Raw genomic sequence first — 288,358 nt, 5'->3', positions numbered from 1 at the left:
GGAAAAACCTACAACAACCCATGTTTATGCTGTTAAGCTTTTTACAAACTGACTAAAGTTGAGTTTTCAGTACTGTGAAGTGCTGTTTTCAATGTTTTCATATAATCTTTCAGTCAATTTTAAAATTTTGAATGTTATAAATGTGTGCAATTGTTTTTAAAATCTTATGTTTATAAATGTAAACATTTGTACCGTTTTTAATTCCATTGTTTAAAATATGTTTTGTACCTTGAGTCCCTTTATTGCAGCATTTCTCAGCTTGGGGGTTGGGACCCCTGGGAGGTCATTGGGGGGGGGGGTCAGAGAAGACCATCAGAAAACACAGTATTTACTGTTTGGCATGGGGGCTCTATGTGGGAAGTTTGGCTCAATTCTATTGTTGGTGGGGTTCAGAATGCTCTTTGATTGTAGGTGAACTATAAATCCCAGCAACTACAATTCCCAAATGTCAAGGTCTATTTCCCCAAATTCCACCAGTGTTCACATTTGGGCATATTGACTATTCATGCCAAGTTTTGTCCTAATCCATCATTGTTTGAGTCCACAGTGCTCTCTGGATGTAGGTGAACTGCCACTCCAAAACTCAAGATCAATGCCCACCAAACCCTTCTAGTATTTTCTGTTCGTATGGGAGTTCTGTGTGCCAAGTTTGGTTCAATTCCATCGTTGGTGGGGTTCTGAATTCTCTTTGACTGTAGGTTAACTATAAATCCCAGAAATCGCAACTCTCAAATGACAAAATCAACCCCCCCCCCACCAACCCCACCAATATTCAAATTTGGCCGTATCAGCTATTTGTGCCAAATTTGGTCCAGTGAATGAAAATACATCTTGCATATCTGATATTTACATTACGATCCATAACAGTAGATAATTACAGTTATGAAGTAGCAACAAAAACAATTTTATGGTTGGGAGTCACCACAACATGTGGAATGGTATTAAGGAGTTGTGGCATTAGGAAGGTTGAGAAACACTGCTTTATTGGGAGAAAGTGGAATATAAATGAATCATCATCATCATCATCATCATCATCATCATCATGGGCTTTGCTATAATCTATAAAACACAGGATGATTTTCTTCTGAACTTCTTTAGTGGTTTACATTTTCTAGTGTACATTTGCAATATGATCCCTAATGCCTCTTCTTTTCCTAAATCCAAGTTTGGACATTTGGCATTTCTTGCTCTGAATATGGTAAAACTTCTCTCTTTAAAATTTTTGAACATCACTATATGACCCCAACCTATACACAGTAGCTAAAACTGTAAAATTGAAGAGGCATTGAGGACTCGAAGAGTTTACAGAAGTACAGCAAAACATTTGGAAGGAGAAAGAGACCCTAAAGAAACGAGCCCCAAACAAGACCAATAGGAACTGAGCAAATTCAGTGGCAACAAAGTCCAAGTAAGTTGAAAGGAACTGAATGGTGGTGGTAGAAAAGAAATAAATATTTGAGTGCTTAGAAAAATTACTTCACATACCATTATAAGAACTTTACAGTTAAGGAAATGATGGAGCATGTTGCCACATAACTTACTGAAATTAATTTCATAAACTACATTCAGTTTTGATACAGAGTTTGACAAAGTCAGTCTGGATTTCTAACCATAATCACTCCACTACAATTTGCTGTAGGAAAAAGAAATGGATTTTCAAGTGTGCAAACCCTCAGAGATAACAGCAGCAAAAGAAAAAAAAAAGGTTTCATCTCAACGAAGTCTGGGAAATGAAGGAACGATAAAAGACAGGCAGAGTGTGTAATCAAATCAAACAGAAATGAAATGGGCCTTCATCTTCAGTCAAAGAAAAGCAAAAGTTTTAATACTTTCCATATATACAGCTTTCTACCAATCGTCACACAAGAGCCGACAGCATCTGCTTATCAAGGGAGAAAGTAAATGTGTTATGTATGCAAACACAGACTATCATTCTGAGTTTCAACCTGTGCTATGTTTATTTTTTAAATCCTCAAGAATGCCACAACATTTCCTTTAGATGGATTGTATGGAATCTCTCTCTCTTTTTCTCTTATAATCTCGTATCTATTGGATGATAAATTTATCTGGTATTGCCTAGATCAGTGGTTCTCAACCTGTGGGTCCCCAGATGTTTTGGCCTTCAACTCCCAGAAATCCTAACAGTTGGGTAAACTGGCTGGGATTTCTGGAAGTTGTAACACAGGTTGAGAATCACTGGCCTAGATTATGTCATGTATCATGTCCTGCAGTTGATGGTGGTTGGTGGTGGCAGACCTAGTAGTTGGTGATGGAAGGGTTAATGTAAGTCTTAGTTCTAAAGGGCTGAATAATTTGTAAGTAACAGTTTACAGGTAAAAGGAATTAATGGTGGAACATGCAAGGGATAAGTTGCAGCTGAGTGTTACTGGATTTAAGGAACTAACCTTGAGGCTGATCTTTGGGAGAAAAGTATTTGTTTTATTTTGGTAGATCCTGCTGGTTTTCTCCCAGGTTTCTGGATTTTTGGTGTCCTGACCTGTCTCCTGAACTCTTTGAACTCTGGAACCTTGAATGTTTGGACTGGCTTTTGACTACGGAATAGACTTTTGATCCCTGGACTTTGCTCATTGACCTTTCAGCATTTGACCCCTGAACTGGACCCTTTGACTACGGTGTAGCTATCAATTTTTGTTTTATATTCTGTGGCTGAGTGCTATCTTTATGTTTTATATTTTGGAAAGTAAGTGCAGCTTTAATTAAACTGTTTGATACAAACTGGGTGTTTGATTCACCTCTGCCTGAATATCGGCAGAGCCCTGGCATCGTGACAGATTAATGATGGTTTTGCTTATGATTGGAAGTAGACTAGTGCTACATACAACACTTATGGAGGGGCAGCATGGGAAAGTGGTTTGAATGCTGGGCTATAACTCTGAAGATCAGGGTTTGAATGCCTTCAGCATGTCACACTCTCTTCATCTCAGAGGAAAGTAATGGCAAACCTCCTTTAAAAATCATGACAAGAAAAACCTGTCTAGGTTTGTCTTAGGGTTGCCATGAGTCGCCTGAGGGCTGAGAAAAGTGGCATATAAATAAAGTAAATAAATAAATAAGTTGAAAACTATTTTGAAGAAATGTAAATGAGACCCTGAAAGATCATTTTATAACATACAAAATGTGCAGTTTTTTTTTTAAAAAAAAGAAACTTACTAAAAAGAGGTGGTTTTCTGACTGGACTTGGTCTTTCCACCCCAAGGCTACAGTTGATTGGGCGGCTACTATCATGTATTTTATAATTCCGCCCCTCTCCCAAGCTTTGATGTTTTCATTCTTGTTTAATTTCTGGGTGAATTTTTTTTATTCAAAACCAATTTTTGCCCTATTAATTCTTCCATTTCCTTCTTTACCTTATTATCAAAATCTTGTACTCTGTCACATTCCCACATATGGATATAGGAGCCAATTTTTCCACATCTGTGCCAACATAGTTTTGTGGTGGTTTTAGTTATGTGAGCTATTTTAATTGGGGTTCTGTACCATTTAGTCAGTATTTTCCTTTGTATTCCTGTGTGAGATTCCAGCACCACAATTTAAGGTAGAAGTTGACATGCCGGAATGTGTCCAGAGGAGAGTGACTAAAATGATCAAGGATCTGGAGAACAAGCCCTATGAGGAGTGGCTTAAAAAGCTGGGCATGTTTAACCTTCAGAAGAGAGGCTAAGAGGAGACATGATAGCCATGTATAAATATGTGCTTGCCTGCCTGTCTACAGATAATGCCAGCTCTTCGACTTAGAAATGGAGATGAGCACCACCCCCCAGAGTCGGACATGACTGGACATAATGTCAGGGGAAACCTTTACCTTTTTCTTTTATTATTTAGTCCTTTTATTATACATTTATAAACTCTGATACACTCATTTTATTGTGGATGGATTTAGGATTCTGGTATAAAGATGCTGAAAAGTAAGGCCTTCGACAAGGTCCCACATGACCTTCTGACAAACAAACTAGTCCAATGTAGGCAAAACTATGGTGAGGTGGATCTGTAATTGGTTAAATGGATGAACCCAGAGGGTGCTCACTAATGCTTCCTCTTCATCCTGGAAAGAAGTGACAAGTGGAGTGCCGCAGGGTTCCGTCCTGGGCCCGGTCCTGTTCAACATCTTTATTAATGACTTAGGTGAAGGGCTAGAAGGCATGATCATCAAGTTTGCAGAAGACCCCAAATTGGAAGGGGTAGCCAATACTCCAAAGGACAGGAGCAGGATTCAAAACGATCTTGACAGATTAGAGAGATGATTGGCCAAAACTAACAAAATGAAGTTCAACAGTGACAAATGCAAGATACTCCACTTAGGCAGAAAAAACGAGATGCAAAGATACCGAATGGGGGACAATGCCTGGCTCGAGAGCAGTACGTATGAAAAAGATCTTGAAGTCCTCATGGACAGCAAGATAAACATGAGCCAACCATGTGATGTGGTGGCAAAAAAGCCAATGGGATTTTGGCCTGCATCAATAGGAGCATAGTGTCTAGATCTAGGGAAGTCATGCTACCCCTCTTTTCCACTTTGGTTAGACCACACCTGGAATATTGTGTCCAATTCTGGGCACCAAAATTCAAGAGATATATTGACAAGCTGGAATGTGTCCAGAGGAGGGTGACTAAAATAATCAGTCTGGAGTACAAGCCCTATGAGGAGTGGCTTAAGGAGCTGGGGATGTTTAACCTGAATAAGAGAAGGCTGAGAGGAGATATGATAGCCATGTATAAATATGTGAGAGGAAGCCACAGGGAGGAGGGAGCAAGCTTTTCTGCTTCCCTGGAGACTAGGACACGAAACAATGGTTTCAAACTACAAGAAAGGAGATTCCATCTGAATATGAGGAAGAACTTCCTGACTGTGAGAGCTGTTCAGCAGTGGAACTCTCTGCCCCTGAGCATGGTGGAGGCTCCTTTTTTGGAAGCTTTTAAACAGAGGCTCAATGTTTAAACAGAGGCTGAACATCTGTCAAGGGTGATTTGATTTCTTGGCAGGGGGTTGGACTGGATGGCCCATGAGGTCTCTTCCCGCTCTTAGATTCTATGAAAATAAATTAGGAAATAAATCTTGGGCAGTTAATGTCAATGCTTTGAACTTGCTCAGAAACGGAATTCATTCTGTGGGGAGCTAACTCTCTTCTTTATGCAAGCCATTGCATCCCGCTCCATCCCCAGATTAAAACAGAAGAGTTATAGCAGAAAGACAACTGTGTGATTCATTTTGGAAGCACATATGGGAGGCTGAAAAAGTGGACTTGAAGGGTCATTTTATTAATTTAACTCTAAAACGCTAAACAGCTGGGAAAACAAACTCGATGTCCATAGGGAAGGACAACATTATGAAAAACTGCATAAGGAGTTTACAAAGAAATTACTCATCGAAACTACTGCAGCTGGCAAGCAGGGAGAAACTGAAATTATTAGAGTGGCATGGAATTGAAAAGTTGGCAACCATTATTAAGCAAAAGATCCTCCTGAGAAAGGAAGTGAATCAAAGTGCGGCTTTGTTTTTATATTCATGTGTTATTTCAACCCCTTCTGTGTATCTGGTAAGTTGCAGTGTTTGCGAACAAGACAAATGCCCCTGTTCCCACTGAGCTTACAATCAGGAACGAAAAAGTCAACAGAGAGAAAAGAAAGGGAGAGTTCGGTATTCAAAGCAGGACTGAATTACAGCCTACAAAGTAATATGCAAAAATATGTGTTCTTTCCTACCGCATCTTCAGAAGCATGGCAGGATTGCAACATCTATATGCACTAAAACCATATTGTACACAGCAAAAGGAGATTGTTTCTCTATTGGGTTGCTGGAAGTTTTTTGGGCCATGTTCCAGAAGCATTCTCTCCTGACATTTCACCTGCATCAATGTCAGGCATTCTCAGAGGTTGGGAGGTCTGTTGGAAACTAGGAAAATGGGGTTTATATATCTGTAGAAGGTCCAGGTTCGGAGAAAGAACTCTTGTCTGTTGGAGGTAGGTGTGAATGTTTCAATTGACCACCTTGATTAGCATTTAATGGCCTAATTTTCAAGGTGTGACTTCTCACTGCCTGGGGGAATCCTTTGTTGAGAGGTGATTAACTGTCCCTGATTGTTTCTTATCTGGAGGTCCCCAAACAGTAAGAAGCCACACCGTGAAAACTTTAAATGCTAATGAAGGTGGCCAATTGAAACATTCACACCTACCTCCAACAGACAAGAGTTATTTCTCCCACCCTGGACCTTCCACAGTTATATAAACTTAATTTTACTAGTTTCCAACAGGTTTCACAACCTCTGAGGATGCCTGCCATTGATGCAGCCAAAATGTCAGAAGAGAATGCTTCTGGAACCTAACCATAAGGCCTGGAAAACTCTCAAGAACCCAACAACCATATTTTGCCAGTATGTGTGAAAAGGATCTTGGAGTCTTCATGGACAACAAGTTAAACACAAGCCAACAATGTCATGGGGCAGCAAAAAAGCCAATGGGACTTTGGGCTGCATGAATAGGAGCCTAGTGTCTAGATCCAGGGAAGCCATGCTCCCTCTCTATTCTGCCTTAGTTGGACCTGGAATAATGTGTCCAATTCTGGGCACCACAATTGAAGGGAGATGTTGACAAGCTGGAATATGTCCGGAGGAGGGCAACTAAAATGATCAAGGGTTTGGAGAACAAGCCCTATGAGGAGCAGCTTAAAGAGCTGGGCATGTTTAGTCTGCAGAAGAGAAGGTTGAGGGGAGGCATGATAGCCATGTATAAATATATGAGGGAAAGTCATAGGGAGGAGGGAGCAAGCTTGTTTTCAGCTGCCCTGGAGACTAGGATGCAATGGAACAATGGCTTCAAACTATAAGAAAGGAGATTCCACCTGAACATGAGAACTTCCTAACTGTGACAGCTGTTCAGCAGTGGAACTCTCTGCCCCAGGCTGTGGTGGAGGCTCCTTCTTTGGAGGCTTTTAAACAGAGGCTGGATGGCATCTGTGTGTGTGTGTGTGTGTGTGTGTGTGTGTGCTTTGAATGTGATTTTCCTGTTTCTTGGCAGGGGGTTGGACTGGATGTCCCATTAGGTCTTTTCCAACTCTATGATTATATGAATAACAGCCTACAAAACAATATGTTTTCTTTCCTACTGCATCTTCAGAAGCATGGCAGGATTGCAACATCTATATGCACCAAAACCATATTGTACATAGCAATATGGGATTGCCTCTCTATGGTTACCCCTGTCCTTTTTCATTGTTTGAGACATACAAAGACAGAGGGAAGATATATAACACAACATGGCGTTATAGCAGGCATGGGCAAACTTTGGTCCTCCCTCCAGGTCTTTTGGATTTGAAGTCTGTGCTGGTACGTCTGTACCAGGAGCTCCAACTTTATTTTCTTTCTATTAAGTGTTTGCATACATTCCAAAGTTTCAGGGATTCTGCAAAAAGGTGGCTTCCTTTGGTTTGCAGTCATAGGGCAAGCCACCTGTCTATCATTATTAAGTTTGGATCCGCACCTTCTCCCAGGGAGATGGGAAGGGAAGAGGGGGTCATTTTTGGTTAGTCTTAGTGAGGAAAGCTAAGTTATAGGACGTGGACAAGCTTCACCTGCAGAAAAGCTTCATTTCTAAAGACATTCCGGGGGGAAATTCCCAAAGCTCTGGCTGGGAGCTTGCAGCCTCTCAGCCTTACAGCATCTGAGGGAAACAGCCCTAAAGTCTTAAAGAAATTCCAGAGGGAAAACAGCTTTACAGACCCAAAGAACTCCAGCTGGAGAATCTACAAGCTTTGTCTGGTAGGTTTACTTGGTACCAAGACACAGTTTGGAATCGGTAGTAGATCCCACACCAACAAGCTTAGATAACAGACAGCCTGGGAGAGGTTAAAAAAGGGTTTTCCTCTCAAAGTATAAGAACAATTAACGAAGACAGTTGCCTGTCCCTTCTGGACAAGATTAAGGAAGCCACCAGTTGATTTAAAGCCTTGAAGCATTTGTTTGACTCATTGAAGATTTGAGAAATATCTCTTTAATTTGTTCAATAATAAAGGACTTTGTTTAACCTTTCAAGCCATCTAAAGACCTCTGAGGAAGCCTGCCATAGATGCAGGCGAAATGTCAGGAGAAATGCCTCTAGAACATGGCCATATAGCCCGAAAAAACCCACAAGAACATCTAAAGACCATTTCTTCAGGAAAATCCTTGAGGGCCTCTTTCGTGGCGCCCTGGCTTCCCGCTGGGCACAAGGTGCATGTCTGATTTCAAAAGACAATTATTACAGGCCCAGTGCGTGACAGAACAAAGTCCGAAACACCAAGAGGGCCAATGTTAGCCTATGCCTATGTTATAGCATTGCAGTGCTCTAGTATTATAGCAGTGTCTTTCCCCAAAACTTTAATCTGAGGAGGGAAGGATGTCTAGGGCATGCAGCACTACATGGGCCTAACCTTTGTGCATAACCCCAAGTATCAGAGCTTCTCCTGAGCCTCAGAGAATAGAGCTAACCTCCAGATTTAAGTGCCACTGCCATGCATCCCGTCACCCAATGCAATGCTTGCCAGATTGCCGCCCCTCTGACCACCTAAATCAGAGTAAAAGTCCAATTCATTTTTCACACTGTATATCATAGCATAACCTAAGCAGGAAAGGAGAACATTAATGTCTTTTTCCAATCAGTAAATAGAATCGGTTTTGAAACCATCTCCCACGAGACAACTGAAGGGTAAGGATGTCATGCGGTAAGCTGCAAACAGGCGCGATTATTGTGCTGCACTTTAACTTTACTCACTTCATGCTATAAATTGATGAATGTGAGCAAATGTGGCAACAGGTACTTAAGCTTATTTTGAGGATGGGGACTAAGAGGTTGTGGAAACAACCTTGTAGAAAAGATTGGCTTTAGGTGGGATGTGACAGAGATGAGGTGGTGTGATATATATTAGGAAGCACACATGCAAAACTATTCAGAGTCAGTACTATATGTAATTTAATGTATGTGCTTGCCTGCCTGGCCATGGTCATGGTCCAAGGTCATGTGGCCAGCATGACTACATAGAGTGTCGTTACCTTCCTGCAGGAGTGATACCTATTGATCTATTCACATTTGCATGTTTTCAAACTGCTAGGTTGGCAGAAGCTGGGGGTAACCGTGGGAGCTCACCCTGCTCCCCAGATTCGAACCGCCAACCTTTCGGTTCAGCAGCTCAGTGGTTTGACCCGCTGCACCACCGGGGAGACAGGCAGAAATCATCTTCTGAGCTCATGATTCGTGTTTTTCTTTTCCGTGTCAAGAGCAACTTGAGAAACTGCAAGTTGCTTCTGGTGTGAAAGAATTGGCCATCTACAGGGACATTGGTCAGGGGATGCCTAGATGTTTTACCATCCTGTGGGAGGCTTCTCTCATGTCCCTGCATGAGAAGCTGGAGCTGACAGATGGGAGCTCACCCTGCTCCCCGGATTCAAACCACTGACCTTTCGGTCAACGGTCTTGCTGGCACAAAGGTTTAACTCATTGTGTCACCTTTGAATAGAGCTGAAATGGGAGAAAGTGGGAGGAAACACATGGGATGGGATCTGTCAAATTTGCCCATGTTGAATCGCTTCAGTGACATGGGGCCTTTCCACATAGATCTCAGAATATATTGCAGAAAATCCCACAATATCTGCTTTGCACTGGGTTATCTGAGCCCACATTCAGATAATGTGGGATTTTCTTCCTTGATATTCTGGGATGTAGTGCTGTGTGGAAGAGCCCATGGAGTAATGAGCATACCTATGGGCAGTCTACTACTAAGGATTGGCATATCTCTCCCAATATCCTGCTTCATGGGCCTGGTATGGTAATTTCTTAAAAATTAATTTAATCATTAGAAATGCTGAAATGTCAGGATATCACCACTATGTTTTCCCTGTCATTTGTCCTTTTGAAATTGTGCTACTGCTTGCTTTTTAAGTTTTGGAGTTCCGGAATTGAGAGTAAATGAGATTGGGCAGAAAGGAGAGGAGGCCAGAGAAGTGGGGGTCTACCTTAAGAATGATGCTTCCTGTCTCCTCAAGAGTAATAATAATAATAATAATAATAATAATAATAATCTTTATTTATATCCTGCCACCATCTCCACGATTGGGACTCGGGGCGGCTTATATGAGGCCAAGCCCAGCAACACAATACAATAAGTAAAATCAAAACACTAACAATAACATGATATTGTCAAAGGCTTTCTTGGCCGGAATCACTGGGTTGTTGTAGGTTTTTTCGGGCTATATGACCATGTCCTCCTGACGTTTCGCCTGCATCTATATGGCAAGCATCCTCAGAGGTAGTGAAATCTGTTGGAACTAGAAAAAAGGGGTTTATATATCTGTGGAATGACCAGGGTGGGACAAAGGACATATTATTCGAGAACACAGAAATGTTGGACCACTCCAACAACCACCATGTCAGACTACACAGAGAAGCCATTGAAATCCACAAGCATGTGGACAATTTCAACAGAAAGGAGGAAACCATGAAAATGAACAAAATCTGGCTACCAGTATTAAAAAAAACTCTAAAATTAGAACAGCACAACAACAGAAAGGAAACGAACAAGGACAACTAATCACCTCTCAACAAAAGATTGCTCCAGGCACTGCCAGGCAATCAAATGCTAATCAAGGTAGTCAGTTGAAACATTCATACCTAGCTCCAACAGACAAGAGTCCTTTGTCCCACCCTGGTCATTCCACAGATATATAAACCCCTTTTTTCTAGTTCCAACAGATCTCACTACCTCTGAGGATGCTTGCCATAGATGCAGGTGAAACATCAGGAGAAAATGCCTCTAGAACATGGCCATATAGCCTGAAAAAACCTACAACAACCCAATAACATGATAAATTACATAAGATGAAATCATTCATAACACAGTAACAGTGAGCGGGCTGCATGTACAGAATAAAATACTAAAGCTAAAAACATGAGATGGAGCAGATTTATTTGTGAGGGAGAAACTCTTCCGGAGTGGGGTCAAGAAGGGTCTTCATACAGGAGAGGAGGGGGTGTACTCTAAGGACAAACATGGAGGGTAACAACAATATCAGGATGTATGGTTAATCACAAAAAGGAAGAGCCAGGTTTTGAGATTCTTCTTAAAACTTTCTAAAGTGGGGGCTCACCTAATCTCACCGGGCAATGTATTCCAAAGTTGGGGGGCCTCTGAGGAGAAAGCTCTCTCCCTTATTCCCACAAGGTGGGCCTCCAATCCCTGAGTAGTAGAATTGGAGGCAAAAGTCAAGTATCCCCAAAGTTTTTCCCCCAAGATTTTTGTTTTTAAAATGGAGTGGGTGGGAACGGCACTTGCTCATGTGATGAATCAGAAGACAGAATGTGACGGCGCGAGTGGTGCCACCTGTGTGTAGAACTTTAAAGTTCAGAGGTTTAAACTGTATAACATGCCCCAACTTGTCTGTTTTCTCTGTAAATGTATAGTTGGATTGATTGGTTATTTATAGCTATCAATCAATGTTTTTTGCACCAGTTGAATTGCTCCCTCAGCTCAATTGTTTGGCTCCACCTCTTCCTAGAAGAGGAGGGCAGTGTTTCCTTCTTCATTCTACCATCGGACATCTCAGCAGATGGACGTGAGAAAGACTTGGCTCTAAAGCCCCTGTTTTAAGTTACCTCTCATCACCAATTCTAAGGTTTTACCCTTGGGACTCATACTTCATGACCAGATTTCCCTGGACAACGTTGAGGAGACCCAAGTGCCTTCAAACCCGTCCTTTGGCATCAAAAGGAAGACTCTGTGCCTTCAACATAGGCCATTGGACTGGGGGTTATGTTTGTTCCGAACATCACAGCCATTGAGAAAAGAGGGAACAGGAAAAGCTTCTCAGCTGCAAAATCTCCTTGGACTCAAGACAACCAGAGACTGCAATGTATATTTCCTTTACCCTCTTTGAAACTTCCAGCTTATTGCCTTAAAGGGATAACTCTTTGTGAATAATAGAAACCTATTTTGAGTTATCTACAGTGTTTTGGTCCTTGGGAGTTCCAGTTTCCTAAAGGAGGGCAAGAAGCAATCCCCGGGGGGGAAAGATGTCACGTCTATGTCTCTTTCACTAAGAGTTATAGCCTCCAGGCGCGACGGCACACAGAAGACAGATTTCAAGAGAAAAGGCAAACAAGAATTACGTGTGATGGGATCTGAAAAACAATGATTTCCTTTCTAATGCAAGGGGATGCAACACTATGGTAATATGATGTTCCCCGCCCCACCATGGGATGACATCCCTAGATAGCTTTAATAACATTATTGAATTACTCGGGGGTTTTCTGTCTTCCCCAGCTGCCCATTCTTGATGGCGGTTTTTAATTAATACTTTACAAATCAAGAAACGGAGCAGTACAAGTTAAGGGGACGTTGTGTCAAAGGAAAGCAAGTGAGGCCATGGCATTATTTCAGCCCAAAGCTGTGTCATGCCAACCAACCTGCAGTCTATACATTTTGCAGACCACTTTGTGCATTGATAACAAAAGGACAATGAACAGCCCGTTCTATAGATGCATGGCATAACATATGTTTGCTCTATTTCTCAAGACACAGAACCAAGATAACTACATAAGCGTGTAATTAAGCAGATGGGGAGAAAGAGAGCAAATTATTAGGAGGTCATGATTAAGAGGTCGTTGCCTGCCATTATACGCAAGGCAATTAGGCTGGCTGGCTGTCAGCTGAACGTAAAATGGGATGAAATTAAAATTAATGGATCCAAAGGTGCAGACATTGGCAGACAAAACTGCATGACCTTCCAGGATTCCTTTAGCGCAAATGGACAGGGGATGGATAAATGGTGGGATGCTTGAATATAGCAGACATTGGGAAAGCTACCATTTTAGACTTGTGTGCCTCAAAGTCATTTCCGACTTGTGGTGACCCTAAGGTGACTTTATCAATAGGGTTTCTTGGCAAAATTTATGACACCTCCATGCTGCTCAAAGAAGAAAAGGGACAAATATTCATGCTAGCCAATTATCTGAACTTGCCTCTGGCTCATCAAATGTCACTTCTAAAGATACTGCAAAAAAGATACTGGACTCTACTACTCTTTTCCACCAAATTCCAAGGAAGCCCCCCGGATCCTGGACCTGTGCCTGGCCACAGTGATGGACTTGATGAGGCCTAACAAGCTGGAGCTGAACCCTGACAAGACAGAGGTCCTCCTGGACAATCGTGCGGCAATTTGGGGTATAGGGTGGCATCCTGTGACCACTCCCCCTTAGGACACGGTTCCGCAGTCTGGGGGTCCTTCTGGACTCAGCACTGATTCTCCAGGCGTTGGTGGTGGCTTGGAGGGGCTTTGCACAGTTAAAGCTTGTGTGCCAGCTGTGACCGTACTTTGAGAAGTCTGACTAGTCCATGGTGGTCCATGCCTTAGTTACCTCCATATTGGATTGATGTAATACACTCTATGTGGGGCTGCCTTTGAAGACAGGTCAGAAACTGCAGTTGTTACAAAGGTCGGTGGCCAGGCTGCTAACTGGAGTGAATTATAAGGAGTGGTCAACCCCCCTGTTAAAACAGTTCCACTAGCTGCTGATAAGTTTCTGGTCCCAATTCAAGGTGCAGGTTATTATCTACAAAGCTCTAAATTGTTCAGGTCCTGCTTATCTTCGCAATTGCATCTTCCCCTATGAACCTGCACAAGCTCTAAGATCTTCCGGGGAAGCCCATCTCTTGCTCCCATCCCCATCACAAGCATGGCTAGTGGGGACGAGGGAGAGGGCCTTCTCAGTGGTAGCCACCCGGCTCTGAAACGCACTCCCCACGGAGATTAGATTGGTGCCAACCCTGTACACTTTCCATAAAGAACTAAAAATGTGGATGTTCCATTTTGCTTTTCAGTAATCATTTCACTAGACACTTTTGGCCCCTCCAACCACAACTCAATATCTGCTTCTTGCACTTTACCATTGTCCCTGCCCTATAGTTGTTTGCCTCTTATTGACTTCGCCCTTCTAGCCCAACTTATCATCTGGCTCCTGCAGTTTCCCACCAGCCCTGTCCTTGCAACTCCATTGCAAAAGCCCCTGACTTGCCCCCTAGCTCAGTATATGGCCACTGTGTTAGGTTGTTTGTTGATAGTTTTGTTTTATGATGTTTATGATGTTTGTATGTGTACATTTTTATTGTGTAATATTTTAACCTCTGTTTGACTGGACTTGTCCCCATGTAAGCCTTCCCGAGTCCCTTTGGGGAGATAGTGGCGGGATACAAAAATAAAGTTGTTTTTGCTTTTGTTGTTGTTGCTATTATTATTATTATTATTATTATTATTAAGAAAACCAATGTCTGTTTCCTATAGATGTTTGTTCAACCTTCACTCCACCGATTTTTCTTTAATCTTGATAAAAGATACACTGGCAAATAATATTAATATCAGCATCCTCTGACAGAAGGCGTGGAGGAGGGTGTGATATATTATTTCCCAGTTTTCACTTTCTTGGCATCTGTTTTCTGTCTTAGGAACCAGTTGGTCTGGACGCTTTATATAGACATTGTATGAACATGATGTCTTCCTCCCCAAACCCATGGTAAACAGCAGAGACTGGGGAAAACTACTTTGTGTACCACATTTCCCAGATATCCCAGCCAACACAAACAATTGATATATTGGGAGTTATAGTTGTATTGAATTTTGTATTCCTACATGACAGAATGGGGTTATTGTGGATGGTACGGTGTCTCTTCTAACTCTATGTTTCTATGAATTATATTTTAAATGTGTTGAAATCAGGGTGTTTCAGATAATTTTATTGAATCTTTTTTGAAGGCTTTCACGGTTGGAATCACTGGGTTGTTGTAGCTTTTTGGGGGCTATATTGTCATGTTCTAGAGGCATTCTCTCCTGACATTTCACCTGCATGATTCCCAAATGCCGGAAGAGTGATATATTCACTCTGGTTATTCATCTAAACGTTAAAGGAGATAAACTAAATTCTCATTGGGTTGTAGTTTTTTTCGGGCTATATGGCCATGTTCTAGAGGAATTCTCTCCTGACGTTTCACCTGCATCTATGGCAAGCATCCTCAGAGGTTGTGTGTTCTAGAGGCATTCTCTCCTGACATTTCACCTGCATCTATGGCAAGCATCCTCAGAGGTTGTGAGGTAACCTCACAACTTCTGGGGATGCTTGTCATAGATGCAGGTGAAACGTCAGGAGAGAATGCCTCTAGAACATGGCCATATAGCCCAAAAAAACAAACTACACCCAATGAGAATTTAGTTTATCTCCTTTAACATTTAGATGAATAACCAGAGTGAATATACCACTCTTCTGGCATTTGGGAATCATGCCCAGGCACTCAACATGTGCAATATGATACCAGTGTTCTCTTTTCGTCTTCCTTTCACTGATACCCATACTTGTTTTTGGACCATGCGCAAGTGATCAACCATAACTGGGATCAAGCCCTCTGCAATGTTATCCTAATGAAAACATTATGTATGGTGACATGCTCAGAAACTAAAGAGAAGAGAGCAGCTTCGGCTGAGAAATGGAAAGTGAGGTTAAATAATAAAGTACTGCTGCAGTTCAAAAGACATAATCGCATGCGTCGCTTTCATCAGAGAGCCTGCGCTTCTTGAAAAATTGCCCAAATTAGCGAGAGACAGAATGTATCAGCCTCGCTTGGTGCCATAGAAGGGGAGGACCGACAATGTTCTTGACGTTCAGAGGTCGGCGCTGTCAAACCCAATAAGCTGTTCATAATGCACAATATGTCCCAGCCCTCTGCAGATGAGAACTGAACTATCACCTGAGCGCATAATTGCTTTGAAGGAGCAAAAGGACCAAAGGAAGCATATTCATTTCTACAGCATTCATTGGTTTTATTTGGTAACCTGTTTGTGCACATAAAAAAGGTCTGAGTCATCAGTCATGGCAAGGTTTATAGCTATTGGCTCATGTGAAGTCAGCTGGCAGAGTTGGTTGGAGGAATCATTGGGATGACATGGGTATCATAGATATTGTTAGCCATGAGGAATGCAATAACTGCACAATAAATATATAGGTAGAGCAGTTCAAATATTCAGCAGACTTTTATCCCATTTGTGAACATAGAATGATAGAATCATGGAGTTGGGCATCCCTGACAGGTGGCTATCAAGTCTCTGCTTAAAAGCCTCCAAAAAAGAAGCCTCCACCACACTTTAGGGCAGAGAGTTCCACTGCTGAACAACTCTCACAGAAGTTCTTCCTCATGTTCAGGTGGAATCTCATTTCTTATTGTTTGAAGCCATTGCTCCACATCCTAATTCCCAGGGCAGTAGTAAACAAGCTTGCTCCCTCCTCCCTGTGACTTCCCTTCATATATTTATACACAGCCATCATATCTCCTCTCAGCTTTCTCTTCTGCAGGCTACACATTCCCAGCTCTTTAAGCCGCTCCTCATAGGGCTTATTCTACAGACCCTTGATCATTTTAGTCAACTTCCTCTAGACACATTCTAGCATAGAGTTAACATCTCCCTTCAATTGCAGTGCCCAGAATTAGACACAGTGTTCCAGGTGTGGGCTGACCAAAGCAAAATAGAGGAGTAGCATGACTTCCCTGGATCTAGACACTATACTCCTATTTATGCTGGCCAAAATCCCATTGTCTTTTAAACGTGTCACATTGCATTGTTGGCTCATATTTAACTTGTCCATGAGGACTCCAAGATCTTTTTGATACATATTGCTGTTGAACCAGGTGTCCCCCAGTCTGTATCTTTGCATTTCATTTTTTCTGCCTAAGTGGAGTATCTTGCATTTGTCCCCGTTGAACTTCATTTTGTTAGTTTTGGCCCATCTTTCTAATCTGTAAAGATCGTTTTGAATTCTGCTCCTGTCTTCTGGAGTATTGCCTATCCCTCCCAATTTGGTGTTGTCTGCAAACTTGATGATCATGCCTTCTAAGCCTTCATCTAAGTCATTAATAAAGATGTTGAACAGGACCGAGCCCAGGACGGAACCCTGCTTATGACAGGAAGCATTGGTGAGCACCCTCTGGGTTCGTTCACTTAAACAATTTAAACCTTGAGAGATTTATCCAGCAGCCCCTCTAAATGCAAGCAAATGCAAGCATGGTTAAAGCATAACAACACCCATAATCCAGTACACATATACAAGTAAGTGATGAAGAATTAAGATGACAGAACTCAAGCGTGGCAGGACTCATTCTCCTGATTGGGGAGGGCCATTATGTGTGTGCCCATTTGTCCATCAGAATTTACCACAAAACCATTGCTCAGCCCTAGTAGTTATGAAGACTTCATTACATTAAAAAGCCTCTAATTTCTGCATTTTGTGCACAAATGGGGGAAAGGCCACACATGTCTTAAAGAGCATCCAAATGCTTTCTGTAACTGTCTGATCCTCTACCTCCTTCAAGCATTATTATTTGCACAGACAAATAATAGTCATCAAGAAATAGTCCATGGTTTTGGAGTTAAAAGCTTAAATGGACGTAGAGCAATTCTGGAAAATATGAAGTACCAGTACAAAAGCAGTAATCAGTATAAATGTTTTCATCTATCACATCCTTGTTGCTGTCTCTAGAGTCCATGCCTCCAAGTCTGTGACCATTAAAAAGAAGGCAATGGGGCATCTACAGTGTAGAAATAACACCGTTTGACACTACTTTAACTGGTATGGCTCCAGGCTATGGAACCCTGGGATTTGTAGTTTTACAAGGTCTTTATCCTTATCTGCCAAACAGTGCTGGAGTGTCCAACAAACTACAGGTCCCATGATTTCATAGCATTGAGCCATGGCAGTTAAAGTGGGAGGGGATAGCCAATACTCCAGAGGACAGCAGCAGAATTCAAAACGATCTTGACAGATTAGAGAGATGGGCCAAAACTAACAAAATGATGTTCAACAGTGACAAATGCAAGATACTCCACTTTGGCAGGAAAAATGAAATGCAGAGATACAAAATGGGGGACAATGCCTGGCTGGAGAGCAGTACGTGTGAAAAAGATCTTGGAGTCCTCGTGGACAACAAGTTAAACATGAGCCAACAATGTGATGTGGCGGCAAAAAAAGCCAATGGGATTTTGGCCTGCATCAATAGGAGCATAGTGTCTAGATCTAAGGAAGTCATGCTACCTCTCTATTCTGCTTTGGTTAGACCACACCTGGAATATTGTGTCCAATTCTGGGCACCACAATTCAAGAGAGATATTGACAAGTGGAATGTGTCCAGAGGAGGGCGACTAAAATGTTCAACGGTCTGGAGAACAAGCCCTATGAGGAGCGGCTTAAGGAGCTGGGCATGTTTAGCCTGAAGAAGAGAAGGCTGAGAGGAGATATGATAGCCATGTATAAATATGTGAGAAGAAGCCTCAGGGAGGAGGGAGCAACTTGTTTTCTGCTTCCTTGGAGACTAGGAAAACAATGGAACAATGGCTTCAAATGACAAGAAAGGAGATTCCACTTGAACATTAGGAAGAACTTCCTGACTGTGAGAGCCGTTCAGCAGTGGAACTCTCTGCCCCAGAGTGTGGTGGAGACTCCTTCTTTGGAAGCTTTTAAACAGAGGCTGGATGACCATCTGTTGGGGGTGCTTTAAATGCAATTTTCCTGCTTCTTGGCAGAATGGGGTTGGACTGGATAGCCCATGAGGTCTCTTCCTACTCTATGATTCTATGATTCTATGATTCTATGACTATCCAATGTTTGGTCCTCCAGGTTTTGGACTTCAGTTCCCAGAAGCTCTAGCTAGCTTGTCCAATGATCAGGAATCCTGGGAGCTCAAGTCCAAAATACCTAGATGATCAAAGTCTGTTTTAAACCAACATTATCATTCTTTAGGCAAATGCTAGTAACTCAGATTTGAGGCAATCTGGATAGCAGGATCAGGTTTTCTTTGTCTTGATCCTCTACCAAGCTGGATCTTGGGTCCACCATCATTTCCTTGAAATCCTCAATGCAGCCGGGAAAGGAGAGGAATCATGCTCATGTTGCTGCCACTCCTAGTTGGCCACAGAGCTTCATGTGAGCTCCTGGCCATTGCAGGCACCTCTGCCATTGTAGGGGCAAAGGAACCAAAATATTTCCCAAAAAGGCAGAAGCCCCCTTTCTAATGGGGAGGGCAAGGATAGACACCATGAAAGTTGAATCTTTTAAACTGCAAAAAGCTATTTATTGTGTGGCCATAGCAATAACGACAAACAAGCATACGGGATGCAATCAAAGGGTTTGTCGCAACCCCCAATGGGGCTGCAGAGCATTTATAGTAAATGGAATATACATTTTCATTGGTTCCCAAAGTCAAATCATTTCATTGGTCTAAGTTAGCTATACAGTTGTTCATTAGTTGTTTATGATTTTGATTGACATTATAGCACACGTGAGATCCTAACAATGGCACAACTATAACATAACTATAGTCCATTGTTCTCTGACCATGACTGTGTCTTATCTGTTAGTCTGTTGCAAACATGGCTTCAGAGCAACTGGGAAACTTGGGGGTTCTAACTAGCCAACAGCCAGGCATGTAGCCAGTGGGGGGGGGGGGGGGGGAGCTTGGGGGGCTTCAACCCCCCCCCCCGAAATTCTCATGGTGGTCCGTGAGAAGGCCTTACTAGTGCATTATTTAAACTGTTATGTTTATTCCTATCATGATCTGATCACCATGCTCAATATATCCCATATGCACCCATATGCATGGGGGTATTGGGGTAATGATACAAAAGGTTTGCTAGGGTAGACCCTCTTTTACTCAGACTCATCCCCCCCCCCCCCCCGAAACAAATTCAGCTCCCCCCAAAACAAAATCCTGGCTAGCTGGTTTTGTCCAGATTTACTGTTATCCTTGAATAGTAACTTCTTCTTTGGAGCACTGATTTCTCAAACAATCAGCATTTTCTGTAAACATAGGCCTACTGCAGAAATAGGCCAATATGGCAGTAAATCATGACATATGGGCATTGGGAAGATCTCTGAAAATTCCCCTTTTAAAACCATGTCCTCTCCACCATGATCATATTTATACTGGACTAAACTGCCAGGTGTAGATAAGCTTGCCATTAAACTAATTTGGTACCAGCTCATGAACACAATCATTAAAACTATTGTATAAAACTACCATCAGACATGAGGAGACAGCAAAGCCTAGAGAAGACAATGATTCTGGGGAAAGTGGAAGGTAAAAGGAAGAGGGGCCGACCAAGGGCAAGATGGATGGATGGCATCCTTGAAGTGACTGGACTGACCTTGAAGGAGCTGGGGTGGTGACGGCAGACAGGGAGCTCTGGCGTGGGCTGATCCATGAGGTCACAGAGTCGGAGACGACTGAACAACAACAACCATCAGACTATGTGTTTAGTATCTATGAAACATAAATGAATTTTGTGTGTAGACATAGGGCTCCAAGATAGCTCATGATGTATACATATGCATATATAGAAGCATAGGTAAATTTACCAAAATTCTGTAGGAAGCAGCCAAAATCCATAGGAAGCAGCCATGGCAGTTAAAGTGTTGCTAAATTGCTAGATACACTCCATGCTATCATCTTTACAGGAGCAGAATCCTTAGCATATTTCAACAAAACATAAACAATTCTTGTTGCACTTTAAGGATGGACGTGTTTATTTTGCATAAACCTTCACAGACAAGAGTCTACTTCATTGGATTCATGAAGTCCTGCCAGAAGGATTAGTCCTTCTCTGCGTAGTCACTTTGACTTCTTCCTGCAGAAGAAAAAAATGAGACAGAGGTGTCTAACATAAATAAACACAGACTTGGCTATATCGTTTCCCAACATCCATTTTTCACAAAGTGGTTCAGAAGGAGTCTTGAATAAGGTTCTGAGTAATTTTAACATAATCAAGAATTTCAACAATGAATATATATGCATTAAGCTAACTTTTAACTGTCTTTCAATAAGATTTTAAAAGATACATATTTTGTTCTGAAGTGAGGCATGCAGAGAGAAAGATAACGTGTGGAAACAACTAGGAAAGTATCTATGTTTGAGTTCAAAGGAGTGATGTGCAATCAATATATATCAAATCATATTTTTGAAAAGTAAAAAAAGAAGAATGCAATGATGGTAACTTTACAATCAACAACCTCAGAACAAATCAGTTTGGACAGGGGAGAAGTCATGCTATTTCTGCACATTGGGAATTAAATATTATTTTCGAGGCAGTTGCTAGAAGAGATGCCAATTTGGAAGGTAAAATTGTGAAACGAATAGAGAATGTGAAAGACAACTGCAGAAAATGCACAGGTTTTGTTAAGGTGAGCTGAAGTAATGATATTGTCCCAAGCTGTTTCACTCAGAAAACATTAAAAATGCCCTGGATCGAGAGTTTCCTTGAAAGCAGATTGTAATTATATTTAATGTGCAGATGTTCTCTTTTTCATTCGGAAAATGCGATGAGCAAATGCCTTTTTAAAAAAACAAAATGAACTTTGCCATTTTGATAGGAACAAGAGACATTAGAGCAGGAAAAGAATGCATTGTTGTTTAGTTCTCCAGGTGCTTTGGACTTCAGTTCCCATAATTCCTGACCGTTGGACAAGTTAGACAAGTTTCAGGGAGCTCGAGTTCAAAACCTCTGGAATTCCAGTTTGGGAATTACTGCAAGAAGGAATTAAAGAAGAGGAGGGAGAGGCGATAAGCATTAGGCTTGTGCGCGAATCCGTTTTAGCCATTTTGCTTCAGCCAATCCAGCTTCTTCAGCTTGTTTGGTTGGCCATAATGACAAGGGCCCAGCCATCATGGTTTCCTGTCCATAACGGGATCATATGGCAGTCAATCATGGGTCCTCCTCTCCTTTCAGGATGCACAATGACACTTCCACGTGCTCCTCCTTGCACGGGGTTTCCCTGTGAGCCCTGCCTGTTGGGCCATTTGGAGTAGAAGAACACTGTGATGTGTTTTACGCAAGTTGCGTCTGCGTCCTTAACCTTGTTGCTGAAACCCAGGCTCCTTTAAAGGGAAGAAAGGAAAAGGTCCCAGGAATGGAAAGGGGAGCCCTGAAAGTTCTCCATTGCCACCCATGGGCCGGATCTAGCCATATTTTTTGGCTGTGGAACAAAGAGGGCTATCTCGCTACCTGCCCATTTTTGGGAAGAACGTGAAAACAGATATGGGGGTCTACTGGAATCTGGCCAGTAGAAATAGATTGAGCTTCAGCCGAAATGTACAAGCCTAATAAGCATAGTAAAAACTTGGGCTATGTCCCAGTATGTTTACCATCACTTTGTTATTAAACATGTTACGACTTTTATGCCCACCAGATCCCAGGGTCTGTGGTTTTTGTGATATCTGTCTTTTCAGGAGAAATACACCAATGGGTCAGGGGGCGGGGCTCAATAAGCAAAATCTGTGTGCAAATTTCTATGTTGCTATAATTTCAAGGGATTAAAATAGAATTATAGAGAAGTCCAATGTATTGTCGAAGGCTTTCATGGCTGGAATCACTGGGTTGTTGTAGGTTTTTTGGGCTATATGGCCATGTTTTAGAAGCATTCTCTCCTGACGTTTTTCCTGCATCTATGGCAAGCATCCTCAGAGGTTGTGAGACCTCAAAACCTCTGAGGATGCTTGCCATAGATGCAGGCAAAATGTCAGGAGAGAATGCTTCTAGAACATGGCCATTTATCCCGAAAAACCTACAACAACCCAGAATTTTAGAGTTGGAAGTGACCCCAAGGGCCATCCAGTCCAACTTCATTCTACAATGTGAAAATACATAAAGTATTCCTGACAGATGGCCATCCGGTTTCTATTTAAAAAAGTGGAGAAGGAGTGGAGAAGGCAATGGAGAAGGAGACTCCACTGCCTTCTTAATGGATTAGTTGCTGCAAGTTGTAAAGACTTTCCAGTGTGGCCTATAGATTTATTTCATTAGTTTCCTCTAGGTTCTCAGGGCTCGCCCTAGTTTCCCAGGGCTCACACTTTTCTCTGGATGTATCTTCTGGCTAGAAGCATGTAGACCAAGTGCCTCACTTCTCCCTATGTAAGTGAGAAGAGAAGGCATAATCACCTCATTTCACTTTGACATGAGAACAGCTTTTTCAGCTATGATCTCTCTTTGTGGTTAGCTCCTTTCATGCTGCCTGCCACTCCTTTCCTGCCACTGACCAGCCCTTGAATAGACCACACCAGCTCTAGATTGTTAAATATGGTTTTCTGTGGGTGGGCAGATGGAGACTACTGGATGGCATATGTTATGTATCAGAAACTAGAGCTGATGTGGTCTATCTAATGTAGTTTTCTGAATCAGCACCCCAAATAACCAAAACGAATCTAAAGTTTATCAAAAACTGATTCGTAACCCTTTTGGTACTAATGTTGGAGAGTGGTCCCAGGTCAAAGTGGTCCCTGGTCAAAACAAGGTTGGAAACCACTGTCATAGAGGATGGAGCAACAGCACCCCCCTGTGGCTGAAATCGAGCATAACCTCCAGGACACTAAAGTTGGAACAATGCCGAGACACATACCTCTATCTGTCTGTTTGTCCTGTATGTCTAATGAGATTGAATGTTTGCCATGTATGTGTTCTGGGATCTATCCTGACTCTCCTTTGGGATGAGAAGGGCGGAATATAAATGCTGTAAATAAATAAATAATAGAATAATGGGGTGCATCTACACTGTTGGACAAATGCAGTTGGGCATCACTTTAACTGTCATGGCTCAATGCTATGGAATCCTGGGAGTTGTAGTTTTACAAGGTCTTTCATCTCCTCAGCCAAAGAGTGCTAGGATCCCCAGGATTAATATGGAATCCCAGGATTCCATATCAACGAGGGTAGTTAAAGTGGTGTTAAACAGCATTAACTCTACACTGTAGATGCACCCTAAGTCCCAGGTTTTGACCCAGAACTCTCTTGGGACAATCCTGACCTGGCAACTCTTTTTCTGTGGTTACAACGAAGCCTGGCGGGATGGGAATATAGAAAGAAAGAGAAGAATAAACATTGTGAGATGCACATTAATGTATTCTGGGAAGTGTTGCATTATTAGGCACACACACGCCTGTTCTGATAAAGAATGAAATTCTTTGTGAGCCATTCTCAAGTGTTCCTCATTTTTATGTGTCAAGTTGTATTGGAATAGGTATCAGTACCACTCACAAAGCCTGGGAAAACCTTTGAATAATAAAGAGATTTTCAGCACAGATGGAACGCTCCTGTTTGAATATTAAGTCCTTTGTAGCTTCAGAAAATGGGTGCCTTTCATGTCTTGCAGGATTTGTATTTTAATACTGGAGTGTAGGGAAAGAAGACCAGAAAACTTTGGTTTGCAGATTCTATTTAGTGGACTTTAAGGGGAATGGAGCAGAAAAGATGACGCAGACAGAGTTTACCTTATCTGGAAATTTGATATCCGGACTTTTATTGATTCCTTATCAAAAGTATTGCATAAATAAGTATAAAACTGATAGAATTGAGGGAGCACAAGTGGCTAAATAATTTTTGACCAAAAATGGGCAACAGCGACTGCATTGTCTGCAACTTTAAACAGTTCTTCCCCTGTGCATGAGGCATAATGGGCAAACATACAGATGCTGAGTTGTTTGTTCTGCTCCACAGTTACACAAGCTGGAGGATTCTTTTAGGTAGTGCAATTTTGCCAGGTTGTCTTTTGATCTGCCCACTTCACTTCTGAGTCTGCTGAGAGACTTCCAAGTTGCCAATTCTTGGTTTGCCCCAGGAGGAGCCATCCAATATATCGGACAATTCGGCACAACTCGATGCCGAAACAAATTACATACATTGATAAAGCAAAAACATCAAGTGCGATTAAACATAAATGACAGTGCATAATAAACAATTTAAAAAGAAACTATGTCCTCTCGTTCAAATCTTCATCCGTTACATTGTCTTGGCCATTCCTGGGTCAATTTCCAACTCTAGTTTGTCTGTTTACTCCGGGGTTCCGAATGCTTGCTCAAAGAGCCAAGTTTTTACTCTTTTTCGGAAAGTCAGGAGGGAGGGGGCTGATCTAATATCCCTAGGGAGGGAGTTCCACAGCTGGGGGCCCACAACAGAGAAGGCCCTGTCTCTTGTCCCCGCCAGACGTGCCTGCGAAGAAGGCGGGATCGAGAGCAGGGCCTCTCCAGACGATATATAAAAGCATAAGTAAATTTCTTGTTTAAATTCAAGTCCTATCTCCAAGATATTCTATTATCTATATGCAAGTATTCCAAAATGTATTTTGGAATACATTCATGTGTATGCAAGTATTCCAAAATCCAAATAAATAAATAAATAAATACAAACGACTTCTGTTCCGAAGCACTTTTGAGGTTTGTAATTTAATGAGCTTCAAAGACCTCAGGTTTTCTTGGGATGTTGCCATGGCAGTTAAAGTGAAATCATAGTACTTTAACAGCACAGTGTGATAATGCTCCGTCCATTTAAACAATATTGAGCTACAAGGACCAGAGGCCTGATTTAATTTAAGGCATATTTCTACATTCTTAGGGTGCATTTACGCTGTTGAATTAATACAGATTGATACCAGATTAACTGCCATAGCTCAAAGATATGGTATTCTGGGAGTTTTAGCTTTATACAAGGTCTTTAGCCTTCTCTGCCAAAGAGTGTCCCACCAAAGTACAACTCCTATGATTCCTGAGCATTGGCAGTTAAAATGATGTCGAACTATATTAATTATTTAGTGTAGATGTATCCTAAGATGAGTCCTAAAAACAGTGAATCAGATATGATGGATGATCTCTCTGCCTCTCTCTTGGAGTAATTTGGACAATAAAACAAAGTTAGTGTCCCACAGTCCATCAAACCTAGGACTTGATTGTTCACTTCCTCCAGGCTTTGGCTCAGAAATGTAATTTCTTCTCCCAATCTCCTGAATGCCTCCAGCATCAAAGACTGGAGAAAGATTTACTAATATAATAAGAACATTTTTTTTCTTTTGCTTCTTATGTCTTTAGAGACATAAGGTGAATTGGTGAGTGTGTAGGTAGAGATGTTTCCAAGCTCTGGGGATTGTAATGAAAACAACTTACTTTCCTAAGCGCTTACTTGAATTTACATTTAAACCTGACCACACTCTTCCCTAGAGATTTGTCTAAACACAGGGAAACTTAGTTGAAGCGATTCTACCTCTCATGATGATGGTTTGGGAGTTGTGAAAACTTGAAATCTTTGGGAAAATTATTATTTTCTTCTGCAAAAAAGATTATATTCCCAGTTTTCTCTAAGGAGCCAGAGTGCTATATTGGTCAGAGCAGTGAATTATGACTGTGGAGACCAGGGTTTGAATCCCTACATGGTCATGAAACCCACTAGGCAACCTTGGACAAGTCACACTCTCTCAGCCTCAAAGGGAGACACTGACAAACTGCTTCTGAACAAATCATTCTTTTAAAAAGCCTGTGATAAGCTTGCCTTGGAGGAACTATAGGTCAGAAATAACCTGAAAGCACACAAAAACCAAACAACCACACAGTGATGATAGGACTTATAAGTAGAGGTGTGTGAAAAGGCTGAAATCTGATTAGTAATTTGTTTTGGAGATTTAGATGGTTCCCGCTTTGATTGGTAATGATTCGGAGAGGTCTTGTTCTGATTCATATTCTGAGTCTCCAAAGTTTTGTCATTGCTTCATTCAAATTTGTACCATTAGTGGCAAGGGGAAAATTGCAAGGCCTGTTTCTCCATCAGTTTTATGGCTATCAGGATTAAGCTCAACATACATGTAGGCAACATTTATGACTTTAAGCCTGCCAAGTTTCAGAACAGTTTGGTCATCTACTGATTTTTAGGAAAGTTTAGTAAATTCAGAGGTGAGCCTTGGCTCTGGGAGAAACCACTGATGGAGGGGGAGGAGACAGTGCCAAGGCCCTCCACTCACCTCACTGTGCCAACTGTGCTAGCTTCTGAAACAACAAATCTTTACAAATCTCTCTGAAAGCTTCAGGGGCTGCTGTTCCAATTCAAAAATAGTTTGGAGGGTCCCTTTCCAATGAGCAATTCAAAGGTTTTATTAACAAATCATACGAAACTCCAAATCACGAAACTGATGTCCGAAGCTTTGCACATATCAACTTGCAATCTATTTAAAAGGTGAAGTATTATATTTAGACTTCTAGGAGCAGTAAGTCAGCTTCTCTTTGCCCAAGTGAAGATTGAGCTGGGTATTTTGGGGGTGTCAAAACAGCTCTGAGAAGCCATATTTGGCTCCATGTCTGTACTTGGTCCACTCTGTAATTGACAACCAACTGGCCACAGTACAAATGGACAGGTCTTGGCGCTGATCTAGAATGGCTCCTCTTCTCTGGAATCATTTGTTATCTTCCCCTATGGATTTTTTTTTCATGTCAGGAGCGACTTGAGAAACTGCAAGGCACTTGTGGTCTGATCTGCAAGGATGTTCCCCAGGAGATGCCCAGATGTTTTGATGTTTTACCATCCTTATGGGAAGCATCTCTCATGTCGCTGTATGGGGAGCTGGAGCTGACAGAGGGAGCTCATATGCATTCTCCCCGGATTTGAACCTCCAACCTGTCAGTCTTCAGTCCTGTTGGAACAAGGGCTTAACCCATTGCACCACTGGGGGCTCCCCATAAAGAATAATTTTAAATTTCTGTTGAATGCAGAACAGCCACATTCAGCTCAAGCTTACGGAAAATGAGCTAATTGTGTGTTACCATCATGCATGTGTGTGTATTGTGCATGGATGCATATTGTTCAAAGTTTTGACATTTTAGCTGGTTTATGTGTTATCGTTCAGATTGTATTTATATAATACACAATTTGGTAATATTTGTAAAATGATGCATGCTCACATTCTGCATGGTTGCACATTGCACATGACTTAATACTAATATCTGTGCATGGTTTTGCATTTCACCTTGGTCCGTGTGATGTCACTATTCAGTAATGTGGAAGTGTCACACAACCATGCCCATAGCTCTCCCTTATTTCCTTGATGTATCCCAGCCCTCATATTTTTATATTTTTAATGATCTTGGAACAGAATGGTGAGCTGAGATACATTTTCGGTTCCAATTTACTCCTGAAAAAATAGATCTGTTTGTAGGTCAAGAAGGCTTGGTGTGAAAAGATGGGGAAAAATACCTTTCTTGTGAAGAAGACCTCTGTAACTTTTAAGCAGTTTGAAGTTCTCCTCCTGCCCTCTTGAAAAATCCTGTGTCTTTGCCTGTGATCTTTCCTTACACATGGGGAAATGTTTACCACGGCCAAGAACATTGCTCGAGCAAGATGTTAAGAGCTGCTGCATGTTTTGCCAAGGTTGTTTATGCCAAGCACACAATTGACAAGTGGTTTCCAAAAGTGGCTGTAATAGATACGTGTAAAGTGCCTTTCTCTGTTGGAGCTCACCCATGGCCAGAGCAGTCAGTCCGGGATGGAATACGTACAGCTGAATGTTGCAGGGAAATGATTCTGGAAAGAGAAGAAAGGTTGATTGACACATGACACCAGCTGCCACATGGAGGAATCTGGCAGGAGACGTTTTTCAGAGAGTAGATCCTTCAAAGACTTGCCACCAGGATATGGAAACTGGGCAGTTTTTCTTTTGTTGTGTTTATTAGAACTCAACCAGAATTCATGTCCTACTCAAATTTCTTACTAGGCTGCAATACTGTTTTTTTTCTCCACTTTTTTTGGTTACATTTTCCCTTTTCCCTTTTTTTTCACAGTTGTCTTACTGCATACATTTTATTGAATGTTTTTGCAATTGACCAACTCATGGGTGAGCATGAGTTGGTCTGTATTTGTTGGTCATCTGTATTTTCTGAGGCCACTGAGTTTTGCAGCATTCCTCTTGGGCCACAGAGATGACCCATAATGTGTAAATGTAAATTGGGTTTTATCTTTTGTTTTAAGTTACTTTGCAGTTTTTTACGACATTGAATGTTTGCCTCACTATATGTTGTAAATGGCCCCGAGTTCCCACTGGGGAGATAGGGCAGGATATAAAGAAAGTCTCATTCATTTTGGGGACAAGTCCCTCACCCAGAGCATCATACAGGGAGCATACCACCCCCCTGTTATGTCAGCTCCACTGGCTGCCGATCCAGTTCCGAGCACAATTCAAAGTGCTGGTTTTGACCTACAAAACCCTTTATGGCTCCGGCCCAGCGTACCTGTCCGAACGTATCTCCTTCTATGTCCCACCTCAGAGTTTAAGATCTGCTGGGGAGGCCCTGCTCTCGGCCCCACCTTTATCACAAGCGAGACTGGTGGGGACGAGGGACAGGGCCTTCTCGGTGGTGGCCCCTCGCCTGTGGAATGCACTCCTGGGGGAGATTAGGTCATCAACATCCCTCCTTCTTTTCAGCCTCTGCTTTTCAGCCTCTGCTTAAAAGCCTCCAAAGAAGGAGCCTCCAGCACACTCCAGGGCAGAAAGTTCCACTGCTGAACAGCTCTCACTTTTAGGAAGTTTTTCCTAATGTTCAGATGGAAACTCCTTTCCTGTAGTTTGAAGCCATTGTTCCGAGTCTGGGGGCCCTTCCACACAGCCCTTTATCCCAGAATATCAAGGCAGAAAATCCCACATTATATGAGTGTGGACTCAGATAACCCAGTTCAAAGCAGATATTGTGGGATTTTCTGCCTTGATGTTCTGGGATATAGGGCTGTGTGGAAGCGCCCCTAGTCTCCAGGGCAGCAGAAAACAAGCTTGCTCCCTTTTCCCTATGACTTCCTCTCACACATTGATACATGGCCACCATGTCTCCTCTCAGCCTTCTCTTCAGGCTAAACGTGCCCAGCACTTCAAGCTGCTCCTCATAGGGCTTATACTCCAGACCCTTAATCATTTTAGTCGCCCTCCTCTGGACACATTTCAGCTTGTCAATATCTCCCTTCAATTGCGGTGCCCAGAACTGAACACAGTGTGATTCCAGGTGTGGCCTGACCAAGCTAGAATAGAGCGGGTAGCATGACTTCTCTGGATCAAGACACTATACTCTTATTTATGCAGCCCCAAATCCCATTGCCTTTTTAAGCTTCTGCATGACATTGTTGGCTCCTGTTTAACTGGTTGTCCATGAGTACTCCAAGATCTTTTTCACACATACTGTTGTTGAGCCAGGCATTGTCCCTCATTCTATATCTTTGCATTTTTTTCTACCTAAGAACAATAATATAAACCAGAAAACATAACCGCATAAACTCAAGGAATGAGCGAAAACAAACTAAGATGCAAAAACTAACCAACAATAACCACAACATATTCCACAGACACAATAGTGCTATACTCTGTATCTGTAAAGCAAAGCAAAGAATTCGGAATCAAGATTCATTGCCATCCATACTATAGCAGATTGCAATATTTACATGTTACACACACACACACACACAGAGCGAGAGAGAGAGATGCATATACATACATATAACAAAAGATAAGATGCATTGTTTTCTAGTGACACTCTGATACAGCACACAGGTTTGTGCTCATAATTCTGGTAAGCATGCAGAGAACATTTGGCATAATTGAATTTAATTCTGTGCTGCGCATCCCTTTGGGAGATTTGCTCTCTTACCATGCTTTGTTTTCCATTTTGCAAACTGGCTGAGGCGTGCATTAGGAATCATATCCCCCAGATACATATCCTGCTGAGTGATGGTCTTTCTGTCCGGAAGCCTCTTTGTAAATGTGTTGCAATGCCTGATTTGCAATTCAAGCATTGAGTGAAAACCTATAAGGATAAATGAAATGAATGAGTTATGGAGCTATCTTTTGCAAGACATCCTTCGCTCCGACAATACATCTCACAATAAGATGCAAATTGTGAGTAATAGTTTTTGCAAGCTGAAAATGGACAGCAAAAGTTCTGAATCTGTTCAGGATTTTAGCTCACACTAAGGCCCCTTCTACACTGCTATATAAAATCCACATTATCTGCTTTGAAGTGGATTATATGGCAGTGTAGACTCATATAATACAGTTTAAAGTAGATAGTGAGTATTATCTGCATTGATAATCTAAAATATATGTCAGTGTAGATGGAGCCAAAATCCCCAGTCTATTCTCAGGATAGAGTTCAGCACCTTGGATAGCTCATTGAAAGTTCAGGCAAAAATCAAGAACATTATCAGTGCCCTACTGACATTAGAACATCTGCTATAGAACTTCCGTATGCTGATGACAACATTGTCTGTGCGCATTCAGAAGGAGATCTACAAGCCAATCTAAACACCTTTGCAGAAGCATACGAGAAGCTCGGCCTGTCATTGAACATCGAGAAAACCAAGGTGCTGTTCCAGCAGTCACCAGCCAACCCCTCTCCAATGCCAGAGATACAGCTTAATGGTGTAACATTAGAAAATGTTGATCATTTCTGTTACCTTGGCAGCCACCTCTCCACCAAAGTCAACATCGACACCAAAATACAACACCGCCTGAGCTCTGCGAGTGCAGCATTTTTCTGATTGAAGCAGAGAGTGTTTGAGGACCGGGACATCCATAGGGATACCAAAATGCTTGTCTATAAAGTTATTGTCCTCCCAACCCTGCTATATGCCTGCAAAATATGGACTGTGTACAGGCATCACATGCAACTCCTGGAACAATTCCATCAGCGTTGCCTCTGGAAAATCCTGCAAATCTCTTGGGAAGACAGGTGGACAAAAGTCAGCGTGCTGGAAGAAGCAAAGACTACCAGCATTGAAGCGATGGTCCTCCGCCATCAACTCCGCTGGATGGGCCACGTTGTCCGGATGCCCGACCACCGTCTCCCAAAGCAGTTGCTCTACTCTGAACTCAAGAACGGAAAACGGAATGTTGATGGACAGGAAAAGAGATTTAAAGATGGGCTCAAAGCCAACCTTAAAAACTCTGGCATAGACACTGAGAACTGGGAAGCCCTGGCCCTTGAGCACTCCAGCTGGAGGTCAGCTGTGACCAGCAGTGCTGCAGAATTTGAAGAGGCACAAATGGAGGGTGAAAGAGAGAAACGTGCCAAGAGGAAGGTGCATCAAGCCAACCCCGACCGAGACCGCCTCCCACCTGGAAACCAATGCCTTCACTGTGGGAGAAGATGCAGGTCAAGAATAGGGCTCCACAGCCACCTACGAACCCACCCCCAGGACACCGAACTTGGAGGACCATCATCCTCGGACTATGAGGGATCACCTAAGTAAAGACATTAGAACAACTGGGTGAAATGGGAATAATACAGTTCTAGAGTTGGAAGAGACCCCAAAGGTGATCCAGTCCAATCCTCTTTTACCATGCTATCCAAGCACTCCTGACCTAAAGTCATCAGCTTCTGCTTAAAAACCTCCAGAGAAGGAGACTCCACCAGGCAGCATATTCCAATGTCTAACAACACTTATTATTTCAGAATGTTTAAGTTGAGTCTCTTTTCTTGTAGTTTGAATCCATTGCTTAATCTTTCAGTTTTCCCCTCCTCGATATGGCATTCTTTCAAATACTTAAACATAGCTATCATGTCCCTTCTTATTTTTTTTCTTTTCCAGACGAAATATGCCCACCTCTCTAAGCTTCTCCTCACAATGCTTGAATTACAGACTTTTTGTCATGTTGGTTGTCCTTCTCTTGACACATTCCAGCTTGTCCATATCCTTCTTGAGTTTTGGTGCCCAGAACAGGACACAATATTCCAGGTGAGGTCTGAAATGCTGGAATCATTTGGGAAATGTGTTTTGTTGTACTACAACACATCTAGGAGCATAGTGTCTAGATTTAGGGAAGTCATGCTACCCCTCTATTCTGCTTTGGTTAGACCACATCTGGAATATTGTGTCCAATTCTGGGCACCACAATTCAAGAGAGATATTGACAAGCTGGAATGTGTCCAGAGGAGGGTGACTAAAATGATCAAGGGTCTGGAGAACAAGCCCTATGAGGAGCGGCTTAGGGAACTGGGCATGTTTAGCCTGAAGAAGAGAAGGCTGAGAGGAGATATGATAGCCATGTATAAATATATGAGAGGAAGCCACAGGGAGGAGGGAGCAAGCTTGTTTTCTGCTTCCTTGGAGACTAGGACGCGAAACAATGGCTTCAAACTACAAGAGAGGAGATTCCATCTGAACATTAGGAAGAACTTCCTGACTGTGAGAGCCGTTCAGCAGTGGAACTCTCTGCCCCGGAGTGTGGTGGAGGCTCCTTCTTTGGAAGCTTTTAAGCAGAGGCTGGATGGCCATTTGTCAGGGGTGATTTGAATGCAATTTTCCTGCTTCTTGGCAGGGGGTTGGACTGGATGGCCCATGAGGTCTCTTCCAACTCTTTGACTCTATGATTCTATGAACACTCAGAAATCCCCAGCCAGCATGACCAGGGACCCAAACCTATTTTTTCATGCTCTAATCCTTCATGCTAGTTAGCCAAATAGCTCTTTGGTTTTTGTCTACTAAAATATAAGAATTTAGTATGCAATGATACAGAAATGCAAAGATACAGAATGGGGAACTCCTGGCTCAACAGCAGTACATGTGAAAAAGACCTTGGAGTTCTCATGGACAACAAGTTGAACATGAGCCATCAATGTGATGCTAAAGCTAAAAAAGTCAATGGGCTTTTGGTCTGCATAAATAGGAGTAAAGTCTCTCGATCCAGGGAAGTCATGCTACCCCTCTATTCTGCCTTGGTCAGATCATACCTGGAATACTGTGTCCAATTCTGGGCACCGTAATTGAAGAGAAATATTGACAAGCTGGAATGTGTCCGGTGGAGGGTGACTAAAATGATCAAGGGTTTGGAAAACAAGACCTATGAAGAGTGGCTTAAAGATCTGGGCTTGTTTAACCTACAGAAGAGAAGGCTGAGAGGAGACATGAGGGCCATGTATAAATATTTGAGGGGAAGTAATAGGGAGCAGGCTTGTTTTCTGCTGCCCTGGAGACTAGGATGTGGAACAATGGCTTCACACTACAGGAAAGGAAATTCCACCTGAGCATTAGGAAGAACTTCCTAACTGTGAGAGCTGTTCAGCAGTGGAAGTCTCTACCCAAGAGTGTGGTGGCGGCTTGTTCTTTGGAGGTTTTTAAACAGAGGCTGGATGGCCATTATTTATTTATTTATTTATTTATTTATTTATGCGCTTGTATACCGCTAATATCTCAGCCTAAGTCGGCGACTCATTGCAGTTTACAACAACTAAAAAGTTAAAAACAATTAAAAACAGTATTCAATTTAAAACATGAAACACATATACAATACAAATTATTGGGCCACCAATAATAATCCCATGCATCTCGTAACTAAAATCACAATCCAAAATTCGTCGTCCATGATTACCAGCCTTTAGTCATCAAAATTCGTTGCAACGGATTAACCGAATGCTTGTTTAAACATCCATGTCTTCAGTCTCTTCCGAAACACCATCAGCGAGGAGGCTGATCGTACCTCTATAGGGAGGGTGTTCCAAAGCCGAGGGGCCACCACAGAGAAGGCCCTGTCTCTCGTTCCCGCCAGCCGCACTTGTGAAGCCGGCGGGATAGAGAGCAGGGACTCTCCAGAAGATCTTAGGGTCCTGGTGGGCTGATAGGCTGAGATACGTTCGGATAGATAAGTTGGGCCAGAACCGTTTAGGGCTTTAAAGGCCAATGCCAGCACTTTGAATTGAGCCCGGTGGCATATCGGCAGCCAGTGGAGCTGGTGCAGCAGAGGAGTTGTGTGCTCCCTGCGCCCCGCTCCTGTTAGTATCATGGCTGCCGCCCGTTGGACTAATTGGAGCTTCCGGGCTGTCTTCAAAGGCAACCCCACGTAGAGAGCGTTGCAGTAGTCAAGGCGGGATGTAACCAGAGCGTGGACTACCGTGGCTAAGTCAGACTTCCCAAGGTACGGTCGCAGTTGGCGCACAAGTTTTAACTGTGCGAATGCTCCCCTGGTCACCGCCGAAACCTGGGGTTCCAGGCTCAGCGATGAGTCCAGGATCACACCCAAACTGCGAACCTGCGTCTTCAGGGGGAGTGCGACCCCGTCTAACACAGGCTGTAACCCTATACCCTGTTCGGCCTTGCGACTAACCAGGAGTACCTCTGTCTTGTCTGGATTCAATTTCAATTTGTTCGCCCCCATCCAGACCGTCACAGCGGCCAAGCACCGGTTCAGGACCTCGACAGCCTCCTTAGTAGCAGGTGGAAAGGAGTGACAGAGTTGAACATCATCTGCGTACAGATGACATCGCAATCCAAAACTCCGGATGATCTCACCCAGCGGCTTCATATAGATGTTAAACAACATGGGAGACAGTATTGAACCCTGAGGAACCCCACAAGACAAAGGTTGTGGGGTTGAACAGGAGTCTCCCAGTAACACCTTCTGAGACCGACCCTCGAGGAATGAGCGAAGCCACTGCAGAACAGTACCTCCAAGACCCATCCCCGCGAGGCGTCCCAGAAGGATACCGTGGTCGACGGTATCGAAGGCCGCTGAGAGGTTGAGCAGCACCAACAGGGACACACTCCCCCTGTCGAGCTCCCGACGCAGATCATCCACTAAGGCGACCAAAGCTGTCTCAGTACCATGCCCCGGCCTAAAGCCAGACTGTGCCGGATCCAGATAATCCGTGTCTACCAAGAATGCCTGGAGTTGTGAGGCCACCACACGTTCCATGACTTTGCCCAAAAAGGGGAGATTGGAAACAGGCCGATAGTTGACGAATTGAGTGGGGTCCAGTGATGGTTTCTTCAACAGCGGTTTTATCACAGCTTGCTTTAAGCTGGCTGGAATTTTGCCCTCCCGAAGGGAGGCATTAACCACCACCTTCACCCACTCGGCCAATCCCCCTCTGGCCTCCTTTAGAAGCCAGGATGGGCAGGGGGGCCATCAGTTGGGGGTGCTTTGAATGTGATTGTCCTGCTTCTTGGCAGGGAGTTAGACTGGGTGGCCCATGAGGTCTCTTCCAACTTTATCATTCTATGATTCTGTGATTCTTATCATACAGCAGTAAGTTAAATTGTATCATTTGCTGCCACAAGATGAAATCATGCTTGCCAGAATGTTTAGCTTTAGAAGGGAATTAAATAAATCCACAAAATTTTTGGGTTTTCTGAGAATAGGAGTAATTTCCAAGGCACCTGAGACCTTTTAGCACAGGATGGAAGCTGGATCTGTTAAGAGGCACACTTTGCTACTAGAGTTTGGCAGAGAAATTAGCTGAATCTCAACACCTCCCACTGAGACTAACCTTAGAAGAATGCCAGGTGAGCAGGCAGCATGAAAGTTATACACATGTTGAGCAAGAACGTAAGAGCCAGACTGGGGCAGGCCATATGGCCAACCAATTGCCTATGGGAAGTCTCTCAGCAGGGAAGGTCCTTTGTGATATTTGAGAGTGGGGAAGGAGGGAGGGAATACATGGATAAGGTGGTGATCCCCTTTCCTTCTCCAGGGTTGTGTGGGCACATGTATTGATGTCAGCAAAGACAACTAGTGATGGCCAGAAGCTCTCTGGTGCCTCATGGCCATCTGTCACAGTGATGGGAGAGTTCATAGATCTGATCCATTCCCTTTTCCTGGTGCCACTGAGTGCAGGGAAAAAGACATGGTGACATTAGCCTGTGTGGACAGTAGACTGATTAAAGTAAGAGCAGGTCCAGCTGTCCATATTCATTCCAAAGTACAGGGATGTTTTGCTAAAACTTTGGAGCATTTTCTGACTTCTTATAATATGAACTCAAACCCGTATTATGGACCTGAAGTCCCTAGATGTTATTTGGACATCCAAGAATGTTTTATGTCCTGCCTCAGAGTTTAAGATCTTCTGGGGAGGCCCTGCTCTTGGCCCCGCCTCTATCACAAGCGAGATTGGCGGGGACGAGGAGCAGGGCCTTCTCGGTGGCGGCCCCTCACCTGTGGAATTCTCTCCCCGGGGAAATTAGATTAGATCAGCGACATCCCTCCTTTCCTTTACAAGGAAATTTAAAAAATTGGATTTGGGATCATTTGGGCAATCTGGCAGATGAATAAAGGACTACGACGACCGATAAGTATAGATAATGTAGAACGAAATATGGACTCTGAGTTTGCTGAGCTTGAGATTGGTTTATTGACTGTGATATATATTGATTGTTTTAACTGTCTTAATTGTTTTAATTGCTGTTTTACATGTTTATTTGTATTATTGTGTAGGCATTGAATTGTGCCTTTTTGTAGGCTGCCCTGAGTCGTTCCCTCCCCCCCCCCCCCCGGGGGTTGAGAAGGGCGGGAAAGAAGTACACGAAATAAAATAAATAAATAAATTTTCTGGTCCAATGCAAGGTTATTGGCTAATGTAGAAAAGCCCTGTGATTTTATGATTGTATGTTTATATTCCACCTTTCTTCCACAGATCCAGGACTATATATGCAAGATTCTCCTAGGAAGTCATCCTTCCAAATATGTCAAAAACTTGAATGCCCATTTTCAGCAAGGTTGCTAAATCCCATAATTTTATGCTTGGGCCTTGAGACCTGATGTCTTTTATATTACTGGGAGGGTTTATCTGTTACATCTTGAATAGACTACTTCAACGCGCTCAACGTGGGGTTTCCTTTGAAGACTGTTCGGAAGCTTCAAGTAGTCCAGTGGGTGGCAGTCATGTTGCGCACTGGAGAGTTATGGAAATGCTAGCTGTACTCACCACATGTTGCTGTAGCCAAACTTCCCTCACTCTCTCCTCCTTTCTTTCTCTCCTCCTTTCTTTTTCTCCTTGCTTCCTTGCAATAAATAAATAAATAAACAAATTATGGCATCAAAACATAATTTTACAGGGATTAATAATTTATCAGCTTTTAAAAGTTTGCATGAGATTCCTGCAGTTTTGCATGTTGAAACCAAGGTGCATGATCAATTGAGAAATGGATGCAAAAACTCCAGGATCATCAATGGCTAGCTGGAGCCCAGGTTGGTGGTGCATCCAGTTAACTTTATATATTGTGAAGCTGTCAAGACGAAGATGTTTTAAATATCAGTCCCTTTGCTTTTCCTCAAGGCTGCTACTGTTCATCATCCATTCCAGCTCCATTTCCTTGCAACGGAGTGAACGAAGGGTCAAGCGATGCATCGAGAATTCCTGCTTCTGAGACTGCAGTCTCCTTTGAGTCTGAAAAAAAGGAACAGGAGGGGTGAGGGAGCATATTTTCTAATCAGAATATTAAATTAAATTCCACTTTGCCATTTATTGGCAATCTGGTTGTCTGCCCTTTTATATATTTCCAGGGATTTTCTCAAAAAAAAAAGTAACATAAAAACCCTTCAGGAAACAGCAGAAACAAATGATACTTCCACAAAATCCATAACTGGGGCTTTCCCTACTATATATGTAACCAGTTGCTAGGATACAAATAATAGAAACAAATCAAGATGAATAACCCACCTGAAGTCAGATTCCAAAACTATAATACCAGAAGTTAAACATAATATGGTCTAAGGTATTCAGCTTTATCAAACATTTACATATATACGTATAATGTTATTTCTTTATGTTTCATATACACATAGCCTAAGGTATTTTGGCATAATTTTGTGTATGAAGGCATAATTTGGCATAATTCTGAGTATTTGTGCATAATTTTGTATATGAAACAAAATCATCAGAAAGCAAACATGTCTCAGCCACCCATGGAGTTTGGGGAAAATAGACCTTGATATTTGGGAGTTGTAGTTACTGAGATTTATAGTTCACCTACAGTCAAAGAGCATTCTGAACCCCACCAACAACAGAATTGGGGCAAACTTCCCACACAGAACCCCCATGACCAACAAAAAACACTGTGTTTTCTGTATATTGTCGAAGGCTTTCATGGCTGGAATCACTAGGTTCTTGTGGGTTTGTCTGAACAAATATCTGGCTACCAGTATTAAAAAAACTCTAAAATTACAACAGCAAAACAGCAGAGAGGAAACAACCAGGCACATCTTAACACATCTCAACAAAAGATTCCCCCAGGCTCAGCCAGGCCTTTCAATGCTAATGAAGGTGGTCAGCTGAAACATTCACACCTAGCTCCAGCAGAGAAGAGCTCTTTGCCCCACCCCAGACATTCCACAGAGATATAAACCTATTTTCCTAATTCCAACAGACCTCACTACCTCTGAGGATGCTTGCCAGAGATGCAGGCAAAACGTCAGGAGAAAATGCCTCTAGAACATGGCCATATAGCCTGAAAAAAACCCACAAGAACCTACTGTGTTTTCTGATGGTCTTTGGTGACCCCTCTGACACCCCTTGTGACCCCCCAGGGATCCTGATCCCCAGGTTGAGAAATATTGGGCTAGGCTGGGGGAATCCCTCCCCAATAGCTTTTATTTATTTATTTATTTATTTATTTATTTACCGTGTCATGAGGAAACCAAACAGTTGTATTGCATTTTTAACAAACAAACATAGAAAACACAAAGTTTTGCTCCTGATGTCTGTTGACGTATCTCTCTCTCTCTCTCTCTCTCCTCCCATCCTAATTGATGACATAGAATGGCATTTTATTGGGATGCATGTCCTTTTGTTTTAAGATCTCATGGTCACTCGTCCTTTCCCACCTTTTCAGTCAGACCTCTCTCTACTCTGTGTGGTTTCTAAAAGATTTCTAATAGATGGTGAGTGCCCATTCCCAGTCTTTCTTGGGCAGCTTGGTGTTTTCTTCCCACACTGCACATTCGGAAAATCAATAAAATGATGCCTAAATATGCACCTAAAGCAGCCAGTTTCTGGACACATCTCTGACCAGGTGATGTTGATACACACACACAGAAATTTATTTATTTATTTATTTCAAAGTTTTCTATACCGAGCTTCTCACTTCTTAGAGGGACTCAGCCCGGTTTACAACCATAAAAACATACAATCAGTCAAATATCATAGTTCATAATTACAATAACACATTTAAAATAACAACTATAATTAAAACTACGGTGGTCAGTCGTCATATTAAAAACAAGTATACCTCATCTTCCATCCACAATCCTAGGGTGCTGTCTCATTCATCGAAAGCCTGTCTCCACAACCATGTCTTCACCCGTTTCCTGAATGTCAGGATAGACGGGGCGGTTCTGACCTCCAGTGGGAGAGAGTTCCAGAGTCGCGGGGCCACCACCGAGAAGGCCCTGTCCCTCGTCCCCACCAGGCGCGCCTGTGAGGCCGGTGGGACCGAGAGCAGGGCCTCTCCAGACGATCTTAGTAATCTTGATGGAACATAGGGGAGAATACATTCGGAGAGGTAAACAGGGCCGGAGTCGTTTAGAAACACATACACATACACACACACACACATACATCACCATCTTTTAGAAACCATTAAGCACTAACCCCTTGTGATGAGCCACATTGAACAATCTTCTGGAATGCATCTACACTGCAGAATTAATGCAGTTTGTCACCACTTTAAAAGTTACCCACCTTCCACCCTGCCTGTATATTTTGTGTGTATGTGGGATCATGCAAAATATGACCTACTAACACCTCCTATTTATGCATAGGTTATGGAAAGGGTCTTCATAGCTCAGAAACAACTTTTTTTTGTCGTGTCCTGGTGTGAGAGAATTGGCCATTTGCAAGGACATTGCCCAGGGGACGCCCAGATGATTTTGATGTTTAATCTTCCTTGTGGGAGGCTTCTCTCATGTCGCTGCATGAGGAGCTGGAGCTGATAGAGGGAGCTCATCCGCCTCTCCCCAGATTCAAACCTGCGACCTGTCGGTCTTCAATCCTGCCGGCACATAACAACAGCAGACTGGTGCTTATAGCCCAAACATTGCGGAATAATGAAAATCATAACTTTTATCTGAAGCAGGCCTTTCCTATGTTTGTTCAGAGCCAAAAAGATATAATTAAATATAGGATTGATCGTCACATACTGGACACACTCCAATATCCCCTGATTTTTCCTTTAAAAATAACCACAGAACTATATTTTTTCCTATGATCGGATGAGCTGCCAGCCTAGACAAGTAAGAACGGAAATCAATTTCATGTTATTGGTGCGATGAGAAAGGAAAATAGAAAGTTGTCCTCAGTGCTGTACTCTTTTTTTTTAAAAAAAAATATAGTTCATTATGAGTTTCTTTTGCTCTATTCTGGACAGTTAATACTGAACAGCTCTAATTGGAAAAGCAGGAAAATGGATTCACTTAATAAATCTTTTCATTCTGGAATCCAGTATTGTTTAGAAAAAAACCTGTGGCTCCCTATCATAGATTAGCTGCAAATATTTTCCCCCCTTTCTTCTGCTTTGCAGCTGTAAATCTTTAACTGAGATTTGGAAAGTTAATTTACTGCAGCAATGAAATCTTCAAGAGAGTAAAGGGTTTATCTTTATGCAAGCAGAATATATATATATTCTCTCAGAAATCAAATCATTTGGGTTTATTGGCTTAAAAATCAAGTGTGCACATTTGATGAAAGGCTGAGATTTAAAAAAAGTCTTTGGCAAGATCTGGAAATTATCTTCTGCATGTGGCAGAGCTGCTATGCACCTGAAACAGATGTTATTTATGCACACTGAGAAAACTCTTTGTAGGTATTCACTGAGAAACTGTGATAAAGGCTATCCCCCTCTATCTTTACCTCCTACATTTCCAGACTTTTGCCAGCTTAATAGGGTTGGCAAGTATCCTTTCTTGTAAGGGATGCTGTTACTTGAAGGCTGAAAAACCTTTCTGCTTATTTCAATCCTACCAACTGAATTCAAAGAGCAAAAGTTATTTGCATTCACTTCACTCAGCAAGGAAGAAAGGAAGGAAGAGGATGAGAAAGAATCTTGACTCCCAGTAGACTCAGGCAAAATTGCATTGCTATAACACTACGTAACAAAATTTGAAAAAAAAAATTGTTCTGTTCCTGGTTTGAAAGTGTTATTTTCTGTTTAATTGTGTGGTAAGTAAAGGTAAATGTTTTCCCTGACATTAAGTCTGGTTGTGTCTGACTCTGGGGGGTGGTGCTCATCTCAATTTCTAAGCCAGAGCCGGCGTTGTCTGTAGATGCCTCCAAGGTTATGTGGCCGGCATGACTGCATGGAGTTCTGTTACCTTCCTGCCAGAGTGGTACCTATTGGTCTACTCACATTTGCATGTTTTCGAACTGCTAAGTTGGCAGGAGCTGGGCTAAAGGTGGGAGCTTACCCTGCTCTCCAGATTTGAACTACTGAACTTTCGGTCAGCCTGCTTCTTTGTGTGTCTAGCTATAGCAGTGGTTCCCAACTTTGTTTGACCAGGGACCTCTTGACCAAGGACCACTTGACCAAGGGCCACTTTGACCAGGGACCACTCTCCAACATTAGTACCAAAAGGGTTACAAATCAGTTTTACGTCAACTTTAGATTCAGTTTGGTTATTTGGCATGCCGATTCAGAAAATTGCATTGGATAGATCCACATTAGCTCTAGTTTGCCATCCAGTAGTCATCCAGTAGTCGCCATCTGCTTGCCCACAGAAAACCATATTTAATAATCTAGAGCTGATGTGGTAGTAGTAATCTTTCTTGGGTAGTCAGCCTCTCCCCTCCCAACATCCCCATTTTGTGGGACCAGTTGCTCTCATTGTTGTGTGGTTTCGAGAAAATGGTGTAGTTATAGTGAGGCCTTGGACCATTTTTTTTTCATTTTTGTGGACCACTAGTGGTCCGTGGACCACTGGTTGGGATCCACTGGGCTATAGAAACACAGTGAGACACTGCCTGGGCATCCCATAAATAATATCTGAGTGAAGGTCCTCTGAACTGCTCAGATTGTTCCATGTTTGTAAGCCAAAACTAGTGGTTTTTCATGGTTTTGAAATCTTTCAGAAATTTTTCAGAGAAAGATGTAAAGGAAACCAAAGCCAAGAAAGAAACACAACAGAAAGAACAACCCAAAGGCTCTTTTATCTGGAGATCAATGAATGACAAAATAGTACCATACAGTACAAAAGTTAATATCATGAAAAGATCCAATATAGAGCAGTGCTATTACAGTTTAAAGAGCATTTTAAGTTGTGGAAAGGGGAGATCCCTTCCCTAATTTACTTTTAACACGTAATCTGTTAACAAGTAGATCGGAGCAGTATTAATAGGTACTTTTTAAAAAGCAATAGACATTTTTAAAAAAATAGCAGCATATGAAATTACATATTTTTCCATTAAACTGTGCACTTTTGTTATGGTGCCACATTGATGTCATTCACAGAGCTGACACATTAAAGAGATAAATCAACTTGCAACATGAAGATGCTGTAACAAACACTGTTTCCACACTTGCAATTTAAACTTAGAATTACAATTCTTTCTCATTTTTTTTTACAAGGAATCCTGATGATAGTAAATAATAATTTGTTGCCTTCTGATGTGTTCAGTGTACTTCTCCCATTTTTAGTTCAAATATGTTGGAGAGCTCTTTTTAAAAGAACTAAATTGAACTGTAAATTATTCCATGTCAACTGACAAGGTACTATTGAGATTCGTCAGGGCAACTGTGTCTTTAATTAGAAGCTTTGACCTTTTGGCTTCTACCACTTCTGCTGCTTCCTCTTCAGTGTAGTATCAGCATTGGAATGGAGATTTCATCAGAAGAACTGTTTTTCATCCCCAACACAACAATAGGAGGAAATGTCCAAATTTGACCTGTTTTCTGAAACCGTGACACACCATTTCTGATCATAGCTAAAGTAGCATTATTGCCTGTTGAGCAGGGACTGGCAGAGCTGAAAGTGGTCCATTGAACTTCACTATGTCTCCATGCCTGATTTAAGAATACCCAAGGGGTAATTAATAGGTCAGTAATTTCGCTACTGTACTCAACAACAAACAAGAGGGGAGAAGTTGCAAAGAGGAAATTACTAAATAACATGAAACTGATTTTTCTGAGTGTAGTTTGAGATTTACCATGTTGGTAGTAATGGTTGGGCAACATAATGCAATATGGAACTATTTGTAAAACTTTGCTTCTGGCTTTTTTTTTTCATATCAGGAGCAACTTGAGAAACTGCAAGTCATATCTGGTGTGAGAGAAATGGACTTCTGCAAGGACGTTGCCCAAGGGATGCCCTGATGTTTTGTGGGAGGCTTCTCTCATGTCCCCGCATGAGAAGCTGGAGCTGACAGAGGGAGCTCATCCACGTTCTCCCCAGATTTGAACCTCTGACCTGTCAGTCTTCAGTCCTGCCGGCACAAGGGTTTAACCCATTGAGCCACCGGGGACTCCCATCCACCTTCTGGAGTCTTCTCTCAGATCCATTATACTTCTGTATTTCTCCATCTCTCCGCTTGCACAGCGTTGACCCCTTCCACACTGACCAAGGAATGCTATTTGAAGCTCATTTTCCCCTGCAGCAACCAGCAGGCAACTGGGGCTGGATATATACTGCCATATTATGCAGTTTGGCACTGTATTATATGATCAACACCAAGCTTCCCCCCCCCCCCCCCGCTGGCGCAATGGGTTAAACCCTTGTGCTGGCAGGACTGAAGACCAACAGGTTAGAGGTTCAAATCTGGGGGAGTGCAGATGAGTTCCCTCTGTCAGCTCCCGCTCCCCATGCGGGGACATGAGAGAAACCTCCCTCAAGGATGGTAAAACATCAAAACATCTGGGCATCCCCTGCAAAGATCTGCAAGACATGCATCACCTTGTCCAACTTCTGAACCAACATCCATCAACGATCATAAAGAGTCCTACTACAGAAGTAACCAAAAATATAAGCCTTTCATTCTTTTCAATTGAATTAGAGTTTATTGTGCTGTAACTCCAAAACCTTTAAAAAACAAAGGCTCAAACATATAGTATAAGCATAGAATCATAGAATCAAAGAGTTGGAAGAGACCTCATGGGCCATCCAGTCCAACCCCCTGCCAAGAAGCAGGAATATTGCATTCAAATCACCCCTGACAAATGGCCATCCAGCCTCTGCTTAAAAGCTTCCAAAGAAGGAGCCTCCACCACACTCCGGGGCAGAGAGTTCCACTGCTGAACGGCTCTCACAGTCAGGAAGTTCTTCCTAATGTTCAGATGGAATCTCCTCTCTTGTAGTTTGAAGCCATTGTTCCGCGTCCTAGTCTCCAAGGAAGCAGAAAACAAGCTTGCTCCCTCCTCCCTGTGGCTTCCTCTCACATATTTATACATGGCTATCATATCTCCTCTCAGCCTTCTCTTCTTCAGGCTAAACATGCCCAGTTCCCTAAGCCGCTCCTCGTAGGGCTTGTTCTCCAGACCCTTGATCATTTTAGTCGCCCTCCTCTGGACACATTCCAGCTTGTCAATATCTCTCTTGAATTGTGGTGCCCAGAATTGGACACAGTATTCCAGATGTGGTCTAACCAAAGCAGAATAGAGGGGTAGCATTACTTCCTTAGATCTAGACACTATGCTCCTATTGATGCAGGCCAAAATCCCATTGGCTTTTTTTGCTGCCACATCACATTGTTGGCTCATGTTTAACTTGTTGTCCACGAGGACTCCAAGATCTTTTTCACACGTACTGCTCTCGAGCCAGGCGTCCCCCATTCTGTATCTTTGCATTTTATTTTTTCTGCCAAAGTGGAGTATCTTGCATTTGTCACTGTTGAACTTCATTTTGTTAGTTTTGGCCCATCTCTCTAATCTGTCAAGATCGTTTTGAATTCTGCTCCTGTCCTCTGGACTATTGGCTAGCCCTCCCAATTTGGTGTCGTCTGCAAACTTGATGATCATGCCTTCTAGCCCTTCATCTAAGTCATTAATAAAGATGTTGAACAGGACCGGGCCCAGGACGGAACCCTGCGGCACTCCGCTCGTCACTTCTTTCCAAGATGAGGAGGAAGCATTAGTGAGCACTCTCTGTGTTCGTCCACTTAACCAATTACAGATCCACCTCACCGTAGTTTTGCCTAGCCCACATTGGACTAGTTTCCTTGCCAGAAGGTCATGGGGGACCTTGTCGAAGGCCTTACTGAAATCCAGGTACGCTACATCCACGGCATTCCCCGCATCTACCCAGCTTGTAGCTCTATCGAAGAAAGAGATCAGATTAGTCTGGCATGACTTGTTTTTGATAAATCCATGTTGACTATTAGCGATGACTGCATTTGTTTCTAAGTGTTTGCAGACCGCTTCCTTAACAATCTTTTCCAGAATCTTGCCCGGTATCGACGTGAGGCTGACCGGACGGTAGTTGTTTGGGTCGTCCTTTTTTCCCTTCTTGAAGATTGGGACCACATTGGCCCTCCTCCAATCTGCTGGAACTTCTCCCGTTCTCCAAGAACTCTCAAAGATGGTTGCCAATGGTTCCGAAATGACTTCCGCTAGTTCCTTCAGTACTCTTGGGTGTAGTTGATCTGGCCCTGGGGACTTGAACTCATTAAGAGCGGTCAGGTATTCCTGGACGACTTCTTTCCCAATTTGGGGTTGGATGTCCTCCAATCCTTCATCCACTCCATCTTGCTGAGGTTGAAGACTCTCTTTTTGTGAGAAGACCGAGGCAAAGAAGGCATTAAGTAGTTCTGCCTTTTCCCTGTCCCCTGTCAGCATTGCCCCATCTTCTCCTCGAAGAGGTCCTATCGCCTCCTTGTTTTTCCTTTTTCTACTGACATAAGAATAGAAGCCCTTTTTATTGTTTTTAATGTCCCTGGCAAGTCTGAGCTCGTTTTTTGCTTTAGCTTTGCGGACCTTTTCCCTACAGGTGTTGGCTATTTGTTTGAATTCTTCTTTGGTGATTTCTCCCTTTTTCCACTTCTTGTGCATGTCTCTTTTGTGTCTTAGCACAGTTAGAAGTTCTTTGGACATCCATTCTGGCTTCTTTGCACTTGTCCTATTTTTTCTCTTTGTTGGCATGGTTTGCAATTGCGCCTTGAGTATTTCACTCTTGAGAAATTCCCATCCATCCGTAGCTCCCTTGTCTTTTAGTATCTGTGTGCTATTGATGCTATTCCATGTCTGGGATTTCTGTACCAATGATGCTATTCCATGTCTGGGATTTCTGTACCAGGAGAATCTCTTTAGGATTAGTCTGAACTTTAAAGGATATATCAAAAGTGCTGATTCCTATCCTCCATAAGAAGATAACTTCTTTATAGATTGGACTGACATCCAGAGTGAATTCACCATCTCACTGAGTTGAATGCCATGACTTGTCACTGAAGGACATCTCTGCAGTGTGTAGAAAAACAGTCACCGTCCCACACCCATTTGAAATTGATAAGTGGGGATGATTTCAAGAGACAAGAATCTGCTTTTACTTAATGATACAGCAGTAAAGATCCCATTAAGAATGTGTCAAATCCTTCATTCTAGAAACTCATAGCCTGCTTGTGTCCTTTCCCTCTTCAAAATACTTTCCTCCCCATGGGATTCTTGGATTTCTGTTCATGGGGTAAGCCTCTTTACAGTGATTTTTAAGAAGAATCACTGAAAGGCCTGGGAGTCAAGGGAGTAGAGTGGTTTCATATATTGTCGAAGGCTTTCATGGCCGGAATCACTGGGTTGCTGTAGGTTTTTTCGGGCTATATGGCCATGGTCTAGAGGCATTCTCTCCTGACGTTTTGCCTGCATCTATGGCAAGCATCCTCAGAGGTAGTGAGATGCTTGCCATAGATGCAGGTGAAACGTCAGGAGAGAATGCCTCTAGACCATGGCCATATAGCCTGAAAAAACCTACAGCAACCATAGTGGTTTGAGTTTTGAACTACAACTCTGGAGACCAGGGTTTGAATCCTCCTTCCATCATGGAAATTTACATTACTTCACTTCATGTGAATACATGAAACTCCAGAGAAGCTAAAATTATTGAAACAAGGGGCATATAGCTCAAGAATACAATTGAGTCATGTTACAGGAGTTAGAAAATGCATAAAGGTGATTTACGGTGGATAAAGGAAATACCAGTCCCGCAGATACAAAGCACAAATACCCGTCCTGCAGATACAAGGGTTATACTGTATGCACACTTTGATTTATGCACAAAATTATTTTAAAAAATTGTGCACAAAATATGTACAAGGTGTGTATGAAGCACGACCCACATTACCTGACTTCAGCAGAGGACAATCAGATGGGGAGAAGCATGAGTGCGCATGTTTTGTGTGCCTTCCCATTATGCATTGCAATGGCAACATGGGAGCCCTTCCAAGTTGCCCAGCTGGTGTCATGTGATGAGAGCCGGCTGGCTTGATGGGTGACTGAGGCTAAATGGGGCATGCCACTGAATTTAGCCCCATTTGGCAAAGTGGTTAAATCCTATTGCCAAGATACTTAATTGTGTAAGTATATGCAAATACAGGTATGCCATTTTTTTTAAAGAAATCAAAACAAACGAACATCTTGAAATCCCAAACACTTCTGTCCAAAACATTTTGGATAAGGGATACCAAACCTACAAATACTGTATGCATGAAAGTAAATTTTCAAACTCAGCTATGCTTTATGTTCTCAAACTAAATTGGATAAAAAAGAGCATCCCCAATGGCTACTTCAATGCCTCGGAACGGCAGAGATCTGACAGAATTGGTACCAAATTAACTCTTGGAAGCAGTGCCAGAGTAAAAATACGTATTATAAGCAACTCAAAGCAGCTACTAAAAATAACATCTCTATATAGCTTCCTATGTTTAATTTGTAGTATAATTTTAAATAGGAAGAGTCCTTTTGCTGGTCTCTTGTATAAGAGGTCTTCTATAGAAGTGGCTGAAACCTTTTTCATCCAATGCACAACCAATGCATTCAGTTGAAGATTGTGGAAGCGGAGTTCTGCATGCAGTGTTATTGCCCATGCAGTGCTAATTTTTAGGCAGCTGAGCAATGTGTTTTGAGCATGGATGCACACAACATTAGGTTGTGCACCTGGTATCTTGGTTCAGTTGTTCTGTGTTGCCACTCAATGCATTGGTTGCAAATTGCAGTTAATGTTTAGCTCAGCTATGTAACTCTGTTGTAAGATCTTCGAGGTCATTGCACTGTGTGTCAGCCAATGCTATGATTAAATGTGGGCTCAGATTTTCATCGATGTGTAGCAAAGGGAAAGACTGAGGAGGAAGAGTATTGGATTTTTTTAAAAAAATTAATGAATTTACAAGAAAGCAGTAAAAAAACCACATTTCTCTCACAATCATTATTAAGAACTTTTGACCACATTCACCACCATCAAAATTCTGCTGTTGGAGAGAAGGTAACATGGTGGTGTTGTTCCCTTCAAATCACAGTTGTTCTGTCTCATTGAAATATTCATTTAGTTCCCATATTTCTATTATTTTGGTAATGTATCTTCAGGCATCCAAAGAAAAGAACACAAATTTACCAAGGAAATTAGAATGCAAAAATATAAGAGTATTAGGTCTCAACCATTTTCCATTTCTTACTCATTGCATTGTCAGAAATTTAGGCTGAGGAAAAATTTAATTGGGAGTATAATTCAGATTCTGGGTGAAATGTCTTCAATTTGCCCCTCCTTTAACCAAATCTCAAATTTTGCCTTTTCTTTCTTCTTTCCCTTTGCATTCTTATAAAATCCCAACTGAGGCAAAACTTAGACTAATAAATAGGTAAAATACCAAGTAGTAGAGCACAATGTTGCGTGCTCTATGCCAGTTTGCCATTTCTGTGCAATAAAGTCCTTACTATTGGCTTCTCTGATTAGCAACATATTCCTGGAGTTTCTTGCAAAAAGATTTTATTTTCACTGGAAACAGGTATTTTGTTTCTTTTATAACTTTTGGTGTTTTTTTTCATGTCAGGAGCGACCTGAGAAACTGCAAGTCACTTCTAGTGTGAGAGAATTGGCCATCTGCAAGGACATTGTCCAGGGTATGCCCGGATGTTTTGATGTTTTACCATCTTTGTGGGAAGCTTCTCTCATGTCCCCACATAGGGAGCTGGAACTGACAAGGGAAACTCATCCTTTTGGTGTACCAAATAGCTTTTTTTATGTTGATCACATAAATCACTTCAAAATTAAGGTTTTTGAGTAATGGCTAATTTTGTTTTTACAATTATTGTGAAATTTTGAAACATTTTCTTTCTCAACAGTCATTTGCATGATTTTTTAGATTGCTATATCTTTGACAGTCATAACCAACATTATGTAACATGTAACAGGGTCTCAGTTTTTAAAAAATACCACAAAAACATTTCCAATCATATAGAAACTTGCTTGGGGATTCCAGAGGCATGACATTAGAGGATGAGGAGGCAAGCAATGATGGTGATCAGATGTAGATGGAAGCTGATGCTGATCCTGAATCTTTTGTCATCTGGTACACAAATCTCAAAATTTCTCTACTGTGATGAAGAATTGACAAAATATTTTATAGCCAAGCTGATAGTGTGACCTTTTGCTGTGACATCAATGGATTGTTTTGTGTTCTCAGATGTAACCACAACCAAGAGAATGGTGATTGTTTATTGACTCATCAATAATAGAATCATAGAGCTGGAATGATTCTATGATTGATGAGTCAATAAATCATAGAGCTGGAAAGGAACCCCCGGTGGTGCAGTGGGTTAAACCCCTGTGCCGGCAGGACTGAAGACCAACAGGTCGCAGGTTCGAATCCGGGGAGAGGCAGATGAGCTCCCTCTATCAACTCCAGCTCCTCATACAGTGACATGAGAGAAGCCTCCCACAAGGATGATAAAAACATCAAATCATCCAGGCGTCCCCTGGGCAACGTCCTTGCAGACGGCCAATTCTGTCACACCAGAAGCGACTTGCAGCTTCTCAAGTCGCTCCTGACATGACAAAAAAAAAAATAGAGCTGGAAAAGACCATATGGGCCATCTAGTCCAACCCCCTGCCACGCAGGAAAAGCACAATCAAAGCACTCCTGATAGATTCTTAAGTTTAAAGGCTGTTTGCTGCACAATTCATCTGATCTCATCGTATCTGATTCTTTCATATGAACAGCATGTCTGACAGGTATACCCTTCTATACCTGTATGAAAGAATCAGATGAGAACATGCAACTTCTGGTGAACCACCTTCAATACTCGAAGCACAACTGGAATTTGTGTGGTGATCTTAAGGTAGTTGCAATTCTACTGAGTCTGCGGCTTGGTTCCATGAAGTATTGCTGTTTCATTTGCAAAATGGATAGTCAAGCAAGAGATTTGCATTATATCGGAAAAGACTGGCCTCCTGAAATAAATTGGTTCCAGGAAAGAAGAATATCACACATGACGCATTGGTTGATCCAAAGAAGATATTTCTTCCACCTTTACACATCAAACTCAGGCTAATGAAAAATTTTATTAGGACAATGAACAAGCATAGTGAAGCCTTTATTTATTTGTGGCAGATGTTTCCCCACATAAATGATGCAAAGATAAAAGAAGGTGCTTTCATTGGCTCACAAATCTGAGATGTGCCACTTTGATGGTCTTCGACAGGGTGCAGAATATGTTGTGTAGAAAGCCTTCAGCAATGTTGTTTGTAACTTTCTAGGCAGCTATAAAGCACCAGATTATGTCCAACAGGTTGAAAGTCTGCTTTGGGCATACAAATCAATGAAGTGCAACATATCACTGAAGATACATTTTTTTCATTCCCACTGGACTTCTTTCCAGACAACCTGGGTGATGTGAGTGATGAACATGGTGAATGGTGGAATCCATCTATGTTGGGAGACTATTGTTGGACTCTCATCCATAAAGCATCAGACAGTGATTGCAAATGAAAATCTACACAAAACCTTTTTAGTTTTGTTTCCTGGTGACATAGTTAATCATAGAATCATAGAATCATAGAATCAAAGAGTTGGAAGAGACCTCATAGGCCATCGAGTCCAACCCCCTGCCAAGAAGCAGGAATATTGCATTTAAATCACCCCTGACAGATGGCCATCCAGCCCCTGTTTAAACGCTTCCAAAGAAGAAGCCTCCACCACACTCCAGGGCAGAGAGTTCCACTGCTGAACGGCTCTCACAGTCAGGAAGTTCTTCCTCATGTTCAGATGGAATCTCCTTTCTTGTAGTTTGAAGCCATTGTTCCGCGTCCTAGTCTCCAGGGAAGCAGAAAACAAGCTTGCTCCCTCCTCCCTGTGGCTTCCTCTCACATATTTATACATGGCTATCATATCCCCTCTCAGCCTTCTCTTCTTCAGGCTAAACATGCTCCTTAAGCCGCTCCTCATAGGGCTTGTTCTCCAGACCCTTGATCATTTTAGTCGCCCTCCTCTGGACACATTCCAGCTTGTCAATATCTCTCTTGAATTGTGGTGCCCAGAATTGGACACAATATTCCAGGTGTGGTCTAACCAAAGCAGAATAGAGGGGTAGCATTACTTCCCTAGATCTAGACACTATGCTCCTCTTGATGCAGGCCATCAATGTCATAGTGTATACTGCTATAGACATACAGCAATGCTTAGACCACTGGTTCTCAATCTGTAGTTCCCCAGATGTTTTGGCCTACAAGTCCCAGAAATCCCAGCCAGTCTACCAGCTGTTAGGATTTTGGGGAGTTGAAGGTCAAACATCTGGGGACCCACAGGTTGAGAACCATTGGCTTAGACTGTGGGTTTTTTTTAACTTTGAATATGTTTTAATGGATTTTAACTGTTAATTTTAACACTGTTTATATTTAATTCTGTTGTAATGTTTGCATATTTGCATATTTAAATTGTATGCTATTGTCTTTATGTTAAGGGGTACAAATAATAATAGTAATGAATGTAATATTTCTAAATGTTTAATATGTATTATTAAAATTTAAATTTAAATGTTCACTGGAATTGTATGTTGCTTTAAGGCTTTGAATAATTCCCTGTATGTAAGCCACCTTGAGCCCCCTTCAGGGCTGAGAAAGGCGGGGAATAAATAGGGTAAATAATAAATAAATAAATAACCATAATCATGCTCCCACAAAGAGAAAAAACAATGTAAGTTAACAATATTAAAATATGTATTGTTGAAGGCTTTCATGGCCGGAATCAATGGGTTGCTGTAGGATTTTCCGGGCTATATGGCCATGTTCTAGAGGCATTTTCTCCTGACATTTCGCCTGCATCTATGGCAAGCATCCTCATATTAAAATACATTTTCAAAGAGGGTCCAGTTAACCCTTAGAGTCCCCTGGGCAGTTGATGGCAAAAACTCTACCTTTCTGATCTTTTTTGCAAACAGAATAAATAAATAATTGCCCTTTTCTAGAAAACTGTACATGATACAGACATAACAAATACATAGTTGTGTTGAGCGTGCTAAAATCTACTTGTTTCACCCAAAATTGTGGAGGAAACAAAACATTCCCAAAAATGTGTTGACCAGTGTTACCCATTCAGTTTTGCTGCCTGATCCTCATAACAAAAGATGCATGAAGATGGACCAAAGAGCTTAAAAGTATGACCTAAATACCATTGATTACTTACAACCTAAGTAATTGAATGAATGATTGAATGGCAAGTCAACAATGTGCATTCAAAGGATACAATGGGTCCACTCTAAGTGGAAGACAGCCATAAAATTTCATTGTTAGCCCCATGTTTCTCTAACTGTGGTCTAAGGACATTTCATTAGGTGACTAAAAGGTTCACTAACCTCTGTAGTTCTTCCACTTTTGCAGAAATGTGTACACCTCCTTATGCGAAGGATTCCATTGTATTACCTGTCATAGTAATGGCTTGTCTTAGTTGCCTTGCCAGTCTGGCATCTGAGTGCAGCTCCACCACCATAACTATAACCGAATGGTAAATAGAGTTCTGGAAAACTTCCTGATGAAGACAGGGATAGCAACTATCATGCTGGGCACTCTTGTCTTCATTTTCTGATGGTCTGCAGTCCAGTGTAAATATATTGGTTGAACTTTCTGCTCTACTAGGCTTACACACATAGACAGAAGGGAAAGTATAGCCTTTGTAGCCAAGGTGATATGCAGTCCCAAGGTCCCAGAATTAGCAATTTATTATCACCCTCTAGGCCAAAAACATTACACTATTTGGCTTCGGGGCATCTCAAGACATTCCAGAGGAATTTGGTTTTCCGAGGTGACCCAAGGGGCCAATGTGGACCTCTAACTCCCAAACTTTGCCCATCTGTGGCATAAGATCTTGACCTCCGGTTGCTTAATGTTCTTTGCTATCCAGAGCGTTTAGTAGCAATGTGGACAAAAAACCCTACAGTTAAGGCAAAATAAAAATATAGAACTGAAAAGGTGTCTTACTTTTGTGTTTTGTATTCTGGTAACTAGCCTGTAACAGTTGAAACATTAGATTGCACCTTGCACAACGCATCATTGGGGAATTTTTCAAGTTGTGGTTCAAAAAAAAAAAAATAGAAGGAAAAAAAAAAGAATTCCAAACTCTGAACAGAATCCAAAAGTAATCTGTTAGAAAATGAATGATTGCAAAAGGGCAGCATGTGAAACATCCTTTAGCAAGCTTACCCTCCTCCTCCGCTCTACAGCAATGCAGCAAACCCAAGAAAATATTGGAATGTGGCTCAAAATCGTTGTGCATGAAAGCATTTGCTGTCTCATGAAGTTTGCACGAAGGGCTGCTTAAGAAAAATCTGCTACACTATATAAAGAGAGATTTAGATACAAGCCGGTAAGGGCATTTCACTCTAGTAATGCATTTGCTGAATCTTTTGGAGAGTGAAAAAAACTATAATTTGACATGCCCAAGGAAAGCATCTGTTTACGATCCTGTTTACACCGTGTGTCCCCATTAGGCCTCCCAGCTGTCCTTCTGTTGTATTTGCTTCTTGAAGATCGGAGTCACTCAACCGAAACCTTGCTCCTTCCACAAAAGACAAGATTAGTGGAGCATTACATGCACGGATGCTTGCTGGACTTTGGGAGAGAAAGCCCAATCTGGAGGAAATTTAGCAGAAGCACGATGCACTTTTGAGCCTGATTTTTTTTATGCTGCTGTATGACAACAATTTCTGGGAACACAGGAAGCTTGAAAATGTATTTTCTAGAAGTCCTATGGTGGATATTTCTGATAGATACAATCCATCTTCTCTTTTATCTGAACTGTTAATTCTCATTGGGTAACTTTGAGCAAGTCCCAGAAAACCACAAAAGGGTCTCTATATGCTGGAAATGCTCTGAATGTTCACAACGACAACAGCAATTATCTCAGTGAGAAGCATAAGATAATTAAGATAATTTTCTGAGAAACTCCAGGATGATCTGGACATCACAGTTTAAGGTAAAGTTTTCCCCTGACATTAAGTCCAGTCATGTCCAACTCTGGGGGTTGGTGCTCATCTCCATTTCTAAGCTGAAGAGCTGGCGTTGTCCGTAGACACCTCCAAGGTCATGTGACCAGCATGACTGCATTCCCACTGGAGCAGTATCTATTGAGCTATTCACATTTGCATGTTTTTGAACTGCTAGGTTGGCAGAAGCTGGGGCTAACAGTGGGAGCTCACACCATTCCCTGGATTTGAACCTGCAACCTTTTGATCAGCAAGTTCAGCTGCTCAGTGGCTTAACCCACTGAACACAGTTTGAACTGGTCTAAACTAATGTTTCTCACCTGTTACCAGATATTGTTTTGTATGTATTCAATAAATCTGGCTGATGATAAGCATACCAGTGTCAAATTCAGTATAGCGACAACCCCACACCCAGAAATAAGCCTCACTCTAATTAGGTTGTTGTAGGTTTTTTCGGGCTATATGACCATGGTCTAGAGGCATTCTCTCCTGATATTTCGCCTGCATCTATGGCAAGCATCCTCAGAGGTAGTGAGGTCTTGCCATAGATGCAGGTGAAACGTCAGGAGAGAATGCCTCTAGACCATGGCCATATAGCCCGAAAAAACCTACAACAACCCAGTGATCCCGGCCATGAAAGCCTTCGACAATACATCTCACTCTAATTTATGGGATTGGTTTCTCTGTTAGACACAGATGGGATTGCCCTCTATATTGCATTCCTTCTTGCTTGTGTAAAGATAATTGCTTACAGTGGATGCTTTCTAAACTGCAATGCTCTTTGTTCACATTGCGATCTTTTAAAACAGCATGCAGCTCATGAAGTGTATGTGACCCACAAAAAACTGTGCTGATTAAATGTGACAGCAAATCACACCACTGATTTTCAGCAGCAATCTACTAAATGCCATTAAAGGAAAGAGCAAAGGCTTGCTTTGGAATGGGTTTTTGGACTGCCATAAAAATGGTAATAAGGAGGAAGACCCCACTGAAAGAAACATATTTTTTTTTGCGCTTGGCTTAATAAATTTTGATGAGTTGCATCCAAAAGTCAGTGACATGGCAGACATTGGGACAGAAGTAGTTCCTGGGACAGAATCAGTCCTCAGAAGTACTAGATACACTCTGTTGTAAAATTGAGTGTCTCAGTTTTACAGCCCAGTTTAAAGTGCTGGTCTTGGTCTATAAAGCCCTAAATGATTCTGGTCCAACTTATCTGTCTGAATGCATCTCTTCCTATGAGCCTACTGGAACTTTTAGATTGTCTGGGAAGGCCTTGCTCTCGGCCCCACCTTTTTCACAAGTGCGATTGGTGGGGATGAGAGACAGGGCCTTCTCAGTGGTGGCTTCTCGGCTGTGGAACTCCCTCCCCAGTGACACCAGGCAGGCTCCACCGCTTCTGGCTTTCAGAAAAATGCTAAAGACTTGGCTTTGCACACAAGCATTCAAAGAATAAGTTACTACGGGTTTTGACACAGTCTGAATTAAGGATTTGAGCAATGTTATCAGATGAATGGAACTATGCACCTTATATGTTTTTAATTTGTATACTGTTTTATGTGTTTATTTGATTAACTGTTAATCTTTTAATTATGGGATATGTTTTTACTGTTTATTGTTGCTTTTTACCAGCACTGAAATCTTGCGAGATCTTTAAGCCGCCTTGAGTCTCCACTGGTAAGAAAGGTGGGGGTAAAAATGAAGTGAAGAATAAATAAAATAAAACTGTCATACACAGAAAATTGTGTCACTGTTTTGCTTTTGAACACAATTATTTTTTTCAGCAAAAACAATTCTGTATAATCTGAAATAGACTACTGAACTGGCACTCAAGGCCTGGATCAACTGTGTCCAAGATATTTTCTGGTCAGCACATGGAAATCTGCTCCCAATGCATTCTTAATGGCAGTAAAGGGAAGGGTTTTGCTTCCTGCTCTTATTTTTCCTTGCAGCTCATTAAAAGTAGGAAGAATCATAGAATCATAGAATTGGAAGACGCCTCATGGGCCATCCAGTCCAACCGCCTAACAAGAAGCAGGAAAATTGCATTCAAAGCACCCCTGACAGATGGCCATCCAGCCTATGTTTAAAAGCCTCCAAAGAAGGAGCCTCTGCCGCACTCAGGGGCAGAGAGTTCCACTGCTGAACAGTTCTCACAGTCAGGAAGTTCTTCCCAATGTCCAGGTGGAATCTGCTTTCCTATAGTTTGAAGCCTTTCTTCTACATCCCAGTCTCCAGGACAGAAAAAAACAAACTTGCTCCCTCTCCAAATGACTTCCCTTCACATATTTGTACATGGTCCACATCATTTCTCCCCTCAGCCTGTTCCTCTCCAGGCTAAACATGCCCAGCTCTTTAAGGCACTCCTCATAGGGCTTGTTCTCCAGACCCTTGGTCGCCCTCCTCTGGACACATTCCAGCTTGTCAACAGCTCCCTTCAATTACGGTGTGATTCCAGGTGTGGTCTGACTAAGGCAGAATAGAGGAGTACCATGACTTTCCTGTATCTAGTCACTAGACTTTTATTTATGCAGGCCAACATCCCATTGTTTTTTTTTTTAATTTTGCTACTGCATGACATTGTTGGCTCATGTTTAACTTGTTGTCCACAAGGACTCCAAGATCTGTTTCACAAGAGAGGAGAGAAACTGGGATATTTTAAATGTATTTGGAAATTAAGGAATTTAGTCATTCCTTACGAAGCACATACAAAACCAAACTAAAAGAAAGGACAGTTTTTTGGACCAAGAAACCTAAAATATCATTCTCCAAAGGCTAAATGGAAAATGGCACCAGTAGCTTACCAAAGCAATAAATTGGAGTCTAAATGTCTCTTCTTAAACAGAACTTGAACTCAGACTTAATTCCAAAAACACAACAATAACCTCATTCCCTGAGTATTGCATGCCCTTCTTTATTGAACAGTTTACATTCCTCTTTCTTTAAAGTCTTAATGAATAACTTTCCCTTCCCCCCTAAAAAAGCAACATCCCATTTCACTAAAAAGAAAAGACCCCCTCCCCACCACAATACATACCCAGCCCCCATATCATTTTATCTCTTCAAGACCACTAGAAGCAATGGTCTTAGTCCTTATTTTTCAGTGTTTCCACGGCACTTCTAAAGTGAGAAATGGATGGACCGCAGCACAAGAAGCGCTCAAGCTTGGCCAACATTGACAGCTTTCTGGATGACATCACAGGCGACGTCTATGCTGGATCAAAATTACAAATATCGAGACATTACGCACAATAGGCAGAAGCCAATGCGACAACATAACCCCAAGGTTAACCTTGTAGAACAGACACCTACTCGTCCCAATGTATGACAACCAGCTAAACACATTCATGCTATGGTGAATTTGGAGGCCATGTTTAAAAGCAGGACAGCCCTCTTCCCAAGTTCCAACTTCTGTCATGAATTGAGACACTTCTTGTTTCCTTCCTGGGTCATGCCCAGGCCTCAATATGTGGTTTCTCTGGTGACTTGGCTGGAGAAGGTATGGTTGCTGGAGATACTGTTGGACTTCCGGTTGAACTTGGTTCGCTTCTTCTTCTTTCTCCATGGCAGGCACATGAACAAGAGCGTCGAGAGGAAGGTTTGGCGGAAGTTGGCAGACACCAAGTTGTAGAGGACCGGGTTGATGGCTGAACTCACATAGAAGAGGATGTTTGTCAGCATGTAGAAGTAGTGATAGAAGTCATAAAGGAAGCTGGTGGAAAAGAAGCAGGAGAAATTATGAAGTGGACAAGGAAACACAAGTAAGAACAGCCTTATGTCCTCATGATGCACTTTCATCTGTCCCTAATGAAGGCTTAACCCCTTTGTTCCACCTTCTCGGGCTCTTTCCCTCTTCCCCCATAAAGGCACTTTTTCTATTCCTATCTCATCCACAGTTTTATTATTCTATCTGTGCATTTGGACCACCCTATTTCTTTGACTAATTGTGTTATTTTGCATTGTTCATTTTATTTTGTGATTTTATGTATTTTGTTCTGATGTAATTTTTTCTGTTGTTTTGTATTTTATTTTACTATATTGTATTTTTGGGCTTGGCCTCATGTGAGCCGCCCCGAGTCCCCTTCAGGGAGATGGTGGCAGGGTATAAATAAAGCTTATTATTTTAATGACACAAAAACATACTATGTCACAGCAAATGAGATCTCTATGCTGGATTTCATATCACAAAATCACAAGTCAAACACTTCCCAAGCATTTAGGACTGTGTGATGTATTTTCGAATGATGCGCACAGATCCAAGTAAGGTGGCCTTTTGCAGTTGACAGATCGTGATTTTATCAAAGTTTATTGTTTCCAAATGCCAGCTGAGATCTTTTGGCACGGCACCCAGTGTGCCGATGACCACTGGGACCACCTTACTAGTTTATGCCAGAGCCTTTGCAGTTCGATTTTGATTATTATTATTATTATTAATATTATTATTATTATTGACACAAAAGCACAGTATGTCACAGCAAACGAGATCTATATGCTGGATTTTGTATCACAAAATCACAAGTCGAACACTTCCCAAGCGTCTAGGACTGTGTAATGTATTTTTGAATGATGCCTGCAGATCCAAGTAAGGTGGCCTTTTGCAGTTGACAGATCATGATTTTGTCAGTGTTTATTGTTTCCAAATGCCGGCTGAGATCTTTTGGCACGGCACCCAGTGTGCCAATCACCACTGAGACCACCTGTACTGGTTTATGCCAAAGCCTTTGCAGTTCGATTTTGAGGTCTTGATACCGGCTGAGTAAAAAAAATTGAACTGCAAAGGCTCTGGCATCATCATCATCATCATCATCATCATCATCATCTATTCTTTCTTCTTTGAGGGTGAAAGGTAAAGGAAAAGACAGTGATCTATGTCCAGTTAGTAAACTCTGTAAAAGGGAACATTTCACCATTCAGTTGTGTCCCGTCCCCCCCCCACCCCATCTCTTGGAATGATGTAGAGAAAATTGCATTCTTGCTGACAGTCGCTCAAAACATCCTGAAGTTAATGTTTAGAAGGATGCTACTCACTCTGTCCACTGATCTTCTGGCACATAGCAGTACATGAGTCTCCGTACATGATAGGGAAGCCAGCAGACCACAAAGGCAATCACGACAGCTCCTGTAACGAATAAGAATAGAGGTTATGCTTTGTATTGCAAGGTGTGTTGATGGTTTGCATCCTGTGCCAGGCTATACATCATCGCTATACTATAACATCTGGCTGATTTCATCAGACACTGTCACTGATATTCCACAATTCCTGGCAAAAGCTGGTAGTGGAAGCACTGGCTTGATTTCAGCTTTTTACCTCAATGACAAGTGTCAGCTGGGTCTAGTGGTTACATAGTCTTGAGTGTGGGAGCTGGAAGATTGGGGTTCCAGTTTCAAACAACCATGGCATTTTCTCTCACACACCCTGAACTACTTTATCAGTTTGCATTGAAAATAAAGCAGAGGGAGCAAAACAGTATATATTCATTAGAACTAATTGGAGAAGGCAGGGCTTCCAATAGTGCATCTACACCAGTGGTTCTCAACCTTCCTAATATCGCGACCGCTTAATACAGTTCCTCATGTTGTGGTGTCCCCCAACCATAAAATTATTTTTGTTGCTACTTCATAATTGTAATTTTGCTACTATTATGAATCATAATGTAAATATCTATTATGCAGGATGTATTTTCATTCACTGGACCAAATTTGGCACAAATACCCAATACGCCCAAATTTGAATACTGGTGGGGTTGGGGGGAGATTGATTTTGTCATTTGGGAGAGTAGTTGCTGGGATTTATAGTTAACCTTATAGTTAACAAAGAGCATCCTGAACTTCAGCAATGATGGAATTGAACCAAACTTGACACACAGAACTACCATGACCAACAGAAAATACTGGAAGGGTTTGGTGGACATAGACCTTGTGTTTTGGAGATGTAGTTCACCTACATCCAGAGAGCACTGTGGACTCAAACAAGGATAGATCAGGGCCAAACTTGGCACAAATACTCAATATGCCCAAATGTGAACACTGGTGGGGTTTGGGGAAAATAGACCTTGACATTTGGAAATTGTAGTTGCTGGGATTTATAGTTCACCTACAAACAAAGAGCATTCTGAACTCCACCAACGACAGAACTGGGCCAAACTTCCCATACAGAACCCCCATGACCAACAGAAAATACTATACTTTCTGATGGTATTTGGTGACCTCTCTGACACCTCCTCGCGACCACCCGAGGGGTCCCAACCCCCACGTTGAGAAACACTGATCTACACTGTAAAATTAATGCAAAGTTCAAGCCATTCCACAGATATATAAACCCATTTTCCTAATTCCAACAGACCTCACTACCTCTGAGCATGCTTGCCATAGATGCAGGCGAAACATCAGGAGAAATGCCTCTAGAACATGGCTCTATAGCCCGAAAAAACCCACAAGAACCTAGTGATTCCAGCCATGAAAGCCTTCGACAAAAATTAATGCAGTTTGATACTAGTTTAACTGCCACAGCTCAGTGCTATGAAATCCTTGGATTTACAGTTTGGTGAGGCACCAGCACTTTTTGGCAGAGAAAGATAAATACTTTGTAAAAGTACAGCTCTCATGATTCTATACCACTGAGCCATGGCAGTTAAAGTAGTTTCATTCCAGTCATAATTCTTTCAAAATCTGGATTTTCCTCCTCCGGCATCCCTGCCATTTCTGCCTCTGATAGCACTTAATGCTTAAGGGTCACCTGTTAAGTGGAAGTTCGGTCTATAACAGACAAAAACATCCTCCTTGAGGATGCAGGAGATTGTTTCATTCTTTGGGGAACCTGAATTGCTTGACCTGGGTGAAGACGGACTGTCTCCAATGGGCAGACTAATCAGTTTCAGACCATGATCTTTAAATCTGCCAAGGATTTGAGAGCAGCATTCTCATTTTGAGGTGGCAAGCTGATTGAATGACCTGAATAATAAGTTGAACTGGTCCAAGGCAAGAAAAGGCACAAGACGGCTATTTTGCCCTAAATCCAAGGTGTATTATTTCAGGGATAACTGAAGAGTGTGGCTAGGTTAGTAGTAGAAATCTGTCAGCAAACAACCAAGTACAAATCATCAGTCTGTACTGTACTCTGGATGGGACTAGTACTTGTACTGAGGCTAGATATAGCTCCATTAGTTCAATGGCTAAGATAATTATTATTAGTAGTAGTGGTAATAGTAGTAGTAGTAGTAGTAATAATAATAATAATAAACACGTCAAACTCCTCTGGGACTTCCGAATTCAGACAGACAGAGTTCTGGAGCACAATACTCCTGACCTCATGATTGTGTTAAAAAACAAAGTGTGGATGGTCGATGCTGCAATCTCAGGTGACAGCAGGGTTGAAGAGAAACAACTGGAAAAGCTGACACAATATGAGGATTTAAAGATCGAACTGCAAAGACTTTGGCACAAGCCAGTGAAGGTGGTCCCAGTGGTGATCGGCACACTGGGTGCATCGCCTAAAGACCCTGGCCTGCACTTAAACACAACCGATGCTGATAAAATTGCCATCTGTCAGCTGCAAAAGGCCACCCTACTGGGATCTGCATGCATTATTCACTGATACATCACACAGTCCTAGACACTTGGGAAGTGTCTGACTTGTGATTCAATATAACAACCATAAAATAGTGAGTCTGCGGTAAGTGAACAACGAGAGAATACTGTACTACTTTAAAGCAGTTTGCTCTTGCTTTGAGGTTCCTAACTGAAAGAAAGGGAGCCAGATCCAGAGATATGGGATACTATACCTAATGATTATCCATTACACTATCCCCTGCCAGGAAGGTGATTCATTGGAAAGCAGAACACACTTTACGACGGCTGCTATAATTTTAGGATCAGGAGTCATACATGTAATATATCACCTAATGCAAATCTCCGCACTGTAGATGACACCTTTTGATGTCCATGCATTTTCACTGGAAAGAAGTGGAATGAGTTGGAAGAGTTTTCTGTGCTTATTTGCAGTCCCTGGTATAGCTAATGGACTTCTTTGCAATCAGGAAGGTTGCATGTATATTTCCATGCATCAGAGTAGTTGTCGTGCCTTGGCAGATGAATCACCAATTAGTAAGCATAGATATGGTAATTTTGTAATATTCCATGCAACCCCCCTGCTGTTAGAGTTTTTATAAGTGGTGGGAGACATATAATTAATTAGATCTGAGATAAATTAGCAAACACAAAGAGGAGGAGGCAGAGCTAGAGATATTTGGTCTACTGGGATGCCGTACTCAGAATGGCTCTATACAAGACACACCAGAAGTGTAGCTTCCATTATAAATGTCAGTGAATATTAGTAGTTTAGCATTTTAAATGATGAACCTTTTGTCTCTGTGGACTGGATTATTAATGTCTAATCTAATTAGCTGTTGTATTTCCCCACATTAGATATCCACAAACAAAGATATTACACACCCTTGCAAAGGAAACACAGCAAGTAAACAAAAATGAAACACAACAAGTAAACTCACAGAGACCCAGTTCAACAAAACCTCAAATTCTGAAATAGGTGATTTAGTAAAACGGAAAAAAAATAGCACAATGACACATTTTTATAATATTATGGCTGGAATCCTGTTGGAATCCTGTGTGCGCAAGTTCCCCTTCATTGGACATGTTTGTCCAATGGAGAATGTCTTCGTTTGGTTAGGATCTGCATGATTCATGTGAAGATCTACATGTACGATCCATTACACATTAGATTAAATATTTTAGTGTAGATGCAGTTGTGCAACACTGACATTCAATACAAGGGTTGCATAGCATGATCAACATGTAGACATTTCTGCACGAAATCTGATCTCAGCCTAGGCATGAATATTGCAACCAAACACAATATAAATACATGCCCTCAAAATCGTATTTCTCACACTCATATCATTCAGATAATTGTTGAATAAATATAAAGTGAGAACCCCAGCAAAGGATCACCGCCTTGTCGGGGCGCTGGAGCTTGAGCACCTCAATGATGTCATGAGCGAAACCGTGAAGGGCCACCCAAGACGGGACGGTTGTGGCAGAGAGGTCAGACCAAGCGTGATCCCTGGGGAAGGCAATGGCAAACCACTCCAGTATCCTTGCCAAGAAAACTAAATGGACCAGTACAACCAGAGATATGTCGGTATGCCATTGGAAGATGGGACTCCCAGGTCGGAAGATGGCCAAAATGCTACTGGGGAGGAGCAGAGGATAAGTTCAACTAGCCCCAGATGTGATGACGCAGCTAGCTCAAAGCCGAAAGGAAGGCTAGCGGCCGACGGTACTGGAGGCGAACGACGAATCCGATGCTCTAAAGATCAACACACCATAGGAACCTGGAATGTAAGATCTATGAGCCAGGGCAAATTGGATGTTGTTATTGGTGAGATGTCAAGACTAAAGATAGACATTCTGGGGGTCAGCGAACTGAAATGGACTGGAATGGGCCACTTCACATCAGATGACCACCAGATCTACTACTGCGGACAAGAGGAACATCGAAGAAATGGAGTAGCCTTCATAATTAATAAGAAATTCGCTAAAGCGGTGCTTGGATACAACCCAAAAAATGACAGAATGATCTCAATTCGAGTGCAAGGAAAGCCTTTCAACATCACAGTGATCCAAATATACGCCCCAACCACAGCTGCTGAAGAAGCAGAAGTAGATCAGTTCTATGAGGATCTGCAGGACCTACTGGATAATACACCAAAAAGAGACATTATTTTCATTACAGGAGACTGGAATGCCAAGGTGGGAAGTCAAATGACAACTGGGATCACAGGCAAGCATGGTCTGGGAGAACAAAATGAAGCGGGACGCAGGCTGATAGAATTCTGCCAGGAAAACTCGCTGTGTATAACGAATACTCTCTTCCAACAACCTAAAAGACGGCTTTACACATGGACCTCACCAGACGGTCAACACCGAAATCAGATTGACTACATCCTTTGCAGCCAAAGGTGGCGGACATCCATCCAGTCGGTGAAAACAAGACCTGGGGCTGACTGTAGCTCAGATCACGAACTTCTTATTGCCCAATTTAGAATAAAACTAAAGAGATCAGGGAAAATACACAGACCAGTTAGATATGATCTCACTAACATTCCTAGCAAATATACAGTGGAAGTGAAGAACAGATTTGAAGGACTAGATTTAGTAAACAGAGTCCCAGAAGAACTATGGACAGAAGTCCGCGACATTGTTCAGGAGGCGGCAACAAAGTACGTCCCAAAGAAAAAGAAAACCAAGAAGGCAAAATGGTTGTCTGCTGAGACACTGGAAGTAGCCCAAGAAAGGAGGAAAGCAAAAGGAAACAGTGAAAAGGGGAGATATGCCCAGTTAAATGCGCAATTCCAGAGGTTAGCCAGAAGAGATAAGGAACTATTTTTAAATAAGCAATGCATGGAAGTGGAAGAAGACAACAGAATAGGAAGGACAAGAGACCTCTTCCAGAAAATTAGAAACATTGGAGGTAAATTTCAGGCAAAAATTGGTATGATAAGAAACAAAGATGGCAGGGACCTAACAGAAGCTGAAGAGATCAAGAGAAGGTGGCAAGACTATACAGAAGATCTGTATAGGAAGGATAACAATATCGAGGATAGCTTTGACGGTGTGGTGAATGAATTAGAACCAGACATCCTGAGGAGTGAGGTTGAATGGGCCTTAAGAAGCATTTCTAACAACAAGGCAGCAGGAGATGATGGGATCCCAGCTGAACTGTTTAAAATCTTAAAAGATGATGCTGTCAAGGTGATGCATGCCATTTGCCAGCAAATATGGAAAACACAAGAATGGCCATCAGACTGGAAAAAATCAACTTATATCCCCATACCAAAAAAGGGAAATGCGAAAGACTGCTCAAACTTCCGTACAGTTGCCCTTATTTCTCATGCCAGTAAGGTAATGCTCAAGATCCTGCAAGGAAGACTCCAGCAATACATGGAGCGAGAGTTGCCAGATGTTCAAGCTGGGTTTAGAAAAGGCAGAGGAACGAGAGACCAGATTGCCAATATCCGCTGGATAATGGAGAAAGGCAGGGAGTTTCAGAAAAACATCTACTTCTGCTTCATTGACTATTCTAAAGCCTTTGACTGTGTGGATCATAATAAATTGTGGCAAGTTCTTGGTGGGATGGGCATCCCAAGCCACCTTGTCTCTCTCCTGAGGAATCTGTACAAGGACCAAGTAGCAACAGTAAGAACTGACCACGGAACAACAGACTGGTTCAAGATTGGGAAAGGCGTACGGCAAGGCTGCATACTCTCACCCAACCTTTTTAACTTGTATGCAGAACACATCATGCGATGTGCGGGGCTGGATGAATGCAAAGCTGGGGTGAAAATTGCTGGAAGAAACATTAACAACCTCAGATATGCAGATGACACCACTCTGATGGCCGAAAGCGAGGAGGAGCTGAGGAGCCTTCTAATCAAGGTGAAAGAAGAAAGCGCAAAAGCCGGGTTGCAGCTAAACGTCAAAAAAACCAAGATTATGGCAACAAGAATGATTGACAACTGGAAAATAGAGGGAGAAACCGTGGAGGCCGTGACAGACTTTGTATTTCTAGGTGCAAAGATTACTGCAGATGCAGACTGTAGCCAGGAAATCAGAAGACGCTTACTTCTTGGGAGGAGAGCAATGTCCAGTCTCGATAAAATAGTGAAGAGTAGAGACATCAGACTTGCAACAAAGATCCGCCTAGTCAAAGCCATGGTATTCCCTGTAGTCACCTACGGATGTGAGAGCTGGACCTTAGGGAAGGCTGAGCGAAGGAAGATCGATGCTTTTGAGCTATGGTGTTGGAGGAAAGTGCTGAGAGTGCCTTGGACTGCGAGAAGATCCAACCAGTCCATCCTCCAGGAAATAAAGCCCGACTGCTCACTGGAGGGAAAGATACTAGAGACAAAGCTGAAGTACTTTGGCCACATCATGAGGAGACAGGAAAGCCTAGAGAAGACAATTATGCTGGGGAAAGTGGAAGGCAAAAGGAAGAGGGGCCGACCAAGGGCAAGATGGATGGATGGCATCCTTGAAGTGACTGGACTGACCTTGAGGGAGCTGGGGGTGGTAACGGCCGACAGGGAGCTCTGGCGTAGGCTGGTCCATGAGGTCACGAAGAGTCGGAGACGACTGAACGAATGAACAACAACAACAACAACCCCAAGTGTAAAATTGCCCTGAGCATCGTGGACTGTGGTGCAGCTGGCTGGGAGTCAGCTGCATTAAAATTAATACTGACTGAAAGGTCATGAGTTTGAAGCAAGCCTGGGTTGGAGTGAGCTTCTGACCAATTTCTGTAGCTTGTTGTCGACCTTTGCAGCCCGAAAGACAGTTGCGTCTGTCAAGTAGGAAATTTAGGTACCACTTATGTGGGGAGGCTAATTTAACTAATTTACCAGGCCATAAAAATCTCCAGCAAGCATGCCGGAGATTTCGGTGTCACAAATGGACGGTGAAGTGACAGCTCCCCTGGTGGGCAGAATACCCTCAGGAAAAAACCAGATTGTTAAATAGCCTCTGAGTGTCTGTCTATATATATTGTGTGCAGGGGCAGCTCAACCCATTACGCAAAGTAAGCATTTGCAATATAGTTGATTTTGCCCAGGGGCACTCTTGGGGGAAAATAGATCTTGACATATGCGAGTTGTAGTTACTGGGATGTATAGTTCACCTACAATCAAGGGGGGGGGGGGATACTGTTTGCTTACTGTTGAAAATTACCTAGGGCCACCTCTGATTGTGTGTCTATGGCATTGAATGTTTGCCATGTATATGTACATTGTAATCTGTCCTGAGTCCCCTGAGGGGTGAGAAGGGCGGAATATAAATACTGTAAATAATAAATACATAAATGAGCCAATTGTTGGACTTCAACTCCAACAATTCCTAACAGCTGGTAGCTGACATCCTTCCAGACACACCCCAAATTCAATCAACTTTTCCTTATTCAAAGTTATTGTATCTCCACCCAGTCGGACTGACATACTTCCAAAGCCACCCAAATTGGGGAATTTGAAAGATAGCCAAGTATAAGCAAGAGAATGTATTCACAAGTAGAAGGTGAGAAACAAACCAGTCCAGTGCCACCACTCTCCCTCTCACAGGGTCTAGCAGGGAAAAACTATATTATTATCTTTGTAAAACCATATTATTTAAGTTTGCTGGCACATACTAAAAGTAAAGTAGTACAAATACTAAATTCAAACATAACAAAGTAGGAGACTCTGTAGCATAAGATCTTAAAACATGACAGAAGAGAAAATATCAATGGATGGTGAACACATTGAGTCTGATTGCAGACTGACAAAGAAACCATGTATGGGGCTGCGGAGGTGCAATGGGTGCTGCTTGTGCTGCTGAACTGCTCAAGATCGGCATTTCAAATCCGCACATCAGGATGAGCTCCTGGCGTTAGCCCTAGCTCCAGCCAACCTAGCAGTTTGAAAACATGCAAATGTGAATAGATCAATAGGTACTGCCTTGGCAGGAAGGCAAACAGACACTGCAAGCAATCATGCCGGCCACATGACTAGGAGGTGTCTATGGACAACGCAGGCTCCTCAGCTTGGAAATGAAGATAAACACCTCCCCCAGAGCCGGAGTTGAGCACCTCCTCCAAAAGCCGGAGATGAAAGGGGAAGCCTTTGCCTTTGGCTGTGATTTCTGTCTCATTGTATCAAGGCACTGAATTTCTGGCTGTGATTGTGTTTGTGTGTGTGTGTATATATGCTGTAATCCACTCTGAGTCCCCTTGGGAAGATAGGGCGGAATATAATTTTTTTTTGTCGTGTCAGGAGTGACTTGAGAAACTGCAAGTTGCTTCTGGTGTGAGAGAATTGGCCGTCTACAAGGACGTTGACCAGGGGATGCCCAGATGATTTGATGTTTTTATCATCCTTGTGGGTGGCTTTTCTCATGTCCCCGCATGAGGAGCTGGAGCTGATAGAGGGAGCTCATCCGCCTCTCCCTGGATTCGAACCTGCGACCTGTCGGTCTTCAGTCCTGCCGGCACAGGGCTCCGGAATATAAATAAATTGTATTATTGCCCAAAGAGAAAGAAATGTGGCTAAGAGTAACAAACAGGAAATTATGTAAATGCATGCTGTACCTTTAACAAATACCTAGAGGGACATACAAACTACAGCTATGACTATAGGCCTGTTCAATTTCTTACTTCTGTCATACCATCCCATGTTTTCCCACTTATTAAGAATTTGTCTGGTATAAGGGCAGATTATAGATTTCTACTTAATTGCTGATCATTTTGCTATTGTATTTTTATCTTTGTTTTGAACAGTAATTTCAAATTTATGCAACATATTACCATCTTGCTCTCTCTACCCTCCGGCTGCAAATTCTATTTGAAAACCTGCTGCTATAGAAAAGTTGTCCAAATGTGTGAATACGCAGTTTGCGATCCCAGGCGTAACCGTAATGGAAGTTTCTTGCATTCCTGGATTTTCTTTCCATTTTCTGAGTAACTACCCCAGGGCTGAGTAGTTATATAAAAGCATTCGGCTACCTGGTAGATAAATTCACCTCTCTTTTGCCAGCAGGGTTGGGGCAATAAAATTATTTAGAATATATTGCTCTCCCAATAGGTTCTATATAGCATTATGTGTGCACATTGATTTTCTGAGAGAATGAAAGCTGTAATTTGCTCCTATAATAGCCTGCTGTACATAACAGGGCTTAGATTGATTGAGTCTCATTTCTGTGTAATGGTGGAAAAGAGAATTTTGTAATTCTCGGGAGATATTGTTGTTCTCCTAAGGCTTCCAAATGTGTCACTGTTTGAAATTATACAGAGAGTTATGGCAAAAGTAATGGGATGAGGGAGCAACTCAATCCAGTATGGCTATAGAAATAAGGAAATTAAAGTTTAAGTTGTTTTTATTTCAGATGTGCAAGCTAGTTCAAGGATGTTAGCTCAACTAAAGTGAAACATGATGCCCAGATGGAAAGTGGTGGCCCCATTGGGTGGTTCATCACCTATGAGACCCACATATGTTAGATATCCATTATAGCAATACCCCAGTTATCTTTCTTGAATTTCCTTGGGCAGCTAAAGCTCTGTCTACACAGCTATATAATCCAGTTTCTGAATCCAGATTTTTTCTTTTTGTATCAGGAACAATTTGAGAAACTGCAAGTTGTTTCTGGTGTGAGAGAATTGGCAGTTTGCAAGGATGTTGCCCAGGGGACACATGGATGTTTGATATTTTACCATCCTTGTGAGAGGCTACTCTCATGTCCCCGCATGGGGAGCTGGAGATGACAGATGGAGCTCATCCGCGCTCTCCCTGGATTCAGATTATTTGCTTTGAACTGGATTACACGGCAGTGTAAATTCAAAAACTGGATAATATGACAGTATGGGTCATTTCTCATGAGGTTCAGTCCTTAGAAAAGCATAGTTGACTGCTCTGGGGGCTTGAAATGTCTCTCAGGTTCTAAAACTCTCTTTAAAGAAGGGTTTTTAGTCTGTTTTTAAATGTTGACTATCAAGCAAAAAGTGGGTCCTAGAAATAGTATCACACGAACGCTCACTGGCACAACCTGGAGATCACAGTGAAGACATTTGCCCTTGTGCTTTGCTACTCTGCTGCTGAGTACGCATGCCCAGTATGGAATACATCTCACTATGTTAAATCAGTGGATGTGGCACTTAATGAGACATGCTGCATTATCACAGGATATCTATGCCCAACACTGGTGGAAAAATTATACTGTTTGGCTGGTATTCCATCACCTCACATCCGCCGGGAAGTAGCAGTCAGCAATGAAAGGACCAAGGCATTGACATCTCTAGCCCATCCTCTATTTAGATATCAGCCAGCATGCCAGTGACTTAAATCAAGAAATAGCTTCCTAAGATCTACAGAGATACTCGCAGGAACACCTCAGCAAGCAAGAGTCCAAAAATGGCAGGTAAAAAACCGGAAACTCAATCAGTGGCTGACACCAGATGACAAACTCCCCCCTGGGCACACAGAAGAGTTGGTGACCTGGAAGGCACTGCACAGACTGCGCTGTGGCACCATGAGAAGCAGAACCAATCTTAAGAAATGGGGCTACAAAGTGGAGTCCACCACATATGTGTGTGGAGAAGAGACTTACTGCAATGCAGTCTCAGCCCTGCCACATGCACCATGGAGGACCTTTTTAAGGCAACACCAGAGGCACTCCAAGTGGCTAGCTTCTGGTCAAAGGAAATTTAGCATAATGCCAAGTTTTTAACTTTGTTTGTGATTTTTTTATACATTATAACTATATTCTCAATTTGCTTCTGATATGATAAATAAAAAAATACATTCAAATGTTTTATCCAGTTGGTGTAGACATGGCCATAGATGACAAATTCTTATGATCAACCACAAAACAAGTGCTCATGCAACGCACTCGAGATATCTATGCTCAACTGGACCTAGCAAGCATAGGTAGGTCTTCTGCCACAAGGTTTTTAGCTTCCCACAAAAGGAATATTCATTTAAAACACCATCTAACTATTCCACTACCCTTAAGAAGAATATATACTTGGGCTAGGTTTGAACAACTCGGTATTATGATGCAAACCGGACATTACTGTAGCATCCCAAGAAGTGAGAAATGCTGTGTATGGGGAGAACAAACTGTGGAAGATATTGAACATTTCTTAATTGACTGTCCAGCATATACTGAATTGTGAGACAGATATTTATATCCAATAATATCCCCCAACAGAAATGATCTTCTGACAGCCCTCTTGCAAGGACAGGAAATATCCACCATAATCAGAGTAAGCCTTTTTATTTTGAATGCTATCAAGAAAAGAGCAGATTTCCTGAAAGAAGAAGCAGGAAAATAAGACTCTGACTGTAAATAGAAGGTCAGCTGCTGTCCTCACCTTTTTGCCTTGTTTTTTTTTACTCGTGTTCTGTTTTGAAATGATCATACGACTGGTTAAGTAAATAAATAATAATTATTATAGTTATGATCATAGAATCATAGAATCATAGTATCAAAGAGTTGGAAGAGACCTCATGGGCCATCCAGTCCAACCCCCTGCCAAGAAGCAGGAATATTGCATTCAAAGCACCCCTGACAGATGGCCATCCAGCCTCTGCTTAAAAGCTTCCAAAGAAGGAGCCTCCACCACACTCCGGGGCAGAGAGTTCCACTGCTGAATGGCTCTCACAGTCAGGAAGTTCTTCCTCATGTTCAGATGGAATCTCCTCTCTTGTAGTTTGAAGCCATTGTTCCGCGTCCTAGTCTCCAAGGAAGCAGAAAACAAGCTTGCTCCCTCCTCCCTGTGGCTTCTTCTCCCATATTTATACATGGCTATCATATCTCCTCTCAGCCTTCTCTTCTTCAGGCTAAACATGCCCAGTTCCCTAAGCCGCTCCTCATAGGGCTTGTTCTCCAGACCCTTTATAATTTTAGTCGCCCTCCTCTGGACACATTCCAGCTTGTCAATATCTCTCTTGAATTGTGGTGCCCAGAATTGGACACAATATTCCAGATGTGGTCTAACCAAAGCAGAATAGAGGGGTAGCATTACTTCCTTAGATCAACCACAATGTTTGTCAAGAAACTGGAAAGATGAAATCCTTGGCAGCTAACTTGGTGAATTCCAAACTCAAGAGCACACATTGAGACTGGAGCAAAATATTGTATTTTCTGTCTCTTAACATGGTGGGTAGAATCCTGTTAGTTTCAATATGGAAAGGAAATGGATTGGATGCTTTTCTGGCTGTGTTACTCTAATATATATGACTTAGAGGGCTTCTACACTCTAGAATTATGTAGTTCGACATCATTTTAACTGCCATAGAATCATGGGAGTTGTAATTTTTACAAAGTTATTATCCTTCTTTGCCAAAGAGTGCTGGTGCCTCAACTAAACACAACTCCTATGATCTTATAGTCTTGATCCATGGCCAGAGGCAGCCCTAGATAATTTTCAACAGTAAACAAACAGTATTTTGCCACCCCTCCCCCCAACCAATCACTGATATATATTTTCTGTTCGTCGTGGGAGTTCTGTGTGCCATATTTGGTTCAATTTCATCATTGGTGGAGTTCAGAATGCTCTTTGATTGTAGGTGAACTATATATCCCAATAACTACAACTCGCATATGTCAAGGTCTATTTTCCCCCAAGAGCAGCTCAAGAGCACCCCTGGCCAAAATCAACTATACTGCAAATGCTTACTTTGCGTAATGGGTTGAGCCGCCCCTGCCCATGGAAGTTAAAGTAGTGTCAAACTGCATTCATTCTACAGTGTAGATTCATTCCTAGACAGGACGAAGCAAATTGATTTTGAGAAAGATCCAAACGAATGGTGCTTAAAACCATAGCAATACTTACGTAAGACTCGAACGCCGTGTTTCAGGGCTTGTACACGCCCTGGTTCCATAGACATGCTGAGCATGGTTTGTTGCCCTCCAATAGTGCACACCTGGTTTTCTTGTGCGGCTTGCTTGAACATGATGATAAGCTGGTTGGCGATAATGGTGTTCAGCACGGAGATGATAACCATCGGGAACACAAAGGAGATGAAAGCATTGACCTGGATGAGGAAGAAACAGAGGGATGAAGGTACCTTTCAAACACTTAAACAGAAGGGAAAGAACATACAAACTTGAAGAGAGCTATGCTGGATGTGATCGAAGGTTCAAATGCTTCAATATACTATGGCATTATGGTCAATTGGTTGCCTGTAAGAAGACCATAATAAGGACATGAATGCAACAGCACGCTCATATTGCATTCCATTGCAGAAAATATACAAATTTCTTAACCATGGAGTTGATGTATAATCTAGTGTCATCATCACTCCTTCTCAGAGGAATTGTCATTTAGGGGAACACACCAGCAATATCTAACAGAATATTCTAAGTACAGATTGAATATCCTTTATCTTACATGCTTGGGATCAGAAGTGTTTTGGATTCGTCCCCCCCCCCCCCAATCCACGATTTTTGGAATACTTATATTTACACATGTGTAGATAATGCTGTATCTTCAAGTTGAATCACAATTCTAAACACAACATTCATTTATGTTTCATATTCACTGTATACACAATAGCCTGAAGGTATATTTTTCTATTATATTTTTAATATTTTTGTGAATGGAGCAAAGTTTGTTTACGCTGAACTATTAGAAAGGAAATCACCAAATCAAACACTCATGTGGGCAGTTTTAAATGTTGTAAAAAGGCAATAGTAAAGGTTTCCCCTTGACATTAAGTCCAGTCGTGTCTGACTCTGGTGCTCATCTTCATTTTTAAGTCAAAGAGTCAGCGTTGTCAGTAGACACCTCCTAGGTCATGTGACTGGCATGACTGCATGGAGTGCCGTTATCTTTACGCCAAAGCGGTACCTATTGATCTATTCACATTTGCATGTTTTTGAACTGCTAGGTTGGCAGAAGCTGGGGCTAACAGTTGGAGCTCACTCCACTCCCCGGATTCGAACCGTCAACCTTTTGGTCAGCAAGTTCAGCAACTCAGCACTTTTATCCACTGTGCAAAAAATCTTATGCAACCAGAGCAGATGCTGTGGATTATTCATATTTCCAATTAGGTGGAAGTACTCTCTTGGTCTTGTAGTACCAGCTTGTGGATTCTGATCTCAAACAAGATTACCTTCAGGCTATTGTGTATACTGGGGCCTAATTAAATGGTGTAGTAGTCCAGATCACAGTAATTCTGGATAAAGGATACTCAACCTGTACAATTCTACTTTTCATCCTTATTTTGGGGGGGGGGGTCATTTTATAAAGAATGTTTTTCACAATTTTGTGCATGAAGCAAAGTTTGTGTACAGTATCCATAGAACTGAGATCTCTGATTTCATTGAGCCAGTCTGGAAGAATACGTGTTCTCTAAGCATTTGCTAGGTTGTCCAGCTTTGATCCATCAGAAAGCAAAGGTGTCACTATCTCTGTGTGGATAACTCTGGGTTTTGGCATATTTTGGATAATTTTGGATTATGGATGCTCAACTGTACTTCATATAGGTATCTCAGATGCTTTTGAATTGTGGTACTGGAGGAAAGTTCTGAGAGTGCCTTGGATTACCAGAAGATCCAACCAGTCCATACTTCAGGAAATAAAGCCCAACTGCTCATTGGAGAGAAGGATATCAGAGGCAAAGTGAAGTACTTTGGCCACATCATGAGGAGACAGGAAAGCTTGGAGAAGACAATGATGCTGGGAAAAATGGAAGGAAAAAGGAAGAGGGATAAACCAAGGGCAAGATGGATGGATGGCATCCTTGAAGTGACTGGCTTGACTCTGAAGGAGCTGGGGGAGGTGACGGCTGACAGGGAGCTCTGAAGTGGGCTGGTCCATGAGGTCACGAAGAGTTGGAAACAACTGGACGAATGAACAACAACATGTACACACATTGTTTTTGAACACTTGAGATGTGAAGGCTCAGGGGGAAAAGAATATCATATCCAACTTTTTTTTTCAGAAGCTTTTTTTCCCCTGGAGGGAAAAAAATCTGATTAAATATTTTCTTTTAGAATAACAAATAAAATGTTGAAGATAACGAGTTCACATATTTACTGCCTTAAATTTCAAAAATTATGGAAGTGGAAGGCATTCACATTAAACTATGACACATTAAACTATGATTAAACTATTAAATTGTTAAAATTCTTCTTCAGTTTCCTTTTCTCATTTCTTTTTATGCAAATAAGCCCATTGCATCTACTTGACATGAGAACTAATGGAGATTTTCCACCCCAGTTCAAATAATGCTGATGCTTTCTTCTGCTTTTATTGAAGAGTTTTTGCCTTTTCCTCAAAATTAGCAAAAGCAAAGAAGTTCCTTAGAGTTCAAATATCACTTATGGTTCAGGGCCTTTTGTTCCATTCATAACAAAAATTATTTCTTTTTTAAAAAGGAAGTTCAATTAACTGTGATATTTTGCATACACTGTAATTTTAATCTATCAAAGATACTAATTTTATGCCGAAACAAGTGAAGACATGGTCGTGGGACCAAATGTTTGCCCAATGATTCCTAGTGCAATAATGAATAATGCAAGTACAATATCTCAATGGCTTTTGGAATATGCTTTTGGACTGTGTAATTTTAAGTAATTGTTTTAAGTGATATGTTTTAATTATGTGATTCTAAAGTGTATGTTGTTTTATTTTTATATGTACTTAATTCTTCTAATATTTGGTAGCTTTAGTATCCCGAGGAACTGAAGTTTTGTCTCTTTTGTAGTAAGTCTATACTTGATTTGTGCCTTTGTTGTGAGCTGTCCTGAGTCCCTTTCAGGGTGAGAAGGGTGGGATATAAATGCCGTAAATAAATAAATAAAATTATTTTTGTGTACCTAAAATAACACAGGGATTTTAAATAATATTTATTTATTATTTATTTACAATATTTCTATCCTGCCTTCTCAAGCCCGAAGGCGAATCAAGGTGGCTAACAAATTAGCAGCAAAACATCTCTCTCCAGGCCTCTGCTATCTTCCACAGACTCCTAGGAAATTATAGATTGCAACCCATCATCCCCTTCCTCATCTTCTGAGCACGCAGAAAGTTAATCTGATGCTTGTCGTGCTATTACACACACAGTGGGTTTCCATGACTAAATGGGGAATCAAACCTTGGCTTCCAGAGTCACAGTCCAATTATCATCAAACTGTTACATCAGATTACAGTACTGCAATTCTTAAAATGACAGCTTAGAGATGATGGATGGTCTTGGGCATGTCACCATCAATAGGCACCCCTAATTTAAAAGTGGTGGCACCTCTTCTGAGAATCTGAAAATTTTCTAGATGCTGCTTCTGACCGTACAAAATATTTGTATTGGCACCACAAAGATTTCTTGTGCCAAAACAGCCCCCTTCAACGTGGAACTTGCCAGATGTGTTAGACTACAACCTCCATAGTTTTGGATGATGAAGTTGTTGCCTGACACATTTCAAGGAGAGGAGAGCTTTGCCAAAGCTTATACAAGCCTAGACTTTTTCCTGCAATCAGACTGACCTAATATGCTTTTGCCAATAAGACACATCAGAAGTTATTTTCAGGAATCTAATGATAGCAGCAAGAAGGTTACTTTTAGAAAAGAACTGTGTGATCTGCCCTCTCTTTCTGTAAAGGAGTGGTTGATCAAGGTGTAGAAATTGGCAGAAATGCCAAAGCTCACAGTATTTATTTGTCGATAAGATAACAGAGTACTTTTAGACTTTTTAGATTAATGACTTCTCTTTTATGGGTGTCATGAAGGGAAGATGTCACTTGAAGCTAAGTTGAATAAAAGCTTTTCTGGATTATAAAAAGTTTTCTATATGTTTCTGTACTTCTGATTTCTAAATTTGAAAAAAAAAATAGGAAAAAGATGAGAAAGTCACCTATAACGAAGTCGATTCTTGCACACAAAAGTTCTCAAGCTAGCAAGCATTGATTCATTTTAGTACCAGTCTGGGCTGTTTTTGCTGCCAGAGGCCAAGAGGGTAATCCTAGCTCAGCAAGCTGTCTGAGGGTCAAGCAAGGTGGGTTTCGGCTGGCTGAAAAGCTGTGTTGAATTCAAACCTGACCTGCATAGGAATTTTGGAAAATTATAACTGGTATCTGATGGGTTTGGTTCCCGGATTCCCTGTGGATGCCGAAATCCAAAGATGCTCATGTTCCATTATATACAATGATATGATAAAATTATGTCTCCTACATAAAGTATCAAGGTTTGCTTTTTGGAATTCTGAAAAAAAAAATTCTAGCTGAGGATGATCGAATCCATGGATGCAGAATTTGTAGCTATGGACGGCCAACTGAACATGTGTCCTTGAACTGGAGGAGGTTTGGATCTGAACAATCACAGCTCTCCGCTCACTCCTCCATGTCTTTGTCCCCTTTTGAGCTTTTTTGCTGGCTGATCTCAGCCAGAAGAACAATTCTTTTGGAGATTCCTCTGCCCATTGTTTATGATATCAGCTGGCAGAGAGCGCTTATGCACTCATTAAGTACAATCCAACCTAGGAATATGATTGTTTGCATTATTCATGCAGGAAAGAATGTGTCATTTAAATACATTTCTTCTTATCATAGGGACATCTGAGAAAACTCTGCAGTTACCAAAATGAGAAAGTCTACTCCTACTGCTGCAACTCAGCCTTTTAATTCCCCTATTCCGTGATGATATCCTATTCTCCAACTGTCCTGATCGACAGGGTCAGTCCCAATTTATTCCCTGTCAATCCACATTTCTAGCTTCTTTTGAAATGTCCTGGTTTCTCTCTTCTTTCACATCCCCCTTTTATCTTCAGTTTAATTCCATTGCTTCCAACTAAATTCAAAGTGCAAAAGTATTTGCATTCAAGGGAATGGAGGGGGAGGGCACAATCTTCTCAGTAGACTCAAGCGGGAGCAAATTTCTGTAACTCTCACAGTTTGTGTGTTCATAAAATCATAGAATAATAGAGTTGGAAAAGACCTCATGGGCCATCCAATTCAACCCCCTGCCAAGAAACAGGACAATCGTTTTCAAAGCACCCCTGACAGATGTTCTTCCTCACTCATAACTTTTGTCATCTTGGCCACATTCTTGGCCAAATATATGTGAATTCTGGAGGGTATGTGATATAATTTCTGGTAGGAGACAAGAGAATGAGTGGGGTCAAGCATGGAAGATCACTTGGGAATGGTTTCCATGACTGCTGATGGCAAGCCTTAGTTGGCTATCCTCTTTCCTTGCCCTCAGCCATATTGTGACAAGTAGCAAGAAGAATAAGGTTCTTGTGGGTTTTTTTGGGCTATAGGGCCATGTTCTAGAGGCATTTCTCCTGATGTTTCGCCTGCATCTATGGCAAGCATCCTCAGAGGTAGTGAGGTCTGTTGGAATTAGGACAATGGGTTTATATCTCTGTGGAATGGCTGGGGTGGGGCAAAGAGCTCTTCTCTGCTGGAGCTAGGTGTGAATGTTTCAACTGACCACCTTCATTAGCATTTGAAGGCCTGGCTGAGCCTGGGAAAATCTTTTGTTGAGAGGTATTAAGATGTGCCTGGTTGTTTCCTCTCTGCTGTTTTGCTGTTGTAATTTTAGAGCAAGGAGAATTGTTTGTCAATGGCTATCATTGCAAATGACAGAGAAGCCTTGATCAGATATGCCCCCATTTTTCCTGCTGGTAAAGCAGGAGAGGGGGCAAGCAAATATGAGAAACATCACTCATCAATGCCTGCCATAGATGGTGTACAACAATCCATGAATCTTCTTGGAACTCGCAGGGGTCCTTTGAAAAGTCAGGAAGATGCCATTTCAATTGTGAGATAGTTATCTTCCCCCACTTATCTGTCTCTGCCCTCCTGCCAGCCACAACACAGACATGTTGGAAGGGAGGAGAAAATAATTGAATCTGGTTGGGATGGCAAAGAAAACATGAAAAGGGCTTCAGCAGGATTCTTCTTATCCCCCCATGTTGATGGGCAGCAAGTGTCCAAGGACACAACTTATCATGAAGCAAGCAGCTACAATCCACTCCAGCTCATACACTGGTAGTCCAAAAATATGAAGGGGGAAGATACTGGATTGTGGTTTAAACGATGAGACAACGTGAATGGCTTTTTGTACTATTGATATTGTTGATGTTTTTGATGATGATATTTTGGTTATTGCTAGATTGTGTCTTGAATTTTGAACCTTGTTCTTCTATGTTGTACACCGCTGTGAGTCCCCCCGGGCTGAGAACAGCGGTATATAAGCAAAGTAAATAAATAAATAAATAAATAAATAAATATATAAATAAGAGGGGAAATGTTTGATGTGGTTGAGAAATCATAATACCAATATCCCAGAGAAACAAAGCCAAAAAAATGATGAGGAGGGGAGTAATTCCAAGATGTCCACAAACACTGCCAGTCCAGGAGACAGAATAGTTGCCAGTGGCAAGGATTCGCAGCCCAAACCAGGAGATTTGCAGATGGCTGGCTTCTACTGAATGGCAGGTGCTTGTTGAATCAACATTTCTTATTTAACAGATGTTGGCTCTTATGAAGCAGCTCCTCCTCCCTTTTCAAGACAAGAGTATCTCTTCAGCATCTACCAAGCTTTTCTAAACAGAGAACTCTCTTCCTGATTCAACAACTGTTTGCTCAGATTTAGGGAGGGAGCAATCATCTAGAGCCAGAAATTCCTCTCAATTCAACTTCTCTGGGGGTGCATCTATTCTACACTGTAGAATGAATGCAGTTTACTACTTTAACTGCCATGGCTCAATATATGCAATCATCTCTGTCAAAGAATGCTGATGTTTCACTATAAATTCCAGGATTCCACTGCATTGAATTATTACAGTTACAGTGGTGTGAAACTACATTGATTCTAGATATTCTATGAGATTCATCTGGGTTTTTTTTTCTGTGTCAGAAGCGACTTGAGAAACTGCAAGTTGCTTCTAGTGTTAGAGAATTGGCTGTCTGCAAAGACATAGCCAGGGGACACCTGGATGTTTTGATGTTTTACCATCCTTGTGGGAGGCTTCTCTCATGTCCCCACATGGGGAGCTGGAGATGACAGAGGGAGCTCATCCATGCTCTCCCCGGATTTGAACCTTTCAGTCCTCAGCTCTGCCAGCACAAGTTTCAGAAGGTGAGTTATGACACATTTCTTTAGAATTCTCTGTTAGAGAACTCCAGCACCACAGTTCAGGAATGTGGACTAGAACTCTCTGGAAGAGGTCTGAGTGAACTACAAATCCCAGAAGTACATCAAACTGAGACATGACAAACTGAAGTGGGTTTAAACAGTTATAACTGCATTACATCGATATAAGGTTTTAATTGTTTTTCATTGCCTCAACAGCATACCCAACAAAATTGGAAGAGCACACAGAACTCCATAGGGATTACTTCATGCACAGACCTAGCCATGTCTAACTTTAAGTGGATTCGAGGTTCAACTGGATTTAGGGGTAGTTAATTTTAGCTGCATTTACACTGACTCTTGTGATGGATCCCCATCTGAGTTGTCTTCCTGCAGCTCAACCTTGGACTACTATGAAAGGCACTGCAGACTACTTCAACCAGAGAAGTCAACCATAGCCGAGCACCTGATGCACCAACCTGGACACAGCATATTATTTGAGAACACAGAAATGCTGGACCACTCTCACAACCACCATGTCAGACTACACAGAGAAGCCATTGAAATCCACAAACATGTGGACAATTTCAACAGAAAGGAAGAAACCATAAAAATGAACAAAATCTAAAAAAAACCTTTAAAAATATAACAGTAAATAAAAAAACCCCTCAAACACAGAGGAACTCCAGACAAGAAACAATCAGGAACACCTAATCACCTTCCAACAAAGGTTTTTTCCAGGCAATAACAAGCCACACCTAAAAACTGTCAGGCCATCAAATGCTAATCAAGGTGGCAAACTAAAACATTCAAACCTAGCTCCAACAGACAAGAGTTCTTCCTCCCATACTGGACTTTCCACAGTTATATAAACCAAATTTTCCTAGTTTCCAACAAACCTCATAACCTCCGAGGATGCTTGCCACAGATGCAGGCAAAATGTCAGGACAGAATGCTTCTAGAACATGGCCATACAGCCCGAAAGACCTACAACAACCCAGTGATTCCAGCCATGAAAGCCTTCGACAATAGTATCCCTTATCTTGCTCTTTCACGTTAAGGTTCCTTAAAGGCTGGAAACCTTTTTCCAATAGCTCTATCTTTCCTACCTGGGCCAATCTAACCCTTTCACAGACAAGCCTATGGTTTTTATATTTGTTTTCTCCATAACAAATCATGAGCTGTCATTGACTGGCTCTACAAAGTAAAGTCAGTCAACATCTTGCTTCATACCTATAAAATGAGGCAGATTCGTTCTTTTGCTCTCAGAGTAATTTCAGAGCCAACGATAGTTTGCTGTGTGATGTAGAACAGAAAAATGTGCCCCACATACTCACATCTCAAATATCTTAAGCCAGCCAAGTTATTTGAACCTGTTAGTCAAGTAATATTGCTGTTACCACTCTATTCTTTGTCTCTGATGAGAGGTAAACATAAGGTACAGATTGTGCAGAAATCATCCATCAAGGGCATGGATTCATTAGTGGATGAAGGGTAGAGGGACTGTATTCCTCTTATGATCCCCATTCCATTTCACTGCACTGACATTTATGCCTCCCATGTTAATTGAAGTAAGCCTTTGATTTTGTTCTTTACACTGTTCAACGGAGAAAAAGTTGCGGGCCTGAAGATAGTTTTTCTTTTATGATTTTGGGGTGCTGAAAACGAAAATGACATTTAAAAATGTATATTGGCTCTAGTTTTTATGATATAAGCAATCATAAACTCATTGCTGTGAGTTTTCCAGCCTGTATGGCCATGTTACAGAAGCATTCTCTCCTGACATTTCACTCACATCTATGGCAGGCATCCTCAGAGGTTGAGAGGTCTGTTGGAAACTAGGCAAGTGGGGCTAATATATCTGTGGGATGTCCAGGGTTGGAGAAAGAACTCTTGTCTGTTGGAGGCAAGTGTGAATCTTCCAATTGGCCATCTTGATTAGTGGGTTGTTGTAGGTTTTTCGGGCTATACGTTTCACCTGCATCTATGGAAAGCATCCTCTACTGGTTGTGAGGTCACAACCTCTGAGGTTGCTTGTCATAGATGCAGGCGAAACATCAGGAGAGAATGCTTCTAGAACAAGGCCATATAGCTCGAAAAACCTACAACTCAGTGATTCCAGCCATGAAAGCCTTTGACAATACACCTTGATTAGCATTGACTAGCCTGGCATCTTCAAAGCCTGGCTGCTTCCTGCTTGGGGGAATCCTTTGTTGGGGGATGTTAGCTGGCCCTGATTGTTTTCTGAGTGTTGTTCTTTATTTACTGTCCTGATTTAAAAATTTTGTTCAATACTGGTAGCCAGAAAGGAGGATACCATGAAAATGAAAAAAGAAAAGAAAAAGAAATCTGGCTACCATTAGGACAGTAAATAAAGAATAACACAAGAAACAATCAGGACCAGCTAACACCTCCCAACAAAGGATTCCCTCAGGTAGGAAGAACCCAGGCTTTGAAGCTGCCAGGGTATTAAATTCTAATCAAGCTGGCCAATTGCAACATTCACACTTGCCTCAAATAGTCAAGAGTTCTTTCTTCCACCCTGGACATTCCACAGATATATAAACTCCACTTGACTAGTTTCCAACAGAGCTCACAACCTCTTAGGATGCCTGCCATAGATGTGGGTGAAACGTCAGGCGAGAATGCTTCTGGAGCATGGAGAAAACTCACAGCAATTCAGTGATTCCTGGCAGAGAAAGCCTATGACAACACAATCAATACAATGTTTTGGGCATTTCTCTGGAGCTAGGTACCATTTTATAGTATAAATGATTTCTGATTTAGAGTTGTTGATTTGCTTCATTCATCTATCATCATCATCATCATCATCATCATCATCATCGGGGCAGACTGTGCTCTCCTCTTTTGTGCTGATTTTAATGACAGGTCTCTGTAGCTCATGATCCAATTAGCCAGTAACCTCTGCCCCAGAGGATTAGAATTGATTGGCCTAACAGATCCAAGCTACAGCATTTGTAAAATCCAATGAATGTGTATTTTTAATAAAAAAATAAAGCAAAAGGGGATGAAATTAACTTGTTCTTGAATCTAATAGAAGGCAATATGAGCATCAAATTAAAATCAAGATCTATTCTCTTTTGACAGATGTTCATCCGTATCTGTCTCATTAGTGCTTTAAACAGTTTAGAAGTCAATTTAAATATCATTAAATTAATGTTAAAATCAAATCCTTCTGGAAATTGTAGTACAGATGAATTGAGGAGGTAACTGCTGTCTATGAGTAGCCTCAGGAGAATTATATCTCCCATTTACCCCCAGACTGGGTTCTGTTGCATATAAACATGTTTTAAAGGTGGTTTAGATCTTTAAGGTGGACATGCATACTCTTACCAACAAACAATTGGCTAATATAAACTTCATAGATTTCATATACAAGTTCATGCTGATTATTTCAGTAGATTACTTCCTCTAATTTTGTTCTTCAGTTCTCTTTTTGTAAGCCAGAGGAGAGTTTTCTACTTTTCTAAATACTTCAGTTTATTGTTTTTCCCCCACCATTAGGAAGTAAAAATACACAGGGATGGTACAGAAATGGGCAACTTAACAGATCATGGAGCTTGAGTAGTTCTCCTATTAATAAGGTGTGGGAATTTTTTACTTGTTTGAGGCAGGAAGGAAAGACATGTTGTATTTCCTACTTATGGTGACCCTAATTCATGTCCCTGGTGGGTTAAACCTCTGAGCTGATGAACTTGCTGACTGAAAGGTCAGCAGTTCGAATCTGGGGAGCGGGGTGAGCTCCCGCAATTAGCCCCAGCTTCTGCCAAACCAGCAGTTCAAAAACATGCAAATGTGGGTAGATCAATAGGTACCGTTTCTGTGGGAAGGTAACGATGCTCCATGCAGTCACGATGGCCACATGATCTTGGAGACATCTGTGGACAACGCTGGCTCTTTGACTTAGAAATGGAGATGAGCACCAACCCCCAGAGTTGGTCACAACTAGACTTAATGTCAGGGGAAAACCTTTACCTTTACCTAAGGCAAACCTATCACAGGGTTGTCTTGGCAAGATTTGTTCAAAGAGGACTTGTCTTGGAAAAAATTGTTCAAAGTGTGTTTGCTCTCCTCTGAGGCTGAGACTTGCTCAAGGTCATCCAGTGGTTTCAAAGGCTGAGTATATAGTAACCCAGAGCCAGGCATGTAGCCGGGGGGGGGGGGGGGGGGGCGGTGGCTTGGGGGGCTTCAGCCCCCCCCCCCAAATTCTCAGAGTGGTCCGCGAGAAGGCCTTACTGGTACATTATTTAAACTATTATGTTTATTCATATCATGATCTGATCACCATGCTCAATATATCCGATATGCATGGGGGTATTGGGGTAACGATACAAAAGGTTTGCTAGGGTAGACCCTCTTTCACTCAGATTCAGCCCCCCCCCCTCTCGAATCAAACTCAGCTCCCCAGAAACAAAATCCTGGCTACGGGCCTGCCCAGAGCCATAGTCCAGCCCTAAATGTTGGACTTCTCAAGCTTCTACTAGTTATTTGTCATGTATATAATTGCTTATGTATAATTGTTACGTGGGTACATAGGTATCCACATAGGTGGGAACCTATGTATCCACTGCCACGACACCGCACTTGGAGGACAATCTTACTGGGACAACGAGGTATCGCATAAGTAAGTAAGTAATTGCTTACTGTATTGTACGTGTATATTGGTTTGCAATTTTGCCTAATCTCTTTGTTGTGGGAGGGGCTGAAGACCATGTGATCAGAATTGGGCATGTTCAGGATCCTGACTCCATTTTCGTTCAGTATTTGTTTTAGACTCCAGTGGAAGTAGAAGCCATCTGTATGCTTTAGACTTCAATGCAGGAACAATGTGCTTAGAGACTTATTAGACTTGCAAAACAGAGCGATGCTTTGGACTATGGACTTCCTTATTTCCAAGGAAGATGGTCTGTGTTACCTACACAGAGAAACTACTGCAAAATCCTATTGTAACTCAGTTCATAAGCAAAGTGCTTGTATGCTGTATACATGAAGTTTTGTGAGTAAACCAACTCTGTTACTTTTAAAGAAGACTTTTATTTTGTCTCTTGGGAGCATGATTTAAAGGCAAATATATTTTAAGGGAGATTAGGTGTTTTTGGGCAACTTCAAGGAACACTTCTGAAACTCTGCTGAATATATACATTTTTATGCATTGGCATTTCTTTGTCCCTAGCAGTTCAAAGACATACCTAGGTACATCGGTTTAACAGCTGAGAGACCTAATTGCCTTGCCTGAATGAGGGTGAATGTCATTTTTCCAAAAAGGTTGTAATTTCTAACAAGGTCATGCATTTTCGATGACCAGTGGTTTTCTCAAAATATTATAAATCCCATTTCCCAAATGGCAATGGAGATTCACATTTTCCGAAACGAAATCAACTACATGATGCTGTCTTTCATGAGACATATTAGAAACATATAATACAAGGTGGTGAGAAGTTGTCCTCCCCACTCTTTCATACCAATACAATCCAGAGTTCTCCAGTAAAGTTGAGTGGCAGCAGCAGATTCCAGACTGATGAAAGGTGTACATCCTCATACAGTGTGTTGCTAACCAATGGTATTCACTACTACATGGCAGAGGCTGGATCTACACTGCCAAATAATGCAGTTTGAACTTCATTCTATGATCAGTGCAGACCCCAATATTGCAGTTCAAACTACATTATATGGGTCTGCACTGACCATATGATGCAGTTCAAGCTGCATTATTTGGCAGTGTAGATCCAGCCAGAGTAATGGTTACCAGATTGGACGGCTTTAAAAGTTGGATAAATCTATGGAGATGAAGACCATCAATGGCTATGAGTCAGGATGGCTTTGTATCAAAGTCAAATTTTGAAAATATCATGACATGAAAAGATGATAATGTTGGGAAAAGAGGAAAAAAGCAGGATAAGAAGAAGTCCACATTTCATTTCAAATGATTTGAGTGGATAATTGAAGCCATGAACCTGAGTTTGCAAGTTCTGTGCAGGGCTATTAACAATAGCGTCTCTCATTCATAGGGTGTCCATGTTGAAATAACAACAACAAAGCAGAGGTAATTATGTCTCTACAAGCTGCTGGGAGATGTAAGATGGCAAAAGCACTAGCAACTGTGGGTCAAAGTTCTATCTCAGTGTTGCAAGGGCATTAATCTTGATCAGTGCATTTATGTTGCAGACCAAAAGGGCAAGAACAGCTTTTCATTCCTGGGTGTGCAATGGCAATTGGATAGCTTGATCCACAACTACTGATTAGCCATGGAGCAATCCCCAGACACTGTCCAGTTACACAGGAAAGAAAGTGGAATTAAATTATCACTTTCCAGACTAAGGCTTCTCCAATCCTCCTGGAGAGAATACATATGTGAGACATAGCCAGAATCATCCAACTGTTATTGCCAACAGCCGCTTTAAGATGCAGTTTTGCTTGATTGTTTTAAAATAAACCTTCCCCAAGTGCTGATTATCAATATTGTTGATAGTGAGAATAGAGATAAAGCAAGCTTAATCCCATACTTTTAGCTGAGACCAATTTTCATCCGACCCTTCTTATTCTAGAACTGTACCTATTCATAACCATTTGGTGGTCAGAGAGGCAATGGACAGAGGAAGTAAATAAGGAATTAATAAAGAAACACATCACACAACTCGGATTTAGACCAATTTGTGATTTCCACTTATCTTATTTATCTTAAGTTTCCCATTACTTATCTTAAGTTTCCCATTCCTTCAATTTAAATGCTTTGTAGCTTTGAATTCTTCTCTCTGACATTGTTATTGAATTCTACTTCTGGAGCTTGATGGTAGATGAATGATGTTCTCTCTCCATGGAAATCATTCAATTTGAAGATGCCATAAACAACAAGAGTGGCTTTGAAAATTGTTTATGGTCACTACTGAACCATGAGAGAGGAATTGGAGCTTTGTGAGAGAGACGCCTCCAAAGATTAATGGCCTTGCAACTGCTTAAACGTCTTTGAAACATTTATTGTATTGGGACCATTTATTGCACAGCTCTCAAATCACTAAATTGGACTTGTCAACAGAAAAACTTTTAGATATTCTTGTTTTGTTTTTCTGGACTGAGTCAGAAAGGACAGACTGCCATTGTAGCCCAAAATGGCTTGCTTTGTACCCCATCCATCCAAGGATCATCAGATGCAACATTTTCTGCTCAAGGATTTCTGTGGTCAACACAACTCAGTCCTATTAATGCACTATACCTGAGAGTAGATTTATATATTGCAAATATGTCAGATTTCTACCATAGTGATGTGGATGAGGATGACAATTATGATGATGATGGGATTAGCAATTGAAGCAATTGTGCATTGGGGTCCTCAGTCTAAAGTACAAACATCTAAGTAATTTAAGATCATCTGAGGGGGCCCTGCTCTCGACCCCACCGCTTTCCCAAGTGAGGCTGGTGGGGACGAAGAGCATGGCCTTCTCAGTGGTGGCCCCTCACCTGTGGATCTCACTCCCGGCGGATATCAGGACATCGACATCGCTCCTGTCCTTCAGGAGGAAGATAAAGACATGGTTGTGGGACCAGGCCTTTGGGGAATCTGCCAACTAAGTAAGGATAACCAGACAAACAGGACCGGCAGGACTGATAACTGTGGAATGAACTCTGAACTATGAGATAGCGAATATTGACCAGCAATAAGGAGTAATTGGTTTGTATCAGTTTGTATGAATTTTTTTATGGGTTTTATTGGTTTTATTGGGTATAGATATGATGTATTGTTGTTGTCTGCTATTTTGCGCTATTGTGTTTTTATCATTGTTGTATGTTACGGGCATCGAATTGTGCCTTGGATATGTAAGCTGCCCTGAGTCCCCTTTGGGGTGAGAAGGGCAGGGTAAAAGTAAACCAAATAAATAAATAAATAAGTAATATCAAGCAAATGTGAATGGTTATTGACGAGTTATCTACAAATTTCAAGGCAGAGTAATCTCTAGCCAGAATGTCTAATCCTTCCTACAAAGGCTTGAAATGAGTTCATTAGGATGAAATTTGTAATAGTTTTCCATCACTTAAGGAAACCTCATCCTGGTCATTATAATTATAACTTTAAAAGTTGCAGATAGGATGCAAAAGGATCCCTCACTGAGGACCTCATCACATGAAGTCACCTAACACATGCGACAGTGGTAGGCTTTGCCAGGCAGTGTGGTGAATCCGATGGGCAGAAAGGGAATCTGTGACCCCCATGCCCCAAATTGCTTGTGGTGATGCCTTCCCCATCACCCAGGGAAAGGTTTTGCTGCCTGGCTTCTCCCCACGCTCGCTCCATTGTTGACAATGAGATCACGGGAAGCCTACAGTGTTTTCCTTGCCTCTTCTTAGGATACAGACAGCACAGTTTGGCGATGGAGCGACAATGGTAGTAGCTCTATGCCATTTGATGGGATCCGGTGGATTTCATCTCTGAACTGTGTTGGGTGTATCCTATGAAAGGTTCAAACCTCAATGTGATGATTATGAGGTCCTAAGTCATGACTGAGAGCCAGCATGGTTTGAGTGCTGGACTCTGGAGACTAGGGCTCAAATCTCCTCTTGGTGAAAACTAGGTGACCCTAAGCAAGCCACACTCTCTCAGCCTCAGAGGAAGACAGTGGCAAACATCTTCTGAACATGGCTTGCCTATAAAAGCCTGTGATTGGGTCACCTACCATCACAAATGACTCTGTTGACCTCAAAATAAAGGCCAGGCAAAGCGTCCCCGTCTCGCCTGGCATCTGGAAGAAAAGCAAGGGGCAGGGGGCGAATCTGTAGCTCCATGTGCAGCTTCATCTCGGTGATGCTTTCCCCATCACATGGGGAAAGTGGCACCCTTCCAGCGAGGCCCTGGTTGGGGAAGGGGCTTCCCCCAGAAACTACACAATGTTGTGTGATGGCTGACGTGGTGCTGTTAGTTAGATGGGGTGGCAGCATCCTAGGATGCTAAATTCACCCTGTCTGATGAGGTCGAAAGGCACACAACAAAGAGAACAACCAATAATTGTGGTGTAATTCAGTCACACTTTCATTACTAGAACAAGAATTACTAGTAACTAGTGACTTTTGAATTCTGTCAAGAAAGCCTAATGTGAGAGTGACTAGCACTGAATTCTATATCAAATGGATGCTGTCATTCCAGCACTGTGAGAATGCAGTCAATTCCAGATGCCTTTGTGTCACAGAAAGATATCTCTCCTTGTGAAAGCTTGAGCTGAAACATTTAGTGGAATTGCTCAGCCACTGATGGGTCTAATCCCAGCTTGGCGACCCACTGATGTCAGAAGTCTGAGTGCTAAATTCCCCATTGGAGAGGAGCCAAGACTGCTGCCGGCAAGACCATACGAAGCACTAACTCATTTCTATCTTGCTAACATGCTGGTGAGCATCAGAGCTCAAAAGCAACACACTTGCCTTGTTGCTCAGATTCGCGAGATGTAATTATTTCCCCAGGAGCGCTAAAGTAATTTCTAGTCCTTATGGAAGAACTTAACAGCAAAGGCTTGTTCTGCTCTCAGTTCGAACTGAACTAGACTGTAGTGCCAGTACAGAGTAATGAGCCTGCAGTTAACTTTGTGGATGTGAAAATGGCTGCTACTTTTCTTTCCAATTGAAGACATGGAGAAAATCTGCTTCCTCTCCAACAGAATGGGAATGAACCTGGATGCAGATTCCACCGTTGTTTTTTTTATTTCCTTCTTTACTTTTTATTTCAATTCAAACTTGGCTCAAAGTGTTTTTTCCCAGTGCTTGGAAAATTATTTGTTAAGTCACAACTCCCAAAATCTAGAAAAAGGAAAAAAAAGATTCAGACCTTGGAAGAAGTAAAATTTGAACTACAGCTCTCAGAATCTTAGGGATTTGTGGTTCAAGAAAGTAACTTTTAGAGTTGTGTCTCTCGAAGTTGAATTAGAGTACCAATAACTTTTGCAAGAACTCCAGGAACTGTAACACAAAAATAACTCTCTAGGATCTTAAGGCACATCTAAGCTGTAGAAATAATACTTTAACATCATTTTGACTGTTATGGTTTCCATGTGGAATCATGGAAATTGTAGTTTTCCAAAGTCCTTCACCTTCTCTGTCAAATTTGATGCTTGATACTGTTTTAAGTCTGCTTGTATGTTTCCACAAACCGCCCCATCACCCTTTTCGCCCATGTCCAGCATTATTTTTTAATTTTAATTACATTTGGCCTACCCATAGATTTTAAAGTGTGTTGTCTTATTTGATAATGTTTATGTTATTGTTTTACTGTTTTGTTGTTTAAATTGCTTGTATTGTTATTGTTGTATTGTTGTATTTTGGGCTCGGCCTCATGTAAGCCGCACCGAGTCCCTTGGGGAGATGGTAGCGGGGTATAAATAAATAAATAATAATAATAATAATAATAATTATTATTATTATTATTATTGTGCTGATGTCCCACCAAACCATAAATCCCAGGATTCCATCACATTGAATAATGGTAGTTAACGTAGTGTCAAACTGAATTTATTATACAATATAGCTACACTCTCCATTGATCTAGCAATCTTCCTTCCTTCTTTCCTCCTTCTCTTCCCTCCTTCCTTGTTTTTGCCTCTGATTCTGTTCTATTTATGTTTAAATAAGTGTATTATTTATTATTTAGGGAAATGAGCCCCTGTATCTTTTCAATTGGGGCTAATTAAAGTAAATAAGATGGCATGGATGGATGGCATCCTTGAAGTGACTGGACTGACCTTGAAGGAGCTGGGGGTGGTGACGGCTGAGAGGGAGCTCTGGCGTGGGCTGGTCCATTAGGTCATGAAGAGTCGGAGACGACTGAACAAATGAACAACAACAAAGTAAATAAATATAGAGTTTAGGAAAAAAAATCCCTAATTGTGAAGAATTCAGATGGGACATGGGTGAAAGGTTGACATGATTAAATTCCTGTGAGTTAAACACACAGCTGAGCACTTTAGACACCATGATGTAAGTTAGAGATGGGTGGATCAGTCTGCCCTGAAAATAATCCAGAAAAAAACTGGATTAATTTCCTGGACATCTGCTGGACACCCAAAAAAGTTAATCTGGATTTTGGATTAGGTGTGGATTTGGCATCGAGTCCTGGTCATAGCAGAGCATGATGTCACTGCCACGTACAAGGGCTGGAGGCTGAAATTCCATAGCCGTCACCTTCGGAGAATTGTAATGGCCAATTTATTCTCAGAACAGAATCTTCCTTCCTTCCTAGGAAGCCTGCATAGGCTCACTGCTTTCAAACAAGCATGTCACTGGTATACATATGGAAAATAATACTTGACCCCCTATTTACTCAAAGCAACTAAATCGGATATATGGCTGTATTAAGGCATTTGGAGCAGTTCCAAAAACAGCATTGGTGTTTTTCATGTTAGCCATCTTTGTATTGTGGCAGAATGGTTATGAGAAATGCTACCATTGATGGTTCATGCATCATACTACATGACATCACTAAAGCCCACCCTTGTCCTATCAACCTTGTAACATCACCACTGCCTTAAGATATCACAAGTCCTTAAGACCACACCTGAAATACTGTGTCCAATTCTGGGCACCACAATTGAAGGGAGATGTTGACAAGCTGGGTGTCCAGAAGAGGGCGAATAAAATGATCAAATGTCTGGAGGACAAGCCCTATGAGGAGTAGCTTAAAGGGCTGGGCATGTTAGCCTGAAGAAGAGAAGACCGAGAGGAGACATGATGAGGGCCATGTACAAATATGTGAGGGGAAGTCATAGGGAGCAGGCTTGTTTTTTGCTGCCCTGGAGACAAGGGCGTGGATCAATGGCTTCAAACTACAAGAAAGGAAATTCCACCTGAACATTATGAACTGTGAGAGCTGTTCAGCAGTGGAACTCTCTGCCCTGGGGTGTGGTGGAGGCTCCTTCTTTGGAGACTTTTAAACCGAGGCTGAATGGCCATCTGTGGGGGGTGCTTTGAAGGCAATTTTCCTGCTCCTTGGAAGGGGGTTGGACTGGATGGCCCACGAGGTCTCTTCCAACTCTAGGATTCTATGATTTTAAGTCTTAGAGTTCAGCTCTGAAATCCCAGAGTTTGGGATAGTCCTGACTCAATAATCCAGGCCATGAGGCTTGACACTAGTTAACCCCGGTTAGTCCAAAATAAAATAGACTAATTGAAACAATTGGGATTCACCCACATTCAGCAATAGATTGAATGGGCTGATTTTAGCTGGAAATGGATTCAAGTCACTCCTCCAGATTTGTGGTTTTGACTTCTGTGGATTTCATTATTTATGGCTTTGATTACAAATAGGAGCCCCTGGTGGCACAGTGGGTTAAACCCCTGTGCTGGCAGGACTGAAGACCAACAGGTCGCAGGTTCGAATCTGGGGAGAGGTGGATGAGCTCCCTCTATCAGCTCCAGCTCCTCATGTGGGGACATGGGAGAAGCCTCCCACAAGGATGATAAAACATCAAAATCATCTGGGCGTCCCCTGGCAATGTCCTTGCAGACGGCCAATTCTCTCACACCAGAAGCGACTTGCAGTTTCTCAGGTCGCTCCTGACATGACAAAAAAAAATATACAAATGTTCCCTCTAGGTCCTCCAGTGTACTTAACGGTCAACGTCCATGGTTTTTCACTTGCACGGGGATCCTTTACCCATAATCCCATTGAATTTGAAGGTCTAACTGTAGTAGATTTCTGGACCCAGAAAGAGAGCAAGAGTAAAATGGTCAGTGCTAGTGTAGAGTAAGAGAGGTGTATATGTAATCTGATGTGACTGTAAAGCACAACAGAAATATTTGTTGGAGATCGTGAGTGAGCAGAGGAAGCATGACCTCAGGCAGAGGTGAAGAAGAGAACGATGATTCAGAGGGAAGCAGTTGAATTTGTAACTGTGGATTGTTTTACATGAGTAGGAGTGAAATGGCAGGATGTTCAAGGAAAGAAGTCCACCATGGCCAGATCCTGCATTCAGGAAGCATACAAGGTCAAGGTGGTAGCAAATGATGGAGGCACTCTGAATTGAATGCAGTATTTCAAAAGAGGTCTGATGAGTTCATACAGACATATGCACATGCATAAATGAGCAAGTCAGGAAGAAGTTTCCAGTCCAGTTTCCTATTCAATTGTATTTTATTAGGTAAAGGTAAAGGTTTTCCCCTGATTAAGTCCAGTAGTATCTGACTCTGGGGGTTGGTGCTCATCTCCATTTCTAAGCTGAAGAGCCTGCGTTGTCCGTAGACACCTCCAAGGTCATGTGGCCAGCATGACTGCATGGAGTACTGTTACCTTTCCACTGGAGAGGTACCCATTGATCTACTCATGTTAGGTTGGCAGAAGCTGGGGCTGACAGTGGGAGCTTATCCCACTCCCCAGATTCGAACCTGTGACCTTTTTGTCAGCAAGTTCAACAACTCAGCACTTTAATTTTTATTTATTTATTTATTTACTATATTTATATGCCGCCCCTCTCAGCCCAGAGGCGACTCGAAGCAGTCGCTTGCGCCACTGGGGGCTCCTTGTATTTTATTACAAGGAACCAATTCCTGATGAGAAAATCACTCTTGACATTTCCAAGACTCATGTGGTCTAGCAATATAGAGCCATTTCCTTGAAAAGAAGAAAATATACATCCGTGTGATCAATGAAGCACCAGCATTTGATTTGCTTCTAAATTATGAAAAGCTGGTTTGAGTTCTGAACTTTTCAATGAAGGAAAGACATGGATGGATGAGTTTTTTTTTCTGCTCCCTGTCACTGTTGCATGTATTTAATTGAATCACTATTTGGATCAAGTCTTGCATAAATCTGAATTGTTTTTTAAGGCTTAAAAGTACATTTTTTGCTTTATATGCGGCATCCCCTATTGTGCACATTTTTGTACACTGGTATCATTCATATATGTACTTTCTGATGGCCATTTCAGAGACGAAAACTTCATTGCAAAATGTAGAGAAATGTATTACCCAGAGGACTGCTGTGCTCAACTCTATTACTGTTCTGGAGGAAATGTCAGAAAAGTGAACAGAAGGCCAAATAAGGTAGAATTATGTTGAAAGGAAAATTCTGGTTAGCTGGAAAAAATGTGAGTTCTTAGGAATTCCAAATGAAGTTGTCCAGGACATTCTGACCGGTGTGTCAAACATCTTGATGTTTACTGCTCATAAGCCTGCTACTGTGTTGCAAGGAACACGTGTGACCTGCATAGTTTGGAAACTTTCTTGTTGGTTATTGGTTATTTTTTATTAACGTCATGTCCCTTTTTATCGGTTGGCTTGGAGATGGGCAAAGTGTGGTTCATGGGCCACATATGGCCTCAAGGGACCACCCAACAGGTAAAAGAAACCTATTGATTTTTGCCCCGAAATGCATCCTCACTATGTTTTGACCCCCTTGGCTCAATTTACATAATTGCAAGTATAATTCCAATGAATCCTCCATTGCTCCACTTTTCAGCTGCTTCTAATGTCCTAGTTTCTCTCCCCACTTTCCCCCCCTTTTCTAGTTTACTTCATTTGCTGCAAACATTACTTTAATTTCCAACTATTCTGTTAACTCAATAGTGAGAGGAAGGGATGGACTCTTGTCCTTCCCTGTAGGCTCAGGCAAAGGCAAACCAAGGCATCCTCTTCTAGCAGGCCTGTTCTTCCCCATTAATAAGTTTTGCCCGGTGGCACAATGGGTTAAACTTTTGTGCCAGCAAAACTGAAGACCGACATGTCAGAGGTTTGAATCTGGGGAGAGTGCAGATGAGCTTCCTCTGTCAGCTCCATCTTTTCTTGCGGGGACATGAGAGAAGCCTCCCACAAGGATGACGGCCAATTCTGTCGCACCAGAAGCGACTTGTAGTTTCTCGAGTCGCTCCTGATACAGAAAAAAAAAATCTTGACAAAAACCTGTCTGGCCATCCTTATTTATTTATTTATTTATTTAGGACATTTGTGTCCTGTCCTATCTCGACCTCCGCAGAGGGACTCAGGGCGGTTAACAACCGGCACACCATGGTGTTCACAGCCAAAAGCATAAATACACAATTTAAATTAAATAATATAAAAACAGTATACAATCATTAAAACAAACAGTCGCCGGTTTAAATCATCATCCTAAAAGCAGTCAGTCAAGTCTGTTAGAACCGTTGCTTTGCCAGCAGGTCAGCCTAGTCTGCAAAGGCCTGATCTCATAGCCAGGATTTCACTTGTTTTCCAAAGGTCAGGAGGGATGGAGCAGATCTAATTTTGCTTGGGAGGGAGTTCCATAGCCAAGCAGCCACCACAGAAAAGGCCTTGTCCCTTGTCCCCACCAAACGCGATTGTGATGATGGGGAGACGACGAGCAGGGACAACGAACTGGGATCCTTGTCCTAGTTTTTGCCTACCAAGTTTTACAAGGCACACATTTCGATATAGGAGAAGCCTTTTTGAAACAGGACATGCCTTACAAATGGTTTCTTGCCCTTCCTCTCACAAAAGACCTCTGCTGGACTTAGAATGGTCCAGGGATAAGGAATGCTAAAAACATGGCAACATGCATTTGGGATCACAGTTGGAAGCATTTTTGGTGAGATATGTGCGCTGGCGGGTGCACCCCTCCATGGTCTCCTGGTTGGATATCCTTCCACAGTTGTTCATCCCTAGGTTAGTTATTGTTGTTGTTGCTTCATAGTTCATTAAAAAAATTCTCTATAAGGATGTTTAACTGCCTGTTTGAAAGAGACATTGGACTTGCAAGCTAGATGCTTACCTTGAGCTGCCTCATTAAATAAAGTGCTGTGTTCAATCTACTGTATATGCCATTCTCGAATCCCAGAGGGGCCATTTTCCTCAACAAGTCCGGGAAGCGTAAACTAAGCCAGTTTACTTTAAAATGTGGCTCTGATTGGTTTCCAGCCCTTTGTGAGAAGGGTGATAAGAGAGTCTTCTTTTTCCACTTTGGAGCCCTGATTAAGATGCTCTATAGGGAATTCAATACAGGTGTCAATGTAAATGGAGGACAAATATGCATTTGGAAAGTGTGAGATATTATAGCATTTTTGGTGGTGGGCAGGAGCATGATTTGTAGTTAAACTGTACACAGGGTAAGTTAGCCTGGTCTAAATCTGCCCTCAAAGCAGTGCCATATTCGTACATGTGCTGAATCCGGGGACATTGTCCCACATCTGCCCACTGGGCTATCACTTCCCTAATGTCACTGTTGCTCTTAGTTTGCCACAGGCATCTCTACTGATGTCAGAATCTGTTCCACCAGCAAAAATGAGACGCTCAATCTCTTCTCTTTTGTGCTAGTTCTGAAGTTCACAATAGGCACCTACAATGGTCATGAACTTGGATGGAGCTCGATAGCCAGCTAGGAGTGGCAGAGGTGGTGATATGGGTATGATCCATCTCCTTTCCTTGCACTGATCAGTTGCCACTTACACTGATGCAGATATAAGTCCACCATGATGGTTAATTTTGATGGTGGAGTATACTATACTTACAAATGTGACATACAAATGTGATATAAATATAAATAAATAAATACAGAGGATTATGATCTTTTCATCCAGGGATACAGGAGCCCCCAGTGGTGCATTGGGTTAAACCCTTGTGCCGGCAGGACTGAAGACTGACAGGTTGGAGGTTCAAATCCTGGGAAAGTTCGGATGAGCTCCCTCTGTCAGCTCCAGCTCCCCATGAGGGGACATAAGGAAAGCCTTCCACAAGGATGGTAAAACCTCAAAACATCCAGGTGTCCCCTGGGCAACATCCTTGCAGATGGTTACTTTTCTCACACCAGAAGCGACTTGTAGTTTCTCAAGTCGCTCCTGACACACACATACACAATCCAGTAATACAATGTGGTTTTATCACAGACTGAAAAATTACATGTTGTGCATTTCTTATTCAATATCCTTGGTAGCAGAAGTGTTTGGGATTTCAGATTTTGGAATACCTGTGTGTATGTGTAAGCTGTTTGGCAGTAGAGCATGGTGCCTTGGAGTGTATTAGAGGCCCCTTCTCTGGAGGTTTCTAAGCAGAAGTTGGGTGGCCATCTGTCAGGGGATGCTTAGGTAACGTGTTCCTGCATGGTAGAAGGCGATCAGACTGGATGGTCTCTCCTAACTCTAGGATTCTATGATCTTATATATACAGCACACACATACACACAGAGTGAGATACCTTGGACCCCTTCTCTTGAGGTTTCTAAGCAGAACCTGGGTGGCCATCTTGCAGGGGTGCTTTGGTCATGTGTTCCTGCATGGTAGAAGGCGATTAGACTGGATGGTCTCTTCCAACTCTAGGATTCTATTATTGTATTTATACAACACACACACACACACGTGTAGAGTGAGATATCTTGGACCCCTTCTCTGGAGGTTTCTAAGCAGAAGTTGAGTGGACATCTGTCAGGGGTGCTTAGGTTGTGTGTTAATGCATGGGAGAAGGCGATTGGACTGGATGGTCTCTTCCAACTCTAGGATTCTATGACCTTATTTATACAGCACACACACACACACACATAGAGTGAGATATCTTGGACCCCTTCTCTGGAGGTTTCTAAGCAGAAATTGAGTGGAAATCTGTCAGGGGTGCTTGGGTCATGTGTTCCTGCATGGAAGAAGGCGATCGGACTGGATGGTGTCTCCTAACTCTAGGATTCTAGGATCTTATATATACAGCACACACACACACACAGAGTGTGAGATATCTTGGATATGAGACCCAAATCTAAACATGAAATTTATGTGTGTTATATATACCTTATATCCTGAAGGTAGTTTTATACAGAATATTTTAAATACTTTTTTGTGCATGAAAGAAAGATTGTGTGCATTGAACTATCAGAAAGCAAAGATGCCACTATCTCCGCTCAGATCATTTTAGATTTTGAAATATTGCAGAATTCTGAATAAGGAATGGACAACCTGTTTTAGGAAAAGGATCAAAATACCTCTGCCTCTCACTCATTCAAGGCTGCTTTTTTGCCAATAACACTGGAGCTTTATTACTCACATTTGGAGACAAAATGTAATTTGTTTTTAGTTTGACATGAATTTTCTGGACTGTATGTAACATCCAATTTGACCTCGCAGAGCTCTCCTACCATCGGAATGTTGGTTTTTTTCTTTAACCATTAACAAAATCTTCCAGCACTTCACAAGTTTGCTAAATTATTACACTTCTTCATAACGGTAAGTTGTCTGGAAGAGAAAGATTAATATTTGACTTTGCCTAAGGTCATTTTGAGCTAAACTAGTACAATTTAATATACCTTTCACCCGTATTCCTTGTTTTTACATTTTTCTGCCCTCAATATTTGCTTCCCACCAATAAGACCGAGGAAGCTGTTGACCTTGTAAACAATGCATAAACCTACTCTTAAGTCATTTTATTTATTGTTTTAATTTAAAAATGCTGCCAGATGAAAGGTCAGCTGGAAAAGCTCTCAAACTGGCTACTGAGCTGAAACGTAAACTCTCACCAGAAAAACACATAAACCATTAAAATCACAGAACAGAAGCTGAAAAAGCAAGTCTGTAGCACTATTAAAGGAGAAGATGACCCTGCCTGTCTTGCTTTGTAGAATTGCCACACATTTTTAGGGTCCACTTAATTTCCTTCCATTTATTACTTTATTATTTTGGAAAAGCAGACCTGGAAATGCATATACATTTTGTATGCATTTGTGCATACAATATTGCGCATATATATTGTTTGCACCTCTTGTATTCCTTGATTTGTTAATGGAACATATTTTCAATCAATTTCCTCTCTTTTACATTTTGGGGTGAATAAGCTTTCCTTAATGTACATGTTTTTGTACATTTTGCACACATTGTTTTGAACACATTGCTGCAATGTAACAAAGAAGCGAAAAATTAGAGCCCATTCACACTAGAGTATAATTACACTTTACCCATTACGGATGCCTCCTATGGAATGCTGGGATTTATAGTTTGGGGAGATGCTATCCCTTACAATATTTCCAAGATGAGAATCTGGATACATGTATCATTTTTTTTTGTCATTTTGGGAGTGACTTGAGAAACTGCAAGTTGCTTCTGGTGTGAGAGAATTAGCCGTCTGCAAGGATGTTGCCCAGGAGACTCCTGGATGATTTTGATGTTTTTATCATCCTTGTGGGATGTCCCTGCATGAGGAGCTAGAGCTGATAGAGGGAGCTCATCCGCCTCTCCCCGGATTCGAACCTGCGACCTGTCGGTCTTCAGTCCTGCCGGCACAGGGGTTTAACCCACTGCGCCACCTGGGGCTCCACACATGTATCATTAAGCAACATTAAGTACATGCACCAAACTGTGGTACATGTAGTTAATGTTACATGTGATCAAACTGGCCACAGTTATTAATGAGGAGGAACACACACTACTTTGTCTTTCCCTGGAGCTATAGGGAAGTAAAGGCAAGATTCCATTCCTCCAGTCCTTTCCATCTCACTGAGTAAATTGAGTGCAAACAACTTTTGGAGTTTGTAGTAACTGAAGTAAGCTGACAACAAAGGTGGAGGGAGAGAGAGGAACTGAAATTTTTTAAAAGCAGTTTAAAAGTGGGATGGCAGAGGATAAATTGGGGCTGTACCCACCAAATCTGAAAGGTAATGACATGCTATGTTAAACATCAATATATTTGTTCAGAATATGTCCTTCAAATAGAAAAAAAGTCTTACAAGTGAGAGTGTGTGCACATTCACACACCTACTTCTGAGGCAGTGCTCTCACCTTGAACCCTACATATTGAGAAAACACTAAAAAAAAACCACACACACACAAGAGCCAGCATGGTGTCGTGAATTGACTGTTGCATTATGACTGTGGTGAGCAGGGTTCAAATCCTCATTTGGTCTTGATCCTAAGCAAGTCATACACTCTCAGCCCCAGAAAACCCTGTGATACTTTGTCTTGAGGTATTATAAGTTGAAACGGAGTTGAGAGCACACAACAAGACTGAATATACTGGAGGGTTTTTTTTGGGTTGGCCTTGCATTCTGGGAGTTGTAGTTCCTCCGCATCTAGAGAAGTGAGCCATGTTTTTGGATGTGAAGGTGCTCTAGAACAGGACTTTTTTGTGGTTGGGGCTCCCACTTCCACAGAACCACTGCAATTTCCACCAGTGACAGACCTAGACCAAACTTGGCACACAGACCCACTATGACCCAATTGAATATACAAGATGTTTAAAGTGGTTTTTTTGCTCAGTAGAGCCATTGCACTTGGCTGTTTATCCACAACAGAAGAACATGAGCTTTACTCTGGAGCTTCCTGGGGCAAATGGATAAGGCTTGATCTGACCACCAATGGACCCACCCCTGCACTGGCACCAGCAACCAGTTCTCTTCCAGAGGCTCACTGCCAGCATCACATTTTGGGTGATGTGCAGATCCATATACGCAGAAATGTGATGTTGCAAACAAACCTGTGGAACAGTGGTTCTCAACCTGTGGGTCCCCAGGAGTTTTGGCCTGCAACTCCCAGAAATCCCAGCTACTTTACCAGCTGTTAGGATTTCTGAGAGTTGAAGGCCAAAAACATCTAGGGACCTACAGGTTGAGAACCATTACTCTGGAAGAAAGTGGCTCATTGACAGTGATGAGACAGTGGTGATGAACCTGATGCACGCTCCCACTACTCACCCATGTGGATAGCCAAAAGGAACTCTCCTAGGCTGCATTGAGCAACTCCGAAACTGTTTAAACTGTAATTATCTGGTAAGTGTTTACCAGATCATTATATAGAAGTGCTAAGAAACAATTTGCAGTTTTAATTTAAAAGTTTATTTCAATTGTATGTTGTTTTTTTTAATGTCATTGAATTGTTGCCAATATGTAAAGCTGCTTTGAATCCCCTTTGGGGTGAGAAGGGCAAAGTACAAATATGGTAAATAAACAAACAAAAATATAAGCCAAGATTTCTAATTTCTAGTCTTTCAGATGTCTTTAAGAACAGCTCCCAGATAATCCATGACCACTGGATTCTGTTCGGCTCTCCTGGGCATTTATACTTCAAAATAGATGTAGAGTCCCTTTGAGATTATTAACCCTCCAACACTATAACAATTTGATACTACTTTAACTGTCAGGGCTCCATGTGGAATTTCGTTAGATACTTAGAATTCTGTAGTGGAGAACTCTAATTCAAATGAGCAGACTGGAAAAATCCAGCAAAGAATTGCAAGCACTAGGATTCTGTAGGTTAGTGCCTTGGCTGCTAGAGTGTCAGAGTCCTATAACAGTGTGCTGTAAATAAAATCTTTGTGTAAACTGAATGTGACCTTTTCCACAGCTACCACACAAAGAACTCGAATAGTATTATTTTTTCTCTGTATAGCAAAGCACTTTCACTCACACAAATAATTTCAAACCAGGTGAGATCATTGCCATTTTGTTAAAGGTCATTGCAATTCAATTCAAGCAACAGCCCTGTAGAAAATGTGGTAATGGCTGATGAAGTGCATAATAAACACAACAGCTTTCATTTTTGTACATCATTATTCAAAGGAATAATAGTGCAGTTGGAAAGAGTTGGAAAAAAACACAAGGGCCATCCAATGTAACCGCCTGTCATGCAGGAATGTACAACAAAAGCACTTCTGAAAGAAGCCTATCCAACTTGTACTCAAAGATCACTAAAGAAGAAGAATCCATGACCCCTGAAGCAGTCTGTTCCATTGCTGGAGTGCTTACAGTAACAATGTTCTTTTTGTCATTTGAATACACGGGTTTATGTTCTAGTTAGTTTCTGGAGCAGGAGAAATGAAGTCCACTCCTCCTTATAGAATCATAGAATCAAAGAGTTGGAAGAGACCCCATGAGCCATCCAGTCCAACCCCCTGCCAAGAAGCAGGAATTTTGCATTCAAATCACCCCTGACAGATGGCCATCCAGCCTCTGTTTAAAAGCTTCCAAAGAAGGAGCCTCCACCACATTCCAGGGCAGAGAGTTCCACTGCTGAACGGCTCTCACAGTCAGGAAGTTCTTCCTCGTGTTCAGATGGAATCTCCTCTCTTGTAGTTTGAAGCCATTGTTCCGCGTCCTAGTCTCCAAGGAAGCAGAAAACAAGCTTGCTCCCTCCTCCCTGTGGCTTCCTCTCACATATTTATACATGGCTATCATATCTCCTCTCAGCCTTCTCTTCTTCAGGCTAAACATGCCCAGTTCCCTAAGCCGCTCCTCATAGGGCTTGTTCTCCAGACCCTTGATCATTTTAGTCGCCCTCCTCTGGACACATTCCAGCTTGTCAATATCTCTCTTGAATTGTGGTGCCCAGAACTGGACACAATATTCCAGGTGTGGTCTAACCTTCTATCCCTTCAGATAGCTGTGATGCCACTTCTCAGTTCTCCAAGCTAAACATGCCTTAACTCATTAAGTTGGCTGTTAACAGGCTGGGCAACTTCTGATCATCTGGCTCATCCTTTCCTGGCCTTGTTCCAGGATGCCAATGTTCTTCTTGAATTGTGGTGGTCAAAACTGGGCACAGTATTCTAAGTGAGGTCTGACCAAAGCAGAACAGAATGAAACTTCCATTTCTCTTAATCTGGACTCCATGTTCCTCTTGATGGAGCCTAGAATTGCATAAACTTATCTGGCTATCGTTCATGCTGTTGCTTCATGTTTAGCTTGTGGTCTACTTAAGCCTGCTAGATCCTTTTCATGGGTACTCCTTTCAAGCTACTTGTCATCCATGCTATGTCTGTGCATTTCAATTTTTTCTACCTAGATATATAGTAATCCTATTGAAATTCATTTTGTTAGTTTTGGTTCAGCACTCCAATCTGTCAAAGTAATTTTGAAATCTGTTCCTGTTCTATTTAGCTATGCAGTCTCTCTTTGGTGTCATCTGAAAATTCAATAAACATGTGCTCTATTCCATCATCTGAGTCATTTGTAAATATATTAAACACAGGGTCCAGGATAGACACCTCAGGCATCCCACTAATCATTTCTCTCCAGGATGAAAGGAACAATTGCTAAATACTCTCTGGGTTTGCTTGTCTAAATCAATTACAGATCCACCTAACTATATCACTGTACAACCCACAGTTAACCAGCTTGCCTGCAAGAATTTTGTAGGGATCTTATCAAAAGCCTTGCTGAAAAAAGGAGATACCATGTGAAATTGTATTTTACATATTTACAACATCAGAGTGTGGTCAAGATGGCAAAACTCATCAATGAGAAAGAACATAAGCTTAGAGACTCTGCAACAGTTTGTATTTTTCTGATCACAGTGGAAAAAGCAAATTTCTACCCCATGTCCTCAGCTGAATTAACTGAGTGCAAATTACTTATGTAACCTGGACTCAATGTATTGCTGAAGGCTTTCATGACCAGAATCAGTGGGTTGCTGTAAGTTTTCCAGGCTGTATGGCCATGTTCCATAAGCATTTTCCTCCTGACATTTTGCCTGTATCTAGGCAGGTATCCTCAGAGGTTGAGGGGTCTGCTGGGAACTATGCAAGTAAGGTATATATATCTGTAGAATGTTCAGAGTTCCTTCTCCCACCCTGAACATTTTACAGATATATAAACCCACTTGCAGTTTCCAACATGTCCCATAACCTCTGAGGATGCAAGCGAAATGTCAGGAGAAAATGCTTATGGAACATGGCCATACAGTCCGGAAAACTCATAGCAACCCACTAACCTGAATTCAGTTTGCAGCAGCTGAAATTAACTGAGGACAAGAGTTAAAAAGTTGGAGAGAGAGAGCCTGGGATATTTTAAAAACAGCTGAAACTGTGGGACAACGGGGGAATAGTTGCCATTGTTTCTGGCAAATTTGGAGAGGCACTATCCCCTTCTGTGAACATATGCTCCAGAGTTTACTGTGGAAATCTCAGTAATTTACTTCTAGATTACCTAAAATACCAAACTTAGTAGTGATATAACCAATTCCATGAGACAAACCATTCAGTTCTTCAACAGCCAGAGTTTCTGCCACCCTGTAGACACAAGAAAAACATCCCTGTCTCATTTCACAGCTCAGAATAGCATCAGCACTTCAAAGCATGTGCAATCTGCTTAGACAGCTCCTACGCTTCAGTCTCCTTTTACCTTTCACCATTCTCTCTCTTCTGTGGGTGGGTCTTTTACTTTGCCCTGAAGCCTTCTGTCAACTTCTGGTCCATCTGTGTGACCATCTGGCCATTGGTTGTTGGAAGGATTCCCATATCTCTAGGTCTGTAGCCTCTTCTCCAGTCATCAAGGCAAAGGGGAAGAATCTCATAGTGAGAGTACTGCCTTGAATATTTGGTAGAGCGTCCCTTATCCAACATAAATGGGTGGGCAGAACTTTGGATAAGTTAAAATGTTAGATAATAAGGAGAGATTAAGGAAAAGCCTATTAAACATTGATTTTACAAATTAAGCACCAAAACATGATGTTTTATAACAGACTGACAGAAAAAGTAGTTCAATACATGGTAACGTTATGCAGTAATTACTAAATTTATGAATTTAGCACCAGAACATCGCAATGTATTGAAACAGTTGTGGATCCGGGCAGGAAGCAGACTGCGTTGGATAATATTTATTTATTTATTATTTATTTGCTTTATTTCTATACCGCATATTTCAGCCCAGACATGCGACTCTATGCGGTTTACATGGTACAAATTATTAACAGTGTCAGTGCAATTAAAACGCAACAAGTGCGACAAACAGGAACAACAACATCAATCCACAACAGTTAACAAAACAGAACAGGACAGTCAACACACACAACATAATGCCTCAGTGAAATCAGATCTGTTCTCATAATCCTTGTGCCATTCCTATGTTCCATTTACCGTCTTCCTTGATTGATTGCACTGTTCAACCAAATGCCTGTTCATAAAGCCAGGTCTTAACCTTTTTCCGAAACGCCAGCAACGAAGGTGCCTGCCTGATGTCTACCGGCAAGGCATTCCATAGCCGAGGGGCCACCACTGAGAAGGCCCTGTCTCTCGTCCCCGCCAAGCGCGCCTGTGACGCAGGCGGGACCGAGAGCAGGGCCTCTCCAGACGATCTTAATGTCCTAGTCGGTTCATAGGTGGAGATGCGTTCCGAGAGGTAAGTGGGGCCAGATAATACAGAACGCTGGATGAGTGAAGGTTGGACTCTACTGTATACTTCTTCATTTGGTAGACTCCGTTTTTTAAATACTCAGTGCAATTGTGATTGATGATTAAAGTATGTTGCTTAATGGCATCTTTAGTATCGTCAGGGTCTGCCTAGTGTGGCATCACAAGTGACCACCCCCAGGTCTCAAGTTCTGATCCCTGAAAGCTCAATAGTCCAGATCTGGTAAATCTGGAGGGTATATCCCTTGGCTTGTAGGGAACTCTCCCTCTTTCATAGAATCATAGAACTATAGGAGGCCTATGAGCCATCAAATCCAACCCCTTGCTCAATGCTGGATTTCCAGCTAGAACATCCCCATTGGGTAGCTTCCCAGCCTCTTTTTCAAGACATCCAGAGAAGGAGACCTCATAATATCTCAACACAGTTGTTTGCACTGCCAAACTACTCTTACTGTCAAAAGTTCTTTCTAATGTTCAGTTGTCTTGCAACTTCAGACCAGTTCTGGAGCAGCATGGATCATGGCTGCACACTTCTTATTGTGACAGCCCTTTTCCTGTTTCCTGCTTCTTGGCAGGGGGTTGGACTGGATGGCCCATGAGGTCTCTTCCAACTCTATGTTTCTATGCTTCTATGATTTAAAGGATTTAATCCTGTCATCTTTCCATCTGCTCTTCACCAGGCTGAAAAGGACCAGCTCCTTCAACCTTTATACCTCTTATCATTCTCATTGACATTTTCTGGACTCACTCCAGCTTGTTTTCATCCTTCACAAAATGAGGCACCCAAAACTGAAAACAGTACACCAGATGAACCCTGATCAGCACAGAATATAAGGGGACTATTATTTCTCTTGACTTGGAAACTATGTTTCATGCGCCTTCTTTAATAGAGCATCACAGACATTCTTCTGTCATTCACATAGCCTTTTTTCCCTCCATTTCTGCTCCTTGCACCTCTTATTTCCTCTATTTTAGAGATTCATCCATTATCTGTCCTTTCAGCTCAGCTTCCTGGCACTATGCCGAACAAGACATTGTTTTTATTCCTCCTGGATAGCTCTCTTGACCTAAAACCCATTGAATTAATAGAACTTATATAAGTATTGATTTGTCAAGTTTCCTCTGCTACAATAAATCTACTCTAGTTTGTACTAACAATTAGGTTCAGACTTTTGTTTGGCCTGTGAGGATTTTCTTAATGATGGAGGAGTTGCAATAAGCTGCAGGAATGGAGCAAATTTTTCTGCTTGAAGCCCAGCAGGTTGACAGAGGCACACACAACAACTTTCATCCACACATCACTGTATTCAGAGAAAATTTTGGTTTACACCTTGACTACTTCAGGCAGATATAGATTTTTCAAATCTTGAAATGTCAGACTGAGCCCTGGATATGTATACCACCAATACAGATGACTGACACAAATCAAAGATCTCACTTTGGTCACCAGTGGAAATGGAGACACAACAGAATACTGATTGTTGGAAGGAGAACTGTGATATGATGAATGTGCAGCATCTTCTGCCAGACCCTGATTTCCCCAATCTGTTTTTACTATTAAGGATTTACTGCTGATTCTTTGCTTCCTAATCTTTTAAGGTTTTGAGGTTGTGAAGCTTTTTGAGCTTACACTACTGATGGTATATTTTTATTTTCCAAACAGTGCTTTGCTGATTTGTTAGTTGAGTAAAGCCTATACATATATACACAGTGCTATCTTGAGTTAAGAGTTTAATTTTATTCAATGCTCTTAACTCAAATTGCTCTTATCTCAAAGTGAGTTTTCCTATTTAAATGCTTATAAAATATTAATTATTTGCTTACTTAATTTCTACCCTGCCTTTCTCTACTCCAGAAGGGACTCAAGGTGACTTATAAATCCAGCAAAATTCAATGCCACACAGGTAAACAATAAAAAATCTCAACAAAATATAAACAATCTAAACATATAAGCAATTTAAACACATATGGAACTCTCTGCCCCGGAGTGTGGGGGAGGCTCCTTGGTAGCTTTTAAACAGAGGCTGGATGGCCATCTGTCAGGGGTGATTTGAATGCAATATTCCTGCTTCTTGGCAGGGGGTTGGACTGGATGGCCCATGAGGTCTCTTCCAACTCTTTGATTCTATAATTCTATATCACTCAATTAAACAGTTTAAAACCATATAAAATGCCAAGTCATAATCTTATGTCCAATCTGTTCTTCCCCCAAATCCCCTCCCTAATTTTTGTTGCATTTTTTAAAATAAGAAAATGTACCTTATAAATAACAATTACTGTATAAATGCATATTCACATGGAACAATAAAAAAAGAAAGATCAACTTTAAAATGGAAGAAACACAAAGTTGTGGCAAGGAAGCACATTTGAGGCAACAAAATGTGTGTTGGCAAAACCTGTGCATTCACATGGAACAATAAAATAGATAGACCGACTTTAAAATGCTAGAAGCACAAATTTGTGGCACAATGGTAGAAGCACAAAGTTGTGGCAAGGAAGCACAAAGTGAAGAGGCAGAAGCATCATTTTCTTCACACTGTATTGTACTCATTCCAATCTCCCTCCCTCTCTTGCTCTCTCTTCTTCTCTCTCTTCATGAAGCCAAACATACCAGGAATAAAGACACACACAAAATCAACTAACCCAAAGTTGCTCAAAGCAGACAAAAGCAAAGCGGACAGCAATCTCAAAATGGACAAGAGCACAAGGCAAGGCATGAGGTACGAGGCATGGAGGCTGCTCTCTTGAAGCTCTAAAGCAGTGGCTCTCAACCTGTGGGTCTCCAGATATTTTGGCCTTCAAGTCCCAGAAATCCTAACAACTGGTAAACTGGCTGGGATTTCTGGGAGTTATAGGCCAAAACACCTGGGGACCCACAGGTTGAGAGTCACTGCTCTAAAGCCTTGTACTCTAGAGCTAGTGCTCCCTCTGTCTGGTGCTAGTGTTCTCTCTGGAGCTTGCTCTTAACTCAAAATGCCGCTCTTATGTCAAAGCAAAGTGGGCTGAGGATTGGCTAACTCAAAATTCTCTTAAGTTAGGATGCTCTTCAGTTGAGGTTCTACTGAATGTGTGTGTGTGTACATACACACACAAACACAGAAATAAATAAATAAATAAATAAAGACAGCCCTTTGTATTTACTGGGGTTAGGTGTGCAGGACCCCCATGAAAGTGGAAAAACCTTGAATTTAAAATGCTATATTTTATGAGAGAATACTGTTCTAGGACTCTCTAGGGCCCCTTCCACACAGCTGAATAAAATCCCACATTTTCTGCTTTGAACTGGAATATATGGCAATGGGGACTCAGATAACCCAGTTCAAAGCAGGTTTCTGCTTTGATATTCTGAGTTATATGGCTGTGTGGAAGTGTCCTAGGTCTTCCAGTGTCAACTTCTTCCAGGGTTTGATCATAAATCATACTGGAGGACCAATAAACATAAGTCTTTGCTCTAGGAATCCCTATGTCCTCTGGCACAATTTTATGCTCCTTGACTATTTAAGTGTTGACCATCAAGTCATGCTGGAAAACCCAGAGATTCCTAGACAGAATATAATATTACTGAAATCTGCGAAGAATGAGATCTGCAAAAATCAAACTCACAAATGTGGGGGGCCAGTATCGGTTCACTTAGTGCATTCTCAAAATGTGCACACGCTGTGTCTTTGTGCAGGAGTGTGTAGAAAGACTACTCTCTTTTTTTCTTCCTGTAGTGCAATGTAGGAAGTCAATCTACAGATTCATTTTACAGTAAGTTTCTTCCCTTGTTTTCTTAGTATCACCAGCATCACAAATCATTAAAAAAACTGATTTTGCAATTATGCAGCAAATGTCCTCTTATTAACAGAGGCTTTCTTTTGTTCGGTGAGGCTGTAATTCAGAAGCAACTAATCTCATACTGAAACCCTCTGGGCTTTGGCTGAAATGTTCATTTAATTAACTCCAAGCAGTTTGATTTCTTGGAGTCATTGATTAAATTACTTTGATTCATTTGAAACCAGCAGTGCCTGTCCAGAGAAAAGAACATCTCTAAAGATGCAAGGTTCTGCCCATCATATATAATATTCAACAAATGTTATGAATTTTCCACTTTCATAGCCTGTGCCTCTCCATTGTGAAACTCATAAACTCCTCAATGGATTTGGAGATTGGTCATGAAGGGTGAGAATGACACTGTCTTCTAGATATGTTGGACTGGAAATCCCAACATTCCTGGACAGGATATACTCACAGAGGAAGAATTCTGGGAGTTGCAGTCCAACAATTTCATAACGTTCAACATTTCACAGATGAAAATGGGGGTCATATTTATTTATTTACTTACTTATGTCATTTATATGTTGCCCTTCTCATCCTGAAGGGGACTCAGAGTGGCTTACTTATCTATCTATCTATCTATCTATCTATCTATCTATCTATCTATATCTATCTATCTATAAATGCTCTGTGCATAATGAGTTCCTTAAAAACAAAAGAACCAATGAACGAAATCATACCAAATTTGGCAACGAAATGTCTCACAACACAAGGAGTCACCATCACTCAAAAATTATGATTTTGTCATTTGGGAGTTGTAGTTGCTGGGATTTATAGTTCACCTACAATCAAAGAGTATTCTGAACTCCACCAACGATGGAATTGAACCAAACTTGGTACACAGAACTCCCATGACCAACAGAAAATACTGGAAGGGTTTGGTGGGCATTGACCTTGAGTTTGGGAGTTGTAGTTGGTCATGGGAGTTCTGTGTACCAAGTTATCCAGAGAGCACGGTGGACTCAAACAATGATGGATCTGGACCAAACTTGGCACAAGCACTCAATACACCTAAATATGAACACAGCTGGCGTTTGGGGGAAACAGACCTTGACATTTGGGAGTTGTAGTCACTGGGATTCACAGTTCACCTACAATCAAAGAACATTCTGAACCCCACAAACAACAGAATCAGGGCAAACTTCCCACACAGAACCCCCATGGCCAACAGAAAATACTTAAGGCCATCCAATCCAACTTGCTTCATCAGGGCAAGAAAACATAATCAAAGTCCTCCTTATAAAGAGCCATCCAGCCATAGATATAGCTAGCTAGCTAGCTAGCTAGCTAGCTAGATAGATAGATAGATAGGGAGTTGTAGTTGCTGGGATTTATAGTTCACTTACAATCAAATAGCATGATAGAATTGAACCAACCGGGGAATACAGCTGTTCCTGATTCTCCCACCCTGATTCTCCACAGACATACAAACCCTACTTGCCCAGCCTCCAACAGACCCCACAACCTCTGAGAATGCAAGCCACAGATGCAGGCGAAACATCAGGAGAGAATGCCCCTGGAACATGGCCATACAGCCTGAAAACCCACAACAACCCAGTGATTCCAGCCATGAAAGTCTTTGACAATACAAAGCAACATCATATGGCTAAGCAATGTCAGCATTTGGTCAAGATGACAGAAATTATTAGTGAGGAAGAATAGTGAGAAAAGGGGCTGCAGCAGTTTGCTTTTGGCAGAGCCTACAGGGAATGTCTAGATTCACCTTCTCCTCTTCTCTACCCTTGATTTGCAGTCATTGAAGTAATTTGCAGTTATTGAAGCAATATGAGAACAAAGGTATAGAAAGTAGGTAGAGGAGATAAAAATTGGGATATGTTTAAAGGAGGTTGAAAAAAGGGACAGCATAAGGTCCCAGTCAAATCAGAACAGTTGGAAGGTGTGCAATTTCTGGAAACCTGCATGGGTCCCATCTCTCACCTGTGCTATGTTTATCAAATTCATTTCAAGAAATTATGCTCATTTTGTATAGATTCTAATTCCAATGTCTTCTCTTTTAACATCCAACCAACCAATGAGAAATCATGTAAATCCTTTGTCGCCACAGAACAGGTAAGCCAGTGGAAGCTAGAGGGGAAATTATATCTGTCCAGGTCCACATCAACGTCATAACAAGATGCAGTTGCAAGCTGTTCAAAGTTACTTCTTCTACATGGGACATGGTGGCCAGAGTTTATTCAATGGCCCAGGGTGCATTTTTAGCCTACTGTCTGTCCAGCCTTTGTTTACATGTATGTACAGGCTAGTGGTGTTTGGGAGTTTCCATGTTAAAGGGGTGGAACATTTATTATTTATTTATTTAAAACAGATAGGTAAACTGGGCAAGAACCATTTAGGGCTTTATAGGTTAAAACCAGCACTTTGAATTGTGCTCGGAAGCTAATAGGCAGCCAGTAGAACTGGCTTAACAAGGGGGTTGTTTGCTCCCTGTACCCTGCTCCCGTGAGCAGCCTGGCTGCTGAGCGTTGGACTAGCTGGAGCTTCTGGGCAGTCTTCAGAGGCAACCCCACATTGAGTGCATTGCAGTAGTCTATTTGGCATGTAACCTGTGCATGGACCACAGTGTCCTCAGATTTTAAATCTGTACCTGAAAGGAGATATCCAACATGCTGACTTGTTACGGGATAGGTTTTGGCAGCATGGCTCCTTTACAGTTCAAAATTTCACACAGTTCCACCTCCTCACTGACATGGAAATGATTGATTGCCAGGAAGATGAACCAAAGCATCAAGACTCCAAGAGATGTCTACCTTCCATCAGACATCTATGGGAACCCACAATCCCAGAGGATTTCTTGCAAAGAGCAAAGTCAGCTCTCCCCTCCCTTCAGACTCATTTCCAGCACAGATCAATTGCTACCTGCACATACCAAGTTTGCAGTTGATTGCATGTGTGGGTGTTTTTAATTTTGCCTCAGGACTCAAGGCACATGTTTTTAGGGAGGGAGGAAAGAAGGATGAGTCACTTCTTCCCATCATTGATGTCTTCTTAGGCCATCCCACCTCCCACTGAAACACATTCCCAGAAAGCTGCTGGTCACTTACTGTCATATCCTTGAAGGCTGCTGTTGCCTCCAGGCATCTATGGATCACAATTGTACTTTCTGAAATATTCAAAACAAGAGTGGCAGAGTTTGCAAGACTCCTAAATTTCTTTGCCTTAAAACAGTGGTGTCCAATCTTTGTTCCTCCAGGTGTTTGGGGCTTCAACTCAAAAAGCCTTGACTATTCTGGGAACTAAAGTCCAAAGCACCTGGAGGACCAAAGGCTGGATATCACTGCTGTGAGGCTTCCCTTCGAGGCCATTCAGATGAGCCTCAAATCTCAAACAGCAGCATCTAGCTAGTTCAGAACCCTACTAAACAAGCTAAAGGAATGTACAATTTCCTACCAGAATGGCACAGCAATTCTAGTTAGTTTTGAGAAGACCAACTCTATCAGGAACCACCCAATGCTTACTTGTGCTCATGATGTAATATGCTAGAAGGTGGCTGAGTCTTTGCCAGTGTTAATAAACTGAGCCCAGTTGTTTTTTGTGGCTTCCTTTTTTTTTTTTTTGCTTGTAATACTTGTTTTATTGGAGGAGATCTTGTGCTGCAGATGGTGAAGTATTGGATAGGAAGGCCTTATTTATTTGTCGTGTCAGGGCAACAAGTCAATTGTATTATATTTCTAACATAACAAAACAAACAAACAAACAAACAAACAGACAAAACACAAAATTTGCAAGTTTGGTAGTTGATTAAATGTCCTTTGACCAGTATCTGGCCACTTGGAGTGCTTCTGGTGTTGCCGCAAGGAGGTCCTGCATTGTGCATGTGGCAGAGCTCAGAGTAGCATTCACAATACTTATTAAACCAGGGTTTGGAATATTGCTGTTGCTGCTTCCTTGATGTAGTGTTGTTAAACCTTAGATGCTTCCGCATTTCTTGGGTGATGTTCATATAGTTGTCCAATAGTATGTTGGGGGATGTTGCCAATGTCAAGGCAATGTGTAAACCCAGTAGTTGATCCAAGGCCAGGAGCTCAGATATTCTTTGGTTCAGACAGTGAGTCTATTTGGCCTCGGGTTACTCCTGGAGGCAGTAGAGAGGGTTGAAAGCATTCCACTTTGTGGATATTTTGAGTGAAAGAGTTTAGGTGCAGCAGGACAGGAAAATGATCACTGTCAGACTTGGGCTTAACTTGGGCTTAACTTCCATTTGCCATATGGAAGAAGGTCCCTTGAGATGGCTATATAGTCAATGGTGCTCATTTTAGAGCCAGAAAGATATGTAAATTCTGCTGGGTGATTGCCTTCCAGAGCACCATTTAAGATGTGGAAATTCAGTCTTGATGTTGATTGAGTCAAACACAACCCTGCAAAGTTTGTTTTTTGATCTTTGGAATAATGGGTTAGAAGTGGGATCTCATATTCAGTGGTGGGAGGAAGGCCTTTGTGGCATTTAAAGAGTGTGACATTATCAGGTCCCATTCTTATGCTGAGGTCCCCTCCTATAATTACAGGGGCATTTGGGTTCTGCACCATGAGGTCTGCAATGTAATTTTCCAATTCTGACCATAAAGCCCTAGTTTGGGCTTTCTTCCTTGTTGGGGGCAAATAGACATTTATTATCATCAGCAGCCATTTTACCAGCTGCTAGGAATTGTGAGAGTTGAAGTCCAAAACCTTTGGAGGAGCAGAGTTTAAAAAGCACTGATATAGACAGTTGTTGGAACATCCAAGCCTTGCCAGTTGTAGTTCCCATGAAATATGGGAGATATTTGTGGGATTAGCTTTGCTCCAGGGAAACTGTGATCAGGATTGCAATCTGGTCATTTCATCCTGAAGATGGTTCAGAGTTATGGACTTGAAGTAATGTGTCAATTGTGTTTTTAAATAAGGGAAAGTTTTCATTCCTTTATGTTTCCTTCTAAATTGACATATCTCCCATTACACCAACAATATAAGTAAAATCCAAATATCAATGTGATTCATGAACTTTAGCAAGTAGTTCAAAACAATGAATTTCATCCAAGCTTGCTGGCATTATTTTAGTCATGAAGTGCACAAGTTATATGCCTCATTTCTGTTCCTCAATGCTTCCTATTCTTTACAGTTGGGACTACATTTCAGTTTCATAGAGATTGAATTGAAAAAGCCAGTTTTTGGGGCTTTTGTATGACAGGTGTTGAACTTTTAAGTCATTTCACTTTTGAAATAAGAACAAAAGGACCTCCTGTACTTTCAGATAATCAGGTTGTCAAGGACTCTCTTGCCCTCTCCTTCTTTCTTACTGACCCTAGTCCAAAATTAGAGTCAATGCAGCTGCCTTTTGCAAAAACATTGAGCGAGGAAGGCTCTAATCATGGATCCCAATTGTTTCATCTACTTTGGCCTTCAGACATGGCATCATTTAAGGCAATTACTGTGTGAACCTTTTCCTAACTATTCCATATACCCTTAAACCAGTGAAGATCAAATAAAAGTTTTGTAATGTGGATATAATATGAGGCAAGGGAAAGGGAAATTTTACATTGGCCAGAGAAGGAACTGTTACACAAAGTGAAATTTTTTTTGTGAGATGAAAATGGGAAAGAAACTCATGCTGTGCATGATTCGCTCAGTTAAGGCATGGGGTGGGATACATGTGGTCCATGGGCCCACCCATTTCTCTGGATTTTGATGCTTCCTTCATTCTCTATCACTGTGCTGCTGAACATTACCAAATAGCAACATGGTATGAACAAAACTGTTCTGTGCTTAAGGTGTGTTTTGATTGGGTATTCCTTAATGGCAGAATGGGATGGGACAAGATGATCCTTGATGCTCCAAGTCCCCTTGCGCGGGATATAAATAAAGCTTCATCATCATCATCATCATCATCATCATCATCATCATCATCATTGCGGTCCTTTCCAGTTCTATGTTTCTTCCAACATGCTAATTAGCAGTTAACTAAGATAGTATCCATGATTGATTGATATCTGGTGACCGATACTATCCATGACACTTATAAGGTAATTCTTTGTTTTCTGAAGATGTGTACTAGCCCAGGACCTACATACAATTAGTTTTGTGCATATTGTGAAATAAGTGCCATCTCCCGAGCATTAACTATCCAAACTTTCATTAACACTCTTCCATTATTTTATTTATTTCTTTTGCGAGGCTAAACAATAATCAGTTGGTGTTGATTTACACATTTTTAGTCAACTGTCAACATATACCGTAAGTATCTGTTAGTCATTATTGTGGTAAAGTCCAATTAAAGTAAAAATTCTGGCAAAAACTATATACATGATCTATTAAAGCTACAACATTTTGAAAAGCAAGAAAGTGGACACATTTACCAGCTTACTATTTTAAGTCACAAAATTGCTATGGCAATTCTAATTTTAAATATCCCTATTATACAGCTAGGTTAGTTGCTTCTGGAAATATTCCTAACCTTAATTGTATTTAAAAATTATAACAGTTTTACCTTTCCTTTCCCAATTCTTCCAAAGCCACCTCATCTGCTCCACTAAGTCACCCTGTTCCATCATCCCCATATGGCTGGAGGCTTCCTACCCAGCCTGGTTTGGCTAGTTCACGCCACCCATCTTCAGGTTCTGTCTCCTTGCTCTCCTCCATTCTTGGGTTTCTTTCTTTCTTTCTTTCTTTCTTTCTTTCTTTCTTTCTCTTTCTGCTCCTATCCTAATGGAGTTCTCAATTGACATGTCAACTCTGAAAAAGAGGACATGTTTGGGAAAAGGAGGACAAATAGCAACCTTTATTTTGTAAAGATCATTGAATACTAATGTTAGGTTTGTCCATTCATTGATAGTGTTGGATGAACTCAGTGGAAAAGTGAATGGAAACAAGGATTGGTGAAAAGGCTTAAGTGGAGACACCTTTCCCCCATTTTAACTCTTTCAGGAGTGGATTTCCCTCTCGAGGGGTAGATTTCACTCACTCGCTGTTGTCTCAACCCAGTGTTTAACTATGAGTACTTTGTTAGTCAGATGTTTGGAACTTGGGGACTGCCTGTACTTCCTTTGAAACCTGGATTATAACTTTCTGAGGATTCACTTTCTCATTGACACAGAAACTGCTAGCCACCACTGTCTTAAGGTATTCATTGATACTATTGGATGAACTCAGTGGAAAAGTGAATGGAACAGCCATCTTGTGCTGCTGTTAAAGATCCTTTTCCACTTCTCTAGCTTGTATTTGCAATAATTGCTTTCTGGAGAAAAGCAACAGGTGAACAAGTGCATGGAGATCCAACTGATCTCCTGCTGCTGATAAGATTTACAAATCTATAAAGCTGCTGGGAAATCAGCTTGACAGAATGCCAGCTGAGCTCCATAAATATGCATGGCAGCATGGATGGACCATTTAACCTCATCCCTCAGCATGAATCATAGCTTGCTACATAAACTGCTCTTTGACCATTCATAAATAATTCCACCATTAAGTATGATGACTGAGATCCTGTGTGCTCAGTTCTGAGTCTTATCAACACCAAGCAACTGTCAAGCCCCAGTACTCCTTGTGGCATTGAAGAGAGGGAAGATGGAGGTAATTCTGAAACAGCTGGTCTTGGCTCAGTCACAGCAGAGAAATTAAGACACATCATTTTTTCCCTTTCCTAGGGAGCCCAGAACAGTCATATTTTCTTTCTCTTTTCCCTCCTATCTCCATTGGTAAGATATACCAGCAGGGATCTCTATCAGGACTTGCTACTTGCCTGATGACGGCAAATCACGCCAATAATGCAATGTGATAGGGGCCTAAATGCCCAAAGGCAGCCATTTCCATTTGATCATGAAACCTAAACAGAGCCAATCTGGGTTAGTTCTTAGACTGGAAACTGCTATGAAATACTATATTATTTATTTATTTATTTATTTATTTATTTCTTGCATTTATTGACCGCCCCTCTCAGCCCGGGGGCGACTTGGGGCGGTGAACAGCAACAGAAAAGAACAGTGTACAATAAATCAGGACAATACAAACCAGACAATACAACATAACATATACTTATACTAAAAATCCGCTTCGTCAAGTCCTGGGGTCATAGCCAAAATTCATCGTCCTAGTTCATTCCAGTGTCGTTTCAAGATACACTCAGTTGAAGGCCTGCTCGAAGAGCCATGTTTTCAGGCCCCTACGAAAGGCCATCAAGGAGGGCGCCTGTCTCACTTCAGCAGGGAGAGTGTTCCACAGCCGGGGGGCCACCACCGAGAAGGCCCGCTCTCTCATTCCCGCCAGACGTGCCTGTGAGGCAGGCGGGACCGAGAGAAGGGCCTCTCCGGATGATCTCAAGGCCCTCGTGGGCTCGTAGGCCGAGATGCGGTCTGCAAGGTATTTTGGGCCGGAACCGTTTAGGGCTTTGTAGGATAACACCAGCACCTTAAATTGGGCCCGGTAGCGAATCGGCAGCCAGTGGAGCTGGGACAGCAGGGGCGTTGTATGCTCTCTGCGTCCAGCTCCCGTTAACAACATGGCTGCCGCGCGTTGGACTAGCTGAAGCTTCCGGGCCGTCTTCAAGGGCAGCCCCACGTAGAGAGCGTTGCAGTAGTCGAGGCGGGATGTGACCAAAGCATGTACCACCGTGGCCAAGTCAGACTTCCCAAGATACGGGCGCAGCTGGCGCACGAGCCGAAGCTGTGCAAATGCTCCCCTGGTCACCGCTGAAACCTGAGGCTCCAGATTTCAGAGAAAAGAACTGGGTTAACCATCCTTGAGCATCCCTTGCCTAAGAAAACTCAAGGAAAACCAATAAGTTGATAGGTCACTTAAATGAACAGGCTCACACTCTCAGATTCACTTTATGGTCAGCATAAGATGGAACTGAAGGCACAAAACAACAACAACAACAACAACAACAACAAGCTGCTCTTAAATCACTTAACAGGATTTTGACTCATGTTTACATTGGTTTAGAAGTAGATTCCCGAGGTGTTTGCTCTTTTTCTGGGAAAGGTGAAGAGGTCTTCAATTAAGACTCAGCCTCCTTTAGTAGAGTTCACAGGTGGAAAGCACCAAGCCTCTCGGATCTCTCTGAGACTAATTTGAGCAAAATAAAGTAATCAGCTAGTATGGAAGTTTCGTAGCTAAAACTTTATATACTGGCTAACTACAGGAAAGTTGCAAGAAGAGGAGTAGCTCAGCATAGATTGCTGTCACCATCTAGAAAGAAGGGGAAGAGAAGGAGAAAGGAAGGGAAGTATTTTATTTTATGTGTTCACAAATATATTGGGAAGGTTTCCTGGTCACATTGTGTAGTTGCATAGATACATATACTGGGTGAATTAGCAAATGGAAAAATGTCTAGAGATGGCATGTACAGGGGGTGCTTGCTTTCTGCTGGGGTGTGGGTTCAGGATCCTCTGTGGATGGCAAAACCATGGATGCTCAAGTCCCATTATATACAATGGTGTCACTGATATGGCAAAATCAACATTGTTTTTGATTTTTTTTTTGGTGGGCAAGGGCAGAAATATTTTCAAGTTGTGCTTGGTTGAATCCATGGATACAAAATCCATGGATACAGGGGGATCCATCTATAAACTGGTATGTTAGAGGCATGCTGGAAAACCACATTGCTCTAATTGCAAATTGGTGAAGGGGTTTGGTCTTATGAATTCAACTAAAAATGTGAAACCGAATATGCTAAGAATATTTCTGTCTTCTTTATATTAAAAATAAATAAAAACAGATTTGGAACTGCTTCAACAAATAAAAAATGTATAAGAACTGGCAAGCATGGAAGCATGGTTTGGTAGACAATATGAAAAGATGTATATGTGCATGTCACAATTCAAGTAATACCAGGCTACAGATTGGAAAAGTGTGTGTGTTGGTCACAATCTTCTTGTAGCTTCATTATAGTGGAACAACTTTTTCCAACCTTTTCCAATAGTGCACAAAGATATGTCCAGTAACTCTGAATGCAACCACTTTTAAGAGGCAGTTACGAGACTTAGTCCAAGTGTAGCACAATATAGAATGAGTGACAACTGGATTGTCTATAGTACATGTGAAAGGAACCTAGAAGTCTTAGATCACAAGCTGAACATGAATCAATAATGTGATGAGGAAGCTAAAACCCCCCAATATAATTCTAGTCTGCATTAATAGGAGCATAGTGTTTAGATCAGTGATTCCCAACCTGTGGTCTGTGGACCACCAGGGGCCTGCAAGAATGAAAATATGGTCTGCGGCCTCACCATTACTACACTGTTGTCTCAAAACCATGCGGCAATGAGAGTGACTGGTCTTGTGAAACCCTCTTATAGTGTCAAGACAACAGGGATGTCAGAAGGGGAGAGGCTGACTACCCATAAAAGATTACTACTACCACATCAGCTTTAGATTATTAAATATGGTTTTCTGTTAGTGAGCAGATGGCGACTACTGGATAGCATATGTTCTGTATCAGAAATTAGAGCTGACGTGGTTTATCCAATGCAATTTTCTGAGTCAGCATCCCAAATATCCAAATTAAATCTAAAGTTGACCAAAAACTGATTTGTAACTCCTTTATTACTAATGTCGGAGAGTGGTCCCTGTTCAAGTGGTCCCTGGTCAAAGAGGTCCCTGGTCAAAAAAAGGTTGGGAACCACTGGTATTTATCAAGGGAAGTAATAGTACCACTCTATTCTGATTTGGTCAGACCTCACCTGAAAAACTATGTACTGTACTGCAATTCAACAAGAAAATTGAGAAGATGGAACATATCAAGACAGGAGCAACTGAAATGGTAAAAGGTCTGGAAATCATGCCCTATGGATTATGCCTTGCACTTTTAGGCTGAAGAGAAAAAAGTTAAGAGGCGATACGACAGCTATGTTTAAATGTTTGACAGCTATGTTTAAATGTCACATTCAAGATGGAACTACCTTATTTTCAGCAGCTCCAGAGACTACATGGAGCAATGGATTTAAACTACAGAAAATGTGATTCTATCTAAACATTCAGAAGAACTTCCTGATGACAAGAACTGATTGACAGTAAAGTACACTGCCTAGGCATCTCTTTTTTTGACATTTTTAAACAGAGGCTGGATTGACTTCTGTCAGGAGTTCTTTGATTGTCTATTTCTCCATGACAAATTGGGGAGAAAAGATTGGTGGCCTTTGTAGTCTCTTCCCACTCTATGATTTTATTATTGTGTCCTCTCCAAGCAGTCATTGATGGGCTCTGGAGATGGCTGAAGAAGATCTCTTGCATCGATGGCTTGTGTCTGCTTCACCCTCTCTCTCTGACGTTTGTACCTCTAAGTTAATATGTAGTTAGCAATTACTTTGTTAGATTCAGTCATGGATGACGACCCCCACAATCCCCAGCTAGCATAGTCCCTTTCCCAAGCAATGCATGCAGCCAGCTAAGGGAACAAAGATACAAGCATTTCATCCAGGGTTGTTGTGCCATTGGCTATTAGTCTCTCTTTCATTTCTTGCACTAAAGCATGCATGGTTGTCACTCATCATTTGATTCCTTCACACCAGCTGTGATGGCTTAATTGGACTTTAAATTATGCATGTATCTATTACATCCCTGGATTGCATTCCAGCCTGGACCTGGTTTTGGCACACGGCTGTTGTCCATCATCAATCACAACTAATTTTATTCCCTAACACAAGTATGCTTGCTTATTCATCTCCTTTTGGATTTTTAAGACATGCTGTTGACATGGCATTCAGTCTTTCTGACATTTGGAACCTCAAGAGCCAGCTATCCCTGTAGTTTCATTACACATATTTTCCCCCTCTCCATACTTTTTCCTCTACGGTCTTATGTACTTGGGGCAAAGGTATGGGTGGAAAGCAGGAACTCAGCAGGTAGTTGTCCTTCTTACCACAAACAGATCCTGTGTGTAGAAAGTGCTCCTAAGAGACAGGGGTGAGTTTACTTTGCTCTTTGTCTTTAATGCTGTTTCTGTCAAAACAAAGAAGCATTTCTCCTGTTTGCTATCCTGTGAGACAATTGACTGCTCAATTCAGGACAATTGACACCAGCATCATATTTGTTTCCAAGCAATGCTCACAATTTCTTGTCAGAGAGGGAAACTTGGACTGCTGGGCAAGATATGAGAATGCCCGAACTTTGCTAGAACCTATCAGTGCAGTGGTCTGGGTGGCATCAGAAGAAAACTATATCATATGTCTTGCTCACCCCAGTATCATTCCCAGTGTGTGATTTGGGTTCAGGCTATTGAAGGATTATGGCATCATCATCGGACTCCTTGATTTCTGCTGAATGTACCTTTCAGTCCCCACAGTTGTTGAGAGGATCATTTTGGGAAATATAGGAAATAGTACTGAATCTCTAAAGCAAAGTAGTAAAATGGGCAAAGTAGAAGCTAAACCACAACCAATCCAATGTAGACCTAGACACACAAGGTCTAGCTGAGAAAGGCATGCACATAAAAGTACCTTAACTTTTGAAAATGTGTGCACAATTAAATGCATGGTCTAGTTGAGAGGAGAAAGGAGAAATGGCTGGAGGTGAGAGCAATGCAAGAAAAGACAAGAATTGTCTCACAAACAAAAAATTGCTTTTAAAAGATCACCTTAATTTCTATTAAATAACATATCAACTAGCCATGAGTGCATGGAGATGCTACTAATTACAATATAAATACCTGTCTTCTCTGAGTCTAATCTATAGTTTTGTAATATATGTTCATAATATAAATTAAACTGGTAGGATGAAAAAATGCACCCTTATCCGACCCCCATTCTGCTTCTTCACATTGTATCTTCACAGTGGTCTCTTTTTCCAAGTTTAAATTATGCATCAGTATAATCAAATATTGTGGCATATCTATTTTAGAGTGGTCCAAAAGTACAAGTATGCATTGTTTTAATATTTGAGATCCAAATACTTAAAGGAAAGTCTTCTGACTCAGTTTCTAAGACCTTCATTGGATGCTACATGGATCAGGGGTTCATTATGCAAGTGTAAAGCCTTCTCTTGTTTCCATACTTTCCTAGCATGTGCATTGCAATCTTTTCAGTACATGATAAATGCAAATTTGAGCATGCCGTCCATTGTAAAGTTCCGTTGAATTGTTTTAATATTCCACTATGGGTTTCTTCTTATTATACTGGATACCTATAGGAAGCAACCGTGGATTTTGTCATAAATTCAAACACAGAGCAATCACTGCAATCTGAAATTGTTGTTTCCATGGCTGAGCAGGGAGTTGAACTCTGGTCACCAGAGTTGTGGTCTATCACTCAAACCACTTCTCCATAATGACTCCATACCTTCTGAAACTTCACAGATGAAAACCACTATGAACCCATATAGCTGAATAACATCAGAATATGGTCAAGATGGCAACAGTTAGACACACGGCAACAAGCCAGGATTGGCTGCAACAGTTTTCTTTTTCCTGTAACAGTGGAGAAGAGTGAAATTCACCCTCCCCAACAGCTGAGAATCAATTGAGTTCCTGCCAATCTGTGCAACTGGAAAATTTGCAGATATAACCTTGTCCCATTGTTCAATCAAAGGCTCAATCGCAAATTCAGTCATCTGTACATGAAACCAATAGGAGTTCCATGTTGTCCTTTGCTCAAGCAACAAAAAGTGTTGTGTTGGCCCTCATGTCAAGAAGCAAATTATTATATTGAGCATTTTATATTATATGCACCTTCAAGTCACCTGCTGAAATGCAAAACACCTAGATAATAAAGTAAACAAACAAATAACTATGTTTTAAATGAAAATTAATCTTCAAAACAATGAGATTTGCTGGTTTTGTCTCTTGTGTTGTTTGCTAGTGTGCTTTATCATTCTTTCCCCAAAATGCTATGTGATGTAGGCTATTGTTACAAAGAAGCTCCTTGATTCAGGGTAACCATGCGCATCCCTGGCCATTGCTGGAAGCATAAGCTTTTTCGCTCGAAGGAAGTCACTGAGCAGGGAGCAGGAAGCTGAGAAGTAACACAAAGATGTTAAGAAAGCCAGAGTGCCTTACATGGCCCCAGGGAACATCAGTTTTGATTTATTTACAGAAAGATACACCATTAACACATGCAACAAGCCTACTCTTTTGTCATTAAGAATGCAGTGCCTGCCGCAAGCAAGCATCCAGAGCCAATGTCAGTCGGCAGGACCATCATGAAATACTATACCTAGGGGCATAGCTACATAAATAAAATATAATAAATAAATAATACACTTACACACAGAACTCGTGGACTCCCCCTCATCATATAGATGCCGTGATATATGCAAATGTCTGCCTCTGCATCTTTAATGTTGAGGGTGAATGTCCAGACCCAGCAGGAAAATGCAGACTATTTTGATCTCGATTATGAATAGGTGGCTTTTGGAGCCACCAGTTCTTTCCACAATGAAATCCAGGTACTGTATACTAGCACTGAACTTGAGACCAGTGTATGATTGCTTACTCAACCAGGGAAATTTAATGTTTGCCCTTGGGTGGGTAACACACTCTCAGCTCAAGAAAACCCTATGATAGGATTTACCTTATGGTTGCCATAAGACAGAAATGATTTGAAGGCACACAATAACTCACTGGGTCAACTTGAGAACAGGAGAACTGAGTACTGAGTTAACACCTCAGGCATTGATAAAATCCATCTTCTGCAATTTGCAAACATATATCAATAAGGGCCTTTTGGGTTGCTCTAATGTAGGCATTGAGAGCTAGTGTGATGCAATGGTTTGAGTGTTGGATCATGACTCTGGAGACCATGGTTTGAATTCCTGCTCAGCCATGGAACCCATTGAGTGACCTTGGGCAAGTCACCCTCTCCCACCCTCAGAGGAAGATGGTTACAATGCTTTTATGAACAAAACTTGCCAAGAAAACCATGTATAGGTTGGAAATGACTTGAAGGCACACAACAAGAAGGTGCCAATTTAAGGGGTGCAAGAACATGTGGTGTATCATTTACATCTCTGGTCTTTTTTTTTTAATATAAATTCTTTATTGAGGTTTTACAAATATAATGGGGGGGGAAGGGGAGGGGGAAGGAGGGGGGGAAAGGGAAGGGGAGTGCAACGGACAGGGTGGAGTGATGTGAAGCAAGGGGAGGGGAATGGGAGGGGGGGGCGGTAGACTTCCCAATCTTCCTTCCGACGTTCTTATTTTTCTTCTTCTTCTTAGCAGTCACTCTTGGGTTGTCACCACGGCTCTTCTTCTTAGCCTTTCCTATTTTTCCTTCTAATATTTGTTCACATATCTTTGTGGTTGTGCTTGTCTTTAATGTCTTTATTCTTTCTTTTCTCAATGTATTTTCAAATATTCTTCAAATTGCTTCCAATTTGTTCTTCTTACAGGGGTACCTGTGTAATCTTTTAGATAGTAAGTTAGCTTGTCCATGCTTCTTAGGTCCCAAATTTTTAATAGCCAGTCCTCCACTGGACTGGATTCCTTTTGTTTCCATTTCCTGGCGTAGACAATTCTAGCAGCTGTTGCAAAATATGTGAAGAGAACTTCTTGGTTCGAGTCGAGTTCGATGTCATTGTCTGTGATTCCCAAAAGGAAGTATTCCGGCTTCATCTCAATTCTGGTTTTAAGTATTTTCTGGGAGCATTCCCTAATTTCCTTCCAGCAAGGAAATTCCTTCCATCTCTGGTCTTAATGAGTATAAAACAAGTTAGAAAGAGCTGTGATAATAATAATAATAATAATAATAATAATAATAATAATAATAATTCAGACAGTGTTTTGGAGCACAATACTCCTGACCTCATGATCATGTTAAAAAACAAAGTATGGATTGTTGATGTTGCAATGCCAGGTGATAGCAGGATTGAAGAGAAGCAACTGGAAAAGCTGACACGTTATGAGGATTTAAAGATTGAACTGCAAAGACACTGCAACAAGCCAGTCAAGGTGGTCCCAGTGGTGATAGGCACACTGGGGGCAGTGCCTAAAGACCTTGGCCTGCACTTAAACACAACTGGCGCTGACAAAATTACCATCTGCCAGCTGCAGAAGGCCACCTTACTGGGATCTGTATGCATCATTCGCCGATACATCACACAGTCCTAGACACTTAGGAGGTGTCCGATGTGTGATCCAACACAACAGCCAGCAGAATGATCTTGTCTGCCCTGGACTCATCTTGTTGTGTTTCAAATAATAATAATAATAATAATAATAAAACTGGTGTGATCATGAACCTGCAAAGATAGTTGGAAATGAACATGAAAAAAATACTGTGGGACTTTTGAATCCAGTCTGACAAAGTTTTGGAACACAATACACCCGACGTTAAGATTGTGGAAAACAAAAAAGTTTGGATAATTGATGTCGCCATACCAGGTTACAGTCACATTGAAGAAAAACAACAGGAAAAACCCAGTGGTTATCAGGACCTCAAAATCGAACTGCAAAAGCTCTGGCATAAACCAGTACAGGTGGCCCCAGTGGTAATCGACACGCTGGGTGCCATGGCAAAAGTTCTCAGCTGGCATTTGGAAACAATAAACATTGACAAAATCACAATCTGTCAACTGCAAAAGGCCAACTTACTTGGATCTGTGCACATCATTTGGAAATACATCACACAGTCCTAGTCGCTTGGGAAGTGTTCGACTTATGATTTTGTGATACAAAATCCAGCTTATATATCTCATTTGCTGTGACATACTGTGGTTTTGTGTTAGTAATAATAACTTTATGTTTGTACCCCACTTCTATCTCCCCAAGGGAATTTGGGGCAGCTTACATGAGGACAAGCCCGATCAACATAGTTAAAATAAAACACATTAAAATACACACACAACAATGGGTTGTCACTTCCCCCTCCTTCATCTGACACCTGAGATGGCTTTGCCGTCTACCTAGGACTACCTGCAGGTAACAGTGCAGCCTGACTAGAGTGCCAGGGAGTCACTTTAGCATGCAAAAAGCCCTTTCTGTTTATGCCAATGTGGAAACAGAACCGCCTGGGGCTTTGCTTTCTATGCCTCTGTTCAGCCTCATTGGCACTGACACTTTAAGGAAAAGCTTGATGATTGATGTAACAGATTTGTACTCCCTTTTCCCACTGCACTACCTGTAAAGGCATCTCTCTATGTGAGCCATTGCAAACCCCAGTTCCATGCTTATACCTTCCTCAAGATGAATGCACTTGCAATTTTAGTGTCTCTGGGACCAGTTCACTCTCTGTGGCACATACCCAATTTCTGCTTCCTCTTCTTCCAAAAGGCTGGCTTTGGTATCGAGCAATTATATGTATGTTTAGCTCCATTGATTATGGAAGAAAATGAAAGCTGAGGCAAAGTTGTCTTATTGGAAATCACTCTCCCCCCATTCAAAATGAATCCCATAAAATTGGTTCGCTTTTTTTGAAAAAGTAGGCCACATAAATTTGAATGAAATTGACCTGTAAATCTGTGCACTCGCCTTCATCTACAAGTTACTGTGAGCTGCAAGACCAAAGCCTCAGGACAGAGATCGGAAAGAGATAATATTGCCTAGGAAGGAGAGAAGCAGAAAGGCTTGGCTGATGCTCTAATGTACATTTCACATCTCCTTCTTCCCCCGCCCCCATCTGTAAAGAAAATGAGAGACAAAAGGCTTTGAAGAGATGAGGAAAGAGAGGATGCAATTGCCTTTGACATTGACAACAACTGCTTCCTCTGTCTTTGGTAGCCTCCCATACCCGTGGGGAAAGAGCACTTCCATTTTGTTATTAATAGATGATTACATATATCCCTTAACAAGCAGCCATATGCATCATTAAAGAGAAGGCAGGAGAAGAGGAAAATGTCTGGAGATCTCTAACTTAGGTCTCTTTTACAATACAGTATTTCCCCCTCATACACAGACTCATTATCCATGGTTTTACTTACTTGCAATCCAAAAATATACCCCCATGGAAGTATTTGTGGACCTCTCTAGATTCCCCAGTGCTATTCTATTGCATTTTTCTAGCCCAACCATCTTATGGAATACTAAAGGAGGACACAAAGTACTTGTAGATCCTATCATAGCAGTGTTTCTCAACCTTCCTAATGCTGCGAATCCTTAATACAGTTCCTTATCTTGTGGTGACCCCCAACCATAAAATTCGTTTTGTTGCTACTTCATAACTATAATTTGCCTTCCAAGCCCTGAAAATAACGAGACCACACAAAGTATTTTTTGGGTTAATTTAAGGGCAACTTTATTGAATGGTTACCTATTTAACTTGTAACTATTTCTAACTAATGTGTGTATAGAACTTGATGCCTAAACAGTTTGAGACCTGCTTATCTCCTTGATCACATCTTCCCCTATGAACCAGTGCATACCTTGAGATCATCTGGGGAGGCACTGCTTTTGCTCCCTCCGCCGTCTCAAACACAGTTGGTGGGGACGAGGGAGAGGGCCTTTTCGGTGGTGGCCCCCTGGCTCTGGAACTCCCTTCCTAGGGAGATCAGACATGCTCCTACTTTGTCCTCTTTCCAGACACAACTAAAAACCTGGATTTTCTGGTGTGCTTTTGATTAAGCAGTCCACCAATAATTTCCCTGTTCCTACCTTAAGTTCAGCACCTTACGTCAGCCCTCTTATCACTCACCTCAACACTCTTGGTGACACTATTCCCAGTCCTGTCCACTTGATTGTTGCACTTTCCTTGCACTCCCTTCAGGATGTATTGTACTCATTGAGCCTGATCTCAGCTATGTTCTTACTCAGCCATATTATTTTGATGTTGTTTACAATTGTGATTGTTTTTATATTTTATCTGATACTTTTAATTGATTGTGTTCTATTTGTAATTTTTGGGCTTGTCCTTTGTAAGCCTCCCCGAATCCCCTAGGAGAGATGGTTGGTGGTGTATAAAAAGAAAGTTGTTGTTGTTGTTGTTGTTGTTGTTGTTGTTGTTATTATTAAAGCATCCTTATCCGGCCTTCCCCTTGACTGTTTTGGGCAAAACACACCTGGGTTCCCTGGTAACCTAAAACCGGGCAACCTCTAAGGGAAAAGTATGGAGAATCATAGAATCATAGAATCAAAGAGTTGGAAGAGAGCTCATGGGCCATCCAGTCCAACCCCCTGCCAAGAAGCAGGAATATTGCATTCAAATCACCCCTGACAGATGGCCATCCAGCCTCTGTTTAAAAGCTTCCAAAGAAGGAGCATCCACCACACTCTGGGGCAGAGAGTTCCACTGCTGAACGGCTCTCACAGTCAGGAAGTTCTTCCTCATGTTTAGATGGAATCTCCTTTCTTGTAGTTTGAAGCCAATGGTCTGCATCCTAGTCTCCAAGGAAGCAGAAAACAAGCTTGCTCCCTCCTCCCTGTGGCTTCCTCTCACATATTTATACATGGCTGTCATATCTCCTCTCAGCCTTCTCGTCTTCAGGCTAAACATGCCCAGCTCCTTAAGCCGCTCCTCATAGGGCTTGTTCTCCAGACCCTTGATCATTTTAGTCGCCCTCCTCTGGACACATTCCAGCTTGTCAATATCTCTCTTGAATTGTGGTGCCCAGAATTGGACACAATTGGAAGTCTCCCTCAAGGTTATTGAGGCCATTTTATTTCCCCTTACCTTGAACAAATACCGGCAGGTGAGTGTTTAGTTAAAAGTCCTTCACCCCTGAAGTGGGTGCCTTGGGTGTTCACCAACTCTGACCTTTTCCTCTCGCTATTTTTCACTAAAACCACCAGGCCATCTAGCCCCTAAACAGTATAGGGTAGGCGAAAAAACCTTCCTAGGACATAGGAGGAAAAATTCCTACCCGGTGCCAACTGGCAACCAATAATTATACTGTTGAATGAGTGGATGTGGTGGGTTGACGGTCAGGAACCGAATGAGGGAGGAAGGCAGGCAAAGTTTGGAGGCTGGCTTCTCCCACCCTTCTGGCTTTGGGGGAGGAGGCAAACCACCCCCCCCCCCCAGCTGCGCAGGAGTGGGAAAGCCCCGTTGCTACTGTTATGAATCATAATGTAAATATCAGATATGCAGGATGTATTTTCATTCACTAGACCAAATTTGGCACCAATACCCAATAAGCCCAAATTTGAATACTGGTGGGGTGGGGGGATTGATTTTGTCATTTGGGAGTTGTAGTTGCTGGGATTTATAGTTCACCTACAATCAGACAGCATTCTCAACTCCACCAATGATGGAATTGAACCAAACTTGGCACACAGAACTCCCAACACCAACGTAAAATACTGGAAGGGTTTGGTGGGCATTGACCTTGAGTTTTGGAGTTGTAGTTCATCTACATCCAGAGAGCACTGTGGACTCAAACAAGGATGGATCTGGACCAAACTTGGCATGAATACTCAATTTGCCCAAATGTGAGCACTGGTGGAGTTTGGGGAAAATAGACCTTGGCATTTGTGAGTTGTAGTTACTGGGATTTATAGTTCACCTACAATGAAAGAGCATTTGGAATCCCACCAATGATAGAATTGATCCAAACTTCCCACACAGAATCCCCATGACAAACAGAAAGTACTGTGTTTTCTGATGATATTTGGTGACCCCTCTGGCACCCCATCATGACCCCTCCAGGGGTCCCTTCCCTCAGGTTGAGAAACAGTGTCTTATAGCCTCACTTATTCAATGCTGAGCAAGGCTGCTCTATATGTGTTTCACTATTCTAGATACATAGCAGATACACAAACAGTTTAATTTCCTTTGGGTCACAGCCCAAGGACTCTAAATAGGTAGCTCTGAATGCTGGTTTAATTGCTTGGTGGAAACAGGTGTAAGATGAGATATTCATATGAAAGTCTGAAGCCTCTCCCCATTGCTTTTTCACAAGCATTTTAAGGCTAAACAACTCATTTACCAAACTCAAGGGTCATGAAACCAAAGTCAGTGAATACAAAACACCCCACTGTAGACAAACAAACAAGCAAGCAAACCATAGTGATAAGGAATAGGCTTTGTAGGCAGCACAAACAATTCCTGATATTTTAGGTATAGTTGGGAAACACCTTTTTCTGAAATCCCAGAAGTAGACTACTAGTCAGAGTCAACACTGCTAGGCTAGATATGCAACTCAGGGTGTATCTGCACTGTAGAATTAATTTGGTTTGATACCACTTTAACAATCATAGCTTAGTGCTATGAAATCATTGGAATAGTAGTATTTCAAGGTCGTTGGTCGTCTCTGCTAGAATGGACTGGTGCCTCATCAAACTACATATCCCATTATTCTATAACATTGAGCCATGACAGTTAAAGTGGTGTCAAACTGCATTAATACTTCAGTGCAGACACACCCTCAGTATACTGCCACTTCCTAAGTTGTTATGACATGCAATATTCTCAGGGTCTTTCAAAAGATCACAGGTTTTAATTTTCTCTTGTCCTGACAGGTAATCCAAATTAATGTGCTCAGACACTATCTTCCACAGGGAAGACTTTGCAATGAGGTTCCTATTTTAATTACCCTCGATTTACAAATCTAATCTTGTCATAAATATTCACAGTTGAGAATCAGAGGGTAAGGTCTGCTATTGTTCTGAATTGATTTCCTCCAAGTAAAGACTGCCTTTGGGGTATGCAAATAAGGAATCCTTTTATTTATTGCCTATAGGATGCTTCTTTCAACACCCATCCAACAAATTGGGTTCTGCTTTTACTCTTCACATAAAACCATATTAAAGATGGTAAAGATGCCAGAGCCTGTCTGATTCTGAAATCTAAGCAGGGCCAGCTCTAGTTAATACGGATGGGAGACCACTAATGAATATTAGGTGTCATAAGCTATATGTTGGAGCCCCGGTGGCACAGGGGGTTAAAGCACTGAGCTGCTCAACTTGCTGACTGAAAGGTCGCAGGTTTGAAACCAGGAATGGGGTGAGCTCCTGCTGTTAGCTCCAGCTTCTGCCAACCTAGCAGTTTGAAAACATGCAAATGAGTAGATCAATTGGTATTGCTCTGGTGGGAAGGTAATGCCGCTCCATGCCGTCATGCTGGCCACATGACTTTGGAGGTGTCTATGAACAACACTGGCTCTTTGGCTTAGAAATGGAAATGAACACTAACCCCCAGAGTTGGACACATCTGGACTTAATGTCAGGGGAAAAGCTTTACCTTTACCTAAGCTAGATATCAGAGGAAAGAACTGGCAAAACCACCTCTGAGTATTCCTTGCGTAGCCTAAGAAAACCATATGCAAATTTCATGGGATGACCATGAGTCAACAGGCAATTGGAGGCAGATATATACATACAACCATTATTGAAGAAAGTCAAACAAGAAAAGTAGGTTTTCTTCCAATTCAGCGCCTAAAAATTAAACTAAAATAAACTGAGATAATGACTACAGAAAGTTTCCATAATGTTAACATATATATTGGAAAATGTATCCTACATTATGCTGCAGAGAAAAAACCCAAAGTGGTGGCCAACAGGTAGCTTTCATCAAATCTTATCTCAGTTTATTTTACTTTAATTTTAAGGCGCTGAATTGGAAGAAGAAAGTGTACTGAATAATGAGGCAAATCTATGAGAAACTTTGGCAAGAGAGGGCACTATCAAATAGCCATTCAGAGAGTGATCTTTTAAAATTTGGAGTCAATCTTATTATAACTGGCTAGACTCTACAATGTATGACCAACTATGTGAAGAACATCCCACCAATCACATGCAATGGTATAACAGGTCTTGGAGAACTTTCCTAGATTTTCAATCCCAGTTAGAGGACAAAAGCAGGTTTCTGGTGTTTCTGGTAGGCTACCATCTATGGGCATACCAAATTGCAAATGCTTGGGTTTCTCTAGTCTGATTGAAGGTTGTCTTGCTTATTGACATTGCAGAGTGCCATGCCAAAGTTTGTCATTATTCCTATGCTCATTATCTTTAAGGTAAAGGTTTCCCTTTGACATTAAATCTAGTCATGTCTGACTCTGCGGGATGGTACTCACCTCAATTTCTAAGCCAAAGAGCCAGCATTGTCCTAGATGCCTCCAAGGTCATATGGCCAGCATGACTGCATGGAGAGCTGTTACCTTCCCATCAAAGCAGTACCTATTGATCTAATCACATTTTCATGTTTTCGAACTACTAAGTTGGCAGAAGCTGGGGCTAACAGTGGGAGCTCATTCCGCTCCCTGGATTCAAAACACCAGCTTTTCAGTCAGCAAGTTCAGCAGTGCAGCAGTCTAACCTGCTGCACCATCAGGGGCTTTAGTTTAATTCATATCATTATCTTTAGTTTCATGCCTATGAGCTCTTGCAAAAAGGAAGCATTTGCACTAATTTCTGGTAATGGCCACAATGATACTGTGACATTAAAACACATCGCTCAGTATCTCTTTTAAGTGCATCTAATGCTCCAAGGAGTTCAGGAAAAATAAGAGAAGAAAAATAACTTCAGACCGCTTAACCACAAGAAATCTGTTCAAACATAATCAGACATCCTAAATGAATCCATGGCATATATACCTGTGTAGCATCTGTCTCAATAAAGTGCAAATTGACTCTCTGATGTGACACTCTCTACCTCATTTCCCTGACTGATTACTTTCCCCACTTGACTTGCTGAAATGCCACATTATTGGGTAATTTTCCAATCTAATTAATTTTTGCTCTTGGTATTTCATTTCTCTTTTTATCAAGGCTGTTTACAAGACTCCAATGGTACGCATCCCTATTGATCTACAGTTGATCTCATTTCAGGAAAGCTGGTAAAGCTGTAAAACCAAACGAAACTTTGTAGACTGCCTCACTTTGTAAACTACCTCCAACTGACTAAATGGGAATTGATGAACTTGAAAGCTCTCCAGTGGCCTATCCAGAGTCCCAACTAGCCACAACAGGCAATGGATTGTTAGCCATCTCATTCCCTAATGTGAGTGCAATACAAATGTGATGTAGTCAGTGATATGAATGTGATACAGAATCTGGAACTGGAGCATTCGGGTTTCTCCCTTTTGGATCTCTTTTGCTATTCTATTTGCAGGTAAAGAAGGGCCATTTCTCTCCCGAAACCTCAGGCTTGAAGGTGGGCTGGTTCATGAAATGTGAGTGCAATACAAATACAGGGGATGTGCATTTAAACCCAGTGTTTGCAGTGAACTGGATACTTTAGTTCAGTGATACAACATGCACGTTGCATGCACACAGGGTCCCTGATGTAGAAAGAGGAATGTTTTTCATGTAAAAGAACTTCAGTTAGGATTATGGATAGCTACTATCTGTCAGAGTAAATGGTGCTTTACTACATAGGCAATTGGTCTGAACTGAATGGCAAAAGGTCTGGAAGCCAAGCCCTATGAGGAATGGCTGTGGGAGCTGGACATGCTTAGCTTGAAGAAGAGAAGCTTAAGAGGGGATGTGACAGCCATGTTTAAATATTTATGTCATCCTGAAGGTGGAGCAAGATTGTTCTCTGCTGCCCCCAAAACTAAAACACGGTATCACTGATTCAAATGTAAACAAAACATATTTTACTTAAATATTAGAAAAAAAATTCTGACATTGGGCCTTGGTGGAGTCTCCTTATCTGAAAGATTTTTGATAGAGGCTGGATGGCCATCTGTCAGGAGTGTTTGTATTGCATGTTTCTGCATAGAAGGCACTGGACTATATGGATGTTGTGGTCGTTTCCAGTTCTGTAATTCTATGATGCAAGGTCACTTTATAGAATTTTTTTCTTATTCCAAAAAATTATATTTACTCATGAATGACTTGCTTCTCCCCATTGACCTTTTTCAGGTGGGCAAATAATTTTATTCTTTGGAGTCAATCACACAGTCACACACCTATACAGAAAGAACATAAGGAGAGCCCTGTTGAGTTATGCTATGGCATGTCTAGCTCTGAGTAGTCAAGCATCCTGCATCCTTTTGGTGGGCCAACAGATCCACTGGAAAATCCACAACCACAAGAATAAAGCAACATCCATTTCCCAGTTCCAGCTGGCAGCTTGCTTGTCAGAAGGGTGGTAAATGCATTTTTGTTCTGAATGATCCAAAATACTGACTCCAACAAGTCCATCACCTTAGATCGCTCCTTGAAACCCAACCTAAAATTTGGAATTGGTTTGCTTCTCACTGATGGGAAAGTCACCAGCTTTTCCCTGTTGTTTTTATCCAGAAACTATAATTTAGGACATGCTGCCTCAGAAGTAGGAATGTAGGGCAATATTCCATGTCATCTACTTGACTAAGTATAGCATAATTTTATCATGAATTTTAAAGTTATGTCTTTTGTTTAATATTTGTTCTGTGTATTTTAATACGTATTTTGTAGAAATGTGTTTTAATATTTGTATTTTTTTTAGAATGGTTTAGATGATTATGTGTTTTTAGTAATGTTGTCTTCTGCCTAGAGAAGACAATTATGCTGGGGAAAGTGGAAGGCAAAAGGAAGAGGGGCCGACCAAGGGCAAGATGGATGGATGGCATCCTTGAAGTGACTGGGCTGACCTTGAAGGAGCTGGTGGTGGTGACGGCTGACAGGGAGCTCTGGTGTGGGCTGGTCCATGAGGTCACGAAGGTCACGAGTCGGAGACGACTGAACGAATGAACAACAACAACAACAAGCAATGTTTTAACCTGCCTTGAGCCACAAGGCGAGGTGGACAAGAAATAAAATTACAGTAATTCCTCGCTACTTCGCAGTTTGCTTTTTGTGGACCACTATTTCGTGGTTTTTCAATAAGAAGTGCTGCTCCTGCCGGGCCATGCAGTGGTGGATGGCAAGTGGCTCTGCCTGTTGGCCAACAGGCCTCAGAAAGGGAGACTGGTGTGCGGGCCGGGCCTCCGGCATGGTGGGGAAGGCCTGCTGGTCACAAAGTGTGGCCTACTACGCTACTATGGCCCTGGAAGTGGCTCTGGAGGCATTTATTGGGTAGACTCGCAGCAGAGGCGGGCAAGGAAGCGGAAGGGCTAGATTTCGCATGCGCATGCGAATGCTTCTTATATATGCTCAAGGGAAGTGGAGCGCTTTCTAAAAGTTGCTGCTCATCTAAAGTGACTGAAGGATTTTGTTTATAAGGTAAACAAAAGGTTTTTCCCTAACATTAAGTCCAGTCATGTCCAACTTTGTATAACTATTAAAATAAATATAGTGTCCCTACTTTGTGGATTTTCACTTTTTGCGGGTGGTCCTGAAACATAACATCTGTGATAAGCGAGGGAACACTGTATTATTATTATAAGCTAAGTATAATTAACTAAGTACCATTGGCCCTTCACATTTGCAGGTTTAATGGATGTGATTATTCACAAGTTTGATTAATATGTGTTTTTTCTCTAGGATTCTGTAGGACCTTCAGTGAATCTTTATGGTCATGTTGAAGACATATTAAAAAAATACAAGAATAAAAATAAAACATTTTTATTAAAATGCAATGCTGAGTTTTTATCCAAGAGAATATGGTAAAAATATCATTTTGAAATCTGAAAGTAGTTTGAGATTTGAATACTAGATTATGAAGGAATCCAGGTTATTAAAAAAAGACTCTTGTAAAGAAAATCAGCTGCTTCTGAGATTTGATGGCCACCTTTCACAGATGGCCAAACAGTTACTTCATTTGTCATTTGTCAAAAAAGAGGTTACCATTTCTTGGGAGTGCTTTAATTGCATATTCCTGTTGGCATTGGGTTGGACCAGATGTTCCCTGTGGTTTTTACTAATTCTGTATTTCTACCAGTCAGTCATTTCAGGAAACAATAGCAAAGAAAACATTGATATATTCTCTTTAATTTCTGACTTTAAAAAGTAACACGTAAAGAAGCCACTTTTTATTACCTATATATGCTAATCGCAGCAATAGTTCCAGTTCACCGAAGACAAGTTGATAATGATAGCATTTTAATTTCAACTAGAAAGCACAAACTTTCCTGAGTCCCTAAGATGAGATACAGCAATTAATTTTTAGGGGAAGGGAAAGGAGGAGGAGGGAGTGCTAGAAAGTACTTCCCCGCCTTATATATAGAAAGGAAAGGTGGACATATTCAATTTAGTTGAAATGATAATCAGGAAATATTTTTTCACTCATTGGAGTTGAAAAATTAATTGGTATTTCAGAGTTCATCAGTCCAATCCTCTGGTAATCAACTTAGGTAGCTAATGCAAAATGGCAATAGTGCGAAGTCAGAAAAACACATCTTTTAAGTTCATGTCATGAATCCTCTGTTCTTCTGAAGGCTGAGAGGAGACATGATGTCCATGTATAAATACATGAGGGGAAGTCATTGGGAGGAGGGAGCAAGCTTGTTTTCTGCTGCTCTTGAGACTACATAGTATGCGGAAGAACGGTTTCATAGAATCACAGAATGAAAGAGTTGGAAGAGACCTCATGGACTATCCAGTCCAACCCCCTGCCAAAAAGCAGGAATATTGCATTCAAATCACCCCTGACAGATGGCCATCCAGCTTCTGTTTAAAAGCTTCCAAAGAAGGAGCCTCCACCACACTCTGGGGCAGAGAGTTCCACTGCTGAACGGCTCTCACAGTCAGGAAGTTCTTCCTCATGTTCAGATGGAATCTCCTCTCTTGTAGTTTGAAGCCATTGTTCCTTGTCCTAATCTCCATGGAAGCAGAAAACAAGCTTGCTCCCTCCTCCTGTGGCTTCCTCTCACATATTTATACATGGCTATCATATCTCCTCTCAGCCTTCTCTTCTTCAGGATAAACATGCCCAGCTCCTTAAGCCGCTCCTCATGGGGCTTGTTCTTCAGACCCTTGATCATTTTATTCGCCCTCCTCTGGACACATTCCAGCTTGTCAATATCTCAAACTACAGGAAAGGAGATTCCATCTGAACATTAGGAAAAACTTCCTAACTGTGAGAGCCATTCAGCAGTGGAACTCTCTGCCCCGGAGTGTGGTGGAGGCTCCTTCCTTGGAGGCTTTTAAACAGAGGCTGGATGGCCATCTGTTGGAAGTGCTTTGAATGTGATTTTCCTGTTTCTTGGCAGAGGGTTGGACTGGATGACCTATGAGATTCTATGATTCTTCCTAGGTGAAAAATAATGACAGCCAATGGCTGATGGCTTCCAGGTAAGTAGAACAAGAGCTGTTCCTCACATTTTAGTCTGAACTTTAAATGAGCTATTCAAATTGCAGAGCTTACTTTGGGGGTAAGATTCAGCACCTTGGATAACTCCTTTGCACTGTAGTCTGGAATGGACTTACTGCCCTACCAACATGTAAAGACTTTCTGCATATATTTCAGAATTCAATATTAATGTCAAAAAGCATAGCATGATTTTACATAAGATTTGTGCTACATTAGAACAGTAAAGACAAATATCACTTAAGTAAACATATCAATTACTGGAGTAATAATAATAATAATAATAATAATACTTTATTTGTACCCTGCCATCATCTCCCCAAGGGACTCGGTGTGGCTTACATGAGGCCGATCCCAAATACAACATTACAAACAGTAATAACAACAATACAAGCAATTAAAAATAAAACATGGACAATACAATAATGCAACATTAACAATAAGACCACATGATTAAAACCTATGGGAAGGCCAAATGTAAAATTAAAATTGAAAGTAATTCTGGAACATGGGCGAAAAAGCGATGGGGCATTTGAGGAAAACATACAAGCAGACCTAAAAATGTAAAGTGCTTTGGAGGACAAAGTGCTATGGGATCATTATTCTGGGAAGGCACACTGGAACAGCCACGTTTTCAAGCTCCTCCTAAAGACTGTCAGAGTTGGGGCCTGCCTGATGTCCTTAGGAAGTGAGTTCCAGAGTTGGGGGGCCACCACCGAAAAGGCCCTCTCTCTCGTCCCTACCAATGGCGGGATCGTGAGCAGGGCCTCTCCAAATGAACGGAGAGATCGCGTGGGTTCATATACAGAGATGCAGTTACGCAGGTAGGCGGGTCCCAAACCAGAATCTGCACCCAGAACACAAAACAGCCCAGAGATGTTTGGGCATGCTTAGTAACCACAGAATGCCGAATTCCTCCTTGGAAACTTTCCTTATATCACTGTAAAACAGCTTCCACATTTCTAATGTCAAGAGCCCCTAATCTTTCCTGGGATTATTTCCTCTTTCATTTTAACCTATGATTTAGACTTGAATGCAGAAAATGAACTAGAAATGAAAGGGAGGGAAGGAGACAGAAAGTCTGGGCTTTTTCCTGTAGGAAAAAAGTAACTCGATTTGATTTTATTTCACTAACTTTGGTCATACATCTGGTGGTTATTTTCAGTGTAACTGGTGCTTCTTTGATTAAAAATAGATTATTTAAAATGAAAGAGCATGGCTCTTAGTTTGATCTTCATGGTAACGATGGAAGCATTTCTTTACTGTTAAATATAAGATATGCATTGTGAATCTTTAAATACCCAGACCACGTGGGAAAAGTGTGAGAACAAACATCCAATTAAAGCGTTGATAAACAAGGTTGCCGAGTGTCCTGAAGAAAGTGATTTTGTTCTGCTCCTCACCTTTTAACGAGACAGGAATATGCTCTCACACAATTTACTTTCTGAGCTCTTTATGCAGATTTGCATAGGTTCATCTTGCAGATCAGACACATTTTGCATTCTGGAATCTGTACATCACTGGGCAGTTCGAGAAGCATTGAATAAAATGAGATTAGCACATTCGAAAAGTGAATGTTGAAAAGTAGATGTATGCATACCTGCATATGCACTTTTGTCAGCCATAGAACATGGAGCCCCCATGGCACATGGGTTAAACCCTCATGCCAGCAGGACTGAAGACTGACAGGTTGGAGGTTTGAATCTGAGGAGAGCGCGAATGAGCTCCCTCTGTCAGCTTCAGCTCCCAATGTTGGGAAATGGGTGAGGCCTCCCATAAGGATGGCAAAACATCAAAAATATCTGGGAGTCTCCTGGACAACGTTCTTGCAGACAGCCAATTCTCTCACACCAGAAGCAACTTGCAGTTTCTCAAGTAGCTCCTGACATGAAAAAAAAGCCATAGAACCATAGAATCAAAGAGCTGGAAGAGACCACAAGGGCTGTCCAGTCTAACCTCCTGCCATGCAGAAATATATGATCATAGCACTCCCAATAGATGTCCATCCAGCTTCTATTTAAAATCTTCACCACTCTGTGAGGCAGTGTATTCCTCTATCACATAGCTCTTATCATCAGGACATTTCCCCTCATTCTCAAGTGTAATCTCATTTCTTGCGGTTTGAATCCATACCCCTCTGTCTTATTCTCTTGAAAACAAGCTTGCCCTTCATCAAAGTGACATATTTTCAAATAATTAAATATGGCTCTCATATCACCCCTTCACCTACTTTTCTCCAAGCAAAACATAGCCAGCTCCCTAAGCCACTCCTCACAGGACTTGGCTTCCTGACCTTTTAGCAACTTGGATGCCTCTTTTCTGGATCCTTCCACATTGTCCATATCCTTCCTGAATTGCGATGCCCAGAATTGCACACAGTATTGCAGGTAAGGTCTGACCAAAGCAGAATAGAATGGTACTCTTACTTCCCTTGAGCTAGACAAGCTTTTTTAGACACTGTTGACTCATGTTCAGCTTACTGTCTACTAAGACTCCTACATTCCTTCACACATACAGCTGTCAAATGAGATGTTGCCCATTTTATATCAGTACATTTCATTTCAATTTTTTTCTACTGAAGTGTAGTACTTTACATTTCTTCCCACTAAAATTCATTTTACCCATTTTGGCCCAGCTCTATAACCTATTAAGATGATTTTGTTACTTTAGCATATTAGGGAGGAAAATGAGTACAAGCAATGCTCATGTTTGGGGAAAAAAAGAACACAGAAATGTATACTTTTTGAAAATGCAGAGAGAGGTACTGTAATGTTATGTTTTAATGGCATAGAAACCTGCATGAACCAAACCTGAGGGTGAATAAGATGGGAGATCTGCATCCCTGGATTTGATAAATGAGCATATGTATAAGTGTTTGAGAAAGCAGGACGTATCTATGACTCACAACTATAGCCATTTGATCCATTTTGACTATCATGACTCCACCCTGTAGAGTTCTGGGATATGGAATTTGGAGAACTTGCCCACAACAAGGTGAATATAGCCCTCCCTGTGAGTTAGGGTCTGGAATCATATCAGGCATCTTATGCCTGTCAGGTCTCTTATACTAGCTCCTTACAGATATTTTTTCTGATATGGAGCAGCTTTGTTCAGTTCAAGATTGTAGGCACAGTGTTGCACATGCCATAGCACATGACTGCATATTCAACATGAAGAGGCATATATGGTTTTGCATTGTCACAATTTACAAAGGAGAAAACATTGTGTAGCTGTAAGCTAACTCCACGAGTGGGAAGTTATGCACCAGCTCTTCCATGTAGGATCTCAGCTATTGTATTGGTTCTAGAGGACCACACTATACCAACAAAACCGATAAAGGGCTAAACAGTTGGGGAATGCCATATTGGAAAGATGGACTTCTATGAAGCTGCCCTTAAGAGTAGACCATCTTTCTCAGCCCTGCTTTTGCTCCCACCCATCTGAAGAGCTTCTGCTGGTTGAAATGCAAGACGAGTCAGTGAAAGAACAAAGAGTAACTGATATGCTTTCGATCCTAGTTTTCTACTTGATATTGCCAAGCACAGAAACAGATAGTTTTTGGACTTGGCAGTAATAAGCAGAAATGTCCTCTGCCCATGTTTTGAGGCATCATCCATTCCTTTTCTTTGTCTTGCTCTTGGGAAAACAGAATGATGGAATAATTTCATTGGCAAAGGCAGGCAGTCAACAGAGCTGGATGAGCCTGGAAATGGCTAGGTAGAACTAATGAGCTCTTTCTATTTTATCTCCCTTTTGAAACAACTATGGCTTCATTTTAGTTACTTTTGAGTTATGTAGATGTAAAAATTGGTTCAAAACCCACATCTGATGAAAACACTGTTGGATCAAGCAGGCTGCCATCTGTAAAAGTTTATGTTACATAAAATGTGTTATCCTGAGAGGTGCTACAATGCTTTGTCACTATTTCTTAAATAAAACTAGGATGACAGTAGTCTATTTATTAGTTTTAAATCATTTTCCAAGTTTTCTGAGGGAACTTTCATAGGGTTCATCTACACCAGTGGTTCCCAACCTTTGGGCCTCCAGGTGTTTTGAACTTCAGCTCCCACAGTCCCTAACAGCTGGTAAGCTGGCTGGGATTTCTGGGAACTGAAGTCCAAAACACCTGGAGGCCCAAAGGCTGGGAACCGCTGATCATCTACACTGTAGAATTAAGGTTGTTTGACATCAGTTTAACTGCCACAGCTCAATGCTATGGTCTTCACAAGGTCTTTGGGCCTCTCTACCCAAAAGCTACAACTCCCATGATTTCATAGTATTGAGCCATAGCTGTTAAAGTGGTGTCAAACTCAATTACCTCTATAATCTAGATACACCCATAGATCTGTGAAAGAATACAGAGGAGTGTCGATTTCTTATAATTCATTGGTATGAGTGTTTCTCAACACATCTTCTTCCAAGTACCTTTAAACTACCTTGGCCACTACAAGAGGGGTCACAAATCACCTTCTACTTTGTTCACACAGCCAAACAGTTACCACTTGTGATGTCAACTCTCTGCAGGGATCCAGAAAGATTTTCCTCTTCCAGGTATTGCATTTGTGGAGGAGATTAGTCATCCTTAAGACCAGCCACTTCTGAGCTAATGGATTAACATACTCCTGCCGTGCACAACATGTTTGGATAATGTAGCCTAGGAAGATTGATGAAATAAGCTGGGAGTTTGCTGTGCATCTTTGTCATTGGCTCCTCAGAGGTAGTTTAGATCATGCTGAAAAGATGTGAACTGTGAAGTGTTTCTTTCTCTGTGCCTCCTGGGATTTTACCAGCCTTACCTCCATGAGCCTGGAGTGTGTGCATTTGCATGATTTTAATTCTGAGATGAGAAGGAAAGGTCTGAGAGTTAAATCGTGTGCATGATGTGTAAGAGGAAATCTTTGTCTGGACAACTTTTTGGAAACTCAAGCATAAAAGGGACTCCTGGAAAATAACATTCATTTCCCATCAAATTGTTCTTTTAATTCAGGGGTGGGTGTCTGCAGCAATGGGACAAAGAAGGAGACTACACCACAGTTTGAGGCAGTATATTCTACTATGAAACAGCTTTTACCACCAGGAAGTTCTTCCTAATGTTTAAGTGGAATATCTTTTCTGTAAATTGAATCCATTGCTTGGTATTTGACTTTCTGGAGTAAAATAAATAAAGCCAACTCCACTTTCAAATTAGAAGCCAAAATATCATGCTTATCTGGATGTAGACTCTTCATAAAGACAGAAACCAGGTAATTTATGAATGTGAAGTTTACAAAGTTCTCATAAGAAATGAATTTAGAATTAGATAAAGCAATCATGGGGGAATTAGGTGGTTATTGACAAAGCTAAATTAAATAAAGCTCCTGGCCCAGATGGGTTTTCAGTCAAGTATTACAAGGAATATAAAGACAAATTGGCCCCAATCCTGCTATCAGTAATGAACAAAGTGCTACTGAAAGGTGAGATTCCAGACTCTTGGGTAGAAGTGAATAGAGGTCTCATCCCAAAACAGGATAGAGATGCGGAACAAGTGCAGAATTATAGACCAATTTTGTAATTTATGGATGTAGACATCAGAGAGAGACACAGTTTTCATTGCTGTGTGCCTTCAAGTCAGTTCCAAATTATGGCAACCCTATGGAGATCTTATTTGATCAGAGGGGATTCGCTTTTTTCTTTCTCCAATGCAGGGAGTGTGTGGCTTGTTCAGGGTCACACAGTAGATTTGGTTTACTGGAATCAATATTTGTTTTAGTATTTAGACACAACACAGTCTTTGTAGTAGCTGTTTCCTTATTGCTAGCTTGAAAACCTGGAAACATTACTCTTTAAACTTGCATGAGCATGCATAAATGCTGGTGGAGTAGAGTTTATTTCTGAACAAATTAGCTTGGAAGGGAGCTGTGCTTTATATGTGTATTGGGGAAATAATTGGATTGGTACAATTTCCATACTCACAAAAAATTGCTCACTTCCTTACCCCCAATATACCCCAGATATATCCCTCTCCTAAGGTCAAAAATGTTATGCAATTCCAGTGCAAGATCACAAGCACCTTAGTTCATGAGATGCTTTAATTTGCAGAACTAGGAATTGAGCCTGGGGCCTTGTACATGATGGTCAGTTTTTCTGCCCTTGAGCCACAGTCTTATTTCTGCACTATGGCCTCAGTTATACTAATATGTGTACTAGTTTCTATGCAGAGAACTTGCAATGGACTCTTTTACTGCCTAGCAACTTAGTTCATTAGAAGTCTGATGTTCTCAAAAGCTTGGGCACCCACTTATGGATTACGATTCTATCAAAATAAGAACATAATGAAGAGTGCTAGCCTTGCTACCGCACATTGAAAGCTACTCTGCTCAAGTGCTATGTTTCTACCATGGGCAAGATTCAGGTCTTTGCAAGCAGGTTATGGAAATGACAGCTAAATGTGATTGCATTTGTTTGTGTGTTTAATGTATGCCCCTCTACTCCCAGCAAGGGAGTTTTGTAAATTTAGAACAAAATATAGCTAAGATCTCATTTAAAAAAAACATTATGAAACAATTTGGCTTGAAAGCACATTGTTAAAACACTTTCAAACACATTTAAACTGTAATTAAGTGATTAATTAAAGCAACATTCAAAGCGTATAATTCTTCAATATAAATGAAACACCAAAATCCTGCTTCAAGAAAATAATGTCTTGGCTTGTAAACTATATCAAGAGAAAGGTGGGACAAAAATAAAGTAAATTAAAAAACAAACAAGAACAAATTGACTAGAGAGAGAGGTGATTGGGGAAGGATGTTGCATGGCTTGGACACATATATACATACTAGGGGTTAGACATGTGCATGAATCTTTTTTAGCTGGTCCCTTCAGCCATTCGGCTTATCTGTTTTGTTACGGGTGCTCAAAATGTCAAGGGCCCAGCCATTACGGATTCCCATCCAAAAAGGGACCATGTGGCATCCAATCACAGCTCCTTCCCTTTTCGGCATCACATATGAATCTTTTTGATTTTCCTGATTCCTTTTATTAGGGCTGGGCGGTTTCGTTTCGTTAATTCGTAACTCGTTAAAAATTCATTATTTTTTTGTTAACGAAGCGATAACGAACCATTCTGGAGCAACTTAAAAATGAAACGAATTTTTCAATTCGTTTCGTAAATGCTTCGTATTTCGTTATGTATTCGTTTCGTTATTGGTTTGAGGTCGTTTCGTTATTATTTCCGCATGTCTGGGGCAAGTTTTATAGTTGTTTTTTGTTTAATTAGTGAAAAAAATTATAATATCACACCAACAGTCAACAACAGAGGGAGAGGGAAGCTTCAGAAGTTCCCCCTGTCCCATTTGGAGGTTTTTTAGCGTATTGCGCGGTCGCGTCCGCCATTAACGAATCGATTCGTTATTGTTTCGTTATTGTTTCGTTATTGTTTTGTAATTTTTTTACCATTTACGAAATTTCGTAAATATCGAACTTTTTTAAAAAAAAAATCGGAATTCTTTTAAATATCGAAACGCAAAAAACCCCAAAAAACGAATCGATTTTAGAAACAAATTTTTCCGTTGTTACCCAGGCCTACCTTTTATTTAGTGGGACTGACTGGGAGTTGGAAAACTGAGGGACATCGGGTGGGGTGCATGCACGTGTGTTTGGGGGCTTGGAGATGGAGAGTCACCCTTTTACCTTCGTTTTCTCCTTCCCTTCTTCTCCTTCAGAAAATACTTCTAAAAGATAATAATAATTATTTATAATAGTAATCCCAGCAAACGAAAAGAGAATCCTATCTCTCCTCTAGAGTAGAAAGTTGAAATAGCTTTAAGGAAGCAAAACCAGCAGGCAGAAAGGAGATTGCAGGCAGTAGAGAAAACAGAGGGGGCTTTTAAGGTAGTCCAGGGAGGATAGCTCCACTAAGCTTCAGGTCATTGCTCTCCCTTCCCTGGGCCTCCTTAAAATGCCTTGGAAAGCTGTGTAGCATGCTGCTGGTGTTGTTGAGAGAAAGTGTGCATGCCTGTCTCTCTTCTAGAGTAGAAACAACTTTAAGACATTAAACCTGGTCTCCTTTCCAAATAGAGGGTAAAGAAGCCAGAAAGAGTGCGATCTTAACTTTGATGCTTTTTAAAATCCAGATCTTAATGAAGGATATGGAAGGGGAGCCTGTGGGAAGTCTGCCCATAATGGGCTGGATAGGGTGCTTTCCTAACCCAGGCTCTCTTGAAGGGAAGAAAGGAAAGTCTCCCAGGGGAAATGGGAGCCTCGGAAGTTCCCCACTGCTGCCAGTGTGCCAAAAATGCCATTCAGCAATGTGCCCATTTTCAGGAGGTAATTGAAAATGGATATGAGGTGCTTCCGGTATCCAACAAGTAGAGAAGGATAGCACTTCATCTGAAATGCACCAGCTTACTAGGGGTGTGTAATCAACAATTTTTTTTCAATATTCATTACTAAATAGGGGTGAATTGTTTCTAAAGTGATATAATATAAAGTGGAAAACTTTACACAACCCTGCCTTAGAGCACAGCTTTGTAAATTTATTATTATTTATTCATTTACAGTATTTCTATCCTGCCTTTCTCAGCCCGAAGGCGACTCAAGGCAGCTTACAAAATTGGCAACAATTCAATGCCACAAGAGTCATAAATACCATTAAAACATTCAACATAACATATTAAAAATCCATATAAAAACCATTAAAACTATAATTACCAATGTCCTCCAGTTAAACTTATTTTCCATTAGAGACGTTTTAAGCCGGTCCATGTTCGGTCTTTCATAATACCATGTTTATCTATTATTCTGCAATTCCAAAAGCTTGTTTGAAGAGCCAGGTTTTTACTTTTTTTTCCAGAAAGTCAGGAGGGAGAGGACCAATCTAATATCCCTAGGAAGGGATTTCCACAGCCAAGGGGCCACCACTGAGAAAGCCCTGTCTCTCATCCCCACCAAATACCCCTGTGAAGAAGTCAGGATTGAGAGCAGGGCATCCCCAGATAATCCTAAGTTTCTAGATGGAATTGTGAACCCCAATCCCAAATGGAGCCCCTATTGGCTCAATATTGGGCTTAAGAAGCCCAGCTCTAGAGGAAAGTGCAGACAAAAAACCTGATCCAAATGAGAATTCAAAACTTTCCTTCACTTGGAAGAAATGTAGATGTTGACTGAAAGAGGCCAAGGTTTGTCACTACTACTTTCTCATGAATCATGATATACCCTCCCCAAATAATACATATATACATACAAGCCATTACATGTTCATTTATTCCAATATATTACATTAGCCAAGACCAAAAGGTATTCAAATAGTAAAAAATAAATCCTTTTTTTGGGTGTTTTTGGCTTGTCAAAAGTTGAAACAATAACCAATAGGTGGAATTTGGAATCATGGTTTTTAATGGCCCAGTTAACAATAACAGATAATGTCTACATTTAAGATCCAGTTCTGTATGGATTCTGCCTCAAAAGGTGAAAATAGAAGATGAAAATGTCCCATCTCAAGGCATGAGGCCTTATTGTCAATAATTATCAGTTTTGTATTGGACTTCTAAAATGTAATCCTCATTTCTCTCTCATGCACACGTTTCAACCCATTTTTGCAGTCACCAAGAAGAATGGTTAAATGCTGTTCTTCTCAGAGAAGTGTTTTGTGATGGAACAGCAAACATCGTATGAAAAGCCAGCTTCGCTCATAAATAAGTCAGTGTGTTACTCCTGCTAGACTGGCAGTGGGATGACAGCTCTTCCAGATGCTGTGGCTCTGCTTGTCTTTGACCTCAGGTAAACTTGAGCTTTCTAAAAATAAGCAATATAAAAGCACATTTGCTTCAGGGCTACAGGAACACCTGGAAGGGCAATGGGAAGACGGGAAGACCACTTAACTGCTCAATCCGCAAGGGGAGGTGTCTTGCTACCTGGTCCCGTTTGGGTTTAGCTACAATCAGAGGGGAACCGGTCCCAGGCTTGAGTTCTCCATGCTTATGCTCCTCATCCATTATCACGTCAGTTTGATGTGCATAAATGGTTCAGGAATATAAAGCTCTAAAATCTCAAAAGTATACTCATCTTGTTCTGGTTGGTATTTTTTAGAGCTCGTAGATGTTCCAGCATGTGACAGGATAAACTACAAGCGTGCCTTCTGAGATTTAGATGGTTATTTCAAAGCAGTATGTGTCTTCGTACTCCTGCAGATTTATTAGAAAGGACAGACAGATTGGTATGGTGGTTGGAGTATTGGGTTGGAGCTTGGGAGATTCAGGTGTAAGTTTTCACTGGTCAGTGTAACTTTATTGGTGGCCTTGGACCAGACACACATTTGTTTTGTATAGAGAGGGTTGTTGCAGTTAAAAGAAAGAAGAGTGTCACATATATTGTCTTCAGTCTGCTGGAGGAAAGGTAGGATATAAATCTAAATAATATTTGCCAGAATCCTATTTAACCTGTTGTTATGTTATGTATCTTTACAAATTCTTAGCTACATAGCAAAGATGTTAAGAAAACTAGCTACTGAGTTGTGAAGATGTGTAACAGAGGAGGGTCCTATGTGTATTCGTGCTTGGTATTCATCTAAACCAGGTATGGGCACACCCAGGCTTGGGGGCCAGATGTGCCCCCTTGGGCTCTTTTCTCAGGTCCTCCTCTCTCACCATCCTATCCTTCTCTTTTTCCTCCCTCCCTGATTCTTCTTCCATCCTTCCTTCCCCTCCACCATTTTGTCCTTCTTTCCTTCCCTCTTTCAACCATCCTTCCCCCTTGCCCTCTTTCTCCTTCCTCCCCTCTCCCTCCCCCTCCCCCTTTCCCTTTCCCTTTCCCTCCCTCCCTCCCACCATCCATCCCTCCATCTCTTCCCTCCATTTCCTTCCACCCTTCTTTCCTTCCATCCTTCTCTTCCTCCCTGCCTCCCTTTCTTTCATTTCTTTGTCCTTCCTCCTTTCCTCCTGGGGGATGTTCAGCTGGGAGAAGAGAAGTTAGAGAGGGAACACGAGGACCATGTTTCAAGATTTAAAAACATGTCCCATTGAGGAGGGGATGGGTGGGAACTGACTTTCTGCTGCTCTAGAGACCAGGGCACAAGGGAGCAATAGTTTCAAATGGCAAAGAAAGAGATTCTATTGGAAAGATTAGGAAGAACTTCCTGGAGAGTAGCATAGGCTGCCTTGGATTGTGGTGGAGTCTCCTTCTCTGGAGGCTTTTCTGGAGATGCTGTCTATTGGGAGGACTTTGTGCCTTACTGCATGGCAGGGGGTTGGACTGGATGGTCCTTGGCATCTCTTCCAACCCTATGCAACAGGGTTTAATGTATACAATTTTCCCTCCCATCCACCATCTCATCCTGACCAAGGCTAACCCCTTTGGGACCCAAACATTTCCTGCCTTTTCTTCACTTTCTGCCTCTGAAAGAGAAGAGGAAGGAGAGGAAAGGGCCGGAAGAGGACTTGGGGAGAACCCCCGTCCTTCCCAGCCCACCCACCGCACTCCAGTGCACCATGCGGCCCCCAATTTAGAAAGTTTGCCCATGCCTGATCTAGACTGATGTGATGTGCATTGATCTGTTGTGATCAGGCACCAATCATATTGGTCCATTCTGCATTAGTGCATCATGCATTAAAGAGCACTTTGCAGCAATCCCATTGTCCATCAGGCACCAATATGCCTATCTATCGTACATTGGTTCTGCTTTGCATCAGGCACCAATCCACATCAGCCATTTTCCTGGCTCTACTGTGTAGCAGCCCTCCTGTAGTAGATATGGATGTCACAACGGCACAGTTCTAATTATCACAAACAAAGGTCTACTTCTGAATATGCAGGATTCTATCCGAAATGCATAACAATGTAAATTGATATTTCTGTTTATGTAGCAGCCGTAACTCACTGGGACAACATGCTAGACAGCTCAAAATTTGATGGAGTGCTTTTGGTTATTGTCCAAATTTCTGTGCTTCACTTCAAGTTGCAATTTCAAACTAGAAGCTTGCTTGAATCAAAAAGGCAACTCTAATTCATTAGGCAGTCATGATGCATATCTCAAAATCAGACGGAATAGTGTTGGCCACCATTCAAGTTTCAGGGATCTGTTTAAAGACAAAATTTGAAGGCAGAGGCAAGTTGATTTTAGAAGCAAAGAAAGGGGGAAAGGGCTGGGTGTGAGAAGGCTAAATTACCTGTGTAGAAGACCCTTAAAAAGGAGGTTGGAAAATGAGAAAGGGCTTTTTGAGGCATCTCTAATATAAACATCGAGGTTTTCAAGGGGAGAGGGGAAGGGGAAATGAGAAATCTGTAGTCCCCTTTCATCCCCTTTCAGTCCCCCTTTTAGATTTGAAGTTTCGAACATGTATATATGAAATTGGCCTAAACTGAGTCAAAATCACAGCAGAAGAATCACACATGTTACATATACCATGCTTCATCTACATGGAGTGGTAGGTAACAGCTCTCCAAGTATGCATGAACAATTACTGAGCTATGGCTATTCCCACAGGTAGCTTATATCAAGTCAAAACACGGAGTCATTGCACTCAGATTTGTTCCCACTGATTCACAGCAGCTATCCAGGGATTGAGGCAGGATCTTTCCAGCTCAGCTTGGTGGTGCCTGGGATTGAAGCTGGTGCTATCGGAAGGCAAAGCAAATATTTTATCAACTGCCCATATCTTCCTGTATTCAAACACCTTCCCAGTCTTTTTTTTCTGCTGCCTCTTCAATTCCTTTGCAACCTTTCTTAAGCCCTTCCTTTTTGTTCCCAGTGAACTACCTCAACCAGTGATAAAGGATATGCACCTTCCTCCTTCCTCCTGTTTGTTGAGTTGGTGGATTGATTAGTGTGCTATTGGTCTGAATTGAAAGTTTTAAATGCACAGGGTTTATTTTCAATTAGCCAACTTTCTCAAATGGATAAAAAAGTAAAATATGGCCCTCCCAAGATGGTGCAAATATTTATTTATTTATTTATTTATTTATTTATTTATTTATTTGCCATATTTACACCCTGCCCTTCTCAACCCCGAAGGGGACTCAAGGCAGCTTTACACATGGTCAACTATTCAGTGCCATAAAAACAACATACAATTAAAATAAACATTTAAATTAATATTAATATACGTTAAAACATTTAAAAACATTACATTCATTATTAAAACCACACCATCCATAATCGTAATCTGGGGCCATTCCAAAAGACATTGCGTATATTCCATATCCTTCTATTGCACTTCTCCTAAGGCTTGATCCCAAAGCCATGTTTTCACTTTCTTTCTGAATGCCAGGATGGAGGGGACTGATCTTATATCATTGGGAGGGAGTTCCACATCTGAGAGGCCACCACTGAGAAGGCCCTGTCTCTCGTCTCCACCAACCTCATCTGCGAAGGAGGCAAGATTAGGACCTCTTCTGAAGATCTTAATCTCTATGATGGTTCATAGAGGGAGATATGTTTGGACATGTAAGCTGGGCTGGAACCGTTTAGGGCTTTATAGGCTTTGAGTTGTGCTCAGTGACAGTTTGGCAGCCAGTGGAGCTGTTGTAAGGGAGGTTGTATGCTCCCTGTATGTCGCTCCAGTGAGCAATCTGTCTACCACCAATTGGGCCACTTTAAGCTTCTGAAGAGTCTTCAAAGGCAACCCATTGCAGTAGTCTATTCAGGATGTAACCTTAGCATGGACTATCGTGGCCACATCTGATTTCCCAAAATACAGGAGCAACTGGTCACTGTCGATTCCAGGCTTAGCAATGAGTCCAGGAGAACTTCCAAGCTGAGATGTGTCTTGAGGGGGAGTGTACAGGCTGTAACCCTATACCCTTTTGTCCTTGTGACTGACCAGGAGTACCTCTACTTGTCTGGATTCAATTTCAATTTGTTCGCCCTCATCCAGACCATCACAACTGCCAAGCACCAGTTCAGGACCTGAACAGCCTCCTTAGCAGTAGGTGGAAAGGAGTAATAGAGTTGGACGTAATCTGTGTACAGATGACATCAAACATCCAAAACTCCGGATGATCTCTCCCAGCAACTTCATGTAGATGTTAAACAATATCCAATATTGTAGGATTTATTGCTTTAGTAGTCATTGTTATAATTATTGTCATTATCATAGTACTCTTTCTCTTTTAAAAAAAGATCCAAACAATGTTCCTGTTGTTGGACTGTTTCCTAAAACAACAGGGCACCCATAACCATGGATCCTATATCCACAGTTTTACATGCATGCAAATAGGGATAAATGGTCTCATTAGGAATTTGTCCCAGGTTGGTAACTGGGACCCCTTACAGGGAGCGGTCAACCCTCCTGTTCAAGGAGCTCCACTGGTTGCCATTCATTTTCCGGACCCAATTCAAGGTGCAGGTTCTTACCTACAAAGCCCTGAATGGTTTGAGACCCGCCTACCTGTGTGACCGCATCTCTGTATACGAACCCACACGATCTCTCAGTTCATCTGGAGAGGCCCTGCTCGCGATCCCACCTGCATTGCAGGAGCGATTGGTGGGGACGAGAGAGAGGGCCTTTTCGGTGGTGGCTCCCTGACTCTGGAACTCACTTCCTAAGGACATCAGGCAGGCCCCAACTCTGGCAGTCTTTAGGAGGAGCTTGAAGACGTGGTTGTGTCAGTGTGCCTTCCCGGAATAATGATCCCATAACACTTTGTCCTCCAAAGCACTTTACATTTTTTAGGTCTGCTTGTATGTTTTCCACAAGTGCCCCATCACTTTTTCGCCCATGTTCCAGCAGTATTTTCAATTTAATTTTACATTTGGCCTTCCCATAGTTTTTAATGGTGTGGTCTTATTGTTAATGTTGCATTATTGTATTGTCCATGTTTTATTTTAATTGCTTATATTGTTGTTATTATTGCTTGTATTGTTGTATTTGGGCTCGGCCTCATGTAAGCCACACCGAGTCCCTTGGGGAGATGGTAGCGGGGTACAAATAAAGTGTTATTATTATTATTATTACTTCTCCCAACACAACTCTGCCTTATGCTGGGACTCAAAATGGGTTATTCGATGGTGTTTAGTTGTTTTCATAGTTTCATGTAATTGAAGTATAGTCAGGAATGGTCCCCCTATGGATATGAAGGATTTTCCCTCAACATTTTATTCCCATCCTCAAGTGGGTTTCTTTTCAATTTGAAGACATTTTGAACAGTGTTTCTTTCTCTTCACCTTTTTTTGTCTGAATTTTACTTTTAAAAAAACACAAGAGGTATTGTGCTATAGTGCATCAGGGAAATAATAGTTTACTACAAGTAGACCCCACAAAAAAGGGAACAAGTGGATGTGGAGGGGACAACAATAAGCAAACTCCAAGGAGTCATACTGCAAGAACTCTAATCTTCTTCAGAACAGCCTGGAAGAGCCCCAAGTGAGAGGAAGCGTTCTATTTCTAAATACCATATTGCAGTTAGCAAACATGTAAGAAGAAAAAGTTCTTTTCCTCCCACAACAACTTCTGTCGAGAGGGACTTAAGAGATTGTGTTTTATAATGAAATATGGACACTTTGGGGAACATAAAATACAAAACTTCGCTATTTTATTTGTAGGTCTTTCACGGCTTTGAGAGTGTCAGGCAAAGCACCCCTCTGATGCCTCCCTTGACTACTTTCCCTGTCCTGATGCCACAATGCTGGACTTTCAGGCAAATAGTCAAAACTTCCATCTTCTGGGAAATCTCTCTGTGTCAGCTATCTGCATATTCTCTGAGCAGCAAGGGAAACAAGTGGTAGGAATCTATAGTAGTGTTTGAAGAAATGATAGTTCTGATAGCACCAGGACTGTGGCACAGCTGTCTGAGTGTCAGCTGCATTAAGATCACTTCTGACCACAAGGTCATGATTTTGAAGCCAGCTTGGGTCGGAGTGAGCTTCTGACCAATTGTGTAGCTTGTTGTCAACCTTTGCAACCCGAAAGACAGTTGCATCTGTCAAGTAGGAAAATTAGGTGCCACCTATGTGTGGGGAGACTAATTTAACAAAATTTACAAGGCCATAAAAAAGACTCCAGCAAAAGCATACGGGGAGTGCGGAAGTACTTCATCAGTGTTGCAGATGGACGATGAAAGCGACAGCTCCCCTGGCAGCCAGAAAAAGTTAAATAGCCTCTGACTATTTGTCTATATCTGTTGTGTGTCTTTGGTATTGAATGTTTGCAATATATGTGTACATTGTAATCCGCCCTGAGTCCCCTGCGGGGTGAGAAGGGCGGAATATAAATACTGTAAATAAATAAATAAACAAATACTACAGTATAAAAAATGGAAGGGGCTTTCTATAAAAAGAATTATGATGGCATGTGTAGAGTATCTTATTAAGACAAGTTTATTGACCTATTATTTTTGACCTCTTTAGCTTATTTCCCCTAGAAGCCTCTGCAAGTTCAGCTAAAGCAAGTTTTTGGTTTCCACTGGTGTTAAACTTCTATAACTTTGGCATCGGAGCCCACGGGTCATGCAGTTGTGTCAGCAAGACTGCTGACCTGTAGATCAGCAGTTTGAATCTGGGGAGAGTGGGCTGAGCTCCCTCTGTCAGCTTCAGATCCCCATGCGGGGACATGAAAGAAGACTTGCACAAGAATGGTAAAACATCAGAACATCTGGGCGTCCTCTGGGCAACGTCCTTGCAGACAACCAATTCTCTCACATTAGAAGCAACTTGCAATTTCTCAAATTGCTGCTGACACACACACACACACACGAAACAAAAAACAAAAACCTTGGCATCTATGTCAATGGTCCCCAAACTTGAATCCTCCATGTGTTTTGGACCCCAGCTCTCAGATGTTCTGAACATCAGCCAAGCTTGGTTGGATTTCTGTGACCTGAAGTGTAAAACCTGGAATCAACTATCCAAGCACATGTTTAACATGGCCTTGAAATGGATGGAAGAACTTGTACCACCCCTTCCCTATTAGACATAATTAGAGATCAGTTACAGAATAAGCATTATTATTTAGTATTTTAGGCATGCACACTAGACATAACTGTCATTAATCATAAGCATGTATCCAGGAAATGGTAAGAATTATTAATAGGGAAGGCAGCATTCATGTAGTTCAGAGTTGTTTCTGTCTAAAAAAATGAATTGTTCTGAGTGTAGAAGTACTCCTGGTCAGTTGCAAGGACAAAAGGGTATAGGGTTACAGCCTGTGCTGGATGGGGTTACACTCCCCCTCAATGGAGTGTAACCCCATGGGAAGGTAACAGTGCTTCATGTAGTCATGCCAGTCACATGACCAAAAAGGTGTCTACGGATAAAGCTGGCTCTTTGGCTTAGAAATAGAGATGAGCACCCCCCCCCCCCCAGAGTCAGACATGACTCCGAGGGGTGGTGTCAAGGGAAATCCTTTACTTTTACTATCCTAAAAGAATAAGCCCCATTTGGCATCACAAGAGTAAGGGATGTGAAGTTTTCCAGTCTTAGAATCACAGAGTTGGAGGAAACAAGGTAGGGATTAACATCTTATTCTCATGCCAGAGGCAGAACCTCTTGAGAGAGGTGGAGAATCACTGAGATGTGTCTTATTAGTGGCCAAATTGTTCTGGGCAAAGTACAAAATGTTGGTTTTGACCTTTAAAGTTCAGGTTACCTACGGGATTGCCTTCTCTTGTTCAATCCGGTCCACATGATTAAGTCTTTGGGGGAGGGAGGGTACAGTTGAAGACCCATCTCTTCTGGTATCTTGTTGCATATCTTTTAATAGTGTTTTATCTTTTTTTTAAATGATTTTGTATCCCACCTCAAACTCCAGGGGAAGGCGGGTAATACATTCATCATCATCACCATTATTTGAAACACAACAAGATGAGTCCACACCAGACACTCTGCTGGCTGTTGAATTGGATCACATGTCGGACACCTCCCAAGTGTCTAGGATTGTGTAATGTATCGGCGAATAATGCGTGCAGATCCCAGTAAGGTGGCCTTCTGCAGCTGGCAGATGGTAATTTTGTCAGTGTCAATTGTGTTTAAGTGCAGGCCAAGGTCTTTAGGCACTGCACCCAGTGTGCTGATCACCACTGGGACCACCTTTACTAGCTTGTGCCAGAGTCTTTGCAGTTTGATTTTTAAATCCTCATATCATGTCAGCTTTTCCAGTTCTTTCTCTGCAATCCTGCTGTCACCTAGGATTGCAACATTGATGATCCATACTTTGTTTTTTAACATGATTGTGAGGTCAGGAGTATTGTGCTCCAAAACTCTGTCAGTCTGAATCTGGAAGTCCCAGAGGAGTTTGGCGTATTCATTCTCTGTAACTTTTTTTCTGGCTTGTGATCTCACCAGTTCTTTGTCGCAGGCAGATGGTATTTGTGGCACAAGTTCCAATGAATCATCTGAGCAATGGTGTTATGCCTCTGCTTGTAGTCTGTCTGTTATTATTATTATTATTATTATTATTATTATTATTATTACAATAACAAGACAGGCTGTCTGGGCCAGATTCTTAACAAGACGTTGACCTGAATATTAGAAAAAAGCTTCCTTGTGGTAAAAGCTGTTCAACAGTAGAATCTACAGCCTTGGAGTGTGATGGAGACCCTTTCTTTGGAGGTTTCAAATAGAAGTAGGAGGCTCTCTTTTGGGAGTGCTTCGATAGTGTGCTCCTGCATGGCAGAGGGGTTGGATTGGATCTCTTCTAACTCTATGATTCTATGAATAATGTTTTTAAAAATATTTTTAATCAAGGTATGGAAAAAGCATAGATCAGTGTTAGTTCAAAACATATCCTCTCTTGTTCCTGTTATCATTAGTAGAGTCTTTCAAAGAGCTTGAAGGGAAAGGAACTATTTGTTCCAGTTAGAGGCCAATCTCATTAAATTTAAAGATGTTATTGTTCATGGGGAAATTGTTTGATATGCACTGTTGAACCCAGAGACTTGGCATCTTCCATTATTCCAGTACCTACTGATCAGAAATTACATTTGAGAAGCAACTAAAAGAACAGATGTCTCTAGACAATATATTTGAAAACTCTTAATTCAATGTGCATGTGTGTAGTGCTGAATGTAAAAAAAAAAAAATCCTGTCTATACAAAACTGGAAAGGAGAATTTGGGATTGAGCTGGTATACTGGAAACCGATACACTTGATCTTGCATTAGATGTCTATTAACACAATCATGTCTATAAGACTATAAATGGTCTATCAAATGCTGCTCATTCCTCTTAGAAAGCTGGAATCTGCCTCAACAAGAATGAAGAATACACAGAGTCGGTTTTGCTAACAGAAATGAGCTGGTGAAGCGCCTGTCCAAAGCACCCATTGGTATTAATGAATGACTCTCAATCCTCCAAATTAATCTTGATAAAAAAACAACAGGCAACAATCATAAGTGCCTATGCACCAACACTAGATGCTAACAAAGACACCAAGGATTTTTTTTTTACTATCAGCTGCACATCATCATATTAGAGATACATAAAGTGGACAAAATCATCCTCCTGGATAATTTGAATGCAATAGTTGGACGAGATTTTGACCTGTGGCCAGGGACTATAGGGAAAGGTGGGGCTGGAAACAGCAACTCAAATGGCTTCCTACTTCTCACCAAATGTGTGGAACACAACCTTGTTATCACCAACATGCTCTTCCTTCAGAAAAAAACAAGTTTAAGTCATGGAAGCATGCCCATTCAAAACACTGGCATGTTTTAGACTATATAATCATACGTGCCAGAGACCGCCACAATGTGCTTCTCACAAAAGCCATGACAAGGGTGCATAAAATGCTATGAAATATATTTGAATATTGGACAGAGCTAAATTTGCTGCTCTTGGAACAGAAAGTCATATCACGCAGAAATATGGCACATCTCCTTCCTTGCTCACTTAAACCCACCATTTAACTGTGCTTGCCCCAACACCTTTGCTATTTACTAGCTATTGAAAAGTGAGGGGGACACTCCAGAGAAAAATCCAGGTCCATTCACATAACTGAATGTACAAGTTATGGTGACTAAAATGTTCAAGGGTGACTAAAATGATCAAGGGTCTGGAGAATAAGCCCTATGTGGAGCAGCTTAAAGAGATGGGCATGTTTAGCTTGCAGAAGAGAAGGCTGAGAGGATATATGATGGCCATGTATAAATATGAGAGGGGAAGTCATTGGGAGGAGTAAGCAAGCTTGTTTTCTGTTGCTCTGGACATAGAGCAACAGGTTCAAGCGACAGGAAAGGAGATTCCACCTGAACATTAGAAAGAACTTCCTAGCTGTGAGAGCTGTTCAGCAGTGGAATTCTCTGCCCTTGAGTGTGGTGGAGGCTCCTTCTTTGGAGGCTTTTAAGCAGAGGCTGGATGGCCTTCTGTCAGATGTGCTTTGAATGTGATTTTCCTGCTTCTTGGCAAGGGGATGGACTGGATGGCTCACGAGGTCTCTTCTAACTCTATGATTCTACTATAACTTCAGTCTCACATTGAGACTGAAGACTCGAGGTATGGAGCTGAATAAAATTCATGACGACTAGAGTAGAATCCTGGAACCGATTTGATGTATTAAAAGTATTTATATGAAAACAGCAGAGGAGAATAGAGATGCTGTTGTTCTGAGCCATCTCTGGTTACTGATTTCACCACATATACATGTGCATGGGTGAGAAATGGATGTTAAGCCTATAGAACAAGAATTGTGATTTTTTTTTCCAGCCCAGGATATTGATTTCTTTCCAGAGATGTTCACTAGGGCCATTTTCCAGTATTGGTTAGATCCAAAGAGAAATTAGTAAGTTTCACTTAAGTTGCCAATACTTACCGTAAAGAAAACTATTTCAACTGTTTTTTGCTACACAAAACATGGAAAACCACTAAACAATGATATAGGGAATGTCTGGGGCAGTACAGAAGGCCAGACTGGAACTCCAGATTCAGCTCCAGTGTTTTAGGTCCCATGTTTGTTGTTGTTCATTCGTTCAGTCATCTCTGACTCTTCGTGACCTCATGGACCAGCTCACGCCAGAGCTCCCTGTTGGCCGTCACCACCCCCAGCTCCTTCAAGGTCCCATAGTTTTGCTATTTGATTTCAGGAACTGCGATCAAAATAGACTTTCTTCCCTTTGTTCCAGAGAAATAAATCCAATGAAAGCATTACATGTTCCTAGGCAGGTCTATTGTGAGTGTAGCTATTTAACATCCATTCTGTACAAAGCACAGTATTGGAAGAAATGCCATTTGATTAATGCTTTACACCTTTGGTGCCACAAATTACAAAGTACCCATCTATTACCATTCCTGGCTCTCCTCGAATGAGCTCGTTTTCACTTCTGTTTTTGCCACCTCCAATTCAAATGGATTAAATGATAACATTTTAATTAAAAGAAAATTGAAGGGGCTACCCGAGAAGCAATTGTGTTCCACAGCAGTCTAATTCCAATTCCCTATGTAATTACTGTCAAAGATGAAACAGAAAGGGAATGTACAGTTCATTTGCCAAGCTGACAGTGGGAAGGAAGTAGCAAGAACATGTGGCTAGAGAGATACTAGTTTTAAGTAATGGGTAGGTTGGGTTGGTGAAAGAGCAATGACTAAGTTCAACTCCATTGGCCATGCTAGATGGAAAATTCTGGGACTTATAATCCATATAAGCAATGGTTTCAAATACTGCAACTGATGCTGTGATGATCATGTTGGTGATATGATGATACTGATGATAATGATGACATCGTTATCATCATTATCATCACAGCATTGGTTTCAACATGCTCATTAAGCCTCATTGACTTTCCTCAAAACTGAGACTCAAGGGCTTACAAAAATAAATACAGATAAAAACATATGTAAAGACCACAGTGAAAACCTATGCTGATCTTCTACATCTGTTTAGTTATCTAGATGTAATTCTTCAATGTCACCTGGCCCGACCCTCCAACTCACCTTAAGAGTCAGCAGTCAGATTATATCCTAGAGTTACTAATTTGTAATTGTTCTGTAATCTTATTGAATACTGTAAGACTACAAGAAGGAATTGTGACTTGGATTATAACGGCCTTGCTTGCTGGTGGGATTGGGGTAGAAATGTTATCCTCTTTGTACACTAATTGGAAGCTGAATTAACCTTTTCTGCCTGATCTGGCTGCTGGTGCTTAAGGCAGGCTGGAATGTGTTTACAGAGTCTTTCAAGAATACCAGGCATACCAGGCATCCATAGAGTTGTTTTTAGCTATGGCTTGTTGTAATTGTTGGAGACCACTTTGCATGATGAATTGGTGAAAGGTGACTTGGGGCCCTATATCCCAGGATCTCAGGTTGGATTATATATTATATTATATTATATTATATTTTTATTTAAAGTATTTATATTCCACCGTCTCACCCCACAGGGGACTCAGGGTGGATTACAATCCACATATACATGGCAAACATTCAATGCCATTAGACATACAACATATATAGACAGACACAGAGGCAATTTAACATTCCAGCTTTTTGGCTTCATGAGGGTATGCTTGATTGTGGCCACAGGGGGAGCTGCTGCTTCACTGTCCACGTGCGATACCGAGTCCTTGATGGAGTACTTCCTCATTCTTACATACACTGCTGGAAGTGTTTTATGGTGTAATGAATGAGTTAAATTAGCCTCCCTGCATAAAGTAGTACCTAAATTTCCTACTTGACAGATGTAACTGTCTTTCAGGCTGCATAGGTTGACAGCAAGCTAGAGTATCAATGGTTGGTAGCTCACTCTGACCCGGGCTGACTTTGAACTCATGACCTCTCAGACTCATGACCTCATGAGTCCACACTGCTGGATAATCTGGGATAAACAGAAAACATGGGGAACAAATGTTTTCTGCCCCCCCCCCACCCAGTTAACTAAACTGCCTGGGGGGGGGGGGCTGGATTCTGCGGTAAGACATGGCTCTATTGTTGCTTCTGGCACATCTTCAAGGGGGCATTTGGTGACAATTCAGATTCAGAACAATTTTTTAAAATATTGACTGTATAGACTGTTACGCAGAATCAATATGTTGCGCACTAGCAATGTCCAATATGTCCAAAAAACCCAATGCCAAAGACACAGACCAGTCAGAAGAAATAAAACAGTAGAACTTTACTCTTGGATGCAGAGTTGAAAATAAAACAGTTTGGCACACTTACATAGTCACTGTAAGTAATACAGAATAAATCTTCTGTGTTATAAATCATAGAGCATAACAAAATAAAACATGGTTACTTCACCATAACATGAGCTTCTTGCATCTGCTCTCTAGCAAATCAAACAGCGAACTGCTAACAGTCTGCAAAAGCCTCAGAAAACTGTTACATTCAAAAGGCGTGGCCCAGCCTTGCTGAGCTGAGCTGGCTTTTGCAGCTGTAGTTAATCATTAGCACTTTGCAAGGCTTTTCTGCAAGGTTTCCTTTAACACACACACACTGGACTTACAACAATATATCGTAATATAGACCACTCCTCACTATTGACTAAGTTGGCTGGAGCTTTTGGGAGTTGAAGTCTTAGGAGTGATACCATTTTTATTACCATGGCTCAATGTATGTAATCCAAGGACCTGTAGTTTGGTGAGTAGCCAGGATCTTTGACAGAGAAGACTAAAGACTTTATAAAATTACAACTTCTAGGACTCCATAGCATAGAGCTATGGCAGTTAAAAGGGTGACAAATTGGATTGATTCTACATGTAGATGCATCCTAAAATGTCTGGAGGAAAAACTTTGGGAACCATTGGTAAAAAAAGAAGAAGAATGAATTGTTCAAAAAGCAATTGGGGAGAGAGTCATAGCATTTTTTCTCCTATTCCATTGCCTGGTATGATGCACAAAATTCGAATGCTGGAACAAAATATGGAGGAACAGTTGGCCAGGATATTAGACCAGATCTCATCTTTTTCACTATATTGTTTAATTTATATGCAGAATATATTATTTGGAAAGCAGAACCATATTTAGAAAAATGAGAAATGGAAATTGGAGGAAGAAACATCAATAATTTAGAATTTGCAGAGGATGCAATCTTACTAGTTGTTACCAGAACCTAACAAAGCTTTGAAATGACTTCTGATGAAAGTGAATGAATATAGTGCAAAAGTATGATTACTGCTAAAAATTAAGACGGCACAGATAATGACTTCAGAAGATTTGCATGACTTTACAGTTGGTAACGAAGACATCAAAGTTATTAAGGAGTTTTTATACCTTGGTTTAGCTCTGTACTCAAGAAACTAGAAGAAGATTAAGATTAGAGAGAGCAGCCATGAAGGAATTAAAGAGTATCTATCTATCTACTATTTAGTATAGGCACAGGCAAACTTTCTAACTTGTGGGCAGCATGCTAGCACTCCTTGCTAGGAGGACTGGCTGCCCGGTGATGGAAGGGAAGGAAAGAAAGAGAGAAGGAAAGATGAAAGGGAGGAAGGCAATGATGAAAGGAGAAAAAGTAAGAGAGGGGAGGAGGGAGGAAAGAGGGAAGGAAGGAAAGAAAAAAGGGAAGGATGAAAGGGAGGAAGGGAAGGATGGAAAGATGGAAGGAAATGAGGAAGGAAAAAGAGAAGGAAGGAAAGACAAAAAGGGAAGGAAGGATGAAAGGGAGGAAGGGAAGGATGGAAAGATGGAAGGAAATGAGGAAGGGAAAAGAGAAGGAAGGAAAGACAAAAAGGGAGGGAGGGAGGGGAAAGATGGAGAGAAGGAAGGAAGGACGAAAGGGTGGAAGGGAAGGAAGGAGGGAAGGAGGAAAGAAAGAGAGAAGGAAGGAAGCATAGGGTGGTGAGAGACATGAGGGTCTGAGAAAAGAGCCCAAAGAGCCACATCCGGTCCCCAGGCTTGGGTTTGCTCATACCTGATTTAGTACAACAATATGTCTTTTGGACATCAATGTTAGGATTGTTTTATACCATAAAATTTCTGATTTCTATATATGGAGGTAGAAGTTGGATACCGGAGAAAGTGGTCAGGAAAAAGAACAATTTATTTGGAAGGGGCTCTGGAAGAGTGCTTTATAGATATCACAGACTACCTCAATGACAAACAAATTGATTTTAGAGCAAATCAAGATGGAATTCTCACTAGAAGCTAAATTAAGTTATGCTTTGGACAAATCATGAGAAAACATGACTCTTTGGAAAAGACAGCAATGCTGTTGAAATTAAAGGCTCCAGGAAGAGAGCAAGAATGCATAAAACGTAGGCTTAAATCAGCATCAGCATCAGCAGTGTCAAAAAATCATCATCCTGAAACGTTAAAAACTCTGGCATAGACACTGAAAACTGGGAAGCCCTGGCCCTTGAGTGCCACAGCTGGAGGTCAGCTGTGACCACCAGTGCTGTAGAATTTGAAGAGGCATGAATGGAGGGTGAAAGAGAGAAATGAGCCAAGAGCAAGGCACATCAAGCCAACCCTGACTGGAACCGCCTTCCCCTTGAAACCAATGTCCTCACTGTGGGAGAAGATGCAGATCAAGAATAGGACTCCACAGTCACCTACGTACCCACCACCAGTGTACTGATCTTGGAAGACAATCCTACTCGGACAACGAGGGATTACCTATGTAAGTATCCTGAAAGGGTTAGTAAACAATAAGATCTTCTGGAGATCACTCATAAAAATGCCATAAATGGAAATCAACTTGATGGCACAAAACATAGCACGGTGAAATAAATTGCATTCTTGTTCTTGTACCAACATTAGTGGCAAATATTGTCCAGTGCAAACGTCTAAACTTGTCCAAAGCTTATTATGGAACTTCTTGCTAAAATGCAATACCTATGGCAAAGGATCCAGAAATGTTTAAATAGGGATTACATAAAATATAATATTATGGTAGTGAATGCCAGTGGATAATGTGCCATGTCATAAATTATTCAGTGAGGAATGTGGCTGGCATGAATTGGAACAGTGCAGAGGTCAAAAAATCCAATAAAGACTGTCTGAATGAAACAGAATCAAATGGATGTATGTATGGAAGGACAGTCGAAAGAAGGTAATGCGAGAGCCCACAAGAATTAAGGGCAAGATATCCTTCCAGCAATGACCATAAACTGGTGTTCCTGACCTCAAATGGGGTCCGCATAGCTCAGCGTTGGGGTTCTAAATAATTTGGGAACTGTAAAGGTTTTCTGAACATCAGCTAGTGGCTGTTTTAGACATTCGCATGGATCCGTTGAGCAGTACATTCTGCAAAATATGCTTTAGCTGTATTGAAAAGAAACATCTGTTCCTTTAGCAAGCGTTACAAACACTGATTTGTTATCAAGAAATGTTAGATTTCTATACTTATATACCTATATACATGGGGTCACATAAACATTTTTAGGGTCAAAATGGGTCACAAGTGGAAAATAGGCTTGTGCTTTCTAGGGTATTTTAAGGAAACTTCCCCACTTCTCAGGGGAGGAAGAGCGATTGATCTGGAGCTATCCTACCCTGGACTTCCTTTAAAAAGCCCTCTCTTTTCTCTTGATTTGCAGGTGCTGGAGTGGTGCCCTTTTCCTCCTCGCGTTTTTGCTTCTAGTGGCTGCCTCAATCCTGCACTCCACCTTTAACTGAAGGCAGCCAGTTATTGAAAGCCACTGTTCTGTTGTGGCCAGAAAAAAAATGGAGGCTGAGCCCTTGCTGTTACGGCCATCTGAACCAGCTGAACCAGCCACATTAGCCAAAGGGAACCAGCCAAATCGAATCGGTGCACAAAAGTAGTATCCACATGATGGTGACCACAATGGTCAAAGGTCTGGAACTTATGGATTTCTATGAGGGGCAGCTTAGGGAGCTGAAAAATATATTTTAAAGAAGTATTTTTAAACAATTGAAATTATGCCATATTGAAGATGCAGCCAACTCCACCCAAATTCTTCGTTTCTGTTTAAACAGAAATTGCCCTGCATTAATTTCAATAATGTTTGACCAGGTTGGTAGAACTGTGGGTTTACCAGGAGGCCTACCACTTAGGAATTGGTGGAGGCTACAGACAATGCCGTTGCTGTTGTCCATTTTTGGTCAAAAGATATTTAGCCACCTGCACTATTTTATACAAATTTATGCAATGCTTTTGATACGAAATAAATAACTACTTAGGAGAAAATCATCATTGGAAAATACCAGCAACTATATAAAAAACAGAATGGAATAGCTGCAGTCAGTGTCAAGACTACCACTAATTAATGAATTCACATCTCTTCCAAGGTATTGCAGATATGCACAAATAAATGTTTCCACAGACATTTTGACAAATTCATCTATCTATCTATCTATAAAAATGCTCTGTGCATAATGAGTACCTAAAAAACAAAAGAACCAATGAACGAAATCACACCAAATTTGGCAACAAAACGTCTCACAACACAAGGAGTGACTATCACTCAAAAAATTATGATTTTGTCATTTGGGAGTTGTGGTTGCTGGGATTTATAGTTCACCCACAATCAAAGAGCATTCTGAACTCTATCAGTGATGGAATTGAACCAAACTTGGCACACAGAACTCCCATGACCAACAGAAAATATTGCAAGGGTTTGGTGGGCATTGACCTTGAATTTGGGAGTTGTAGTTCACCTAGATCCAGAGAGCACTGTGGACTCAAACAATGATGGATCTTGACCAAACTGGGCACAAGCACTCAATACGCCCAAATATGAACACAGATGGAGTTTGGGGGGAATAGACCTTGACATTTGGGAGTTGTAGTTACTGGGATTCACAGTTCACCTACAGTCAAAGAGCATTCTGAACCCCACAAACGACAGAATTGGGACAAACTTCCCACACGGAACCCCCATGACCAACAGAAAATAAGGCCATCCAATCCAACTTCCATCATCAGGGCAAGAAAACATAATCAAAGTCCTCCTGACAAAGAGCCATCCAGCCATAGATAGATAGATAGATAGATAGATAGATAGATAGAGATATGATTCACACACACAGAGATATGGTATCATAGATTTGGAAGGGCAATGATATGTTGCATGTTCTAGGGTGGGCAAACCAGACACTCTCCACATCAACACTGACAAAGAAACAGCAAGAAATACTGTTTACCAACAAGCATAAAGAAATTACATATATTAGAAACCAACACTTTCTCATTACTTCATTTTCCAGATCAACAGACTGGGCCACAGCAACGTGTGGCAGGGGACAGCTAGTATTTTAATAAGTGTTGAATGATTTGAGGGCTTTGATTGGGTGTTCCTATTTATGAGAGAGTTGAATTGGATGGCCCTTGAAATCTCTTCCATGTCTTTGATTCTATGACAGTGGTTCTCAACCTGTGGGTCCCCAGATGTTTTGGCCTTCAACTCCCAGAATCCTAGTAGCTGGAAAACTGGCTGGGATTTCTGGGAGTTGTAGGCCAAAACACCCGGGGACCCACAGGTTGAGAACCACTGTTTTATGACAAAATATGTCTTGTAGGTGTGTTGAGGCAGTTCACTGAAATCCAGTTCACAGAAGGAAAAAGTAGTAATAAACCACACACACTGAAGAGAAATGAACCCAAACTAAAATAATTTAGAACTTTTTCTCATTAATTCTTCCCTGTCACCAAGGCATTTTGAGTATGTCCAAACACATTCTAATAATAGGTAACTGGAGATGCGATCTTTGCTTGTTTTAGCTGTGGACTTGCAGTGCGGAACTGATAATGGGATTCCAGACAGAGTTGGTTTTGTTCACCTTAATTGTGTGTCAAATCCAGGTGTTTAAAAAGCTGGTGAATGTTAGAGGAACAAAACAGATTTTAAAAAGAAGATGAAAAACCCCGACTCTACTCATTTGCTTTCTATCTTTTCTAGCCAGGATTAAGAAATAGATTCTGTCCCATTCTAGATAAAGGAGTTATCTTTACTTCTTTTCAAAACTGGAAACCTGTTCATGGTCAATTGGATTTAAGCAATTTAGCAGGGCTAAAGAATGGAGCCAATTGTCCAAATCCAATTTTAGTTTTGTGCAACTGGGGCCATTTGGAGTACAGATGCAGTTCTTGGCAGAGATATCTTTTGGCTTCAATGTCAGTGGGACAATGAGGCTGCTCTGGGTTTTAATCCCCCAAAATGGTTTCAGACCTATTTTGATACTTTCTTGCAGGTACCAGCTGCTGCCAAAGAATTCAGTGCCATGCTAATATATTGCAACAGAGAGCCTTTAACATTTTTTCAGCTAAAACAAAATGTATGGGGAAAACATATCAGGTAAACATTATCTTATTTTAAAGGTAATTCACAGTTCTGGAAGCCTTTAGGAAGTATTATTCTCCTATAAAACAGGGTAATAATAATAGTTATTTTATTCTTATATCATGCCTCCATCTCCCCGAAGGGACTTGGGGTGGCTTACATGGGGACCAAGCTCAATATAAACAAGGTTACAAAGTAATACAACTAAAAACATATAACAGCCAACTATATTAAAACAATAAAGTCAATAAAATGTAGGACATCATCAAACATAAACCAAGTGTGCTGTCGCATGCTGGGCCTGTGCATAAGACTGTAGACAGGACATAAATTCTGTGTGCCCAACGGGATGCCGGGGCTGCCTCAGATTAAAGGCCCTTGAATTTCCCCAAACAGAGTCTTTAGATTGCTAAAAGGTTCAACAATGTTCTTTATTGATTAAAACAAACAGATGCTTTAAAGCTTTCTTAACAGTCTATTAGCTCTTGCAATCTTGTTCACTGGGAACAGGCACTATCTTCATTACTGTATACTAACTAATGGGGAAATCCTTAACTTCTAATCTGGGCAGTCTGTACTTGCCTCTGTTGGCGTGGAGCCCCTGCACCCGATACCAACTGCATCTGGCTTCCGCGAGCGACCCTTACCAAGCAGAGCTTTGTAGATTTCCAGGGAAAAAGGATTCAGGCTTCCGTGATGGCTGGCTGAAGTCCTTCAGCAAAGGAGCTGTATGATCCTCGGCCAAGCTGTGGGCTGTATAACCCCGGCCAAGCTGTAGGCTGTATATCTCCCTGGCCTAGCTGTAGAAGACGAAGCTTTCTACAGGAGCTCTTGGTTTTATGTCCTGTGTGAAAGGCTTCTCTGTGAGAACTGAACTCAAAAAGGCTCCTATTCCCTCCAAAACCCAAAGGGGGGGGGACCAGGGAACCCAATTATAATTTACAGGTGGCTTGCCCTATGATTGCAGCCAAAAGAAGCCACCTATCTGCAGAGTCCCTGAAACTTAGGACTACAACAAACATTAAATGCAAAGCAAATAAATTTGGAGCTCTTGGTACAGCTGTATCAGCACACGAAGTAACAAACAACCAATAGCCAAGAAAAGTGGGCATGAGCAGATTTGAGAGTAATAGGGCAGGACAAGGGCTAGTGCAAAGGGCTGGGAATAAAGTGCTGGAGATCCTACCAAAAAATGAGGGCTAGGCAAACTTGATCAGCAGCTAAACCCTTATTCGAAGGCACATTGGAATATCCAAGTCTTCAGGTCTTTCCAAAAGGTGGATGGGGTGGGGGCTAATATAATCTCCCTGAGGAGAGTGTTCCAGAGCTGGGGAGCTACCACCGAGAAGGCCCTCTCTTTCGTTCCCACCAACTGTGCTTGCGGCAGAGGTGGGAGCGAGAGAAGGGCCACCCCGGCAGATCTTAGCACTTGCACTGGTTCATAGAACAATAAATGGTCACAAAGATAAGCAGTATCCAAACTGTTTTCTTGTTATTGTATACCTCCAAAGTTGTTTCTGACTTATGATGAAATGAACCTATCACAGGGTCTCTTGAAGCCAAGAGTACGTAACTTGCCTGGTTTTTGAGACCAAGTGGGGATTTGAATGTAGGTTTCTAGAGCTATAGTCCAAGATGCAAACCATTGAGCCATGGTGGCTCTAAAGAACCCCACAACTTTCTACAGTTCATGATCTCAAGAGGAGAGGCTAAGGAACAAACAGATATTGGGCAGTCTTTGACATTTCCATACTCTTTTGATCAGAATTGTCCTACCCTCCTTTCTCATCCAAAATGGAAAGTTATTTGTAAAGAGTGTGAAGCATTGTGTAAAGAGCTCTGCTTTCACAGTGACTTTGCCTTTGTGGATTTGTTGCTGTCAATTTGCAGCATAGTTCTCTTGCCAAATATTTGGTATTGATTGACTGGTCTAAGGAGCTAATTCCTGGAAAGTACATTTTGAGTGAAAAAGCTTTCATAATGCTGAACATTGAGAGAAAGTGGCAGGAAGTTATTAAAAGTTTCACATTTTGACATGGAAATAGAAGAGTAGAACACTTCCAGAGCAATGAGGATAGAATCTCTTTCAGCCCAAGAGCCGTATGCAATTCAATTCCAATTAAATTCTCAGCAGCTGCATTGTGATGGTAGGTGAGGCAAAGGCAAAAAAGGTAGGATCACAATACTAATACCTTAATGTCAGTAACTAACTCTCTGAAGAGGCATTTCTACTTTTTAGAATGGCAGAAACTTGCATAAAACAATCTATTGTCGAAGGCTTTCATGACCGGAATCACTGGGTTGTTGTAGGTTTTTTCGGGCTATATGGCCATGTTCTAGAGGCATTTTCTCCTGACGTTTCACCTGCATCTATGGCAAGCATCCTCAGAGGTAGTGAGGTTACTACCTCTGAGACCTCACTACCTCTGAGGATGCTTGCCATAGATGCAAAGGAAACATCAGGAGAAAATGCCTCTAGAACATGGCCATATAACCCGAAAAAACCTACAACAACCTTTGCATAAAACATTTAAATTAGGGGTATTGTTTTAAATGTGTTTACCTATGACGTATCACTTGAGATGGGCTGAAAAACAACTGGTAAACTACAACCAACCAACCTGTTGGTCAGTCAGTCAATCAATGTTTTATTAACACTCACTTCAAACATTAATTTTTATAGACTCAAAGAGTCAGAAGAGATCATAAGGACCATCCAGTTCAACCATCTGCCATCCAGGAAAACAGAATTATCAATCATATTAAGGTACTCTCCAACATTTTGCAGGTGGAAACTGTGATACTTCAGGCCAAACTACATCAGAGTGGATTGAAGATGTCAAAGATGATTAATGTGGAAGCACACATGAGCTAGATGAAACTTCAGCAGCTTGTTTTTGACTGAGTCTACAGGGAAGGGGAAAATTCTGCCCCTCTGCTAATTGTGTGCAAACTACTTTTACTTGCATTATTTATTATGTTATGAGAAAAAAAACACTTCAACAAAATAAAATAATTAGCAAAATATAACTATAAGAAAGCAACAACTAACTTATCTCCTTTGCTGTCCAATTGTACTTGGCACTGGCTAAAATAAGCCTTGGACAAAAGGGGAACGCAGAAGAAAATGAGAGAAACTGGGATATTTTAAAAACAGATGAAAATCAGAAGATTAAACTGAGAAAATTGCAAGGCAGTTACTCATTATGGGAAAGCTCAATGCCACTTGATAATCTCACTTTGAAACTTTCAGAGAAGAGCCCTCCTCAACCAACTGGTTAGATAACTAGATTTACTTTTGCTTTGACTTGTGCAGGAGGTGGAGGAACACCGAAGCTACAAAACATTAGCAGCAATGCTGGGAATGTAAACAGGCCTCCTATTGTTTCTCGACCCAGCCAAACACAGGCTCAGTGTGAAATTCCACAGGCAAAAAACAACATTTTGCAATGGATGAGGAAAAAATAAAAGAAAACCTTGACTATTGAGCTGTTGGCCTGGTTTACAGCAGGCTTCTGTACACTCTTTTCGCACTCATGTAGCTTTGTGGCCAGCATAATTGTCCTTTTGACACTGAAGGAAACAATTGAGAAAACTCTCCATGGGAAATCCTTCATTGTTTGTGAGTGACAATTAAGCTTCACCTTTCAGAACAGAATGCAAACCATGCATTTCAAACTCTGTTGGAAAACAAGGAAGATTTTTTTTACAAGCAGCTAATACTCAATGGCAAATAACTGAACTGAGTTCCTCCTTCTTAGGAAATATAGTATGAGGTAGACAAAACCCAGCATCCACAAAATAGGGATATCTTTATTGGACTAACTAAAAATCAGAAAATATATCATGCAAGTTTTGAAGTTCACCAACTTCTTCATCAGGCTGAGATTTAAAAACCACATAGAAAAAAAGTGATTAGGTTATTGAGTCACAGGACTACATTTGGTCTCAGATGTTGGATCTATTGTCAATTAAGATGGTCTAGAGCAGTGTTTCTCAAATTCTGCTCCTCCACATGTTTTGGACTTCATCTCCCACAATTCTTAACAGCTGGTAAACTTGCTGGGATTTATGAGAGCTGAAGTCTAAAACACCTGGAGGAGCAGAATTTGAGAAACACTGGTCTAGCGGAATATCAATGTAAGCAATCCCTTCTTTATACTATTTTCAGGCTGATCTTATGACCAGAGGCTCTTTCACACTACAGAATTGCAGCATCATGATCCCACTTTGACCACAATGACAACATTTCATACAATCCCAGGGTCTACAGTTTAGTAAGGCTCTCCTACTCTCTGAGTGAGAATTTTAGGCATCTCTCCCTTAACTGCAAATTCTGGGATTCTATGTGATGTTGCCATGGCATGAAGAAAGATTTCATTTGGGAGAACAGGTTTTATTTGAGGGCAATGTCTCATCACGTCCCCCGCTAGGCCAGCTATAATCCTTACGGACTTTGCAAGGTGTTGGATCTATTGCATGATAGGGCATAGCATATTGAATTGTATCTTTATTGTATGACCATGCAACATGAGATCATGATGGCACAAGCTAGGAGAAACCACAGCAGCTGATGTCTCCTTACATCTAGACTGGGATTAAACATAAATATCCCATCTCCCAATCCAACACACTTGATCCTTCACAATCTGAGAATGCTTTTGGCCTGCTTCTCAGCTGTTTAGGAGAGACTAGGAAAGGTTTTTAATGAAGATAGTAGTGAGTACTGGAAAATCAAGAAACCTAACAGGAGGAAAATCGATTCATTTCAAAAGTGATGCTGGACAGTTCTATGGATACCACGGACTGCCCAAAAAGACAAACAAATGGGTCTGAACTCTCTCCAGAAGTGCTTACTAAATTCAGGTTGTCACACTTTGGACATATTATGAGATAGTGTAACACATTGGAACAGACAACCATGCACTTTAAAGTGAAAGACAAGTAAATAGGAAGAGCCTGTTACCTCTGGATCATGTACACCGCTGTGAGTCGCCCCTGGGCTGAGAACAGCGGTATATAAGCACAGTAAATAAAAAATAAATAATACAGAGAAATGTGATAACAATGGTAAAATGTATAGAATCCATGCCCTCTGAGGCATGACTGAAGGAGCTCAATATGTTTAGCCTGGAAAAAAGATAATCTAATGTTTAAATATTTAAAAGGAGGCCATATTGACATGTTTTCTGCTGTTCCAAACACAAAAAATAGAGCAATGGAGCAACAGATTCAAACTACAGGAAAAGAGATGTAACCTAAACATTTGGATGAACTTCCTGGTGGTAAGAGGTGTTTGGCATGGAATATAGTGCCTTGGTATATGAAGGAATCTCCATCTTTTTAAACAGAGGTTGGCTGACCTATGTTAGGAATGTTTTGATTTTACGTATATTCTTGCATTGCAAATGGTTCAGATCATTGTTTTCTTAGGCACTCTGACTGTATATTCCCCCCTGGCTGGAAGTTGGACTGAATGGCCCTTGGGGACCTCTTCCAACTCTATGATTTTAACTGATTCCCTTAATCAAAAAAGCCATGGCTCTGAGTTTGCAAGACTGAGAAAAGCAGTTGTTGGCTAGATGTTTGGGGGATGTCTCTCATGCATCAAGTCACCATTGATGAAAGTTGGGTTGTTGTAGGTTTTTTGGGCTGTATGGCCATGTTCTGGAAGCATTCTCTCCTGATGTTTCACCTGCATCTATGGCAGGCATCCTCAGAGGTTGTAGGGTCTGTTGGAAACTAGGAAAATTTATATATACCCAATTTTTCTAGTTTCCAACAGACCTCACAACCTCTGAGGATGCCTGCCATAGATGCAGGCAAAACATCAGGAGAGAATGCTTCTAGAACATGGCCATACAGCCCGAAAAACCTACAACAATCCAGTGATTCCGGCCATGAAAGCCTTCAACAATACATTGATGAAAGTTGCTTGATTACATATAACATTAACAAACTGAAGAGTATCTACAAAGAGTTAAGGAAACAACTGGCTAAAAGAAACTCACACTATCTTAAGCAATTTAATATTGAAATAAATAGCACATAGCTGAGCACTCAGTGCTTGAATGAACATCAGGATGCTCAGAGATCAGAGTAGAGTTCAATGCCAAGGCTGCTAATGGATTCCAATGAACAGTCCAAGAACTCGCAGTGCTTCACCTGAGTCACCTCATGCCCATAAGAAGAAATAAAACAGCACTGGATTAATTGCAGGGCACCAGAAAACATTCCATATCACCTTGAACTTAGTGAGATTAATTTTCTTGACAGCTTGTTTAAAACACAAATGAGTACTGTGTTTATTATTGAAAAATGAGAATGCATGCATAGCTGTCCAATGTGTTTTGTTTGGAAGCAAACCAATAGCTGAGGACAAGAGGCCAAATCAATCTTTATGGTAGCACTCACTGAAGCGGCCACCAGGTTTGCAAGAATCATGAGAAGTGGGTAGTATTAGCATTGGCTCTGTTGTTGCTCAAGGGTGTTAAAAATGACTGCAGAGCACATCAGTGAAGCTCAACAAAATGTGATCTGCCTTGTATTGTGTTACTTCTATGAGCTCATCTACCCTTGCTGCTTATTGTGGGGCTTGTCTTATTGTTTGGACTGATCTGGAGGCGTTTGAGGAGGCCAAACACTCTGTCCCCAAATGTGGTGATGGAAACATGGAGTCTACATGGTCCAACCTGGCTGAAACTGCTTCATCCCAACCTTACCATCCCTGTTGTCATTACCAGATGGCTGCTGAGCTACAGAAGTGTGACCAGGAGAAAAAAAGAGGAGTGATTGTATGCCTTTTCCCTGGTCATATGGGTGCCTCTGCTGTTGCAATGGCTAAGAATTCTCATGGGGCTCTGTAGCTGTTTAGTAGTGGTCAACAGTAACACAGGTCTAATCCATACTCTTGTCCCTGTGCTGATGAGTCAAACTGTCCACACTATGGCCAATCTTCAGGGCTGCTCTGAAGTTTCAGCTAAAGTCCTTAGTATTTCCTGGCTTTCCTTAACACAGAGCTAAACTGGATCCACCCTGGTTACCACGCAATCATAGAATCAAAGAGTTGGAAGAGACCTCATGGGCCATCCAGTCCGACCCCCTGCCAAGAAGCAGGAATATTGCATTCAAATCACCCCTGACAGATGGCCATCCAGCCTCTGTTTAAAAGCTTCCAAAGAAGGAGCCTCCACCACACTCCGGGGCAGAGAGTTCCACTGCTGAACGGCTCTCACAGTCAGGAAGTTCTTCCTCATGTTCAGATGGAATCTCCTCTCTTGTAGTTTGAAGCCATTGTTCCGCGTCTCCAAGGAAGCAGAAAACAAGCTTGCTCCCTCCTCCTTGTGGCTTCCTCTCACATATTTATACATGGCTATCATATCTCCTCTCAGCCTTCTCTTCTTCAGGCTAAACATGCCCAGCTCCTTAAGCCGCTCCTCATAGGGCTTGTTCTCCAGACCCTTGATCATTTTAGTCGCCCTCCTCTGGACACATTCCAGCTTGTCAATATCTCTCTTGAATTGTGGTGCCCAGAATTGGACACAATATTCCAGGTGTGGTCTAACCAAAGCAGAATAGAGGGGTGGCATTACTTCCCTGGACCTAGACACTATGCTCCTATTGATGCAGGCCAAAATCCCATTGGCTTTTTTTGCTGCCACATCACATTGTTGGCTCATGTTTAACTTGTTGTCCACGAGGACTCCAAGATCAATAAGGATCAGAACATCATGAAGATAAACAAGAGCAAACTCATGGTCACTGAAAGCTATACAGCCCATGCAGACAGCCCTCATGTTTGCCAACCCTCAAAAAATAATCCACATTTGAGTGATTTCAGCACATGAGAACACAATTGAATCATTTCATTGTTTGTTCTTGGAGCCCCTGGCTAAAAGAGATATGTTTCAAGATGCTTGGATGATGCTGTTGTGTTGTTAAAAATCCTAACACATTTCAGGGAATTAATATTTTAAGGTTTTCTTTAGGAAGCCAACGCAAGCATGCTGGTTTTCAGTCACGACCAGTAAATTATATTAGATTCTTTGATCAGAGATTTCTGTAGACTCTCTTCTTTTATCTCCCAGAGAAGGCCTTGAAATATTAACTGGGGAAAATGCACTAGGCTTTTTAACAATAGCAGTTGGAGATGGTGCTCTTTCATCTGTGGATTGTAGTATTTTTTTGCATTTTCTGTTTATTTTTGAAGGTTGGTTTCTTTCTTTTTGTTTGTGTTCTCATACAAGGAGAGCCACATGCTGCTCACATAGGGCAAAGGAAAAATACAGATATGGAAAGCTAAGCAAACACCGTATTAGAACAATCCAGATATTTAGACTGAGGGAGAAATTTTAATAATATTTTGAGCAGTGCTGCATGTGATATTTTGAAATTATAACATCATGAACAGATAACATGTCACATACTTCACTACTCAAAATGAGATTTTTTTCCTATCTCATTTATGAGAACGTTGAAAATTGGAAAGCAGATATGGTGAAAGAAGGGAAATGAGGTGCTTCCTATTCTAGGCAATGCTGAGCCTAGATAAAATGAAGAATGATTTTGATTGGGTGTCTTTATGAAGAATTTGCCATTTTTTTTAAAAAAAAATCAAAATTAGGATGGAAGTAAATTAAAGTCTTAAAAAATTGAATCTAAATTATTCTTTGCCTATGAAAAACCTATGAAATTCATGGCAATGTGAAGGCACACATATAGGGTTTTATAGTATGGAAGAAAAATCTTGATAAACATAATAATAACAAAGGAAAAGATGGGCAGCAACAGAATACATGAACTGGGTTGTTGTAGGCTTTTTTGGGCTGTATGGCCATGGTCTAGAGGCATTCTCTCCTGATGTTTCGCCTGCACTTTGGCAAGCATCCTCAGAGGTAGTGAGGATGCTTGCCAAAGTGCAGGCGAAACGTCAGGAGAGAATGCCTCTAGACCATGGCCATATATCTCCAAAAAACCTACAACAACCCAGTGATTCCGGCCATGAAAGCCTTTGACGATACATAGAATACATGCAGTTTGTTCATTGCTTTGACTGCAACTGCTCATAAACTTCCTACTGTTGTAGCCTAACCCTCGTCTTTACAAATTACACATTTCCAGAAGGCTGTAACCACAGGAAAGGGAACATTTCAAGGTCCCCAGAGTACCTATCTACCCTTGAAATTACAATGTGTAGAAGTCATGCTTTCCTTTTTCAATATTCAAAAGCAGTGAAAACAATTGTTTTAAGTAACCTTGGAGGAAAAAAAAACCTTGGAAATGCAACAAGGCGCTAGCTTGTGACATAAAACATCCGTATTAGTGAGGCCATAGCCACTATAATTATGAAAGTAACTGAAAGAGTTTCAGTTTTACCGTGAGAGAGTGATGTTCCTTATTAGATTGCAGCTTTAATGCAACTTTTATATGGCTGAGTTATTGTCTTAACTGGGGGCTTAATTGTTGCTTTAACCCATACTCTATAAGCAAATCATTTCCTCTTTTTTTCCCTCATGAGAATTTCTCCCTGAAGCTATTGCAAAAAGGAATTAATTGTAATTATTGTTATATCAGACAAGTATTTAACATGTTTATCTTCTGCTGAAGTTGCACAGCATGCACACACACACACACACACAGTAGTATACTTCCCAACTGAAAAGTGAGCTCTTATCCACTGTCCATTATGTCTGTGTTAAAGGAGCACTTCAAAACAGGAGTTGCCCTCACCATCTCAGTGACTTTCATGACACTCCATTAAAACCAAGAGAGTAAATAACTTGAATGGATGCTTCTAATGTACAGTAACCTTTAATCTTCACTTTGCGGTAAAATGACAGAAGAGTGTAGATGTGGCAGCAAGAAAACAGGAATGCAAACTGTAGCTGCAGCATCATGTTGCTTGTAGCTTTGGAGAGACAATCAAAGAATTTAACTATCAACCTCATCATACAGGCAAGTTTACCTGCCCAACGACACTTTCATCTCAGTTTAGGGATGGAGCCCGCCAGGTCCCATCATATAATGTACGTCTGTTTCCGGTGGGACTCTGCCCCTGAACGGAGGTGAAAGTGTTGTAAGAGGAAACAACAAGAACATGGGAAGCTTCCCATGTTCTCATCGAGCTGGGCAGCAAGGTTTCCCTTCATGGGATAGCTAAGGGGTGATGTGGAGTGTGGTACAATGGGTTCCCCACACTGCCTGCCAGATTTGCCATGATGCATGACAAATCCTCACTCCGTCACCCGCCATGTGGACATCAATGTGATAAAGAACTTCTAACTGTGCTAAGACACAAAAGAGACATGCACAAGAAGTGGAAAAAGGGAGAAATCACCAAAGAAGAATTCAAACAATTAGCCAACACCTGTAGGGAAAAGGTCCGCAAGGCTAAAGCACAAAATGAGCTCATGCTTGCCAGGGACATTAAAAACAATAAAAAGGGCTTCTATTCTTATGTCAGTAGAAAAAGGAAAAACAAGGAGGCGATAGGACCTCTTCGCGGAGAAGATGGGGCAATGCTGACAGGGGATAGGGAAAAGGCAGAACTACTTAATGCCTTCTTTGCCTCCGTCTTCTCACAAAAAGAGAGTCTTCAACCTCAGCAAGATGGAGTGGATGAGGGATTGGAGGACATCCAACCCCAAATTGGGAAAGAAGTCGTCCAGGAATACCTGGCCGCTCTTAATGAGTTCAAGTCCCCAGGGCCAGATCAACTACACCCCAGAGTATTGAAGGAACTAGCGGAAGTCATTTCGGAACCATTGGCAACCATCTTTGAGAGTTCTTGGAGAACGGGAGAAGTTCCAGCAGATTGGAGGAGGGCCAATGTGGTCCCAATCTTCAAGAAGGGAAAAAAGGATGACCCAAACAACTACCGTCCGGTCAGCCTCACGTCGATACCGGGCAAGATTTTGGAAAAGATTGCTAAGGAAGCGGTCTGCAAACACTTAGAAACAAATGCAGTCATCGCTAATAGTCAACATGGATTTATCAAAAACAAGTCATGCCAGACTAATCTGATCTCTTTCTTCGATAGAGCTACAAGCTGGGTAGATGCGGGGAATGCCGTGGATGTAGCGTACCTGGATTTCAGTAAGGCCTTCGACAAGGTCCCCCATGACCTTCTGGCAAGGAAACTAGTCCAATGTGGGCTAGGCAAAACTACGGTGAGGTGGATCTGTAATTGGTTAAGTGGACGAACACAGAGAGTGCTCACTAATGCTTCCTCCTCATCTTGGAAAGAAGTGACAAGTGGAGTGCCGCAGGGTTCCGTCCTGGGCCCGGTCCTGTTCAACATCTTTATTAATGACTTAGATGAAGGGCTAGAAGGCATGATCATCAAGTTTGCAGATGACACCAAATTGGGAGGGATAGCCAATAGTCCAGAGGACAGGAGCAGAATTCAAAACGATCTTGACAGATTAGAGAGATGGGCCAAAACTAACAAAATGAAGTTCAACAGTGACAAATGCAAGATACTCCACTTTGGCAGAAAAAATGAAATGCAAAGATACAGAATGGGGGACGCCTGGCTCGAGAGCAGTACGTGTGAAAAAGATCTCGGAGTCCTCGTGGACAACAAGTTAAACATGAGCCAACAATGTGATGTGGCGGCAAAAAAAGCCAATGGGATTTTGGCCTGCATCAATAGGAGCATAGTGTCTAGATCTAAGGAAGTAATGCTACCCCTCTATTCTGCTTTGGTTAGACCACATCTGGAATATTGTGTCCAATTCTGGGCACCACAATTCAAAAGAGATATTGACAAGCTGGAAAGTGTCCAGAGGAGGGCGACTAAAATGATCAAGGGTCTGGAGAACAAGCCCTATGAGGAGCGGCTTAGGGAACTGGGCATGTTTAGCCTGAAGAAGAGAAGGCTGAGAGGAGATATGATAGCCATGTATAAATATGTGAGAGGAAGCCACAGGGAGGAGGGAGCAAGCTTGTTTTCTGCTTCCTTGGAGACTAGGACGCAGAACAATGGCTTCAAACTACAAGAGAGGAGATTCCATCTGAACATTAGGAAGAACTTCCTGACTGTGAGAGCCGTTCAGCAGTGGAACTCTCTGCCCCGGAGTGTGGTGGAGGCTCCTTCTTTGGAAGCTTTTAAGCAGAGGCTGGATGGCCATTTGTCAGGGGTGATTTGAATGCAATATTCCTGCTTCTTGGCAGGGGGTTGGACTGGATGGCCCATGAGGTCTCTTCCAACTCTTTGATTCTATGATTCTAAGTTCTATGTCTACAACAGGACTCAGCATTTTGTAGTCCTCTATATGTTGTTGGAGTATAATTCCCACTCTCCTTCTTTATTGGCTCTTTTGAAACGTGTCTGATAGGAGTTAGGTTCGCTTACCATAGGACATGTGCAGTCTACATATGCACCTCGGAGTTCCAAACAGCCAGAAATGGTTCTTCAAGAAATGCATGCTACAAATAAATACCATTGTTCTAAGGTTATGAAGGATTCCCATCTTAGGTTGGGTTGTGTATTGTAGAGGCACGCCAAGTGGCCAGCTTCCAGTCAAAGGAAATCTAGCATAATACCAAGTTTTTAACTTTGTTTTGTGTTTTTTTATACTTTTTAATTGTATTCTCAATTTGCAAGGAGCCCCCTGTGTTGCAATGAGTTAAACACCTGTGCCAGTAGGACTGAAGACTGATAGGTCGGAGGTTCAAATCCAGGGAGAGTGTGGATGAGCTCCCTCTGTCAGCTCCAGCTCCCCATGAAGGGACATGAGAGAAGCCTCCCAAAAGGATGGTAAAGCATCAAAAACACCCAGGCATCCTCTGGCCAATGTCCTTGCAGATAGCCAATTCTCTCACACTAGAAGTGACTTCCAGTGTCTCAAGTCGCTCCTGACATGGAAAAAAATGCTTCTGACATGATAAATAAATAAATCTTAGGCTGGGGACCAATTTAATTGATTCAATTTGGGATCTGATTTGGTTTGACCCATTTTAGCCTCAGTCTGATTTGAAGTTGAAAATCTAAAAATCAGATCCTTTGTGACTTCCTTTGGTTTGCATTGGGAAATTAAAATGGGTATAGAATTTTTATTTTATTCCACATGCGTATATAATATTTAGAGACATGGTATTCCATTCAGAGTAGATTCACTTTGCTCAGTAAGACAAGTCAATCTGAAAGCTTTTTGTTCTAGCCACTATTAAAGTTGGTTTTAATATTTTTGGAGCTTGGAAATAGAACCTTATAGGTCCTAGACCTCTAAGGTGCTTTGTGAGACTTCCACGCTCGCTCCTGTTTGTCATTAATCCAGTTGCCTTCTAGTGACCGACTATCAATTTTCCACATTTCCTACATGGGCACCACAATTTTGAAAGGATGCTGATAAACTAGAGAATGGTAATAATGAAGAATGGGGTCTGGAAAACTTAGATAAAGGGAAGGAAGGAGAAAGAAATAATAATAAGCTTAATAAACTTCAATTATATCCCACCACCATCTCCCCAAAGGGACTCAGGGCAGCTTTCAAAGTACTCCAGGGTGCACATATAACATGCAGATCCGTCATTATGGTCCACATATAACATGCAACAGGTAAAAACGGTACAAAAGTATAAAATAAGTCACATAAAATTATAACAACCCCCATCAACATATGTAGCCTAAAACCAAAATAATATAATTTTAAAACAATAGTAGATAAAACTAGCTGCTGCCAGTTCACAAGGTGACAAATGTCAACTTCATATGGATCCATTTAGCTTACTCCGAATGGGCCCATATGAAGTTCTGAATAGAGAAGCCTTAAAATGCAAAGAATTGGGGAGGCCTGGCTCGAGAGCAGTATGTGTGAAAAAGATCTTGGAGTCCTTGTGGACAACAAGTTAAACATGAGCCAACAATGTGATGCCATGGCTAAAAAAGCCAATGGGATTTTGGCCTGCATCAATAGGAGCATAGTGTCTAGATCTAGGGAAGTAATGTTACCCCTCTATTCTGCTTTGGTTAGACCACACCTGGAATATTGTGTCCAATTCTGGGCACCACAATTCAAGAGAGATATTGACAAGCTGGAATGTGTCCAGAGGAGGGCGACTAAAATGATCAAGGGTCTAGAGAACAAGCCCTATGAAGAGCGGCTTAAGGAGCTGGGCATGTTTAGCCTGAAGAAGAGAAGGCTGAGAGGAGATATGATAGCCATGTATAAATATGTGAGAGGAAGCCACAGGGAGGAGGAGAAAGCTTGTTTTCTGCTTCCCTGGAGACTAGGACGCAGTGGAGGAATGGCTTCAAACTACAAGAGAGGAGATTCCATCTGAACATGAGGAAGAACTTCCTGGCTGTGAGAGCCGTTCAGCAGTGGAACTCTCTGCCCCAGAGTGTGGTGGAGGCTCCTTCTTTGGAAGCTTTTAAACAGAGGCTGGATGGCCATCTGTCAGGGGTGATTTGAATGCAATATTCCTGCTTCTTGGCAGGGGGTTGGACTGGATGGCCCATGAAATCTCTTCCAACTCTTTGATTCTATGAGTCTATGATTCTATGAAAAGATGACTGTAAGGATGACACAACAGGACAAGTGTTCCTATCAAAAATGCTCCCTTCAAATGTTGTGAAAGCCTGCCATGCAGAAGATGGAACAGGCATGTTCTCTGTTGCTAAATAGGAAAGAACGAAAATAGATGAGGAGAAATAGAAGGGGAACAGATTTCAGCTGCATATTCAGAGAAACATCCTAGCCATGAGAGTTGTCTGACAGTGAAACAGACTGCATAGTGGCAGGAGGGAAGAGGGTCTTTTTGGCTAACGGCATTTCATTAGAGGCAGAGTGGCCATCTGTCAGGGAAGCCATAGTTGCAGGATTCTTGCATTGAAGAGGGGGTTAGATTAGGTCAGGAGGAGGGGAAATTTCAGAATCTGGTCACAAGTGGGAAGAGGAAAAGAGAAGCAAAACTGGGATTCTGGCTGAAGTGCTGGGTTGTAGAGACTTCATCCAATTCTTCAAGCCTGGAGCATCATGACTTTGGTTGTTATGATCATGGTCACTGAGGTCTTCTGGGCCATATTTGGCTAGTTCCTAATTCATGTATTGATTTATTTAATGCATGTCTGAATTGAAACATTTTAAAATGAAATTACCTACTATGTTAACACTTCATTACTTCAAAACAGTGAGAAATCAATTCAAATGATAATAATAACAAAATTCCAATATAAACCCTCCCTAAAAAGACCTTTCTGAATAGCCAGTTAGGGTGCATCTACACTGTAAAATTAATGCAGTTTGACACCATGATTCATTGCTATGTAATCATGGGAGCTGTAACTTTGCAAGGTCTTTATCCTTCTCTGCTAAACGAGGCTGGTGCCACACTTAACCATAACTCCCATGATTCCATTCCATAGATTCCATAGGATTAAGCCATGGCTGCATTAATTTTATGTTGTAGATGTATCTCAGGGACCTTGTAAAACTACCTTCATGGTGCATCCACAATGTAGAATTAATGCTATGGAATCCCGGGAGTTATAGTTTAACAAGCTTTTTTGCCTTCTCTGCCAAAGAGTGATGGGACTTACCAAACCACCGTTCTCAGGATTTCATAGCATCAAACCATTATCCTATGGTGGATTATTCCAAAGCCTGGGAGAAGCCACCAAGAAGGCTTTCCTCTATGTCCTCACAAAGTTTAACCCAGAGGTTACATCTGGATAACTTCAGGGATGAAAACTGGTCTGCACTTAACAATTACTCATCTGCCTTAGATTAGGTGATTTCTAAAGTCTTCCACAGGTGCAGATTCTGTCACGTTAACACTGCTTTCGACTGTGCTGTTTGTCTCTGACCATCTACTTCATTAGCTGCTACCAGTGGGAGCTGACCTTCCGTGTGCCTTGGACTCTGTGGTATTCCTCTAGCCCAAGCACTCATTAATGAATGCCTCTGGAACTTGATTTTTTTAAAACTGACTTTTTATTAATTTTTTCACCTGTCATACTCATGTTATGATCCCGATAGCACCTGAGGTGCTGGTTGTCAGTTAATTTTGACAGCAAGGGGAATTGGTTGAGGAGCATGGCTCAATTAAGAGACAGTTCTGAGGCAAGTGGGGAAGGGCTTGCTCCAGGTAGATATCCACAGGGCTTTTAGGAAGCAAAAATAGTTTGTTGAATTTTGTGAAAAGGATTGGAGGCCTTTTTTTGGGTAGCAGCTAAAATGCAGCAGCAGGAGGAGGAAAGTTAATCTCATCATGGTTGTATATTTAAGCCAATATTCCATTAGTAGGTTGTGCCAGTGTATTTATGCCGGTCATTGAGGTATAGTCGAGGTTGTGCCTTCTTCCTCTCTTCTTTGCTAGGTGGTGCACACAGAGGCAGCCCTGGGTAATTTTCAATGGTAAGCAAACAGTATTTTGGCACCCCCCCCCCCAACCAATCATATCATATCATATCATATCATATCATATCATATCATATCATATCATATCCTATCATATCCATATCCATATCCATATCCATATCCATATCCATATCCATATCCATATCCATATCTATATCTATTCTGTTCTTTGTGGGAGTTCTTTGTGCCATATTTGGTTCAATTCCATCATTGGTGGAGTTCAGAATGCTCTTTGATTGTAGGTGAACTATACATCCCAGTAACTACAACTTGCATATGTCAAGGTCTGTTTTCCCCCAAGAGCGCCTCAAGAGTGCTCCCAGGCAAAATCAATTATACTGCAAATGCTTACTTTGCGTGATGGGTTGAGCCACCCCTGGGTGCACAGCAGCAACTAGGGAGATCTTCCCAACAAGCTTCATTGCCTGCTGAGTAGCTATGGGGTTTAACTAGACATGGTCCAGGGAGACTATGATGCAAACAATGAACAGTGACGGGAGGTGGGAATGGAACTACAACAGAGAGGTTGCTGGCTGTTGTTTTGTAACTGGAATATTGTAGAAGGAGGTAGGAAGATGCCATTATGCCAGTATGTGGTACCAAATAGGTTCTAACTTCCACCTGCAGTTTTAGAAACCTGTTAAGATTTTTTTTCCAAAAAGAAATAGGTTGTGTCCTCTGTATTCTCAAGTACACTATGGCTGACAATGAGACACCCTTACTAAGCAGTTGATTTGGGGTGTCATAAAAATAATTTGATCATTATTTATTCAGAATATGGAAATATCTTCACTATTTTAACTAGATTGTTTTAAACACTTCTTCCATTATTGTGTTTAAATTGTTTTAATAACTTTATACATTTTAATTCCATTTTAATTCCAATTTAATATCTACCTTTTCAATGTTTTAATGGTATTGCTGTTTAAATTATGAGCCCAAATTTGGGCCCAAATTTTGGGGCCCAAAGCTCCAGCACCTCCACAAGGCAGTGATCTTTTGCTGGAGGTGTGTGTGATGAGGTATAAATAACAATAACAACAACAACAAAATGGTTTGTGGCTAACTGATATGTTTTGCAAAGCAATAAAAACAAGGTACTCTTGATAAAATTCAAAAAACAAAAATAAGACAAAACACATTTATCATGGCACAGGCTTTCCTGGATTGCAGAAAGCTCATGGTATGATAAATGTGTTCTCTCTAAAAGTGCCACATGCTTCTTTGTTGTTTGCCTGCCATAGACTAACATGGCTGTCCCTTTGAGAACTGCACTTGACAGGAGTGTCGAACAAGGTGATAGTACTGTCATTGAAGGTGACAAAGCTAAACTATCCAGAACTGAAAGAACGACATGAAAGGCTTCATTTATCTCAACACTCCTTTGTCTGGGAAGTGTAGAAAATGTGTTGAAGCAGCAGACTGTCCAGAGGTGCATTGAGACTGTAGAATGAATGCAGTCCGAACACCACTTTAACTGCCATCATTCATTGTTATTGAATCCTAGGAGCTGGAATTTTACAAGGTCTTTCAACTTCTCTGCCAAGGAGTGCTGGTGCCTCACCAACTACAAATTCAAGTATTCCATAGCATTGAGTCATGGCAATTAAAACTGCATTCATTCTACAGTATAGCTGCACTCAGAGAAAATGTGGAGGAGGGTGACAGAAAGGGACGAGGGGATGGTCCAGAGGCGGCCCTAGGTAATTTTCAATGGTAAGCAAACAGTATTTTGCCCCCCCCCCAACCAATCATTGATATACAGGGTTAGTCAAAATGCATAGGCCAATAAGCCATTCAATTGAATGGCTTATTGGCCTATGCATTTTGACTAACCCTGTATATTTTCTGTTTCACGTGGGAGTTCTGTGTGCCATATTTAGTTCAATTCCATCATTGGTGGAGTTCAGAATGCTCTTTGATTGTAGGTGAACTATACATCACAGTAACTACACTTGCCGCACTTGCTCCCTTGCCTGGCCCACTTTGGGTCCGGAGGCGTGCCTGAAGACCCTGGTGTGTGCACCAAAAGTCACCTCTTCTCCTGACTTTCTCCTCAGCCATTGGGACCGAGAGAGAGAGAGAGAGAGAGAGAGAGAGAGAGGTGGAGATGCCCACCTTTCCTGAAGGTAGGCACAAAAACAAAGGAGGGAGCGGAGGTGGGAGATACCTCCAGCCGGAGGGGCTCTCTCTCTCTCTCTCTTGGTCCCAATGGCTGAAGAGAAAGTCAGGAGAAGAGGCGACTTTTAGTGCGCACGCTGGAGTCTTCAGGCACGCCTCTGGACCTGAAGCGGACCAGACGTGGCGGCTCCGCCCCTTGGCCCACCCGCGGATTGGGGAGAGGAGAGGAGGTGGGTGGAGCACCGGGAGATCGGGAAAGGGAGCCAGTCATGGGGAAGGGATCGAACGCGGAGAACGATTGAGCGCCGGCTCTGCTCGTGCACCCAGTGGCCGGGTGGAGCAGGAACGAGAGGGGCTAGGTGAGGCTCAAGGGCCTGGCCCCTTTGGGAAGAGGATCGCCTGGCAGCGAGGCAAGAAAGCTGAGGCTCCCCCCGGACTGCTAGGGCTGTTGTGAGCTGCGGGGGCGCTCCTCAAGTGGTGGGGCATTTACAGAGGCGCCTCTGCGCCCCTGGCAAAAAAAAAAGTGTTCTGCGACCGCTTACTTCGCGTAATGGACGAGCTGCCCCTAGAATGGTCAACACTGGAAAATGCTTCACCCTGTGTCCAACAGGTGAGTTCATGTTTGGGTGACAAGAGTCTATCTCAGGCTGGATCTAAAGTGCCATATTATCCATATTAGCAAAGTAATAATCCAGATTATCTGATTTGAACTGGATTATATGAGTCTACACTGAGCAATATAATACAGTTCAAACTGCATTATATGGCAGTGTAGATGGGGCACTTGGTTAGTCTCCTAGATATTACAAGATCCCTTTACATACAGATATTCAGACTGTCATGACTATGTCTTTGAATTCTTTTTGCAAGAGTGTTAGAACCCTTCTACACTGCCATATAATCCAGATTATCAAATCAGATAATCCACATTGTCTGCTTGAACAGGATTATATACATCTACACTGCCATATAATCCAGCTCAAAGCAAATAATCTGGATTTTATATGACAGTGTAGAAGGGGCCTTAATTTACATCACAGGGGTGGCATGGGGGCAGCATATGTGAACAGGAATTGTCAACCCAGTTCTGTAACCCTAATACCCTATACTCATATATAGATCTAGGAAGTTTTAGGCAAAAAAAAATAAATCCAAAAAGCCCGAGTCAATTTATTCATGGATCAATGTGAGTAGTAGTGCACTTTAAGGCCCCTTCTACCCTGCCATATAAAATCCAGAACTTCTCCCTTGAACTGTAGACTCATACAATCCAGTTGTCCAATTTGATAATATGGATTATATGGCACAGTAGATCCAACCTAATTCGTATCAAAAAAGGAACCACCCCACTGTCTGGGTTGGAATAAGATGGACAAATGAGACAGGAGGTCAGTGAGACAGGAAGCCATTGACATGCATTGCACTGTTGTAGCTATTCTGTTTAGGAGTTGCACTACAACCTGCTGAAAAACAGTAAATAAATAATAAAAACATATTGAAAAGACTTCAGAACCTGCTTCCTGCAAGAGAGAGGCCTGAGGTCATTTTGGTCCTTGGAAGTCCCAGTAGCGTGTTCCTTTTTCAGAGGAAGTCCTCAAGCTGCCTCAGCCTCCTTTTAATGTTTTCAGTTAAGCGGGATATTGTAAATGCATCTACTTGGCTGAGGTGGGAGTGGGGGGAAAGGCAAAGGAGGAGCCCCGTGAAACTGCCGGGAAGACTGTTGGGAGCAAAACATGCTAAAAGCCGAAAATTGTCTTGGAGGCCTGGTGCCCTCCACCCCAAGGAAAAGCTCTTTAAACCTAGATTGCCTCCAAACTTCCACAGCAGCAAAAAGAATTTGCTTTGATCACACCTTTCAAATTGTTTGCAGCATGAGGGCATTAACAACAGCTTGGCAAAAATCTCATTGTAGCATTGAGTTCCAGAGCAGTAAATGTTTAAGGAAGGGGTAGGCAATTGTTCTGATCACAGTTTTCACTCTCTCACTCCCATGGAGGACCTCTACACATCCCCAATTTATCTGAAAATCAGAATTCCAGATTTTATTCCTATTGGAGAGGAGTAGAAGACAAACTTCCTGGATAGCTTCAAGAATAGCAACTGGTCAATTTGTGGATGTTTCCTCCAATCTGCAGGAGGTCAGGACAAGACTGTTGTGTAATTTCACAATATTTCTACTTATGATGACTCTAAGGCAACTCTACCCTGGGGTTTTCTCAACAATATTTGGTCAGAGAGGTTTGTCCTTGCTTTCCCTTGGGGATGACTTGCCCAAGGTCACCCAATGGGCGACATCCAAGTGGAGATTTGAACCCTGGTCTCCAGAGTCATAGTGCAAGGCTAAAATCACCACACCACAATGGCCGTCAGCACTCTTCTTGCCCCTAATATGCCTGTTCCTATCTCAAAGAGTAATTTGCTAGCACCAAGTGCTTCCTATGGAAAGACTGACAAACCGACAGATGGACAGACAGATAGACAATATACTACATGTTTGAAGAGTTTGGGAGCAAAATGTCATAAGTGTCTAAGTCCATCTCTCAAACCAAGACATCAGGCTGCTCCTTTGAGTCAAGACTAGAGGACCACAAAGTGTCCATATATACTTCATGGGATGTACATTCTCCATTCCTAAAATGGGGGAAGTGTGGGTATCAAATAGCTCATAGGTTTAGGCTACATGAGACATGCAATCTTGATCTCCCCCTATTTTAAGACCCCTGGCATCTATGATGCCAAAATCAGGATATCTTTTTTTCTTTTCCCTATCCTTCACTTCAGAAAGGGAAGTAGACTCTCTTCCTTCTTATCACATGAGTGGCTTTGGTACAAAAAGACATTCTAGCACCTGCCAACCAGATCATAAAAAACTGCTGAATTTCCACAGCAACAGAAATGATGGCAAATTTAATAGCAGGGCAGCCTCTTGAAATGTTCCCAGAGCTCCCTTTCAAAATCTTGGAAAAGTTACTTTTGGACCACAACTCTTGACATCATCCAGGGTATTTTCACATTTATCATGCCTGCTTTTTCTTATGGAAACAAAAGAAATAGTCAGGGGGCAATAATGACTGGAAATATAGCATGCAAAAAGGGGCAGTTAAACTTATTTCTCCAGGGTGCAGACCTGATATCTCCCTCCACCATCCTCCGACCTTGCTTTTAGCACTAGGAAGGAAGCTACTATTAGTGCTGAAGGGAATTTTCCTCCTGAACCTAAAAGTAGCTTTGGGGAAATGTGTGTGATTTTGATTGGGGCTGCAGCATAGTCTTCAGCATATTGCAGGGAACGATGAGGCTCTGGATAGAAAGGTAAAGGACCTTGGTACATATGTCTGTTTCATTTCTCTTTCCTGATCAAGGACATTGCCCAGAAAGAGAGAGAAGAATACTAGAAGTGAACAATTGACTTTGTACATGTTGTAATTGGGAAACTATGGTTTTTTATGAAAGACTTCAGGGAATAAATTACATTTCTCTGTGGTAGATAAAAATATATTTCCTAGAGATTTTGAAGTCTGGTCATAATGGCTTTAAATTAAGTTATGTGAGAGAAGGACATGGTATTCCAGAGAACAGGGCAGGGGGGTGGTCCTCAGTTTTACAGAAGGGTTGGGGCTAGAGCATACGAATTCATAATTGGGCAGAAAAAAGAAGGTAGTTGGAGAAAATGACTCTGGTCTGATATCTCTGCACAAACATAAATCCTAAGAAATAAACAAGATGAACTTGAACATTTAACACAGGAAGTTAAAACAATCAGTCAGTGAGTACTTAAAAAGCATTGCATGAGTGTCTCAAAAAAAGGAATTCAAGAGTAATCCCCCCCCCCCCACACATCTTCTCTCATTCTTTTTATCTCTCTTTTGATAGAAGTGCAAATCTGGAAGTCCGTGGGAATTATAGATCTAATATATTTTGACTTTAACAAGATCTTTAACATGATATCACTTCCTCAATGTTTTTGCAGATAAACTGGTAGAATCTAGTCTAGACAGTGCTATTGTTAAGTAGATATCATTCTGTTTGGCAGATTATGAAACCAAAGAATTTTCACTCATTATTATTTTTCTTCTTGGAGAGGAGTGAGTTGAAGAGAACCACTTTACTTCAACTTACACCCAGTCTTTATAAATGATTTGGATGACGAAGATGGTAAAAGGTCAGGAATTCCTTAGAGAGCTGTATAAGTATGACTTGGATAATAGAAAACCGAGAAGTGAGATAATAGCCATCTTTTTATATTTGAAGGGATTTCATGTAGCAGATAAAGTGAGTGGGTTTATTTAAGTTATTAAAACAAAGGATGGGTGACCATTTCTCTCCCCTCCCCCAGTTCAGCAGTATATTTCTGCCAATTCGATTCAAGTATGGTATTGAGAAGCTGGAACATTTCCAGAGAATGGTAAAAGGCCTGGAAGCCATACAGTATGAGGCATGGCTTAGGAAGCTGGGTATGTTTAGCCTGGAAAAGAGTAGATGAAAGGGGACATGATTGCCAAGAGATGCCACCTAAACACTAGGAAGAACTTCTGATGATGTTTTGTACCACAGTAGAATACTCTGCTGCCTCAGTACACGGTGGAGTGCTTTAATTGTATATTCCTGCATGGCAGTGGGTTGGACTGGATAGCCCTTATGGTTTTTTCCAACACTGTGATTTTATGATAGGCTTGGAGAAAATGTCCCTTACAGTCATTTCTAATTCTATGATTCCGTGGGAAGAAATTATCCTCATGCCTTATATATTCAAACCTAGCTGAGTGTCCGTCTCAAATCTTGTCACTGATATCTTCATTAGAAAGAAAATAAATAAACCAATTGTGCCAAATTCTTACATCCATTTCAAGTCTCTAGCTCTTTAGATTGAGGGGTTATTCTTGAAAACATGTCACTTAATATTTACTGAAATCGCCAATTTACTGAAAGCTGGAGGGAAGGCTTAGGAAAACAATTTCAGTAATTGGAGTAAGGGCTTCTGTGTCCTGAAAAGCTCTGTGTGTCTCCCCATGACTAGAAAAAGCCAAATAAATTATCCAACATAGGCGAAATTATGTAGATTTAATTAATTTGCTGGACGCATATAGATCACAGGATCTAGCTTTTCTTGGCAGAGGATTGGCCGGCTGCAGATTTATTTATATCTTCTCAGCAGAACGTTTCACATAATTTGGGGTCATTGTACAATCAGGCCATCCATGCAATCAGCCTTGTGTCTTTCGCACACCAATTCGAGGCTCATGAAAAAGTGGCATCTAGAAACAAGGCTTGGGAAAATTACATTTTTGGACAACATTTCTCAGGAATCTCCAGCCAGAAAAGCCAACTGTTTGAGGGCTTCTGAGAGTGATAGTCAAAATCAGTAACTTTTCTAAGGTTAGGCTATGGGCCAGGCCCGTAGCCAGGATTTCGATTCGGGGGGGGGGGGGGCTGAGTTTTTTTCAGGGGGGTTTCCGGGGGGCTGAGTTTTGGGGGGGGGGGGCTGAGTCTGAGTGAAAGAGGGTCTAGCCTAGCAAACCTTTTGTATCGTTACACTTTGTATGTTTGAGCAAGCATTCGGCTAATCCGATGCGATGAAGTTTTTGATCAAGGACTGGCAATCATAGACAACGAAATTGGATTATGATTTTAATTAAGAGATGCATTGGTCTGTATTGGTGGCCCAATACTGTGTATTGTATATGTATGTGTTTTATATTTTAAATCGGAATTATTGTTGTTTTTAAATGTTGTAAACCGCAATGAGTCGCCGTTTTAGGCTGAGATATTAGCGGTATACAAGTGTACTAAATAAATAAATAAATAAATAAATACCCCAATACCCCCATGCATATGGGATATATTGAGTATGGTGATCAGATCATGATATGCATAAACATAACAGTTTAAATAATGCACCAGTAAGGCCTTTTCGTGAACCACCATGAGAATTTCGGTGGGGGGGGGCTGAAGCCCCTCAAGCCCCCCCCCCCCTGGCTACGTGCCTGCTATGGACCCAAGGACTATAGGGTTCCTATCAGAAAAAAACTTTGCTGTCATATTTAAATGCCTTTTATAATTCTCATGATGAAGACAAAGTACAAAATTTGATTTTTCTCTGCAATGAAGGATGAAGGAAAGTTAACCTCTGCCTTTTTATGTTTATGAAAACCTCCATGGAAACTGGAAAGGGAAAAGAAAAGAAAAACAATACATGGGAAATGAAGCCCATCTGCCCACAAACTGTTTCTTTGCTCTTTTTATTCCTGGGCAGTGATGACTGGCAAGGAAAACCAAATGCATTATAATTGATAGACACATACACAAAATATTATGTAAGAACCAGCAAAGCTTGATAAGCCAAGTGATTATATAAAGCAGTGAAAGCAAAGACTTATTTAATTTCAATCCAGCCGCAAGACTAGCTTCGATGCAAAGGGGGCAGGATTACTCATCCTTGGGTAATGCTGTGCACATTTGCGGAGATAAGCTGTCCTTCTTTCGTGATGTGACATCACACAGCTTCCCCATACTAAAAGATTTATGCCATAGAAAAGAAATATTCAGACCCATAAGTCTGACGTCTTCTTTTCCTTTTCCTCGTTGTTCTTTTCTCCCCTTCTTTTCCCTTTGTGTTGTTTTCCAAATAGAAATGCAGATATGACTGAAATACTGATCAGAATATGCAAAACTCTCACTTGTGCGACCACACAACACAAGCCATGGGCTAGGGATATGCAGATAAAGGCAGGAGTTATGTCAACAAGGGTTCCCTTGATTCCCAGGGGTGCCTTTCAGTTCTCCAGCTTTTAATCTGAAGTGCTTTCGTAGCATTGTGCTGCACATTTCTGCTACAAGCTTTCAACTACAGGGATGCCTCAGTTGACAGAGGTGCTGCAAAGATACTCCTTTGCATAAAAGACTTTATCACACAAACCTGCTATTTCATTGCAATCATGCTATTATTGAAAACGCATACATTCTGGGTTGTGCACCTTTGATATCACATCTCTCTTCATTAGCATAATTCCACAAATTTATTTATTTCATACATTTATATCCTGTCCTCCTCACTCCCGGAGGGGGACTCAGGGCGGTCTCACAAATTTGCCAATTTATGGTCCTGTGATTGCACTTCCACACATCCAAGTAATCTTGTCTTTGCACACTATTACTGTTTTTTTATTATTTTTATTTTAGAGTAGTAGTGGAATTCCAGCATTTTTTAAAATACAAAAAATAAATATACTGTAAAAGGGAAACAGCCATCCTAGGAATTGCAGTAGATGGGAGAATAGGAGAATCCCACCCCCAAGATCACTTTACTGTTGGCATGCCAGCACCAAGGTAGGTGATGGAAATATTGTAGGATTGGGAGCTATTCATGGATTTTAGGGACAGGAGAATCACAGAGAGGAGTAAGACCCGCAATAGTAAGGACACAGCATCATACTGTCCAACTTTAATGCTAGTCTGTCTTCCTCAAACGATAAAGCCAAAAGTCTTTTTACAACTCCTCAGTACCCCCTTTTCCCTTATCCTCTTTCCAGCTAGCAGTATCCACACTGCAGAGCTATAGCAGTTTGGTGATACACATTAGGCTTGTGCGCAATCTGTTTTAGCTATTTTCCTTCGGCCAATCTGGCTTGTTTGGCTTAATGGCAATGGCCCAGTCATCACATATTTCTGTCCGTAATAGGACCACGTGGCAGACGATTACAGCTCCTTCTCCACTTTTCGGCATCATGCAGTGCGCAAAGTGGCTGCCGTGTGCTACTAGCATGAGGTTTCCTTGTGAGCCCTGCCTGTTGGGCCTATCAGAATAGAAAAAGGCTGTGACACATCTTATGCAAGTTGTGTCTGCTTCCTTAAACTCATTGCAGAAACCCAGGCTCCCTTGAAGGGAAGAAAGAAAAGGGTCCCAGGAAGGGTGCTTTCTTAACCCTGTTGCTGAAACCCATGCTCCCTTGAAGGGAAGAAAAGAAAGAGTCCCAGGAAAGGGTCCTCATAATTTCCCCAATGCTGCCAATGGGCCAGATCTAGACATATGTTTTGGCTGTGAAATGAAAACAGCTATCTGGCTACCCACCTGTTTTTGGGAGGCGTGTAAAAACAGGTATGAGGGTCTACTGGAATCTGGCCAGCAGAAACAGATCGAACTTCAAAATGCACATGCCTACTACACATTAACCCAGTGCTATGGAAATCTGGCATTTGTAGTTTTGTGAACTTTTTACCTTTCTCTTAGAACTTTTTGATACCACAAAAGACTGCAAACTCCCAAAATTCCAAAAGATGGACCTCTGGCAGTTAAGTTGGGATCAAAGTGCTATAATTCTACAGTGTGGCTACAGCCATGATTAACTGGGGAATACCTGCACTTCCATTTCATCATTTCATTTCATTTTGTATTTATGTCACCTTTTCCTTAGGCAGCTTACGAGAAGGCTAAAACAGGATATGACTAATCATGTGAAATACAGTAAAATAAACTGTCACGTGAAAACACTATCATCATTATTAATATTATTACTATTAGTATTAGCAGTAGTAGGGGTAGTGATCATATTAATTATTTATATGATGCTTTTTTCTCTATTAATAGAGACTCAAATGCTAAGGGATGTAAAAATCATTTAAAAACTTAACAATAAGAATAAAAAAGCAGAAACAGAACACTCTGCTTCAGTCTGATGGAAAATGGTTTTGAGAAAGAAATTCAAAGGCGAAGATGCAAAGGAAATCCTGTTATGCAGAAATATGGGTGCTCTCACGGTGATGATGTGGTTGAAAAGTGTGTGAGAGTGCTTTGTGTTGCATGATCATTTGTTCCATGGCTTTACAGGCTTCGAGCAACACCCAGGAGAAGATGCCATGTGGCAAGTCCTCCCATGGGGAATCTCCTGGTCAGGATGCATGGGCAGCTGGGGAGGCTGCAAGGCAAGAAATGTGCCACAGAAAAGGGAACACAGAATATCCATGGCTGCATTTTGTCAGTAATGGAACCCTCCAAAAATGTCTTCTGAAAAGCTCTGATAATGAGGCAGAAGAACAGATTTCTCTTTAATAGAGGATGAAATGTGTAGGGAAAGTGGAACTGGAGAACAGGCAGTCCCCAAGTTATGAACAAGATTGATTCTGTAGGATGGTTCTTAAGTTGAATTTGTGTACAAGTTGAAACAGATACATTTTAAAGTGTAACTCCAGCCACACACACACACACACACACACAAACAAGCCGTCCCCTGCCACACGTTGCTGTGGCCCAGTCTGTGTATATGTGTTCTAGCCGTCCGCTGCCATGCCTTGCTGTGGCCCACTCTGGTGGTCATGGGGGTTCTGTGTGGGAGGTTTGGCCCAATTCCATCGGTGGTGGGGTTCAGCATGGTCTTTGATTGTAGGTGAACTAAATCCCAGCAACTACAATTCCCAAATGTCAAGATTCTATTTTCCCTAAACTCCACCAGTGTCCACATTTGGGCATATAGAGTAGTCGTGTAGAGTTTGGTCCAGATCCATCATTGTTTGAGTCCACAGTGCTCTCTGGAAATAGGTGAACTACAACTCCAAAACCAAAGGACACTGCCCACCAAACCCTTCCAGTATTTTCTGTTGGTCATGGGAGAACTGTGTGCCAAGTTTGGTTCAATTCCATCGTTGGTGGGGTTCAGAATGCTCTTTGATTGTAGGTGAACTATAAATCCCAGCAACTACAACTCCCAAATGACAAAATCAATTTTTGAGTGAAGGACATACATTGGGTTGTTAGGTGTTTTGAGTCCAAATTTGATGTAAATTTGTCCAGTGGTTTTGTGTTCTGTTAATCCCACAAACGAACATTACATTTTTATTTATATAGATATGTCTGTTTGTGTGTTTATGTGGTTTTGTGCATGCATTCTAATGTATTTTTCGTTTTTTTTTTGGCTTTTTGCTGTGTTTTTCAGTGTTTTTATGAGTGATGGTCCCTTGTTGGCCTGATAGATGTATTGTGTCCAAATTTGGTGTCAATTCATCCAGTGGTGTTTGAGTTATGTAAATCCCACAAACAAACATTACTTACTAGTCCTGTGGTGTTTTTTTGCTGTCTGTGCACCCGTTCAAAAGATTTCACCTCAATTTCTGTCCCTGTGAGAAATGGATTTTGGAAAATGTGGCAGGTTGTGGAAACATGGATTGGTGATAAAGGTTCAGTAGAGACACCTTTCCCCCGTGATAACTATTTTAGAAGTGAATTTCACTTCCAAGGGGTAGATTTATCTCATTTCCTGTTATCTCACCCTGTGCAGGTACAATTGTACAAGGAGCTCCAATTTTGTTTGCTTTGCATTTAATGTTTGTTGTAGTTCTAAGTTTCAGGGACTCTGCAGATAGGTGGCTTCTTTTGGCTGCAATCACAGGGCAAGCCACCTGTCAATTATAGTTAGGTTCCCTGGTCCCGCCACCTTTTGGGGTTTTGGAGAGAATAGGAGCCAGTTTGGGTTCAGTCCACACAGAGAAGCCTTTCATGCAGGACATAATACCAAGAGCTCCTGTAGAAAGCTTCGTCTTCTATGGCTTGGCCGGGGAGATATACAGCCCACAGCTTGGTCGGGGTTATACAGCCCTACAGCTCCTTTTCTGAAGGACTTCAGACAGCCATCACGGAAACCTGAATTCTTTTTCCTCTGGAAGTCTACAAAGCTCTGCTTGGTAAGGGTCACTCGCGGAAGCCAGAAGCAGTTGGTACCAGGTGCAGGGGCTCCACGGCAACAGAGGCAAAGACAGACTGCCCAGATTAGAAGTTAAGGATTTCCACATTAGTTACAGTTATGAAGATAGTGCCTGTTCCCTGTGGACAAGATTGAGAGAGAGCCAATAGACTGTTAAGAAAGCCTTAAAGTACCTGTTTGTTTTCATTAATAAAGAACTTTGTTGAAACTTTAAGCAATCTAGAGACTCTATTTTAAGGAAATCCAAGGGCCTTTAATCTGAGGCAGCCCCGGCGTCCCGTTGGGCACACAGAATTTATGTCCTGTCTACGGTCTTATGCACAGGCTCAGTGTGTGACAGCACACACCCCTTGTCTTAATTATTGTTTGTAAGTCAGATATTTGTAATTTGGGGACTATCTGTATTTGGAAACCTTCTTCTCTTCTTAGGTCATAACAGATATTAATTAGAGTGTGCATGCCCTTCAACCGAATGATTTTTCCTCTCACAAGGAGGTTTCTTCACAGATAAAAAGATGTGTAAATTAAACCCTTGTTTACATTCCAGTAGCCAATTGCAAAAAACAAAACAAAAAACCATACAGACCACCATCCATATTTGCTGGGGTTAGGAGCACAGGATATGCATGAAAGTGGAAAAATCAGAATAGAAAGGATTTTTAAAACTTGAGAAACACCTCTCTAGGAATCTGGAGGACTTAGAAAATCCTAGAGACCATTTTAAAACAATTTTATGAATAATCTTCAGAAAATGAATAATTCTGAAAAAGCCAAAAATATGGAGGGCTGACTATATGTTAAATGCAAGATGGGTAGCTGAAAATAATTTACTTTGAACAGCCGAGTCATTTTTTTGTGACTGGAAGGAACTCCTCTTCTAAAAATCTGCTGTGGATTTGATGCTTAGCAGACCTATTGTACCTCCCTCATCAAAGCTGTTCCAGATCACACTCACATCTCACACAATCAGATGTTGCTATGTGTATATGGAGGCAGAGGCATAGGAAATTGATAGGAAACTGGCTGTAATATTTGTCTGGCTCAAAATCAGAATCCTACAACTTATATTGAAATAGGATGTTCCCAGTCTGTGATTTTGCAGTCAAATAGCAAAATGATAAACATTGATTCCAAAGATCCAGACACGATTTATTCATCAGAAGATTATGCAACCATAGCTGAAAGGAAGGGTAAAGGACATCTACTCCATTGTCCTGTCACTTAGTAATATGCAGTTTGCCCTCCATATCCACAGATTCTATATCTATGGATTCAACCATCCATGGTTTGAATTAAAAAAAAAATCAAAAAGCAAGTCTTGATTTTGCCATTTGATATAAGGGACATCATTTTATCAAACTGTTGCATATAATGCAACTGGAGCATTCATGGATTTTGATACCCGTAGGTACCAAACCACAGTGAATACCAAGACCCTGTTGTCTGGCAGAGAGAAGAGAAGGCTTTCCAACCTCTATTTAAAGATCTCCAAAGAAAGTGATACCTTCCAAGGCAATACACCCCACTGCAGGACAGTTCTTGTAGTCAAAAGACTCTCACTTGTATTTTGGTGAAACTATTTGTCTTGTAATTTGAATCTGTGTTGTAGTCCCTGGAGCAGGAGAAAACAAGCTAACTCCATCCTCATCATTAGATACCTTTGAGTATTTAAATATGGCTATCATATCACCTCTCAATTTTCTCCACATTTAAATATACCAAGCTCCCCAAGCCATTCGTTTGTAGGGTTTGGATTGCAGACCATCTTGGTTGAACATCTTTCAGCTTGTAAAGATCCTCCTTGAACTGTGTTACACTCCCCCTGAAGGTGCAGGTTTGCAGTTTGGGAGTGATCCTGGATTCATTGCTGAGTCTGGAACCCCAGGTTTCGGCGGTGCCCAGGGGAGCTTTTGCACAGTTAAAACTTGTGCACCAGCTGCGCCCATACCTTGGGAAGTCTGACTTGCCCACGATGGTCCATGCTCTGTTTACATACCGAATAGACTACTGCAACACACTCTACGTGGGGTTGCCTCTAAAGATTGCCCGAAAGCTCCATTTAGTCCAACGCTCAGTAGCTATGTTTCTCATGGGAGTGGGGTACAGGGAGCGCACAACACCCTTGTTGCACCAGCTCCACTGGCTGCCAATTAGCTTCTGAGCACAATTCAAAGTTCTGGTTTTAACTTATGAAACCCTACATGGCTCTGGCCCAGTTTACCTGTCCAAACGTATCTTCCCCTATAAACCATCAAGGACTTTAAGATCTTCCAGAGAGGCCCTGCTCTCGGTCCCACCACCTTCGCAGTCATGTTTGGTGGGGACGAGAGACAAGACCTTCCCTATGGTGACCCCACCAGCTAAAGAACTCTCTCCCCCGTAAGATTAGGTCTGCCCCCTCTCTTCTGTCCTTCAGGAAGCAGCTAAAATCCTGGCTTTGGAATCAGGCATTTGCTGATTGATAGGTTTTTTTTGTTGTGTCAGGAGTGACCTGAGAAACTGCAAGTCACTTCTGGTGTGAGAGAATTAGCCGTCTGCAAGGACGTTGCCTAGGTGACGCCCGGATGATTGTGATGTTTTATCATCCTTGTGAGAGGCTTCTCTCATGTCCTTGCATGAGGAGCTGGAGCTGATAGAGGGAGCTCATCCACCTCTCCGCGGATTCAAACCTGCGACCTGTCGGTCTTCAGTCCTGCCTGCACAGGGGTTTAACCCACTGCGCCACCGGGGGCTCCTTAGTGGAACTGCTTAAATAGGGGTGTTGTACGTTCTCTATAATTAGGTCCAGTTAGAAGCCTGTGTCATCCTTAAATACATAGTGGAAGGAGTGAGAGTCAGCCTTCTCTTGAAGTTCCCAAAATTCAAATAAACTCATATGATTGATGGATGATCTGGTATAGACTAAGAGTTATTTGACCACAACATTTTTGACTGAGTTGGAATGTTGTTTTTAATGTGATGAATTGTTTTTTATGTGTATTTTAGAATTTATTTATTGTGTATGTTGTTTTATGGCATTATTTATTGTATAGCATTGAATTTTGCTGTTAGCTGTTCTGAGTCCCTCCACGGAAGTAGAGAAGAACGAGATATAAAAGTTCTAAATAAATAAATAAATAAACACAGCAATCAGGGGGAATGTGACTAAAGCAGAATAAAGGGGGACTACTATTACTACTACTTGGAGCTGGGTGCTAACAATATTGCTGGCTGGCTGTTTTGGCTATTGCACAAAGACTATCACACATTCAAAGACAGAAAGGTAATAGAACAAAGGAGTGGAACCATATTGTACAGAACACATGACCAAGGCACATTTTTTTGGACGTGTCAGGAGCGACCCGAGAAACTGCAAGTCGCTTCTGTTGTGAGAGAATTGGCCATCTGCAAGGGTGTTGCCCAGGGGACGCCCGGATGATTTGATGTTTTATCATCCTTGTGGAAGGCTTCTCTCATGTCCCTGCATGAGGAGCTGGAGCTGATAGAGGGAGCTCATCCGCTTCTCCCCGGATTCGAACCTGCGACCTGTCGGTCTTCAGTCCTGCTGGCACAGGGGTTTAAACCACTGCGCCACCGGGGGCTCCACCAAGGCACATGATATGACATTGATGGGAACTATTGATTTAAAATTTCTAAAATCTTAAAACTGAGCAAACTGCAGTGCTCTGGACTCATGCAATGAGAACTGAAGCAAGGAAAGGCTTTTAGGAATCATGAAGGAAAGTCAATTTCTATCGGATGAGCATGAAATTAGACCACTAGGAACAGATTCAATTATTCTCTCAGGAATGAATGTCATTGCACTTCATTAGTTCACATTTTAACATAGTGAAAGCTCAACATGCATTGGTTCTTTCATGATCATTACTGGTGAGTTTCGCTCAAATAACATCTGATCAAAAGATTATTGCCAAACAAGTGAAAAATAGCAGACTCACAACTGTGATAATACAACACTGCTAGAAAGACCATCACACCCCCAAAAACCTTTATTTGGTTTCAATATCTGATTAATGTGAAATGTTATTTTTATTTTTAAAACTTATGTTTATTTACAGTGTATATTCATTCATCCATGTTTATCAGTGGTGGGCAAAGAATAGCTCTAGGGACCCGTTTGGCTTCCCAGGCTGTTTTTGTAATCCTTATTTCCCTCCAGACTTGTATTATTGTTTGCTTTCGTGGTATTTCTGACTTATAGTGCCTCCACAGAGAAACTCAGCATGCAGATTGGAAACTGCTGACATGCAAAATTTATAAATATGACCTGTTTTGTTTCCATACCTTTCTCATATTTATAAATATGTCCTGTTTTGTCGAAGGCTTTCATGGCCAGAATCACTGGGTTATTGTAGGTTTTTTCGGGCTATACGGCCATGGTCTAGAGGCATTCTCTCCTGACGTTTCACCTGCATCTATGGCAAGCATCCTCAGAGGTAGTGAGACCTCACTACCTCTGAGGATGCTTGCCATAGATGCAGGCGAAACGTCAGGAGAGAATGCCTCTAGACCATGGCCGTATAGCCCGAAAAAACCTACAGCAACATATGTCCTGTTTTGTTCCCATAACTTTCTCACTTTTCCACCTCTTTCTGGTTTGAGAAAAGTTTTTTTATGTCCCCAAGATCCTGAATCTTTAAAATGACACAAATGTGATTTGAGGCTATTAACATTTTGTGCTCTTTGATGAATTATTAGCTTTACGATACTTGAGCACATTTTAAAAAGGTCTTTGGGAGAGAGTTGCATTGCTTTTTATCCCAGAACGTTAGAAAGATGGTCTGTTGCCATAGAGAGGAAGTCTGGAAATGTAAACTGAGAAATGTAATTTTGAAACGGGAAGGAAAGAAGTAGGATGTGTGTTTAAGCCGACATTTCTTGATACTTTCCAAACATGGGAAAGTAGAACTCAAAGAAATGGCCAAGAATGGAGATTAAGGAAGCAGGTGATTCCTAATAGCTTTTCATTATAATATGATGCCAGATGCAGGAGGCTAGAGTAGCATCAGAGTTAGATGTTGACTGCTCCTCTTAGGATAAATTCTTAATCATGTTCCTTTAAATATTTATTATTTATTTACAGCTTTTATATTCCGCCCTTGTCAACCCGCAGGGGACTCAGGGCGGATTACAGTGTACACATATATGGCAAACATTCAATGCCAATTTTTGACATACAACAATTACAGACATAGACAGAGGCTATTTAACTTTTTCTGGCCACCAGGGGAGCTGTCGCTTTCATCGTCCATCTGTGACACTGATGAAGTACTTCCGCATTCCCCGCATGCTTTTGCTGGAGTGCTTTGCTGGAGTCTTTTTTATGGCCTCATAAATTAGTTAATTTAGCCTCCCCACACTTTAAGGGGGTACCTAATTTTCCTACTTGACAGATGCAACTGTTTTTCGGGTTGTAAAGGTCGACAACAGGCTACACAATTGGTTGGAAACCCACTCCAACCCGGGCTGGCTTCAAACTCATTACCTTTTTGGTCAGAGTGATCTTAATGCAACTGACATTCAGCCAGCTGCTCCACAATCCCGGTGCATCAATTACCCTACTTAAAGAAAGTAGGGTAATTGATGCATTCGGACAGAGTTGGGATCGAGCACCTATCCTATCTCCACAGGTTAGTCTGGTTCTCCTAAAGCAAGAAGTAACTTGTGAAAACCAAGGTATGTCATAGGCCCTGAACTTTCATTCTGCAGCTCTGCCATCTCTTCAGAGAACCTCCCTCTTATCTGTCCAGCGGTTCCTTTTTGCAGGGACACTCCCAGTTAATATTTTGCTGCATGATTTTCTCAGCTATTTCTAAAATGTTTTGGTTTTTCCTCCTCTTTCTACTTCCTTTCATCCTCACCTTATTTCAGTTACTACAATCTGAGTTCAAAGTGAAGAAGTACTATAATAACAGCATCAGCAGAAACAACAAGGAACTCAGGGCGGTTTACATGCATATAAAAAGGCAAACATTCAATGCCATAATTAAATCACACAATATCAAAAGATGAGAAATAAACATTAACAGACTTATTACAATTTATTTTTTTTATCATCATGTCAGGAGCGACTTGAGAAACTGCAAGTTGCTTCTGGTATGAGAGAATTGGCTGTCTGCAAGGACGTTGCCCAGGGGATGCCTGGATGATTTAATGTTTTTATCATCCTTGCGGGAGGCTTCTCTCACATCCCCGCATGAGGAGCTGGAGTTCATAGAGGGAATATTCCAGAGTGATGGTGCCACAGCTGTAAAGGCTCTGCATCTGGTTGCTGTTAGACGCAAGGTCTTGACACTGGGAATTTCCAATAGATCTTGGTCCTCAGAACGGAGGGATCTCTGGGGTTGGTAGGGGGTGAGGCGGTCCCTCAGGTACATCGGCCCCAGACCATGCAAGGCCTTAAAGGTGACTACCATCACTTTGAAAGTGATCCGGTGCTCAATTGGTAACCAATGCAGCTGTAGTAAGATTGGTGCTATGCTGCATTACAGCTGTCCTTTTGAGAGGGCAATCTTCTGTTTAGACAGTGTTCTGTTTAAACCACATAGAAGTGTCGGCTCCAGTTATTTTTGTAAGAGATAGAAATAAAATAAAGCTTCTTAGAAAAAATGAACCTGCACTCCTTGATTCAAAGTCAAATTTTACGTTTCCTCGTGACCCACCTCTGTCAAGCTGAGCTTTTATTTTATTGCCCCTTTCTTCGGATTTCACAATGCTATTGTCAAATTTGGTATTGATCCAATATCGATTTCAGGTTGCTAGTTGAGGTGTTCCTGACAAAGGCTGCCTTCTCTTAAGCTGAATCTTCCATGAGGTGCATAATAGCAGTAGGCATGGCCAACATCTCTCTCTCTCACACACACTCACACACACTCACCTTTTCTCTAGTTTCCCTTCCTGCAATTATCTTTTCAATTTCTCTATCTCTTTCTATTGCCTTCCACATTTCCTTTTCCCTTTCATCATCATCCCCATCTGCTTTTATGAGATGTCTGAACTGATCACTATAGGAGGACTTTTTAAATTAGATGAAGATGGCGTGAAATTGGTGAGTAGCTTTGCCAGATCTCAAGGACTCGAACTGATCCTCAATTTTCATAGCAAATCATCAGTGTGCAAATTCTCCAATTTTAGTAGGGTCAGCCCTGGGCCAGAGGAAAAGCCTCCGTGCAGATTTCCAGCACAGCAATTACAGCCGCTTGCTACAATCTCTAAGGCTTAATTGATTTGTTAATGCAACTTCTAAAGACACCCCAGAGGGACTGTGTGTTTATTTAGTTAGTTAGCGTCCTCCTTCAATTTCAGTCCTTGTCGTGTCAGAGCCCTTGACATCACTTTACTGTACGCTGCCATAGAAATGGAGAGAACCCATTACACCAAGGTTTTATCTGCCAATAACTTGGGATGGGAGAATCATGAGGAGGAGGAAGACTGGCAGTGGAATGCACATGGCATGATTTGATAGGAATTGTCATCAAATGCTGGTTTTTCTGTTTTATTATTTATTTATTTATTTATTAACTTTATTTGTACCCCGGTACCATCTCCCCAAGGGACTCGGTGCGGCTTACATGAGGCCGAGCCCAAACACAACAATAGAAGCAATAAAACATCAATACAAGCAATTAAAAACATAGACAATAAAATACACAACATTATCAATAAATTAATAAAAGCAACACATAATTAAAAAAGTGGGAAGGCCAAATGTAGAGTTAAAATTGGAAATAATGCTAGGCCATAAACGAAAGGTGATACTGATGTTTGTGGAGGGTATACGAGCAGACCTAAAGAAATGTAAAGTGCTTTAGAGGAAAAAGTGCTATAGGATCATAATTCCAGGAAGGCACACTGGAACAGCCACGTCTTCAAGCTCCTCCTGAAGACTGCCAGAGTTGGAGCCTGTCTGATATCTTTAGGGAGTGAGTTCCAGAGTCAAGGGGCCACCACCGAAAAGGCCCTCTCCCTCGTCCCCATCAAACGCACCTGTGATGCTGGTGGGATTGAGAGCAGGGCCTTTTCGGAGGATCGAAGGGATCGTGTGGGTTCGTATGCAGAGATGCGATCACTTAGGTAGGCAGGTCCCAAACTATTCAGGGCTTTATAGGTAAGAACCTGAACCTTGAATTGGGTCCAGTAGATGAATGGCAGCCAGTGGAGCTCCCTGTGCATGGGACGTTATTCATTCAATAAAGTCCCATGTCTCCTAGCCTAATGGCTGACCTCTCCATTCCTTATTCTGGTTTCTCACTTTTAATCTTTGCTTTTTATCTTTAATTTTCTCCAGAGGCTGCCTCAGGTGCTGGCTGTGCTTTGTATCTGAATGATGGCATTTTAATAAATATTGATAGCTTACTAGGATGTGAAACAATGGCTTCAAACTACAAGAAAGGAGATTCCACCTGAACATTAGGAATAACTTCCTAACTGTGAGAGCTTTTCAGCAGTGGAACTCTCTGCCCCAGAAAGTGGTGGAAGCTCCTTCTTTATATAGAGGGTGGATGGTCATCTGTAGGAGTGTTTTGAATATGATTTTCCTGCTTCTTGGCAGAGGATTGGGCTGGATGGCTCATGAGGTCTCTTCCAATTCTATGATTCTATTATTCTAATTTGAACTGTATTTCTACTGCTATTTACTATTGGATTTACTTGCATTTTTTTCAGGAAGCACAGAGGCAGGGAAAAAACTCCCTGAAGTACTCTTGCAAGGTCTTTTTTATTTCACTAGTTTAAACATACATGTTATAGTAGGATATTTTGGAGACCAGGAATTGAATCCCTGCTCAGCTGTGAAATCCACTGGGTGACCTGAGGCAGGTCACACTATCTCAGCCTCAGAGGGAAACAATAGCAATCCTCTTCTGAACAAATTTTTGCCATGAACACCTTGTAATAGGTTTACCTAGGTTTGCCATTGCTTTGAAATGACTTGGGGGCACACATCAAAAACAGCTATGTGAATAAAGGTCCTTGTGTAAATCTGCCATTACTGTTTTTCTTTATTAGATGGGAAATACACCTGGCTGTCCTCTTTATGAGTATAGGGAAAGTTTAAATCAAAGCCCTGTGGTGGTCTGTGTCAGGAACAACAGGAAAGTCATAATTTCTTAGAGCAGGAGCAGAAATCATTTAGCCCTGGAAACTAGGTCTTGCAACACCTAACATCCCCCTCTATAAATTATGTTATCCAGATCTGCTGGAAGATGAGGTCCACACAGTTCCTACCGTCATCATGGGCAAATCTGTTAGGAGCACCATATACATGATAAGCAACATGATTCTGCCTATGAAAAGTGCTCAGAAACTTCATTTGGTCCAAAGAGCAGCAGCCAGACTGCTAACTGGATTTCACTTTGTCTGGTTGTTAGCCAACTTGAGTCTCCAAGAAGAGAAAGATGGGGTATAAATAAAGTAAATAATAATAAACCACACTATTGAAAGGTATAGCTGTGGTAAGTTGTTTCAGAAAAGGAAGATATAAAGGAATCCTATAACTAGCATAAGCATCATCTGAGTGGACTGCAGCCTACAAAAGCTTGTGCTAAAAATGTATTTTCCTCAGCTTCAGAGGAACTACAATATTTCTCAGGACAAGATATAGTTGTGGATGTAGATTGTCTCAAACGTGAACAGGTTTTCCCTCCTCTTTCTTCTTTTACCATCTGATGTTTTCCTTCTATTCCCAACACCACTTCCCTTTCTTTCTCCCTCTCTTTTCCCTCCATCCAAAGTACTACCTACCATGAATTTGGGGCCATATCTGGCTTTAGAACTCCAGGCTGGAGAAAGAACAGCCAGGGGTCACATGTGGCATTTTTGAGGATCTCTGTGACCTTCTAAGGCTTCCTGTTGAAAGGGGCTGTGATATCAAAATCTCATCTAATTGGCCACACCAGTTCTGTCCAACATCTTTATTAATGGCTTGAATGAAGGTTTAGTGGGTGTGCTTATCAAATCTGTAGATGATACTAAATTAGGAGGGATAGCTAATACTCCTGAAGACAGGATCAGAATTCAAAATGACCTTAACAGATTAGAGTTCTAGGCCAAAACTAGCAAAATGAATTTCAAAAAGAAGAGATGTAAGATGCTAGACTTAGGCAGAAAAAAAATGAAATACAAAGATACAGGATGGGTGATGCTTGGCTTGACAACAGTCCATGTGAGAAAGATCTTGGAGTCTTGGTGGATGGCATGAGCCCATATTTGCTGCAGCAGCTGAAAAAGCCAATGGGATTTTGAGCTGTATCAAAAGGAGTATAGTATCAAGATCATGGAAAGTCATGGGGCCCTTCTATTCTGCTTTGGTCAGACTTCACCTGGAATTCTGTGTCCAAATTGGGGCATTACAATTTAATAGAGATATTGACAAGCTGGTAGGTGTCCAGAGGACAGCGACTACAATGATCAAAGGCTGGAGACCATGAATTCCTATGAGGAGCGTCTTAGAGATCTGGATATGTTTAGCCTGCAGAAGAGAAGGTTGAGAGGAGACATGATAGCCATACGTAAGTATTTGAAAGAATGACATAAGTCAGAGGGAGGAGGCTTGTTTTCTGCTGCCCTGGAAACTAGGACTTGGAGCAATGGGTTGAAATTATAGGCAAGGAGTTTCCACCTGAACATTAGGAAGAATTTCCTACTGTAAGTGCTGTTCAACAGTGGAACTTTCTGTCTCAGTGTGTGTTGGAGGCTCCTTCCTTGGAGGCTTTTAAACAGAGGGTGGAGGGCCATCTGTCAGGATACATTTATTATGCTTTCCTGCATGGAAGGGGGTTGAACTAGATTGCCCCCTGTAGTCTATAATCATCATCATCATCCATCATCATCATCTTTATTTATACCCCGCCCCCACCTCCCTAACGGGGACTCAGAGTGGCTTACATGGGGCCAAGCCCGAATAACAACTTCAATATAAAAATACAAATTGCAATAAAATAAACAACATAACATTAAAGTGTAAAACTTCAAAACATATAAAACAATATACACAGAACATAGAAACCAAACATAATGACAGAGAGCGGGCCTCATGTACATAAAATGATTTAAAAACTCTGGGTGAGATAAGGGGGCAGAACTAATTGTAAGGGAGAACTCATGGAGAGACAGGAAAATAAACAAACCTTCGTACATGGGAGGGAAACTCCTGGGACAAGAACGTTGAGGGAGCAATAGCATAAAATTATGTGGCTACACTCTGAAAGCGCAATGGCAGAGCCAGGTCTTGAGACTCTTTTAAAAGGTTCCTTCCAACTCTATCATTCTATGACTATTAAAACACACCAGATACACTTCTGCTTACTTTAGCTGTAAAGTAGAGATGCAAAAATCCCAGATATATTTCTTTTTGCCTTGCAGAGTGTGGGTGTTTTATCTTGGCACCCCTATCCCCAGTTACCATGGAATAAGCAAAACCACCAGCCTGCCTGAGGATGGGAAACAAAGCCATCAACAAAGAAAACCAACCAATAGTTCAACAGGTTTTTATGGGAGCAATCAAATATATGCACTCAAATATTTTTTCTGAAATACCATAGGAGGAAATGACCAAATGTATAGGCGCTAGGTATACTCCCACTTGTTTTTGAAGCCTAGGACAGGCAGTGGTGAGACTGACATATTATCACCTTAGCTCCCCTAGGAGAACAATCAAAGCAAGCACTTGCTAACCTTGCAGTCAATAAACAAGTGCTTCAGGAGGACTATCTTGTGCTAGCAGCTCAGGTGTAATACCCACTGATCTATAAAAAGGCACATACAGTAACCCTAGGCTGGCCATTATGACTCTAATAAGGTGTTTGTTTATCCACATCTAAATGGGGGACAGGAATTTGCAAGTGTATGCAAACACATGTCTAGCATCTTCCCAGAACTTTACATGTTGAGCCTATATAGATGTCTATGATCATATTTAGATCATGTCTGGGAGTCCAGATCTTGCATTCCTTTATTTCAGGAGCTTTGTTATTATAATCAATGAAATGTGACTACAGAGCTCAACATGCAAAAATCTGGGAAGTTGCTATATGTACAAAGATCTGCAAAGATAGGCCTTAGCTATACATCCATAGTCATGTACCTGATGTAGATTTATGACTATTTCCAGTTATCTCTCAGGACCTTTCTACTTTGCACATATAATACAGTTTCTGAATCCAGATTATCTGCTTTGAACTGGAATATATATGGCAGTGTATACACCTATAATCAGGGCCTTTTCTGTGGCGGCCCCCCGACTTTGGAACGCCCTCCCAAAAGATCTCAGACAGGCCCCCACTCTAGCCGTTTTCAGAAGGAATTTAAAAACTTGGCTGTTCCGTTGTGCCTTCCCAGACTAGGAATCCCCACCCCAAGTCCTAGTAGCACCTTAGCATAACTAATTGTCGCTGCACACCGCACTTTTTATCCTACGTGCCTCCTGCCATTTCAGCACTTTTAACCTTGTACCCCAGTGCGCAGGCCGAACCAGTTTTTAATAATGTCCTGATGTATTGCCATTGTCGTTATTTTGCTTATTGTTTGATTTGCTTAGCTATTGTGGTGTTATGTTATTTTGCTTATTGTGTGATTTGCTTTGTTATTGTGATGTTACGTTCTCTATTGTATTGTGTTTGAGGCTTCGGCCTGTGTAAGCCGCATCGAGTCCTCCGGGAGATGCTAGCGGGGTACAAATAAAGTTAATAATAATAATAATAATAATAATAATCTGGATTATATGGCAATGTAGATCCAGTCTAACCCACTTCACAGGGTTGTAAGATAAAAATGTAGATGGATATTATACATGTTGTCTTGAGCTCTTTGAAAGAAAGACAGACTATAAATATATTTCCTGAAAGCAACAATCAGCTCTGAAGATCAGTACCTTAGATTTTAGGGTGTGTGTATTTTAAAGTCATTTTTCTTCTCTTCTCCCATCTCTGTCTATCCTGACAGTGAAAATGCCAACCTTCCTAATGTGATCTCAAGCAATTTAGTTCCTTCTTTTCAAAACATTTTTCATGTGACCTACATTTTGGTGGGAATATTGTTTTATTGGTTTCTTTTGAATCCTTCACCTTGCTTGATGCCTTGGACCTGGGTATATAAGGAGAAAAAAAAGGATATTTTCTTTCTCACAGAACTCTTGATATTTTGTTAAATTTTATTGAATCCTGTGTGTTACTTTTAACTCTAGGCAGGGTTCCAGTATCTTAAGGGTTGAACCCTCTTCTCCAATCCTTGGGGTGATTCCATAGTATTTAGCCATGGTAGTTAAAATAGTATCAAAGTACAATTAATTTTATGGTGTAGAAGCACCTAGACTCATAGAGCTGAAGGTATTCTAAGGGACACCTAGTCTAAACATCTGCTATTGCCTCCGGGTAGCATAGAACCTATTGGTCATTACCTTTGAGAGCTGGGCATTCAATATCTTTTTAAAATCTCCAGTAAAAGAGAACACAGTCAGGCAGAGGTTGGATGCACACCTCTCAGGGATACACCTGTGGTCCATTTGTTGATATCTTACAACATCCAATAGTCCTAACCTGTTAGATCTAACTCAAGTAGACTAAACTGTTGATTGTTGAATTAACAGGAAGGTAAATCCTGTTGATTCACTAGATCAACTTTAGTGTGAACTTCACAACAGAATTCAAGTTACCATGATTTGATAAAATGCTACTTTTGGAGAGAATGATTATTTTCCCACCCGTTCAGTTTAAAAGACAGTGCTTCTTGTCTTGACACTGATATTGATTTATGTGTGTGCCTTAAAGTCAGCTGTTAACTTGTGGCAACCCCATGAATTTCATAGGGTTTTCTTAGACAAGAATATTCAGAGGAAGTTCGGCTAGTTCTTTCTATAGCCCACAGAACCTGATATTCAGTGGCAATCTCTCATCCAAATACTATCCAGAGCTGACCCTGCTTAACTTCCAAGATAGGCTTTGTACTTCAATTCATGTTTCAGTAAATGTTAATGATACAAACTAACTTCCTCTAAATTGTTTGCTCCATTCTAGACTGTCATCCAAATATTTCTCTCCGCTTGTAAAGTCCCCCTGAAACCAATTCAATCACAGAATCTGAATAGAACAAAACTCTCTTAGATGCAAGAACTCATGCTCAATTGCTTTCTGAATGGTGCTCCATGTTTCCTCTTCTATATTAGTTCATCTTCTCAACATTGCAGAGATTATTACAGATCCATGAAATGTATTTGCTTTGACAACCAGATTGTTTCAGAAATATGTGCACTACACCTTGAGAAACCTGGGATGTAAAACTGGAGTCACACATCATTGAAACCAATAGTGAGGAAGTGCCAAGGGTTGGGGGCTCTACCTAAGGCAAATCCAGATCAAGGTAGGGATAACCAGTGTTAGTGACTCCACTCCAGGCTTTGGGTGGCTTGAAAAGAGCTTTTCAAGGTGCTGAATTTGAGAATGGTGTTCAGCACCTTGGATACTTCCTTAAAAGCAACTAGAAGCATTGAGTGGATTCACTACGCTGTGGAGAGCATCCTGCTATAACTATCTGTCATAAGAGCATCAAAAATTCAAACAAGTGGCAATAGTTTCAACCATGACTAAATATGCAAAGATTTCAAACTCAGATTCAAAAGTGTTAAGGCTTTAAAGGCATGAGCCTCAACAGACACATTTCTTGGTTTTGAATTATCAGGAATTCAATTAAAAAAGAAACCCCTTGCACATTTCATGTGACTATGAAAAAGTGGATTAAATTCATGTTTATTTTGTAAAGAGATACAAATGGTTTCCCTTTCCTCAGGTCAGAATTTAGAGCCATAATCATGTGGACAGTTACTTAGGAATACATGTTACAGCATTTTCTGGAACTTAACTTCTGAGTAAAATTGATGTGGATTCTGCAATCCTTTGCACAATTTGAAATGAGCACAATGTGAATTTCCTTCCAAATACATTTTTGGGTATTTGGATGCCTGAAGTTTGAATTCAGGTAAGTGGATATCATTCTTTCTACATATGCTTTTACCTGTCTAAAGAGAACTTTCACTTAGACTGAAAAAACTTGCTTGAGTTTATGTATATGACACCCCTAGGAACATGCACAAAAAATAAAAATACTATTAAGCTGTCTGTCTGCTGTCTATCTATCTATCTATCTATCTATCTATCTATCTATCTATCTATGCAGGAGATATTGTTGGCAGTTTTCAGAGAGGAGATGCATCAATTTGCCTTACCAAACCTGGGTACTTTGGATGGGCAATAGCTTGTATTGCTACCAAGGATGGTTGTAAGAGAAAGAAATAATAGGCAAGTTGCCCCATCCACATTATAATAGGTTTGTCTTCATTCACCTTGGCTTGTTTTATGCAAAGGAACTATGCATGTCTTGCAACAGCATAAAGATGCTAAAAATGGTTCATTTCTGTTCTGGTGTAAGGTATTGAAGATTAACAGGGGCATCCTCCAAGAGCATCATTGTCCCCCAATTCAGTATCCCAAATTCAACAGGCTGAAGTATCATGAAACTGAACCAACGAGAAGAAGTTCATGATACTGTTTCTCCCTAAATTACTGAGTCAGTTTATTGAATTCATCATTTAATCATTGTTTCTTCCCAACTCCAATTGCCAAGAGAGAATGTGCCAATAAAAAATATCACAAGCAGCTTGAATTTTATGTATCACAAGTAAATGTTGCCCCCCTCCCTTTCTTTCTTGCGCAAAGAAATATTAATTATGAATTCATATTCAAAAATATAACTACAAATTTTTGGGCTTCTTTTACACCTGTGAGCACAACATGAGTCTTAGAAGCAGGACAAGTGTACATATGAATATTCTGTACATGTGCAGAAAAACGATGAAATGCGACACCGAGTGCAATTCCAGTGTGTGTGTGTGTGTGTGTGTGTCAGTTTCAGCATTCAGTTTTGTTTTAATGCACACTTCTAGCTCCTGTGATGGGGAAGAAACACTTGCAATGCTTGCTGTCAAACTGAAGAACGCAGCTGAATTTCTGCAAAGATTTCCAGTTCCGTTTTCTAATTGGAAGTCTTTGTCAGAATTCATCTGGGTTCTTGAGCGTTTCTCAAAGCATTGAAAGAAGATCTTTCCAGTCTATAATTCCCTGCTTATTCAGGAATGGGAGTTGAATACATTGCACAGCAAAGTAAAAATTGCAGAATCAATTATGTAAAATAAAGGAAGTCATGCAAATTGCTTTGCTTTGAGTAATCTATACCATTCCCATGGTTCAGATTTGTGTAGTGCAGAAATTTTATTTGACTAGAGCTGATAACCTTCTGTCCAGTTTGTGATCTGATGCTTATGATCATCTCCTACATTATTCAAAGCTACAAACCTAGGATTTGAACTGAGAGCATGCTGCATACAAACCGAAGCCAAATTGGGAACTCTCACCATCGTAGGTCTGTGATCCACGTGCTTTCAAGCATGTTCATCACAGTACATGCACACCTCCCATTTACCTTAAGTAAACACTTAAAGAAAAACTCTAGACAGTCTGCTCACAAGCCTGCCTGAAAGAATATTTATATAAACACAAACAATTATTTCACAAAGTTCATTGAGCTTGCATGGGTCTTTTGGGAGTAGCAGCATGCAATGACTTCGGATAGTAGAGCAACACGAGGAAATGAGCGTGCTCTAGAGAGTATCTGTCATCTGCTGTGACAGGGGAAAGCTTATGGCTTTATAGGAAAATGAGCGTCTGCTTGCAATGTTTTCTTTCTATCTTTTTTTTAGCCTCTAACTAATCTCTGATCTCTAGGTATTAAACGTAGCTAGAGCTGGGTGCAGTTTTGTAAAGCTGCCAGCCGCAGCAACAACACAAATCAAAACAGGCACAGAGACACTGACCTGGATGACAACTTTCAGAGTGGAAGCTTCCACTATCTGGGTGCAGATGAACGAGTCTGGATCTTGGGGTACCTTGTACACCTGTCCCATGGTCACAATCATCGGAATAGCCAGCAGAAACGAAGCCACCCAAATGCAGCTGATGAATTTTTTGGTCCTGCTTCGGGACATGATGCTCTTGGCTTTGAAAGGGTGGCAAATAGCCATGTACCTTTCAACGCTAAGGCTGGCAATGTTGAGAGCTGTGGCATAGGTACAGGCATCCCTCAGGAAGTAGTAGCCCTTGCAGATGTCATTGCCAAAAGCCCAAGGGTGATGTACCCAGATGAAGTTGTACAGTTCGATGGGCATGCAGAGGAGGAAGATGAGCAAGTCGGAGAATGCCAGGCTGGCCAGGTGATAATGCACAGTGCTTTGAAGGTTCTGCAAGGACTTCTTCCGCACCAAGGTGTAGGCAGTGATGGAGTTGCCGATGGTCCCCACCAAGAAGAGCACCAAGTAGATGATGGTGACCATGACTTTGGAGTAGATGTCTGTGTTCACGTCCAGATCCTCCTCGTTGGGCATCCGGGACCCAGACTCTGAACTATTGGAGACATTCCCGGAGGTAGGCAGAGCTGAGCCGGTAGGCTGCAAGTGAAACTGACCCATAAGGTATCCCAGCTGGTACAGCGATGAAGTTGTGTTAAGGTGCATGTCGTTCTTCTTGCTGGAGTGAAGGCTGATCCCAAGGCTGCTGAAGGTGCTCACTTAAGGATGCTTGAGTCCCAGCTGGTACCCAGCACCAAGGAAGGCTTGTCTTGAAAAGGTTGCGTCCGTGCCGAGGGTGTGACTGGCACGTTGCAGCTGGGCAGAGCGAGTACAAAGCTGCTACTAAAAACACAAAGTGGAAACTTGCCTCATGTTGATGCGAGGGAGAGGAGGAGCCTGATCGATGTATATAAGAGAAGGGGGAGAGGGAGAGAGAGAGGCAGAAGAGAGCAATTTTAAACAGCCCTGGCACCGAGACAGTGCCAGAAATAGTGTGCAGCCGTGTTTTCAGTGGTAAGCACAGCTCAAGGCAGCAAGCCGCTCCTGTGTCTTTCCCGGCGACTCTCCTCTCCCCCATCCCTTGCTCTTTGTGCGTGCCTCATTCTTTAGACTCCTGCACTCTCCAGATGTGAATAGCGCTAATGTGGTTTAGCAGGACAATAATCTCTCCCTCTCTCTCCTGTTGTTCCCCAGGGATGAGGGGGGTAAGCAGACCAGAATCAACTATTCCCCCATCGTATATACATCATGCACCTCTATTATACAAATAGTCCATATTTTCTGTGCTTCCTCAACCCTCCTCAACCCTTCCAAATTGGAATTTTTTGTCTACAAAATGCTCTAATAATTTCCTTCTTACATGCCAACATTTGCAGTAATTGGAGAATCAGATACCACAAAGAGTGGGATAAATTTAGATTGGCTTCTTCCTTATTTTGGCTTCAAATGTGCAGCAAAGAGCAGCTTCTGTTCTGTCCGGGATTTAATATTGTTTAAAGTCCTGTCGCCCTTTACTTTTACTGCCATTCTTAAGTTTTACTGCACACTTCTGTTTCATTTTCATTTGTTTTCACTCTCTGTTTTATGTGACGGTTTTAATGATTTTATTGTACATTGTCTTCAATGCCTTCTGGGAAGCGGGTGCAATGTATACATTTCGTAGCTTCAAAATGTTTATGCATGAGATCTTGACGTCTGGAACTTCTATATTTTTTTCCACAAGGAATCAAGAATGGAAGTAGAATGATGTAGTAATGGATGTCAATAAATATTCTCTTTGAAAATACAGTGGATGATGGTTTTTGTCATCATTTTCACACTACAATCTGAGAGCACTATGATTCTGCCTTACCTGATACAGTTCTGTCTTATGGAATTTAGGGATTTTTATCTTAGGGAGAAATATTTAGAATTTTCTGGAAGAGAGTTCTAGTGACTCATTCAACTACAAACCCCAGGATTCCATAGAATGTGGTGATAGTAGGATGCTACAGTTGTATAATGCTATAATGGTCCAATGTGATAGGTCACCTGCAGGGAACTGTAGCAATGTACTCACTAAGAGATTGAAATGAGAATCAATAAATCTTCAGATTAAATCATGCACCTGCCATGAGCTCACCAGGAATGCTCAGTAAAGCCACTATAATCTCCTCGCCACCATGCAGACTCTCTTTCTCTCTCTCTCGGTCATGCACACAACCTTTTACACACACACTAGGCACACAACAGCCTGCATCCTACTCCATGTGGGCAGAGCACAGCACTCCATCCATTCAATTCCATGCCCTTTGCTTCCAAGCTCCTTGGGTATCTTGCCGTGGCTATTTACCTGCCCAAAGCAGGCTGCAAGGTGACCAGGCATTACATGGTTGAGGTTCAGCAGCCAAAGTTATTGCAACACATGATGGTGACTTACAGGAGATCTTCTAGGAAAGTGATACCATATCTCTTGCTTCACCTATAGTTCTGTCATCTGGGTGCCTCTCACTGCCCAAGAACTTGAAAACTCCTCTCTCTCTCTCTCTCTCTCTGGACAATGTGTAAAGAGGTACAGAATACACTACTCAAGGATATAGACCTGCATTATCTAGGTTTAAGAGAGGCCCATGTTCTGTGATAATGTACTTTACAGGGACATGTCGAAGCGCCATAGAAGCAAGATGCATTACTATTGCTGGGTGGATTCGCTATTGGTTGACTAGCTGACTCCAATTCATCCTGGAGAGAAGTGCCCAGTGGGGTGTCACAGGGTTCTATCCTGCAGCCAGTGCTATTCAGTGCTATATCTTTATCAGTTACTTGAACTATAGAATAGAAATCACACTCATCCAGTTTGCAAATAATACCAGATTGGGAAAGGTAGCTAATATCTTAGGGTCAAACTCCAAAGTGACCTTAATAGATTGGCGAGCTGGGCTAAAACTAACAAATAAATTTCAACAGGTTGAAGTGTATGGTAATACATTTAAGCAGACAAAATATAATACATAAATATAGGATGGGTGACATCCGACTTATGACTTCATCACATGTGTCTTTGCAAGCGTCAAAGGACGCTTGCAGTACAGTTAATCCATGGAGCCCCAAGCCGCCCATCAAATGATGCACACTCACTTCCACCAGGGCTCTATCAATCAACTGTAGTGCAAGCATACTACGACACTTTGGCCAGAACATGGGAGGCTTCCCAATGTTCCATAGGGAACAACAGGGCCAGTGCGGGGGGAAGTTGTGTGACGATGTTTTCCCATGTGTGATGGAGAAGCATTACTGTGTGCGAGGCAGCATGCAGGGGTCAGGATTGTCCACCCTACAGATTCACCACAGAAGCTGATGAAGCTCCCCGTTGCCTCTCATCAATGTGATTAGGTCCTTGATAGCAGTAAATGATAGGGATCTAGGGGTCTTAGCAGACCACATGCAGAACATGAATCAATCGTGTGAAGAGCCAGCTAAAACAGCCAGTTTGATTGTAGGCTGCATCAATAGGACTCTAGTATCTGGGCTGAAGAAAGTAATGCTACCACCCTGTTCTGCTTTGACCAGGATAACCTAGAACACTGTGTCAGGTTCTGAGCACATAAATTGAAAAATTGGAATGTGTTGAGAGGAGGGCAACCAAAATGGCAAAGGATCTGAAAACCATGCCCTATGAAGAGACACTTAAGAAGCTGGGTAAAGTTTAGAAAATAGAAGTTTAAGATAGCCATGTTTAAATATTTGAAAGGACGTAATATTGAGTATGGAGTAAGCTTGTTTCCTAAAATATAAACTATCAATAACATGAAAGTCAGTTAAAACAATGTAAGAAAAAGTACATGAAAGATTACTTCACCGTGAGCAATCCACAAAGGCCTGCTAAAATAAAAATCACATTTTTATGAAGGCAGTAAGCCTGGAATGGGAGTTTGTTAATATTCCTAGTGGGATCAGATTTTGAGTCCCTGATCCCTTAAAAAACTTGAACAGGATGGGAAAAAACAATCACATCCAAAGTTCATGCAAGTTATGATAACTTTTTTGTTCCCAGCAAATCATAAACTATGCAGAAATGTAAAAATTCCATCAGTTTGAGAAATTGTGGAGCTATATAAACCAATGTTCATAATCTTTTAATGTAAAGGAGATGATATTTGCTTCTGTCTTCAATGTCATAACCAGCAATTTGAATGTGTTGGGAAACAGACCAGCATATGGTAGAGCTGTTGTACCAAGGAATTTTGTGCTCTCTGTAATCAGCCCCACAAAGCCCATGAGTCCATAGAATGGTGTCACGGCCTTCAAAATGGTATAGGTGGCTTGGCATAAGCCTCACTGAAGAAGCAACTCTTTCCACAAATCCAGATCATTTAGAAAGGTCATTGGCAGAGGCCTTTTGAATGTCACATCTGAGATAGCTCTTGTGACTTCTTAAGGAAGGATATTCTTCGCAATGGCCTCCATATGTTGCTATGATTTGAGATTCAGCATGGATCTGTAATGTGAATGTTCTGCCTGTGGATGGGTGGGGGCCACTGCTTTCCTGTGAAGCATTCCTGGTGCAACACTCCCATTCTTGCTCAGCAAAAGTGGGAGTGTTGCACCAGGAATACCTCACAGGAAAGCAGTAGCCCCCACCCATCCACAGGCAGAACATTCACATTATAGATGCAAGGGAAGGAATGAATACATGCTCACTGCCACTGTTAACAAAGTGGGAAGGCAATGGATTGGCAATGACGTAGCAAGAGGAAGGTTGTAAATGACCAGATATTGTGGCAGAAGGAATTGGAATTGGAAGAAAGAGGTGACCTGACAACTTTTGGTTCTGGTCCCCACACAACAAACTTTGGTCCCACTAATTGCTGGCATATGGCATTGGAAAGAATGTTTATTTCAGCAGAAAAGCATTTCCCATAGCTTACAATCAGCCCTCCATACCCACATATCCAACCATACATGAATCATTGAATCATAGAATCAAAGAGTTGGAAGAGGCCTCATGGGCCATCCAGTCCAACCCCCTGCCAAGAAGCAGGAATATTGCATTCAAATCACCCCCGACAGATGGCCATCCAGCCTCTGTTTAAAAGCTTCCAAAGAAGGAGCCTCCACCACACTCTGGGGCAGAGAGTTCCACTGCTGAACGGCTCTCACAGTCAGGAAGTTCTTCCTCATGTTCAGATGGAATCTCCTCTCTTGTAGTTTGAAGCCATTGTTCCACGTCCTAGTCTCCAAGGAAGCAGAAAACAAGCTTGCTCCCTCCTCCCCATGGCTTCCTCTCACATATTTATACATGGCTATCATATCTCCTCTCAGCCTTCTCTTCTTCTGGCTAAACATGCCCAGCTCCTTAAGCCGCTCCTCATAGGGCTTGTTCTCCAGACCCTTGATCATTTTAGTCGCCCTCCTCTGGACACATTCCAGCTTGTCAATATCTCTCTTGAATTGTGGTGCCCAGAATTGGACACAATATTCCAGGTGTGGTCTAACCAAAGCAGAATAGAGGGGTAGCATTACTTCCCTAGATCTAGAGACTAGGCTCCTATTGATGCAGGCCAAAATCCCATTGGCTTTTTTGCCACCACATCACATTGTTGGCTCATGTTTAACTTGTTGTCCACGAGGACTCCAAGATCTTTTTCATGACTTGAAGATATTCTCATCTCTCCCCAAAAAAACAAAAAATAAATCTTGCTTTTGGCATTTATATCACAAACACCTCTTCACCATACCATCGTATATACAGTAGAGTCTTGCCCGCAGAACGTTGGACAAATGAAAATGTCAGATAATACGGAGTCTCCTACTGTTACCCATCCAACATGGCACTAGAATACTAACAACAGGGACTCAAAGGATTAAGGCAAGGCAATGCCACGGGGCTAGAAAGGCCCAGCAGGAACTGCCCAGATGCAGAAGAGAAGCGTGGAAATCACAGAGGGAAGAAGAGAGGACACTTCTTTTCCCACTTTCCTCCCTCCTTCTCCTCCTTGTCTTGCCCTTTTCACTTATTGGGAATGGAGAGAGAGTTGGGAAGTGCTCCTTTAATTGAAGGGGAAATGCTGGAGGAAAAGGGGGTATTGCATAAGAACATCAGTTAAAATGGAATGTTGGATAAGCAAAAGTCAGGCAAGCAAGACTCTACTGTAATGAGCATCCATAGATTTTGTGGTATCAATTGGCAGCAGGTGGGGTGTGTTTGGGTGGGTCCTGGAATCAATCCATGATTATTATCAAGGGCCCATTTTACACTTGCTAGATAGATAGCTTCTTGTGTGGCTTGACTGACATACATCATTTTCCTGGTATTTTAGGTTGTGTTTAATCAACAGTCCTAAAGTATTTACTGTTGTTTGCCCACAAAACATTTAGATTGTGCTAGGACTACCACTGCACATGAATTAAATAGAAGAGAATTCATCTTTGCAATATTACCATCTATTAGAGCAGTTTGGAATAAGTGGAGAGTGGAGACAGGAAAGGCAGAACAGACTAAATTGCCATCAATGCAATTGAGGAAACCACAGCGGGGATCCTCCTTCTATCTCTTGTGGAAGTTTTAGAATCAAGAAGAGAGGTTTGAAACCTTCAGCTGTGCCTTGGTTGGCACAAATAAGTCCAGTGTAGCATCTGTTTAAACTGTACAAGTTCAATGACTTTGGCAGAAAAGAGGGTAAATAGCCAACATGGCTGACCGGGTTCATTGTGACGCATTTGGCAGAAGACCCTCCGAGATAAGATGAAGCCAAAACATGAAAGCGCGTATGGTCTCGCTCTGTGCTTCTCTGAAAGGATGCCTCTGGTTTGCACTGCCATTTGGTGTTTGTCTGGGTGTCTCAGCACTGCTGTCAAGGAGGCATCGCCAACTCATAGAGTTAATTTGTCATACTTGGCTTGACTTCTGCAAGGACCATTGATTTTCTCTTGAAGCCATGCCCGATGCCCTGGCTTCCACTCCAGGGGTGCTTCAAAGGAAGAAGGTTTCAGAAGTGGCTGAGGTTCTTTTTGCCATCTAATTTCATGCAGGAGATGTGGCTGTAGGGAGTATGGTGCTGGCCTTGCTTTGTGCGGCTATTACCAGCGACAGCAGAGAATGCCTGTTGGAATAGCTGAGTCACAGATAATATTTTTTACCAGCTCAGACAAAAAACTCCTCAGCGTAGTCTGAGGATATGATGCATTTATGCAATCCTGTATGTATATTTGTGTTAGATAAGCAATGCATGATGCAAACTTGGAATAAGAGAATAACCCCCTGGGATAATTGCAAGGCCTTTGATTCAACTCTAGGCATGCAAGCAAAATGGGACAGCAATCCTGAATCTGTAGAGCTGGATGGGCTCCTTAATTGACTGCAAGCACAATCAACCTTGAAAGCAATTCAACTAGTGCACAACATGGCAGAAATTGTAATTTGCTATGATTTTAAACCCCCCAGCACCTATCATTTTAACTATCAGGAGTGCTTTGATTGTGTGTTCTTGCATAGCAGAGTAAGGTTGGACAGAAATTCCCATGTGGTCTGTTCCAACTCTGTGATTTTATGAGGGTTATCAAGAAAGTAAGGTTACAAGGCACATAGCTCTCACAGGGAATTTTCATGAGGGAAGTTGGTATCACTTCTGTGTAGCGGGAATCCAGCGGAAGCAAACGAGCACTGCCAGTAATCAGTAGCTCATCGACTGGCATTGAGGTGAAGGTTAGAAATGAGCGATGGAGATGATGTAATGGCAAGACAGCATGTGACAAAATGGGTATGGAATATATTGTGAGACCATGAAGACACTTCACAGATCCATCCAAAATAAACATTGTGGGATGCTGATGACGGGAGTCTGTCTCCTTCATGACAATGTGTGTTCGCACACCACACATGCAACACAAGAGTTGTTGACTTCATTTGGTTGGGATGTTTTAAGCCGCCCCACTCACAGCCCTGATCTCGCACCCAGTGACTGAGAAGTCCTGGCCCTTGAGCGCTCCAGCTGGAGGTCAGCTGTGACCCGCAATGCTGCAGAATTTGAAGAGACACAAATGGAGAGTGAAAGATAGAAACATGCCAAGAGGAAGGTGTGTCAAGCCAACCCCGACTGAGACCGCCTTCCACCTGGAAACCAATGCCCTCACTGCGGGAGAAGATGCAGATCAAGAATAGGGCTCTATGGTGACCTACGGACCCACAAGAATCCTGGAAGACTATCCTACTCAGCCAACGAGGGATTGCCTAAGTGAAGTGAAGTGAAAGTCACTAAACTGAATCATAGAATCATAGAATCAAAGAGTTGGAAGAGACCTCATGGGCCATCCAGTCCAACCCCCTGCCAAGAAGCAGTAATATTGCATTCAAATCACCCCTGACAGATGGCCACCCAGCCTCTGTTTAAAAGCTTCCAAAGAAGGAGCCTCCACCACACTCCAGGACAGAGAGTTCCACTGCTGAACGGCTCTCGCAGTCAGGAAGTTCTTCCTCATGTTCACATGGAATCTCCTGTCTTGTAGTTTGAAGGCATTGTTCCGCGTCCTAGTCTCCAAGGAAGCAGAAAACAAGCTTGCTCCCTCCGCCCTGTGGCTTCCTCTCACATACTTATACATGGCTATTAGGGCTGGGCGGTTTCGTTTCGCAATTTCGTAATTAGTTAAAAATTCGTTATTTTTTTTTATAACGAAGCGATTTTGAACCATTCAGGAGCAACTAAAAAACGAAACGAATTTTTCAATTCGTTTTGTAATTGCTTCGTATTCGTTTCGTATTCGTTTCGAAATCGTTTCGTTATTATTTCCGCATGTCTGGGGCAAGTTTTATAGCTGTTGTTTGTTTAATCAGTGAAAAAAAATTATAAATATCACACGAACAGTCAACAACAGAGGGAGAGGGAAGCTTCAAAAGTTCCCCCTGTCCCATTTGGAGGTTTTTTTAGCGTATTAACGAATCGATTCGTATTCGTTTCGAAATCGTTTCGTAATTGTTTCGTAATTTACGAAATTTCATAAATATCGAACTTTTTTAAAGAAAAATTTCGGAATTCTTTTAAATATCGAAACGCAAAAAACCCCAAAAAACGAATCAAGTTTAGAAACAAATTTTTCCGTGGTTGCCCAGCCCTAGTGGCTATCATATCTCTTCTCAGCTTTCTCTGAAGGAACACCTTGGTGGAAAACATGTTTCCGACAAGGAGGAGGTAAAAATCAAAGTGATGAACTGCCTGAAAAAGGCAGAGGGAAACTTCTATGACACAGGCATCAAAAACTCCTCCCATGGATGGACAATTTCACGATGCCTCTAGAACATGGCCATATAGCCCCAAAAAACCTACAGCAACTCAGTGATTCTGGCAACGAAAGTCTTTGACAATATATTTACATTATGATTCATAACAGTAGCAAAATTACCATTATGAAGTAGCAATGAAAATAATGTTATGGTTGGGGGGGTCACCATAACTGTATTAGGGGGCCGCAGCATGAGGAAGGTTGAGAAATACTGATATATAGGGTAATCATCTCACAACTGCCCTTCAAAATCTGAGCAATGGATCAGACTCTTTATTACAGTTAATATACAATACATGGCTCTATATGCCTCTCTTTGTGTAAGTAAGCATAAGGTGGGAGTGGGTGAGGGTCATGTAAGGACTACAATCCATGGGGAGGGGAAGGCTTAATCACTCTTTTCCTCCAGTTGCATCCCTTCCCCCATGTTACCCCTTATGAATGGCAGTTATTGGGATTAAAAACAAAACCAACCTCCTATTGGTAGCAGTAGGATTTCTTTTTTTATCTAATCTTTCCCTAATTGTACCATGCAGGGGGATGTGGGGAGCAATGCATTAAGCAGGGAAGCATTAAACCTCCTCTTTCCCTATGGAGCCGATTCACATCAGCTTCCCAGCCACTTATTTTAAATGAAGGGAGTGAAAACTCCTAAGGAGTTAAATGTTAAAAATGGCATAAGATGTGTAGTTTAAGCTCGGGCGACTGGCACGCAAAATAAATGGGTTGAAACTAGTGTAGTCACCCTAGAATTTATGACAGAACTTGATAAACTTACTTCTTTGGACTTAAACATCATATTCCCTAATGGTTCAGAGGGGCAGCAGGTTAAACCGCTGAGCTACTGAACTTGCTGATTGGAAGATTGACAGTTCGAATCCAGGGAGCGGGGTGAGCTCCTGCTGTTAGGCCCAGCTTCTGCCTACCTAGCAGTTTGAAAACATGTGAATGTGAGCAGATCAATAGGTGCTGCTGCGGTGTGAAGGTAATGGCACTCCATGCTGACCACATGACCTTGGAGGTGTCTATGGACAACGCTGGCTTTTCAGCTTAGAATAGAGATGAGCACCACTCCCCAGAGTTGGACACAACTAGACTTAATGTCAGGGGAAACCTTCACCTTCACAATGGTTCAGAGATGAAAACCAAGACATTTAATCAATATAATTAATGACATTTATGAAGAAAAACACACGGGCTAGGAGAGTCTGGGACAGTTTTTGCTTTTGCCTCAGTCAGCTAGGAAGAGCAAGGTCCTCTTTTCTACCCCTGCCATTGAAATAGATTTTGGGTTGTTATAGGTTTTTTCAGGCTATATGGCCATTCTCTCCTGACGTTTCGCCTGCATCTATGGCATACCTCTGAGGATGCTTGCCATAGATGCAGGTGAAACGTCAGGAGAGAATGCCTCTAGACCATGGCCATATAGCCTGAAAAAACCTACAACACCCAGTGATTCCGGCCACGAAAGCCTTTGAGAATACATTGAAATAGATTTTTTTTCTCTTTGAACTGTTTGTTGCAAGGACAAAGCTGAGGACAAAGAGGCAAAGTGGAACAATAGAAACTGGGACGCTTTAAAAGCAGCTGAAAAAAGTTGGATGACACAGGATTAATCAGGGTTGTCTCCTCCAATGTGGGATATTGGGAGGCTATGAAATTCCTATAATTCTACATGTAGCAGCAGAGTCAGAGCTTGAGGACTCTGGGGCCTGTATTTCCCAAAAGCAACATTACCAACCTCAGGTTTGTGAACTTGATCAAGCAAAGCAAAGGAGAGTGAAAACACACTTGAGTTCTTATCTGGATACAGAGGCAACCCAAATCTATTAACTGGTAAGTCAGTTTTATTTTCTGTCACAGTGAACGTTTGCAATATATAATAATAATAATAATAATAATAATAATAATCATCATCATCATCATCATCATCATCATCATCATCATCATCATCATCTATTTATTTATTTATTTGTCATGTCAGGGCAACCAGTCAATTTCTAACAGTCATTTCTAACAGAACAAAATGAACAAACAGACAAAATACAACATTTGCGAGTTTGGTAGTTGATTAAATGTCCTTTGACCAGTATCTGGCCACTTGGAGTGCTTCTGGTGTTGCTGCAAGGAGGTCCTCCATTGTGCATGTGGCAGGGCTCAGGTTGCATTGCAGCAGGTGGTCAGTGGTTTGCTCTTCTCCACACTCGCATGTCGTGGATTCCACTTTGTGGCCCCATTTCTTGAGGTTGGCTCTGCATCTCGTGGTGCCAGAGCGCAGTCTGTTCAGCGCCTTCCAAGTCTCCAGTCTTCTGTGTGCCCACGGGGGAGTCTCTCATTTGGTATCAGCCATTGGTTGAGGTTCTGGGTTTGAGCCTGCCACTTTTGGACTCTCGCTTGCTGAGGTGTTCCAGCGAGTGTCTCTGTAGATCTTAGAAAACTATTTCTTGATTTAAGTCGTTGACATGCTGGCTGATACCCAAACAGGGGATGAACTGGAGATGTCTCTGCCTTGGTCCTTTCACTATTGGCTGCTACTTCCCAGCAGATGTCAGGTGGTGCAATACCGGCTAAGCAGTGTAATTTCTCCAGTGGTGTAGGATGCAGACACCCCGTGATAATGCGGCATGTCTCATTAAGAGCCACATCTACTGTTTTAGTGTGGTGAGATGTGTTCCACACTGGGCATGCATACTCAGCAGCAGAGTAGCATAGCACAAGGGCAGATGTCTTCACTGTGTCTGGTTGTGATCCCTAGGTTGTGCCAGTCAGCTTTCATATGATATTGTTTCTAGCACCCACTTTTTGCTTGATGTTCAGGCAGTGCTTCTTGTAGGTAAGAGCATGGTCCTGAGTGAATCATCATCATCATCATCTTTATTTATACCCTGCCACCATCTCCCCCAACAGGGACTTGGGCGGCTTACATGAGGCCAAGCCCAAACAGAAAATTACAATACAATAAAATACAATAAAATAAAACAGAAGCGCAAGCAACAACACAGTAAAATACAGAAACATAATGAATACAATAACCAATGGCTCATTTGAGCACATTGGATCTGGTTTCATGTAGAATCTGTATCCCATGTTAGCCTTGTGGCACCTTGAGAATCTATTTGGCCTAAGCTTTCACGGATTGAAGATTCACAGTATGCCTCAGTCTTCAAAAAGTTAGATCAAATAAAGCTTGCTGGATTTTATGGCTTTTCATTCTATGTCCTGCCTATGCCTTTCGATTGAGGACACTTTCTCTAATAGCCAGTTGCTTAATTTTGATAGTAAGTAAATCCAAAGGAGAGTCTCATGACGATGAGTGATCTTGGTAACTGAGAATGTTAAAGGAGGAGAAGGTGATTTGAGTCCCACACTGTGAAGGATTTCAGAGAATAAATCCAGTGCTTTGATTTATACCTGAGAGATTCAGAAATGGCTCAGGAACTTCTGAAGATTCATTTTCAAGGCTGGCAAGAAGATAAGCCCCAAACCATAATCTATTTTGCAAAAAACCCAAGCTTCAGAGGCAGCTCTCCAAACTGTGCCTGGTATTAGTCTAATCAGGATTTAATTAAGTGTGGATAACTGTGGCTTGGCTATATCTTCCCAGAAGATACTCTTAAGCAGTGGTTCTCAACCTTCCTCATGCCGCGACCCCTTAATTCAATTCTTCATGTTGTAGTGACCCCCAACCCTCAAATTATTTTCGTTGCTACTTCATAATAGTAATGTTGCTACTGTTATGAATTGTAATGTAAATATCTGATATTAAGGCTGTATTTTCATTAGGTTGGGAAAAGGTTGTCCCCAGACATTAAGTCCAGTCGTGTCTGACTCTAGGGGTTGGTGCTCATCTCCATTTCTAAGCTGAAGAGCTGGCGTTGTCCATAGACACCTCCAAGGTCATGTGGCTGGCATGACTGCATGGAGCGCCTTTACCTTCTCACAGGAGCAGTACCTATTGATCCACTCACATTTTCATGTTTTCAAACTGCTAGGTTGGCAGAAGCTGGGGCTGACAGTGGAATCTTATGACACTCCCCAGATTCAAACCTGTGACCTTAGCAGCTTAGTGGTTTAACCCACTGCGGCACTGAGGGCTGGACCAAATTTGGCACAAAGACCCGATATGCCCAAATTTGAATACTGCTTGGGTTGATTTTGTCATTTGGGAGTTGTAGTTGCTGGGATTTATAGTTCACCTACAATAAAATAGCATACTGAATGCCACCAACAATGGAATTGAACCAAACTTGGTACACAGAACTCGCATGACCACCAGAAAATACTGGAAGGGTTTGGTGGACATTGACTTTGAGTTTTGGAGTTGTAGTTGTATGTGTTTTATATTTTTAATCGGAATTATTGTTGTTTTTAAATGTTGTAAACCGCAATGAGTCGCCGTTTTAGGCTGAGATATTAGCGGTATACAAGTGTACTAAATAAATAAATAAATAAATAGTTCTGTGGACTCAAACAATGATGGATCTGGATCAAACTTGCTATGGATACTCAATATGTCCAAATGTGAACACTGGTGGAGTTTGGGGAAAATAGACCTTGACATTTGGGAGTTGTAGTTGCTGGGCTTTATAGTTCACCTACAATCAAAGAGCATTCTGAACCCCACCAACGATAGAATTAGGCCATACTTCCCATACAGAACCCCCATGACCAACTGAAAATACGGTGTTTTCTGATGTTCTTTGCATCACCCCACATTTATTCAAGCCCTCCTTGCGACCCCCCAGAGGTCCCAACCCACAGATTGAGAAATGCTGCACTAAAGGTATATATTTAGAACTTTTTTGTGTCAGGAGCAACTTGCGAAACTGCAAGTAGCTTCTGGTGTGAAAGAATTGGCTGTCTGCAAGGACGTTGCCCAGAGGACGCCTGGATGTTTGATGTTTTACCATCCTTGTGGAGACTTCTCTCATGTCCCCACATGGGGAGCTGGAGCTGACAGAGGGAGCTCAACCTGCTGTCCCCGGATGCAAACTGTTGACCTGTCAGTCAGCAGTCCTGGTGACACAAGAGTTTAACCCATTGTGTCATTGGGGGCTCCTATCTTTACATACTCTTCCATAAAAGCAAACACAAACACTGAAACCCACCCCACATTTATTCAAGCCCTATACCTGAAAATATTCACGTGCCACTATACCTCATGTAAATGCATTTTGTGTTTTGAAATGACTGGCAGAGTTTTCTCAAGATAGGAAGAAATGGTGATAGAAAAAGTGAAATCTTCAATTCAGAAATATCAAAGGTCTTTCCTCTGAACGACACAATAGCATTTTCCATCCAGACTGAGCCCCCGGTGGAGCAGTGGGTTAAACTCTTGTGCCAGCAGGACTCAAGACCGACAGGTTGCAGGTTCAAATCCAGGAAGAGCACGGATGAGCTCCCTCTGTCAGCTCCAGCTCCCCATGCAGGGACATGAGAGAAGTCTCCCACAAGGATGGTAAAACATCAAAACATCCAGGTGTCCCCTGAGCAATGTCCGTGGAGACAGCCAATTCTCTCACACCAGAAGCAACTTGCAGTTTCTCAAGTCACTCCTGACACAGGAAAAAAAGTCCAGACTGCAAAATCAAAATCTAAAATTCTTCCATTACTAAACCTTACCTCCTTAATCCATGTGATTTATTTCAAGCCCTTGTGGCCTTTATGTTCAGTTTGACTTTTTAGGAGTGTGCGTATTTGGAGTATCTTCCCCTCCCAAAAAACAATATTTGAGATGAAAAGAAGGCTGATGATAAATGTTACAGGGACTTAAAATCTTTTAGGAAAATGTCACCAGAAAGACCTTACTTATTATCACTTCCAGGGTTTTAAATGAAGATTCAGTCGAATTCTAAGGGGAAGGCTTACCAAATGTCAGTAAAAGATATTTTGCGATGCCCTAATGCACAGCAAGGGGGAACATTTTATTCCACTTAATGCAACTGTACTTTAATTTCCCTCGGCAATGGAACTTCAAGGTTTTTGGAAACCTTCAGATGTAATGTAACTGGAGAGAGACTTCTTTTTCCATGGAAGCAACTGCCTGCAAGCTAGAAACATAGTCTTGACAAAGTTACATGAGCACAATGCCCTCGACTGATTTACTGTGATTCAAACAACTTGTCACAAGACTCCGTATAATTTCTTTAAAAAGGACCCTCTCCAAATTGCTGAGCATATCAACAGGCCTTGAGTTTTAAATTGTCTTGCTTCGCTGAGTGTACCAGGGAGCCCGTACAAATGGGTGATGTGGTAATGGCATTTTTGGCTGGCCTCTCCTCTTCCTCTATTTACAAATAGTCCTTGTATTTACAGTGAGGGGTGGAAAATTAAAGGAAGGGTTTCAGCATGTGCCCCTTTGTTATTTACTGTTTTGACTCAGGAGAAATATTTAAAGAGTGCTGTTATGCACTCTCTCACATACAGATACACACACACACAGAATCAAGTTGAGGAGTGGAAAAGAATGATTGCTAAAGAAACCTCGCACATGATTTGCACATCTGTAAAACTTAAGGGGCGCTTTTGGAGGCATTAGGTTGTGTGTAAGTACATGTTTTCACATTGCTTGCTGAATTTTGGCAACTCCATGGATTTCAAAAGGTTTTCCTATGGAAAGAATCCAGGTTGGAGACTTTATTTATTTATTTATTTTGCATATTTTTATCTCATCCTTCTCACCCCCAGAGGGGGACTCAGGGTGGCTTCACAACAGGCATTCATTCAATGCCAATAACAGTAATAAATGATAAAAGCAATTAAAACAATTTGTTAATGCTTTAAAATTACATTTCTTTATTTACAGTACTTATATTCCACCCTTCTCACCCTGCAGAGGACTCAGGGTGGATTACAATGCACATATACATGTCAAACATTCAATGCCATAGACATACAACATATGTAAACAGACACAGAGGCAATTTAACATTCCAGCTTTCTGGCTTCATGAGGATATGCTCAATTCCAGCCACATGGGGAGCTGCTGCTTCATCGTCCACTTGTGACATTGAGTCCTTGATGGAGTACTTCCTCATTCTTTCACACGCTGCTGGAAGGTTTTATGGTGTCCTAAATTAGTTAGATTAGCCGCCTCGCTATACCTACTTGACAGATGCAACTGTCTATCGGGCTGCATAGGTGAACAGCAAGCTAGACTAATAATGGTCGGGAGCTCACTCTGACCCGGGGTGGCTTTGAACTCATGACCTCTCAGTCAGTAGTGATTTAATGCAACTGGCTACTAACTAGCTGCATCACAGCTAGTTTGAAAACATAGTCCAGTTCAGTCCATTGTCATTCACACAAATTGGGTCTCATTCTAAATTGCTGCCTCTACTATTTGAATGCTTGGTCCCATAGGCAGGTTCTGAGTTTCAGTCTAAAGCAGGGGTCCTCAAACTAAGGCCCGGGGGCCAGATGCAGCCCCCCAAGGTCATTTACCCGGCCCTTGCTCAGGGTCAACCTAAGTCTGAAACTACTTAAAAGCACACAACAACAACAATCCTATCTCATCAGCCAAAAACAGGCCCACATTTCCTATTGAAATACTAATAAGTTTATATTTATTAACATTGTTCCTCATTTTAATTATTGTATTGTGTATAAGTGTTTTTTTTTTTGCACTACAAATAAGATGTGTGCAGCATGCATAGGAATTCATTCATGTTTTTTTTTTCAAATTATAATCCGGCCCTCCAACAGTTTGAGGGACTGTGACCTGGCCCTCTGTTTAAAAAGTTTGTGGACCCCTGTTCTAAAGGATAAGAGGGAGGGGGCCCATCTAATACCACTGGGTAGAGAGTTCCACAGGCGAGGGACCACCACTGAGAAGGCCCTATCTCTTATCTCCACCAGTCACGTTTGCGAGGATGGTGGGCCTTTCCTGTCAATCTTAGGCTTTGTGATGAATTCATCAAATTCATCATCTTGTTATCAAGAAAACAGATCTGCCAACAATATGAATTATATAAACTATATTAATGGTAAGATGAGGCTTGACTAGAAAAATTAGTCCTTGCCATGAAATTCCTTGGAAATTCCAGAATGTGAACTCACTTCACCCTTGCCTCACCCTCACCCAGAGAAAAATCATAGTCCAATTTCCATTATCTATCTGGTATTATATAATATCGGCTAGCTACCCCTGGGAACATTGCCTCAGCTAAAGCACCTATCCGGACCCCCTCTGGGAATTCTCCATTTTATATAACTATGACTTAAACACCTTTTGTCCATTGGCCAGAAGTTCCTTTGTCTAGCTAGCACTGGACCTTCAGGACCCATCAACCAACCATCAAACTACACCTGATACACCCAGTTTCAGGGAAGAACTTACAACAGACTTAAGACTTCAAATCCATGAATGATAGTTTATTACATTTCTCACCTCGACTGATTGGTTCAGAGGCGAAAGCAGACTCGCACCTCCTCCAATGGGACTGCGGATCCTGTACCCTCCAGTACCAATGGGAGACCAGTGTGGCATTATTTGTCAAATGGACCCATGTGTTCACAGTTAGGGTATGATAGTACTTTGGAGTGTTTTTCCACTAATATTATTTCTGGCCATGAAGCATAAAAACTTCCGCTTCATCCTTCAAACTTGTCTGTGTCCTGATTTGGCCTTCTGGATTAGCTAAACTCCCTGGGCTTTCCGAACCAACAAATTTAGCAGAAGAGAAATCTTACAGCAATCTATTAGACCACTGATGGAATTGTGCTCATGATTTTGGATATTTTTCGTTTTTTGAAATTGGGAAAAAAGAAAAGAAACACTGGACTTTTTTCCTTTTCAGATTTTATGACAGCAAAGGCACACGGCACAAGGAAAGCATAAAATGCCCATAAATATGCATAGTCAATGAGGAGTGCTTATTATGTATGTATGTATTATATATGCATTTATTTATTCATAAGATTTCTGCATTGCCTACCAGCCTAGAAGAGCTCCCGGTGAGATGAACAAATAAAAAGCAATTAAAACAATGCAAAGATGATTAAACAAATATTACAACACTCGTAGTTTAAAACCTCCTAAAAGCTGTGTAAAAGAGCCCTAGAATCCATTCTTAAACAGTTAAAAAATTGCAAACACTGAATGCCATGTGGATCAACATTTTTTTGCTATCTGCTAGAAATTCAAAAGAGACGTGGCCAGCTTTGATTCTGCTTTTCCTGCATGGCGGGGGGTGGGACTAGATGGCCCATGTGGTCTCTTCAAACTCTATTATTCTATGATTCTTGTGAAGGGAGTTCGATGTTCAAGGTTACAAAGAAAGCACTGTTGTGTGTATGCATCAGTCTAACTGCCCACAGTGATGTAAAAATACGAGCTTGGAGGAAAAGTGGTGTGCCAATATCCACATGCATTTCCAAGTAGCATGGGGATACCAGATTTCATACAGGGCAGAACTCTTGTGTCTTTAATGATTAATAGACTCTGGAGCAGGAAGATGTGCTTTAAAGATGTAGGAAGAAATACATGATGTCTCACCCCTAACCTACAATGCACATTTTAACTGCTGCATCCTCCCCACAAACTTTATCGCAAAACATTACTAGTGTTGAGCTATCAGAGCACAACTGGACACACCTATGCTATCTACCAACTAATATATGGCTGTGTTGAGAAGGAATGCAGCAGTTAAAGGTGGATTCAAGGAGGGTGATATAGATGTTTTGAGGGTTATCTGGAAATTAAGGTTTCAATATTTTTTAAAATACAAAGAATGAATATTTTTTTAAAAAACTCACATGGGTTGTAGCATAGGATACATTATTTTTCCACATAATCACCATTCAGTTCAATATTTTGTCATCTGTGGGATGAGTTATTGAGGCCTGTGTTGTAGAAGTTTCCCTCCACCTTTTTCAGCCAGTTTGTCGCTTTGATTTTCACCTCATTGTTGGAAAAGTGTTTTCCACCAAGGTGTTCTTTCAATTTAATGAACAGATGATAGTCACTGGGTGCAAGATCGGGACTGTGAGAAGGGTGGCCTAAAACATCCCAACCAAATGAGGTCAACAATTCTTGTGTTGCATGAGCGGTGTGCAGACACGCATTGTCATGAAGGACTCCCGCCGTCAGAATCCCATGACATTTGTTTTGGATGGCTCTGTGAAGTTTCTTCATGTTTCCACAATATATTCTGTGCCCATTTTGTCACATGCTGTCTTGACATTATGTCCTCTTCATAAACTGAAACACATTTGCAATGAATCGCAGTGGCGTTCATGCCCTTAGCTTTTAGGTAGCATATTACAGCACAAATTTCACATTTGAAGGGAAACAAATGAGGACGTTCATCTTACACCTTCATCACAAAACCAGTGGATGAGCTACTGATGACTAGCACTGCTCGTTTGCTTCCACTGGTTTCCTGCTACATGGCAGTGATACAAACTTCCCCTGAGAAAATTCCCTGCAAGAGCTACATGCTTTGTAACTTTACTATCCGGATAACTCTTGTATATAGTTTGACCAGCAGAGCTTTGCGCTCTGTCTTCCTCACCAGTTGTTGCAAAGAGTATCTCACCAGTTGTTGCAAAGCTGAGATGGGATGAGGATGCTGGTGGGATTTTGAGCCATACAATCAAAACAGAACCAACAGATTGTCATGTCTTTACCAGAAACACACTTTCCATATGCAAATTCAGGAACCACATTTATTTCTGTCAAACTGAATCCTTTCTTTAATTTATTATATCCATGTACTCCCTATATTAAGTAAAATCCACACATGGAGCAGGTCAGGCTAGTCAATGTTCTATTTCATGGCAAAGGGAGATATGCAGGCTGTACATATAGTGGTGGTCATAAGCTAATGGGACTGGAATAGACAAAGGAATTTGAAGCACACCAGTTGTTCTGGCTATGCCAATAAGAAATGACATTTAGCAGTTGGCAATCTATTTCATATCATGTTGTTTTGCTTTCCCTTCTTGGAACATCATGTTTCATTTGTCTTTGATTGCGCTTGCAAGATCTCATAGTTGGCTGAAGATTGCCAATAGCACCACTTAGTGGCCATCTTTCCATGGTTTGCAGTATGGAAAACATTTCATGTTTCTGCTGTGGCTTGTTTTCGTATCTCATTGGGAAGAATCCAGCAAAAGTTACCAACAACAAAAGGTGCATCTACATTTGTAGAATTACTTAAAGGTACAATTCCTGTGACTCCATAGCATTGAGCCAGGACAGTTAAAGCAGTGTCAAATTGCATTAATTCTACAGTGTAAATGCATCTTAAGTGCCAAGAGAGACGACTTTTCTCTTCTCCCCTTACCATTTTTCAGATCATGCAATTGTTCTTCTTTGGAACTTCTATATTTTTGGTTCATACAAATGTGCAGGACAACTCCCCTTGTTCACATATTCAGTGTCCAGAATTTCACTTACCTGTGCTGCAAAAAAGACCCCCCCCCCCCAAGCTGGTGTTTGTGGGCCTCTCTAGGTCCCACAATCTTATTCTATTATATTTTCAGTCCAGATACAGTAAAAAAGATAGTGTTTGTCATTATACCATGGTTTCAGGTATCTACAAGATACGTGCCTTGCCTTAAATTCCCAGGCTAGTCAGGATTAGGGAGCTAATTTCCTGCCATGGCCCATATGGATTAATTTGTTGGGGTCCACATATCTGTTATAAAACAGGCTAAAGGTGGCAGGACCAGATCACAAAGTGGTTGGGGACCACTTCTCCTCTTCCTTTTTTGCTTTTGCCACCATCTGCTTCCCTTCTTGACCCCTTTTCTGTCCCTTTCTCATAAAAATAGAGCCGGCAGCCCAAAATTAACGCAAACATAATCAAACTCCGAAGAGTTATTTTTAGGCTCTAAGGTTCCCCAATGCCTATGGAACCACTCCGATTTGTTGGACCGCATCTCCCAGCACTCTTCTCTAATAGCAATGTTGGTTAGAACAGCTGTGGATTGGAGTGCAGCAGTATCTAGAAGTTTGCTCATCCCTCGTTTACATGCATCAAGAAATCAGTTTTGGGTCCTCCCACACGGACTGTGAAGAAACTCAAAATCTCAAGTTCTTTCTGCTCTAAATGTTTGGGCATCGGTACATTCGAGTAAACTCTTATCTAAAATGAGCTGGATTGAAATTCTTTTTTTAAACCCTGGTTTTCAGAGTTCTGAGCTGATTGTGTCACAACTCTTTCCTTCTGAGCAACCTGTAGATAAGCCTGTCCGGCTCATACTTAAATTCCTCTCAAAAGCAGCTAAAGCTTTCCAATCGAAAGGCAACATAAATGCAAAATGTTATTATTCTTTGAGCTGCTGAGCTTTATGTTGCATAGCAATTCATATAAAACTTTAAGTAGAAATTCTTTATTTGCATGTCAATAACAAGCCATGTTAAGGTGAATGCACCCTCTTTTTTCCTTTACCAAGAAGAATTTAAGAAGATTTTCTCTGGCTATTCAGCATTCAAATGCATACATTTCCATTTTCTCAGCTCAGCTTCTAGACTGAATACAACAGATTTTATAGGTATCTGTGCAAAGAAAAGGGAGTTTTAATAGACTGATGCCGCCTCCAGACTCAAATACAAGAGACAGGAGCTACTCCATTAAATGTCACAAAACAGTTTGACCCAGACAAAACATTGCTACTTAAACATATTTTCAGAAGTAATAAAAAAGCTCCGGAGAAGTTTGGAAACATTATCTACAGAGAATGTTAGCAATTATCCTTCCAGGAAGATTTTTTTTTTTTACTCTAAGAAATCTTAGCGGATGGGATGTTTATCCATTGTAGTCATAGAATCATAGAATCATAGAATCAAAGAGTTGGAAGAGACCTCATGGGCCATCCAGTCCAACCCCCTGCCAAGAAGCAGGAATATTGCATTCAAATTGGTTAAATGGATGAACCCAGAGGGTGCTCACCAATGCTTCCTCTTCATCTTGGAAAGAAGTGACGAGCAGAGTGCTGCAGGGTCCTGTTCAACATCTTTATTAATGACTTAGATGAAGGGTTAGAAGGAAGGATCATCAAGTTTGCAGACGACACCAAATTGGGAGGGATAGTCAATACTCCAGAGGACAGGAGCAGGATTCAAAACGATCTTGACAGATTAGAGAGATGGGCCAAAACTAACAAAATGAAGTCAACAGTTTATGTAAAATGTTTTCAGATTTTTCTGCAATTTCCAAATGGATTCTTTGCATTAGCAACTTTTATAGTTTCCTCAGTTGCTTACCTCTAAGAAACTTTCAATTTTCCTTCAAAATTAATAGAGAGGGTAAAAGTCCCCTTTTGGCTTCAAACAATCTTACAGAGAGTGTTACTTTACCTGGCTTCCTAAAATGAATATGCATTCATCCATTTACACAACCACATACACACTGACATACAACATAAGGGTGATTTTCTTCTGAGGCAGGCAGTGAATTTACACAAGGGTTTATTTTGACCTTTAAAGAGATTCCATCTAAAAAATAAGAAGAACTTCCTGATGATAAGAGCTGCCTTGTGGTGTGGCGGAGTTTCCTTCTCTGGTGGTTTTAAAGCAGAGACTGGATGGCCATCTGTCAGGAGTGCTTTGATTGTGTGCTCCTGCATGGCAGATCATTGGACTGGGTGGCCCTTGTGGTCTCTTCCAACTCTAGGATTCTATGATTCACCTCCAAACTGCATTATAGTGTCAGTGCAGAAGCCGAGATGTCTTGTCCTTGTCAGTTCTTTCCTCTCAAATATGGCTTATGGCACCTGGAATTTATCATCGGTCTTCCAGTCATAAGGTGGACATGACTTGAAGACCCGCAACAGCAACAACAACAACAATTGGAAAGCAGGGAAGTATTGCTTATGTGTCTGGATAATATATTTACAGATCTTGGGAGTAGAATAAACAAAACTTTACAACAGTTCCTGTTACACATTTGGTAATAAATAAATCAAGTACCGATGAGAAGGTATCATGGAGAATTCATATTTAAAAGCTGCAATATCTCATTTTCTGTAAAAAATTGCAAAAGAAAAAATAGGAACTCTGCTCATCCATTTCTACATGGACAAATACAACTATTGTAAGGAATCACCTGGAAATGACTACCCAGCTTAGTAGTAGCTATAACATTAAATGGAGTTTTAATAAAGATTATATGGTATTTGGGGCTAGTCAAAATTTTCATCATAGTTGGCACTCCTATTAGTATTAAGTAAAAGACCTAGATAAACTGGGGATCAGGGTACTAAAAGCAGCAAATAAAGAGCATGAGTATCAATATCTTTAGTTTGACTAGCAAGAATACATTTTGCCTTAGAGATTAAGTTATCAGAAAGACTTATTCTCTGTCATTTATTTCTGATAACCGTAAACCACTAGCTTTGATAATTATCTCCCTAAGGGAGATTCAGATACTTTGGTTTCTCTTCAACTCGCACTAATCCTTTGCTTGTTTGCCTTCCAGTTGTCTGTCAACTTATGGAAATCCTTTGTTTTTCATAGGCTTTTCTTAGACTACTTGGTTTGGCAAATTTCTTCCTCTGAAATGTTGTCTGCACCAGGGCTGACCGAACTTAGCTTCCAAGATCAGATGGGATCGGGTGCCTTTAGGGTATTTAGGCCCCTGCTCAATATTTAAACTCTGGATTAAGTCAGATTTTAATATCTGGATATAAATTAGATATCAACTGAAGACATTCTTGGGTGTTATCAAACTAATCCTAATGATTCTCCAAAGAGCAAGAAGGTCACCTTGCAGGATTTCCTTCGTATCCTCTCCAGTAACTGATATAGCAGATATGCTAACTGGTAGAGAGATATCCTCCAGTTCCTCAGGGAGCACTGAAAGGACCAGTATATTGTGGAGGGGTGGTATATGTCAACATAATTCCTGACAATGGTGACCAATGGCTCCCATGTGCATAGGGCTGTGATTCTATCCTGGCTATTAAAGGGGACTCTAGGGACACTGCTGTAACAACTGAAGAACCTATAATAGGGTAGTGTTTAGCATCTTTGAGAGCTCTTTGGAGAGCTCCTTTAAGGATCAGGTTAAAACCAAGAACAGATTCATTAGAGCCGCAATCACTCATGATTAAAGTCAGGTGGGAAAGAATTAAAATGACATATTATCTCCCAAGAGAGACCAGCATTGTCCCAACCCTGCTTACTTTTTGCAAGCAGGTGAAGGACTTTCTCTGCCAGCAGGCATTTGGGAAAGGATAAGAAGCATGCTTCTGGGGTAGTTGTTAATAAGATTCTTGTGAGGTGGGATTGTGATTTTAAGTGTATTTATTATATTTAACTGTATTTTAACTTAAATTCATACAGTGCAATTTTTTTTAAAAATGTATTCACTTTGTTTTAAATTGTGACTAAAGTGTGTGATGGTTAGCCACCTTTCCCCATTTTGATCTTTATTCTTCTTCTGCTTTTGGAAAATATACTGTAATAAAAATTATTTATTAAAACAAACAAACAAAAGGATCCTAAAGATACTTTCTTTAAATATAAATGGAATACATTTGCCAAACAAGAGAAGAGCTTTTCATTATTTCTGATTACTGGAAACATGAAGGAATTCCACTCTAAATTATGGATTACAAAAATGATGGATCTGGCAGAAATGCACAAATTGATCAGGTTTATAGAATCACCAGCCCTTCCGATATTTGAAAAAGAAATCTAATACTGTAATAGAGATGGACAAACTGAGTGGGCTTATACAATTGCCAGTTCCTTCCAAATTTGAAGAATTGTAACCTTTAATTGACTATTTAAAAGAAGAAAAGAAAATGAAAATATTGAGTTTTCTATAGTATGAAAGGAAAATTAGTAGTACAGGACCATTCCTGTATAAAAAGATAAGTAAAAAAGAAGTCAGTAGCAAGAATAACATAATCCCCAATGATATGTAAGGTGTCCTGGAAAATTAATCTACCAAAAATAAGAAGTTTTATGACAAAAATAGATTTTTTGATTATGATGAAGGCATCACAGACAGGGTAGGAAGTATTAGTTAGGACTTTCAATTTTCTGTTTCTCAACTTTTCTATCTCCTTGGTTTCAAAACACCTACACCCGCTTTTCTATCCCTTTGTTCTAGATTAGAAAGGAAATGTTCCTTTTTAAAATCATAGAAACCTTTTTTTGCATTAGATAACAATGGAATAAGGTGAAGATGTATGATGTTGAAATTTATTTATTTCATACACTTGTACCCTGCCCTTTCCACCCCTGAGGGGGAACTCAGGGTGGTCTCAGAGCATTCGGTGCCATCACAGTAATAAAAACCTAAAAACATCACAATCATGTTGCATGGGATGGCCCTCTCTGCATCTTTGCAAATGAGCCAGAATTTTCACATGTTCTACAATATTGAGAAAGAAATCTGTAGAGGGCTAAATGAACAAATCAGTAAGAAAATAAAGCATGTGCAGGAAGAGAATTCATTATTTTCAGCAGCCGATGAACATGTGCTAATGGGACAGATGGAATTATTTGTCCTTTAGATTCTCAGCAGTAGCTTGTTTGTGCTGAAGGGGAAACAGGAGAAGATAACCCCATTGTCTTGAATAAACCAATTAAACATCTGTCTTATGTGCTAAACAGAAACAATAGTGGTAGCTCTGGGATTAATCATCATTTGGTATTTTAAAATGTGGTAGCAGCTAACAGAGAGATGTGGGATATGATTAGGACTATGATGCTTGATCTGGAATTTGTAGAGGAGAAGGGCTAAGTCCATTCCCTGCCCAATATCATTCTTCCAATTAACACTCTGAAATGATAGAAGCACCGGTAAAACCTAATGGTGCCATTTTAAAGTTCAGATTAAAACCCAAGGCCTGTGTTGTTACATTTCCTCTCTTGAACAGCGTATAATACATTCTGTTAAACTTTTACTGGAAATACCACATTGCCAATTTGATTCAAAAGGCCAGTTGACTTGGCTTCAGGAGGAAGGGGAAGTTTGAGAGGTCAGGACAGTAGAGACGCAAAGCAGAGAGTGGGGATAAATTACGAAACAGAAAAACAGTGGAAGGGTATTAGAGTCAGAAACCTTTGCATGCCTATACCCATTAATTGCTAGTTTGCAAGTTGCTTTGTGGGAATTTAATTACTGTTCCTAAACAGCATATATTTATTGCTCCAAAAGGTTATTGTTGTTAGGGTTTTTCCCCTCTACATCTCCACTCTCTTCCTGAATCACTTTAATTTGCAATTATTTTCTTTTCCTTCTCTTTTTAACTTATCCAGTTACCCATAGTTTTGAATATGGACAAATAAAGTCATTTTTATTTATTTTACAAAGAAGGCTAAGCTATTTCTTTCTTCTCTTATACCCGATGACCTGATTGATTGTTGTTCAGCTTCTGCCTGGCCAGGTAGTTACTCTGCTTGAGAGAGCCACTACATAAGTGTGTATGAACTTATTGTTGGGAATCAAGAGCTGTTAGGCTCAAAAATAACCCTCTCTGGGGGTGATTCCACCAAAATATAGCAGAGTGCAGGATGCACAGTAAATAAGCAGCAGAAACTTACATGTAGTGAGCAAGGATTGATTTCCATTCAGCAGGATGGAACAGGATTGCACTCATAGGATCAAAAATATATGTTTATTAAAGATAAAAGAAATCCATTCTAGATAGGAAAGGTTCTTGGAGCTAACTAGCTTCACTGAGCAATCATCTAAGGTAAAAGAAAAAGGAAAAATAATAAAAGTAACTATATCTACTACATCTTTGCCTGGACAATGGCAAGGTGCTTCCTCACTCTATAGAAGACAAAAGGAAGAGGCCTGAAAAAATGGAGGCAGACCACATGGCCCAGCCCAGGGCAATAAAAATACCTTTAAAAGAGGAAGTTACGTTTTCCCTATAGGATTACATTCCTAGGTATTCAAATGGGGAGGAGATAGTACCATGCAAAGATCAGTGAGACAATTCCCCCTTTTAACCCCTTCTTAACCAACTTAACTGCAGGAAATTGGGGAGGAATCCCTAAGTCTATCTAGGCTATCTACTCATTGAGAGCTGGAGACTTGTGCACTCAGGGATGAAACCCAACACTTATGTATAAGTTGACTTAATGTGTAAGTCAGGAGCAGGTTTGGGAACCCAAATTATGGAATTTGCTTTGACTCATGGCTAAGTCCAAAATGTAAAGGCATGTTAAAAAAAACCCCACATATATTTTCCTCTCCTTTTAAAAATATATAAGAGGGAACATACTTAGAAAGAGTTAAAGAGAAGAAGAGGATCCGTTTATCTGAGGGGATGTAAATTGTACTAAAATGTCTACACCTATACAAATACATGGAAAGGAAGATTAACTAGGACATCAAATGAAAATGCAGTCTGAAAAAAAGGTGAGAGGAGAAGAGCAAGGAAAGCAATAAGCCTCTATTAGGAACTTGGTCCAACCCAGCCCCATGCCTTACTTTAGAGAATAATCAGGAGAGGGTAAAACACTTTTCTGGAATTTTTCAGAAGGACCAGTTTGGGATTCTGCATCTGGCCAATGGGCTGCATCCAGGCCACCTCAGCATTATTCACAATGTCTTCGTATTAAGGATAAGAAGAACTCAACTTAAATTTAATGTTGGAGAATGAAAAGCTGGCATTAATTCAAATGTGAGACTGAAGAGAGCTTCTAATTTGAAAGTAGGGACTCAGTGACTTATATTTGTGATTTGTTGGTTTAGAAAAACCAACCACTAACGTTTCTCCAATGGCTCTCCTCTCCCTTCAGAAACATTATGGTGCATTATTTCATTGCTGAACCAACTTCAAAGCACCCAGAAGGACACGAGGAAGCATGAAATGAGAAATGAAAGGAAAATAATGCCTGACTATCCACCGAGGCTAAAGAAAAATGATGATAATGTTTCATAGTAGAAAAGAAAGCTTTCTTTGAAGTGCTACTGGTGTGAATCGCCAGCTCCTCTAAATGGGGACTCTGCCATCCTTTCTCAACCCATCCTCAAAGGTGTTCCAATAGTGGTGAGCACTGATAATGTTTGTGGGGATTTAACAGTATTAAAGAAACACTAGAGGTCCTCCCTTTAGCTGGTAATGTACACTATACTGCTTTCTTCAAATAGTCTTATAAGACTTATGTCAAACTATGATTAAACTGGCATTGTGTTTGAGGATGGCTGTGTTCATTTTAATTTGGGTGGGCCTAGATATTTTCCCCAAAGTCCAGGCTGCCACAAAGTTACCATAACCATTGCATTTCAAGAACATCACAATCATCTTGGTAAATCAGACTTAGATCCAAAAGTCCATATTTCTAAGTGTAGCTAAACATATCTGTCCCTAGTTGTTCACAGTACAGTTAGGGCATTTCTGTGCAGAGCTTGGAAAAAATAGTTTTGGGACTTATTGTATGCTTTTAAGTTGCCTCCAATATATGATGATGCTATCACTTTCTTGGAAATTTTTATTCAGAAAAGGTCAGACTTTGCCTTTCTCTTAAGATTGAGAGGATATGACATGTCCAGGGTCACTCAGCAGGTTTCCATGGCTGAACAGAGACTTGAAGTCTGGTCTTGCAGAGCCATAGCCCAACACGTAAATTGCTATATTATAATGGCATCTTTTGGTCACATGTGTCATGTACAGGCAAACTCCATGTCAGGAAACAAAGCTCTCAAAGCATAGAAAATTAATTTAACAGAGCTGCTGACCATACAATGAGCATAGATCTGAGGAATGAATGACAGCACAATAACATTTATTGGTAAAGCAGTTTGAATAGTCCATGGGCTTTCATCCCATTTGTCAATAAACAATGCCACTCACTTTTGCATGGATTTTTTTTTTTCAATGAGATCATAAAACCAAAGCAATACAAACATCTCTTCAGCCTCTTATGATAATGGTTTTGGAGCTATTCATCAGTCCCTGTTGCAGCCACAGCCATAAATCTACCAGGAACAGATAAACACTTTTAAGCTAACGAGAGATTCTCCAGCAGTCCCATGAAGGCAAGCAAATATCAGCATGGTCTATATACAGGCAGTCCCAGAGCTACAAACATCTGACTTACAAACGACTCATAGATACAAGCAGGGGTGAGACAACAGGAAGAGAGAGAAATCTGACCCTTGGAAGTGATATTCACTCCTGAAAGAGTTATCATAGAGAAAAGGCATATCCACTGAAGTTTTATTGCTAATCTTTGTTTCTAAAACAAGTCAAAGTGTTCAAAATTCAATGATCACAGGGACAGAAAGTGAGGTGAAATCTTCTGAACAGGGGCACAGAGAGCCAAACACACACCACAGGGGTTTTAATGCTTCCCCTTGCTATCTAAAGCTTAAAAAAATTCTGAATAGCATTATACTTTTTAAAAGTACCTGTTCCAACTTACAAACAAATTCAACTTAAGAACAAACATAGTTTGTTCATAAGTTGGGGACTACTTGTATACAAAAGGCAAAGTATGTTCGCTTGCCTGGCTGTTTGTACTACAAAGGCTGTTGCTAGATGTAGTGACCTTCTGTGATGTTACCAGGAAAGAAAGGTGACGTGCATGAGGGGAAAGCAGAAAGGAAGGAAAGATCCAGAAAGAGAATCCACCCTCCATTGCCAGAGTGCTGACATGGAAACGTGTGAGGTAGTCTGGAGAAAGTAGGTGGGCAACAGTTCTAACCAGGCCTGTAGCCAGGGATTTTTTTAGGGGTTCGATTCCCCCCCCCCCCAAATTTCAGGTTAAACAAAAACCCTGGTTTGCTCATGAATTTTAACTGGTTAACCAAATCCCCATGCTAAGTCTATGAGACGCAAAAAATTAAGAGTCCCTCCAGAACTGCAAGCACTATCTCAAGCAAATATTGACAATTTATTCACACTGTCATTACTTGCAGCAATAGCCTATGTAGCAAAGCAACCAAGTTTGGGGGGGGGGTGCTGAATGCTCTCATTAGGGAGGCCAGACTTGGTGGAGGTGGTTGACAGTAGCAGAACTGCTGGCTATAGAAGGCTGCTCTGCCCCCTGCTGTGCTCTTTGCTTCGGTGTGAGCTAGGAGGCAGGTTTCAACCCCCCCCCCCAAATTTCAACCCCTCCCCCTGAAATTTTCAACCCCTCCCCCTGAATTTTTTTTCTGGCTACGGCCCTGGTTCCAACAACACCCGGGCAATGCCCATTATGTATGCTAGTACAATCATAAACTTATTATCCAGTGCACATTTGCATAGTTCATACAAGCAAGTACATACAACAAATGATTAACACAGTAAAAGATAATGGTCTCCCTTACATTAAGTCTACTTGTGTCCAACTCTGGGGGGGTGGTGCTCATCTCCATTTCTAAACCGAAGAGCCGGCAATATCCATTGACACTTCCAAGATCATGTGGCCAGCATAACTGCATGGAGCACCACTACCTTTCCGCAGAGATGGGAACACAGTAGGCCTCAAATAAACATGGCATGATTCATGCTCCTAACACATGACTGAATAATCATCTTTATATACATGGAATTGAAAGAATTACATTGGAAAGTTCCCTTAAGCATGTGTGTGTGCTAGAATCCTACAGTCCAGGAGTTGATGTCCCAAGAACTAGCTTCCCCAGTGCTGGGCTTTTGCAATTCACTTATACAGATGGGTTACCTTTAAGATTTCACAACCTTTTCTCAGAAGGATGCAAATGTGCCTCTTGCTGTCAACCTTCTCCAGCACCTTTGATTGAAAGCATCTGTCTTTGGTTTTCATAAGCCCATTTAGTGACATTATGAGCTATCCCCATGGCAACCACCACTGATTTCAGAGAGCCTTACCACATCTCTGCCTCATTGGGATGCAAAGGATTAAAATGGCTGAAGTAATGAGGTGCCTGCAGACCAAGATTCACTATCTGAGATAAGGCAAGGGAGAGCTGACTCATGTTTTAAGTCAAATAAAGCTACTTTATTGAAATGCACCTTATTGAGGCATCTTTGCTGCTGGCTGTTTATCAGAGCTGCGGTCTGCAGCACCACAATGCCACACGTCCATCCAAACAAAGGCAACACTATCTGATAACCGGTTGTGGAAACATTAATAAAACTTCATATAGACACCATTGTGTTTACCCTGGGAGAAAACAAGTGAGAGAATTTTGCTAGTAGACCAACTGTAACTTTCTTTTTTAGATAAAGAAAAAACAGTGAACATTTAATAGGGATGCTTGAGATAGTCATTCAGTTCACATTTCAATAGTAGGCAATCTGACCCTAAGCCAATTTATACGAGACCTTCACATTGTTCACTTCTTGGAACAGCAAGCTCAAAAAATGTGTACAAAACTCGGATTTCAAGGTGAGTTGCATATAAATATGTTTTGTTAAAAGCATGGACTGCATTATGTGTGAAGTATACAAAATGTTGCCTCTTCTTGGAAGCTCAATAATAAAACTTCTTGGTTTTGCTTCTCTTAAACAGGTCTCTAAAGCCAGTCAGTCAGTAGCTTTTATTTCGGTCAACAAACCATCGGCTAAATCAAGTGAAAGAAGAATAACGGAATACAACATTTAAGTAATTAATAACATCAAAGCAGACTTTGCATAGAGATTCTGTACTAATTCCTTCAGAATTTGGGGCACAGCTTGGAAAAGGTACTTCTGTAGCTTACAGTTCTTACAACTATTGAAGTTCATTTCCTTTTCAGACTAAAATTCCTATAGTCTCTAACACCTATATTCCTTTTTAGATTTCAAATCCTACAGATTTTTGTTGTTTATTCATTCAATCAATCACTTCCGACTCTTTGTGACCTCATGGACCAGCACACGCCAGAGCTCCTTGCTGGCCATGGCCATCCCCAGCTCCTTCAAAGTCAAGCCAGTCACTTCTAGGATACCATCCATCCATTTTGCCCTTGGTCAGCCCCGTTTTTCCTTCCATTTTGCCCAGCATCATTGTCTTCTCTAAGCTTTCTTGTCTTCTCATGATGTGGCCAAAGTACTTCATCTTTGCCTGTAATATCCTTCCCTCCATTGAGCAGTTGGGCTTTCCCCCTGAATTATGGACTAGTTGGATCTTCTTGCAGTCAAAGGCACTCTCAGAATTTTCCTCAAATACCACAGTTCAAAAGCATCCATCTTCCTTTGCTCAGCTTTCCTTATGGCCCAGCTCTCACATCCATAGGTTACTATGGGGAATACCATTGCCTTAAACATGTGAATCTTTGTTGCCAATGTGATGTCTCTACTTTTCACTATTTTATCAAGATTGGTCATTGCTCTCCTCCCAAGAAATAAACATCTTCTGATTTCCTGGCTGCAGTCTGTGTCTGCAGTAATCTTTGCACCTAGAAATACAAAGTCTGTCATGGCCTCCACATTTTCTTCCTCTATTTGCCAGTTATCGATCAGTCCGGTTGCCATAATCTTGGTTTTTTTTTTTATGTTTAACTGCAACCCAGCTTTTGCACTTTCTTCTTTCACCTTGGTTAGAAGGATCCTAATCTCCTCCACATTTTCATCCATCAGATTAGTATCATCTGCATATCTAAGGTTGTTAATGTTTCTTCCAGAAATTTTAACTCCAGCCTTGGATTCACCAAGCCCCTACAGATTACAAGCCAGATAATTCTCCTTGAATTTTTCCCATAGAGGAATAATTTCTATAGTACCTCAGCCAGTTGCTGAATTCTGGACATCATAGTCCAAAAATATTGTTTTTCAACCTCTGATTTTATGTATTTTGGTAGGTTGCATTTAAGAGACTTTAAAATAATTTTTTGAACTTACCAGGGCATAGCCAACAAACCATGGGGATTGTTTTGGATGATAGGCATGGTAGAGAAAAGTAAAGTTTTCTGCACTTTAAAGTGCATTTTCAACATAAGCCTCTTAATCAATTACAATGTAATCCTGGATGTGCTTACACAAATGCAAATGCCATTGACTTCTATGTGGCTAAATCCTGGATAACCGCTTATCTCATGACAGCTTCATAGTGCAATCATATCATTTTTTACACAAAAGAAACTCTGCTTGATCTGTTGGCAATATTGTTAGTTTACTAGGCAAGTGAGTCCAAGAAAGTTGAAACCTTAGTTAGATCATAGCTTCAACTGACTCCATCTTCTACTATCCCTGCTTTCTGTATTTGTCTGTGTATGGTGCCCATTCTTTACTAGCTTGAATGCCTTTGCAAGTTGAGAACAACCAGCAGCAGCAAAGTAAATCAAAAAGTCACTAGTAAACAAATCAGCACAGGGACATCAATATATATGCATGTTTTGTTTAAAGTATAGGATGTCTCGCATCCTTCCTGCAACTCTTTATAGTTTACAGCCCTTCTTTTTTAATAGGATATTTGATTATGAGCCAGGACTCCTATTAAAATGCCAGCTAATAATTTAAATGAGGGATCGAGCACACATGCCTGTAAAAGGGTAACCAGGCAGGGACAAAAGTCCTTGATTTTAAGGATGTCTGGGTTGGTGCAGGACTGTGAAATGTCTTTCAGGATGGAATTAAACCTGTCATTGGAAACAGCACTGCCACGCTTAGAGAATCATAAGGCTGAATGATGTACCAAATATTATCTACCAAATATTACTCCCTGACAAACAGGAACACACAGTATAAGCACTCCTGTAAACATTCACCATACTCTGAGATGGTCCAACTGATTGATTGATTGATTTAATTTCTCCCTTTCTTCGCAGATGAGATTCAAAGAGGCTGTCCATTTCAATGTTGAACAGTATGCTCTCTTTAATATTTGGGTGGAATCTTTTCTCTTACAATTTGCACCCATTGCTTTGAGTATGAAATATTAACTTGCTTCATCTTTAGATGTTTAAAGACGGCTGTCATGTCCTTCCTCCCATTTTTTCTCCTTTCTGAGATGTCCCTCATAAGGCTTGGTTTTCAGACCTTTTGCATCTTGGTTGAGCTCCTCTGGAAAATGCTACCTCTTATCCTTCTTTTCTCCAAGCTAAACAAAACCAAGTCTCCAAGGTATGGCTCATAAGGCTTGGTTTCTGGACCTTTGATCATCTTGGTCATCCTCCTCTGGACTTGTCCATCTTGTCAATATCTCTCTTATTGTGGTGTCTATAACTGGATGTGACATTCAGGTAAGGGATGGCCAAAGCAGAATGGAATGGTAGTATGACTTTCCTTTATTTGGATGCGGTAATCTATTACCATCCAGAACTTTTTGGACTGCTGCATCACACGGTTTACTCATGCTTACCACGTTATCACACTGAGAAATTTCCCAGTTGTAGGATACTTTGTTGCACAGCAAGTAGATTCTAGCTAATGTTGCAAGCCCAAATGCACAAGACTCACAGACTAGAGGATAAATGAACAGAAAAATCTTTACTCTTAATAGCAGAGATGAAAAACAAAGTTGCAATGTTGCATATAAAAAACAAACAGTACAAGAAACTTAAATAGTCTTTGTAAGTAACAGAAATAAAGCATCTTCATCTTAAGTCAAATGAGAGAGCAAAACATAAACCTTGAGTAAACAGCTATTCCATCATAGCCTCCTTTAGAGTAGCATAACAGCTTCTCTCCAACCTGCTCCCCAGGAGCATAGACCTCCTCAAAGAAAAAGACCCTCCAACACTGTATTCTAAAAACCCATACAGTTATACCCCATGGGGTGTGGCCCAAGATAGCTGCATTACCAGCTGCACATAATAATTACCATCATAAGGTTTTTCTTCAACACACACACACACTTGGTCCTGCTACAACTTACTGTAACATTACTTCAACCTCTATTTAAACATGGAGAGGCACTGAGCTGATCACATGAGTTAATCTACTTCTGGCTGTCATGGTTGAAAAGAGGAAGAAGTGTCCTGAAAGGAAGGAACTCTGGCAATCGACCTCATCACATTGAGAACTTTCCCCCTGGACACTTCAGGCTCTTTTCAAGCATGGAGAGGCATGGAGCTAATCACGTGTTCCAGGGTTGAAAAGAGGCAGAAATGCCCTGAAAGGAGGGAACTCATGTTAGGGCTCAGCCTGTGTTTGAGCCTGAATCTGTGATTGTGTTTTCCCCTTCTAATGTTTCTGGGTCTGACTTGGGTAGTGAATCTGGTGTGATCAATGAGGATGAGGTGAAAAATGGAGACACTTTGGACAATAAGGTTACTGCAGACTCTGATCGAGAAGGGTCATGGGAAAGGCTAAGTGCTCATGAGAAAGTTCCTGTCACAGCCAGGTAAGAAAGTTTACTCTCTTCTCCAAGCTTGAGTTTGCAAGATAGTTTCACACCTGCTGTTGCTAATGAGGAGATAGATAAGACCATTTTTTCCATGTCATGAGTGACTTGACAAATCACTTCTGGTGTGAGGGAATTGGCTGTCTGCAAGGACGTTGCCCAGGGGATGCCTCGATGTTTTGATGTTTTACCATCCTTGTGGGAGGCTTCTCTCATGTCACAGCATGGGGAGCTGCAGCTGTCAGAGGGAGCTCAACCCACTCTCCCCAGATTCAAACCTCCGACCTGTTCATCTTCAGTCCTGCGGGAATAAGGGTTTAACCCTTTGTGCCACCAGAGGCTCCAAATGACATCACAAGAGACAGATAGTTATTAGGCCAGAAAATGGAATAATAATTCAAGGTGTTCTGAGTATGCTGCAGAAATTTATTTATTTATTTGTTTGTTTATTTGTTTATTTATTTAGAGTATTTATATACCGACTTTCTCACCCCTGGGGGGACTCAAAGAAATGGGAAACACATCCAAGCGCAAACATTTGGGGGGGGGGGGGAATCAAAGGATTATAATTGTCATGAAAATAGTAGGACTGAAAATAATCTAGGATCTCAGTAGAAGTGAACCATGAGTCAACAGTATGATGCAGTGGCCAAACAAGAAAACACTCAATACAATTTTATGTGGCATCAATCAAATTCTGGCTAATTTATAGTTCCATTCTATTCTGCTCTCATCAAACCCTAGCTGCATCCATTTCTGGGCACCACACTTTAAGAACTCCAAACAACTTGTAACTGTGGCTGGATCTACACTGCTATATAATTTAGTCTGAAACTGCATTATATGATCAGGGTAAAGATAAAGGTAAAGATAAAGGTTCATCTTTGGGTAAAGATAAAGGTTCCTCTTTGACATTAAGTCTAATTGTGCCCAACTCTGGGGGTTGGTGCTCATCTTCATTTCTAGTGTAGATACAACCAATGGTAGATCTCACTATGGAGAAGTTTGATGTTCCTAACAGTAGCTACTAGGCCTGGGTAACAACGGAAAAATTTGTTTCTAAACTCGTTTAGTTTTTAGGGGTCCATCGCGTTTCATTTTTTTAAAGAATTCAGAAATTTTCCTTTTAAAAATTTCAAAATTTACGAAATTTTGTATAATTACGAATCGATTCATTAATGGCGGACGCGATTGCGCAATATGCTAAAAAAAACCTCCAAATGGGACAGGGGGAACTTCTGAAGCTTCCCTCGCCCTCTGTTGTTGACTGTTGGTGTGAGAAAACAAACAACAACTATAAAACTTGCACCAGACATGCGAAAATAATTTCGAAATAATTACGAAATAATTTCGAAATAATTTACGAAATAATAACGAAATAATTACGAAATAAATTGAAAAAATTATTTCAAATCTAATTTACTCCTCACACTATTCCTGCATGGCTCAATATTGGATCGTAAGCTAATTTAAATACGAATTAATAACAAATTACGAAATTAACGAACGAAACCGCCCAAGCCTAGTAGCTACAGCTGGCATACAAACAAACCACAAGTGTACAATTCCTTTCTTTGCCATTGGATAAACTTTGGGATGTATTCTAAATATAGAAAGAATCAAGTTTCAAACAGGAAAAAATGGTGATCAGTGCAAACAAAACATCAATGCCATGACCTGAGTTTTGACTGATCAAGAACAGTTTCTTCTGATATCATCAAAAACAGATAGCTTGCAAATCAAATTCGAATACCTTATAGTAGCCACTAGCTATCAAAAGCATTCAGCAGTGAAATTCTCTGCCTTGAAGTGTGGTGGAAACTCCTTCCTTGGAGGCTTTTAAACAGAGTCTGGATGGCCATCTGTCAGGGATACTTTGATTGTGCTTTATTTACATGGCAGGAGGTTGGGCGGCATGGCCCATGTGGTCTCTTCCAACTTTATTATTCTCTGATTCTATAATGCTATCAGATGCTTCCACTATCAATCCACACACAAGCCTTGAGAAAAGGGCATGAATATGCGAGGTTTGTATATATTTGAGTATGTGCTCATGGAGCATTTCATAGTAAGATATAAAAAGGAGTTTTATTCAGTTTATCAATATTTGCTTTTTAAGATTAGCTAGCATCACTACATCCTCATAGAGGTTGGACAGGTCCTTTTTATATATACTACAGCTCCACAATACCCTGGCGTTCCCCGGATATGCTGAAGATAACATGCATAAAATTGTTCTGTATGGGTTAACTTTTTTACAAACAAATGATAAACTTAGATTTTTCTGAAATAATGGGATTTTTTTTACTGTGATATAGACATGGATGAGCAGAAAAGGAAATAATATGTTGTAGAAGGACAAATGGTATGACAGTTTCTTCCTCCCCTTCCACTGTAATTTTCCCCCCTGAAAAGATAATGAGAACTGAAAAGAACTGTTTTACACAGATGATAATCTTGTTCCTTGTGGGAGAGTTTCTGACGAGTGCTCATTCTCTCTTTGAATGGAATACCCATGATGATACAGAAGGCAGAAGAAAAGAGAACATTAAATAACAAAAATAAATTGAATGTAGTGCACAAACTACTTTTCACCTTTGCCGTGACCAGGGGTGTTGGATTACAAATCCCATCACCTGCAACCACTGTACTGAGGACTAGAGAGAGATACAGCCTGAATTATGTAAACCAGCCTTCCCCAACCTAGGGATAATTCACATTACAGAATTGTAGTGAAATGATTTCACGTTCACTGTCATGGTTCTGTCCTCTGGAATACTGGAATTTGCAGTTTAGCAAGGGGCATTCACAATTCTCATCCGGAGTCTCTCAGTGCTTGATGAAACTATAAATCCAAGGATTCTATAGAGAACAATGGAATAATCTTAAACCAGGATAACAATGTATTACTTCTGAAGTATAGATGGGCTTTGGGTGTTCTTCAGGTGTGTTGAACTATGTACAATTCCAATTGCTTTCAAACAGTACTGACAGGGTCTGATGGGATCTATAGTCTAGCACAGTGTTTCTCAACCTGGGAGTCAGGACCCCTGAGGGGGTCACGAAGGGGTGTCAGAGGGGTCGCCAAAGACCATCAGAAAACACAGTATTTTCTGATGGCCATGGGGATTCCATGTGGGAAGTTTGAGCCAATTCTATCATTGGTGGAGTTCAGAATGTTCTTTGATTGTAATGAACTATAAATCCCAGCAACTACAACTCCCAAAAGTCAAGGTCTATTTTCCCCAGGCTCCACCAGTGTTCACATTTGCGCATATTGAATATTTGTGCCAAGTTTAGTCCAGATCGAACATTGTGTGAGTCTACAGTGCTCTCTGGATATAGGTGAACTACAACTCCCAAACTCAAGGTCAATACCCACCAAACCCTTCCAGTATTTTCTGTTGGTCATGGGAGTTCTGTGTGGCAAATTAGGTTCAAATCCATCGCTGATGGAGTTCAGAATGCTCTTTGATTATAGGTGAACTATAAATCCCAGCAACTACAACTCCCAAATTACAAAATGAATCCTCCCCCAACCCCACTAGCATTTACATGTGGGTGCATTGGGTATTTGTGCCCAGTTTGGTCCAGTGAATGAAAATACATTTTGCATATCTGATATTTACATTATGATTTATAACAGTAGTAAAATGACTGTTATGAAGTAGCAACAAAAACAATGTTATGGTTGGGGGTCACCACAACACGAGGGACTGTATTAAAGGGTCATGGCATTAGGAAGGTTGAGAACCACTGGTCTAGCACATCTAGGAAGTGCTAGGTTGTGGACAATAGGTACAAAAGCCTATTTTTTTTTTAAAAAAAAAGGGGTGTGTGTGATTGTTCTTTATGCATCCATAGGATAATTGTTTGTTATTTATTGAGGGTAATGAATATAAAAAATGCGTATTACTTGTGAATTAAACTCCACATCACTTTTGCATATGTTCGTTCATTTGTCTGTTCTTCCTTTTATTTGTATTATTCTGTGAATGAAAAGAAAAACATACTCAAAATGTATTTCTCAATATATACTGCTTCTCAAATTGTGTATTTTGATGCATTCTTTTTTCTTGGACCAAGAACTTGATCACAATGTTCAGGAGGCAGTTGTGAGCCCTATATTTAAAAAGCTATATCTGAATCCCTCTGTAATGGACAACTGTAGGCCAGTGTCCAACCTCCCCTTTCCGAGTGTGTGGTGGCCTCCCAACTCCAGGGATTTCTGGATGAAACAGATTTTCTAGATCCATTTCAATCTGGTTTGGGGTCTGGCTATGGAACAGAGACAGCTTTGGTTGCCTTGGTAGATGATCTATCCAGGGGGACAGTGTCCTTGTTGGTTCTTCTGGATCTCAGCAGCTTTTGAAACCATTCACCATGGTATCCTTCTGGGCCATCTCGCTGGGATGGGACTAAGAAGCATTGTTTTACAGTGGCTCCAGTCCTTCCTGGAGGGCCGTACCCGGAAGGTGGTCCTGAGGGACTCCTGTTCGAACCATTGGCCACTGACTTGTAGGGTCCCTCAGTTTTCCATTTTGTCCCTCATGTTGTTCAAAATATACCTGAAACCACAGGGAGAGGTCATCCAGAGTTTTGGTGTGCCTGAAAAATACCTTAAAAATCTGTTATGCAAAGCAGGCCTTTTAGTCCCTACTTGACTGCTTTTCTTAGGGTGCATCCAGAACTGTAGAATTAATGCAGTTTGATCCCACTTTAACTGCCATGGCTCAATGCTAAGGAATCAGGAGGATTGTCATTTTTCAAGCTCTTCACCCTTCTCTTACAAATAGTGGTGGTGTCTCACCAAATTATAACTCCCAAGATTCCAAAACATTGAACTATTGCAGTTAAAGTGATACTAAACTGCATTAATGCTGTTGCAGCCCAGCCACCTGCTTGATTCCCTTTTCACCCAAAATCCACACAGATAAATAACAATAATAAGTTTATTAATATAAAAACAGTTTCAAAATAATGTTCACCATAAGCAGACTAAGCAGTCACTAAAGTACCAGCAAAACCCAGTATGCAAAAGCAGTTCCCATGTACATCCATAAGCTAGATTTCCAGGAGCTTAACAAAAAGCAATGGCCAATACTGAATATGAACCAAAAATCACCAAAGGCAAAAGCAAGAAAGTGTAATCCAAGGGTTGTTGCACTTAAACTAGAATTAAATCCAAAAGCTTGAAACATGAACATGACCACAATCCAAAGGCTATCTGATACTTGAACTTGACTACAATCCCAAAGACTTGAAACTTGAAACAAGATTTGTGATCCAAACAGGAGGCATGTAACTTAAACAGGAAACCAAGATACAGACCCAAGAACAGAACTCCTAACTTGGAGCTCCCAAAACAGACAGCTTGACACATGAAAATCTAACGTTGATTTCTCCACTGACCATTGACTCCAATTCCTTAAGGATACTCCCACTTGCCCATGACATCGCACTTTCTCACACCTGGGTTCCTTTGTTTATCTTTCAGCCTCTGGGAACAACAAATATCCCTTTTGAGCTGTAAATGCTGGTTTATCTGTAACCCTCCTGTCTCCTCCACATTCCTTTCAAAGTTAATCCCTGGTCAATTCTCATGAGAACCACTGCTTATTTCCCCGACAACAGATTTACCCAAAACATTCCCATCATCTTGAAAAACACTTTCACTTTCCCCTACAGAAACACCAGGCCCAAACAGAAAATCCCTGTATTCATCCACAAAGGCTTCACAGGCCTCAACAAATGATTCAGGACAATCTCATTAGAAATGAAAAATAAGATCCTTTTTCCTGGCCAACAAAACTGGGCACCTTCCTTTGCTTCTTTCGATGCATGTAAGAAGCACATCGAATGTCAAGAAAGATAAAACTAGACTCCCTCTTATTTGTCATCCATATAGATAGATCTTCATTTGAAAAAAGTACTACCATTTCTAACTAAGCTTCTGACACCCACAGTAGATTTTTCCACTACATGGACAGTAATCCTGTCTTCCTTAATTGAGAGAAATAGGGTTTGCATGGGTATATATGTCAGTTTCCTCCCTTTTTTGACATCTCTATCCTCTATGTATGCTTGGAAGAAATGTGTTGGAAAAAGATAAGCAACCCTTAAATATCCACTGGGGAGGTTAAAAAAATAGGAGTAACATCATGAAAAAGACAGTAAGGTGTTATGGTACTTGGCCTGTTATTGAGGATGTTCATCATGACCCTCTTCTGGAGAATGGTGAAATAGAATTGGTGAAGTTGGTGATGATGATACAAATCTGGAACAATTTTTAAAGAATGGCTTCTTCTTCTCCTTTTCCCTCATTCTGTTCTTCCAATTGTCAAAGATACGCATCAAGTAGCAGTTGGAAGAACAAAAGCTTTTGTGAGCTACTTACTCATATAAAAACAGTTTGATTACCTTTTAATTCATGCACATACTGTATTACTGCTAATTTGCACATGTAGTATTTGCTTTCAAATTTTTAAAGTTATCTTGAATCTCACTAATGAGGGAGAAATGGGATAAAATGAAGTAAAAAAGGAAAATCCAATAAGAACGGGGAGGGATGAGGAAGGAGAAAAGGAGAAGGAGAAACAGTGTTGTTTTTCCTCTGCAAGGTCAAATTTGAGCACAACATTCGAGCTCAAAGTAACACCACATTCCTTTTCAAAGAGAGCATTATTTGCCATTTCCCCATCCCTCTTGGGTTTTAGCACCAGATGCTTTTATTTCCTTTCATCTCTTTTGATTATGAGGCTGGTAATTATCAAAATGAGAGGAAAGAGCAAAAGATGTGACAGATCATAACTTAAGATAAATTTAAGGATGGATGACAAGAATGCCAGATCCAGAACTCAATACTAATAATAGTAGGTGGTACTTCGGTCACCATGTTCCTTCAGTGTCTTTAAGAATCTCCCAGCTGCTCTAGATCATTTCTAGAATTTGAATGTGCACCTCAGTTCTACATACCTTAGAGATATTGATGTATAAACAACTTAAATTTAATGTGTTGTTAAAGGCGTTCATGGCTGGAATCACCTCACAACCTCTGAAGACGCTTGCCATAGATGCAGGTAAAACATCAGGAGAGAATGCTTCTGGAACATGGATATACAGCCCAAAAGACTTACAGCAGTCCAACTTAAATTTAGGAGCCTACCCACTATCCCACCTTGGAGAATATGCATATTCTCTCTACAATTTACAATTCTTCCAATATCCTCAGTGGAGAGCAGGTTTCCCATCAGGTTTTGTTTATATATTAATTACATGTTCATTTTTCATATTACTGTTTGCAGTTATGAATAGGCCAAAGAAAACAACTTGTTTTGTTTTATCCATTCTGATTGGATTTTTTCCCCTGATCTCTGAAACATTAACATAGTTTTCCAGGGTTGTCTCTCCTGAGACCAAATGGCAATAAAAGTTCATTACACATATTGTAACACTAATTAACATCCCAATCTCATGAGGGCCCTCTTGGCCAGGTCGCTTCATCTTTCTGGTTCCTAGACAGCCTCATACTACATTGCAATAGCTCCCTCAACCATTGATATGGTCATCTACTTATCTTGACTTTAGGCAATGTCTTCTGCTTTTGTCCTCCACTTTCGTTAAAAACTGAGCTAGTCATCTCTTCACCATACCCACATGTTTTGCATTTCTGTAGATATTCATACACACAGTCTGCCTATAAATGTCTGTTCCTATACATGTCCATCTGTGCTTTTGAGGAAGTAGATCTAGAATTTATCTACATTGGTCCTGTGCCCCAATTTTGACTAGAGGTTAAGCCTGAATATCCAGATGAAGTCCAAGGACTTACTGTCCATAACATGGGGTAAAACCTGTTAGCCCAGTTTTACCCTGAATTAGGAAATGTTGAAGATGTTTCTCCAGAGCAGTCCGCACTTTGAGGTTAGTGTGAACAGTTGGACTGGCTCTAATCTAATCTGAACTGCTCAATTGTCCAAACAATTCATTTTTTTCTGTACTCTATGGTGCAGGGAAAAGAGGAAGGATTGCAATGTTGCTTCCTAAGTGTTTGCAGACTACTTCTTTAATTATCTTTTCCAGAATCTTGCCTGGCATTGATGTGAGACTGAGCGGACGGTAATTGGGTCATCCTTTTCCCCTTCTTGAAGGTAGGGACCACATTTGCCCTCCTCCAATCTGCTGGGACTTGTCCTGTTCTCCAAGAACTCTTGAATATGATTGTCAATGGTTCCAAAGTGACTTCCACTAGTTCCTTCAATACTCTTGGATGTAGTTGATCCAGCCCTGGGGATTTGAATTCATTTAGAGTGGCAGGTATTCCTAGACAACTTGTTTCCCTATTTGGGGTTGGTTCATTTTGTATTCCTAATAAGAATAGTCGAAGGCCTAATAGGAATTATAGTTTTGAAAAAAAATCAGTTGCTTTTGTTTATCAAGGTTTTTCAACACTTATATTTATATGGTGTGTGTATGTGTGTGTGTATATATACACAGAGATGCATATATATACACAGATGCATATATACACACACATACACAAACCATTTTGCAAATATTTTCAAATACTCTTTGCCTCTCTTGAAGCAACACTTCACATCTAATGAAGTCCACAAAAGCTTATACTTGAAACTTCTTTTTTCCCCAATAGTCTCAAAGCTGGAAATGAATTACTTTGTGTCTGCTTGTTCTGCAGAGGGTGCAGTTTTTTCTTACTTATATGTTACACAGTGCAGCTGCTGAATTATTTTTTTCTGTACAATTGTTGAAGCTTCAGATGTCTTTCTTTCCTTTGCACCTATTTTCCTAGAAAGCAAAGTGTTGGCAGTAGAAAAGAACACACCTGGAACACACATTTGTAGTTCAAGAAACCTGTCGTGATGTGAATGTTGTTCCAGAAAGGAGATGCTTCAATGAGTGATATGTCTCTAGTGTTCTGCTAAATGCCTTGTTTACTCATTAAGATGGAATGTGCTGCAAACACAAATGATGGATTCATTTCCCTGCTTTCCAAACAGCTGTTTTAGCTTTAATTATGTGTAGAGTTGAATCAAATGCTTTTCTTTGGGGAAGAAGGAAAGGGAGAATTAGCCCCTCTCTGAAGCTCCAATTTGTGCCAGATTTATCTCCGTAAACAAGATATGAGTGCCTCAGACTTAATCCATTTTAGTCTTGGGATGTTCTCTGCTGCCTTGTGTATAATTACATTTCTGTTATCTTTGGTTCACAACACATCTCTTCATGCTAAGCAATCTCATAAAGAAGACTTCCCTCACTTTTGGTGTGAGTTTGAATCTGTATCCAACAAAGACATCAAGAGATATGTGAAGAGACAGATAACTTTCTAAATATGGGGTTGTTGGAAGCCATTTTTCTGGCTGTCATTTGAATGTACATTTTCAAGGCTTAGCTCTTTAGCTAAGCTCTTCTAGAAATCTGCAGCACAAGGCTGTTATGGATAATGATGATTGGTTAATACATGTCATCACCAATACCCATCAGTCAGCTTCAATTTTTGATTTTATAAAAATAATGTTTCCCTTTGAAGAAGTTAGGAAATAAACATAGCTATCTATGTGATAAGCTATGTGTTTGTCAACATGCTGATCACAATAAAAAAAAACCTGGTGAGTTATCCAATAGGACCAAAATGAAGACTATAGTAATGTTCTGGACCCAGTCTGTCAACTACTTCAATTGCCTCCCAAACATTTTGCATTTCTCTCTTTCTCTTTCTCCTTCTGTGCTTTGTTTTACCTCCAGAATATGTATCTATGAACTAGTATTGAGCAATATTTAACTAAGGTTGACATCTTGAATATTGGCAGGACATCTCAGGATCTATAGACATGGGAGAGAGGGAGGCATTTCCGATTTTAGAACAGCTGGTAAATCATCGGCAACTATAACATCTATCAATTGAAAGGTTGCAAATTCAAAGCTCCAGGTCAGCGTGAGCGGGTGACCATCAGCCCTGCTCACTGTTTACCTAAGCAGTTTGAAAACAGCTTTAGCTTTAGAGAAATTATGTACCACTAAAAGTGTGGGAGATGCCATAAAGAAAAAGATCAGAAAATGCTGGAATCCTCTTTGTTATAGAGGATGGAGCGACAGCAACCTCTGTGGACTCGAGCCCAACCATCCATGGCATCGAAACACCTCCTTTTGTGCTGTCTGTCTGTGTACTGTCTATGCAAATGGCATTGAATGTTTGCTGTGTATGTGTACTTGTGATCTGCCCTGAGTCCCCTTTGGGGTGAGAAGGGAGGAATATAAATAAAGTATTATTATTATTATTATTATTATTATTATTATTATAGTCCATTTTGCTTAAATTTGGTATTGAATTATGGGGATTCCAAGTGTTTGGGGATGTAAGACCCAAAACTGTGCTGTGTGACACAGTGTAGGTAATAGTTCCATGGGCAACAAGGCACTATATCTCCCCTCCTGCTTCAAATTTGTTGTTAACCAATGGAACCCCCTCATGGCCATTCTGTGACAGGTGGCGAATGGAAGGGGAGGAATCAGAGAAACATCTGGCTATGACCCATAACACCTATAATGCCCATAACACCAGACTCATAACCCCATCCATTGAGCGTCTCTAGAGGTCTTGACAGATGTGTAATTATTTTGCATCTGAACACAGGAGCATAGCTAGATGTCTCTCTCATCTCTCCCCTTCACCTGTTACTGAATGAATGTGGGAGAAGGAAGGCTTTTTTAAGTCAACAACAATCTTATAGGGGGAGACTTTGTTCATTGCAGATGGTGAAATAATATAGCAAGTTCCAGAATGACTTAAAGAATGACTTTTTGGTGCAAGGCACATTAACAGAAGGCGACTTGTATTCATTGTATTTGTGAATATGAGCTTTACCTCTCCTCTCTTTTATTTCTGTCATATCATTATCATTAAAATGCAACATTTTCTGGATACATAATGTAACTGTGTGTATAAATGTAATGACTAGGAAAGGACAGGATCCTTCTCATCCAGTCATAGATTCTCTTGTGACAAGGCATTCTGACTTTGTGAAGATGATGCCCTTTAGAACAGGGAGAAGTTGTTGATTTTGGATGACAAGTTTGAGAATCCCTCAGGCAGTATAAGGGATTCTGGAAGTTGCAATCCAAAATGTTAACTTTTCTAACTTTCTAAATTTTGAACCATTCTAGAAAGAATAAATAATCTCTGTGATTGATATTACACACGCACACACACTTTCTTACTGTAAGATTTATGTTCAATTACTGGAATCTCCCAGATCATTCTTTGAAATAGGAAAGAAAATGAGAGTATTTTTCAGAAAAACCTTTGAGAACATATCCTTAAAAGTCTTGTTAAATGTTTTCTTACATTAATCTCTCAGCTTTGTGCTCAAGTATCCTTCATTCTCTTCTGCAGAACAAAAATATGCTCAAGGGCCTTTCTAACGGCTTCCTAGAGGGAGAAGAGTTCTAATTCATCCTTTAATGTAAGTGTTAATGGAACTGCATCATTTCAAACACTTCCTGGAGCACAAGAATACCCAAACTAGCTCAAAGTAAATGTTAAGCCTGTCTTCCTTGATGTTTTGTATGCTTCTGAAATCATTTCATCTCATATAGACTTGATGGAAATAAGCAGGTACTTTGTTTTCAGATAAAGATAACAGAGAACAGAATGAGATTTGCAACCAGTAAGAGTTTTCTTACTAATATAACTTAGTCCAGAAATAGTAACCTTAACTAAGCTCCATTTTATTCACTCAAAGGAAGAATAAATATTACTGCTAGTGTGTTTTTTTTAATCGTGTCAGGAGCGACTTGAGAAACTGCAAGTCGCTTCTGGTATGAGAGAATTGGCTGTCTGCAAGGACGTTGCCCAGGGGACGCCCGGATGATTTGATGGTTTTTTTTCCTTGTGGGAGGCTTCTCTCATGTCCCCGCATGAGGAGCTGGAGCTGATAGAGGGAGCTCATCCGCCTCTCCCCGGATTCAAATCTGCGACCACTGCTAGTGTTGAGAATTAATAATAATAATAATAATAATAATAATAATAATAATAATAATAATAATTTTATTTATATACTGCTCCATCTCCCCTAGGGGACTCAGGGCGGTTTCCACATAGGCAAAGTAACACAGAAACATACAGAGTAGCCATTTAAAACATAGACATAAAACGATTAACATATATATTAAAAACCAGTTCCAACACTTTTCTATTGTGTAAAATAAGCTACCAAGGGCCTGAATTTGAAAGTGGGCCTAGACAGTTTGAGAGGGTTTTGTTTTAGTTTTTCTTGCAACAGGAGAGTGGGACCTCATTTTCCTCCCCAAATCTAATCCATGAACATCTCCTGATCTGGTCCACAGAGCCAAGGAAAATCATTGTTGTGTGCCTTCAAGTAATTTCTAACTTGTGCTGACATTAAGAATGGAGATTTGTTCAGAGGGAGCTTTGCCATTACCTTCCTCTGAGTCTGAGATGGTGTGATTTGCCAGTGTACCTCTATGACCAAGATTTGGATCCTGATCTCCAAAGTCCTAGTCCATCACTCAAAGCACTACACCACACTGACTCTCATCTGTCTGGGAAATACCTTTGCCCAAAACCATCCCTGAACATGTGCCTGCCATATAGATTGAAGCAAGAGTGAAATCAGCATGTGTTGCTGAAATGTCTTCTCCATGTTGGTAGGAAATGTTATGTCACATTTGGAAAACAGGCCTGGTGTTTCAGTACCAGGCAGTCTCTCTCTTGACTCTTTCCACTCCTTCTATGTCCAGTATTGTTATTGATGATTTTCACCTCAACGATCTTGAAAGCAAACATGCAGAAAGCCCTGTTCATTTTGTTTCCTTCATCTTTTCGCAGATTTGGGTTGGGAGTACAAACTGACTCCTTCCATTCTTTTAATCAACTAGAAATATCCCTACCAATTTGTTTGAGTCCAGTGGATGTTAGGTCTCAAGTCTGGGAATGACTAAGCTTAAGTAAGAGGAGAAGAAAACCCTCCTCCACATTGATGGCATCATAATGAGATGAATTGGAACCTCTCCTACAGCCACAGAATAAACTCTCCCGATAGCAGTATGCAATTATTTCCTTTGGAAACAGGGTTACATATGGAGTACACCAGGTAAACGTGCTATTTTCTGGGAAACATTCAACCTACAATCCTAAAACACCACAGAACATTTTTTGCCCATCAAGATCTTTTCCAATTATGAGCCAAAACAGGCACAATGCTTCTCAGTGACTATGTGCAACTATATTTTATAATTCTATTTTACAAGATCGAAACACCTACTATATTACAGTGAATGAGCAGCATTCTTTTAAGTCAGCCGTGTTGGACTGTACTGCAGCAGTACTAAGCTGTTTTGATATGTATTTTGAAGCAAGTAATGAGGAGGGCAACATCATAGGAACTCTGTCATAATGGGATCAGTGCCATGAAACATTCATCCACAACATTATGGCAAATCTATTGATACCCAGTTTTTCATTTTGTGAACCGTTTGAGATTTTTCATTGGAGATGCTGATAGGATGAAAGAAGATGCTGAATTCATCCTCTGCAAATTGCTTGTCTCTCTCCCAGGGGGCTAGCTTTCCATGGAATAAGAATTCATATTTCTTTCCCAGGCCTGAGATTTTCTATAGTATGGACAGGATCCCCTGATGGCGCAGAAGGTTGAACCGCTGAGCTGCTCAACTTGCTGACCAAAAGGTTAGTGGTTTGAACCCATGGAATGGGGTGAGCTCCTGCTGTTAGCCCCAGCTTCTGCCAACCTAGAAGTTCAAAAACATGCAAAGTGAATAGATCAATAGATACCACTCTGACAGGAAGGTAACAACGTGCCATGCAGCCACGCTGGACACAAGACCTTGGAGATGTCTATAAACAATGCTTGCTTTTCAGCTTAGAAATGGAGATGAGCACCATCCCCCAGAGTCAGACTAAACTTAATGTTAAGGGGAAATCTTTACCTTTGAACAAACAAACAAAATCTGGCTATCAGTATTAAAAAAAACCTCTAAAATCGCAACAGCACAACAACAGAGAGGAAAAAGGCAAGGACATCTAATTACCTCTCAACAAAAGTTTGCCCCAGGCACAGTCAGACCATTGTATGCTAATCAAGGTGGTTAGTTGAAACATTCACACCTAGCTCCAGCAGACAAGAGTCCTTTGTCTCACCCTGGTCATTCCACAGATATAGAAACCCTTTTGCCTACTTCCAACAGACATCACTACCTCTGAGTATGCTTGCCATAGATGCAGGCAAAATGTCAGGAGAGAATGCCTCTAGGAAATGACCATATAGCCCGAAAAAACCTACAACAACCCAAACTTTACCTTTACTTTATAGTATGTAAGGGGAGCGCCTAGCTTCTTGATTTCAGAAGAGAATAAGCACCAGCTATTGACTTTAGTTTAAAAAAAAACTGGAGCCAGAAGGAGCTCAATAAATGCCAGAAGGAGGCCCATAAAAGACTAGCTCAGATGGCAGAAGTGAAGCAGACCTGTTCTTTGGACTTGAGGGCTGTTATCCAGACTTTTAGTAACAGTATTTCCATCTTGTAGATTTTGGAAGAGCCTTGAACTGAGAAATACTTAGTGGAAGCATGGAGATGAGCTAGATACGTTGGCATAGTAAAGTGAAGTCTACCAGTGGATGTTAAGTACCTTTTCTCATCTTTTGCACCCTTTCCTTCTATTGGCTTTTTTTTTTTTTTTGCTTCCTTGCTGGGAGTTGAAATCCTTTCCTTCCTCAGCATCGCAACCTTCCATAACATTCCTGTATCCTTATCCCAGCAGCACATATCTAAATACTACAGGGGCTCATCCTTAAGCTGCTATCATTGGTTCCTCCTTCAAATATCTCTCTGAGCATTCTTAAAATAAAAACTATTACCTTAGGTTTGTGGGTCAGGCATGCAAGCTGAGGGATTTGTTCCTTCACATGGAAACTATGACGTCTACAATGGTATTTGTGTTGTGTAAATTCAAGTCGTTTTCTATTTACTGCAGCTCTGTTATATGGTTTTCTGGGCAACTTTGTTCAGAGAGGAAGTCTACCTTTCTCTGAGTCTGAGAGAATCTGACATGCGCAGGGTGACCTAGTGTGAAGTCATGGCAGAGCAGGGATTTGAACCATGGTCTCCAGAGTCTTTGCCCAGCGCTCAGAACACTACCCCATGCTTGTTCTCACTCTGCAACAATGAGATTAGGCGAGTTCTGTGCATTTCAAATGGATTTTTCACATTTTGGGATTTCTTATTAAAATTGTGTATGTGCGTGTGCAGAACACCTAGGGGCAGGCATGTAGCCGGGGGGGGGGGGGCCTTCAGTCCCCCCCCCCCCCGAAATTCTCATGGTGGTTCACGAAAAGGCCTTACTGGTGCATTATTTAAACTGTTATGTTTATTCATATCATGATCTGATAACCATACTCAATATATCCCATATGCATGAGGGTATTGGGGTAATGATACAAAAGGTTTGCTAGGCTAGACCCTCTTTCACTCAGACTCAGCCCCCCCGAAACTCAGCCCCCCTGAACCCCCCCTGAAAATATTCAGCCCCCCCCCTCCCCGAAACAAAATCCTGGCTACGGGCCTGCCTAGGGGAGGGAAAAGCCTTTTTATAAATATACTTTTATATGCTGCTAAAGGATTTATGCCAGTTTTTTTTGCTCCTGTGCAGAGCAAATCCAAAACATAAATCTTGCAATATGATGTTTCTTTAAGGCAGGGTTTCTCCCCAAGAATGAGGAAAATTGCAAACATTCATAATATACCTAACATAGCTGAGTTTACTGTGCATTTTAGAAGGCAATATAGGATCTTCTAGAGATACTGAAAAAGAAAGATAGACAATACTGATCAAAAACAACCTTGTAGGAAAAAAAAGAAAGGGAGAATTTATAGAGGAATTTGAAGCCAGAAGATGGCAGGCATTGTTAGTTCTGGTATTCACATAAAACTGTGTATCTGGAGATAGCTTGGCAAGAAATATTGGGATTTCTATCTTGGCTGTTCAGCTTAACTGAATAGCTGTCCAATGTGTTCCCAAATATTTTGTGAGTCAGTCTGGATGATATCTGGCCAATGGATTCTGCTAAATTCATAGTGAACAATATGATCATATCTTCTTGTACTATCCCTGCAAGACGGCTGCTCTGTATGCCAACTTGATATCCTGCGTGTGGTGGTAAATCATCATCATCATCATCAACAACAATATGCTTAAGTGGACAAAGCTCATTGTATATAAGCACTTAAAAATAGTATTGATTCCTGGTTGTTGGTGTCCATAACAGTCTTTTGTAGTTGAAATATTTAAATGTTCAGCCAATGCCCGCATTCCACGGAGCACCACTGCTGCGCTCCTCTTGACACTTTGATTGTGGGTTCTCTCACTTCATCTGCAAGGAATAGTTTGAACCAGGCAACTGAGCTTTCTTACAGCTCTGAACCCAACCTGACCTGCAGAACAAAAGCAGAACTTGGCTGGTTGTCAGGCATCTTCTGTGATTCCTCCACCAGCAAGTTTGGTTCTTCTTCTGAATCAGACTTCTCAAGGGGGACTATGATGCCTACAGTCATGGACTTTATGGGACCTGAGGGTTGCATGAGGTCCCTGGGCATGCCTTTTCTGCCTTGAAGCCAGTTCACTTAAAGATCCTCACTGGCCCCTCTATCTTTTTTAATTGTGTGTAATTTTCAGACAAATTTTGCCTGTTTATGAGCTTGCAATGTTTGGTTTGCAGAAAGCCACCCCCGTGTGAATGAAAATACATAAAATAACCCCTAGAAGTGTTCCAAACAGAGTATTACTGCCAAATATCTTTTCCTTGGCAGTCCTTCTCAAAAATGCAAGAAGAAATTATGTGATATCTGAGAAGCAAAAATGTTCAAAGAGCTAATAGTCCACCTAAAAATATTCAAAACACATATAATGACACGAAGAATTGGGGCCCTGAGTTCTTTTCTGTGTTCCAAATGACTTCAAAAGAATTACATGCCATTTTGAAAACAAGATCTTTTCTGACATTCTTATAAAGAATCAGTAGGGTGAAAGTTAAAGCAAGGTCCACATAGTTAAAGCAATGATATTCCCCATAGTAACCTATAGATGTGAGAGCTGGACCATAAGGAAGGCTGAGTGAAGGAAGAGAGACGCTTTTGAACTGTGGTGTTGGAGGAAAATTCCGAGAGTGCCTTGGACTGCAAGAAGATCCAACCAGTCCATACTTTAGGAAATAAACCCCGTCTGCTTACTGGAGGGAAGGATATTAGAGGCACAGATGAAGTATTTTGGCCACATAATGAGAAGATAGGAAAGCTTGGAGAAGACAATGATACTGGGGGGGGGGGGGGGGGAGAAAGAAAAAGGAAGAGGGGCCGCCCAAGGGCAAGATGGATGGATGGTATCCTTGAATTGACTGGCTTAACTTTGAAAGAATTGGGGGTGTCCACAACCAACAGGGACCTCTGGTGTGGGCTGGTCCATGAGGTCACAAAGAGTCAGAAGCGACTGAATGAATAAACAACAACAACAAGGGTGAAAGTAGTAACAGATAAATGGGTTAAAAAGATTCTAGAAAGGGGCTTTTGAAAGGGGTTTAAGGGTGGGCAATGTGAAGGACAATGTGAAGGCAAATAGATTTACTCATCCTGCAGAGTTAAACAACAAAAACTAAGCCACAAGATAAGTTTGGTAGAAATGTGTTTATATTACAACCCCCTCATGTTCACAGGGTATAATTTTCAGGGTTTACTGCAGTTAGTGAAAATCATGGCTAATAGTGAACCCTATTAAGTAACAGATTTCTGGTGGAAGCACACAATTTGGCCATGCTGAAGTATCTAGGAAATGCCTAGAGAGAACATGGGGATAAATGAAACTATGGACACCAGTCGCACGGATACAGATATCATACTATTAAATTTAGTGCTTATTAAGTGATTGGGCAGCTTCCAGACTTTTATCTGGTTTGGACTATTGGCATTAATCTTATGGATTGCTTAAGGAAAAACGTTTCTCACTTTTTAACTAATTTGAAGACATCAGTGGAAGAATGATTGCCTGTTTCTATAGCATATTATAGCTTAGCCTTGCCTTTAATGAACTGGCAGACTCTCAAACATATAGATATATGTGTTTTAGGAAGTTTGGGTAATCCAATGTCTTTTCTGGATTAGTTAGCACTCTGTATGTCTCTGGGCAGGCATGTAGCTGGGGGGGGGGGGCTTGGGGGGCTTGGGTGGTCTGTGAGAAGGCCTTACTGGTACATTATCTAAACTGCTCAATGCTCAATATATCCCATATGCATGGGGGTATTGGGGTAACAATATAAAAGGTTTGCTAAGGTAGAGCCTCTTTCACTCAGACTCAGCCCCCCCCCCCCCATCAAAATCCTGGCTATGGGCCTGTCTCTAGGCTATGGTATGTGTGCTGCAACATAGCTTCCTATATATGAGATTCAGTGTAATAGCTTTAGAAGATACTATGCTGGGGAAAGTTACTATATAACATAAGACTCTAACTGCCCTATCTTATTTTTAGTGAATTATTCATAGAATCATAGAATTGAAAGAGTCCCTGAGAGTTATCCAGTCTGATACTCTTCTACCACAAAGAAACACCTAATCAAAGTCCTCCCAACAGAAGATGATTCAGCCTGTTTTCAAGAAAGATCAATCACACTCCAAAGCAGCACATTTTACTGTCAGATAGTTCTTATCATCAGAAAGTTCTTCCTAATTCTCAGGTGGAATCTCTTTTCCTGCAATTTGGATTCATTATTCTGTGCCATAGCGTAAAACAAGCTTGACCCCTCCTCAATGTGACAGCCTTTCAAATATGAAAAAATGGCCATCATGTCCCCTCTTAACCTTCTCTTAACCCAGGGCCCTAAGATGCTCGTAATAAGACATGGCTTGCAGACCTTTAACCATTTTTGTTGACTTCTGGACACAATCTATGTTGGCCAACAACCTTTGGGAATAATGATACCCAGAACTGGGAATTGTTCTCCAGGCGAGATCTGACGAAAGCAGAATCCTCTTTCCCCCCTAGTGCAGCTAAGGAGGGGAAAGAGATTTTGCCTCCTCACCCCAAGAAGAAAATCTAACCCAAAGTAGTTCTGGTCGGAACTACTTTGGGGGGTGGAGCCTGGAGGAATTTAGCCTCCCTCCAGTTCAGTCTTCGCCTGGCGTCACCCACCTCACCCGCCCATTAACAGTATAATTATTGGTTGCCTTAGGGAGCCGGATAGGAATTTCTTTCCCCTCCTATGTTCTAGGAGGGTTTTTTCACTTACCCTATACTGTTACTAGGGGACAGATTGGGTTTTTGGTGTTTTTTAAATAGGTTTTGCAGAAAAACAGCTAAAATGAATACATTTGGTGTGTACCCAGGAATACATTTGGTGTGTACCTCTTTTAATAACAAAGGCCATTAACATAAAACATCACTGTTTATTGTACTAACAGAGGCAAACACAAGATAAATGGCCTTGGATTTAGGAGGATCTTACCTCAACATCCTTGAGGAAGATTCCTCCAATTCATTGTCTATAAGGTACCCAGGTTTACTTCACCAGGGACCGGGTGCTTCGCCCTTTGAGCCAAGGGGTAGGCCAGGAAAGGGACACCACCTTGGCTTTATACACTACACATTCAAGCTAGTATGATCATGAGTTTCAGTTATAGATTTAATTAGGTAACTATTAATAAAGTTGCTCAGTTTTAAACCCATAATCATTGTGTGGTGTCTTCATTTGGGGGGTTGGCAGGCAATAGAGTGCAGAACAATACCAGAACATGGTTTGTGATAACTGGGACTCCTGAAGGTCATTCACACATGTTGTTGTTCATTCGTTCAGTCGTCTCCGACTCTTCGTGACCTCGTGGACCAGCCCACGCCAGAGCTCCCTGTCGGCCGTCACCACCCCCAGCTCCTTCAAGGTCAGTCCAGTCACTTCAAGGATGCCATCCATCCATCTTGCCCTAGGTCAGCCCCTCTTCCTTTTACCTTCCACTTTCCCCAGCATAATTGTTTTCTCTAGGCTTTGCTGTCTCCTCATGATGTGGCCAAAGTACTTCAACTTTGTCTCTAGTATCCTTCCTTCCAGTGAGCAGCCGGGCTTTATTTCCTGGAGAATGGACTGGTTGGATCTTCTCGCAGTCCAAGGCACTCTCAGCACTTTCCTCCAGCACCACAGCTCAAAAGCATCGATCTTCCTTTGCTCAGCCTTCCCTAAGGTCCAGCTCTCACATCCGTAGGTGACTACAGGGAATACCATGGCTTTGACTCTGCGGATCTTTGTTGCCAGTCTGATGTCTCTACTCTTCACTATTTTATCGAGACTGGACATTGCTCTCCTCCCAAGAAGTAAACGTCTTCTGATTTCCTGGCTACAGTCTGCATCTGCAGTAATCTTTGCACCTAGAAATACAAAGTCTGTCACGGCCTCCACATTTTCTCCCTCTATTTTCCAGTTGTCAATCATTCTTGTTGCCATAATCTTGGTTTTTTTGACGTTCAGCTGCAACCCGGCTTTTGCGCTTTCTTCTTTCACCTTGATTAGAAGGCTCCTCAGCTCCTCCTCGCTTTCGGCCATCAGAGTGGTGTCATCTGCATATCTGAGGTTGTTAATGTTTCTTCCAGCAATTTTCACCCCAGCTTTGCATTCATCAAGCCCCGCACATCGGATGATGTGTTCTGCATACAAGTTAAAAAGGTTGGGTGAGAGTATGCAGCCTTGCCGTACGCCTTTCCCAATCTTGAACCAGTCTGTTGTTCCGTGGTCAGTTCTTACTGTTGCGACTTGGTCCTTGTACAGATTCCTCAGGAGAGAGACAAGGTGGCTTGGTATGCCCATCCCACCAAGAACTTGCCACAATTTATTATGATCCACACAGTCAAAGGCTTTAGAATAGTCAATGAAGCAGAAGTAGATGTTTTTCTGAAACTCCCTGCCTTTCTCCATTATCCAGCGGATATTGGCAATCTGGTCTCTCGTTCCTCTGCCTTTTCTAAACCCAGCTTGAACATCTGGCAACTCTCGCTCCATGTATTGCTGGAGTCTTCCTTGCAGGATCTTGAGCATTACCTTACTGGCATGAGAAATAAGGGCCACTGTACGGAAGTTTGAGCAGTCTTTCGCATTTCCCTTTTTTGGTATGGGGATGTAAGTTGATTTTTTCCAGTCTGATGGCCATTCTTGTGTTTTCCATATTTGCTGGCATATGGCATGCATCACCTTGACAGCATCATCTTTTAAGATTTTAAACAGTTCAGCTGGGATCCCGTCGTCTCCTGCTGCCTTGTTGTTAGCAATGCTTCTTAAGGCCCATTCAACCTCACTCCTCAGGATGTCTGGTTCTAATTCATTCACCACACTGTCAAAGCTATCCTCGATATTGTTATCCTTCCTATACAGATCTTCTGTATAATCTCACCACCTTCTCTTGATCTCTTCAGCTTCTGTTAGGTCCCTGCCATCTTTGTTTCTTATCATACCAATTTTTGCCTGAAATTTACCTCCAATGTTTTTAATTTTCTGGAAGAGGTCTCTTGTCCTTCCTATTCTGTTGTCTTCTTCCACTTCCATGCATTGCTTGTTTAAAAATAGTTCCTTGTCTCTTCTGGCTAACCTCTGGAATTGCGCATTTAACTGGGCATATCTCCCCTTATCCCTGTTTCCTTTTGCTTTCCTCCTTTCTTGGGCTACTTCCAGTGTCTCAGCAGACAACCATTTTGCCTTCTTGGTTTTCTTTTTCTTTGGAACGTACTTTGTTGCCGCCTCCTGAACAATGTCGCGGACTTCTGTCCATAGTTCTTCTGGGACTCTGTTTACTAAATCTAGCCCTTCAAATCTGTTCTTCACTTCCACTGTATATTCGCTAGGAATGTTAGTGAGATCATATCTAACTGGTCTGTGTATTTTCCCTGATCTCTTTAGTTTTATTCTAAATTGAGCAGTAAGAAGTTCGTGATCTGAGCTACAGTCAGCCCCAGGTCTTGTTTTCACCGACTGGATGGATGTCCGCCACCTTTGGCTGCAAAGGATGTAGTCAATCTGATTTCGGTGTTGACCGTCTGGTGAGGTCCATGTGTAAAGCCGTCTTTTAGGTTGTTGGAAGAGAGTATTCGTTATACACAGCGAGTTTTCCTGGCAAAATTCTATCAGCCTGCGTCCCGCTTCATTTTGTTCTCCCAGACCATGCTTGCCTGTGATCCCAGTTGTCATTTGACTTCCCACCTTGGCATTCCAGTCTCCTGTAATGAAAATAATGTCTCTTTTTGGTGTATTATCCAGTAGGTCCTGCAGATCCTCATAGAACTGATCTACTTCTGCTTCTTCAGCAGCTGTGGTTTGGGCGTATATTTGGATCACTGTAATGTTGAAAGGCTTTCCTTGCACTTGAATTGAGATCATTCTGTCATTTTTTGGGTTGTATCCAAGCACTGCTTTAGCGAATTTCTTATTAATTATGAAGGCTACTCCATTTCTTCTATGTTCCTCTTGTCCACAGTAGTAGATCTGGTGGTCATCTGATGTGAAGTGGCCCATTCCAGTCCATTTCAGTTCGCTGACCCCCAGAATGTCTATCTTTAGTCTTGACATCTCACCAATAACAACATCCAATTTGCCCTGGCTCATAGATCTTACATTCCAGGTTCCTATGGTGTGTTGATCTTTAGAGCATCGGATTCGTCGTTCACCTCCAGTACCATCAGCCGCTAGCCTTCCTTTCGGCTTTGAGCTAGCTGCGTCATCACATCTGGGGCTAGTTGAACTTATCCTCTGCTCCTCCCCAGTAGCATTTTGGCCATCTTCCGACCTGGGAGTCCCATCTTCCAATGGCATACCGACATATCTCTGGTTGTACTGGTTCATTTAGTTTTCTTGGCAAAGATACTGGGGTGGTTTGCCGTTGCCTTCCCCAGGGATCACGCTTGGTCTGACCTCTCTGCCACGACCGTCCCGTCTTGGGTGGCCCTTCACGGTTTCGCTCATGACATCATTGAGGTGCTCAAGCTCCAGCGCCACAACAAGGCGGTGACCCTTTGCTGGAGCATTCACACATATGATCATCATAAATAAAAACCAGTTTGATGGCACATAACAACAATTGCAGCTACATGCTAAAGTATTCATTATTCATTCCCTAGCTCCCAATCCCACAACTGCTGCCAGTTAGTAAAAATTGCTAGTTGCATCTATTTTAATTCTCAACCAAATTCAGACAGGATTAACAATTTCATTAAACATCCTTAATGTAATAGCTGGCTTTATAGACCCACTTTTCTTTAGAAGCAAAAGAAATTTTTAAAAAGGCAGCAGATAGAAAAAAAGTTTTGTCGAAGGCTTTCATGGCTGGAATCACTAGGTTCTTGTGGGTTTTTTCGGGCTATAGGGCCATGTTCTAGAGGCATTTCTCCTGACATTTCGCCTGCATCTATGGCAAGCATCCTCAGAGGTAGTGAGGTCTGTTGGAATTAGGACAATGGGTTTATATATCTGTGGAATGGCTGAGGTGGGGCAAAGAGCTCTTCCCTGCTGCAGTTAGGTGTGAATGTTTCAGCTGATCACCTTCATTAGCATTTGAAGGCCTGGCTGAACCTGGGAAAATCTTTTGTTGAGAGGTGTTAAGATGTGCCTGGTTGTTTCCTCTCTGCTGTTTTGCTGTTGTAATTTTAGAGTTTTTTAATACTGGTAGCCAGATTTTGTTCATTTTCATGGTCTCTTCCTTTCTGTTGAAATTGTCCACATGCACAGAGAAGCATGTGGACTACACAGAGAAGCCATTGAAATCCACAAGCATGTGGACAATTTCAACAGAAAGGAAGAGACCATGAAAATGAACAAAATCTGGCTACCAGTATTAAAAAACTCTAAAATTACAACAGCAAAACAGCAGAGAGGAAACAACCAGGCACATCTTAACACCTCTCAACAAAAGATTTTCCCAGGCTCAGCCAGGCCTTCAAATGCTAATGAAGGTGGTCAGTTGAAACATTCACACCTAGCTCTAGCAGGGAAGAGCTCTTTGCCCCACCCCAGCCATTCCACAGATATATAAACCCATTGTCCTATTTCCAACAGACCTCACTACCTCTGAGGATGCTTGCCATAGATGCAGGCGAAACGTCAGGAGAAATGCCTCTAGAACATGGCCCTATAGTCCGAACCATGAGAGTTGTGCAGCAGAGAAACCACTTTACCTATCCCCACCTTGATAGTTAATCAATGTAATCCTCAAGGAGCTAGTACACTTGAAAAAACCCACAAGAACCTAGAAAAAAAGTTTTCAGAAATTTTTAATGATGTGTATAGTAAACACTGGAAGGTATACCTGTACAATATGAGTTATTCCTATACAATAAAGGTGACAGAGAGCATATAGGGACTTTCTAGTTTATCGCTTCCAAAGCTTTGTTTCTTCTTTATTTGCATGCCTTCCCACAGTTAACCTGTGAATAGTTCTTCTATGAAGTGAATCTAAGAAATAGCATTATTTGGAATTGCCATGTCTGGATTATCATGATTGTAGGCCATTGAGTCTCCTCCCCTCAGTTTCCTGTAGATCCACATATGCAATTTTAATCTTGTTTTGTTTGCCTTGCTGCTCTGGCCGGTCAGATCTTGTAAAGAGGCAGCACCAGCCAGCTGTCATCTTTGCTGAAACATTAAGCAGTGGAAAGAATAAAGGGGATAGACTGTGGATTCAGATGGATCCTGAAATGAAGAGTACTAATTCAAAGGGGTTCAGAAGTTATCAGGAGTAAAACTTAGATCCACTGAAGTGGTCTGACTCTGAAATTATTTGGCATTTTATTAGCACTTCAGATACAGAGAGATACAGAAAGCCAGACAATGGGTTTCTCAAGTCCAGAGTGGATTGACTATTCCAATAACAATAATAACAACAACAACAACACTTTTTGTTTACATTCCACCCTATCTCCCCAAGGGGACTCAGGGCGGATCTTATTACACATACGCGGCAAACATTCAATGCCATTTGGACAGACAGAAAAGAGGTATGTTTTGTCAAAATCCAGCTTTCAGTGCCTTTGGAGGTTGTGCTCAAATCCAGCCACAGGGGAGTGCTGTCACTCCATACTCTATGATGAAGAACCATAAGGACTTCCCTCCTTCCTTTTGGTTGCCAGCATTTTCTGGTCTTTTTCTTTTCTGATGTTGTAAAATACCTCCCCTGCATTTTAGTGGTACCTAATTTCTCTACTTACAGCTCTAAGCTGTTTTGAACTGCTTAGGTCAGGCACCCTCAATTTGCAACCCTCAAGCTGTTTGGGCCTTCAACTCCCAGAATTCCTGACAATTGAACAAGCTTGTTAGGGCTTCTGGGAGTTGGAGGTCCAAACAGCTGGAGGGCCACAGTTTGAGGATGCCTGGCTTAGGTAAACACTGAGCTGGGCTGACAGTCAGGAGCTCATCCTGACCTGGGCTTTGAACTTGCAACCTTTCAATTGGTAGTTCTTATTGCTGCTGGTGGTGATTTACCAGCTGTGCTATAGTCCTGCCCACTAACATTAGAACCACGAGAGTTGTGCAGCACTGAAACCACTTTACCTATCCCCACCTTGATAGTTAATCAATGTAATCCTCACTTAAGGAGCTAGTACACTTGAAAATTCCATCTAATTCCAGAATCCTTAATTTCTATAGTGTTTATTAATATCTGCAGTTTCACTTCCTCATGCAAAGTTCGGGAACATATCCCTTGCAAATACAGGAGTGTATTGTAACAGTTAATGAAACATTCTTTTTGTCAAAGGCAAGGAAAGCCCATGAGTCAGAATGCCAGTACTACCGGTATATGTGATACAAGCACACACAGCTGTTTTGATTGCTCCTATTTTGTTTTTGTTTTTTTATTGATTGTGGCGCAGCTGGCTGAATGTCAGCTGCATTAAGATCACTCTGACCAAAAAGGTCATGAGTTCAAAGCCAGCCCGGGTTGGAGTGGGTTTCCAACCAATTATGTGTAGCCTGTTGTCGACCTTTGCAACCTGAAAGACAATTGCATCTGTCAAGTAGGAAAATAAGGTACCACTTTAAAGTGTGGGGAGGCTAAATTAACTGATTTATGAGGCCATAAAGAAGACTCCAACAAAGCATTCCAGCGGGGAAGCATGCGGGGAATGCGGAAGTGCTTCATCAGCGTCACAGATGGATGATGAAAGCGACAGCTCCCCTGGCGGCCAGAAAAAGTTAAATAGCCTCTGTCTATGTCTGTACATGTCGTATGTCAAAAATTGGCATTGAATGTTTGCCATATATGTGTACACTGTAATCCACCTGAGTCCCCTGCGGGGTGAGAAGGGTGGAATATAAAAGCTGTAAATAATAATAATAAATAATTTTATCAATGTTTTTGGCATTTTAACTACAATATTGTAGTATGGTCTCGTATGAGAGGAGGTCCATTGGGGAGACACTATACATTTCCGCACTAGGTGACATGAACCACTATGACAGAATGCTAGATGAGAATTCTATCTTCCCTCTTATAGAAAGGCAAATTAGGAAAAGGGCACTCCTGAATCTATATAGGTAAGTCCATTTCTACCTAATGGCTGAACTTCAAAATTATGATTCACAGTCATAAATGAATATCTGAGGCCATCTGTCTAATCATCAGAGGCAGTCTTCAGCAGGGCTCTCCTCTTCAACAGATCATTCTCCATCTGGGCTAATAAGCAAACAAAAGCTGCTCTTGTTTTTGGAGGAAAACACTTAAGGAAGACCCTGCTGATACATTCACTGTGCCTTATGTGCACCCGATGTAAACATAGAACTTAAAACTAGCTGCAAAGACTCTTGGATACTTTTCTCAGATCAATCAAATGATACCAGGAGGGCATTTCATTTTTGCATGGTGTTCACAATGCAGAGCAAACAGCACAGCCATGAGACTAAATATTCAAACCGCTGGAGTGATCCCCACAATGGCACTATTTTTGTACAGGTCTACCACATCAGACAAACTGATAAAGACGGGGGGGGGGGGGGGGGGAGTATCCATGGAAAAAATTGAATACAAGTTTTTCAAAAAATGGTTAGCTCCCATTATCTAAATTGTTTTCCTTGCTTCCCATCCAAACTGAAACCACAGGTGTGTTGTTTTGGAAGAGGTGTGAGCAGAATAATAGGACTGTGATGCTATATCACGCTGGTAGAACAGACATCTTTGTGAAGGTAACTGCAGAAGCACCCAGCAACCTCCCAGCTCTTTCTTGGTACACTCTGGGATGTGATTGGGTGCATTGGATGCTACCTTCTCCAAAAGTGAAAAATACAAAAAAGAATTAGCAGGTATAAATCCTAATTATACTTTTGTATGCCAGCCAAAGAAATCAGCCTATGAGTCCTATGGACTGGCATAAGAGTCTCAGACCCTGTCAAGGTTCTTTCACCAATATTATGAACTAGGATCAAAGGTTTTTTTCTCTATCAGTTTTCCAGGAAGATAATTCAACAACACTGAGCTGATTCTGAGTAACTCTGAAGGTAAATTGGCCACACTAATTTGGAGAGGAAAAGTGCTGAAAGTCAACTGCTGGTGTTGAAAAACAGCAAGTTTTCACAGCTGGAGAACATTCAAAGAATATTTGCCAACTGAATAGAGTGAGACTCAGAAGAGTTAGTGTTGGAAAAACCCCAATGAAAACTTCTTCAAAAGTCATGATGCTTGTTCTGTCGCGCGCTGGGCCTGTAACAGCTGTCTTTTCTATAGGACGTATACTTTAAGCCCAGGGAGAAGCCAGGGGCCCTCAAAGAGAGATTCTCAGGGATTTTTCTGAAGTGATGGTCTTTAGTGTCTTTAATGATACAACAAAGTCTTTATTATGGAACAAACAACAAATCTTCAATGGTTCAAACAACACTTCAAGGCTTTCTTAGTCTAATCCTCAATGGACTTTTACCTGACTTTGATTAACTGTACTTTCTCTGTAAGAAAAAAAAACCCTTTTAACCTCTCCCAGGCTGTTTACTATCTATGCCTCATCGGTGTGGGTCCTACTACCGATTCCAAATGCGTCTGGGTATCAAGTAGACCTACCAGCTGAGGCTTGTAGATATTTCAGCTGGAATTCAGTGGATCTGTAATGCTGTCCTCCCTCCAAGAATTCTTTGAAAACTTCAGGGCTGTTTTCCCTCTGATTGCTGTGAGGCTGAGAGGCTGTGAGCTCTCAGCCAGAGCCTTGGGACCTTTCCCCTGGAATTTCTGTTTCTGTTTCCCCGGATGATCTTGAGAAAAGAAGCTTTTCTACGGGACGAGCTGGTCTACGTCCTATAGTTTAACTTCCTTATGTGAGACTGCCCAAAAAATGGCTCCTTTCCCTCCCAGAGCCCTGAACAAGTGGCAGAACCAAAGCTTAATTATGATGGACAGGTGGCCTGCTCTATGACGCAAAAAGATAACAGAAAGAAAATAAAGTTGGAGCTCCTGGTACAGCCGTACCAGCACAATGCTCAATGTGTGTTCTAGCAGATGCTATTGGAGTTCAACTCCTATGCTCTTTTAACACTGTCTCTGCTGACAAGAGCTGAAAGGAAATTTAGCCCAACAACATCTGGAGAGGTACAGGTAAGCTACTCCAGTTTTTAAGGAGCTGTAAATATGCACCTGTGCAACTGTGAGTAGAAACAGTGAACAACGGGCAGCAAAAGTATGAGGAACACTGGAGGATTTTCAGGGCTGGGGCAAGCTCCACAGCATTGGAACTCTCCTTCTGAAGGAGAATGCTTTCTTTTTATACCCGCAAACCCTATGGAACAATTCTTTATGATGAAGTAGGAGCTGTTATTGTTTTTTGTGTGCCTTTGAGTAATTTCTGACTTACTGTGATAGATGAAACTATCACAGGATTTTCTTGCTAAAATTGTTCAAAGGATGTTAGCAGTAGAGCAAAATCCGCTCTGCATGTCTGTACTCAGCCTTTGTATCTTCTCCCAGTCTCATATTACAAAGTGAATGAAAAAAAATCAAAGGCATTAATTCAACTTCTTCACATCAATGGACAGCCCTTTACATTTTGCCATGATGCTAACAAGGATGGTATCTACATTTACCAAAATATTCTGGTGTAAACTGCTCTTGCTGTGATGATGCCAGAACCTTGGTAGCAATTAAATTCAGCTGCAAGGGAATCTTGGAATTTTTTAAAATGCTACGTTACTACTATATAGCAAAGTTACGAATGAACAAGACATAGGCAACTTCTCAGTTCAATCCCCCAAAAGCTCAATCCTCTCAACTTCCAAAAGTTGTTCTGTTCACTCTCCAGGGCTCCTTCTATGCTGCCATATAATCCAGATTATCAAATCAGATAATCCACATTATCTTCTTTGAACTGGATTGTCTGAGTCTACACTTCCCTATAATCCAGTTCAAAGCGATACTCTGGATTTTATATAGCTGTGTAGGGGGGACTTCCAGTCTGAGCTGTGTTATCAGATTCTTTCCCACACAGGGCCCAGACGTTTTCATTCTGTTTTCATTTCTCAACCTTGGCTGTGAATTCATGACATGGAGGTGTTCTGTTGTCTTGAATACACCAGATATGCGTCTGTGATAGGTGTTCCCTTATATATATACACACACAGAAATACAGGCAAGGAAGGCATAAACATATAAAACAAGAAAGCAAGGATAGATCATGATGAGTAGGAATGGTACACTATTTAGGCTATAAAAAGATACAGTAAATGAAATTTCTTGGTCATCTTTGGTGCTTGGACATCTTTCCAGTGCATCCACTCAGGATCAGGGAAATGTTTTGAACACACCAAATGTTGCAAGCTACCATTATGATGTCTAGAAGCAGGTTGCAACGGAAAATGTGGTGTACCTAGGAAAATGGAATGACTGGATGACATGACTGGACAATATTTTTAACAAGGAGACCCTTATTTTTATAAAAAAATTAATTATTACATTTGGTCCAGCCATAGGTTTATAAATGTTTGTTGTGCTATTGTTCATGTTTATTGCTTATTTTTGTTTATGAGATTTATTTTAATTATTTTGCATTGCTTGTTGTTATTGCTTTTGTTATTGATGTGTTGTGGGCTCGGCCTCATGTAAGCCATATCGAGTCCCTTGGGGAGATGGTAGTGGGGTATAAATAAAGTATTATTGTTGTTGTTGTTATTATTATTATTATTATTATTATTATTAATGATATGTGTTTTTATTTATTTTGCTTTGTTTTATATTAATGTTTTTAATTGTATTTTATGGTTTTGGCGTTGACTGTAAACCACCCTGAGTCGCCTGCAGGTTGAGACGGGAAGTATATAAATATAGTAAATAAATAAACAAATAAATAAATACATTATGTGGTAACTGAAGCTGAGCAGTCATTGGAGTGATGACTTTGACTGGATAAGTACCTACAAATTTTGGAGCCAGATTCTTTAAAGGTTTGAGAACTTTTAAGTATTTAGTTGATAGATACAGTTGTTTCCCCCTTTTCCAGATTAACAGCTGGAAGCAGCGGTTCTCCTGCAAATCTAGCCACACATCATGTGGATTCCAGACAGCAGTTGCAAGGTGAGTCTGCTACTTTGACCTAAATAAATGCAGCCAAGGACTCCAAAACCCATCAACCTGGTGACAGAGACCAAATTCACTACTGCATTCCATATTAACTGTTCTGCATCAACTTCCCCTCTGATACTTTGCAGCCAAGATTATGAATGTTTAACATATTTCTTTTCCCACTACCCTCCTCCTGTGAGTTTAATTGCTGACAGCTTTGGCTGTTAGATCAATTGCTCAATTGCAGATAAAAAAACACTGAAGTGGAGATTTCTCAGATTACTCACATTATTGTAAATAATTACAAGTGACTCTTGCAGTTTAAAGTAGCATTGAACTCCCCTCCATCTGCATCTCCTCAAGCTTCTGATGTCCTGGTGGAATAGAAGTCACATGACCACAGGTTTTCTTTTTATATTCACAAAAGTTACATCATAGATTGAGTATTTCAAATATCTATCTGATGTTCCAGAAGGAGCCTTTGGACAATAGGCAATTATTTTTCATCAACAGTGCAGTAAGGTAGCATACAATTGACTTGCTGATTGCTTGTATTAAGAATGGGAAAAGCTCTCTTTAGGCCTTTGTGCCAGCCTGGTACTGTTATGTAGTTGGGCATGAGAATAATTTCATTTTGGGGTATGAATTTGCCCTGATTCAGATAGAGTAGCATTGTGTATTTCTCCATTCTGAAGTGGACGAGCATTTCACAAGGCTGTCTCCAAAATGTCAATTACCATAGCATCTTTTGGCAGTAGGTGCCCTCCCAAACTCACTTTGGGGGCAGGCTGGAGTCTACACAGTCTAGCCAGGTTGATACCACATTTGAAAGTCACCCCCCAGTTGGCTGGACATCAGCAGAAGTACCCACATGACCAGGAAGGAGGAGGGAGCTGATCTCACCACCTTCTTCCTGGCTGTGCTGGTGCCTCTGCAAATGTCGGAATGGGGTGCCTGTGATAACTAGAAGCTCATGTAGAGCTCTCTGGCTGGCTAAGAATGGTGACAGCACTGAGACAGACATAATCAGTCTCTCTTTTTCATGTGTTGATGACCACAGGGAAAGGATTATGGTGGTGGTGTTTTATGTGGATAGCGGTCAGAATTGGAACCAGTTCAGTTGTTCACACTGCCCTGAAGCCATGGGAGGCTCTGGAGTCTCAAGCAATCTCTAGAGCAGGGGTCCTCAAACTAAGGCCCAGCGGCCGGATATGGCCCTCCAAGGTCATTTACCCGGCCCTCATTCAGGGTCAACCTAAGTCTGAAATGACTTGAAAGCACACAACAACAGCAGCAGCAGCAACAACAACAACAACAATCTTATCTCATCAACAAAAGCAGGCCCACACTTCCCAATAAAACACTAATAAGTTTATATTTGTTAAAATTCTTCATTTAATTTTTTGCATTGTTTTTTGTACTACAAATAAGACATGTGCAGTGTGCATAAGAATTCATTAATGGCTTTTTTTTTCTTCAAATTTTAATCTGGCCTTCCAACAGTTAGAGGGACTGTGACCTGGCCCTCTGTTTAAAAAGTTTGAGGACCCCTGCTCTAGAGCAAAGACAGATTAAGCTGCAATACTCACTGGAACTGAAGGGATGTTGTGAAGACAGCCAGCACCCAAGTCAGGGTTAGCCCAGGTTTTTCATTTCCATGTTGAGAAGTCCTCAATCCTGACCTTACAAGGAACCTAACATCAAGGGAAGCAAAGGGGAAGTGGAGTAGGAAGATAACGGAAGAATTCTGGGAGTTGTAATCTCAGAAAGTAACTTTCCAACTCTTTGGCTGTCAACATAATTCTCCCTCCATCTGCATATGGAAGAACAACAAAACACTGGCACAACACTGTCTTGATAACCAAGTGCTCCTGACAGAGGAGCATTCTGGAACAAGCAACAACATAACAAAATCAGAAAAGCACATGCCAAGCAGTCCAAAATCTTAAACAGTTGGCAAATAGGCATCAAATTTGAGACAACTGAGATGACAAAAGGGCATAAGAGCAACATGCTTGCCTTTGACCTCGTTTGTCCAAGACAATTTTCCAGGCTATTAATGCTCTTAGTGCTTGCCCCCCTTTCAGCCCACTCCCCTTATCCCCCCACACAATGTGCCATAATTAAATGGTATGTCAAATGTTCACTGCTCACATTGGATATTGCAGTAATCCGTGCTTTCCACCCCAGTTTCAATCAAATCTCCTCCATTATGTCAATGAGTTGGTAATGCTGTTTCCACCCTGGAAGCAACTTCCCCCCATCTTCTCCAGAATATCCCCAGTAGCTACAAAGGTAGGTTGCAAACCTGTACTTGTGGCATTGCACCGAAGTGAAATGCTAGCGTTTTGCAGTGTGCCTATCATTTCAATCCATCTTAAATATCTGAAAAATCAATTCATTTTAACAATTAATCTATTGGGTTTTTTTCTTCATGGACAAAAAAGAAAATAACATCCTTAAATAGGTCAATGTTAAACCTTATATTGTTGTTACCCTTAAATGACATCTTTACGGTCTAAATCGGGGTGTCCAACCTTTTTAAGCTGAGGTAGTTCATGGTCTCTCAGCCTGTTAGGGGGCCAGACTATAGTTTGAAAAAAACATGAATGCATTCCTAAGCACACTGCACATATATTATTTGAAGCGCAAAAAAAAAAAAACTCACAAAAGAACAATACAATATATAAAATGAAAAGCACTTTTAACCAACATAAACGTACCAATATTTCAATGGGAAATGTGGGCTGATGAGAGAGTCAAGTTAATTAGAGTTGTTGTTGCTATTGTTGTGGACCTAATATTCATTTCATACAGTGGCATATGCTGCTTCAGAGACTCGTAGTGTCTCCTCTGGAGGTTTTTCAGCAGAGGAGGCATGGCCATCTGTAGAGAGGGCTTTGAATGTTTCAGGGGGCTTATAGTTGCCACCTTTGTCTCCCCTTTTCTTGCCAAGGTAGGAGCCACAGCAAAGGGCAGCCTTTTTAGAAAATGCGGGAGGATGATGTGGGATGAAAGTGAGGAGGAGGAGGGAGGGAGGGAAGCCAGGCACTCAGCCTCCAGGGCAAGAAGGGCACTTGGGAAATCTTCCTTTGCAAAGAAATAAAGAAACAGTTGCAGGGCAGAGAGAGACAAGGGGCCACTGAGATGGGATGCTCGAGGCTGGAGCCATGTGAGGAGAAAGTGATGTGTAATCGAGGTGATGGGACACAAGAGGCCACCATCTCTCTCTCTCTCTCTCTCCTCATGAGAAGCCCACCTTTCCTGGGGTCTGATCTCCAAGAATGAATGAATAAACAAAAGAAGAGAGGAAGGAAGTAAAGGGAGAGAGGAAGGAAAGAAGCAAGGAAAGAAGGCCTGGAGAGAGAGGGCCAGTGGAAATTTGAACAGGGGCTGTAAATGTCTCCTGGGCTGGTCTTTGGACATACCTTGTCTAAATGAATGGGAAAAAATACTGCTCACTACCTAAAAGCACATAATCATCATCGACTTTCAGAATACACCCATGGATTCACATATTTTTTTGGACTGTAGATTCTGTCATCTTAAGGATGTTAAAAGAATATTTACTAGGATTCTGTTAGGAAGCTATCAAGTGTTCATGTTTGCAGTGGTGGCACCACTGCAACAACTCAGTACAGCCCCCTGAATTTCAAGGTGGTTTTTGGGAACCATAACAAGAGATGAAGTAAAGTATATTGTAGCTAATGTGTCCAGTGCAGGATCTTGGTCATTATCTCTACCTCAGCTTTAGGAATCAGACATATCTGGAACACTAGTGAAGATTCCTATACATGGACTAACAAACTGAAGCAACAGCTGTTTTAGCGTGGTTCCAGACAGCACTTTAATGCAAGTGCAATCAAGTTTTGAAAATGTGATTGGGTGTGCATTGAAGTCCATACATACCCCAGAAAGCATGTGCTTTTCTGGGGAGGGTGTCCAGATGCCCTGCCAGACTTTCCAGCAGAACACTAAAACACAAAATCACCCCCCCCCCCTCCCCAAGAAACACCTTTAAAAAGGAAAATAACTTACCCGGTCACGATTTCCCTTTCTCCGTGGAGAAAGGAGAATGCGCCAGGAGAAAGGGATTTTCCTTCTCCCTACTTCTCCTGGTGTGTCATTCCTATGTGCTAGGAGAGCTCTGGAGAAGGGGGAATGGCGGCTGGGTAAATTATTTTCCTTTTTTAAGGCTCTTCTGAGGGGTTTGAGGAGGGCATTAGAGCTCTCTCGGATATTCATAGAGCCCAGAAAATGCAAGAGGGCTGTGCGGACAGCCACCTCAGAAGTCTCAGGACACCACCCACAGCTGGAACATCTGACATCATTATATTCTCCCCAAAATGGGACTTTATGTGGCTTACGTGACAGGTTAAAACAAAATGGCTAAATGATATAAGGTACAAATTTTTTAAAAGCTTTAAATGATCAAATCCATTCAAACTTTACTGTAGGATATTAATTTAAAATAATTAATAACAAATTTCTCCCCTCTCTTTTGCACACAAACAAGTTGAGCATCACTTATCTGGAATTCCGAAATCCAAAATTCTTCAAATTTAATAATTGTTCACATGGTTAACTGAGACAGCGACACCTATATTTTCTGATGGATGAATGTATAAAAACTTTGTTTCAACCAGAAAATTATTTTTGAATAATATGATGTAAAAAATTCCTTCATGCTATGTGTATAAAGTGTATATGAAACATAAATGAAACTTGTGTTTAGACTTGGATCCCATCTGCAAGATAACTGCAAGATGTACATATATGAAAATACAGATATTCCAAACAAAACAAAATAATCTCAAACCAAAACATTTCTGGCATTTCAGATAAGGAATACTCAACCTGTATTACACAGCTGTTCCTGAGAGTAAAATCATTTAAGAAAGCATTGCCTTGGCTGCCATCTAGTGGCATTATGGAAGCAGTGGAGAAGGGTCACTCATTCTAAAGCCTTGGCAGAAGCTAACCAACTAGGGAAGTAAATAATTGACCATTTCATCTTTACAGTCGAATACACATAGTATTCTCTTCACTAGAAAACACATAAAGTTCTACATAGTTGTCAGAAGATAGATTTCTAAGGGCCCTTCCACACAGGCCTATATCCCAGAATATCAAGGCAGAAAATCCCACATTATCTGAGTGTGGACTCAGATTACCCAGTTCAAAGCAGATATTGTGGGATTTTCTGCCTTGATATTCTGGGATATAGGGTTGTGTGGAAGGGCCCTGAGTCTGGTGAGAGGCAAATGATCATTATTTGTCTAACTGAAGCATGAGAGAACTTCTGGTCATGATTTGTAAAATGTCAAGGCTGAAACTGAAAACTTTCCTTGCTCAAAACACTTTGAGGCAGCATATTCCACTGCTGAACAACTCTGACAACCAGGATGTTCTTCCTAATGTTTAGATGGAATCCTTTTTCCTGTTTTGAATCCAGTCTCAGTTTGGGCAAAAGGTGGGATTAAAATTAACCAATCAGTTAAATAAATTTACAAACAAATGTTGCTATCAGTCCCCAAAGTCCACACCAGTCCTTTGAAACCCCACATTTTTGCAAGAAAGGGATAACACTTTCTCAGCATCACACCTAGAACCACTCCCTTTACTCCAAAGCCCTTTTGGTGTGAGGACTGTGAAATGGTGAGTTGTAAAAAGTTAAAATTGTGACCAGAAGTGATGTCATGTCACTTTTGGTGATTGTTTTGCATACTTTCTGGCAGATACAGCCACTGGGGATGGGGAATTGGTCCCTGTCCTTCTATAGTCACCTAGTTTAGGTAGATTACAGAGCCGATGAGGGTAATAAAGACAACTTAGGAGGACATATGAGGGTTCTTCAAAAAGTTACTGCACGTTTATATTTTCATTGGAAACTGTGAGAGTGGGAAGAGTAATTTATCATATCTGAGACCATGATGTGATTAGTCTGTCTAGCAAGCCAGATGACCTTGCAGTTTAGCATAAGAGTTGCCACACTCTTCTGATGATGAAACTTATAAATTGCACCAAAGAGGACTCGGTGTTCTGTCATAATGCTTTTTGTGGGTAGAAGGTGTGTGGAGAGCACAAACTCATCTATGCATTGCACTCAGTAAACTCTTGTAGTTGTCTGTGAGTGGATTGAAATATTCAGAAATGGCCAAACTCGTATCACAAATGCAGAGTGCTCCAGACGTCCAGGTACATCAGCCATGGGCAAACTGTCATCTGGGTATTTTGGACTTCAACTCCTACAATCCTAACAGCCAGTAAGCTGGCTGGGATTTCTGGGAATTGAAATTCAAAACACGGGGACTGGAGGGCCAAAGTTTGTTCAAGCCTAAGCCACAGCCATGACTATAAAGAATGAAGAGAGAACCCTGGAACTGATTTGCAAAAACAGAATAACAACATTCGAAGAGGTTGCAGGAAATCTGAATGTGAGTGTTGGATTACCTATGCCCTGATTCATGACGGTGTCAGTAAAATGGGTGTTGGGTGGATGTTTCAGCAACTGATAGAGGAGCTTTAAGAGGAAGATTTCCATGTGATGATGATGTGAAAGTATCATTGTATCAGTGGCTTTATTCACAACCCAAAACATTTTTTTTGCTGATGGCATTAAAAGGTTGGTATGATGCTGAGAAAAATGCATTGCAAAGGAAGGTGACTATGTCAAAAAGTGATGTAATTTGTTTTTGAAATTCTTAATAGAGTTTTTAAAAGGTGGAAACTTTTTTAAGGCCCTTAGTATAATGATGATGATGATGATGATGTTTATATGTAAGACCTACATAAAAATAGTGGCCTATAATGTGCTTACCTGTCATTTAGAATAGTAGTCTCTCGTCACATTTCATTTCCGGTGTTGCAGATACTTTGGCTGTAACTGTCATCACTCAATCACAGTGTAAGTATCCATATGAAAAGATATGCTATGTCAGAACAATGCAACTCCTCAAACAGAATATCAATATTGCATCATGATTGGGTGCTGTTGTATCGTGTACAATGAGCAAGGCACTCACAATGAGCAATTGCAATGCGAAATATGCAACCAGAGTGCATGATGTATAGCCGCAATGCTCACTGGATGTGTACTCCATTTCTGCCCCTAACAGCAGATAATGTCTGTTTTGCTGTTGTGGATAATTTGTGGGTAGGGTGATGTACATATGAGTATACCACTAATAGGATGTCAGCCAGAATGAGCTGGATTTTTTTGAGATTTGGCTCCTTCTCTCCAGAGTAACGAAATCAAATTGAATCAAACATTGCAATCATTTTGGTTTTTGCATGTATCTAAAAACAGTTTCTTTACAAGGAGAGCAAGCAAAACATTGCATAGATCCAGATTCTTTTACAGGTTTCCCATGTCAAAAAAAAAAAAATAGCATAGGTGACAGCATGACATTTCACAATCAAAAAGTCCATTTTTTACAGTACATCAGAGGGGGAAAACATAGGACAAATGCATACTGTAGCTGCAGGTTTGGTTTGGCTTACATTCTGGGAAAGGGAACCGGAAACTTGAAATGGAGAACTAAAAATTATTTGGTGGCAAATGCGGCCAAGGGGAATACATTCAAGCTTCAATAGGGTAACATTGTGTTGGAGTCTCCCACGAACATGACACTTTCTCTCACACTTCTTCCACTTCAGAGTAATATGAACCTATCCCAGTTGTGTGTCACATAAACAAAGTACTTTACCCAAATGGAGGAAAGACAAAGACTGCTGTATGTTTCTAACCATGGAAAGAAAACTTGGAAGGTGCTTTGCTTTCCTGTATCACTTTGCATATTGTACAGTGGAAATACCAGGTATCTGTTTTGCGATTCAGATTGTTAACCTGGCTGGGGGAGGCTCATTATGCCTCAAATTGTCGGGACAAAACTCTTTATATTTCAAGAACAGAAGATTAATAGGTCATCAGGACTTCTACACCACAGGATTTCTTTTTGTGAACCCACAGACACAAAAATCATAGGATGCAGCTCTTCTGTCTGTTTTGTTTTGCAGTAGGTTTTTAGGGGATCAGGCAAAGTTTATCTCATCTCCTTCTATCTGGATTCTCTAACTGGTGACCTTTTCCATGTGAAACACATCCTCTACCACAGTTCCCTTCCCATATTCTAACAAAAATCTTATTTGCACCTTCTCAAAAAACCCATCAATTAGCATTTTAAGGGAACAGCCTAACCTATCCTTTGTAGTGCCATCCGGGTTTTCAATGAGAAGCAAGAATATTCAATTATAGCTATAACTGAAAGAAATAGAATCTAATAAAAGAATTCCTACCTGATTCTGCTGATTGGGTCAATTTAATCAGAGCAAGCAACCAATCCCATTAAAGTATAAGGAGGAAGGGGGAGGGGATAAGGAAGCAACCCTTCCCACACATGCATTCACACACAGAGTTGTCTTTTTGGCAATTTTGTGGTACAGGTGTTGGATGAAGTTGGAATCTCTTGATTCCTCTCCAGCTATTGAGTATATCTTAAATCTGGTTCATTCCACTTTCAATAGTATTATTTTTAAAAATGTCATTGTGGTTGTGGTCTTGTAATAAACAGTTCCCATCACGTTCCCCTTTAAAGCTTTTCCCACATAGGGCAAGCCATATTTGTGAGGTTGTGTCTTTTCTCTGGCTTCCTTTGAAACTTATTGCACAAGTATACTTGCATTTCTGTTCTCTATGAAATCCCATATCTGTTACTTTATAGAACTCAGAGTTACAAACATAGCTAAATCCAGGGCTTGTCCTTTTCCTAAACTATTGGAACCTTGTTGGAATTACATGGTGACAGTAGCAATTCTTTCCCATCAACACTGGGCACTAGAGTCTGAGAGATGGACATTTAATTTTTTTTTTCAGTGCCTCTCACCAATGTTAGCTTAGTGCTTTTTCAGAAAATCAAAAGGGCAGCTCCCAGGCCAGCTGGCTGACCCTGGGGCCTTAATTTGTTTTTGTAAAAAATCCATAAGTAAAGCAGAAGTGAACACTGTGCACTTCTTGTTGTAAAAACAAGGCCCACCTTGCGCCTAAAAACATATCATAAATGCCCATGGAAGCCACTAGAGCAGTGGTGTCCAATCTTTGGTCTTCCAGGTGTTTGGGACACCAACTCCCAGAAGCCCTAGCCAGCTTGTCCAATGCTCAGGAATTCTGGGAGCTGAAGTTGAAAACACCCAGAGGACCAAAGGTTGGACTCCACTGCCCTTGAGTGTCTGGAAGCGGGAGGATTTGAAGGAAAAAGGGGTATTTTTGAGGTCTATTGAGTGGTGCAATCACTCAAAGGTCTCTTTGGGGGTTAATGCCTCTGTCCTAAAAGTATACAAAGATATTCCAATACAGCTGAATAAATTTGTCAGGAAACAATGTCTTCTCCTTGCCCCAACAACAGCCATACAATCAGGAACCTGGAAAAAGTCCAGATTCTGAAGCCCACTACACACATACTATGGCACCAGCTTTTTATCACTTACAACAAAAAGTACCATTCTAACTCATGTATATGTTAAACATTTTCATCAAAATTTGACCTCAAAAACATGGATCAACCTATCCACAGGCCAATATATGTATATAAAAAACCCTTCTCTGAGTAGAGTGCCAAAAGGCATTTTTCAATGTATGGGTGCGAAAATGGTAGCTGGTCCCCTGAGACGGCATTGGTGCTTTTTCCTCTTTGAGGAATGACCCTCAGTTTATCAACAGGTCACATCAAAATCCATAATGTTGGCCCTAAACTTGCCCTTGATGAATACCTTGGCTTATTTAT

At 41.3% G+C, this 288,358-nt stretch overlaps 1 protein-coding gene across 1 annotated transcript; it reads right to left on the bottom strand.

Annotated features, from left to right (window-relative positions):
* Nucleotides 1-57,890: 57,890 nt before the first annotated feature.
* On the bottom strand, nt 57,891-213,713 carry NTSR1 (neurotensin receptor 1). Its single transcript, XM_060771978.2, has 4 exons — nt 212,555-213,713; nt 73,372-73,573; nt 60,030-60,120; nt 57,891-58,713 (listed from the first exon to the last, which is right to left on the bottom strand). Exons 1-4 carry the CDS (start codon nt 213,248-213,250, stop codon nt 58,464-58,466), a joined length of 1,239 nt encoding a protein of 412 aa, XP_060627961.1. The 5' UTR covers nt 213,251-213,713; the 3' UTR covers nt 57,891-58,463.
* Nucleotides 213,714-288,358: the final 74,645 nt, after the last annotated feature.

This window comes from Anolis sagrei, chromosome 4 (assembly GCF_037176765.1).
Source record: "Anolis sagrei isolate rAnoSag1 chromosome 4, rAnoSag1.mat, whole genome shotgun sequence".
Classification (NCBI taxonomy): domain Eukaryota; kingdom Metazoa; phylum Chordata; class Lepidosauria; order Squamata; family Dactyloidae; genus Anolis; species Anolis sagrei.
This window is presented reverse-complemented; position numbering and strand designations above follow the sequence as displayed.

Excerpts from the sequence above, each read along its gene's own strand:
- NTSR1 (XM_060771978.2), bottom strand. The coding sequence starts at position 213,250 with ATGCACCTTAACACAACTTCATCGCTGTACCAGCTGGGATACCTTATG. Across the intron at positions 73,574-212,554 it reads CTCTGAAAGTTGTCATCCAG|GTCAATGCTTTCATCTCCTT; the intron begins GTCAGTGTCTCT and ends TTCCTCATCCAG. Across the intron at positions 60,121-73,371 it reads ACACGGCGTTCGAGTCTTAC|GAGCTGTCGTGATTGCCTTT; the intron begins GTAAGTATTGCT and ends TATTCGTTACAG.